The 274163-nt window shown below is 39.9% G+C and overlaps 1 protein-coding gene across 1 annotated transcript; it reads right to left on the bottom strand.

Moving 5' to 3' along the window:
- Window positions 1-116856: 116856 nt before the first annotated feature.
- Window positions 116857-257975, bottom strand: TTC39B (tetratricopeptide repeat domain 39B). The gene is made up of 20 exons (XM_043890907.1): window positions 257148-257975; window positions 214975-215009; window positions 180071-180166; window positions 171553-171663; window positions 168018-168149; window positions 166753-166829; window positions 160688-160755; window positions 157827-157891; window positions 149913-150018; window positions 148358-148423; window positions 146289-146397; window positions 145679-145746; window positions 145529-145588; window positions 143740-143901; window positions 142201-142292; window positions 139120-139246; window positions 135842-135950; window positions 129891-130008; window positions 127119-127235; window positions 116857-124086 (listed from the first exon to the last, which is right to left on the bottom strand). The coding sequence occupies exons 1-20, from the start codon at window positions 257187-257189 to the stop codon at window positions 123996-123998; spliced, it is 1851 nt and encodes a 616-aa protein (XP_043746842.1). The 5' UTR covers window positions 257190-257975; the 3' UTR covers window positions 116857-123995.
- Between the last annotated feature and the right edge of the window lie 16188 nt (window positions 257976-274163).

Raw genomic sequence — 274163 nt, 5'->3', positions numbered from 1 at the left:
AGATTTATCTTTTGACTGATGATAGCAAAATTACCATGTTCAAAGATACTTAATTTAGCTCTTTTTCACCATTCTGAGTTAATTTGTTTGAAAGTTGGGTTCATCTACTTCTATTTATATTCTAAGGTTTTTTTCCACTATATTCTTATTGATGCAAATTTTTTTGAAACTGAAATAATATTACCATGATGCCAAAAATCAAAAACTGCACAAGAGAATATACTCACTTTCCTATATTTTCTACCCTGTTCCTACCCACCCTTTGTAGGTAATCAATCTCATTAGCTTCTGATTGATCTTTCTTGCAACGTATATTTTATTATTATCTATGTTTCTCACACAAAGATATTATACTGTATATACAGTCCTCCTTTGCCCTTTGCTTTTTCTTGTGTTTATGAAGCTATTTATCCTTCTTTCTTAAAGTTGCATGGTCCTCTTAACATAAATATTTCATAGCTTGTTCAATAAAAATCTCCTATATTTGAGGATTTAGGTTACTTCCAATATTTTTCAATTATGAATAATGTTGCAATGAGTAATCTTGGGCATGTATATCTCATATTGTGAAAATACACCTTCAGAGTAAATTCTCTGCAGCAGGATTATTGGAACAAAATGTAAACATACATGCAGTCTGTGTAAGAAGTGTCAAATTCTCCTCTGTAAGGTTCTGTAATATTGAAGAGTGCCTACAAGTCCCCTGCCTCATTGACAAAGTGTGCTGTCAAGCCTCACATTTTTGCCATTAATTAGCATTTATCTTACGAGTGAAATTGAATATTTTTTCATATGTTTAATAGGCAGTTTATATTTTTTGTGTGAGTTACCCTTTATGTCTTTTCCCATTTTTTCTATCAGGTTTTTGTTAGCATCCATCTTTAACATGTAAGGCTACAGACTCAGGGAAAAGAAGTAACCCAGGGCCATACAAGTAGGAATTGCTGGAGCTGAAATTGGTTGTTGACTATAAAGGAGAAAGTTGCACAAATTATTTCAGTTGTTTTTTGGATCTTTAGACTTAACTCTCCAAATTTTCTACCATAGGAAACATACATTAATTTGATATATAAAAGTGAAAGTAAACTAACATTTAAATTTAAAAAAAAAAAAAGAGAAGAAAAACCAGCTGCTCCTACGCCTCAGCAGCTTTCAACCGTCTGCCAGGATAATCTGTACCTCCAAGGTGGGAGCAGCCAGGCAGGCAGACTGCCGGCTGCCAGAGGCTGCAGGAGTTGCCATGTTTGTGTTTGTTTTCAATGGAAAAGTAAAAACACTGGGAGAAATAGGAAGAAAATATTGAGAAGGTGACATTTAAGAAGACTGAGACGGCATACTGAAGCCAAGCAACAAATGGGGAACAAAAGCACATCTTGTACAATCGACAGCTAGAGATTCATAAGAGAAACAAGAGAAAAGGAGGGGAGGAAGCTCAACAATAAGACATACATCTCAAAGATGGTTTCGGAGTCTCAGATGTGACTAGGGTGACGCTGTCAGCAGAAAGAAGAACATAAAAGTAATGCAACCAGTCTGCTACCTCGAAGAACTAAAGAATGGCAAAGTCTGACACAGTGAGCTATGAATTAATTCTTCTGCTAGGCAGTGGATCTGAGCACTGACAGTGGATTCATGTCACCAGAGGAACATTTAATACAGACAGGAGCTGGGGCCCCATCTTCAGAGGAATAAATTAGAATCTCAGGGATGGGATGTGGGCTTCCTGTTAAAAACCATAGATCCAGTCATAGGTCAAAAAGGACTGTCTTTAAAATTTTCAGACTTCTTTCAAGGATTAGAGAAAGAAGTCAGCTCTATATTTTAACTCAACAACTCTACCCATCAGCGCATATACAGGGATTGTATTACCATCATCTTCTTCTTCATCATCATTACCACCATCATCACCACTCCCATTCAGTAAATCCTTACTACACTCCAGATTCTATGCCTGGTACTTTATACTCTTCACATATACTATATCTTCACAGCAACTCTTCAGGCAAGGTATTATATTTTTATTTTAAAGTTGATGAAACTAAAGTTCAGAGAGATTAAAAGATTTACTCAAGTCAGGTCTTGGCATGTTTTCCATCTTGCTCAGTATTGTGATTGCAGCATGTTGTTCATGTTTGTTAACTTCACCAACTCTGCTTACTTTATAATACAGAAATTCCATTCCTAGATAGGCTCTCGAGAGAACTGAGTGCCTGTCTCTAAAAGACACTTCTACAAGAATATTCATGGCAATCAGAACAATTCTATCCATAATCGCCCCAGTGTAGAAACAACACAAATGTCCATTAGCAGAAGAAAGATTAAACAAATTGTGGGCTATCTACTCTGCAAAACTACTCAGCTATTAAAAAGAACAAACTTCTAAACTGATAAACACAATAACATGGACAAATTTCAAAGACATTTCAGTGAACAAAAGACATACCAAAAAAATCCATATGCTGTGCAATTCAACTTATATGAATTTTTAAAGATGAAATTAATTTATAGTGCCAGAAATCAGAATAGTGGTTATACTCAGGGGAAGGGGATGTGGTGTATGTGGTCACAGAGGTATAAACATATCTAAAAGCTCATTGCTATGTATTTTATATTTGTGCATTTCACTGTATATGAAAGAGATCTCAACTGAGTACTGTACTTAAAAAATAAATAAAAGCTAGTGACTGAACCAAAATAACAGAACCCAGGCTTGTCTGAGACAAAGCCTAAGATCTATAAGTAGAACCACTTTCCTTCTAATTATGTATTAACTACCTTCATTCAAGTCTCACAGTTATTCAACAGAACTAATAACAGCCCAAATACCTAATCTTAGGAGAATGAATAAGCACGTTAGGTATGCCAATATAATGAAATGCAATTCAGCCACTAAGTGGTGATTATGAAGATTTTTAAAGCAATAAAAACAAATGCTTATGATATATATATGAAATAAAACAGAATATTGAATTGTAATCTACCTAAATGATTATAACTATGCAAGCATTAGGGATGTCAATAAGTAAGAACTAGATGGGAGCACTGGGCTTCCCAGATGGCACAGTGGTAAAGAATTCACCTATCAATACAGGAAGAACAAAAGACACAAGTTCGATCCCTAAGTCAGGACTATCTCTTGGCATAGGAAATGGCAACCCACTCCAGTATTCTTGCCTGGAAAATTCCGTGGGCAAAGGAGCCTGGTGGGCCACAGTCCATGGGGTCACAATGAGTCAGACACAACTGAGTGACCGAGCACACACACCCACAGATGACAGCATTAAAAACTCCTAATTTGTTGTAATTGAGAGACTATGGCTGATTTATGATTATATGATTTTCATTATTATTGTTATCATATTGTTTTGACAGTGAATTATAAAAGACTCAATATATACAAAATCTTTTAAGTCATTGTCTGTCATATTTCCAATTAAACAAATCTAACAGTTTCTATGGAGAATCCATTATGACCCAGAATTATGCTGGAAGGTGAGTGGGGCAGTTAAATTAGTCTCTTCATTCCTCCAGTCAGTGAAGTTTCTTGAATCAATTTTAGAGCCAATCCTCTAATTTAAGAGTTAATGATGACATAATGTATAACTACGTGTAACTGAAAAGTAAAAACAAAAAAATAAGAATAAACTATTTTAAGGAGCTATTTGAAAAGCCAACTCTAGCATATTAAAGAATATGAATACAAATTTTTGATAAGGAATAACATTATTCTAATTGTGGTCTGTTAGTGAACAATGCCCATTCCAATTTGTTTTGTACAAGCCCAATTTTTTAGTTATGTATTAGTCAAGAGAAGCACAATATATCTGCATGGTTAGTTTAAAACAGTGGCATAACTTTGGGTTAAATACAGCAAATTGTAAACATGTATTTTTTTCTGCTTCTTTTCCAAATTCTAAAAAATCATCAGTAAAAGTATAAAGTGGCACAAATCCACTCAGCCAAACAGAATAGTAAGACAACAGAAGATGAGCCAATCAGCTGATGAATGGATAAACAAAATGGGTCATATTCATGCAATTGAATATTATTCAGCAATAAAAATAAATGAAATGCTAACCCATGCTACAAAGTGGGTGACCCTTGAAAACTTAACTCTCAGTGCAAGGAGGCAGTCACAGAAGTCATATATTTTATGATTCCATTTATATGAAATACTCAGAAAAGGTACAGTTACCAGAAGCAGATTGGTGGTTGCCAAGGTCTGGTGGGTAGGGAGGAATGAAGAGTGACTGTTGAACTGGTATGGAGTTTCTTTGAGGGATCATAAAAATATTTTGGAACTAGATGGATGTGGTGATTGCACAACATTGTAAGGGTACAAAATGCACTGAATTATCCACATTTAAATGTTTACTTTGATGTTACGTGAATTTTTTCTCACTCTTTTAAAGATGACAATACCAGATGAGAGATGAATACAAAATCTGGAAGTTGACAAACAAATGGACAAATGACAATTGACTTACAAAGCAGATGAAAACTTATATGTGTGATTTGGTCTCTTCTCTAGGGAAAATTATCAGCTGAGTAAAAAGTAACTACCCACAAAGTCTTAGCACATTCTTGCCTGTCAACAAACTTTAGACAGAAATGACCTTGAGATGCCTCTTTCTTAAATATGAATGAAACCGATAGCTAACAGCCACAACACATTTGAGGAAATATTATATCCATGAAACGAGAACACAGTGCTATATTTTAAAGAGTATTAAGAAAGCAAGAAGTAATGTTTGGAAATTAAATACTTGACCGCAGAAGATAAAATTTCAAAAGATGTTTCAGAAAATATAATTGAGAAGACAGACAGAAGATAGAACACAAAGACATCTGAGGAAAATAGGACAGAGAAGGTAAGTCAAGAGTCAGTCCAATTAGTTAGTGTTCAAGAAGAGAACAAAGATAGAGAGGTGGGGTCGGCCAAATAAAGACTCAAAAATATCCACGTTATCATTCCTGGAATCTGTGAATGTTACCTTCTATGACAACAGAGACTTTGCAAGTGTGAGTCAATTCAGAATTTTGAAATGGATTATTTAGATTATCCAGATGAATCCTAAATGCAACCATGAATGTTCTTACAAGAGGGAGGCAAAAGAAGAGACACAGAAGAGGGGCAGGTGACATGACCACAGAGGCAGAAGTGGAGAACATGTGGCCAGAACCCAACAGATGGCTTATTCCCCTTTGCAGCTGGGGATATATGGGGTGATTTTTGTTCTTTCTTTGGAGGAATTCTTTTGGTTTGTTTTGCTTACAGGTTTCCTCCTCTTTTGCTTCTTTTAATGCCATCAGTAGAAGAATCCCTGGAAAAGTTTAATACAATTTCTGTGCTAACTCTCTGAGCTTTTTACTACCCTTTAGGTTATCCTCTCACACAACTGTGCACAAACTCTTTCCTATACCACAAATGTATTATGACACCTACGATGTGCTGGATAGCTTCTGGTATTACAGAAGGTAAGGGTATAGCAGAGCAGCCTCCAAAACTGCTCAATACACTTAGAGATCCTAGCTTAAGGATAATCCTAATTATTTTCTAACTTATTGAATTACCACTGGCAAGCATAATCTACATGTTTTAATAATTTTTATTGGGAAACATGCTATAATAAAAATAGAAACCAGTATTTTTCATGCAATACAAATGAAATTATTCTTCTTGTAGTTAAATTAGGAACAATTGCCTATTTCAACAAATATAAAGAAGTTGAAAAAAAATCTGTTTAGTCAGAGTCATTTCTGCACACAAACAAATGGAAAGAATCACTAGTGGCACTTATTAAATCTGTAGTTCATGAGCCACAGGCTCTAAAAATTTCTTTCTGATAGAGACAACAACAAAAACTCTTAAGCATGTATCCAAGGATTGTAATTCAATCTCTAGATACCATAAAACTGAGTTGTGTGTGTAAATACACAGAAGGAATTACACAGAGAGTATTGAAAACCTTTTACTTATGATGATGGATGTGATCTTAGCTCACAGTCCTTTTCATGATATACAGGGTTTCATTGCTTCCAGGAGCTTGTAGTCTCCTGTTTTATCATCCAGGAAGAAATTCTTTAAACAAGAAAGAAAGAAAGAAAAACAAAACAAAGATACACCAATTGAACTCCTGAATGAGAGATATCCAGAGTCTCTCCCATTCCATACAATTTCCCATATTAACTGGAGTTTGAGGGCACTCAGAATGGCTAGCATTTGATGGAATCTGGGTGGATGCTCTTCACTGCAAAACAGAGTCTGCAAGCTAACAGAGTTAGAAAACATATGGAAAAGGAAATGTAGACTTGCCAGAAGTCCCCACTTTTCTCAATATGTATTTTTATTTGTATATATGCATTCCACCTTCTTCTAGAAAGAACTGAATGAATCCTTGACATTTCTCCATCTGTACCAAGGAATCCATTCTTAGTTCTTTGCACAACCTGCAAATATTTACTTTTATCCCCAACCCAGAGAGAGAAATGCAACAAGATCTAAATCCTTGAGAAGTTCAATATTTTGGAAGAAAGTATTTTGTCTTTCTAAGTTCAAAACAAATGCAGAGAATGGAAAAGTTTGGAGAGGTGGGGAGAATTGGAGATGCTTGCTGCTATAGTGAGAAGAAAGAGACTTTGATCAGGAAATCAGTAAGAGCTATTATTAAGGTGAATACAAGATCCTTATAAATTTAATGTGTGTAGGTGGTGGTGGTTTAGTCGCTAAGTCATGTCTGACTCTTTCGACCCCACGGACTGTAGCCCGCCAGGCTCCTCTGTCCATGGGATTTTCCAGGCAAGGATACTGGAGTGGATTGCCATTTCCTTCTCCAGGGGATCTTCCCAACCCAGGAATCGAACCCAGGTCTCCTGCATTGCAGGCAGATTCTTTACTGACTGAGCTATGAGGGAAGCCCTCGTGTAGGACCTATCTTCAAATAAAATATATGGTAGATTCTACATGTGATTAGACCATAACTACATTATAGTTTCCAAAAAAAAGTGTTTTTTAAAAAAAGGTCCCTGAGAATTTGTAAAAATTTCTGAGAGAACTTAAACTTCCAAAGACTGTGGAAATGGTGGTGTTCAAGTCTGTATCTCTAAGGAGTAAAGGGGAATCAGATAATATATGGATTACAGGTGGAGTAGAGAGGAAAGTTGGAGAAGGCAATGGCAGCCCACTCAAGTACTCTTGCCTGGAAAATCCCATGGATGGAGGAGCCTGGTAGGCTGCAATCCATGGGGTCGCTAAGAGTGGGACACAACTGAGCGACTTCACTTTCACTTTTCACTTTCATGCATCGGAGAAGGAAATGGCAACCCACTCCAGTGTTCTTGCCTGGAGAATCCCAGGGACAGGGGAGCCTGGTGGGCTGCCGTCTATGGGGTCGCACAGAGTCAGACACAACTGAAGTGACACAGCAGCAGCAGCAGCAGAGAGAAAAGTACATTAAGACAGGATGAAATAAAATCATTTTAAGGCAGAACAAGAAAAACATTTACACATGAAATCCTCTCTCTGTCCATTTGAGCATCCCCTTATTGTGCAATGTGTATCTGTGTTATACATTAACTAGATCCCCCTTAGAAGACACAGGAAAGTCTACTCAACAAAAACAAAAGCTATTTCCTCCTGACACCAGCAGGGTAACTCCTTTGGAGATAATGTTCCTTTCTCAATCCTGTTCAGTTCAGTTCAGTTCAGTCACTCAGTCGTGTCCGACTCTTTGCGACCCCATGAATCACAGCACGCCAGGCCTCCCTGTCCATCACAAACTCCCGGAGTTTACTCAAACGCATGTCCATCGAGTCAGTGATGCCATCCAGCCATCTCATCCTCTGTCGCCCCCCCTCCTCCTGCCCCCAATCCATCCCAGCATCAGGGTCTTTTCCAATGAGTCAACTCTTTGCATGAGGTGGCCAAAGTATTGGAGTTTCAGCTTCAGCATCAGTCCTTCCAATGAGCACCCAGGACTGATCTGCTTTAGGATGGACTGGTTGGATCTCCTTGCAGTCCAAGGGACTCTCAAGAGTCTTCTCCAACACCACAGTTCAAAAGCATCAATTCTTCGGCACTCAGCTTTCTTCACAGTCCAACACTCACATCCATACATGATAAGGGGTCACAATAACCCACTACTCACCTTGTAGGATATGCAGACTGTCTATATATTACTTTGATATGTAGCCCTTTGTCTCAAAAACTCACGTAACTGTGCTTAGACTTCCCACAGGTGAAATGGTCCTCAGAGCTTTCTGACAGACTGTCTCCGGATAATAAGTCTCTGCTGCTGCTGCTAAGTTGCTTCAGTCGTGTCTGACTCTGTGCGACCCCACAGACAGCAGCCCACCAGGCTCTGCTGTCCCTGGGATTCTCCAGGCAAGAACACTGGAGTGGGTTGCCATTTCCTTCTACAATTAATAAGTCTCAAGTTAGCACAAATAAAATTTACCATTTCTTTCTTAGATTGGATGTGATTAATTTTTGTTGATGGGACCACATGCAGAAAACCCCTCTTCATTTTAATTTTCCAGGAAGGATCAGTAGAAAACATTTTTATCCCTTTAGCAATGAATAGCATGGAAAAAACCAGAGCACAATTAAAAATTTCTGACTCTATCAGAGTCACATTATATATGTATATATAATATACTGAGGAAAACTGGAAAGACCAGAGAAGGGTGCAGATATCTAGCAACCAGGAGCTGGTGGTAGGATGTGCTAGGCTAGATGGTGGCAGAGGGGCTGGCCTCTCATTCGCACTCAGGAGGCCTCTGTGACTGACCCACAGCGCTCTGATGGGGGCCTGGAACCTCGGACTAGAATGTGTACTCTCTGTGCCCCGTCACCTGAGACAGCAATGCATGTCAGATGAAAGGAAGAGCTGACTGGTTTCTTCTCCCTTTCACTGAGTCCTGGGACTTTTGCTTTGAATGGGGTCAGGGTTTTCTGTCTGTCTTTTTTACCACATTCAGTGGAATTCTGCATTTGAAAAAGAAAAAGATATCAATCAGGTAGAGGAACTCTAGGTACAGCTCACAGAAAAAGACTGATTCTCAGGTTTTTTCCTTCTTCTCTTCCTTCCCATTTCTCTAAATTAATCACTGAAACAGAATGACATCAGGAATGGGAACACCAGGGAGAAATGAGGACATCTAGTCTAGGAGAATAGCTTGGAAAAAGGCAAAGGGGAGAACGGGGACCAGGGTTCCTTTCCAAAGCTCACATACCACTCACCTGTATGTGGCAGAGGGCTCCAGAGTAACCCCAACACCGCAATTTAGGGGCCACAGGGTGGCATATGAGCAGAATTTAGAACACCTGAGGTGAAGAGGTCCTCAACATGGCTTGTCGGCCATCATCCTATCTTAGGTGTCTGTAGGCCAAGCCTCCCCATTTTGTTAAAGCTGATCTGTGAGCAATGCTGAGACCCTGAGAGCCTCTGACTAGGTACTATTCCATCTGGATTAAGGGAAGAGATCCCATAGAAAGGAACAGACATGTTCCTGAAGATATGTCTTTCTTCAGTAGAGGACGACTGTTTGAAGCATCAATCAGGACCACATGCAGAAAACCCATCTTCATTTGAATTTTCCAGGAAGGATCAATAGAAAATACTTTTATCCCTTTAGCAATGAATAGCATGAAAAGAACCAGAGCACAATTAAATCAATGCAGAAAGTCACACAATTCATTCATGAATATCACATCATTCATCCTGTAATGAATGTCTTCTACTTGCTTAGAAAGAGAAGAGTGAGTACTGGGTCCCAGCTTTTCATTTTGTCTTTCAGCATCAATGCAGAGGCAGGAAGAACAAAGTGGAACTTCAAAAGGTAAGTTTCTACTATTCAATCTCCAGCTGTTACAGGGCTATCTTTCATCTCTCCTTTCCATGAGGCCCCAGGGCTACCATGGCTGACAACGTCAATTTCTAGAGTCTGTTCTTAAAAAATAGAGCCCTTCAAGGAGAGACATGTAGGAAGGAAAGCAGAACCTGACAGCCAGATCCTCCAGAGTTTCCATCAAAGAGTAAATTTTAAAGTAGCAGGAGGCATTTGCTTGAGGTTTCATCCTTGGAAGAAAGGGACAGGAAGAGCTACAGCTCAAAAATTAAACAATGGCCACCTCTGTGCCCAGCCCAGGCCTACCAGATATCAGAGTTGCTTCTATGGGCCAAGGTAACATCCATCTATGGTCACATTTTAAGGAAGAAAGTGGCACTTGGGTGTAAAACTAACAAGGAAAGAGAGTTCCTCCTTGAGTGAACTGGAGGATTCCGCAGAGCCAAATATGCCAATTCCTGCAATGACAGGACTCCTTCCTTCTTAGAGCAAAGGTAGGGCTGAGGACCATATCCTGTAGCCTAAGTGTCTGAATGCTCCAAGCATGATAATGCTGGTCACACAGACCACACAGAATGACCATCTATGTTTGAAGCAATCCTGTTCCATGCTCCCCTGGAGTCTGTGTCCCTAGCTAAGCCTCGACAGCCTAGACCAGGATTGCCCAGGCCAAATGCCATGCTCACCAGAGCCCCAGACTCTGTCTCTTGGGTGAACTAGCAAATTCTCCTCCAACCCCTACCTCTTGCAAAAGATTCTTCAAAGAAATGCAGTTAGAGAAAATGAATGAGTTCTCACATGATCACATCCTCTGAAGAGGATGGTCTCTGTTTCTCGTAACCAGCAGGATTTATTCCCAAGCCAACTTGTTTTTTACCAAATGGAGAGTATTTGGGGGAAAGTTTAGGGAATTTCAGGAATGGGCTTAGAGTAAAACAAAGGCTTTTGCTTCAACTCTTATTGAGAGCCAACTTTGGCTTCTCAAAGGTGACCAAGTTTAGGAAGAGGGTTCGACTGTGACACTGCACGCCTACCACCATGCTGGGTTCCTTCCTTTGTACCCATGAAGATATCCAATTTTCAAAATTTGTAAGTATAATATGCTATCATAAAAACATATACATATGCACAAACACCCACTTTATAAGCATTCAGAGGTTTAAGCAATGAGAAAATTCACTAAAGGCCAAGCCTTTAGTTACACAAACATCAAAGGTTACACAGACATCAAAAGAACAAGGATTACATATTCAGCCTCCCAGAAACCTCATATCCTCTTAAAATTGAACTGGATGTTTGGGGGTTGTGACGCCCTGGGTTCAGAGGGTAAGTAGAAATCCCAGTGACCTTGAGTCTTCGGTGGAAGATAGCTCCCACCTGCTCCCAGGAGCCCCATCCATTCTTGGTGGAGACTGGGAAATGAGCTCTGCTCCCCAGTTCCTAGTTTAGCCTTAATAAAAGGGTACATCTGATGTCAGCTCACCTGTCTCCAGGTTCTGCAGATTTCAGCTCAAGAGAAACATACTCAAAGTGAATTGTGAAAGGGGAAAATTAAAAAGTAGAAAACCCAGAGAGATGTCCAACAACAATTATCAGAGAAAGAGAAGGAAGAAAACACTAAAATACATAGGATTTTTTTCAAATCCACCTATAAAATAATGACAAATCTTCAGAAAAGGGGCAGAGAAGTTGATGTTCGATGTTGTGAAGGAGAGGAAGAAGGAAACAGTAAAACTGTCCAGAGTGAGATCTCTTTAGATGATGTCTTCTGACCAGGACTTGCTAAGGTAACAAGCCAACTGCAAACATAATAGCAGAAAAGCTTCTAAAGAAAAAACTGACTAATAAATAAGACAGGGACTGGGAAAAAGCAAAAGAAATATAACTACCTAGGCTCCTCCCCTTCTTTGTTGCATGTTTTTTCTAGTTCAAGAAGCAAAACAAGAACTGCTATTTTAATCAAGTTCCTGCCTGTTAAAGCCTTACAACCTTCACCAGAGCTTAAAACATCCTCCAAAACATTTGGCCTTTGTCAGGGCATCAGATGGATTATAAAGCAAAACATGTGTCCTATTTCACTCAATCACAACTCACAGGGGCCTCTTAATGGGCACTAAATCATAGTATCTTGGGAACTTCCAACTGAAAACAGTCATTTCTTCATCTTGCCTGGGGCAGGGGCAGGGTGCCCACACTCTGTATCCTCCAGCTACTTGGCCCTTTTCAATATTTCAGGGGATGTGACATCTTCATTCTCCACTCAGAGATAAAGCATTTCATCTGTTAGGACCCACTGCGAAGAAATGCTTGTCTTCTGCTCTTAATACTCTAATATTTCTCATTAGTGAGTTTCTCTACCACTCTCAGAGAAGGAGTTTTCCCATCAGGAAAGAAGGAAGCTGTGAATAATGTGGCTGAAGATTTTGGAAAGAACATAGAAACTGGGGGCCAAAATACGCCTGCAAATAAGTGGGTTGGGTTTACTTCTTGTTCCCTAGACATCTGGCATTCACCCCCCCTTCCAATCCAGGATTTCTCATCTCACTCCATATTGTATTGTTCTATTTATTCATATTTCTTCCATCCAAGTGTGAGTACCCGATGTCCATAATGAATACATGTAACATGAGCTCTGATGAGCCTAATGAAGAGAACTTAACATTTCTTTATCACAGCAAGGAAATGACTGTGTGAGCTTTGCTCAGTGGTTTTGGTTTCTAGAGATGGAAAAGATAACTCACTTTGGAGTAGAAATCCTTTTATCAGGGCCAGAGAGCAGAAAGATCCATTGGTTACCCAACTAAACAAAGAGCCGCACTAGAGTTCTGTCTGGGAACACGGAGGCAGCCTTCTGGACTGAACTAGACCTCAAGCTCTGCCTCTTCAGACCGAGGGACCACTATACTCTCCTTAAATGACTGATACCCCAGGCTTGCCTCCTGCTTTAGTAGAAAAACAGAAACCAACACACAAGCCTTCCAGCATGCTTTTACCACCAAAGCCCCAGCCTGTTCGAGACTGTGTTTCCCCCTTTGTCATCGCTTCCTGTTAAAAGAGACTATCGAAGGCCACTTCAGATGGTGGGCCAGGATCCCACGCCCTCTCTCCCTCTCAGGAACTTCATTTTTTCACTTTGCAGCTCCCCATCCGGCAGTATACTCCTCTTTTCTTTCCATGGGATCATTCCCATTGGCATCTGCATGCTCCAGTGAGTTCAAAACACATATGAAACAAACTGCCCTTAACCACATAGTCCCCTAAGTACTGGGCCAGCCAAAAAGTTCGTTTGGGTTATACATCAGCTGTTCTCCTTCTCGGTCAAGACTCTCAGAAATGTTGCCTACAAACCTTTTCAACTTACTCTTTAGCCCTCCCCAAAATACCAAAAGTCACCAAGCTTTCCATTCTGTCAGGCTGAATGAACAATTGTCTTCATAAAAAAATCACTTCCTCCTTCATGAATCACTGTCCTTCGCTTCCTCCCACTTTCTTCTGTTCTCTTCCTACCTCTGCGGTTCATCCTCTCTCCTGTGCTGGTGCCACCTCCTCCATCCTAACCCTATAATTGCCGGAGTGGCTCCACCCTGTGCCTCCTTCTCCTCTTAAACCATCCTCTATGAGCAGGTGATTCCATCCAGTTTCTTGACTTTAAGTAAATATTCTGAAAAAAGTGACAGTGAAAGTCACTCAGTCGTGTCTGACTCTTTGTGACCCCAAGGACTATACAGTCCATGGAATTCTCCAGGCCAGAATACTAGAGTGGGTAGCCTTTCCCTTCTCTAGGGGATCTTCCCAACCCAGGGATAGAACCCAGGGCTCCCACATTGCAGGTGGATTCTTTACCAGCTGAGCCACAAGGGAAGCCCAAATAAATATGCTAGTGACTCCTAAATTTCTATCTCTAGTCCTGATCCTCTGGACTCCAGAGACATGTACAACTCGTCATTTAACATTTCCACTGGTCTGTCTAGGAGAGATCTCAAACTTGAAATATACAAAATAGAACTCCTGATTGTCCAATTCTTCCCCCAACACTTGCCCAAGCAAGGCACTCCCCAGGCTTTTTCATTTCAGCAAATTTTAACCAATCTTCCCAGTTTCTCAAGCCTGAAAACGGAATCATCCTTTCTTGCAGCTTCCCATATCTTACTCAACACCATATCACATTGATTTAATAACCGAAAACTGTTTCAAATCTGTTCAATTATTTCCATCTTACAGCCTGTAAATAACCTTCCTGCATCTAATGCTGTCTCTTCCAATCCACCTTTCACGAATCAGTCAGGCCAATCTTTTTAAAAAATTATCTGACTTTGCCACTCCCCTGCTTCCCATTGCATTCTATATAGAATACAAATTCCTTAACATGACCAAAAGGCCTTTGTAATATGGTCCCATCTATCATCTGCTTGACTCCTGCACTCCAGCTCCAAAGGGTGAGCTGGAGCCTGTGGACTGACTGCCCACTCCCATCTAGCATGCCTCCCTGCATCACATGTTGGGAAAGCTAAGAACTACAGTTCCTTGATCCGCCTTGCAGCTAGGAACCAGCATGTGATCTCCTTCTGCCAATCACAAGCACTTGTAGAAGATGACCTGGGAGCCCAGTTAAGCAGGGAAAAGGCAGAAAATGAGGCATCTCTTTTGCTGATACAAAACTGGGCCAGAATCAGCTTGGTTCTGCAGTCACTGGTCTCCAGATTTGATTTCCTGCAGCAGCAACAGTTTTCCTAGTCATAGAAGTAATGACGTGGTTCAATGAGTAAGAGGTTGTCTCTAGGAGCTTGGTTTGGACTCTCACCCAAAGAACTTCCCTTCCAGCTCCTTCAGTGATTTTGTAAACCCCTGAGTACCTGGTAAATCTCTTCTTCCTCAACCTAGCTAAAGTAGTTTCTGTTGTCTGCAACTGAGCCCTTAGCAGATGGACTGACCAACTTTTTATTATTTGGTTGGACCAAAATCACTGCTTAGAATGTGAGTTTGTAATCATCCTGGCTGAATCTGAACCCTTGTTCCAGGACCTACACACTATATGACCTTGGATAAGTTACTTCATCTCTTTAGCCTGTTTTCTCATTTGTAGAGCAGGAATAAAAATAGCATCTATCCCAGAGAGTGTTTAAGGATAAGATGAGATAATACTGGTAAAGCATTTGGTATAGTCGGTTGGCACACAAATAAGAGCTCACTAAGTGTTAGCTTTTATAATGACTGTAATTAAGTATTATTAGTATTTCTTTACACAAGGCCTTCAAATTTGCTCTTTTATATGCCTAGATTGTGCTGCCTGCTCTGCATTCAATTGACTCCCACTGATGAGTTTCAAGTTTCAGCTTATACATCACTTATTCAAGAGTTACCTCCTCTTTCATTTAATTATGCCTATCCTCTGTTTTCCCTCCAAATGGCACTTTTCCCTCTTGGATGCTTATGGATTCAATCCTAATCTCTCCACCAGGGAAACACAAGTTCCAGAAAGGCAGAAGTAGTGACAGAACATAATCGGCACCCAGCATTTTGCTTAAGATACAAATGAGCACGATAAAACTTTCTCAAATGTGACCAGTGAGTGACCCATTCATCTGAGTGCAAATGTCATAGAAGCTGCTGAACATGTGCAGAGCTGTCACCAACAAATTCTAAAAGAGGGAGCCCAGCCCTGCTTTGGCATAAAACAGCCCAGTTGTGTGTTTAGGAGATTATCTGTAAGTTTTCTTTATAATATGAAGTTACATATTGATAGCACTCTACAGGTTTACAAGCCCTTTTAGATATATTAATTTTAATCCTCACAATAACAATTGTCTTTGTATCCCATCTAATGAAAAAGGAAATATAGCCTTCAAGGTGTCAACACCATGCCCTGCATCACATAGCTATGAAGCAACACATTTCACAAATCACGGACTGGTAGACATGACTTCCAACCCTGGCTTTGCCACTTTTTTGCTGTGTGGACTTGAGCGAATTGCTCAGTCTCTCTGAGATGACTTCCTCATCTTTGAAAACATAGTAATAGTATATGTGTTGTTGGGAAGATTAAACATATAATAACTGAGATATGTACTAGATAAGTAACAGACAACCCAGATGTTATTACCACCAGCAGCAACATCATTGTTAAATCGTTCAGTTTTACTGAGCAAGATGGTAAATCAGACTTCTCAATCAGACCATTGGATTCTTGACCAATGAAACCTCTGAATTACATATGAATCAAAGCTGCAGCATGAATTCCACCCTCCATTATATTAAATGAGAGATTTAATAGCCGACATATCAGCCACGGATGCACAGATTAACATTCACATGAGCTTGTTCCATCTCAGCAATCCGAGTGTAACTCCTTGTAGTTTCCTTAATTGCAGAAACTAGGGCTTCCTTTTTCTAGAGTGCTTTGGATGTAAGTTTTGATTATGTATCAGTGGATGAGTAGGAAGCAAAAGAAAAAACAAAACAAAACCAGCTATGGACAGGAAGTCCAAAGCACTTCAAGAAACTGAAACTGATATTTCAGAACAAATTCTGCCAAATAGATGATCCAAATCAGCCAAAGGTTCCTGGCCCTATGCTCAGAACTTTTGTAAACCTTAGATCAAAAAAACCAAACAGCCCTTTATCCTGTTTCTGGGAAGGAATCAACTCTCTGATGAGCAGACTGTTAGGCCAGGTGCCACAAACAACAGTCATGGATTTTGTTCTATCTGACCTGGTTTGGCCACAGTGGAGCAGGTATGACTGTGTCACAGGGAATCAATGAAGTGAAGACAGATGGTAATAATTCGGAGGCCGGATGGCAGACCTGAGTACTAACGTTTATGTTTTCAGCATCCTTTAGATGCTATCAGCTAAAACCACAGCTAAATTGCCCACAACCAGTGCTTTTCAAAGGGATTATAAGGGTTCCCAGTTCTTGCTCAGGGCTATGACCTCAACATCTTGAATATCCATAATACTAATAAAGATCCCTGGTTTTAATCCTATGAGAATGACATCATTTCCTGTTTCCAATGCAACTGAACACAACGAATGGGATTCAGACCTCTGGCCCTCCCAGGACAAAGCAGATCTCATGTGTTGACTGACTGTCTTACTGAGGCCCTGGGCTGCTGCATATCCCCCCTGAGAAGGGAAAACTCCTTCATCACAGTAGAAAGGCTGCTCAGATATGGTGAGGTGCTAAAAAGCAGTATAAGTGTGTGCCCAAACCATGCATGACAAGAAACCCAGCTTATTAGTAAATCAATCTCTGCAATACTGCTCCAGAACTTCATGTCTTAATCATAAAAATAACAGCTGCTATGCCGGGAAAACAGCTAATATGTCTTGAAACAATACAGCCAATATTTATTTAACACTTAACTTTTGCCAAGCACTGTGCTAGATTTCAGAGAAAATTAACTCCTCAATCTTTATCACAGCCAGGTGAAGTAGGTATCATAATTATCCCCATTTCACAGATGATAAATACAGGCTCAGAGCAGTTAAGTCACTTCTATGATGTCATACAGCTAGTTAGCAGCAAAAAGAACACTCAAACTCAGGACAAACTGACCTGAAAGCGATCTTTAGTGTAGATCTATGCAAGGTCTTTTCACACGTCTGGCCAGCTGCCCCTAAAGTCAGCACTAAGAAGATAATATTCCTCTTTTCCTTTCATCCTTCAGGTATCAATTTAGTAAATGAGCAGTACCCTATGGGGCTTTTCCAGGACAGAGCCCTCCCCCACATCCTCTGCTGTAGCTCCTCTCTGTAGCACTAGTTAATAGTAGCTGATGCACATTTCCTGAGTTCTTTTACAGATGCTAAAACCACCACCAAATGCAAGAAATTAACTACTTGATGATCACAGGCACATAGTTCCTAGACCTAAGGATTGATAATGTTAGCCCCTGTGACACTGCTCTGTTCCCTCACCATCAATCAATCAGAGAAATGTTCACGAGTGGATCACATACCCTGGCAGACACCCTCCCTCACCTTGTCTTTAAAAATCCTCTCCTGAAACGTATCAGGGAGTTTGGGTGTTTAGAGCATGAGCTGCCCTGGACTCCTTGCTTGGCACTTGCTATAAAAGCTGCACTTTCCTTCACCACAACCTGGCATCAGTAGATTGACTCAACTGCATGTGGGTGAGCAAACCCAAGTTTGGTTTGGCAATAATAACACTCAATACCTCTTCTTCACAGCACCTCTTGTAACATCTGATCTCTTCCACTAGACTGGGGCTTCGGGGAGGGCAGGGACCAGGTGTGTCTTGTTCATGATTAGAACCCCAGTGGGCAAGAGAATGTCTGGCACCTACCTCATAGGCATCCGAGATATTTGTGGGATTTATGGATTCATGAATAATATTTCCATAGTGCTTCTTTTCATATTTTCACAGTGCTTCTCTCCAGAATTTCCTCTGTCCTGGGGATCAGAAAAGCAGGTGAACCTGGGGCCATGTTTTTGAAAATGCTGTAAATCCTCAAACAATGCTGATCCTTTGATTTTAAAGGAGCTCAAATTTCTCTGTGGTATGTAAAAGCCAGTTATGTCAAACATATCACAAGGCAATCAATTTTTAGCTCTGTTGTAGTGGTCAGAGAGAAAGGAAGTTTGGTGTGCTAACACACATTCACAAAGGTAAATCTTTAGGATATTAAGTCATGTTATTGTCAGCAACAGTCATTGCATTAAATGACAGCGCTTGGGAAAAGCATGGTCTTTCCTCTTTACCGCTAACCAGGACCAGTTCCAGGACATGTGGGATACAGTTAAAAATGAAAATGTGGGTTCCCTAGTTAAAAAAATATTAATAGTTTCAAGACAGTGACAACACGGCATTAAACTAAGTTCAGGTCAGATTCACAGGCTTTCCACCCACAAAGTCAATCCTGTGATTGACATCCTCAGAACTCTTCCTAAGTTTTCGATTATTTCTTTTATTTTACTCTACTCTCAAGATTGCATGAGGTAGATACTTACACAAACTAGACATTTAGGCATCAAAGAAAGTAAGTTCTTGCTCTAAGTGAATAGTGGAAAGGGACTAACAGAAGGACCGGAAGAGGAAGAGAGAAAAAGGATGGAGAGGCAGAGCCAGAGAGAGATACCTGTACCACTCTGACCAATCTCCAAGGAGGGGTGGGCAATATAAAGGCAGAGGTCCAAACTATTATGTATGATATAAACTACAAGGATATATTGTACAGCACAGGGAAGGTAGCCAATATTTTATAACAACTATAAATGGAGTATATAACCTTTAAAAATTGCGAATCACTGTATTGTATACTTATAACTTAAATAATACTGTACATCAACTATACTTCAATTTTAAATATATTAAGAAAATAAAACTCAGCTGAACCTTTCTTTTTTTGACCTTTGATAGGGAAAGAGGGATTGAGGTAGAGTAAGTGGTTTCAGATGTGTAAACCCAAGGAAATAATTATCAGCCCAGCACTGAGGATTATGAATATTATTAATCTACTCTCTCTGTTGAAGCAAGACTATTGAAAGTCACAAATAGTCTCTCCCAGGAGTTGCACCATAACTTTTTCAGCCTATGATCTGATTGAACTTCAACCCCTAACAGCACTCTGCGGCCACCCTAGCACCTGGTGTGGGTGTTTGAGGATTGGAGTAAACCTCTGCACAAGCCTCTCTCTCCTCCAACAGGACTATAAAAAGTAGGTCCTGAGCAGAGCCCAGGAGAGAATTCATCCTATCCAGGGCACTGTGCTTTTAATTAAAAACTCTAGTTGGCAGGAGAAGCCTTTAAGTACTTAGGGGAAAAAAAAGAAATATTTCAAAACAAGATTCAGTCTCACTTGTGATACACAGATTCATAAGGTTTAACCAAAGAGCAGTCATTAATTAAACTCAGGCAATAAAGAAAAAACCTCATGCTGTATCATCTAAGGTCTCTAAACACAGGCATTGGCCTAGAATCCGGTGTCCATAAGGGGGACCAGAATCAACCATCAACTGAAGTGTTGCTTTCTCACCTACAGTATGAATTCAGTGAAGAAACATGAGATCCTTTTTTCCTAGGTTTTTTTCTTCTGAGACTACTTTTTTATTTAATTGTGAAGAGTTACTGTTAGATTGTAGGTTAAAAAATTATCAAGAATGGGGAAAAATAACCACAAAGATTAAAATCCTACCTTCACTGCTTCTTTACTTTACGACTTTGGGAATATTACCTACCTTCCCTCTCTAAGTCTCAGTTTTCTCAACAATAAAATGACATAACAATTAAAACAGTATAACAGTACCACCCAGGAGGGTCATGAGGATTACATAATTTTGTAAAACATTTAATATGGTAGCTGGTACATAATAATCACTGAACAAGAGCTATTAATTACTGACATTACTATGACACTGAGGTTTCAACTCACAATTTCAAGGTTGATTAATGGTCCCAAAGGTAATACTTTCGTCATTGTTAACACCATTTTATTGTCTGGAACTCAGAAAAAATATCAATCAGTAGTAGACATTTAATAAATACATATTGAACAAATGATTCACTCAAAATCAGTGTCTGTTTATAACACTAGATTTCAAGCTTCATTGAGATTAGGATCAAGAATTAAGCATCCATTTTTTCAAAACACATTTATTGGCACAATGGGTAAGAATCCACCTGCCTATGCGGGAGACACAATTTTGATCCCTGGGAAGATTCCACATGCCATGGAGCAACAAAGCCCATGGACTACAACTACTGAGCCTCCATGTTGCAACTACTGAAGCCCACGCACCTAGAGCCTATGCTCCACCATGAGAAGACACCGCAATGAGAAGTCTGCGCACTGCAAAGAAGAAGCTACCCAGCTCACTGCAACTAGAGAAAACCGTTCAAAGCAATGAAGACCCAGTGCAACCAAAAATAAAATAAATGAAAAAAAAATTTTTTTAAGCTTATCTATTAGGCTTTTACTGTGTTCCAGGTATTATGCCCTCATAGGCTCTATTTCAGACAAAGCAGATGTTCAACAAAATTTTATTTAACAAAAGATCTCCTAATCCTGTTCCTAAAACTCAACTGCAACATAATGGTTGGTTCAGTGGACCTATAAAAATCCCTGTTGGGCTCTCTGACATGTAGCCCGTTGTTTCCTGGAATTCCTTATTCCAGAGAAACCAAAAATCTGTGAAGAAGCCTATGAAACAATTAGTTTTCTCGAGAAACCTGATCCCTGAATTAAGCACTACTATGTCAAAAGTTAACAGATGCTTCTGAGGGCAGGGATTTTTTTTCAGCTTTTAATTTTATTTGTCTCTGTTTTAACAATAAATGAATGAACAAAAATACACACACAAACAGACCCCAAAGACTATATGTAATTAGGATCACTTTGGTTTATAACTACAATCCCAAACTTCTCTGAACTTTAGTAATTTAAGAAAAGGGATCTTACTCTACAGAGCAAAGTGAATTTTTATAGTCATTATGCAGGGAAATCAACTTCTGTATCCTCAAGTCTGCTTCCAGTGATCTTCTGAGAGGCACTGCATCAAGTGTCAGAAGTAGAAACAAGACTCAGAGCAAGCTCCCAGTCACCCAAATGCTTTCTGAACAGAGGAGGCATAAAGAAATTAATTTTGCAATGAATGTACTCCTTTAATAATAAACAACCTGCCACAGAATTCAGCACATAGTATAGTCATCCCTTGTGCTTCCCTGGAGGCTCAGTGGTAAAGAATCTGCCTGCAATGCAGGAGATGCAGGTTTGATCCCTGGGTTGAGAAGATCCCCTGAGAAGGAAAGGGCAATCCACTTCAGTACTCTTGCCTGGGAAATCCCATGGACAGAGGAGCCTGGTGGGCTACAGTCCATGGTGCCACAAAAGAGTGAGATATGACTTAGCAACTAAACATCAACAACAACACAGTCATCCCTCAGTATCCATGGGAGACTGATCCCCGAACTCCCATGGGTACTGAAATCCACAGATTTTTGTATCTCAAGTTCCTCATATAAAATGGCATAGTATTTGCATAATAACCTAGGCACATCCTCCTGTATACTTCGAATCATCTCTAAATTATTCATTATACCAAGCACAATGTAAATGTTATGTAAATACTATGTAAATAGTTGTCAGCATGCAGTAAATTCAAGTTCTGCTTTTTGGAATTTTCTGCAATTTTTTCCCAAATACTTTCTATCCATATTTTATTGAATCCATGGATGCAGGACCTGGGACTATGAAGAGCCAATTGTAAACACTTTATACTTATTCATTGATTGATTGGATAACCAGTCATAACGGAGATTTTTTTTATCTAGGCTGTAGTCTTATCTTTAGTAGCTATTGAGTTATATCAAAGCCTGAAATCTGTTTCTTTTTTGTTCTTTTTTTTCCAAAACAAACTGCAGTTCTTTGCAGTAATCACTTATACATGCTGGCAACTTGAATTAGAATTAGAATGTTAAAATATATGCCTGACTTAGAAGGCTTAGCTCCAGGCTGGACAGAGCAGAGTTATCAAGGCAGTCGCTGTCTGTGAGGCACTGGTGGGCTTTAACTTGTCAGACTCTTGGAACTCTTCAATGAAAAATCTCACAGATAAGGTAAATCCCTCCATCTAACTGCAAGTGGGGAAAGGCCATTTAACAGCCTTTCCAGATTCCTCAAATATTTTTTAATAAACACACTAGGCATTTTTAAATGGGATTTGCAAACTTATTTTAAGAATTCCAAAAAATAACATCACTGGAATAACATCATAGGCAATAAAATGTGTCTGTGTCATATTCTCTGATTTGCTTTAAGGTGTCAGTAAAACGTCACCAAAATGAATCCAGGAGTGCAACATTGCCCTCTTGACTTTAGTGTCTTGGTTTTATTCATTTTCTAGGCCAAGTGGGTGCAAAATAAAAGGCAAACACGAAGTAGATATTTTTCTTTTCAATTTCAACCAGCAACTTGTGCCTCTCTTTGGAATAGAAAAATAAAATACTTTTAAACACATGAATAGAGACCAGTTTTTCTATGTGTAGAGCATGCTCAGGGAGAACCCTGCAAAGGAGAAAATTTCTAGCGGCTGTTGTACTTTTCATGTCTAGTGGAGTTATTTTAATTGCTTCCAGGACTGATTTAACAAATGGTTTCGTGATCTCTGAAGAGCTAAGTGTGTTTGGGAGACAAATATATACACATATACAGAAGAAGAAGAGAGGGAAGTTCCACAAAAGGCAGCGTATTGTGGTATAAACAACGTGGAATTCAAAATTCTGGATTTAAACCCATACTCTGACACTTCCTGGCCATGTGGCCTTGGGTAAGTCTCACATACTCTTGAAACGTCTTTTCTGCTATAAAAAACAAACTTAGATACCAGTGCCTAGAATGTAGGGCAGAATTTTTCAAAATGCAATTTGCTTCACATTAGCAGGTCATAGATTCCCTGGTGGCTCAGTGGTAAAGAATCTGCCTGCCAATGCAGGAGACACAGGTTTGATCCCTGGGTCAGGAAGATACCCTTGAGAAGGAAATGGCAACCCACTCCAGTATTTTTGCCCGAGAAATCCTATGGACAGAGGAGCCTGGTGGACTACCATAGGGTTGCAAAGAATTGGACATGACTTAGCGACTGAACGTGCATGTACACAGAGCAGGTTATAACACCAATTTGAGTTACTATCAACATTTTAATCAAATGAAATGGTACAGGATAGAAAATATCAAGGGTGCATTTCATAGCATAAGGGTAAGCATTATTTCCTGAAAGTTTCATTTTAATTTTATATATAAGTATATAATTATGTTGTATATGCACACACACCTAATTAAAATGTATTTCTTGCTAAGGGTTCACAAGCAAATGTTTAGAATTAAGTCTTGTATGTATTTCACAGATCAGAAAAGGGTGTGTATAATGAAAATATTTAGCAGGTAGTAGATGGCCTGTTATTATAGATGATTTCCCTTCCAGGGAGAAACTACCACATGCGGGCAAATCTGTTACAAAATCACTGTTTGTTGTGGACTCAATGTTTACATCCACCCTGTCTCCCGACAAAATTCATTGTTAAAATCCTAAATGCCAGTGTAATGTTGTTAGGAGGTAGGAGCCTCTGGGAAGTAACGAGATCATGAGAGCAACACCCTCATGAATGGAAAAGGAACCCCAGAAATCTCACTGGCTCTCTTCCATCATGTGAGATGTGACTGGAAAATGACACTGCAACCTGAAAGAGGGCTCTCCTCAAAACCCAACCACAGTGACATCCTGATAAATCTCCAGCCTTCAAAACAGGGGGAAACACATTTCTGTCATTTAGAAGCCATTCAGTCCATGGTACTTTGTCCTAACAGCCTGAACCAAGAAGCCATTTATTATGTACATGCCCAGTGTTCCTCATTGTCTTTCCCTTAAGCACAATTGGAAACTTCAGCATTTTGTTAAAACTAGTTTCTATGAGACATGACTCACCAAATTTTCAGAGAGACTACTTTAAGACTATCGAGGAGTGGATTTCACAGAATGAAGCTCCCTGAATTGAGAAAATGGCCAGCTGCCATTTACTGTGGACAATTATTAAGAGAAAATCATCTCTTCTTACTTTGTCATCACTAATTTTCTGGATGTTAGCTTTCCATCTTTGCAAAGAAAAGCAACATCCACAGCAGAAAGGATGATCCCTGAAACCCTTTTAGGAACCAGGCTCTGAAACTGTCCCCTTTTTACAGGTCTCTCCGGTGTGTGCTATTTTTGCCTTTGAAGTCATGAAAAAATTGAAGCTCTGAGTAACTTGCCCAATGTCACTCAGCTAGTATATAATGGAGCTTGGATTGGAACTCAGGTCAAACCCAAAGTGTGTTAGTCGTTCAGTCATGTCCAACTCTTTGTAATCCCATGGACTATGTATAACCTGCCAAGCTTCTCATCCATGGGATTCTCCAGGCAAGAATACAGGAGTGGGTTGTCATTTCCTTCTCCAGGGGATTTTCCCAGTCCAGGGATCAACCCAGGTCACCTACATTGTATGCAGATTCTTTACCATCTGAACCCAAAGACCATGCCTTTCAGATTTATCTACCACATAATAGCCATGACCACACATTCTCCAAAGCAATCGATTATTCCCTTTCACTCCCAGATAAAGATGGTTTTTACCTACTGGAGTGAAGCAGGAATTCCACTGGGAGCCAGACTTCTCTCTACACTGTTACTTGCACCAGCAGTGAAATCATTTGTTCTCTATCAGGGAAAATAACCCACCACTAATGTTATGAACTGCTATTGGGATTTCACTTATCCCTAAACATATAAAGACTCTACTTTCCTAGGCTTCTCATCCTTTTTGTGGGTAAACCAGGAAATTCTCATGTTTACTCCCCAACTAAAGTATTGATATTAAATGAGATTTAAGGAATGGAGAAATCAAAGACCCTGCATATACACAGGCACATGAGGTTGTCTCAAACTGCTACCCCCAGGGGAATGATGAAATTCAGGCATCCTATCTCTCATTTGGCAAGGGCTGGAATGGACATCTTTTCTAGACAAAAGCCAGACCAGGCAATTCACAGAATGGAAATGCCTGTAAAATCCAGTGTCTGGAAAATAAAGAGTTCTTATCACTGAAATGTTTGGGGATGAAAACTCCTGACTTAGCTCAAAATACCAGAAAATAAAACACAACTGGATTCCGAAACAACTCAGCCTAAAGCACTGTCGTAAATCAATAAATAAATGAGGCTGGTCCCACAGCTGAATCTAGGGAGGAAAACAATTTTGTGAGTAGGGTCAGGTTCATTTGATATCTTTCAAGAGGAAGTGGTTGAAGTTTATCTCCCTAATATTTCATTTGCACTTTTTTTTGGTCATGAATGTTTTTGACTATAAGATTTCTTTCCTCCCCACTTCTATCAAAACCAGCTCTCAAAGAAAGGATCTTTGTTCATTTGTTCCCAGTAAGGTAAAAAATTAATGGTATAACTTAATTACAAGCACTGAAATTGAAGCTGTGATCAAAAATCTCCCAAAAAACAAAAGCCCAGGACCAGATGGCTTCACAGGAGAATTCTATCAAACATTTAGAGAAGAGTTAATGCCTATTCTTCTAAAACTCTTTCAAAAAATTGCAGGGGAAGGAACACTTCCAAATTCATTCTACGAGGTCCCCATCACCCTGACACCAAAACCAGACAAAGACAACACAAAAAAAGAAAACTAGAGGCCAGTATCACTGATGAACATACATGCAAAAATCCTCAATAAAATTTTAGCAAACAGGATTCAGCAACACATCAAAAAGCTCATACACCATGATCAAGTGGGGTTTATTCCAGGAATGCAAGGATTCTTCAATATACGTAAATCAGCCAATGTGACACACCATATTAACAAATTGAAAGATAAAAACCATATGATAATCTCAATAGATGCATAAAAAACCTTTGACAAAATTCAGCACCCATTTATGATTTAAAACTCTTCAAAAAAAATGGGAATAGAAGGAATCTACCTCAACATAGTAAAGGCCATAAATGATAAGCCTACAGCAAACATTATTCTCAATGGTGAGAAACTGAAAGCATTCCCCTAAGATCAGGAACAAGACAAGGGTGTCCACTTTCACCACTATTACTCAACATAGTTCTGGAAGTCCTAACTATAGCAATCAGAGAAAAAAAGGAAATAAAAGGAATCCAGATCAGAAAAGAAGAAGTAAAGCTCTCACTGTTTGCAGATGACTTGACACTGTACTTAGAAAACCCTAAAGATAGTATCAGAAAATTACTAATCAGTGAAGTTAGCAAAGTTGCAGGATACAAAATTAATACAAAGAAATCACTTGCATTTCTGTATACTAACAATGAAAAATCAGAGAGAAATTAAGGAATCAATCCCATTCACCATTGCAACAAAAAAATTAAATATCTAGGAATAAACTAACCTAAAGAGACAAAAGAACTGTACATAGAAAATTATAAGACACTGATGAAAGAAATCAAAGATGACATAAACAGATGGAGAGATATTCCATGTTCCTGGGTAGGAAGAATCAATATTGTGAAAATGACTATACTACCAAATGCAATCTACTGATTCAATGCGATCCCTATCAAATTACCAATGGTATTTTTCACAGAACTAGAACAAAAATTTCACAGTTCATATGAAAACACAGAAGACCCCGAATAGCCAAAGCAGTCTTGAGAAAGAAGAATGAAGCTGGAGGAATCAACCTTCCTGACTTCAGATTATACTTCAAAGCTACACTCATCAAGACAGTATGGTACTTACACAAAAACAGAAATACAGACCAAGGGAACAAGATAGAAAGCCCAGAAATAAACCCATGCACCTATGGGTACCTTATTTTGACAAAGGAGGCAAGAATATACAATGAGGCAAAGACAGCCTCTTCAATAAATGGTGCTGGGAAAACTGGACAGCTACATGTAAAAGAATGAAATTAGAACACTTCATAACACCATACACAAAGATAAATTCAAAATGGGTTAAAGACCTAAATGTAAGACCAGAAACTATAAACTCTTAGAGGAAAACATAGGCAGAATACTCAGTGACATAAGTCAAAGCAAGATCCTCTATGACCCACCTCCTAGAGTAATGGAAATAAAACAAAAGTAAACAAGTGGGACCTGATTAAACTTAAAAGCTTTTGCACAGCAAAGGAAACTATAAGCAAGGTGAAAAGACAACCCTCAGAATGAAAGAAAATAATAGAAAATGAAACAACTGACAAAGGAATAATTTCCAAAATATACAAGCAGCTCACACAAATCAATGCCAGAAAAACAAACAACCCAATCAAAAAGCGGGAAAAAGACCTAAACAGACATTTCTCCAAAGAAGACATACAGATGGCTAACACATGAAAAGATGCTCAACATCGCTCACTATTAGAGAAATGCAAATCAAAACCACAATGAGATATCACCCCACATGGGTAAGAATGGCCATCCTCAAAAAGTCTACAAACAATAAATGCTGGAGAGGGTGTGGAGAAAAGGGAAAGCTCTTGCACTGTTGGTGGGAATGTAAATTGATACAGCCACTATGGAAGAGAGTATGGAGATTCCTTAAAAAACTGGGAATAAAACCACCATATGACCCAGCAATCCCACTCCTAGGCATATACCCTGAGGTAACCAGGGTTGAAAAAACACATGTATCCCATTGTTCATTGCAGCACTATTTACAATAGCTAAAACATGGAAGCAACCTAGATGCCCATCAACAGATGAATGGATAAAGAAGTTGTGGTACATATACACGATGGAATATTACTCAGCCATAAAAAGGAATGCATTTGAATCAGTTCTGATGAGATGGATGAAACTAGAACCTATTATACAGAGTGAAGTTAGTCATAAAGAGAAAGATAAATATTGTATTCTAATGCACATATACGGAATCTAGAAAAAATGGTTCTGAAGAATTTATTTACAGGGTAGCAATGGAGAAACAGACATAGAGAATAGACTTATGGACATGGGGAGAAGGGAGGAGAGGGTGAGATGTATGCAAAGAGTAACATGGAAATTTACATCACCATATGTAAAAATAGCTAACAGGAATTTGCTGAATGGCTCAGGAAACTCAAACAGGGCCTCTGTAGCAACCTAGAGGGGTGGGATGGGGAGGGAGAAGGGCGGGAGGTTCAAAAGGGAGGGGGTATATGCATACCTATGGCTGATTTCATGTTGAGGTTTGACAGAAAGCAACAAAATTCTGTAAAGCAATTATCCTTCAATTAAAAAAAAAATTTTTAAAGAATAAAAAAATTAATGGTATAACCCAATACAATTATCTATTCTAGGGACTTCTGAATTATAATCAGGGACAAATATAACAAATATTTTTAATTGCTTCCTAATTTTGTTCCTTTATGGAGAAGCTAGCTTTTCTTCCTGATCCCTTTCATCACAGAGGCTAAATAAGTCACAAGGCTAGGAAAGAGGAGACAATGAGAGGCAACATTCCAGCTTGTCAGGGAGGAGAGGCACTAAAACATGTATTCTTCCTAGATCAAGGAGTAGATGGAATATAGAGGGAAATGGAGGTAAATCAAGAAGGTTAAGCTCCAGATAATTTTTCTTCTTCCACCAGCTACCCTAGAAACATCCAGAACACTGGAGCTGTTGGCCCATGTTACTCAGGCATCGTGTTGGGGAGGCCATAGTCCAGAGATGAACCTTCGCCTTCAGCTATGCATAAAACACATTACAGTGTAGGAAAAAGTGGGGGCCTTGGCTGGGGTTATCAGTAGGTTACTGACAACCTTAAATTATTATACCAGGCTGAATGACTATTGAGTTGGCCATGAGAAAGTACGAATACACTACACTTTCTTACCTACAAAACAGTAATTTTACAATTTTACTTGAAAAAATGAAATGGGGCCACTTAAACTAATTTTCTTTTCTTTTTCAGTACTTGAATATAGTGAGATTAAATGATTAACCTGGCTCCTTTGGTCCACTTCTCCCAACCTACTTTCCTTTCTTTTTCCCCTGCTCCATAGACTGGAAAGCTGACCTGTGTGGGCTTGATCAACAGGCTCCTGGCCCCTGGCTTCCCGTTGGAAACACTGAGAGGAGACAAGAGGAGAATGAGGTGACAGTACTTACTCCCATCCCTCTTTCTGCAATGTCACTTGGCTATGTCCCTCCACTCCAGCTCACTGATCGTCTCAAGGTCACATTCTGGACAAACCTCTCCCTCCCCGTCCCCCTTCAGGCTTGGTGTCAGCTCTTCCTCCACTCTTATTAACCCTAGATTACTGCACTACCCCCTTGTAATTCTCTTGTACTCTTCCCAACTTTGTAAATTATCCTAATTTCGGTGTAATTTCTTGCTGAAACCTAAACTGATATAAAAGAAACTAAAATACTTCAAGCAATGGCCCTGGATCATGCACTGAGCCAGGCAGTTTATACGTACCATCTCATTCCATCTCCACAACAGCCCAAAGAGAGGCAGCTGTTATAATCCCCATTTCACATATGAGCAAACTGAGGCTCAAAGAGTTTAAGCCACTTGCCCAAGGATACAGAACTAGTGAATGAAACAAACTGGTTCTAAAGTCCATGCCCCTGCTCCTAGTACAGAATAAACTGTTGAGGCAGAGGTTGAAAATAATGGTGATCTTTGAACTGAGTCTCAAAGATGGAATTTTCCGGGGTAGGCAATGGTAGAAAAAGAGGAGCATTCTAGTAGGAAGAAGCAATGTGTACAAAGCCATGAGAAAGTACCCTGAGTCATAAACCAAGGGGAAAAAATAAACAAAAAAACCTGTGCCTTGGAGTCCTCCAAGAGTTCTCACAGAGTCTTCTGCATCTTTATTAAATAGTCAAATCTGAAAACAATCAGCCAATGCCCAGGGTCTGTTACAATGTAGTATAACTGGGCTTTTGGGTATGTTTGGCAGTGTGGTGAAATGAACCTGAGCTGGATCAGCTAGGGAAGGTAAGGACAGTGGACATGATCAGGGGATCAGTCATGGTTGTGGCTGCAAGCAACAGAAACCAGCTCAGCTCACACAGCAGAAAAAGAATGCATTAGAAGGATATGAGGTAGCTCTAAGAAGAGGAAAAGTAAAGAACCACCATAGAATGTCAGCCCCATCTGACAGATAAGGGAGTTACCTACAAAATCCCTGGGACCTCAAAAAATATACAATAAATATTCATTGAGTAAATGAATGAATAAATCAGGGAAAACAGGAACAAATACCCACTGAGAGTTAGGATCCACACATGAATGAGCATCAGCATTATTAGGTTTTGGTCTGTGTTTTCAAGATTCAGTTTCTCATGAGAGATTGGTCTTACATCACAACACATGTCCCCTTTTGGGCTAAAAGAGCTGGTGCCTTAACTGGCAGTCCACAAGAGATATATATATGATATATGACAGGAGAGAGATAATTCTCTAAAGCAAAATAAGCCACCTATCACCAAAAAAAGGGAGAGTGGATTCGGGGTTACAACTGCAAAGACAGTCCTTACAGCCAGCCCAACTGCAACCAACTTGTTGAGCGGTCTCAACAGTCTAGCACTATTCACAGGAAAGAGATTAATTTCTTTCATTATAACACCCCTGATTGTGTTGTGCCCCCTTTCCCACCAAGTTGTACATCCCTTGGTGACACCTGGGACAGATTCTATAACTTCCCGGTCTCTCTCAGTTATCAGAACAACTTCTCAGTATTCAAAACTTAGTCTAGTCTCAAACTTACACCAATTAGATTGAATTCAAAAAATGTTACATATGGTGCCCACTGTAATGAATGGAAAGGAATCTGAGATGGCTAAATCATGATTATCACCCTCAGGGTAACACTGAGGAAGACAGACAAGGAAACTGAGAAAAACTCAGCCGCAGAAGCCATGTTCAAAATGCAGAGCTTGGGTAGACAGGATAATTAGCTCCTCAGAAGGGGGATGGTGAGTAAGAAGGGAATGAGCTGAATGAATGGAGCTTCAGCCAGGCATTCACAGAGAGGACATCTCAGGCAGAGTTGGTCAGGAGAATAAAATTTCTCTGAGCATTAAGTTCCAATAACTCTTTACATGAATCCTCAAAATAGCTTAGGAAAACAGAAGGAGCAATGTCTCAAAAGCCATTTTGAGAGGGGACAGAAAGAGTCCTCAGTGATTATTCCTTTCATAAACTCCCTCAAGAGCCTGGAGAAGTGAAACTCAAAGAAGGTACTTCAACAGGGAAATAGGTGAAAGGAATTTAAGAGCTTTGTTGTCAGGCAACCTCACTGGATTCAGGAAAAGACATGGGAAGCTTCTCTCTCTGTCTCCTTCCCTCCCTCTCTCTCTATTTCACATTAGTCACTCATTTTAATTTTCCTTTCAGGAAATGCAGAACCACAATTGAGGTAGAAGAAGTAAATAAAAGTGCTCTCTGGTAAGTGTTCAAGATAGTTTCAAAATATAATAAGCATAGGGCCCACATGACTCCATGACTAACTCAAGAGTGGAGATACTTACTTCTGTTATTTTTCAAATCCATTTCCAATTATCTAGAGGCCAAGATGCTCAAGGTAATCAGAAAGAATGTATACCTGATGTGTCACAGAGTTAAGTGCTTAAACAGCTTAAAAATTTCTTTCCTGTCTGACCAGTGGATCACAGCTAAGATTGTTGATGAGATAGAAGGAAATTTCTAGATTATATATTTCCTTGGTAACAACTCTCATTAATTAACATTTATCGGCAATTCTTACATCATCTGCTGGATATAAAAACTAAGAACTTTATTAGCCCTAAAGACTAATAGTGTCTTATTTAGTTTTATGTAACAATAAAGATGATAAGAATAATTTTTCTGAATTAGAATCTGGAGATTCTAAACTAGAATCTCCATTTATCACATGCTCTTTAATGGGGTGCTTATGTGCATTTGAGCTGTTTACTATCTGTCTTCTCCCATGAGAATGGGGTCTCGTGGGCAGGGGTCTCATCTTCTCTTACTTCATCTCCTGCACTAAGAACAGTACCTGATCTGTGGTAGAAGCTCAATTGTTGTTGCTGCTCAGTTGCTAAGTGGTGTCCGACTCTTTGCAACCTCATAGATTGTAGCATGCCAGGATCCCCAGTCCTTCACTATCTCCCAGAGTCTGCCCAAATTCATGTCTATTGAGTCTTGATGCTACATAACCATCTCATTCTCCCATCCCCTTCTCCTTTTGCCTTCAATCTTTCCCAGCATCAGGGTCTTATATTTAGGAAAAAAAGAACAACAATATCAGAAATATAAGTTGGGCTATACCAAGGGAATATTTCATGCAAAGATAGGCTCGATAAAAGACAGAAATGGTATGGACCTAACAGAAGCAGAAGATATTAAGAAGAGGTGGCAAGAATACACAGAAGAACTGTACAAAAAAGATCTTCATGACCCAGATAATCATGATGGTGTGATCACTCACCTAGAGCCAGACATCCTGGAATGTGAAGTCAAGTGGGCCTTGGAAAGCACCACTATGAACAAAGCTCATGGAAGTGATGGAATTCCAGTTGAGCTATTTCAAATCCTGAAAGATGATGCTGTGAAAGTGCTGCACTCAATATGTCAGCAAATTGGGAAAACTCAGCAGTGGCCACAGGACTGGAAAAGGTCAGTTTTCATTCATTCCAATCCCTAAGAAAGGCAATGCCAAAGAGTGCTCAAACTACCGCACAATTGCACTCATCTCACACACTAGTAAAGTAATGCTCAAAATTCTCCAAGCCAGGCTTCAGTAATACATGAACCGTGAACTTCCAGATGTTCAAGCTGGTTTTAGAAAAGGCAGAGGAACCACAGATCAAATTGCCAACATCCGCTGGATAATCAAAAAAAGCAAGAGAGTTCCAGAAAAACATCTATTTCTGCTTTGTTGAGTATGCCAAAGTCTTTGACTGTGTGGATCACAATAAACTGTGGAAAATTCTGAAAGAGATGGGAATACCAGACCACCTGACCTGCCTCTTGAGAAACCTGTATGTAGGTCAGGAAGCAACAGTTAGAACTGGACATGGAACAACAGACTGGTTCCAAATAGGGAAAGGATGGGTCAATGCTTTATATTGTCACCCTGCTTATTTAACTTATATACAGAGTACATCATGAGAAATGCTGGGCTGGAAGAAGCCCAAGCTGGAATCAAGATTGCTGGGAGAAATATCAATAACTTCAGATACACAGATGACACCATGGCAGACGACACTTATGGCAGAAAGTGAAGAGGAACTAAAAAACCTCTTGATGAAAGTGAAAGAGGAGAGTGAAAAAGTTGGCTTAAAGCTCAACATTCAGAAAACTAAGATCATGGCATCCGGTCCCATCACTTCATGGCAAATAGATGGGGAAACAGTGGAAACAGTGTCAGACTTTATTTTTGGGGGCTCCGAATCACTGCAGATGGTGACTGCAGCCATGAAATTAAAAGATGCTTACTCCTTGGAAGGAAAGTTATGACCAACCTAGACAGCATATTAAAAAGCGGAGACATTACTTTGCCAACAAATGTCTGCCTAGTCAAGGCTATGATTTTTCCAGTGGTCATGTATGGATGTGAGAGTTGGACTATAAAGAAAGCTGAGCACCAAAGAATTGATGTTTTTGAACTGTGGTGTTGGAGAACACTCTTGAGAGTCCCTTGAACTGCAAGGAGATCCAACCAGTCCATCCTAAAGCAGATCAGTCCTGGGTGTTCATTGGAAGGACTGTATGCTGAAGCTGAAACTCCAGTACTTTGGCCACCTAATGCAAAGAACTGACTCATTGGAAAAGACCCTGATGCTGGGAGGGATTGGGGGCAGAAGGAGAAGGGGATGACAGAGGGTGAGATGGCTGGATGGCATCACCAACTTGATGGACATGAGTTTGAGTAAACTCCGGGAGTTGGTGATGGACAGGGAGGCCTGGTGTGCTGTGATTCATGGGGTCGCAAAGAGTCGGACACGACTGAGTGACTGAACTGAACTGAACTGAATGAAGTCAGAAACTTGATTCAATCTTACTTCCACCATTAACTATTTGTGTAAACCTGTAGGAACAAGTCACCTAACATCTGGGTGCCTCAGCTTTTTCTCATCTTTATTATGAGATAAAATACTTCACTGGATAATTTATCATTATCTGAAATCATGATCGTGAAAATGCCTGGCACAAATGTAGGAGATCAATACACACTAGTGGAATTAAAACCTTAAGCAGTACTAAAATTATTATTACCTAGATAGAGCCCAAGGATGCATAGGCTAACAACTTGAAAGACTAAACCTTTAGTTAATATGAAATGATTGGAACACAAAGTGATTGGGACTTCAGTGTGTTTGGGAATCTGGTTAAAATGCAGATCCCTAAGCTCTACCCAAAGGTGTGGATTCATTAGGACTGGCATGGAGGCTGGATCTCTGCATTTCTAACACACTCCTTGGGTCTATGGATCACATATGGACAAAAATGATACCAAGGGCAAAAGCATAATTTAATCTGAAAATTAGATTAAGCAGTTGATAGCTCTATAGTCAACTTCCACCATAAAATAATAAGGGCCAGGGGTTAGGAGGCAGATGGAAAGTGAGCAGGAAAGTTTCCAGCCAGCCCCCCTGCAACTGACTAGCAGTGTAGGATTCTAGCTGAATAACAGGATAATTCAAAGAATGAAGACATCTGTTCTGCTGAGGTTGTAACTGACCCCAAACATTTCCAAGTGTTTTGATGTTAGAAAAGGCCAAACTTTTGTATTTTTCTCTCCCTCTGTGCTATTTCTACCACAGACAAGCCTTAAAGCCATGTTTATTTCAAAACAAATATAATCCATATGCTTGTCTTGTTTAGACTTTAGTCAAAAATATTTGGCATGTCAATTTACAAGCAAGAGAAACTCTTTATCACGAAAGCCACAAAGAAGAACTATCCTACCTTTGGTAAGTATGTTTTAACAATAAATATTCAGAATTGAAGACAGGAGGCCTAAAATGGGGGAAATAGGAAAAAGAAGGCTGCAATTCAAAATCAGTTAAGAAGCATTCTTCTGCTGCTGCTTAATGTTTAGTTCCATTCAAAGCCAGCATTCCCAAGTGCTTTGAACTCTTAATTTACTGCTCTCGTGGATCCATCCTTTCACTGGGGGAATACAGAAAAGGCACATTTTAACCAAGGGTGAAGTAGTTTTGATAGTTCATCATGATACTTGACTTACTTTAAGCTATTTTTTTAAAGGTCAACTTTTTCATGCAAGAGATTGGCATTTAATCACAAGCAAGCTACAGTGCTATTTATGTTTATTTCTTGAGAATGAGCCAAGTGCATTAGAAAGTAGGACAGCTTTCCTGTCCTATAGGTCCAAATTTAGTCACTGCTTTTATACAGTCCTTTGCACAACCAAAGCTGACTTGCTAGAAGCTTGATAGACCAAAGACAACCAAGCTATTTTTGTCATCAGGGACAGTGGGTATCTATCCATTGCCCAGAGTGGCCCTATACCCTCCAGGAGGGTAGAAGCAGAAGAGATAGCAGTGAGAATCTACCAAATCCTCAACTAGAGAAAACCTGGCCCCTGGCACACTGTCCAGGCTGACTTGAGGAGGCAGGGCGATGTAGTCAGAATAGAAAAGGTTTGCAGGACTGAAGTGATGGGTTGAAATCTTGACTCTGCTCTTGTCTCCAGTGAAGGTCTTAATCTCCTCAAGTCTTGTCCATAATAAGGGGTAACAATGCCTTGCAGAGTTATTCTAAGTGGTAAAACAGGTAACATATGTAGAACTTACAGTCGTGGCATTACAAAAGGGATATTGAGAGGAGATATACACCCAGGTGCAAGTAAAAAGGAGGAATATTATCTGTCAGTTCAGTTCAGTTGCTCAGTCGCTCAGTCATGTCTGACTCTTTGCGACCCCATGGACTGCAGCACACCAGGCCTCCCTGTCCATCACCAACTCCCAGAGTTTACTCAAACTCATGTCCATTGAGTCAGTGATTCCATCCAACCATCTCATCCTCTGTGGTCCCATTCTTTCCCAGCATCAGGGTCTTTTCAAATGTCAGTTCTTCACATCAGGTGGCCAAAGTATTGGAATTTCAGCTTCAACATCAGTCCTTCCAATGAATATTCAGGACTGATTTCCCTTAGGATGGACTGGTTGGATCTCCTTACAGTCCAAGGAGTTAAATAAGCAGGGTGACAATATACAAGTTAAATATAATATAAGTTAAATATTATATTTATATATATATGTATATATACATATATATATTTATATTTATGTATATATACATATATATGTATTTATATATACATATATATACATTTATATATACATATATATATTTATATATACATTTATATATACACATATATATATTTATATATACAAGTTAAATACAATATAAGTTAAATAAGCAGGGTGACAATATACAGCCTTGATCCATCCTTTCCCTATTTGGAACCAGTCTGTTGTTCCATGTCCAGCTCTAACTGTTGCTTCCTGACTTGCATACAGATTTCTCAAGAGGCAGGTCAGGTGGTCTGGTATTCCCATCTCTTTCAGAATTTTCCAGTTTGTTTTGATCCACACAGTCAAAGGCTTTGGCATAGTCAATAAAGTAGAAATAGATGTTTTTCTGGAACTCTCTTGCTTTTTCAATGATCCAGTAGATGTTGACAATTTGATCTCTGGTTCCTCTGCCTTTTCTAAATCCAGCTGGAACATCTGGAAGTTCACGGTTCACGTATTGCTGAAGCCTGGCTTGGAGAATTTTGAGCATTACTTTACTAGCGTGTGAGATGAGTGCAATTGTGCGGTAGTTTGAGCACTCTTTGGCATTGCCTTTCTTAGGGATTGGAATGAAAACTGACCTTTTCCAGTCCTGTGGCCACTGCTGAGTTTTCCCAATTTGCTGACATATTGAGTGCAGCACTTTCACAGCATCATCTTTTAGGATTTGAAATAGCTCAACTGGAATTCCATCACCTCCATGAGCTTTGTTCATAGTGGTGCTTTCCAAGGCCCACTTGACTTCACATTCCAGGATGTCTGGCTCTAGGTGAGTGATCACACCATCATGATTATCTGGGTCATGAAGATCTTTTTTGTACAGTTCTTCTGTGTATTCTTGCCACCTCTTCTTAATATCTTCTGCTTCTGTTAGGTCCATACCATTTCTGTCCTTTATTGAGCCCATCTTTGCTTGAAACGTTCCCTTGGTATCTCTAGTTTTCTTGAAGAGAGCTCTAGTCTTTCCCATTCTATTGTTTTCCCCTATTTCTTTGCACTAATCACTGAAGAAGGCTTTCTTATCTCTCCTTGCTATTCTTTGGAACTCCACATTCAAACAGGTTTATCTTTCCTTTTCTCCTTTGCTTTTTGCTTCTCTTCTTTTCACAGCTATTTGTAGAGAATTTAAAAACAATAATAAAAGTGGACTTGTTTTTTATTATCACAACTCACAGACAATCCTAGACAAACCAGTAATTGGCTTCTTCTCACCCAGGCAGGCAACTCCCACTGAGCTGCTCCCCAACCTTGATACACAGCTGGCTTAGTGGCTGGTGCATAGTAGAACCTCAGGAAATGCTATTCTCTGGTTGGTAGAAATAGGCCAAATCTGTGTGAAAACAGATATAACTTAAGAAAAGTGCCTCTTACAGACCTAGAAAAAGAATTTACGGTTTCCGAGGGGAAGGGACAGTTAGGGAATTTGGGAAGGTTATGTACACACTGTTATATTCAAAATGGATAACCAACAAGGACCTATTGTATAGCACATGGAACTCTTCTTAATGTTAAATGCCAGCCTGGATAGAAGGGGAGTTTAGGGGGAAATGGATGCATATATATGTATGGCTGAGCCCCTTTGCTATTCGCCTGAAGCTACCACAACACTGTTAATGGGCTATACCCAGATACAAAATAAAAAGTTTAAAATTTGAGGAAAAAAAGAAAAGAACCTCTTGAGCAAAATCTTACTATAGTTCAACTGAGCCTCAGTTAAAAACAGTGAAAAATGATATATAGAGGACTTTACAAAAGTGATTTCTGTAATCCAGGTGTCAACTGCCTTGACACATTGTTTCTACTTGTACCCTATACTTCATTTCCTTTAAAATAAAGACTTCTATCCACAAGCATCTGTATGCAATATGGGCTTTATGATTTCTCATGGGAGACAGATTGCTCATATCACCCACAAAGTATTTTTCTCCAAAATCTCCATGACACATCTCCATTTCTCCAAAACATATCCTTCTATATCCATAGGGTCACCTCTCTCTCTACCTTTCCCCACATAGACTTTGCATCTTCTCCAGCTTCAGTACCTGGCTGTGGATCTTTCCTCTGGGTCTCCTTGAATCTCTCTACTGTTTTAGCTAGAGCAGTTTAGATCCATCCCAGATCCTTCACACTACCTTCATATAAGAAATGACCAGCAAACATCAGATCATTCAGTTACCATGTGTTAAACTGAGTTCACAGTATATAACAAAAGTAACAGAAACAAAACCTTACGTTTTTCTTGTTCACAAAACTTTTTCGTGGAAATTTTTACATTCTGCCTTTGCGCTCATTAACCTACAGAACTAGCCTATCCAATAAAAAGTCATGCCATTAACTTTACAATAAATCACCCAGTTGGGTTTTAATAAAATTATTTCAAAACATTCAGTAAGAAAGCCTCATATGGGTTAAGAATCATACTGATGTTTACTCAATTCTCTGCTCTTTACACTCACCTTCTCAAGAGGACCCCAAGAAAAACTAAAAACTTAAGCCTAATGTGTGTGCTTAGTCACTTGGTCATGTCTGACTTTTTGTGACCCCATGCACTGCAGCCCACCAGGCTCCTCTGTCCATGGGGATTCTCCAGGCAAGAATACTGGAGTGGGTTGCCATGCCCTCCCCCAGGGGATCTTCCCAATCCAGGGATCAAACCCAGGTCTCCAACATTACAGGCAGATTCTCTACCAACTGAGCCACCAGGGAAGCCCAATAGAGCATAATTTTTATTTCATTCTTAATTATTATCAAAATATTGTTGATTTACAAAAACTTCACAAAAGCATACACATTGATGCAATGGAAACAATATAATAATAGAGTGAAAAAAAGATGAGGTAATCACTATACAAGTCATTTGATATAACTCTCTTATTTTAGAGTCAGGGTTCAGCATGGCAATCAGTAAAAACTACTTAAGCAGAAAAGTTACTTGTTGGAAAGCTGTTGAGTAGCTCAGAGAATCAACATGAAGACTCAAAAACATGTTGAAAAAATGGTCAGGAACCAAGGAAGGTAGCCAAGTAGGACACAGCCAAAATCATCCCACAAGAACTGTTCTGGACTCTACCACTAGACATACCAACACTGGACACTCATCATTACACTCCTGGACTCTTACTTCCAATACCATATAAATAATCTCTGGCTGTCCCTGCATCTCTGTGCCAGGCCTTTAAGAGTCAAAGTTCTAGGCAAGAGTACCCAGCTGGATTAATCCAGGGTCACATTGCTATGGAGCCATCACTCCCCCACCTTAATAGCTTATATACACATGGATGTCAAGGTGGTACCTGCAGGTGTCCCAGGCAACAGTGTCAGAGTCTCCAAGGTGGTCAGTAAGAGACAGGTGCCAAAGGCCCAGGGTGAGGCACAGTCAGGTTGTACCTGCATGATGCTGGTCACTGCCCACACACATCTGGTGATCTTATTCTACAGTGGCCAATGAGGCCAAAAGTACTTAAAGTATAAATGAGAAAGCCTTGCTTATTTTAGGACTTTGTTTCCCATTCTTTGATACACAAGTGTCTCATGACCAACATGTTAAGTATCTCACCAAAGCATTATGATGCGCACTACTTCACAATCCTCTGATTTTACCAGTATGATGTCATCAATGTACTGGACCTATATAATCTCTTGCTGAAGAGTGGGAATGGCCAAGGTCCCAAGGCGACCATGGAGTGGCATAAAGTCATGATGTTGGTATTATCAGAGGCAATTTAGCCAAAGTTTATTCTTGTTCCAGTTGTAAATGAAAGTTTCCTGATATTTTCTACTTATTGAATACTGGAGAGAAATGCCAATTTAATTGTTAACTCAAGTAGCCAAGACAGGACCAATTTGTTCTAGGTAAGGAAACTATATTCAGGATGCAGCTGAAGTCATCTGTTAATTAAGATTAAGAAAAACCATTGTTAGTCTCTAAAATCCTTCTATATGTAGCATTGGACAGATTTAAAATGAGGATGTGGACTGAAGGCAATTATAGATTCAATGCAATCTCTTATCAGATTACCAGTGGCATTTTCCCAGAACTAGAAATAAAAAAATTTTAATGTGTATAGAAACACAAAAGACCCTGAATAGCCAAAGCAATGCTAAAAAGGAAAAACAGAGGTGGAGGACTCAGGCTCTCTGACTTCAGATTATACTACAAAGCTACAGTAATCAAAACAGTATGGTACTGTTTTCCACAATATGGCAGGATCACCATGAGCCCTAATGGGTTTTACTGACCCTTTGAACAACTGAAAAATACAACTCTGGACAACAGGTCCCACATCAGTTATACAGGCATTAATAATAGAAAAATTGGAAAATGACTATGAGCAAAATGAAAAAAATTTAAATCATCAAGTCATGATTTTTATCATTTTATAAACATTTTTATACCAACAAAAGTTACTCTACAACATCTTTTTCCTGACTTTATTTAAACTATTAAAATTTGACTAAATTCACAGGCAGAATATATTGTTTTAATGGTCAGTGTACTAATAGCAACACCACTTAAAATGGTTGATTATTGTAACAGGCAAAGTAATACTTCTAAGAGCAGAAATAAAGTTCTTCTAAGTACCTAATCAAGCAGAATTTTAATGACTTCTCGGGATCTTCCTCAAGACTGCCTTTGCACAATCTTCCCCACTCATGTTAACTCCATGCCTAATAGAGGAAATCCCATGCCAGAGAAATGTCACTAAGGAATTAACCAGGAAAAAAATAAAGAATTTATGCAAACAGCTACATACTAAATTACTACACTCAATTAGATTATTTAATCTCAGCTACCTGCACAAGGTAAGGCCCAAATAAACATGTGGTGATTGATAAGTGAATGGTTGAAGAAGTCAAGAAGGGAAACAATAACCTGCTTTTGGGTGAACTTGAAAAATGTAAGGGAAAAGGAGAAAAAATGATAGTTTCAATATTCTCTATCAGACTATGAAGGAAAGTTAGCACGTGGGATATTATTTATATCTCCATTTGACTTTTAAAAAAGAGATTGATTTTTAATTGTAAGATACTGATTAACATCAATAGTTATGAGCCTACTAAAAATTGAAATACAAGGACAAAACATATTTATAAGGATGCATATAGAAATGATGATGTCTCTTGTTGAATGCATCCTTGGAAACACATGCTCTGTTGGACAAATAACAACAATTTTTCATGCTATCTCAAGCAATAATGAATTGAGTGGTTGCTACTTTACACAGATGTGCATAAACTAGGGATATAGGATTCACCAAATAATATAAACCTTATATTGGAAGTGGTCTTAGAACTTAATTATTCCAGTGTCCCAATTAAAGGATCCACTTAATACAATTCCTAGTAGATGGTGCTCTGGCAGACGAAGAAAAGTATATGCAAGGGTTATCAGGGTGGAAAGACAATCTTGAGACAATATAAGTAGAATTTATTTCCTATTTTCCTTGGAGAAATCATCATAGAACAGTTACGGGAATGATATTCACAGAGAAAGATTTTTAAATAAAATTGAAACACCATTCAGTCAACCTTGAGAAAAGAAACTGACAATGAACTTCAAGATGCTTTGTTTTTCCCTCTCTGATCAGTTTTCTAAATATCCATGGAAGTCCACAAAAGGAAAGACTTTCATGATAAGCCTTTTTGTTCTATTTAAATTATAAAGCAGAAAAACATCCTAAAAGGGAAAACGTGAAATGTTACAATGGGCTCCTGAGGGAATATGGCTAAATTCACTCAATCTCTGGAGATGTTTGAAAATTGGACTGCCTTAAGTATATAGCCTTAGGGCAAGAATGGCTGGCTGACCTCTCCAAGACCGCAGTTGCTCGCTATCAAACACACACCATCAGTGCCCTCATGGCCTCTTTCTTGTGCTGAAGGAAGAATTCAGGAAGTTCAGTGACTCTTGAGGTCAAATTTAAAGAGTCCATGAATTCTACAGCTTTGCCAAAACCTCGGAGTTTACTGATGGTTTTTAAGGATAAGTGAGCAACTTTATGAAAGACAGAGGGGGAAAAAAAGTGCTTCCATGAAGGTTCAAGTTCTTTTTGAGACATTTCAGTAAACTTTTGAATTGCTTTCCTGTTATGTCTGGGATTTGATTTTAACTTGTTACCCTGCTACCATTTTCATGGATGCTAGCAGAAGACATGAGATGTCTGGTTAGAGATGTGGAACTCACGGCACAGTAAGAACTGTGAGCATTAGTATGTTTCCATCAGTTCCGCTTGGCCTTCAAGTAGAGGCTACGTGTAGGTCCAGACAGATGCCCACACACAGTGGGTGGGAGGCACTCCTCTACGAGAGAGAAACACAAAGCTCTGGGAGCTCACCATGTCATGGGAAGCATAACCAAGTCTGTGTTGTCCCAAAGGGAGACTTGACTTCATGCCTCAAGCTTGCTCACTGCTTGAGTGAGCACCGTCCTGAGTGTAAAGTGATGTTCCCTTGTGTTCTTGGCATGCCCATCAAGATGCGTAGGGGTATAGGATGCCTACAGAAGTCTGTCTCTCCCATTATTTCCTCCTACTATTCCATTCTCTTACCCAATCATCCTTTGACTCCTGAAACTGTAGGAAAAAGGAAACTCTGTTGGATAGACTCAGACCCCTCCCAGCCTATCTTGCCACATCTTTGAGGTCTGTGACCTGAGAAGAGTCCCACAGTCTCAGAGATTTTTATATGATTTCAGATTCTGAGAAATAAGTGTCCTCGTTCACAGGATCTCTGCTATGGTCACCCAGGAGGAAAGGTGGCTGTCCTTCCTTCTTCTTAAATACTAGCTGCCCACGGATTTAACCTGTTCTCCTCTTGCTGTCCAATTTTCATCTCTCTCCTAATAGCACTAGAAACATCTTACACCTCCATATACAGCTTCTCCAGCAGACAGATTTTCTCAGACTGTCACTCATCAGCAAGGTACTGTCTATAGGCATACTTGAGAAAGATGAACTTGAGCAAGCAAAATATTGAATTATTAAAGCATTATGGTTGCACTTCAGAATCAATAGTGATTCAACACATCCCATTTTCTGCAAGGTTTACCTCTATATAACTACTCACAACAGCCATGACCAGTGATGTTTACATCTTGGGTCAAAGAAGATTCCACCTGCCAGTCAGCTTGCCACCCTCTTTATCCTCATCCAGAAAGGCATAATGAAAGCAAGTCAAAGAGATGTCATTGTAGAGAAAATTTTAAATTCATTTTTATCTATTTGGCCAGAAAGTAAACCACTTGCAAGCTGGATCACTTTATCTACTAATGATGTTACAATTAAATGGCCGGTGTCCAGCTCACAGATGACCACAGACAGCACACCAGTAAATAATGACCTGCAAGTAAGAACCTTTGAAACCTTAAGAGTGCACCCAATGTGAGTTTTCATAAAAACATTTCTGGACTGGATCAGTTTTGGTTTCAGCATTTTTAGGTTAATTTGGGGAAAGTACCAAGAAACTGTACATGAAATTGTTCAAGTTCTAGGGGCGCTTGAGCATTGCTATGAGAAGGGTTTAATTCCATTAGTCTCTCCATCTCTCCGTCTCTCTCTCTCTCACACACACACACACACACATGTGACACTGTCTTGTATAACTCTTACACTTGAAAGAGAGACCTTTATCACATTTGCTTGGTTTCTGCACCAACCAGATACTTGTGAGTTACTACTTCTCCTAGCTACTAGGTCTTCTCCTAGCTCTATACTGGGAAGTTCCCAGGTTTAGGCACTCAGCTGCCAAAGAGGCAGTCTCTGTGCCCTTGGGTACAAGGTACGAAGACCGATAGGCTGTCCCTATTTCTCCCTCTCTGTCCATACCTAGTGATCTCTGATCTCTCTTTTTTAATACTCCCAAACCACACTAATTATTTACAGATCATGGAGAGGTAGGAGGGAGAATTAGTAGCATTTCCATGAGAAGAATATTGGACAATGGGAGCTCCAGAGGTTTATGCTGCCATTTAATAGGCTCTCACCAAACACAGGTTCTAGGTGTTCTGTCAGCTTGGATTTCTCTAATTTTCACAACAGTCCTTGGAATCTTTCCTGATAGATGAAGAATCAGATGCTGAAACAGTGTAAATGCTTTGCTCGTGGACCTGAGCCCTAAAGCCCATGCTCTGGCCATGGACTATGCTATAAAAGGTTCTAAGAGGCATTTCCTAGAATTTGAACTGTTACCTCAAGGAAGCATCGTTTATTTGTTCTTTCTGCTAAGTGAGCTTAAATTACACTGAAATAAAGTTTGGGTAGACAATTTAATAATGATCTACTAAAACAGGGGGCTGGAAAAAGGGTGAACATTCCATCCTTAAGAGCATCAGTAAGGACAACAGCAACTGGCCATCTTGAATTGTTTAGGGAAAACAGAGGAAATCTTTTTTCTTTCAAGGTTGACTGTTCCAGAGGGAAAAACTGAATCAAGGGAAAGCTAATCACTAAGATTTAATGTAGTACTTTTCCTGTGCCAGACCTTACTGAAGTGCTTTATATTAGGTAATAAAATGAAAATCAGAAAAAGTGGAGCCCAGGTTTTTCCTTGGAAAAATAAATACTGTCCTCAAACTATTTTTAAATTACAAGCAGTAAAATTTTTTCACAATTGCCATCAAAATAATACTTCAGCTCCATGAAGTTTAGAAGTCAGCAGTTTAAAACCTGAGAGGCCTGGAGAAGAAAGAGGAACAGGGAGAGAGAGGAAAAGCAGGGTAGCAGTGGAGGCAGGGGAAAAAATGTAGGAAAAAAGGAGAAATGCATTTAAAGGCGGGGGTGGGGGGCAGGAGATTAGATGAGGAAGAATCAAAAGTAGAGAACAGGAGAAACAAAAACTGAGAGGCAGATAAAAAGAGAAGAACATAAGGGAAAGGTAACCCTAGGAAGATTATTTTTACGTCATACTCCTATTGTTAGGCTGTGAGTGGAGTTTAGGCCAAACTGTCCAAAAATTCTTTCCTTTTATGACGCCTAGTGAACGGATCCACCGTCACACACAGATCTGCAGTCTCCTACTACATTTTCAGTCTAGGCTCCAAGTGATGTAACTACAGTAGCAGGAGCCAGCTACTATCATTTTCACACTGAACAAAACTGAAATGAAAGTGAAACTGACAGTCAAGTCTGAAGCAACTTCAATGCTTATCCCTCCAAACAAGCTGGACGATATGGTTTACAGTTCAGTTCAAGGCCCCAAAACAAAATCTATCTAGAAGTGACACAGTCTCAACTGAAAAAAAAAGGATATCCTTGGGTGGATTCTAGATTTCCTCCCTTTCTGGAATAATCTTTTGCTACCGCTGTTCCTCAAGCTAGTCATCAACTATTTATCTTCCTTCTGGTCAATACATTCTGTTGGCCAGGCTCATCATCTCCTTAAAGGCATTCTCTGAGTTGTTTACTACATCAGAACAATCTTGCCTCTCCATTCATCACTACTTTCCTCCGTAGGTCAATGGATTGAAGAACAGTAGCACATTTTTCAAGTGAAACTGAAAATGTTCCAAGTTTCCTAAGTCTCCATAGGCAACTTCACAGATCTGTGTAACACAAGATGGAATTCTGAAGCCAGAGTGAAGCTGTTTGGGAAAAGTTAGAAAGTCACCAGACGTTGATGTGACAAAGAATCTAAAATGCTTTCTGCTAAATGTGCATGTGATTAGATCTTGGGCAACTACTCTATCATTATTGTAATGGGGATTTTTTTTTTTCCCACAAAGTTGCATTTTTTCCTACTCGAAGTCTCTTGACTAAATGAGTTTCACATGTGTAACCAAAGCATATGTGTGTCACTGTACTTGGAGTTAATTGGAGCAATTTTTGTTAAAATTTACCCACATAGTAAAACACTCTTTGAAAACAGTTTCATGAAAGAGACTCTTTAAAGTTATTATTTTAAATGTAACCATGTACCTTTACTTTAGCTTATGTATTTTTTTCTCTTGGACCAAATGGGTACCCTTAGACTCAATGGGTTGTTTCTTTTTTTTTTTCAATGGGTCTTTACATCAGTGTAAGAGTTACATTTTGGTTCTTAAACAATGATTAGAAGGTGATGTATTACAGCACAGTGAAATTTTTAAACTTCAAAATCTCCTGCAAATAAAAGAATTCTTAAAAACATGGTTAATAGTACTTAGCCTCCAACGAATAAAAATAAATGGAAAAAAAAGAATTAAAAAAAAAAAACATGGTTAATAGTGAAAAACTGGAAATAACTTCAACTATATGCATTCATTCAATCAGTCAACAAATCTCTATTGAGCATCTACCTTACGTTAGCCTTGCCACAGTTCTTGCAGCCATCCACATCTTGTGATGCCCACATCCTGGAGAAACAGGAAATTTGTTATGTAAATTATGGTGCATTCAAAGAACTAGATTATTGTATGGTCCTATAAATCATGTGGTACAAGTATATTTAGAACTAAAATGATGCTCACAGTATAATAAATAAAAGGTTTACAAAGAAGATTATAGTATGGTGACTGTTATTCAATGAACATAGTATTGTAAAGCTAACAATTCAGATTTTACTATATATAGGTGGGCACTGTTCTAAGTACTTCACATAAATTATTTCGTCTTAGCCTTTTTACAATTCTGTGCAGAGTTTGGAGTTAATATCATTATTAACCCCATTTTAAAGATAAAGGAATGGGGATTGAGGCACAAAAAGACTAATTAGCTTGCCTACAGTCACACAGCTTGTTAGTAAGGAACTGGGGTAAAGCCCGGTGAGTCTGGTTCTGGATATACGCACTTCCATCAACATGGTCTGTTGACTCATGCATGCTTGGGCTCACGTTGTGTGGGTTCAAATCCAGGCTAAGCTACTCGTCAGTCACGTGACCCTGAGCAAGTTATTTATCCTCCCTAAACCTCAGTGTCTCCCGTTCTGAAATGGAGAAAATAGGAGTTGCCTTCTCACAGTGTGAACATGTGGATGGTGTGAGAACTTCCACATGGAGAGCTTAGCAGTGCCTAGCACACAGTGAGGACTCAATAAAAACTCAGTAAGTGTTTTTATTCACCATTGTCTTCAAATTCTGGAAGAATATATGCCCAAATATTAACAGTGGCAACTTCTGAGAAGGGTAACTACAGAACATTTTCCTTTCATTCCTTTTATTTAACAATATTTCTACTTTTTTCTAATATATATGTACTGTGTGATTGACAGACTATTGGCTATAAAGTAAAACTTGTATTTCTCAATTGTAGCATGCTACAAATATAATTCCTATAAAGAGAGGACTAACAATGCTAAACTTTTATCAAGCACATTTTATATATAGGGCATCGCTGGGGGTAAAAATAAAGAAAAAGACAGAAAAATGAATAAGACCCCAAGGGTTCTCTGACTGAACTTGCAGCAGAATAGGCCAAAAAAAATGTATAGAGGGAGAACAGTCAGGACAACAGGCAATTATTTTAAGAAAGACACATGCACAGCACCATACAAGCCCAGCGGAGGCTGGGAACTTGCCCAAGAAGCAAGAGAAGGCTCCACTGAAGGGAACAGCAGTCTGAGTCCCCAGGGCTCAGGAAACATGTCCTCTAACTTCTCAGAGGAAAAATAAATAAATAAATTATATGTACAGTATGATAGAAATGTCAGAAGCAATGAAATCACCTGCATAAATTGTTAAGCCATGTCAAGCTTCTGTTCATCTGGGATGTCAGACTTATCATATTTAAGAACTCCATGTGGCCCTCCTCTCTAACAATCAACTCACTTCGTATCAGGCTTACATATGAGCCTTTAGCTGAGGTCCTAAGAATGTAGAGAGACTTTCCAAGAGGATAAGTGGGGCTGGGAATGGAGGGGACTTTTCTGGACAAATTGACTGAAGATGGGAGCAATGACATGGAGCTATTAGAAAAAAGATTCGGGGGAAAAGAAGTCTGACTCACAGGAGGTGTCCATGCATGAGCAGGGCTGGTGGGAAATAAAATAATAGGTCTTATTTAAATTCTCAGAAAACCACTAGTGAGAGAAGGTAGGATTTGGAAAGAGAGAAGAGTCCTGTGTTGAATTTTGCACCAATGAGCTGATAGAACACAGATTATGTATTTCATTTTCATGCCCTAAGAGACAGGATTAATCAGAAACTCATCAGGAACTCATCTGATCAGAAAGAGTTGGAGTGCCTGAGCTAAGCCTAAGGATAAAGATTGATTACAAGTGGAGTTATCAATTTTGGATGTTACTTAGATGCTGCTGCTTATATACCATTATGCTTCCAATTCTTGAAGAGAGAATACTTTTTAAATAAAACTTTCATACTTTAACAAATTAAACATAAAACTCCAAAGTTGTCAACTGAGAAAAGAATCTCAACACAGAGGGACAAGACTTGGAATCACATTAAAGACCTGATAACAAATCACTAAGATAAATGGGAGCACTGCCAAAAATAAAATTCATAAAGTCATAAGCAGGTAATTTATGCACACACACCAAGTACAAATGGGTAATAAACATAAAAAGATCGCTACTCTCCTTAGTAATAGAAGCAATGCATATTAAAGCAACAGTGAAGTATCATTGCTTTCTATCAAACTAAAAAATACCTTAAGCATTAAAACAGCCAATCATAGTGTTGAGAAACATTACAGAACAGTTTGATAATGTGTATCAAAAATATAAATACACTTTAAACAAACAGGTGGTTGCCAGAGGGAAGGGAGGTGAGGGTAGAAAAGAAAGGTGAGGGAGATTAGGAATTACAAACTTCCAGTTATAAAATATAAATGAGTTATGGGTATGCACAGTGTGGGGAATATAGTATCTTTCTATGGTGATGCATCGTAATGAATTATGACAGTGACCATTTTGAAATTTGATCATTAGAAATATCAAATCAGTATATTATATAACAGGAACTAACACAAGGTTGCAGGTCAACTTTATTTCAAAAACAAATTATAGAGGGCTTCCCTGGTGGTTCAGTGGTAAAGAATCTGCCTGGCAATGCAGGAGACATGGGTTTGCTCCCTGATCCAGGAAAATCCCACATGCCTCAGAGCAACTAAGCTCATGTACCACAGCTATTGAGCCTGTGCTCTAGACCCCAGGAACTGCAACTACTGAAGCCCCCATGCCCTAGAGCCCATGCTCTGCAACAAGAGAAGCCATCAAATGGAAGCCCGCACACCACAAGTAGAGAAAAGCCTGTGCAGTAATGAAAACCCAGCACAGTCTAAATAAATAATAAAATTATTTTTTTAAAAAACTATAGAAATAGAGATCAGATTTGTGGTTACCAGAAAGTGAGGGGTTGAGAGAGGAAAAATTGGATGAAGGCAATCAAAAGGCACAAATTTCCATGTATAAGATAAATAAGTACCAGGAATGTAATGTATAACATGATAAACATAATTAACACTGCTTTCATATATGCTATATATGAAAATTAAGAGCAAATTCTAAGGGTTCTCATCGTAAGAAAACATTTTTCTCTATTTCTTTAATTTTGTATGTATATGAGATGACAAATGATCATTAAATTTCACTGTGATAATCATTTCATGATTGAAGTATGCAAGTCAAATCATTATGCTGTGCACCTTAAACATACAATGTTGTATGTCAACCGTATCTCAATAAAATTGAAAGGGAAAAAAGAGAGAAAATATACATGCATATATTTTCACCCAACACTTGCACTTCTAGGAATGTATTATAAGGAAATAGAATATACACCAAAATTTATGACAGAGATAGTCACTATAAAATTATTCAAAAAAAGAAAACAATCTAAAGGGCTCACAACCAATAATTATTTAAATAAACTGTATTATTTTTAACTTATTTTAAAATAATTTTAGACTTACTAAAAGGTGTTTGGCAGTGCAAAGAGGTCTTTATAATGACTTTGGAACAAATTCAAACTGAATTCATAAAACCTGGTGGGTGCTTTCTAAGTAGCTAGAGGAATTTGTCGACCAATTCTGGAAGTCTTTTGTGGGGAGAATGTGGACTAGGTACACTTCTCAAAAGTCATGTTGACTTTGACCAAGCTAATGTAGAACTGTGAGCTCCCATATTGCTGATAGCTTGATTACAGATTGCAACACTAATTCTCCATTCCCTGTGGATGGTACTATCTGTAGAGGAAAGTTAGAGAAACATAAAAGATCGAAATAACATTCAGATAGAAAGAAATTTTGAAAAGTACAAACCAGTGACAGTCAATTCTCAGGAAAATTCTATAACTGATTGCTAATCAGAATTCAGAAAATTTTAGTAAAGAAAACAGCAACACCATGAGACAATGAAGGCTCACAAAAATGAATCCAGTCAGATTACTCCCTTTGACTCTTGTCAAGGGGTCCCAAGATTCACAGAACACAAAAGCATTATAGACTAAGCCTAGATCTCATTCAAATACTTTATGTCTTTTTTGATGTCTGTGACCAGTGGCAGTTCTGTGTAATGACTTATTAAAGTACTTATCATAATTTATTCAATGTATTTATATAGATGCAGATGCCTTTTTATTTCTTCCATAATGCCTACACAGAGTGGGCACTTGGTGTTTGCTGAGTTGATAAATAAATGATGCTATATTTTAATTTTCTTTGGAGAGTCTGGTAAACTTTTCAAGTTAGCTTTAAGAGAAATAGTCCTAAAGATAAGTGTGAACAAATCATCTGATTTCCCTTAGCAGAGGAGAAACAAATAGATTTTTCCTCTCAAGGTCCCAGATGAGAGCAAACCATATTTCATGGGGTCAGGCAAGGGGAGGAATCCATCTGTTGGTGTTTATAAAACAAACACTTGGGATTCCATTAGATTATCAGTTCACAGTGACTATCCCCTCCACTCGTCTTCCCAGTCCCCAAACCTGAGTTGTGTTGACCCAGCTCACTTTCCCCAATGTCCCTGGAAGCCACTTTCCCAGGATAACAAAATTTAGCATGATTTGAATGACATAAAAAAAGTAAGAGAGCTGACTAGTGAGAAAGGAGGCACACGATATGATCAGCTTGGATCTCACAAAACCCCTAAGAAATGTCCAGCTCTTACATAGAAAACCAGTTGAGTGAGTTTTTCCTCATTTGCAGATGCTTTTCTGGATTGAAATTAAGTATATGTTCACATTCTAAAATGCTACCAACTCTGTACTAGACGCCAGAAATCTGATTTTTTAACTGTCATCCTGGTGTTTAAAAAAATTTAAGGAGTTGAGCTTTGAAAAAAAAAGAAAGAAAGAGTTCAGGTCTTTAAATTAAAGGAAACAGCTAATCTTCCCAGATGTTTAAGTTAGAACATAAATTACAGGTAACTCCCACCATAAACACAGCTGCTCTATCTCTCCTCGTGACATTAAAGACAAACACGCTTCTGTCAGGATCTCAGGAAGAGCCGCAGAGGTCTCCCATTGTGGGGAGCAAATGAAAACAGTCCTGTTGGCATCCCCAGAAATGCAGTGCGTTTAAACACACTCCTCCCTCCCATCCACTCGCTCTGGCTTGGAGATAAGTAGGGACATTTCCTTAAAAGAGTTTCAACATGAAAGGCAAAGCTTTCCAGCTGGAATGGGAGCCTGTGTGTCAATGACAAACACATGCGCTGAATGTCAACAACACAACAGCCTGAAACATTACAGGAAGAGCCTCAAACGACTCTGTTCACTGTAGGCCTGACTGGCCGTGCTGTTGAGACGTAATTATAAGGGGCCCACAGGCACAGCTCCAGAGCTGGCCCCATTAGGAGGAGATGCTGCGTGGAGCTAGGATAAAGAGGCAACAGACAAAGTAACGCATTTTTTAATAATTCAGATAATCTCAGCATCACTGAGATGGCCTCCAAGCATCTAAGGGCAATTAAAATTAAAATAAAAAGAAAATACTTTGTATTTATTTAAGAAAACTCTAGCTTGGATATCTTCTAGGCAAAAGGCAGATATAGAAGGAGAGAAGGGGAATAGAGGAAAGAAAAAGAGAGAGAGGAAAAGAAGAGTAGGTCATCATCCTATCAAATCTTGGGTTCAGTTCAGTTCAGTTCAGTCACTCAGTCATGTCCGATTCTTTGCGACAACATGAACCGCAGCACGCCAGGCTACCCTGTCCATCATCAACTCCCGGGGTTTATCCAAACCCATGTCCATTGAGTCGGTGATGCCATCTAACCATCTCATCCTCTGTCGTCCCCTTCTCCTCCTGCCCTCAATCTTTCCCAGCATCAGGGTCTTTTCAAATGAGTCAGCTCTTCACACCAGGTGGCCAAAGTATTGGAGTTTCAGATTCAACATCACTCCTTTCAATGAACACTCAGGACTAATCTCCTTTAGGATGGACTGGTTGGATCTCCTTGCAGTCCATGGGACCCTCAAGAGTCTTCTCCAACACCACAGTTCAAAAGCATCAGTTCTTTGGTGCTCAGCTTTCTTTATAGTCCAACTCTCACATCCATACATGACCACTGGAAAAACCATAGTCTTGACTAGATGGGCCTTTGTTGACAAAGTACTGTCTCTGCTTTTTAATATGCTGTCTAGGTTGGTCATAACTTTCCTTCCAAGAAGTAAGTGTCTTTTCATTTCATGGCTATAGTCACCATCTACAGTGATTTTGGATCCCAGATAAATAGTCAGCCACTGTTTCCACTGTTTCCCCATCTATTTCCCATGAAGTGATGGGACCAGATGTCATGATCTTAGTTTTCTGAATGTTGAGCTTTAAGCCAACTTTTTCACTCTCCTCTTTCACTTTCATCAAGAGGCTCTTTAGTTCTTCTTCACTTTCTGCCATAAGGGTGGTGTCATCTGCATATCTGAAGTTATCGATATTTTTCCTGGCAATCTTGATTCCAGCTTGTGCTTCTTCCAGCCCAGCATTTCTCATGATGTGCTCTGCATGTAAGTTAAATAAGCAGGGTGACAATATACAGCCTTGACGTACTCCTTTTCCTATTTGGAACAAGTCTGTTGTTCCATGTCCAGTTCTAACTGTTGCTTCCTGACCTACATACAGGTTTCTCAAGAGGCAGGTCAGGTGGTCTGGTATTCCCATCTCTTTCAGAATTTTCCACAGTTTATTGTGATCCACACAGTCAAAGGCTTTGGCATAGTCAATAAAGCAGAAATAGATGTTTTTCTGGAACTCTCTTGCTTTTTCAATGATCCAGTGGATGTTGGCAATTTGATCTGTGGTTCCTCTGCCTTTTCTAAAACCAGCTTGAACATCTGGAAGTTCATGGTTCACATATTGCTGAAGCCTGGCTTGGAGAATTTTGAGCATTACTTCACTAGAGTGTGAGAAGAGTACAAATGTGCAGTAGTTTGAGCACTCTTTGGCATTGCCTTTCTTAGGGATTGGAATGAAAACTGACATTTTCCAGTCCTGTGGCCACTGCTGAGTTTTCCCAATTTGCTGACATATTGAATGCAGCACTTTCACAGCATCATCTTTCAGGATTTGAAATAGCTCAATTGGAATTCCATCACCTCCATGAGCTTTGTTCGTAGTGATGTTTCCCACTTGACTTCACATTCTAGGATGTCTGGCTCTAGGTGAGTGCCCATACCATCGTGATTATCTGGGTCATGAAGATCTTTTTTGTACAGTTCTTCTGTGTATTCTTGCTATCTCTTCTTAATATCTTCTGCTTCTGTTAGGTCCATACCATTTCTGTCCTTTATTGTGCCCATTTTTGCACGAAATGTTCCCTTGGTATCTCTAATCTTCTCGAAGAGATCTCTAGTCTTTCCCATTCTATTGTTTTCCTCTATTTCTTTGCACTGATCACTGAGGAAGGCTTTCTTATCTCTCCTTGCTACTCTTTGGAACTCTGCATTCAAATGGGTGTATCTTTCCTTTTCTCCTTTGCTTTTTGCTTCTCTTCTTTTCACAGCTATTTGTGTGGCCTCCTCAGACAGCCATTTTGCTTTTTTGCATTTCTTTTCCTTGGGGATGATCTTGATCCCTGTCTCCTGTACAATGTCATGAACCTCCATCCATAGTTCATCAGGCACTCTGTCTATCACATCTAGTCCCTTAAATCTATTTCTCACTTCCACTGTATAATCATAAGGGATTTGATTTAGGTCATACCTGAATGGTCTAGTGGTTTTCCCCACTTTCTTCAATTTAAGTCTGAATTTGGCAATAAGGAGTTCATGGTCTGAGCCACAGTCAGCTCCCGGTCTTGTTTTTGCTGACTGTATAGAGCTTCTCCATCTTTGGCTGCAAAGAATATAATCAACCTGATTCAGAACCACAGAATTTTAGATCTGGATGGAGCATTAATGATGAAACCCAGTCATCCTTTTTGTCCTCAGAATCACCTACAGAGCTTAAGAAAAAATGAGATAGATAGATATGTAATAGGTAGATAAGTAGACTGATGATAGATGGATAGATATATGATGGTGCTGATGATGGTGAAGATAGACAGGCTATCCCCCCATTTCCCATCACGAAATTCTGATGGATTTGAGCTAGGGTAGGGCTAAGGCATGGGGCTTCCCAGGCGGCTAAGTGATAAAGAACATGCCTGCAAATGCAGGAAGCACAAGAGATGCAGATTCAATCCCTGGGTCGGGAAGATCCCCTGGAGAAGGGAATGGCAACACACTCCAGCATTCTTGCCTGGAAAATTCCATAGACAGAGGAGCCTGGTGGGCTATAATCCATAGGGTTGCAAAGAGTCAGACACAGCTGAGCACGCACACACAGGGCTAAGGCATAGGTTATATTTTAAGCTCCTGAGCAGAGGCTTCTCTAGTAATTTCAGGGTTAATAAACACTAATTACCAAAAAGAAAATGTGTTCAGGGTTAGGACAGCAGAGGTTTAGGGTGCTCTGGAATCAGGCAAGGAATCCCCAACCCAGTTTGACAGGCTAGAAGGAAGTTATGATGTGCTATCTAAATTGAACCTTAGACAAGTTGTCAGTCAAAAACAAAGAGAAGCAGAATTAAAACCATACAAGTAGATAAGAAATATATAACATGTTAAGGAGTCTGGCAATTATTCAAACGCAGCTGGGAGTGGTAGCAAGACTTTCAACATGGACTGTCATTGTACATCTGTTGTGTTCACCTACCAAGTCTCTCTTCTCCTCTCCAGCAATAATAGGAGCTATTCATGGGTTGATGGTGGGGCTGACTCTGTCCTCCAAGTCCAGCTCCTGCCCAAAGAAAGATGTGCATGGCTCGAGCTTCAGTGATTGGTTCATATATAGACTTGTGACCCTCCTTGGGACCATCCTGCCAAAACCATGTGGGAAGCTGACCTGCTTTTGCAGAACTATGCAGCTGGTAGAGTCTGAGTCCTGGGCTGCCAGTGACCAACATACCCATTGTGTATATTTGAAACCCTACATCATGCTGGGCCTTTAATCAGACCCATCTCCTGAATTTCCCAATAATATAGGCCAATAAATCCTACATCTCTTGCTTAACATAGTTTTTTAACAGAATATTTACTTACTTTTATTTTTGGCTGTGCTGGGTCTTTCTTGCTGCATGTAGACTTTCTTTAGTTACAGCAAGCGGAAGGCTGCCAGTTGTGGTGTATGGGCTTCTCATCATAGTGGCATCCCCTGTTGCAGAGCACAGGCTCTAGAGTTCGCATCAGGAGTTGTGGCACATGGGCTCAGGAGTTGTGATACACAGGCTTAATTGCTCCTCAGCGTGTGGGATCTTCCCTGATCAGGGATCGACTCGGTGTCTTCTTCATTGCAAGGTGGATTCTTAACCACTTAACCACCAGTGAAGCCCTGCTTAATACAATTTGAATTGAGTTTCACTCACTTGCAAGCAAAAAACCTGACTAACACAAGAGCACTCTTGTATTTTAGAAGAAGAAGACAGCTGCACAGTGAATGACATACCAGCTCAGAGGATACTAGAGTAATCTAGGGGTGAGAAATAATGAAGAGCTCAGCTAGGTGTGGGAATGGTGAGGATGTGATGAGAGAGAAAGAAGGGGTAGCAGGAAGAGAACCACCTCACCATGATGTCTGGGGGTTGATTAATGGTAAAGGAAACAAGATGTGATGGATTTATGCAAATGTTCCTTTCATGCTTACTGTATATAAAATGGGCTAATATCTCATGAGGAAGGACTTAATAAGCCCATACATATAAAGAATATGCTTCCACAGTCACTAGTAATCATGATAAGTGTAAATGATAACTTGAGTTACAATAGATATATTGTTGGTGTCTTTGGTTCTGCAGGCAGTTTTTCAGTCATTTTTTATTCAAGTATCACATGATGCATTTTTGAGGCATACTGCAAAAAAAAAAAAAAGCTAGTGAAATAGGAATTCAGCTAATGAACTTTTCAGGGAGAAATTTTTTTTTTCATATCTACCAGTAAGATCATCTCATTACATATTGTGAAAAAATATTAAAATTTATTTCATAACCTAAAGCACAAATTTTATATTGATGAACAGTTTTTTAATAACTTAAACTTAACTTGTAAAGTAATATCCAAGGAGAAAAGAATCAAGTTTGATAAAAATAAATGATGTATTTCTAGAAATTCTTGTAGATTTAATTTTAAAAAGAAAAAGACCATTTCTGTCTGTCGTAAGATGAACTTACAAACAGAAAATTAAGCAGTATTGAAAATTATAAAGAAAAAAGACCAGCCTGCTGTGGGTATAGGCAACTTAAATTTTTGAGGTGCTCAAAGAAGTCTACTTCAGTGAAACACAAACAATGACTGATGCAACTAGAAAGACAAAAATATTTGAGTAAATTTGGTGATCCAGAAACATGTGCAATTAATGACAGAGACTATAGTGAAGGGCCCTTAGCTCTATCCACAGGCTGTGGAAAATGTACTAATAGCATATTTTGTTACATTGTTTTCAACAGTTACATAAACACACCAGTGAGATAAAACTACCACTTTCAGGGGTATGTTCAGAGGCATGTCAGTTCTTGGCAATAATAATGGGTAGTGTGAGAATCAAATTTCCACTGTTAGAGGAACCCTATATAAGGAATTTTGGTTTTTTTCCAAAACACATAATATACACAAACATACTGCATCATTTAAATTGCTAACTATTGTGGACCCAGGTGCATGGAAAGGCATTATCTCTGTACCTCCAATAATTTTCATTAATGCCAATTTCAATACAAATGCAAACTATTTAAAATAAGGAAAAAAGACAATTCAGAGAGCCCCCAAGAGATTTAAGATGGTTCACCAAGGCACCGAATTGGAGCCTGGAAAACCACACCTTCAATTTTAAATAAAAAGTTTCCACAAGCTCAACTGTCTTGAACTTGTTGTTCAAGAAAAGTTAAGACACCCTGAGGCCAACAGGAACAGTGAAGCACTGCAGCATGACAGCAAATGTTTTCTTCAGCATCAGTTAAGACACCTCCATGATGGTCCGTGATCAACAACATGGAGCGTTTGATGTGAGGTATGCAGGAAAACCCAAGAGAAGCTATTCTTCTCATCTATTTTGTCTGATCCATCCTTTGTTAAGATACTGTCAGCCACCTTCTAGATACGAATAGTAATCTCTCATAAACTGAAAGTGTGTTTAAAATGTATAGATGTTTTACAAACAAACAAAAACAACTCTGAGCCTTAGTTGGATCTATCAGGTTTGAATTATACAGACAATATTTCCACTTGGGGAAATTTTGGATTATCTCTTGATTGGTTTCATTATTTCTTTTTCATCATTACATGATATTCTAATTGTCACAGCTCTTCTACTAATTGTATCTTCCACATGCAGCAATCATGAATCAGAATCCTTCACCAAGTTCATAAAAACCCTGACCCAGACAACTGTAAGACAGCTTAGTCCAGTTTTCCTTCTAGGATAGGAATCCTTCCCCATTGGTGTTAAGAGAGATTTCTCTGCCTTGTTTAAACACTGGCAAAGGAAGGAAACCCTCCAAGCTGTGCTATATTCTGATGCTTACTTGACATTTTCCCTTCTGTAGAATAAGCTTCATCTCTTCTTCCTAGGAAGCAAGTATCTTGGGTGCCTCTGTCATCCTTTCCCATAAGCTGCTGCATAAAGAGGTGCTCTTCCAATCTCTCCCAGCACAGAGGTCAGCTTGCCTTTGTCACAGGTATAAATTTCAATATGCAGCCAGACACCCCAGGGCTTGTATATCCCATCAAGCTCCTCTGTCCAGGGGATTCTCCAGGCAAGAACACTGAAGTGGGTAACCATTTCCTTCTCCAGGGGATCTTTCCGACCCAGGGATCGAACCTGGGTCTCCTGCATTGCAGGCCAATTCTTTACTATGGGAACCACCAGGGAAGCCCATAACTTTAAATATGTAGCCAGATGCCCTCAGATTGCTGAAGCTGATCCCTCAAAGTCTCCACTTTCCAAGGATCAAATGAACCAGGGTTCTTTGTGGCTTTCTCAAGAAATTCCCACTGTGAACTGCTACAAAGTTTGCCTATTTTTGTAACTTCTCTCACTAGATTGAAGTTTCTTATCTCCCTGCTTAGTCCCAAATTCTAGGAACTAGAGTCAGTAAAGATGCCTCTTCACTATAGATTCTATTGTTTTCATCTTAATTCATGCAGTATTCACAGAAGTATCAGTTTTTAGCCTGAGTTAGACAGATGACTTGCTAATCACCTAGTGCTTTGATTTTTGAACTTCTGTGGAGCCCTTTGAGAACCTGATGGAAGTTATGGCCCCTCTTGCCACAAAAAATGCATAGACATCACATACAATTTTAGAGCTTTAGAGTCAAAGGACACTCCCTTAGGGAGAGCCTTGGGGAAGAATTGCTGAATCCCAGACAGGCTTTACACTGGAAACATAGGAAAAATAAGGAACATAGAAGATAAATCACTTGTCTGATATCTCAGAGCTTAATAGTGGCACCATTTTCATTAGACCCCAGGTTTCCTGATTCCTAGTCTGGTGCCCTCTCTACCACCTCATGCTGTTACTTCTTATGTTGGGTGCAAAACTATTACTACTTTTTTTCACAGAAAAAAAAATAAAAATAAAAATATATTTTAAAATGTCACAGAAAGTGGGATTGCGATTCAGTAGCAAGAAAGTCCTCAGCCAATCCTATGAGGATCTTGGGTACTGGGGGGCCATTTGTAATTGTTCTGAGTTGAGGAGGGGGATGGAGGGTGAGATCGGGGGGATGGAGGGGCAACTAAACCTTTACATTGAGGCACTAACCAGCCCAGAGATGTGGACTGCTCAGAAGACATGTGACCTTGGGCCAGGAAGATCTCTTCAGAATCTCAGTTGAGAGTCATCTGCCATGAACTCTCCCAGCAGGATATAGTGAAATGAGTACCTTCGTCCTAGAGAGGGGAGGAATCTGGACAAGACAGCACCACATCCACCACAGTGGGCATGAGAACATGTGCAACCAGCCTCCTTTTCCTGCTCAAATGACCCTCAAATTTTTAAGGTTCCATTTTCCTCTCTTTAGTTTTTCTTAAAGAACTAAAATCAGCCCATAGATCATCAAGAGAAGAATGCAGCTATGATGCCCCCAAACATATATGAGCTAAGGCCTCCTCCTCTAAACACTGTAATGACAACTGACCTTGACAAAATCAGGGAAGTCCTTTTCCGAAAATAGTCCCTGGGGGAATCCCAAAAGTAATGGGATGAAATTGATTGAGCAATGCACTGTTTCGCTTTATAGGCTTTCCATTTGTCATACAAATTATAATGAATACTTATTTCTTGATTTACATTTCGGCCTTCACACAATTTGCAGCTCCTGCCATGTTTACACGCACCATCTGGAAGAGCTAATGAGCCAAGGAGTGCCAGAAATTATAACTTGCTTTGACTAAACCTAGAAGATTTTTACTGGCAATAAAATGACTTTACTCTTTTTTTCTTTCTGGATTTGCAAGGAGATTAAAACATGAGTCTCACCGAGTGTAGGGCAGAAATATGCAAAGCTAATTTTAATAGAATGAACCTAAAGGCAGCTGGCATGACAAAATCAATTCGGAATAATTTTGCCATTACAGTAATAGTCCTGATAGAACATCTCTTCTGACATTGGGATTCTTTAAAATTACCTAGCCTATGTAGAAACATGGATCTCAGAGGGCAGAAAAGGGAATGCATAGAACACTGAATGGCATAGAGTCTAAGAACATAGATTCTTCCCCATCCCATAGGCTTGGACCCAGCTCTGTACAAGTGCTAATATGACTCTAGACATGTTACTTAATGTTTTTAGAGATCAGGTGCCTTATGGATAAAACAGGGATAATAAAACGAACTGCATGATGGGTTATTGTTAAAATTAAATGAGATAATGCAAGTTAAGTTACATTGGACTGTTAAGGCATGACACTTAAAAGAATCACTCAGTAATTGTTAGTAGTTATTATTTCCTGTCTTTAGAGAATTTACCAAAAGATTCTAATACAAAATATTCTTTCAAAAGCAGCTTAATCTCTCTTGGGTCAAAATTGCCCATGGTAGAGGAAAACTAGGTATAGCATGGATGAATTAAATACATCCATAGATATGTCCAGCTACTCATTTTTGTCCCACGACTGAGTGTGAAGGTCTTCAGGGTAAGCCCTAAGCTAGGGGGCTAAATGTAAAGGGACCCCAGGAAATAGAAATGGGTATATAGATGGGGCCAACTGCTTAGAAGACATTTTACATTCTAATCTTCTTAAAAGTTAAGACTGTTCTCATCATTTCTGTTGCCATAGCAAACATCTCCCCAACCGGCAAAGTGAGGGAAGGAGGCAAAGATTAGGACTACACACTAAATTCAAAAAGATGTCATTATAGTCCAAGAAAGGCTCTTCTAAAAATAATATATTCAATTTGGCATGTTAGAATTAGTGTAATATTTATAGTTTTTATAAAATGGTATTTTTATTTATGATTATAAAACAGAAAATTACATACTGTAGAAAATACATTAAACTTTTGAGGAAGATAATAAAAGTCACCCAGATGCTACAATTTAGAGACTAAATACTTAACATATTGATGGGTTTCCTTTCAGTTTTTTTTTTTTCCTTTCACCAATGCACAAACAATTTTTTAGAATTGTGGTCACACTGTCTATTCGGTATTTAACTCTTGCTTTTTTCATTTACTAATTCATATAAGCACTTTCCAGTATTTTCACCTATTTCTTGAAAGTGTGACTTTTAACAATATGTAATATATTCTTGGACTTCCCTCATGGCTCAGATGGTAAATAACCTGTCTGCAATGCAGGAGACCTGGGTTCAATCCCTGTATTGGGAAGATCCCCTGAAGAAAGGAATGGCTACCCACCCTAGTATTGTTGCCTGGAGAATTCCATGAACAGAGGATCCTGGCAGGCCACAGTCCATGGAATCTCAAAGAGTCAAACATGACAAACACTTCCTTGGGCTTCCCTATTGGCTCAGACAGTAAAGAATCTACCTGCAATGCAGGAGACCCAGGTTGTACATAGATTCCTCCTATAAATTATAAATTCTTAATTTTTTACTTAAAAAAAATGAATTTACAATAAATATCTTTGGAGAAAATCTCTGTCCAAGTCTCCGGTTTTTTAAAGTATACCTAGAAGTGGAATTACTGAAAATACTGTATTTTTAAGCCAATTATTGTTCATCAATTGCTTTCCACAAAAATAACAACTTCCATTCCGACTGGCAATACATGAGTATCCACCTTACCAAACCCTTGCCTATATTGAATTTCAAAACTTCAAAACTGAAAGAGTATTAATACAAAATAATTGATTCTTGGGTAATGAGACTATTTTAATTATCTAAATTAAATTGTGAGAGTTAATTCATAATGTTTGGATCAAAGTTAATTATATTTGCTATTACAATCAGTCTTGTGGTTGAATTATCTGTATATTCCTTTATCTTTTGCCACCATTACTAGTTTATGAGCCCCTGGAGGGCAGTAAAGGGTTTTACATATCTCTCACACCACCTAGCACAGTGTCTGTACACAGTTTATGATCAACAATGATTTGTGGAATGGAACTGATTGAGCTATCTAGCCTTTATGATGATTTCAGCCCATCTTGTGAAAGGGGGAGATACAGATTACAAAACCTAGAAAAGCCTGTCTCCCCATCGCCACAGTCTGACTCTATCAGAAGAAAATAAAAACAACCACAGAAAATCAGCTCTACAGTGATAATACTGGCACATTTTATGCTAGAACAATAGCTTTCAAACATCTTTGCCCATCGCTAACAATAGCAAAAACTTGCATATGTAGACATAGATAATTAAAATAAATATTGCATACTTCTCTTGTTAACCTGTGATGCACTCTGGTATTTTCTATTCTATTTCAATTTCTAAAGAATAATTATCATAGCTTACCAAATCATTTCACAATTGCACAGTTTGTAAAACAATTCAGTAGAGGAAGATCAGAAGTGTCTATCAGGACTTCCCTGTTGGCTCAGTGGTAAAGAAACCCCTGCCAATGCAGGAGACACAGGTTCAATCCCTGTTCTGGGAAGTTCCCACATGCCATGGACCAACTGATCCCATGAGCCACAACTATCGAGGCTTGGTCTAGAGTCCAGGCTGAGCCCACCTGCTGCAACTGCTGAAGCCCACGTGACCTAGAACCTGCATACTGCAGCATGAGAAGCCACCAGAAAGAGAAGCCTGCACATCACGAGAGAGTAGCCCGTGCTCAGAAGCAACAAAGCCCCAGCACAGTAATAAATAAATAAAGTGTGTGTGTGTATATATATATATGTGTATATATATATATATATATATATATATATTTTTTTTTTTTTTTTAAGTGGCTACCAGTTGCATTGCAGCCTTGGAGGCTGTCAGCTTCTGTACCTTTCATGGGCTAGGGAGGACTTTCTTGACCTTCCACTGCTCCTTCCCACATGAGCAAGTCTGTGGCGGTTGCCTCCACCCTGTGTGGTCCCAATGCTGTGCCCTTGTTTCCTCAGACCACAGGCTCAGGCAACAGTTGGTAATCTGTACTAACGTTGTACAGATTTGTTTGTGCCTGGTTTGTGCCTCAAAGCAGTCCAATGAGAGTAAGTCTTTAATTGTTAAATGCAAAATTTGTGTAATAAGAATGGATAACAACTTAAAATCAGCTGAAATGATGAAAACCTTAGGGAAGAGGCATAAATTTTACATCAAAACCTCAAATTCAGCTAATTAGTTCACTCTAGAGATCAGAGCAACTCAGAAATATGAGATCCAAGCTTTATTAGATACCAACTGTCAGTGTCCATCACAAGTGGACAAAGGCCTTGGTACCCTTCGCTGGGTTCCAGGAATTGCCTCTTTCTTAGAAGCTCTAGCAACTATTCTCTGAGATTCATAAGCAATCAACCTCTCTTCTCATTTTCAGAAACTAGAGCTCCAAATTATGGCATTTCTGATGAAGGCTGCAAATGAGGCAATTCTTGATGAAATAGAGGGGGAAGTGGTTAACACTCAAAATGATACAAGGTCTCCTTCACAAACACCTCACATCTTGCTCTTTTGTCACTAGATAGAGCTCTGTGGTGGTGATTTAGTCACTAAGTCGTGTCTGCCTGCAACCCCATGGACTATAGCCTACAAGGCTCCTCTGTCCATGCAATTCTCTAGGCAAAAATACTGGAATGGGCTGCCATTTTCTTCTCCAGGGGATCTTCCCAACCCAGGGATCAAACCCTGGTCTCCTGCATTGCAGGAAGATTCTTTACTGACTGAGCCACCAGAGAAGTCCAGCTAAAGCTCTAAAGTGAAGCAAAAGAAAAAGTCATCACTTTGCCATTGTGATACAGTGAATCTTCTTCTGGGGATAAAGCTTTAAGATAAACATAAAAGCCAAAAAAATGTTTAATAAAAGCTACCCTAACAAAAGGCAAGAATCCAACTAAACCCACATGTTTTCTTTTACTCATAGCTAGCTGAACAGTTATTCTGTCCCAGATACCATATTAAAAGCTTTGTAAGCATCATCTCATTTAAGTCTCCTAATTCTATGAAGTTGATCTCACTTTCCAGATGAAGATTAAACACAGCAAATGTAAATAGTTTGTCCTTGGAAGAGGCGATTTGTCCCAAATACCCATTATCCTCTTCTTGTTTTAGAAATAAACATCCAAATTTAGCCGGGCACATAGTCACCTGACTAAAGACAACATTTCCCAACTCCTTTGCATGACCACTGTCTTTGCTCGGGTTGCTTTAGCAAAATACCATGGACTGATTGGTTTAAACCACAGAAATGTATTTCTCATGGTTCTGGAAACTAAGAAGTCCAAGATCAAGGTGCTCACTGACTCTGTTCCTGCCAAGAGCCCTCTTCCTGGCTTGCAGACTGCTGTCTTATAGCCTCACAGCGTAGAGACAAAGCAAGCTCTCTGGTCTCTTCTTTTTTAAGGGTGCTAATTCCATCATGAGAATCCCATCTTCATGACCTCATCTAAACCTAATTAATTCCCAAAGAAATTAACCTGATTAAATAGTAAATGAGAATTAGCCTAATTAACTGCCATTGGGAGTTATGGCTTAACATACAAATTTTGGATGGATATAAACATAGCACAACAGCCATACCATTAAATCTTGGACAACAGGCTCTGAGTGAAAGTGACATGTGTAATTTCTAGGTCGTTCCCTTAAAAGGGACACCTCCCACACACACTTCTCTTCTTTTTTTCCCACTGGCTGGGATACAGATTTGACCTTGGGAGCTGAAGCAATCATCTTTCACCACAAAACAGAAGCTGTGTGCTGAAGATGGTAGCACAAGAAACCAGATACTATGAAGTTGTCACATCAACTCTAAAGCATGGACTCTGTTATGCGAGAGAGCTGGAAGCCTCTCTCCTTGTGAAGCCACTGTACTTTGTCCTCCACTAACACAGCAGTACCTGTGTCGTAAATCATTATCCAGGTCACAGTCTCAACAAATAACAGTTTGTTATCTGAACCCAAACCTGAGAATTTAAAGCTCATTTTCTTACAGACCATATGGCAGCGCCTGCAAAAAACAAAAGGGGAAAGTGTACCAGAAGGAGTTCAAACTTGCACCTGGAAAAGGTTCTAAATGCAAACTAAGTTTAGCTCTTTGATCCTTGCAACAAGCCTGTACCACCACACACTGAAAGGTCAGGCCTCTGGATCTTGAAAGAAAACACCAATAAACAACTGGGAGAATGGAAGACTTTCCACCAACCTTAACTATGCAAGCACTAGTTTTGGCCACTGCAGATAAGATAGTTTTGACAGTTGGACTGAGGTTTGCTATAGAAAGCAATCATCATAAACAATCCATAGAGATAACACAGCGTTGGTGACACTTCCCAGCTGAAGTCACATGTGGTAGAACGAAGGTACTTTGGTTGTGGCCTCTGCTTACCAGACTCAATAAAAGTGTTTCTAACAGCCAATCCCAGTAGCAGCCTGGAACTTTATTTTATTTTTTTTTTCCATTTATTTTTATTAGTTCCAGCAGCCTGGAACTTTAAACTGAAGAGCTGTCCATCCAAAACGTATGCTTTGAAAGAATCAGGGCTGCCCTGCCTCAAGGACATAACTGAGCAAGCCACCCTCCTCCTTAGCAGGAAGCCTCACTTTTCATCACAAAGCTGATTCGGGGACAGTCATCTGATTTAGTCAAAACAAACAAAAACTGAATCATCTGCTTTTAGATCTGAAAGATTCTCAAATCCAACAACTAGCAAATCTTCCCATGTTTTTATACCAATGTCTCTTCCTGCACCCACATCCCTTCCCCACCATCTTATAACCTGGAAACCCTGTGAGGAAGCACATATATGCAAACATGGGCGTTATGAAGAAATGGCATACATTTCTTTAGTTTCCGTGACCCTGAAGGAATCACTCAAACTAGTTATTCCCCAAATGTCAGGACTTGGGGCCACGTCTCAGAGCCAAGCAACAAAGCTTCCAAACCAAGTCAGCCCAGCTGTTTGTCCCTGCGGAAGAACACGCTGAGGACACTTTCCAGCCCGCCTGCGGGCAGCAACAGAAATCCAACACCCCAGAGAAAGTCCCAATTCCCTGTAAACAAAGAAAGGAAGAACTGTTTATTGCAGCCACTGAAGTCTTTTAATATCAGGCTCCAAGTATGTCAAGCACACCAAACAAATTTAGCTTCACCACCTGTTCCGGAAAAGAAACACTCATGCCAAAATCCCCCCAAAAGCGCATAGATATTCTCAGTGTGGATTAGCTGGGAGTCTTTTCAAATATGTTCTATATTAGAGTTTGTAAACTGGGCACTTGACGTACACCACATGGCTGTTGTGTAAGACACATGAAGCTTTTGTTCTGAGCCTTGAAAAAAATCACACTCCTTTGCTCCACAGTTTTTAGACATTTGACAAAAGGCTAAGAAGTACTAAGAAAGCAACGTACCCCGGGTGCGACTCTGAGTTGGGATCACAGGTGGGGGGAAGGGGGGGCTATATTCTTACTGGAGGGAAAAGATACAAACTTGAAAAATTCCATCATTCAAGAGATGTGCTGGGAGCGCGGTTAATTGTCCAAAGCGTGGGCTAGATGGTAACTGATAAAACAGATGTGTATGTAAGTGCCAAGAGGTATGAAATATCACACAGTGGACAAGTAATAGGAAAAGTAAAGCCTTCATTAAACCATTAATAAAAGTGTCCAATTGGGAGAATACATTTGCAACCAATAAGGGTTTAATTTCCAAAATGTGCAAACAGCTCATACAACTCAATAACAAAAAATCAAACAACCCTATCCGAAAAACGGGGAGAAGACCTAAATAGAATCTCTCCAAAGAAGAGATACGGATGGCCAATAGGCACATGAAAAGATATTCCACATCACTAATTATCAGAAAGATACAAATCAAAAGTACAGTGAATGGCTGCCACCAAAAAGTCTATAAATAATAAATGCCAGAGAGGGTATGGAGAAAAAGGAATCCTCCTACACTGTTGGTGGCAATGTTAACTGGTACAGCCACTATGAAGAGCAGTATGGAAGTTTCTTAAACTTAAAATAGAATTATCATGTGGTCCAGCAATCTTACTCTTGGAAATATCAGGAAAAACTCTAATTTGAAAAGATACATGCCCCCCAGTATTCATAGCAACACTAGTTACAATAGCCAAGACATGGAAGCAACCTAAGTGTCCAAAACATGAATGGTGGTACATGTATACAATGAAATATTACTCGGCCATAAAAGAGAATGAAATAATGCCATCTGCAGCAACATGGACAGACCTAGAGATTATCATACTATAAGTCAGACAGAGAAAGCAAATATCATATATGTCACTTACATGTGGAATCCAAAATATGATACAAACGAACTTATTTAAAAACAGAAGCAGGCTCATCTACATAAAAAGCAAACATGGCTTCCCTCATAGCTCAGTTGGTAAAGAATCCACCTGCAATGCAGGAGACCCCCGTTTGATTCCTGAGTTGGGAAGATCCCCTGGAGAAGGGAAAGGCTACCCACTCCAGTGTTCCGGCCTGGAGAATTCCATGGACTGTATAGGCCATGGGGTCACAAAGAGTCAGACAGGATTGAGCAACTTTCACTTTCATGGTTACCAAAGGGAAAGAGGGGCAGTGGGGGAGGAGAAATTAGTAGTTTGGGATTAACAGATACACACACACACACACACACATATAAAATAAACAATAAGGCCCTACTGTATAGCACAGAGAACTGTATTCAATATCTTATAATAAACTATAATGGAAAAGAATATAAAAAGAATATACATATGTGTGTATGTGTGTGTTTAACTGAATCACTTTGTTATACACCAGAAATGAACACAACATTGTAAATCAGCTATATTTCAATTTTAAAAACAAACAAATAAACGAAGTAAAAAATAAAAGGATCCAAGAAAAAAGCTAGGGTAAACACCAAAATACAGTTCCACTCAACATTTACTTCCAAGCAGCTTCTAGTCTATGGGCTCTGATAAAGTGAGATAATGTCTGTAAAGTGTTTAGAAAAATGCCAGGCACCAGCTGAAGCTTTCAACACACTTCTTTTAAATTGATGTATAGCTGGGGCTTCTAAGGTGACTCAAAGGTAAAGAATCTGCCTGCCAACGTGGGAGACACCAGTTCTATCCCTGGGTCAAGAAGATTTATTTGCAGGGCAGCAATGGAAATTAAAAGACACTTACTCCTTGGAAGGAAAGTTATGACCAACCTAGACAGCATATTAAAAAGCAGAGACATTACTTTGGTTTTTTTTTTTTTGTTTTTTTTTTTAATTTTTTTATTAGTTGGAGGCTAATTACTTCACAACATTTCAGTGGGTTTTGTCATACATTGATATGAATCAGCCATAGATTTACACTTATTCCCCATCCCGATCCCCCCTCCCATCTCCCTCTCCACCCGATTCCTCTGGGTCTTCCCAGTGCACCAGGCCGGAGCAACTATTACTTTGTTAACAAAGGTCTGTCTAGTCAAGGCTATGGTTTTTCCAGTGGTCATGTATGGATGTGAGAGTTGGACTATAAAGAAAGCTGAGTGCCAAAGAATTGATGCTTTTGAACTGTAGTGTTGGTGAAGACTCTTGAGAGTCCCTTGGACTGCAAGGAGATCCAACCAGTCCATCCTAAAGGAGGTCAGTCCTGGGTGTTCATTGGTAGGACTGATTTTGATGCTGAAACTCCAGTACTTTGGCCACCTGATGTGAAGAGCTGACTCATTTGAAAAGACCCTGATGCTGGGAAAGATTGAGGGCAGGAGGAAAAGGGGACGACAGAGGATGAGATGGTTAGATGGCATCACCGACTCAATGGACATGGGTTTGGGTGGCCTCTGGGAGTTGGTGATGGACAAGGAGGCCTGGCGTGCTGCGGTTCATGGGGTCGCAAAGAGTCGGACACGACTGAGCAACTGAACAGAAATGAACTGAACTGAATGGAGAAACAGACACAGAGAACAGACTTATGGACATGGGGAGAGGAGAGGAGAGGGTGAGATGTACGGAAAGAGTAACATGGAAACTTACATCACCATGTGGAAAATAGATAGCCAACAGGAATTTGCTGTAGGCTCAGGAAACTCAAACAGGGTCTCTGTATCAACCTAGAGGGGTGGGACAGGGAGGGAGATGGGAGGGAGGTTCAAAAGGGAGGGGGTATATGTATACCTATGGCTGATTCATGTTAAGGTTGAAGTTTGACAGAAAACAACAAAATTCTGTAAAGCAATTATCCTTCAATTAAAAAATTAATAAATTTAAAAGAAGATCCCTTGGAGAAGGAAATAGCAACTCACTCTAGTATTCTTACCAGGGGAATCCCACGAACAGAGAAGCCTGGCAGGGACATGGGGCAAAAGAGTCAGAACCAACTTAGCAACTCAACAACAACAAATAGTTGATTTATAATATTGTATTTGTTTCAGATTGTTAATGTATTTGTTGTTAAGAGGAAACTGTGCTCCTGTGCACTTGTTCCAACCACCAACCTGCTGAACTCCTGTCCTTCCTTTAAAACCCAACTCAAAACTCCTCTTGGAAGCCTTCCTCGACCACCACGCCCCCACCCAGCCAGTGTTAGGAGCCACCCTGCTGGTGACCCCACCACACAGTCTTACACACACAGCTCCTCGAATAGATTCAGGAGTAATTTAAAGGTAAGGCGCTTGGACCCTTAAACTGGGCTGCTAACACCTAATGTGAAGCTTGTCTGATCAATGAGTGAGCTGGAAGTGCTAGGAGGAAAGAAGGCTTGTGGAAGCACCTGAATGAGCCCCAACCTCATCAGCCTATGGACACACACAGGTCTTATCAGCACCGACATAGTCATCCTTGGGTATATCAATGGGGGAAATGGATCCAGGACCCCCTCACATACCAAACTCTGCAGGGTGCTCAAGTCCCTTTTATAAAATGGCATAGTCTTTGCATATAAACTACACACCTCCTCCGCATACCCAAAATCATCTCTAGATTACTTAGAATATCTCCTACAAGGGAAATAAATAGTTGCTGGCATCTGGCAAGCTCAAGTTTTGCTTTTTGAGCCTTTCTAGAGCTTTTTTTTTCCCCCCTAATATTTTCCATCCCCAGCTGCCTAAATCCCAGGATGCTGAACCTGCATATACGGAGGGCAAGAGGGCCTACAGTACCGCAGTGTGGAGGGCAAAACATCTAGCCACACCGCTCAAGCAGTCCTTTGCAAAATTCCTTGCAATTCTTTCTGCAGTTCTTCAGACAGCATCTCCGGTGTACTCAGGAGTCAGCTCCGGCTAGCACTTCTCTTCCACCTAGGTCATTCGGAGCCCACGCCTCCCTGCATGACAGCGCAGCTGTATTGAAGGACTGGAAACAGCCCCTCTGGCTCCAAGCGTGTCCCCGCGGGGCTGCCCCCGGATCTCAATCTGGCTGCGTGGAAACAGCGGATCTCTGGAGCGCTGAGAAGGCAAGGTAGGCTCCCTTTCCAACACGTGGTCAGGGACGGGGGCTGAGGAGGGCACAGGCTGGGGGCCAGGTGAACAGGGCTTCCCAGATCAGACACACAGCAGCCATCTCTCTGCCTTCTCCCCTGGGTGCCCATGGGAAGGCAGAGTAGTAGAGCTGGGATGGGTCTTAAAGGAAGGATAGGAGTTCAGCAGGTTTGTGGTTAGAACAAGAACACAGGAGCATAGTTTTTGTCTCAACAACAAGCAGCCCTGAGTCCCTAAGCTGCTTGCCCAGTCTAAATTGGGACATCAGTCCTCTAGGTCTGCTCTGAGTGACCCCCCCCTCCAGGGTCACAGTGCCCTGGAGACATAGTGCCCACAGCCTACCAGCTGTCCAACAACTAGCCTGTGAAAATGTTGAGAACTAACAGAGATCAAAAAAGTCTTTATTTGTCCCCAGATACTTTTTCAACCCTGCAACAATCAAAATGAATATTTCACTAAAATGTTTATTACATGTAACATTATACCAACTCAAATACTATTTCCATATAAAGACATTTATCATAGAATATAGGTGAGTTTTCACTTATTAAAATGATATGTGGTGGATTCTCCAGAAATAAGAGCTCTGACACATTATATATAACATAAATAACTAATAAGAACAACTGTATAGTATGGGGGGCTTCCCTGGTGGCTCAGATGGTAAAGAATCACCCGCAATGTGGGAAACCAGAGTTTGATCCCTGGGTCAGGAAGATCCCTGGAGAAGGCAATGGCAACCCACTCCAGTATTCTTGCCTGGAGAATCCCATGCACAGAGGAGCCTGGCAGTCTACAGTTCATGGGGTCACAAAAGAATCAGAAAAAGCTGAGCGACTAAGCATGCACACACACCAGCATAGTATAGGGAACTCTATTTAGTACTCTGTAATGACCTATACGCGAAAAGAATCTTTAAAAAGAGTGGATGCGTGTATATGTATAACTGATTCACTTTGCCGAACACCTGAAACTAACACAACACTGTCAGTCAACCATACTCCATTTTTTTTTAAAGTAAGAGCTCTGAGAGCCTCTGAAGGTCAAACCTATCTATCTGAAGGTCAAAATGGGCATCCTTTCCTACCATCTGGTTCCTCTGACCATCTCCTACTTCCTCAGTCAGCCAGGCTTTCTAAAATAACTGAAACTCAATTGCAGGTATACTTCAATCCTTTTCCATAGGAAAAAAAATTTTGTTACAGAAATACCTGGATATACACAAAAGAATGCAGCTAGCAGAAGAGGCTTCCTCACTTGGATAAGTAACCGAAGATGATCTTTGATGGCGCCAGCAGCTTTACTGAGACTTCATCGACCACAGGAGATCAGCTTCACAGGCCTGCTCTTCCTGAAGAAAAAAAATAAGTTTTTACAGTGGTTTCCTTTCCAGGTGGGCTGGCAGTTTAGCAGACACAGCCAGGCAGAAATCCTACATAGTGAACAGCATTTTTATTTTAATCCATGTATACAAAACAAATTAAAGTTCTTAAATTTTTTTTCCCTTCACATCACTGAAAAAGTAAAAAAAAAAAAATTTCTCCCTCTTTCTGCTGAGAAAGAATTGTAAGCATGTAGAAGCAAATGAAGAACACTGTAACCAGGGAAATGGATTCAGAGTTAAACAATTTCATCCTTCTTTGTTCTTCATGTACAGTCATACCTGAGCAGCTACTTCTCAGGGAGCCAAAATCCAGCCTTTTCTGCCTAGAACTCATCAATGCCTCCTTTCCTAACTGACCTCAGCTGCGAGTCTTCCCCAAGAAATTCTCCTCTACCATCTCATCTCCTTGTTTTTTTCACCTTCACTCAACCCTTCCCCCACACCCTTCTCACCTGATAAGCCTAACATTCCTGCAGGGGCAAGGTGAAGGGCCAGCCTGCTCACACAGGCCTTCAGTCTCACTAAAAACCCTAACAACCTTCCCTTCTCCAAAATCCCATAACAGAGCTTTACCCTACAATTTCATCCCTGCATAAATCCATGCTCTGTCTTATTACCTAAAAATTATTTCTGTTCATGTGTCATGTCACTAATAAAATTCCCAACTTCCCTGAAGGACAGGCTTGTGACTCACGCAACGTTTCTCTCTAGCACTTAGTAAACATTCAGCGCCTGTTATCTTAATTTGCTCTGAAACGTTAGATCTAAGGTGGGAAATGTCATCTTGGCTCTTTATATGCTCACCAAATGGAATTTCATAACTTCATATGGAGAGATTTAGGTGGGTGAGGTTGTGACAGAACAGTATAGTGGCATCTTTTCATCAGAGTCAATTTGCCACAATTGCTTTAAAATAAACTACCATTGCCATTGTGACCAATTCATTTATTGGAACCACAGAGAACTACACCAATGTACGGGCTCATATACAAGCACATCTTTGCATTTTCCAATGAGCAAACCTTGTTTTCCTTTTTGTTCTCCATGTCAATATTGACGAATATACTCCCAGCCTTCAATGCAATGTACTCCAAAAAAAAAAAAGAGGAGCATTTTAAAATTTATCACTAGTTTAACTAAAAAGGTAACACAGTGGGAAAAAAAATGTATCATTTTACCGATTTTAACATACCTTTGTAGCGATCAATGTGTGTCAGCTGCTCAGTCCTGTCCGACTCTCTGCGACCTCGTGAACTGCAGCCCACCAGGCCCTTCCGTCCAAAGAATTCTCCAGGCAAGAACACTGGAATGGGTTGCCATTTCTCTCTCCATTGTACGAATCAAAAGTCTCTTGAGAAACTTGGATGAGCACTTGCCATGTTGAGACAGGAAGGATCAGGCTGTCACAGAAGATCATGAAACTGCTCTGGGGAAACTTGAAAAGGAATTTGTTGTTTTAGAATGAGCAGGAGGAGGGGAGGAGAGAAAGAAAGGGAGAGAGCAGAACCAGGAGAATAACTGACGATGAAGCTCTTTCTTCCCTTTTCCATAAGGAGTGAACCAAAAGATGACCCCCAAACTGAGGAACCCAGGCTTCCCTGATGGCTCAGTGGTGAAGAATCCTCCTGCCAAGGCAGGAGACATGGGTTTGATCCCTGATCTGGGAAGATCCCACATGCCAGGGAGCAACTAAGCCCGTGATCCACAACCACTGAGCCTGCGCTCTCGCGCCTGGAGCCGCAGCTACTGAAGCCCACGTGCCCGGAGTCTGTGCTCTGCGATAAGAGAAGCCACTGCAGTGAGAAGCCCAGGCACCACAGCTAGAGAGTAGCCCTCACTTGCCACACGAGAGAAAAGCCCAGACAGCCAAAAAGAAAAGGTTAAAAAAAAAGGAGGAACCCAAAAGGATTTTGGAGAATTTATTATAGACTTTTAGTGTGTTTACTCTATGAAATATGATCCCAAGTCCATGTCACCCAAATCTTCTATCAAACTATTCAATTAATTCTCTGCAGAACTCGAGCTTTAGAAAACTCGGTCTCTACACAACTCAACCTTTTCTCAATTTGATCTCTACCCAAATCAAACTCTACTCAGATCAAAGTTTTCCCGACTCTGTCTCCACTCAGTTAAAAACCCTTCTCAATTCAATGCCTGAATCAGCTCAAACTCAGTCTCATTCAAACTCCATTTAAATAACTCACTTCATCTGAATTCACTAAAATAAATTCTGCTTACAGGTGCTTTGTATGAGAGCAGTTTGGGGAATTTGAGGAGATCTGCATTTCACATCTAGACTATAGCAGCATAGGTTAAAGAAAAACACAAATGCCCTTGTCAGAGAAGATCATCAGAATGTGAGTTCCTTGTGAATTTGCCGGATGGATTTCTACAGGCAATGGTTTTGCAGTATTCAAGTAACCTTGTTAGATATTAAAAGAAAAAGGGCTCTCAGATGAGGTGAGAGTTACACATTTCTTAAGTCTTTGAATATGCGTATGTGGACCACATGGAAGAAGGAAAAATCCTTAAAGCCAAGGATAATAGTATAGAAGATTTTAAAAAATTAAAATTGACTACTAATTCTAATCAAAATTAGAACTGAGATTCACTAACCAGTTAATGAAAGTTCTGGACTGAGAGAACAGAGAAGGAAAGGGAAAGAAATACTGAGGAAATAAAATTGAAGAATTTTCAAAAACTGAAGGACAGGGGTCTTCGTGCTAAAAAAAAAAACCCACAAATGCACATAAAATAAATTATTAAAAACCCACATAAAAACACATTGCCATGAAATTTTAGGATACCAAAGATAAACAAAATTCTAAGTGATTACACAGATTTCACGACAACAATAATTCACTTACAAAGAAAATGGGAATTGGAATAGCATCTGATTTCTAAACAGATTATTAAAATTAGATTATCTTGCTAAGAGAATAGAATTTTCTTACCAAAGGAAAAAGACAGGTAAATAGCTGACATGATAGATGTGTTAATTAACTCAATAGGGAGAAGTCCAGTCACAATATATACGTACATCAAATCATTACTTTAGGCACTTTAAATATCTTAACAATTTTATTTGTCAGTTATACCTTGGTTATACCGGGCTGCCCCTGTGGCTTAGTGGTAAAGAATCCACCTGCAGGAGATGTGGGTTTGATTTCTGGGTCAGGAAGATCCCCTGGAGGAGGAAACGGCAACCCACTCCAGTATTCTTGCCTGGAGAATCTCATGGACATTGGAGCCTGGCAGGCCAGAGTCCATAGGGTTGCAAAGAGTCAGACACGACTAAAGCAACTGAGCATAGTACCTTGATAAAGCTGGAGAGAAAAAAATAGATGATCAGAAATAGTAAACAAGGCCTTCAAAATCCTGGCAGGTGGGGACATAATTCTAAATTAAGTCAAACTGTCAGGAGAAATGGTTCAATCCCTGGGTTGGGAAGATCCCTTCAAGGAGGGCATAGCAACCCACTCCAGCATTCTCGCCTGGGAAATCCCATGGACAGAGGAGCCTAACAGGCTGTAGCCCATGGGATCGCAAAAGAGTTGGACACAGCTTAGTGACTAAAGGTTAATTAATCAATGTGTGGAATAGAATAAAGACATTTTCAGACTGCCCAATAACTCAAAAAATATGCTTCTCAAGCAAGGCTGAACTTCAGAAAATCAAGGGATAGGAAAAGCATGGGATCTGGAAAACAGTGTCCTAAGACCAGAGATGCGCCTCAGTGACTCCTGTGTTAAACTCTCCAGGGTCTGGTGAATCAGAAATCTGGGGAAGGTAAGGTGGTGGGTGAGAAGAGGAAATGGGACCCATAGGTTACTTTTAACTGCTTTGAGTGTTTAAAAAAATTGTTGACAGATGTTTGACAAGTCTGTTGATATATTTGGAAAACAAATTATTAATGTATATGGAGAAAAGTAAGGCAATGAAAAAATAAGGCAATTATTTTTTCAAATTTATTTATTTATTTTAATTGGAGGCTAATTAATTTACAATATTGTGGTGGTTTTTGCCATACACTGACATGAATCAGCCACAGGTGGACATTTGTCCCCCATCCTGAACCCCGCCTCCCACCTCCCTCCCCATCCCATCCCTCTGGGTTGTCCCAGTACACCCAGGCTTTGAGTGCCCTGTTTCATGCATCAAACTTGGATTGGTCATCTATTTCACGTATGGTAATAATATACATGCTTCAATGCTATTCTCTCAAATCATCCCACCCTTGCCTTCTCCCAAACAGTCCAAAAATCTGTTCTTTATATCTGTGTCTCTTTTGCTGTCTCGCTTATAGGGTCATCGTTACCATCTTTCTAAACTCCATATATATGCATTAATATACTGTACTGGTGTTTTTCCCTGACTTACTTCACACTTTATAATAGGCTCCAGTTTCATCCACCTCATTAGAAGTGATTCAAATGCATTCTTTTTAATAGCTGAGTAATATTCCATTGTGTATATGGACCACAGCTTTCTTATCCATTCATCTGCCAATGGACATCTAGGTTGCTTCAATGTCCTAGCTATTGTAAACAGTGCTGCGATGAACACTGGGGTGTGTATGCCCAACAGTGGGATTGCTGGGTCATATGGCATTTCTATTTCCAGTTTTTTAAGGAATCTCCACACTGTTCTCCATAGTGGCTATACTAGTTTACATTCCCACCAACAGTGTAAGAGGATTCCCTTTTCTCCACACCCTCTCCAGCATTTATTATTTGTAGACTTTTTGATAGCAGCCATTCTGACCAGCATGAGATGGTACCACACTGTGGTTTCGATTTGCATTTCTCTGATAATGAGTGATGTTGAGCATCTTTTCATGTGTTTGTTAGCCATCAGTATGTCTTTTTTGGAGAAATGTCTGTTTAGCTCTTTGGCCCATTTTTTGGTTGGGTCGTTTATTTTTCTGGTGTTGAGCTGCATGAGCTGTTTGTATATTTTTGAGATTAATTCTTTGTCAGTTGTTTCACTTGGTATTATTTTCTCCCATTCTGAAGTCTGTCTTTTCACCTTGCTTATAGTTTCCTTCACTGTACAAAAGCTTTTAAGTTTAATTAGATCCCATTTGTTTATTTTTGCTTTTATTTCCATTACTCTGGGAGGTGGGTCATAGAGGATTTTGCTGTGATTTATCTCAGAGAGTGTTTTGCCTATGTTTTCTTCTAGGAATTTTATAGAAGAAATCTGGTCTTACATTTAGATCTCTATCCATTTTGAGTTTATTTTTGTGTATGGTGTTAGAAAGTGTTCTAGTTTCATTCTTTTACAGGTGGTTGACCAGTTTTCCCAGCACCACTCGTTAAAGAGATTGTCTTTTCTCCGTTGTAGATTCTTGCCTCCTTTGTCAAAGATAAGGTGTCCATAGGTGTGTGGATTTATCTCTGGGCTTTCTATTTTGTTCCATTGATCTATATTTCTGTCTTTGGGCCAGTACTGCACTGTCTTGATGACTGTAGCTTTGTAGTATAGTCTGAAGTCAGGCAGGTTGATTCCTCCAGTTTCAGTCTTCTTTCTCATGATTGCTTTGGCTATTCAAGGCTTTTAAAAAAAGGCAATTATTAACATCAGGATTAAAAAGTTATACATGAAAGGAAATTTTATCATCAAACACTACTTGCTTCTGCACTGAACAACTGATATGGTCAGAATTGTGTAAACACTGAGCATTGATTTAACCCCAAATTTGGAAATAAAGAGATTATGAGGAAGGGGACACAGGCAGAGCAAGCGATGGGGATGGAGGAGAAAGGTAGTTAAAGCCTCATCCACAGTAAAAGAATAGTATTCAAATTAAGAAAAATATAAAATATCAGTATAAGCATATGAGTTAGAAATAGTATAATAAATACTAAAAGCAACAGCTAAAAGAGTTTAATATGATCAACTTTCAGGGAGCCTGGGACAGAGGGTGTGAGGAAGCAAAAAGATGAGTGCTTTTTCTTTATAAATTTTTAGTCCTATTTCATTATGTTTATATATATACATGAATTACTTTTTTAATGTTTTCTGTGGTAAAAGTCACATAATGTAAAACACACAATTTTGACCATATTTAACTGTACAGTTCAGTGGCGTTAAGTCCATTCACATTGCTGTGCAACTCTAACCATCCTTTATCTCCCAAATTTTTCACTTTCCTAAACTAAAACTCCTTCCCCATGAAACACTAAGACTATGCCTCCTCCCCTCCCCAGCCCCTGGCATCTACCATTGTACTTTCTGACTCTATGAATTTGACTATTCTAAGTAGCTAGTATAAGTGGAATCAAATAATATTTGTCTGCACCTAGATCATGGCATCAGGTCCCATCACCTCATGGGAAATAGATGGGGAGACAGTGGAAACAGTGTCAGACTTCGTTTTTTTGGGCTCCAAAATCACTGCAGATGGTGACTGCAGCCATAAAATTAAAAGACACTTACTCCTTGGAAGGAAAGTTATGACCAACCTAGATAGCACATTAAAAAGCAGAGACATTACTTTGCCAACAGGGGTCCGTCTGGTCAAGGCTATGGTTTTTCCAGTGGTCATGTATGGATGTGAGAGTTGGACTATAAAGAAAGCTGAGCGCCAAAAAATTGATGCTTTTGAACTGTGGTGTTAGAGAAGACTCTTGAGAGTCCCTTGGACTGCAAGGAGATCCAACCAGTCCATCCTGAAGGAGATCAGTCCTGGGTGTTCATTGGAAGGACTGATGCTGAAGCTGAAACTCCAGTACTTTGGCCACCTCATGCGAAGAGCTGACTCATTGGAAAAGACCCTGATGCTGGGAGGGATTGGGGGCAGGAGGAGAAGGGGACGACAGAGGATGAGACGGCTGGATGGCATCACCGACTCAATGGGCATGAGTTTGAGTAAAGTCCGGGAGTTGGTGATGGACAAGGAGGCCTGGCATGCTGTGATTCATGGGGTCGCAAACAGTCGGACACGACTGAGCTACTGAACTGAATTGAACTGACAGTGTATTGGAAGGCATTTTTAAGTTAACTTAATCTATGTCCTACAAACAGATTACTTTGATACAGTGATTAGTGCTAAAGTCAAACAGAGTTGGACCAGCAGAAAAAGGACAGCCAGATTAAAAGAAACAGATGTGGCAGAAAAGAGACCACTCTCTCAACACATCTGGTTCAGCGTTTTTGTCAATGCCTTTGTGCAAGGAAATTGGAAAGGGGTAAAACCGTATACTGTTGAGTTTTGCACATCAGGCTTTGATGCTGTCTTCCACCGTGTAGGTATCTGCATTCTCAACAAACACGCTCCTCACCCTGGGCAAGTCCTGAGGTGAAGGGCCAGAGTGTGTCAGAGGCAGACTCTGCACTGGCTGGAACCACGCTGCAAGTTCAAGGAAAGAGTTCCTCTGAACAAAGGTTAATATGAACTGACTCTGTTTTAACCTTTCAAGCACACACACACAAAACCCCCGCAGCATGCTCTTGGAAGGAAATTTAATAAACTATTGTCTTTCAGCTTCCCTTACTCAGCAGTAGCTATTTCTCTCTCCCTCCCTTTTCTTTTTGGTTGATGCACAACTTTTTAATTGGACATCCACTTTCATCCTGAACAATGAAGTGTAAATTGCCTCGTTCGAGCTGAGCAAAAGGCACAGAATGCTCTAGTCCATAGCATGACTTGGAACAGCAAATTATAATGATGCCAAAACTGACTACACAAGCAATTAACCACACCAGAGAATTGTTCTAATGGAAAAGGAGCTTGTTGCATTGGAAACTTCTGAGTGGTTAGGCTGCATATCTAGCTACATCTTCATATTTTCTTTCTGTTTTTTAATTTTCACAAACACATTTTCATTGTTGAAACAACCCTGCCAACTTTGAGCGTCTGCCCTCTCATAGTCCATAAAATAAATTCTGACTTTGAAAACAACACTGTTATAAAACAATGCACAGTTATTCTTTTAAAAAAAAATCAAATTATGTTCAAAGAGTGGCTTGTGTAGTCCAGAAGCTGTGGAGATTCAAGAATCAAATGACAAACCCTAACTAGAAAGAAAATAGGGTGATACAAAGCTCATGAGGTAAACACCATCTGAACAACACAAGATTGTGAAAGACATGTACAGAATTAAAAACTCAGGACCCGTGGAATGACCCCAGAACAGATCTTATCCCATTACAACAGGCTCTGAAATAAGACAAAAGAGGTGTTTTTTAAAGCCACATTAAAATAAATCCATGGCCTTCCACAGCTTCTCTGAAAAGCACAATTACAGGCAGATTCTTTAACTTCTGAGCCACCAGGGAAGCCCAATGCATATTCAGAAGTACACATTTCAATTCATTTGCTAAAATTCAGTCTCATTTCCTTATAATGCGTGCATTTTGTAAGCATACATGAATAAAGTTTGAGGGAAAGTGACATTAGGGAATGGGTGATCCAAGAAAAACTTGCCACAGGAAACAAAATTCACACGGGTGAACTAAAGTTCCGGAGGAACACAAGAAAAAGGGAGTACACTTATTTTCCAAGGAAGATGCCTTAGTCACTGGCAACAAATAACATATGAACTCAGAAGAACAGTGGTCTTAGATAAGTACAATGCCTCTGTCATTATTCTAGAAAAGCCTGGGTACCAAATGTACCAGGGTTATGTACCAACTTCTCCATTGCATAAAGCAACCAACTCTCAAATTTTGGGGTTAAAGAGAAAATGAATTCTGAACAGTATGTCCAGTTTTTAATGTCTTTGTTTTCAATTAGCAATCTAACCATGTTTTTTAAGACATTCTCTCCCTCTCGTTGTTTTTAATGATAAAGATTCCTGTACACAATTTCAGCAGCAGTAGCATCTTGAAAAAATAAAATTCCCACACCAAAATTGGAAAAAAAAAATCATGATTTTTTCCCCCTAAATCCTTGAAAAAACATGATAAAAGAGAGCTCTGTTTTGATCCCTTCTGATCTTCTAAGTTTGTGAGGGCTGGAAAATGCAATCGCTTAAATAACAACTCAGATTGTTTCCCCTTACAAAACAGAATAATAGTGGGAACATTTTTGTGACTCCAAGGAAGCAAATGTTTCTAATTAGTGAACAAGATCAGTGGAGGTAGCAGCTCAGGGCATCTGTGCCTCTCTTTAGGGATACTGTCCTGCTGCGCATAGCAACAGAATTGCCTGAATTCTGTTTGTGAATGTTGCCACCTACCGGAGAACATGCAGTATTACAGCCAGCTTCAAGGAGGGAAACGACTCGGGGAGGAAGGGGGATAAAGAAAAAGCAGTTGGCGATCCTGCCGCTGGGTGAGATGCCTGTGCCAAAAGTAGGCAAGAAGGGGGAATGGCAGTGACTCGGCAGGATGCAGGTGTGGGTGCAGGATGGGTCAAGCCGGAAGGCTTCTGTGGAGCTTACTGGGCCTCCAAAGGGTCATTAGGGTTTAGCATAGGAGCTGAGCACCGAAGAATTGATGCTTTCCATCTATGGTGCTGGAGAAGACTCTTGAGAGTCCCTTGGACAGCAAGGAGGTCAAACCAGTCAATTCTAAACGAAATCAACCCTGGATATTCATTGGAAGGGAGGAAGTGCTAAAATTGAAGCTCCAATACTTTGGCCACCTGATGCAAAGAGCTGACGCTTTGGAAAAGACCCTGATGCTAGGAAAGATTGAAAGCAGGAGAACGGGTCGACAGGATGAGATGGTTGGATGGCATCACTGACTCAATGGACATGAGTTTGAGCAAACTCAGGAAGATGGTGAAGGACAGGGAAGCCTGGTGTGCTGCAGTCCATGGGGTCACAAAGAGTCAGACACAACTGAGCGACTGAACAACAATAGGAATGAGAGGAATAGGTAAAGTGGAAGGAATAGTCTGGGGACAGAGAGATGACGAAAACTATGATGGGGACACGGTCCAGGGAGCCTGGCTGCAGCAGAGTGTTTGCACCAGCAATTTGCAAGAAATGAGATTCAATACTGAGGACCTTGAGTTGATGCCTTAAGGCTTCCCCAAAGGCAAAAAGAAACCCCTGAAGTTTTATCAAGGCCTCAGCAAATGACACTCAATTAAGAATGCTATGTAATCATTTCATAAAATGTATGTATATGAAAGCATCATGCTGTATGTACACAATGTTCTTTGTGTTAATTACACCTCAATCAAGCTGGTAGAAATTAAAAATAAGCAAAATAAATAGCAAATGAAAAAATTTAAAAGAACCAATGGATTAGGGGAAGAGTTCTCACCGCACAGGGACTTCTCATGTGGTCCAGTGGCTAAGACTCTGTGCCCTTAATTCAGGGGGCCCAGATTCCATCCCCGGTCAGGGAACTAGAGCCCACATGCTGCAACTAAAAGACTGTGTATGTGGCAATGAAGATCCAAGATCCTGTGTGCCACAGCTAAGCCCTGGTGCAACCAAGTATATAAATATTTTTTTAAGAAAAGAAATTGCTGCACAAATAGTAAACCTCTTGACTCTTTGGAAGTTGCCTCAAAGGAAACTATTTCAATTAAACATTGACACAGAGAGTGTTAGCGTTAGTCGCTCAGTCATGTCCAACTCTGCAACCCCATGGACTGTAGCCCACCAGGCCCCTCTGTCCATGAAATTCTCTAGACAAGAATACTGGAGTATCAAACCCGCCATTTGTGTCCTGTGTATCCTGCATTGGCAAGTGAATGCTTTACCACTATGCCACCTAGGAAGACCTTGTTGCATAATACCACCTCTTTCTTACTATCTAGACAAGCATGGAGACTTTAATTAAACAACTACATAAATGCTAGTATAAAAGCGATGAGTACTATAAATTCAAGACTATGAAAACCTAGGTAGTGAAAACTGAGCTAGTCTAACAGTTGCTGTAAGAAGATTCTTGCCAAGGAAACAAAATTTGGTCGACACACTAGACAGTCCCTTATCCATGGGGAATACTTTCAAGAACCCTTAAATGGTAATCTGCCTACAATGCAGGAAGATCCAAGTTCCATCCCTGTGTCCAGAAGATCTTCTGCAGAAGGGAATGGCTACCCACTCCAGTATTTTTGCTTGGAGAATCCCAAGGACAGAGGAGCCTGGCAGGGTCACAGAGTCAGACATGGCTGAGCAACTAACACACAACACACACATATATATCTTGCTTTTTTCTGTACTTACTTTCCTGTCATAAAGCTTAATGATATATTAGGTACCATAAGAGATTAGCAATGATCACTAATAATAAAAGAGAATAATTATAACAATATACTGCAATAAAAGTTATGTAAATTGTGGTCTTTCTTTCAAAATATCTTACTGTATGAATTTAATGGCTTTTCCATCTTAACTAAGCACTTATCATGCACCGTGGGTGTAACTTTTACAGTTTAATGTGCAACAGCAAAATTAACACCGATTTCTGTTTCCTTCACAATTTCACTAATGGAAAACTCGTTCCTACTGTAGATGTTAGCAACCTCAACATGCAACTTTTTTTTCTCTCCTTTTCAAGTTGAGAACTTTCACTCTTTCATTTAAAGAAAGCACTCTACTGTTTCTCTTTGGCATATCCAAATTGCCAACATCACTACTCTTGCATCTTGGGGCCACCAGTAAGTGAATAAGGGCTACTTCATCACAAGTACTGTGATACCACAACAGTGCGTTTGATAACTGAGACAGCTACTAAGTGATTAAAGGGCTGGATCGGCTGGACAAAGGGATGATTCACATCCTGGGTGGGAAGGAGCGGGTTAGGGAGAAACCTCATCACTCTATTCAATGGCATGCAATTTAAAACATAAATTGTTTATTTCAGGAGTTTTCCATTTAATATTTTTGGACCGTGGTGGACTGCAGGTAACTGAAACTGCGGATAAGGGGGAACTTGCAACCCACTTCAGTATTCTAGCCTGGAGAACCCCGTGGACAGATTAGCCTGGCGGGCTACAGTACTTGGGGTCGCAGAGAGGCGGACTCCAACTGAGTGACTACGCTTCACTTTCACTTTCTCTACACGCCGATTATGGCTGCAGGAGACGTCCCTTTGTGGTGTTTCTGCCACAAGGGGGCAGGCAGGAGCACAGGGTTAGGTGATCATTTTAACAGCTCTATTTCTCTGAACAAGTCACTTTAATTTTTAGTTTCAGTTTGCTAACATATAAAATGGTGAAAGTGGTGGGAATTAAATGACAAAGTATGCATAAAGGGCTTAGCACAACGACTAGACATAGTATAACTATCATAAATGTCAACTGGTGTAATTTTTTATATTATTCAACCTTTCTGCTTGTATGTGGGATATGGACAATGAAGAAGAGGAAAAGACTGCATTTAAAGACTGGCATTGCTATTTGTAGGTGATACATTATTGAACTTTATGATTCCAGAGAGATCTTAGGATACAACAGGATGCAGAAATAAATAAAACTAATAATGCTATTAGGGTTCTCTCTAGCTACCTTGCTAGAAATTGAACCATAAATTTAATATCATTTCTGTGTGAAAATGTGTTCCCATCCTAACCAAGTTAGCCAAGAAATTCTTTTTAATACAAAGCATTTATAAATTGATGACAGTTGCTTCTTTCACACAGAAGGATTCTAGAAGACCAACGTTTTACATGAGAACAAAGCAGCTGAAACATGGGGTCATGCCTTTTGATGGCTGCTGGCTATTTGACCTGAAAAGGACCATAGTGATACGGTGATATACTTCCTCATCACACCTGGGAAACAGGCATGGCAATTACATGACTTATCCAGTGATGAGTAAATGCACCCAGAGCTAAAACCTCTTAATCAGTTTCCTTTCCTGCATCCTATTAAAGTTCTGCCCCCAGCTAATTGGGAAATTTTTTCCCCTCTGTGCCTTTTATCAAGTTCACAGGACTAGTATATGCTCTGAAGAAGCAGAAACAAGCAATGTGGAGAGTTTCTTATGAATCAGACCTTTTGAATGGTTGGGAAATGTAGGCAGATACCTGGATTGATTTTTAAAACAAACTTAAGTTAGTATTCTACTTAAAATGAATCATGGGATATTAAAATGTTTTAACTCTGTTCAGGATGTGAGAAAAACTTACAAACATGTGAGAAAAACTAAGGCATATACAAAGTGATTGGAAGAATGTATTTAAAATGTATAAAAACTGGCTGGTGTCCTGTTTTTAATATTTTTCTCTCTTTTTCAAATTTTCTTTAGTGGGTGTGTAAGTTTAAAATAAAGAGGAAAAAACTTTCTACATGGGAACAAAATAAAGGCAAAAAACAGACCAAAAACATGAAACTTCTTATAGCTGAGGAAAAAAGGTATTCACTTCCCATAACTCTCTATAATTCCTCTTTATATTCAGGCACCGTGGAAATACCAGAGGAACTGGAATAAATATTTTTATTTTTTAATTGTATTGCCTGGAAACAGTCCAATTCACTAAAAATCAATTCCCAGAAAACTATTTCAGTAAATCGCCAAATTGACTTAGAGCAAATTGGGTTTCAGGGAAAAAAAACAAAGATCTAAAGCTGCATTGCCCAATTGTTTGATGAAATATACCTAATTTATGTTATAAATAGCAGTGCTGGCAGTGAGCAAACAAAGCCTCCATCTCTCTGCTTCTCTTGAATTTAACTGTTTATTATTTACCTAAAAGAGTTCAGTGATTACTAATGCCATTTCAATAAAGTGTTTAAACTCATACAGGCTCCAAAGAGAGTGGCCCTTTTTCTTGTTTTAACGTTGAAACAATACAAAGCATTGGATTCTCAGACGCAACAGAATCAGAGTTCTTACTCCATATTAGGCTTTAAGGAACAGAGGAGAGACCCAGGGCCTTCAACACAGCTTCCCAGGCCCTTTCTTACCTCCTTGGGCAATATTTAGCTTGTGCGATGCCCCCTTTCACAGAACACTATTTCTGTCACAAAACATCTCTTCATAGACATTGGCCTCCGTACACGGAAAGCAGGAAGAACATGAAGAAAGAGGTCACTCCAGACTGCTAGGTGGCAGGTTTCAAAGCAGGGGAGCTTACTTACAAGGATCATCTTGAGTGGCTGAAAGACAAGTATCTCCACATCCACACATCAGAATCTTAGAAGTTTATATAGAGGTTCTCAGGAGGCTTCTCGGGTGGCTCAACAGTGAAGAATCCGCCTGCAATGCAGGAAGACGCGGGTTCAATCCCTGAGTCAGGAAGATCCCCTGAAAGAAAAAATGAAACCCACTCCAGTGTTCATGCCTGGGAAGTCCCATGGACTGAGGAGCCTGGTGGACTAGAGAAAGAGAGTCACACAGCTTAGCAACAACACAGCTTAAAGAACAACAACAAACCTGGATTCAGTCACGTATTCAGTAAAGGTGGACTAGACACCACATTATTCTCTCAGGGCTGCATCTATGGAATGGCTGCAGCAGGCGGAATGTAGATTTCAAGGACAGGCAGGGGATGAGGAGCCTCTGCTTTCTCCGGGCCAATGCTCTGGACAACCAGCGACCACACCCTGTCTTGACCTCCCCCAACAATAGTTTCTGTGACTTTTTCGACAGAGTCATGCCCCAGAAATACATCAATTCTAGACAGACCAGGCACATTCTGCTATGCTAACAACATTCCACAACTGAAGACTCTCCCATCAATGAATGCTATTAGTGTATTTACTAAGAGATCGTATGTTCATAAGGAGAACATATTAATGACATATTTCCCATCAAATCTCTTAGTAAAAGGAAGAGAATGGATTGCAGGCATGATGCAACCACCAACGGGAAAATTATTCCTTTTTACTTGCTTCTTTTATTTTTTTAAAATTGGAGTATAATTGCTTTAGAGTATATGGTGACTTCTGCCATAGAACAATGTGAATCAGCCATGGTATACATATATCCCCTCCTTCTTGAGCTCCTTCCCACCCACCTCATCCTACCCTTCTAAGTCATCACAGAGTACCAAGCTGAGCTCCATGGGCTACATAGCAGCTTCCTACTAAGATTTCACTAAAAGTTTCTTCTCCATTCAAAAAGAAGTTTGAGGCAAAAAATACACATAAACAAAATAAGAATATTTAAATCAGCATAATTTTTCAGCCAGTGAGTGAAGTCGCTCAGTCGTGTCTGACTCTTTGCGACCCCATGGACAGTAGCCTACCAGGCTTCTCCATCCATGGGATTTTCCAGGCAAGAATACTGGAGTGGGTTGCCATTTCCTTCTCCAGGGGATCTTCCCAACCCAGGGATCGAACCTGGGTCTCCTGCATTGCAGACAGACGCTTTACCGTCTGAGCCACAGAGATTAACATTAATAGGTGACTGCATATGTTTTCCATCTTTTTAATAAATGTGTAGTATTAATGAAATGACTACAGACTTTTGGTCCTTGAGACACATAAATTATAAACAAGAAGGGGAAATAAATTTCTAGAATGGCGATAAGAGGAGCTACACAAACCTCCCCAGCAAAGCAATCATAACTAGTAAAAATTATTTTTTAAAAAATTGTTTGAAGTTTCTAGAAATTTTCCTAAGGGCATATAACCCTGAAAGAACCTTTAGAGAAGTATTTATTCAAGAAAAATTACTAAATCTCAGTAAGAACAAGTAAAGTGTTATTCGCTCAGTCACATCCGACTCTTTGCCAGTCCATGGACTGTAGTCCACCAGGCTCCTCTGTCCTTGGAATGCTCCAGGCAAGAATACTGGAGTGGGTAGCCATTCCCTTCTCCAGGGAATCTTCTCTACCCTGGGATTGAACCCAGGGCTCCCACATTGCAGGCAGATTCTTTACTGTCTGAGTCACCAAGGAAGCCCCAAGAACAAAAAGAACTGGTGGCATCCCCCCCACCCCCAGCTCAGCATGATGGAAGCACCAACCCAGGCTGGTGGAGCCAAGAACACAGGCTTCCTTGCCCCCTCCCCCAGCTCTGGGTCTGGAACTGCAATATCTCCCTAGGAGGACCAGGTCACCAGCATAGCTCATCCTCTCAGCTTCAGGTTGCAGATGCTCTATTCCAGGCATAACAGGCTGAGTACTGAGGCTAAACCCCCTTGATCCCACCTCACTTGTGGGCAGAGATTCCATGCTGGGAGAAGCAAGTTGAAAAGACCACAGCCTATTCCCCCACTCAGCACACTGCTTGTCAAGCAAGAGTGTCTTTCTGAGAAAAGTTGACCAATGTTCCCAAGCTCTAGAGCGGTGGCACAAGGGTTCTACCCAGGGGGAGAGACAAGCTATAAGAGCAGAGAGCTTTTAATCACTCAAAGAAATGATTTTATCAAAGAACAAGATGTGGGGAAGTTTAAGCCCAAGGGCACTGCTGAAAACAGAGGCCATTTAGGTTGTTTCCACATCCAGGTTGTTGTAAATAGGGCTGCAGTGAACACTGGGGTGTGTGTGTGTCCTTTTGAATTATGGTTTTCTCAGGATATATGCCCAATAGTGGGATTTCTGGGTGATATGGTAGTTCTATTTTTAGTTTTTTAAGGACCCTCCATACTGTTCTCCACAGTGGCTATATCAATTTACATTCCCACCAAGAGTGCATGAGGGTAAAGAAGATGTGTTACACATATACAGTGGAATATTACTCAGCCATAAAAAGGGAATGGAATTGGGTTATTTGTAGAGATGTGGATGAGCCTAGCGTATGTACACTGAGAGAAGTAAGTCAGAAATGGAAAAACAAGTATCATATATTAACACATAGGTGTGAAATGCAGACAACTGGTACAGATGAACCTATTTCCAGGGCAGAAATAGAGACCCAGACATAGAGAACAGACCTGGGACACAGTGGGGGAAAGGGAGGGTGGGACAAACAGAGAGAGAAGCATGGATATAGACCCATTAAAGTAGCTGGTGAGAACCTTCCAAAAAGCACAGGGAGCTCAGCTCAGGGCTCTGTGGTGTCTTAGATGGGTGGGATGGTGGGGCAGGGTGGGAGGGAGGTCTAAGAGGTAGGGGACATATGTATACCTACAGCTGATTCACTTCGTTGTACACAGACTAACACAACATTGTAACGTAACTATACTCCAATAAAATAAATAAGAAAGAAAAGAGTGAAGATGTTGGTGTAAGCAATTAAGAGGAGCCTGGTAGCCTTCTAACACTGATAAGCTAAATTGTAGACCAGTGGAGGCTTAAAAGGGAGAACTATGGGGAAGATGGCTGAGAACAGCCCTCCTGGGATCAAAACAAATCTCAAAGACTGGCCTCAAAGATTTTACTCCTGCAAAAGGATCAAAATTTAATTAGACGATAGAGCAATTTATATCCCAGAATATTGTTAAAAGCAATAGAACAAACAGCTGGAAATTTGTAGAGCCTGAAAGCTGGGTGTGATACCACCAGAGGTGAATAGCCTGATAGAACAGTTGGGGAAAAGACAATAAAAGCAAGCTCTGCTGAAGCCATGGTCATCCCAGGGTGGGTGTGGGCCTGGCCTAAGGTTGCATCTTCTGAGGTATAATGTAAGAGGCTTTACCTTGAGGCAGGCTGGTGGTACTTCCATCCAAGTTACTAAACAAATATAAAGGAGATGACATGTATACAAATGACTCAGTAATTTGAATCTTCAGGAACCAAAAAAATCAAAACAGAAAGAATAAATATAGAAGCTTAATATAATAAATACTATAAGTACAGGTAAAGCGTTAAAGGCCCTTCTCTTTGAAAACTGGTCCTTCAGTTAACAATTCAGCTCTACCTTCTGGAGACCTGATAAAGGTGGTAAGGACACCCCTAATTTCTCTTTTTTGTTACTATCCCAGTCAGTAAATAAAGCCTGGATTGTTATTCTCAGTTTAGATGTTGTCTTAAACTGACTACCTAAATACCTGATTGCTCAACAAGTGTAATGTTAACTATGACAGTAAATGTTAGTCCATTCCACTCTAACAAAGATACCATAGACTGAGCAGGTTGTAAATAATAGAGACTTATTCCTCACAGTCCTGAAGGCTGGGAAGTCCAAGATCAAGCCTTTGGTAGAGTCAGTGTTGGGTGATGGCTTAGTCCTAAACTACCATCTCGCTGCTATAACCTCATATGGAGGAAGGGGCAACAAGCTTTCTCAGTCTTCTTTTAATAGTAGCACAAACTCCATGATTGAGGGCTTTGGTTTCACGACCTAATAACCTTCTAAAGGCTCCATCTTTTAATGCTATGACCTTGGGATTTATGACTGTGAATATTCAGTCTGTAGCACTAAGCTATATTGCTTACTGATGAAGATGACTCTTGGTTGGTAAACTGCGTCTGGATTGGAAGAGACTATGAGTGAGCTCCAGATACCTGATTAGACAGGTAGCCGTGGGTCTCCCAGAGTGTGGTGACTCTTGTAACTGGATTTCCTTTTGGAGACCATGGAAACATATTGAGTAGTTTTAAGAAATATTTAGCTGCCATGAGGTCTGGGGCTTCCAAGCCATGGCAGACCTTGGCCTGCATTGGTGTGTTTCCCCTGTCCATCTGCCAGAGTGGTACTGCTGCAAAGACTCCCACTGAAAAACAGTGCCTGGTCCTGCCCTGCAGACGAGCTGTGATTCCTGTGTGGCACCCTCCACAGCAGCCTGGGCTAAGTGTTCCCTCTGACATGTGCTCAGGCACTTCGTGTCTGACTCTGTGACCCCATGGACTGGAACCTGCCAAGCTCCTCTGTCCATGGGATTCTCCAGGCAAGAATACTGGAGTGGGTTGCCATGCCCTGCTCTGGGGAATCTTTCAGACCCAGGGATCGAACCCGCATCCCTTATGTCTCCTGCATTGCAGGTGGGTTCTTTACCACTAGCACCACTTGGGAAACCCCTGATAGTCTTGAGTTTTACTGTCCATTTGACTCTAAGACTACGGGTAGACACTGCAGACACACAAACACATTTTTCTATTAGTTTACAAAATGCAAATCATACCATGAAGACTGCTTGGAAATTCATTTTTATCACTTAAAATATGATGGCCATCTTTCTGGTACTAAACATTCTATATTATTTGCAATAACTGCATAAATCTATTGAATGAACTAAACCTGGACATAAAGATTTCTCCCAATTTGTTGCTATTTCAAACCTCACTTTAAGAAACATATGTGATAGTAATAGTTTAATCTAGCCATGATTATTCTAAGAATATACACCCCAAGATGAGAAAGTCCAATTTATTTTCCCTGGATTCAAGCTAGTTTTAAAATTTCTACAAAAACCTTCTACGACTATATTCGTTGAAATGAGTGCTTTCTCAGCGTCTCAATTCACTAGGTAAAAGCCTTGGCCATACCCATTTTTCTATTATCTAGTACTGTGTTTGCAATATTAAGTGGGTAATAAATATTACTTTCCAGAAATTTTCCACAGAATAAACCCACTGGATCAAGGCAAAGAAACTGCTTAATAGCTTTATAAATCTAACAGTTGTGGCTTTTTGGACAGAGTTAAGGAATAAAATGAGCTTATTGCCTATACATTTCTTTTTTTCTTGCCAGTGGAATTGGAACAAGGAGAGGTTTCTTTGGTTCCTGAAGCATGTTTATAAACCTCTTCTAAAACTGGAAGTAATTTATGACTGAGTGTTCTGTACAATATAGCTATGTATCCATCTGGCCCCAGTGCTTTATTACCTGATATGTCTTATAGGGCACTTTTCTAAAAATTTCTTTTCATCCACAGAGCTTATTTAATTTCTCCATGCGTCTGGCCTCAATAATTCTAAAATTCTATTTCATCCTCATGGCAAACACACAAGATAAAGCCCATAATCCTGCATGCTATCTTCCAGGGGTCATATTTATAAAGTCCATAAATCAAGGAGAAGCTTTGAAAAGGATTTTTCTTAAATTCTATTTAGAATTTATTCATCCTGTGCACGAGCTAAGCTTTAACTGATATGAACTTGGCTTTTGTCCCAAGTGGGATTATGCCTTTTTAGAATCACAGATATATCTAGAAGGAAGTTGCCAACATCCCACAAAAATTTCTCCTCAAAGAAGAAACAGTTTCTAAAGAATTACTCACAATATTTCAAGGAACAAAATGTATAGGTCAATTCAATAAACATTTATCAGGCTTTCACTGACATTAGAGCTAATGAAAGTAAAAGTGTTAGTTGCTCAGTCATGTCTGACTCTTTGCGACCCCATGGACTGTAGCTCACCAGGCGCCTCTGTCCATGGAATTCTCCAGGCAAGAATACTGAGTGGGTAGCCATTCCCTTCTCCAGGGGATCTTCCCAACCCACGGATCAAACTCAAGTCTCTCACATTGCAGGCAGATTCTTTAGTGTGTGAGACAGTGAGGAACAATAGGAAGAAAATAGTGATTGCCCTTGGTTCCAATATGGCTAATATGGAGAGTCATCTCCAGGAAAGACCAGGACTCATGAACCCTCGTTTCCAGGTATGTGCTGTGGTTCATTAGCAGAGTGGACCTGTGTGGGAACCTTGATTCAGGCCCCTGGAAATGGTCTTTGGGAGCTTCACCCCCGTATTGCACTATGTCTGAGACTTGAGAACACAACCGTGAGAGAGGCAAGGGAGTGAAATTATTCTGAATGGCTTGTCTAAGTCCAAATGGGCAGAACCCCACATCCGCTGTGAAGGTAAAACAGCAGGATATTTGTGAAATGGCAGAACCTGGATGTTGAACTCAGGCAAAACCTAAGAAAATAACACTGAATGCCTTGGAGAGGTGGTGGACCCAAGTGGGAGAGTGAGGGAGAGTCTGTGATCTGGTTGGGTCACCTTACTGTCCATATCCCCCAAAATACAACCAAACTTCCTGATACATGGCAAATGAGTGATCACCGTGATCTCCCCAAAAGCAGGCAGATTGCCAGGGTTTAGGGAAGATGGGGTGAGGGTTAAGGAGTACTCCCTACAGCTGTGGAGCTCAATGTTGCATATTCAAGAGAATGTTGACTACAAGACTGCTGTGTGCTAAGTCATTTCAGTCGTGTCCGACTCTTTGTGACCCCATGGACTGTAGCCCACCAGGCTCCTCTGTCCATGGGATTCTCCAGGCAAGAATATTGGAATGGGTGTTCCTCCAGGGGATTCTCCCAATGCCGGGATCAAAACAGCATCTCTTATGTCTCCTGCACTGGCAGGCAGGCTCTTTACTGCTCATGCCACCTGGGAAGCCCCATTGAAAGTGAAAGTAAAAGTCGCTCGGTGGTGTCTGACTCATTGTGACCCCCATGGTCTGTAGTCCATGGAATTCTCCAGGCCAGAATACTGGAGTCGGTAGCCTTTCCCTTCTCCAGGGAATCTTCCCAACCCAGGAATTGAACCCAGGTCTCCTGCATTGCAGGCAGATTTTTTACCAGCTGAGCCACACGTGAAGCCCCATTAGAAGCCACTTATTTGAAATTTGTTTTTAACTTTCTTATGTGACAAGGTAAAAAGATGTTTGAAAGGTCTAGATGAACTATAAAGTGTTCTCTTCAACTCAAAACATTTAACCAAAGGAAAAAAAATAACTAATAATGCCTACCATGATTTACCCAAGGTGTACACTATTCTAGACATAGGCATCAGACCTGCTGCTGCTGCTGCTAATTCACTTCAGTCGTGTCCGACTCTGTGACCCCATAGACGTCAGCCCACCAGGCTAGCAGAGTATAAAGAGAAAAAGATTATACGATTTGCTCCCAGTTTTCCTTTGGAACAGAGTCATGTCTAATTTTTTTTTGCATTCTCTGGACAGCACTGTGAATACAATGGGCACCCAATAAATATTAAACTAAATGATTTAAAGCTATAGCTAACTCAAGAAGCAAAAATGCCTCCAAAGGAAGTCTTACAGATGTATCAGTAATTTAGTATTTTTTTTAGAAATGTAAATGACATCATAGAAAAGTGACATCCCCTATATATTATTCTACTTGCTTTAAATAAAACATCTCAGAATATAAAAATCAAAGCTCGAGCCTGTTTTAGTAGAGGGATTAAATTTTGTTTCTTAGCTAAGACTGGATTTATAAAACTTTCCTGCAGTGGCAATGGTCCCCAAAATATATTCTGCATACCACCAGTTCACCAGTTCTTTGCTAGAATACATACTGGAATCTTTATAAGAGATTTATAAAACTTTCCTGCAGTGGGAATGGTCCCCAAAATACATTCTGCATACCACCAGTTCACCAGTTCTTTGCTAGAATACATATTGGAATCTTGACTGCCCTATGTACAAGGTAAACCTCCCCAAAGATGCTATGAACTATGGCATTTCTTGAATTAAATGTGCATGGAACTGCTTCTTTGTGATACATCCTGAGGAGTGAAGTTCTACTGGACCCACTCTGGGAAACACTGGCCTAGGTCAGACCTGCCTCTCCACCCAGATCTCCCGTGTTACTCTTTAGGTTCTGCTGTCCCAATGGGACATTTCTAGTAGCTGACAATCTTCTATTTGTGGTTGAGAATATTAGGAAAAGAGGACAAGGGACAGGAAATCAGGTTCCAAAGTCATAACTTCTTGAGCACCCATTGCTAGAGAGGGAGCTAAGAAATGCCTTCAGCACCACTGGAAACTAAGGGCAAAGGGGAAAGGAGAATGGAGGCAAGGGAAGATGAGAGGAGCCCAGAAGAGGAAGGGGAGAGAAAAATGAAAAGACAGCAATACATGGTGAGTTAAACCACAACACCTCCCCTACCACATTCCACAGTAATTTCAGAGTTAAATTGAAGCCAGCAGAGAGTTGCTAACCAGTGGTCTTTCCCCTAGGCCCTCAGCTTCTGGGCTTTGTTGTCCTAAGCCAAGGGAAGTCAACCTTTGCCGCCACTCTAATATTTTCTTAACATTTCTTACTCTTAGGGATTCTGCTATTTCGAAGGTAAAATATACCATTTACTAAAATGATTTGATCTTGACAAAAATAAAAGCACTCAGAGATTGGGCAGCAGGCAGAGACCATGGCTATCTGGCTTTAGAATGACTCAGACATTCAGTGTAAAGACCTTGGAGCCAACTTGTTTTGGTGATTCTGTCCTGCAAGTGACCCACAGAGATGGGTGGTTTTTATAAATGTTGCTCTTTATCTGAGAATCATTAAAGGTAAACCACCACCATTCACTGTGGCTTCCCATCAGAAGGGACAGTCTAGATGACTTCTTGGGGCCTGTCAACTGTTAACTAAAATATTTGCACCACCGACCTTCTCAGATGCAGGCTGGAGGATGCGGAATGCTACCTCCAATAGTGACATCTGGTGGCTTCTACATCTTACTGCACCTCCTTACGGCAGGAAATCAAGCCTGGATTTCATGGAGTATTTGATAACAACATAAAGATATTACATGAGTCCTGGAAAAGGCCCCCAGAAATGTTAAGATTTAACAACCTCTGCTTGAAGCTTATGCTGCTCATGTATATTAAAAATCATGACAAAAGAACTATTGTGATAGAAGTCCTTGTTTCTACAGAGGGTGTAGCTAGGGAAATAACCAATTATCTTGATTGCAAGGGGTGTAGTGTGTCTCCAAGTGATGTTTTCAGTGAATTTACTGTCCATGGTCTGGTCTGCAGTGCCTGTTACCCACATACCTGACAAATGGATGGCAGTCAGGTAGCCCTGCCTGTACCCCCTGTATCTTTAAAATGAAATGGACAATAAGCATTCTCTCCTGAGAATTCTGGAATCTGGGAGAATAAAACAATGTCATTTATCTGGAGAGCTGAAGGAGGAAGTAGCCTATGACATGAAAGGACAGACAAAATGGACCCTGTACATGATAAAGTTTTGAGGAACCAGGGTCTATGGAGATACAGACAAAGCTGGCCAGGACAGAGAAGGATGAAATAAATGTCAGAAAAGGCCAAGAAGTAGAAAAGAAAGCTAGGGACATCCAGGAGAGGGAAGAGGACAGAGGTGACTGCCTTCGGTTTCTGCCCTTCTGTGGGCCTAACTGTTCTCTAATTTTTTTTTTTTTTTATTGTAGTAAAAGTCACATGGTCTTCCCTCATGGCTCAGCATTCAAGAATCTGCCTGTCAATGCAGGAGACACCGACTTGATCCCTAGGTCAGGAAGATCCCCTGGAGGAGGAAATGACAACCCATATCTGTATTCTTGCCTTGGAAATCTCATGGGCAGAGGAGCCTGGCGGGCTACCATCCACCGTCTACAGTCCATGGGGTTGCAAAAGAATCAGATACAACTTAGGGACTGAACAACAAAAGTCACATATTACAAAACATTGTCTTCTAACCATGTTTGACTGTACAGTTCAGTGGCAGTAAGTACATTCACGTTGTTGTGCAGTTTTCACCATCCATCTCCCAAATTTTTCTCCTTCCTAAACTGAATCTCTGTCCAGATTGGGACTGACATATATATATACTACTATGTATAAAACAGATAGCTAATGAGAACCTACTGTATAGAACAGGGGGAAAAAATAGAAGGTACAATCTGTTTGTAGGACATATATTAAGTTAACCTTAAAAATGCCTTCCAGTATATGTTAGGTGCAGACAAATACTGTTTGATTCCACTTGTATGAGGTATATAGAAGAGTCAAATTCATAGAGTCAGAAAGTACGTGGGTAGATGCAGGGGGCTGGGGAGGGGTGGAGTGTGGATGGAGAATGGGGAGTTAGTGTTTAATGTTCTTTAAGACCCAGATGCTGGGAAAGATTGAGGGCAGGAGGAGAAGGGGATGATGGAGGATGAGATGTTGGACATCATCGGCTCAATGGACATGAGTTTGAGCAAACGCTGGGAGATACTGAAGGACAGGGAAGCCTGGCATGCTGCAATCCACGAGGTCACAAAGAGTCGGACACAGAGCGACTAAACAATTTTTTTAAATGTCAGAGATAACTTGAGTCATTTCCTGGGCTCAAAAAGAATCTTGATATCAAGTCTTTCTTACAAAATCTGAATTGCTTATCATGCTGCAGTAGTTCCTAGTACTCTTATTGGCTGTCTTTCTTCTCTCCAGTGCTCAACAGCCTTGATTGAGAGGCCTTCTTGCTTGGAACAACATGATACTGGACCTTTTGCTTCTATATAGTTGCATTAAATACTCAGCCATCAGAAAAAAATATAATTGAAGAATTTCTTTGTCTTTTGCTCAGAAAGGCCCAATTCATTCTGCCCTGGTACTTGAAAGTTCAGAGTCCATCTGAGCATGTTCCAGCCACTCACCCATCTTCCCCATTCCACGTACCAAACCTGTTCTCCCCTGTATTGCGAACTTCCCTCCAGGAACGTAACCCAGAGAGCTGAGTCATTCTAGGTCCTTTCTCATGCCCCATATCAACCTGGTATCACCAAATCTCCTAAACTTAGACTTTCAGAAGCATAAATCTTAGCCACTAGTGTAGGCGGAAAGTTTGTGCCCCATCCCCTAAATTCACTTATTGAAACCTAACCCTTAATATGATGGTATGTGGAAGCAGGACTATTGGGGAATACTTAGGTCATAAGAGCAGAGCCCTCATGAATGGAATTAGTGCCCTTATAAAAAATGCCCAGAGAGTTCTCTTGTCCCTTCTGCCATGTGAGGACACAGCAAAAAGACACCATCTGTGAAACAGGAAGCAGGCTCTCACCATACGCTGAATTTGCCAGCACCTTGATCTTTGACTTACCAACCTCCAGAATTATGAGAAATGACTTTCTGTTGTTTATAAGCCACCCAGTCTATATTCTGTTATAGCAATCTAAACAGGCTAAGACAGCCACCAACTGGCATTGTGTAGCTTGCTTATACTTTGCTTCACTCCTCTGGCCTAAAATTGAAATACTTCTCAGAGAGTTAACACATGAAATCTGATCGATTCTACCCCCATTGTTAACAATCAAGACCAATAGACATTTTTTACTATTGTAAATTGATATAGTTATAAATCAAATTTGTTTTGGTCTTAAGTCAACATTTGTTTACCCAACAAATAATGTGACTAAATAATATGTGTCAGGCACTCTGATGGGCATAAAGAAAAGAAATAACTTATGATTCAAATAATCCATGTTTTGAAGAGACATACTTCTAAATTAACAATTAAATGGCATGCATGCTATAACAAATGTCTGAATGAAAATAAGAGGAAATAGAGAAAAAAACAATGAATTCTGCCCAAAGAATAGAGACAAGAAAAAGAAACAAACCTTTAGAATCAAATAGACATCACAAAAAAATGTTAGGAATATCACTTATGTCTGTTGTTACAAAATTTAAAAAATCACATCCTAATATGTGATTTATGTATAAATGATATGACTACATATAAAATGTAAATAAACACTGTCTCCCAGCTTTTCAGTACTACCCCCATAAAAACAATAGCAGATTAGGGAAAGATGAGATTTGGTTTTCCCATGAGGAGGGTGGTGGGACAATTGTCAAAACTTTTCCATCAAGAGGACCAAAAAATAGAGTGAATGGACCATGCATCAAATTATTCTGAAGTGCTGCACCCCGCTGACCTGAGTCCCCTTACATCAAAATGTCCTTGGTGCTCATATGCTCTTCCTAAGAACTTGCAGAGAATCTGAAAACTTTATGTAAAGATAGAGCTTTGGCCAAGCAAAATTTTGCTCACTGGACAAAGCAGAACAAATCACTTGAGAATCTTTCCAAGGGTCAGAACTGCAGGGGGCAAATAGCCACTGTTACACTGTATTTGGGGCCAAGTTTGTGTCAAAATGGACACCACGGCAAAAGGACACACATGACACATTTTGCACCAAGAGCATCATCTGCTTGAAACAGACAACAGGCGGGGCTCCATATTCTCTCACCAAGTTCAAGGCCATCTCAGTAGAAGGGTGGCCACAGTAATACCCGAATTATCCACCCTCTTCCCTAATCCAATAGTATAGGTTCTTTACTCTTTCAAAGATCATGGTTCCCCAAACATCAAAAATGGTAACTTAGAATCCTAAGAAGAAAACCCAGGAGATGAAAAGGAAAGAGTTATTTCAGAAGCTGAATTGCACCTGAGGTATATTAAGTAACTTTTAGCCTCACCTTTGGGGGTGTTATGTGCCCCCATGTAGGGAAACCATTTTCCTCCTTCGGGATGGGAATATAACAATTAACATAGTGATACGGAATTTGAATAGAAAATAAATTGTGCTGAATCTCACATATGGTGTCCTAAAAATGTCCAAAATGATGTCATCCAAAGGAGGGGGCGGGGTGGGAGACTGCAATTAGATGGATGAGGAAGAGGCAGTTGAGAAAACAGATTAATGATGCCTTTGACACAATCAGCCTGAGAGGAATACTGGTTTCCATGACAACCAAACCACTTAACCTAAATTAACAAAGCTGTTAGGAAAGAAAAACTTAAAAGATGGGGAGGGGGAAACCCAGTGCATCCTCTTTGGGGAAATTAAGTAGTCTGTCCCATCAGCACCCGTGAGAGGTGTGCATGTTAACTACATATCCGCAGGGTGTGTATTCTCCTGCACTCTCTGGTTCCCAGTAATTAGTTTTCAGAAGCAGCCCAAGGATGTTAAGAAAGTGCAACTAATTAGTGTAGTATTCTGATAGAACTGCCTTATTATCCTGATGCAGCCTTAGCTAGACAGCAAGGACAAGGAATAGACAAAAGGCTGCCTCTTGCTTTTCCCTAACTTTGTGTTGATGTCGAAGATGTGCACGACATCTTCCCACAACCACTTTCTCAAGAGCGTGCAAATCGGACCGAATTCTGGAATTTTACTTGTAGCAGAGAATAGCAGCTTTTATAGTGAAATACAGAGGCCATTAACAATGAGACTATGTGAAAATCAAATAATAAAATGTTGACACATATGTCTCCTTTGTAATAAAAGGGATCATTAGAAAATAAAAAGGATTGTACATTCCTGAGTTGCTTTCCATACAGTGTAGAACTAAATCCCAATTTTTCTGGGTCTGTGGTGAACTTGTCTGAATCACAGTACTCATGACTGAAGGTAAGTCTATCAGAGACTGGACAGCGGGGAGGGAGCAGTGTAGTTCATCTTTATAAGCTTGTACATTTTTGGTACTCATTCCAACACAACTCGCCCACTTCTACTGGAGCCTGAAGATGGCTGGGAAGAGGGAACTTCCATCGGGCTGCCTCTTTGTTGTCTCCATTAAAAATATCTAGTATAATCTAGTATGGACAGTCTACTGCCAACACAAGTGAGAAAGAAAAAAATAGGAATTCTAAAAATATTGAGAGCCCTGTCAAGTTTTAGCATTTTGTATTGGTGATATCTGATTTCATGAGAAAAATATATATATACAGTATTATAATCAATTTAAACCCTGGTTAAATTTCATAAAAAACTAATACTACATTAGAATTTTGAAAAACAAAATTCAAGCTTCTATCAAGTTCAATTTTAATAATTAAATCTAAAAGGGAAATCATGTACACTGGAAATTTTCTTAAAAATAAACAGCATGGGATGTATCCACATAACATCCACACTGGCATTATCTCTTGTTTCATAACTTGGTTGCAAGTTTTTGCTTGCTTTTGGCCTCCAATGCCAGAGATGCAAGAAATATCACTTTACCTGTGAAATAGAGGTGCTGTTAATTTGGTAGAAGAAAAGAACACCTCATCACTTAAGTTTTACCTTTCATTTTTCATATTACCTTTTCCTTTATTTATTGCCTAGGTACTTTTTTTTCTGCTAAGGTCTTAGAATTTTTCCTATAACTATTACTGAGATAATAAAATATTGAGTATTAATATTTCTACCATATTTATGAAAAATATCATTTCAGATTATTATTTTTGATTTTGATGTCTTGACATACAAGTTTGTCATTTCATATAGTAAAATCTAGTGATATTTTTCTTTGAAGTTTCACCTTTTATTTTTATAATTCTTAGAGCAGTTCAGTATTCACATATGTTTAATGTAATGATTTAGTTCATCCAAGATTTATCTTGATGTATGGATTAACTGATATTATCTGTATAATCAGTTTCCCCAATACTTTTTAAATAGATATGATTTACATAAAATCCACCATTTTAAAGTGTACAATTTGGTGATTTTTAAATATATTCACAAAGCTGTACAACTATCACCACTTTCTAATTCCAAAATATTTTCATCACCCCCAAAAGAAACCCTATACCTATTAGGAATCACTCTTCCTCCAGCCCCTGACAATGACTAAGCTACTGTCTGTTTATTCTGGACATTCCAAATTAATGGAATTATACAATTTGTGGCTTTTGTGTCTGGCTCCTTTCATGAAGCACAGCGTTTTCAAGATTTGACCATGTTGTAGCATGTATCAGTACTTTATTCCTTCTTTGGCTGAGTAATATTCCATTGTATCAATATATACATTTATCCAGTTGATGGATATTTGTGTTATTTCTATTTTTTTCTATTATGAATAATGCTGTTAATATTCACGTGCAAGTTTCTACATGGACATGTTTTTAATTCTTTTGGGCATATACCTAGAAGACCCCAACATTTTTGTTTCATAATCTCCTTCTCACTGATTTTTTATTCTTTCTTTATGATACATTAAATTCCTATTTTTATAAGATTTGGTTTCAGGGTTCTTTAATCTTTTCCATGGTCCTATCACTTCTTTTGCAAATGTCAAACATTTTCCATTTTAGTAGCCTTATGTTTTATTAGCTCATAAGTAAGTCACCTTTAATTTTTCCTTTTTTAATTTCTCAACTATTATTGCCTGCTTATTCTTCACTGTCAACTTTAGAATCATTTTGTCATGCTGCTGGTATTTTCACTGGGGGTAGGAAATTAATAGCGGAAAATTAATTTGGAAAAACTGATATCCTTTGCAATATTTCATCTTACTACCCCAGAAACATGGTGTAGCTCTTCTTTAATTTAAATCTTCTACTATATCTCCTGGCTCCCCTTGGTGGCTCAGACAGTAAAGAATCTGCCTGCAATACGGGAGACCTGGGATCGATCCCTGGATTGGGAAGATCTCCTAGAGGAGAACATGGCAACTTACTCCAGGATTCTTGCCTGGAGAATTCCATGGACAGAGGAGCCTGATGGGCTACAGCCCATGGGGTTGCAAAGAGTCAGATACAACTGACCTACTAAGCACGCACTCTATCTTCCACTACAATGTCAACACTTTCTTCACAGAGGACTCACCCATTCCTTGTTGAGAGAATTAGATACTCTAATTTTTGAGGAGATGACAGGGGGACTTAGTTGATGAGCTGAAGTTAACTAAGCAAAGACCTGAGGGAAGACTATTCCCGGCAGAGCAAATGATGAGGGAAAGGCTCTGAGGTCAATTCATGTTGACCTACAAAAGGCACTGGGAGAGGGTGAGTGCTGCTGGGACATAGTGAGCAAGCAGGAGAAGGAGGGATTAAATTAGACTTGGCAGGATTCAGATCACATAGGACATGCGTGAGTGCATGCTCAGTTGCTTCAGAGGTGTCCGACTCTTTGAGACACCATGGACTGTAGCCTACCAGGCTTCCCTGTCCTTGGGATTCTTCTCCAGGCAAGAATACTGGAGGAGGTTGCCATGCCCTCCTCCAGGGGATCTTTCCAACCCAGGGATCGAACCATCATCTCCTGCATCTCCTGCATTGCAGGAAGATTCTTTACCCACTGAGACATCTGGGAAGCCCAATCACATAGAGCTTAGTGGTCAAAAAAGAACCCTTGGACTTTTGACTCACGCAAATAGGAAGCCATTGGGATGTTTTAAAACAGGCATCAGCACAATCTTGCATGCAGGTGGCTCCCCTGGTCCAACTAGGATGTGACTCTTTCAATGTGGTCACATAGCCTCCTGTCCCAAGGCCAGGGCAACACTTAGTCTGAGGGGAATTCTAGGGTGCTGGGAGAAGCCAGTCCATAAACACTCACCTTCTCTGTGTGGGCTTATCAGGACCACTAAAATCCCAAAACCTCCCCACCACTCACACACTTATTTTGCTGACACCACCAACACCAGCAGAGGAAATTGCAGGTCCTAGAGGGACCCATTCCACCTTCCCCATCCTCTCACTTAAACACTGATGAAAAAGTCCAGAGGATGACTCTCACCATCAACAGTTCTGAAAAGAAGCCAGGCAACAAATAGCCTCCTCCCACCTGCTTGCCATGCTTCTCCCTCAAAGTTGCAGCTCAAGGAGGGTGGGGACCTCCAATACCAAGAAAGGTGCCAGAAGTCACTGAAACCACCCACCACCCTTAAGGGCTTCGTCGTGCCTTCTTACTTACCCAGCTGGGAGTCGCTATCTTCATGGCCCAGATGGCTTCAATCTTCATCCTTGCTGTTGTTCCAGCCATTCAGGCTGCCTGAGGACATCTGCCCTGGTAATATCCAGTGAGCTCACACTCCCTCACCCTGCTAGGGGAGCTGAAGCTGCTGCCAGGCTGAGGGGGCCAGCTCTCTTTGGATATGTGCTGAATTCTTGACAACTGTTACTCAGAATCCATTCTAACCTCTTTTGAGAGAGTCTTCCTAAAGTGAAGAAGCTGGAAAGCTAAAAACTACATTTCACCAATGCCTTTGCTGCTATACATCTGGACATGAATTCAGTTGGATTTTCTAACAGGAGATCTGAAGGCAGAAGTGAGGTCCATCTTCCTGTAACTTCACATTGTTCACGTTGGCAAGGAAGTTTTGGTAGACATGGGATTTTTCTATAATAGGTTCTGTGTTTCACACCTAGAGAGCAGGTGTCTTCTTGATTCCAAGGTTACAGCTACACTGTTTTCTGACTAGGTTAAATATGGTAGTTACACCATTCTCTACCTTCCTGATTATATGCCCTGGTGAGTACTTCTTCCATGTTCTGGAATCATACCTGGAGGCCCAGACTAGAATCTACTTTGGTCAATCCACCTGGTGATTTTGTAAGCACCCAGTTTCCTGTATTAAATCCTTTTCATATTAAAGTACCTAGAATGGTTTCTACTGAATCTCAACTTTACTTACATCTATCTGATGAGCTGAGTTCTCTGCGTAAGGCCTGCTCAGAGAAGCAGCTCTGGAATGAAGAAGCAAACACCTAGGTCCACTGGCAACTGACAGGAAATATTACATGAGGGCCTTTCCCCAAATCAAAGGACGCAGTGTCCTACTGGATACTTTCTACTCTTTTCTCAATGTTTCATTTTTGGTATCTGGGTTTTCTTCTGTAAACAGCCATTTGCATTCTTTTGATTTTGCAGAAGGGCCTACAATTTAAAATGCATCTTAGTAGGTATCTGGTCATTCATACTCAACATTATTTGAATGATTTGGTATATAAAATAAAATATATAACAGAGAAGAAAAGCAATATTTGCTTAACAACAATAGCAATGGCAGCACAGCAATCATCAACCATATATATTAGATACAAACTGAGGTCATTCAGGAACTTGAGGATGGGATGAAATGCCTTAGAAAGTCCCCAGCTCTTCTATTCACAGCCTGTAAAGACCAGAAGCACAACTTACCTTTGTAAATATGAGTGCCAGGTCAAGGTCTACCAGAATGTCTCATAGTTCTTTGAAATCGTGTTTTCAGGGCTCTTAATAAATAAGTGTCTGAACTACAGCCCAGAACAAAGAAGCACAACCTCAGTGACTGTTCCAGGAGACAGTGCCGAAGCCCAGTCTGAGGGCAATCACCAGCTCTAACAGTGAACTACCTCTGTCCTTTGTAGCTAAGTGTAAGACAGAGACGGGGAAGATGCAGCCTTAGCCTAACTGCCAGGTCCTCTCCAAGGAAGGGGCTACTGTCAGAAGAGCTAAAGTGGCTGGAGAATTAGAGAGTGCTTGCAACATTCATGGGAGAACCACCAAAAGGCAGTAACTTGAGGACAGTTGGTAGCCGGAGGGCTGCTAGGGTTTTCTCTCATCTGGGAGAAAAATCACTGGAATTGGAACAGGAGGCATTTTGCTTTGAACTAAGCTTTACAAACCCTTCCTTCAGAGAGCAAAAGTTTACTCAAGTCAGCCAGAAACCAATTTTATGATGAAACAAGCAAAAGGTGACATCAAATCGATCATGCTTCTGAAGATTTGGGAAGACTTCCAGGAATCACTTTTAGGGGAATGAAAATTGAGGATCAAATGTTGATGGAAAAAGTACCATAGGGGATATGGAAAAAGTTCATCTGGAAGGAAAGATGAAACAGTTGCTGAGTTTGAGTTTTCCTTTGGCTTGAACATTTAACAAGAGCCTTGAAAACAGATTCTAAGTCTACAATAGAAAAAGAGAATGTATAGAATTCAAGATGTGGAAATGTGACAGCCACTACACTGAACCACAATGGGGCTGGTACTCCATACACAGATTGCAGAATATCTCCTGAAGGCAAGTGAACCAAGATGTCTACAAGAACATCACATCAGTAATGATCTTTATTCTACAGATGGGCTGAACCTCTGCAAGTTTCCAAACATAAGGCTCCTTTTCAAGAGCCATGGTTTCATTGACAGTGAACATCTTACAGCTATTTTTAAAAGAAGCATTCATCTTTCTGATAGCTAGTCAGTAAGTTACCTTTCAAGGCCAATTTGGCCCTAGGAAGAACACCTGGTTGAGAAACAGTGGAAGAGGAATGTGTCCTATTCTTTCTGGAGAAGAGTTATGCATAAGTCTCTCACAAGGATTAAAAAAGCCAAATGCCCCAAGGACCAGAAATGTCATGTAATATACATATTTCCTACTAGATTAATGGGTGCTATAAATATTTACATGATTTGCTGACGGATCTAACTTGTATAGGGGATGTGGGGACCGTGGGAGAAGATAGACAAATTCTAAGTAAAACGAGATCTTCTAAATAATTATGCTGTCATTATTAAAAAAAAAAAAAAAAACACCACCAAAAAACCCTACTTTCCCTGGAATAAAGGATTCTCTTTTCAGAGAAACCATATTACAGACAAAAGAAAGATTCTTTATTTCCATCTGTATACTGGTTCCATGTACACCATTCTTAACTTCCATGTTCACTCAGAGTTTGCCAAATAGGTATTTTATCAAATCAAGATTTACTTATCTGATAATGGAGGGACTCAGAAAAGAGATGGTATATCAGGACTTTAAAAGATTACATACTTTCCATCCAAATTTTAGGAAGCATGAGTATTCTAAACTTCAAACAGAAAAAAAGAAAAAGAAAATATTTCCTCTTGTAATAAAGAAAAATATAGTCTCCAAAATATTATTAAAATGACTTTGCTTTTAATTGCAATATAGAAATACTGTTTAAAACTATTAATAATTTCATGATTATAAACTATACTTTATGTTTTACTAACATAAACCTTAAGTGAAAAAGAAAAATAAAAAGTGGAAAACTTTCACAGCTAGAATGAAGTCGTCTTTTTTTTTTTTTTTTTCCATTTAATATTTGGGTAGGAACAATTCTTGGAAATGACTGCAAACGCAATAATTACCGGCTTAATTCTAACTAGATTTGCAGTCATTTCTTTCCGTGTTATTTTTGGCATGCTGACTGTAGAAGTGGCATTCTATAATGTTGATATAACCATTTTCTCAGAAAACAAGATTTGTGACAGTTTGCTGCATTCTGCTCCAGAGACAATCTGAGGCTTTCAAAGTGGGGCTAAAAATGCACACAAATCTTCCCCCACACAGCTGCTTCTTGTTTAACATTGTCAATTTTTTTTTTAATTAAAATTTCAGATTTTATGCTAGGCTTTTTTTTTCCCCCTTTGAAGCTCAAATGACACTCTGCCTCTTTTAGATATTTGGGAGTCTGCAAAAAGCTTGATAAAGGCCCCAATTGTTTCATCAGAAGAGTTCATTTTTAACTCTTAATACTATTCATCTATATTATATTTTATTCAACCTAAACTCCAACAGGCTCGAAGCCGTTTTGAGAGTGAACAGAGCATATAATTCGCCCCAATTCATAACTACGGGTGAAATAACACAGGTACTCCTTGAGTTCTCCCTATAAAAGTTTCCAGCCACATGGCTTTCAATGTCATCTGTATGCCAAGGACTCCCAATTTTTTATCTCAGCCCAAATTCCTGTCTCCCAAATTCCACAGTTATTTATCCAACTGCCGTCTCAATACTAAGACATCTTCCATCTAATAGATATTTCAAACTCATTATACCCAAACCTGATTTCTGAGCAGCCCTCCAAAATCTGCTCCGTCTCTTTCTCCCTTCATCTCAGTTAATGAAATCCACCCCTCCAGGGGGCCAGGACCGAACCCCAAATACAACGCTCTGGTCTCTGCCGCCATTTTGTCTGTATTCCTGCGATAGCCTCCTGTCTCCCTGTTCTGCCCTTGTCCACCGCGTGCCGTTCCCAGCATGACAGCCAGGGTAACCTTTTCAAAACACGTCACCTTGTGTCACTCCTTCAAGGAAAACTCTGCAATGGTTCCTTATTTCAGTCAGGGTAAAAGTCAAGTGCTTGAAAGGGCTTGATTACTTCCCAAAGGTACCTTATAAATCTCTCACAGGGAAACAGTTTCTGATGGGTCTCTTGCTTCTCTGCACACCTCGCAAGAAGTGGCACGAACTTTGCTGTAGACCATCTTTTCAAAAATGTTTGACTAGCAAGCAGCTTTGCAAAATAGTGTCTGCTTCCAAAGCAGAGGGCAGGTGTGCTCACTGTCCAGTGTGACAGAAAATGTCTCCCTCTAGAGCTGAGGGCAGGCAGGTGGGCTTGTAGTCCATTCTAAGAGATTTGGGTTCCCTGAGCTCAGGGTTCTCAGCTGTGGTGCAAACCCACTGGAGGAGCAGCATCCACGTGGGTGCCACACATCACTCCCATGGGGCTGGGAGGGAGAAAGGGACTGATGGAGATATGTTGGTGCTCACCTGCTTGAGGGGGCATGAGCTTGCCATGAGTAATAAGGGGGTTTTGCCTCTGACTCAGGGGTCTCATGTCTTCTGCCAGAATCCACAAAACCATGCAGGTTCAACTTGTTAGCTTGCAAAAAAGAGCAGAATTGCAGACTTTCCACAGTTTTGACACTCTCTGACCCAATTTCTACGGCAGTCCCCCTTGCTCACTTCAGGTGGTCCTCTTGCTGTTCTTTGAAAGTATTTAATGCCTTTGCGTTGATTTTGTTTTCTGTCTGAAATATTCTTCCCCTATATATCTAGTTAGCTCCTTCCCCTCTGTCAAGTCTTGGCTCTAGTTTCACCCTCTCGATGAGGCAGGTTCTAATCATCTCACTGCCAGTCTCAACAGACACTCTTCCCTATCTCAACACTTCCAGTTCCCTTTTCTTGGATATTTTTTCTTTTTCCCATTGTACATATTCATTTTGTACATATTATACCAGGGTCAGCAAATGTTCTCTTAAAGGCCAGACAGTAAATATTTTAAGTGTGTGGGCCTTAAGGTCTCTGTGGCAGATTCAAATCTGCCACTGTGGTAGGAAAGCAGCCATAGATAGTATGTAAATAAATGGGTGTGGCTATTTGCTAGTAACACTTCATTTACAAAAATGGGCAGCTGGCTTGTAGGCCTTAAATTGTCAGCCCCTATACTATATAATTTATTTGTTACATTACTGTTTGTCTCATCCCACTAGAATATAAGCTAGATGAAGGTGAAACTGTTTTATTCACTAATGTTTTCCAAATACCTAAAACAGTATCTGAAAGAAATAGTAGGGCCTCAATAAATTACTCGCTCAACAAAAGTACAATCAGGGAACTTACACTTATACATCAATTTTTAAGTAACTTAAATCAGAATTATATAAGACCCATAGACAATATTTGATGTGGTTAGATAAATATAACTTTATAATGATCCCTTCTCCTTAACTGTCCCACTCACCAGTCTACAGGGCCAAACTTTCAGCCACCATGTTTGTTCCAAATGACTACGTTTCCTTGATCACAATTGTGTGAAGGTAGAGTCAGCACTCCTTCCAAGCTAGGTCAATAAAAACTCCCCCTGCGGGACTTGGAACCTGGACTGAGAGAACCAGTCATCTGTGTGGCTAGAACCAAGACACATAAACTTGGAAATATGGACACGTGTGGTAGAATTGTACTTACCTGTCCCTTTGAAGCTGGGTGAAACCACATGACTTGCTTAGACCAACAAAACATGAAGGGAAAGGATTTGTATGAAAGTTCTGGGTGAAAGCTTTAAAAGCCAGTGTGCTTCTGACATAGAGCACCAACAGAGGAAAGGGAGAGTGGGATAACTGGGAGATTGGGATTGACATATATACACTACTATGTATATGTATAAAAGAGATAACTAATGAGAACCTATGGTATAGCATGGGGGGGAAAAGGTACCATCTGTTTGTAGGACATATATTAAGTAAACCTGAAAATTGTATTCCAATATACATTAGGTGCAGACACCTGTTGTGTTATACATCTGTTAGACACCTATTCACTTATACAGGATACCTAGAATAGGCAAATTCATAGAGTCAGAAAGTGCATTGGTAGATGCTAGGGGCCAGGGGTAGGAGGGGAATGGGGTTTTAGTGTTTCATGGGGGACAGAGTTTTAGTTTAGGAAAGTGAAAACTTGAGAGACGGATGATGGTGAGAGTTTCAAAACATTGTAATGTACTTATTGCCACTGAACTGTATAGCTAAATATGATTAAAATAGTATGTTTTATATTATGTGACTTTTACCACCATAAAAAAAGCCAGTGTGTTTTTCAACAAACAACAGGGACAACTGAATATCCACATGCAAAAGAATGAAGTTGAATCTCTATCTCATACCATATACAAAAATTAATTTCAATGGGTCAAACACCTAAATGTAAAAGCTAAAACTATAAAATTTGTTGAAGGAAAAATAGGAGTAAATCTCTGCAAACTTGGATTAGGCCATGATGTCTTAGCTATGACACCAAAATCATAAAGAACCAAAGGAAAAAAACCCAATAAATTAAACCTCATAAGAAGTAAATTTTGTGTGTCAAAGGACACTATCAACAAAAGAAAAATACAACTCATCAAATAGGAGAAAACATTTGCTAATCATATATATATCTGGTAAAAGTCTAGCATCATTAATAAATAAAGAACTCTTACAACCAAAAAATGAAAAGGCAAATAACCAAATTTTTAAAGGGGTAAAAATATAAATAGATGTTTCCATCAAAGAAGATATACAAAGAGCCAATGAACATAAGGAAAAACACCCACCATCATGAGTCATTTGAGAAATGCATATCAAAAAAGTCACAATGAGATACCATTCCATCTCCACTAAGACAGCTATGACCAAAAGCTGGAAAATAAAAGGTGTTGGTGAAGATGCTGAGAAATTGGAACCTTCATATGTTGACTGAAGGAATGTAACATAATACAACTACTTTGGAAAAACAGTTTGGCAGTTCCCCAAAAAGTTAAATGTAGACTTATTACCCAGAAATTCTCCTTCAGTTGATTATACCTAGGAAAATTTAAACTATTTGCTCACACAAAAACATGTACTTGCATGTTCACAGCACCATTATTCACAAAAGCCAAAAAGTGGAAACATCTCAAACGTCCCTCAACTAGTGAACAGAGGGGGAGAAACATGGTATATTTATGCAATGGAATACTACTCAGCCACAGAAATGAATGAAATACTATTACATGCTACAACATATATGAAACTTGAAAACATCATGGTAAGCAAAAGAGCCAGACATCGAAGGTCAGATGATTCCACTAATATGAAATGGCCAGATTTTACAAATCCTTGCAGATAGAAATTAGATCCGTGATTGCCAGGAGATGAGAGGAGAGAATCAGGACTGACTGATGGGTACAAAGTTTCTTTCTAGAGTGATAAAAATGTTCTAGAATTGACGGTGGGGATGGGTGTATAACAATGAATATATGAAAAAACACACTGAATTGTATACAGAAAATTGTGGACTTTGAGGTAACGAATTCTATGTGAATTATTGCTCAACTTAAAAATATGTATCAAAATTATGAGACACCACTTCACACATATCAAAATGGTTAAAATTAAGAATGACATCATCAAGAAGTGTTGAGGATGTAAAGAAATGGGAACCTGCACACACTGCTGATAGAATGTAAAATGGTAAAGTACATTTAGAATACAGGCAGTTTACTAAAAAGTTAAGCATACACTTACATATAATCCAGGAAATCCATCCCAGGGCATCTGCCCAGGAAAATGAAAACTTATGTACACACACAGACTTGTATGTAAATGTTCATAGTGCTGTTGTTCCTGAAAGTCAAAACTAGAAGCAATCCAGTGTCTACCAATGGGTGAATGGATAACTGACACATAGTAAATTCATACAAGCTGAAACTCCAATACTTTGGCCACCTCATGCGGAGAGTTGACTCGTTGGAAAAGACCCTGATGCTGGGAGGGATTGGGGGCAGGAGGAGAAGGGGATGACAGAGGATGAGATGGCTGGATGGCATCACCGACTCGATGGGCATGAGTTTGAGTAAACTCCGGGAGTTTGTGATGGACCGGGAGGCCCGGCGTGCTGCAATTCATGGGGTCGCAAAGAGTCAGACACGACTGAGCTGAACTGAAATTCATACAATGGAAAACAATTCAACAATGGAAAGGAATAAAGTACAAATATATCCAACATGGGTGAATTTCAGAAACATAATGCTAAGTGAAAGAAACCAGAAACCAGACTATATTTTGTTTGATTCCACTTGTATAAGGCTTATATCAAAGATAAAACTATAGAGACACACAGGTCAATGTTTCCCTGGGGCCAGGAGGTTATAGGGGTAGGGATTGACAGCAAATAGGCAAGGGGAAAATTTTAAGGTGACAGAAATGTTCTAAAATCAGATTGTGGTGATGGTGACACAAGACTGTACATTTACTAAATTTAGAATTGTATATTTCAAAGGAGTAAACTATAGTATTTAAATTATAGCTCAATAAATGTGTTTAAAAAAGTAGGTGTGTAATTTACCGTAGTAATGAGTATCATTCTAGATGGTGAGTGTTCCAATGGCCTCTACAATAGTGAACAGAGTTCACTATTGACCTAAAATACACATACAGCATGAGCAAGAAATAAACTAGTTATTTTAAGCGGCTGAGAATTGGTTGGTTGGTTGGTTTGTTACTATGGCATATCCAAGCCCATTCTGATGAATACAGAAATCAATTCCCGAGATGGTACTGACTCAAGTCAATATTATTCATATGTTTAGTCAATTAAGTCAAGGGAGGTTGGATATGGAAATGAGAAAAATGTCTTAATATTTATTATCTGGCTGTGCTGGGTCTTAGTTGCAGCACACAGGATCTTTAGTTGTGACATGCATGATCTAGTTTCCTGACCAGGGATCAAGCCTGGTACCCCTGCATTAGGAGTGTGGAATCTCAGCCACTGGACCACCAGGGAAGTCCCTGAAAAGAATGTCTTAGAAATACTTTGGTGATGAATCAAATAGATAAAAAGCACACTAAATTTTTGAAAGAATTGTATTGCCAAAGAATTACCTACACTGAAAGAGATGTGATTTTTTGATAGAGTGATTCTTTGGTCCCAACATGGGGCAGGAAAGGGTTGAGAAATTTGCTTGGTTCCTGAGGAGGGCAATTTCCCTGATGGTCACTTCAGATGTGACCAAAAAATTATGGGTGACGATAATCTCTCAGAAGGTGAAGGCAGATGCCCCAGAGAACCATGGACTAAGGGCCCTCCTCTCAGGAAATGGGATCAAGGTCTAATCAAGAAGCATCTCCATCCCCAGGGGAGGAGCCTCAAAAGACAGGATTTTAGAATTGTGACAGTGTTTGCTGTGTGTTTCCCACACTCCGCTTTTCATTTTCAGAATGGGAGTGTTTATTGCGATGTTCCTGCCTCTATTCAACCAGTATATAAACTGTGCATAGAGGGCAAATAAGTTTTAGTTCATGGTCTCCAGATGAGTCAGAGCCGCATCTGGATTTGAAAGAAACCACAGAGCACGTCATGAATATGCCACAGGTGGATGGGCTTCTCTCCCTTGGGGCAGAAATGAGTTTATTTTGTGTGCAGGAAGGAGAGTGAACCAAGTATCTAGACCACGGTGGTCACTACAACTATTTCTGATATTTCTCCTTCCAAACACAATATAGGACTGCACTTTCCCACCCTGCTGAAGTTAGGTAAAGCTCTGTGATTTGCTTTGAATGTGAAATATGTTCAAAATTCCAGGTAGAGGCATTTTTTTTATTGAGGTAAATATAGTACATAACATTATATTAATGTCAAGTGTACAACATAAAAATTCAATCTTTGTATACACTACAAAATGATCTCCACCTTAAGGCTAGATACCACCTGTTACCACACAATCGATGCCCTAGAACCAATTCTTATATACCATGTTCCCTTCCTTTCTTACACCAGAAGGAAAAGATTCCAATAGCTCAGGGCCTTGGATGAGAACAATGTGGAGTGGATCTTTCACTGACCTGGAACTGAGATGGAGCATAAGAGAAAAATAATCCTTTGTTATGGACATCTCCCTCCCACCATGTAGCCTGTGAACCACAGAGGTTCATCTTCTGAAAAGGAAGTGGATGACCAGGAAAGACAGAAAAAAAAAAAAAAAACAGACTCTAAAGCTATTCTAATTTGAATTCAAATACTTCCTGAGGATTTTCCATATTCCTTCCCCTAGGTTCCACAAGACCCCCTTTATCTGTCTAAATATATCTGTCTAGATCTATTACATCTCAAGTTTTTGTTTTTACCCTAACTAGCTCAAGTTGCTTTCTTTACTTTCAACCCGAAGAGCTGTAACTAACACGTCCCCAAACCCATCAAACTGTTCACACCAAAAACCAAAAGACCGGCATGAAAGCAAGGACACATTGAGAAAACCATGGTGGATACAGCCTAAGTGGGGATGTGGCAGAGACAGGCTAACTGCTGCCCACACACCACTTCCCCTTCTCTGTGAGCCCACATTTCTCTGCCTCTCTTGTCATTAGCTAAGCCAAGGTGACTGAGCTCCAGCCAGTGGAGAACATGGAGAGAGAACATGGAGAACATATTCTCAGAAGAACATGCAGAAGATCATAGGCACCAAGCCCCTCATACCACCCTCCACACTGCTTCCCCTTCGGCAGCTTGATGCTAAAGAAGAAAGTGAGCTTAGCAGCCATGCATAGAAGACGGCAGAGCCACAAGACTGAAAGAACCTGGGTTACTGAATCATGACAGGCAAAGCCACCCTCTGGCAGGAACACCTGGTTTGTGACAGATTTTAGCTTGCTCTAACTCATGCAGGACTTCCCTGGTGACTTAGACGGTAAAGCGTCTGCCTACAATGCAAGAGACCTGGGTTCAATCCCTGGGTCCGGAAGATCTCCTGGAGAAGGAAATGGCAATCCACTCCAGTATTCTTGCCTGGAAAATCCCATGGATGGAGGATCCTGGTAGGCTACAGTCCACGGGGTCACAAAAAGTCGGACACAACTGAGCGACTTCACTTTCACTCACTAACTCATCCAGAGAAGGAGTAGAAGCAGCCATTTGATGCTGAATTAGCCCTGGTTTTCACCTACCTCCTCCTCTGATCCTCCCTAGAGCTGAATGAGGCAGTGGAATCAACCCCTTTTTACAGAGGTGTTAGGCAACGCTCAGAGAAGTTCAGTTGTTGGGGAGGAGATCACATGTCACTTACTAGATAAGTTCAGCCTCAAATACAGACCTTCTGATTTCGAGACCAATTTTTTTCTACTGTGAAACACAAATGCTAAAGATTCCTCCTTAAATTGAACATACTAGCAGCTGATCTAAATCTCTGAACTACAAAACAGATTTTAAAAAGATGAATGAGAAGGCAATCCCCCCTTCAAGACAACTGCATCATCCATTTACTACTGCATGCTCAGAGCTCAGCCAAGAACATAGCACAATGAAGGGCCTTTACACATGCCTGTAAAGGTTTTTTTAAAAAGTCTTACCAGGATGCTCAACACTGCTAGTCATCAGGGAAATGCAAATGAAAACCACAAAGAGATATCACGTCACACTTGTCTGAATGGCTATCACCAAAACGAACACAAATAAATGTCAGCAAGAACGTGCAGAAAAGCAAACCCTCCTACATTGTTGGTGGGAAAGCACTGTGGAAAACAGTTTGAAGATTCCTCAAAAAACTAAAATAAAACTACCATATGATCCAGCGACTACACTCCTGGGTATAAGCCAAAGAAAATTAAAATACTACTTCAAAAAGATACATGCACCCCAATGTTCATAGAAGCATTATTTACAACAATCAAGACATGGAAGCAACCTAAGTGTCCAAAAACTGATAAATGGATATAGAAGATGTGTACACACCCACATAACCACACACATGGTGGAATACTACTCAGCCATAAAAAATGAAATATTGCCATTTGCAACAACATGGATCAACTTGGAGAGTATTATGTTTGGTGAAATACATCAGAAAGAGAAAGACAAATACTATACGATACTACTTATATATGGAATCTAAACCTAGATGTCCATCACCAGATGAATGGATAAAAAAGCTGTGGTAGATATACACAATGGAATATTACTCAGCCACTAAAAAGAATACATTTGAATCAGTTCTAATGAGGTGGATGAAACTGGAGCCTATTATACAAAGCGAAGTAAGGCAGAAAGAAAAACACCAATACAGTATACTAACACATATATTTGGAATTTAGAAAGATGGTAACAATAACCCTGTATGCAAGACAGCAAGAGAGACACAGATGTATTGAACAGTCTTTTGGACTCTGTGGGAGAGGGCGAGGGCGGGATGATATAGGAGAATGGCATCGAAACATGTAAATTATCATATGTGAAACGAATCGCCAGTCCAGGTTTGATGCATGATACAGGATGCTCGGGGCTGGTGCATTGGGATGACCCAGAGGGATGGGATGGGGAGGGAGGTGGGAGGGGGGTTCAGGATGGGGAACACATGTACACCCATGGCAGATTCAAATCAATGTGTGGCAAAACCAATACAATGTTGTAAAGTAAAATTAATTAATTAATTAATTAAAAAAAATACTACAAACTAGTGAATATAACAGTAAAGAAACAGATTCACAGATACAGAGAACAAACTAATAGTTACCAGTGGGGAAAAGGAAGTGGGCAGGGGCAAGATAGGGATAGGAGATTGAAAGATACAAACTACTATATGTAAGATAAACTACAAGGATATATTATGCAGCACAAGGAATATAGCCAATATTTTATAATAACTATAAATGGAGTATAACCTTTAAAATTCTGAATCACCATGTTGTATACCTGAAACTAATGTAATACTGTAAGTCAGCTATAAATAAAAACATCTTACCAAGAAACAAACATTCAAGTGTACATCACACTACAAATAAATATCAGCGAAACAGGTGCTGTGTACATCTTTCACATGTAGACCAATCAGAAGACTTTAATTCTATTAAGTGTAATTTATTTAAATAACAATTCAATTGCACATTGTAGGTAAACCAGTGCAGCAATATGAAAATAAAGAATTTCAAGAGTATCCAGCAACTTAAACACACATCTAATAATGCAGAGTATTCTGTAATACTAAGGAATGAAAAATGAAACACTGACTTTCAAGATGGGGTGATTTATTTGCACTTAAAAATACAGTTTCTAAGATGATATTTGTTTTCAAAAATGTCTTAATGTTAAAAATAGGCTACAGGAACGGATGTCTTCATGTTGAAAATTTATATCTCATATCAGCATGAGCTTACACATCACAGATGATAACATTACACAAAATCAGCAAATAAACACTCATTTGGGAACACAGTTTTGATATTAAAAACATCAGAAGTTCACAGTTTTCTTTTTTCTTTTTGACTTATACTGATAAAACGCTTTTATACCACAAGCCATTTCACTTTCTAGCACCAGATCCAGCACCAGATCCAATGCCTACTTGATCAGCAGATGGATGCTATTAAACACATTCTTCTTACTTAGAAGTCACATCTTCCATTTCTAAACATATTTTGCTCTGTAAAACTGTGACCACTGGGAACGGGGAAGACAGGATTTAAGTTCAAATGTAATGAGAAGAGAAAAATTGAGATAAAATGCTGAAAACGGTTACCAATAAAACATTAGATTTCAAAGTACATACAGGTAGGTTTGAGGATTCAACAGGAAACCAACATTGATTTGCAAAAACGCTATGGCCTACAATTAAAATTCCCCTACATGTCAAGGTAACATGAAGGTTTTTTAGGTGACCAGATCTCTAGACAGATTTGTTTGTGCGTTTTAAGTCAAAGCAAAATTTTCCAAGTGAAGTACCTACAAAATAAATTTGCTTTGGAAATAAGCCTCAGTAATAAAATAATACTTCTCACTTATTAAATATATATTTCGCCTTTACATATGATTCAGCAACTTACATCAAAAAATTCAAGAGTTCTATAAACATCTGCAAATAAATATTTTAAAACACTAGTATACAAATGAATCTGCTGGTATTCATTCAGGTGTTCGGATGTTGGCAGTTAGCAAAGGAAAAAAATTTTAAAATAAACTACTTAGTTATAAAATTCTCCCCTAACATAACATGAGAATGCAATACACTATTGAGAATTAAGTAATTTTTCTGGGTAGCACATATCAGTGAAACACATGTGTCTTCCTTCTGCAAATCTTAGTTATACAGAACCCAATGGTACTGTCTTTGAAAGCCGTTAAAGTAATAGCCTAAGATTTTTAATGTTTACCATAATCTCTCTTTATGTGTAAATTACTTTCTTAAAGCACTATATAGGACACATTTGTCCACTATGAAGAAAAAAATCACTTCAAGAAAAAAAGTGAACTAGCAAAAATTATTTAAACTTTTTTACTATACCCAAAGTTGCCACTCGGACGCTTGGCTCCAATAAAGACAAGAACGAATTAAAATGCATGACTCTAAAGCAGGGAGAGTCTTCCCTTCAAAATGAAGAAGACCTTCCAGCACTTCAAAATAATGTAATTCCTTTGAAACTGAAACAAGCAATATTCTTTAACACGTTCATTTCATCCAATTTCTCTGGTTTTCAGTCCTGTTACACTGAGACTAACTTTTTTTTTCCCCTAAATGATGTAGCACAAACTAAAAACTTAAAACTAATTTACTAAAAAAAATATTAAATAGCCATAAAACAAAAGTTCCCACTGGGATATACCAGCATCCCTTATATTCATCATTTAAATTACGTGTGTCTAAGAACTACTGGATTAACATATAAGGTACATTATATATTAATATGCAACTAGGTTTAACTTAATGTCGGTATTAAAGTACCTTGAGTTTTCCTATGAAATATCTAACCTGTAGGCACTGGTATGCTCTCTTTATTAGCGAAATACAGTGAGGTGGCTGCTTTAATTTCTTCCATGCAGAGTCATGTTACAGTATCACTACACTGACACATCTGTAAACTGGACAGAATGAAGGATGGACTCCTGTGAAGCTAGATCCACATAGTCCTATGGGGTAGATCAGGCCAAGAACCTGCTCAGCCTTCTCAATCTCCTACATAGCCCCTGTACCATTTCTTTCTGTGGTTATGAAATTATAAACAGACTGGAATGGACTTAAACATCAAGGTCAAACAGCAACCACTCAACACAGAAGTTATTACTCCTCAAGCTAAATTCTGGTGTGTCCTTTTCATTACACTTCAACATTCTAAAGTAACTAAGTCTAAGGGATGTTTAAGAGACAAAACTACCAACAATGAGGAGCAGAAACAGGGTTTTACAACAAACAGTCTAATAATATAAAGAAAAAATATGTAAATAATTGGTCTGGGGGGAGGGAAATGGGAGAAAACCCTGTACTCCTTCTGAAAGAACAGTATAAAATAATTTTATCTATTTAATATTTGTAAGCTGTTTTCTATCTATTTATGTATCTGACCAAGAAATGTTTAGTCGCTAAGTCATGTCCAACTCTTTGTGACCCCATGGACCGCAGCCTGCCAGGTTCCTCTATCCATGGGATTTCCCAGGCAAGAATACTGGAGTGGGTTGCCATTTCCTTCTCCAGGGGACCTCCCCATTGGCAGGTGGATTCTTTGCCATTGAGTCACCAAGGAAGCCCCATAGGAAATGTCTAAAGAGCTTTAAAATATGTCAGCTATACGTATGCATATCACTTAGGTATCATACACACATGAAACATATTAATAATAAGCAGCAAAGACAAATACACAACTTTAAATAAACTATTTGCCAAATTATTCTCTAAATGGGTAACTAGTGCCTAAAATTTTTAAAGGAGAATATTGGCCTAGCTGAGTCAATGATGAAACACTAATAATATAAGGAGATTGAAGTGGTCACCCAAATTTTCAGAATAATGTTAATCCTAGAAAATATTTTAATCATATAATCTAACATCTTAAAAGTGACAGTCTCTTCCTCTACAAATCTAAGAGTTTGTGCTGTTACATCTCAAAAAGTAAGGAATGTCTATAAAGTCAGATTAAGCTAATAATCCTAAAAATAAGATCTCTCAGTCTAGTATATAAGGAACTGAAGAAGGGAGAGAATAATAATGTTCAAACATGTCAATGATCGATGACCATTTGCAGAAGAAATATAATGAAATAAAAGTTTATGAGAGCTTAAATAGAAAAAGCAAACCTCAAAGATACATATTTGAACCATGACAGGCAATATAGCTATGGTGACTTAAGGTGATCACAGTAGGCAACAGGTATAAGTCAGAACCCCAGGAAGCATAACAGGGGAAGGCATATATAAATGAATACTCCCTGACTCTCAGCATCATTCCAACATGTGCCATGAGCCAAGTTCCAAGTGCTCTATGGTGACACGTGGCCAGTGGCTACCATAATTGGACAGAGCCGGACTGAAGGAGAAACAGCAGTGTTGAGAGGTTGGGGAGGATAAATTTCCTGAGATCCATTCCATGCCCTATGAATCACAAAATCTTAGGGCATCAGAATAGTCACTGGAGTCTTCATTATTTTAACTAAATGTATTTGAATTTATGATTTACAAATATGGATTAAGTTAGAAAAAACAGAAATACAAAAAAATTAATGAAGAATTAATCAGAATAATGCCAGAAATTTTTTCAGTTGACTATAAAGATCTTTTTGAAATTATTTTTAAAGTTCAAATGAAGAAAAATCTCTATTCAGAAACATCAACAGACTCAGTTTAAAGAATGGATGAGAAGGGAAATCATAATGAGTATTAACAGCAGCAACTATTAGTGCCTATCACAATGTAACTGCCTCTTAAAGTAGCTTCAAAAGAGAAAACACTTTTCTTTGAAAGGTGGTAACTTTCTTCTTTACACAATCCCACTGATTTGAGTCCGAACAAAGACTCACAGTGACCTCAAAGCTCAAACCATAAGCTTCCAGGTCAGGTAGGAATGATCGTCACATAGCTCTGCTAAACTCACTCCTTTGCAAAAGAGATTGTTATACTCTTGTTGTTTCAATGATTAATAATCTTTGACGCTGATTAATCTGGAATTCATCCACAGCTTCTACTCACTTATAGTAGAGACAAAGAATCAATGAACCTCCTTTTCCTTTATAACTTGGGACCTTCTTGTATCCAGAGAAGCAAAGAAACATTAAAACATATGTTCATATAAGAGCTGATACAGTTGATCTTCCATTATCAAGCAGAAATCATGCTTTCCTTGTCACCAAAATTACAAAGGCTAATCTATTTAAGTCTTAAGTTTGTGTCTGTTAGTTGCTGAGTCATCTCTGACTCTTTTCGACCCCATGGACTGTAGCCTGCCACGTTCCTCTGTCCATGGAATTCTCTAGGCAAGGATATTGGAGTGGGTAGCCATTCCCTTCTCCAAGGGATCTTAAGTTTACATAAAGCCAATCTCTGGCTTTTCATTAAAAAAAAAAAAAAAAAATTTAAAGGCAATTATACCAAGAATTACACAAATTGCACCAGCTGTCAGACACATTGGCAGCCCACAAATGCCCCTTAAAACAGCAGATAAAACATTGTCATTTCAGGACTCATTCTTCACAGAACACCCTGAGTCACAAAATAACTCCATAAATGCAGTATTAGCAGAGGTCACAAGAAACTAGTGTTGCCATGGTATCTTGAACATGGCAGGAAACAGATGAATATTTGTAGCATTAATGATAGTACAACATTTAAAAATCCATTGGATAGGGTAGCAGATAGGAAATAAAAATACAAATATAATAAGAGCAAATAACAAAGGAAAAATCTTAATGGGAGATATTAATTTTTTATATTTGTTCTGGTAATGCTGAGTTAAAACAAAAATAACCTCCATTAACTTAAACCATTTCCATTTTACATCAGAAACAGCATTTTTTTTTTACTTACTTTTGCTCTGACTCACAGCTTCTCACAAAAGCAATGAGCTTTTTTTTTTTTTTTTAATTAAAAAAAAAAAATGCTACCAAAACTCTTCTAAGGAATTTGGAAACTTTTTTCCCAAGTAATATTTAAAGAAATTGTTGAACAGATTTTCCACTACTAATTGTAATGGCAGTTAATTTATTTCCTCTTTGGTCCTCACGTAAAGTTTTATAATTCATATGAATAGCATGTGAGGAAATCTACCACCTATATTATCTGAAAGGGTGGTATTCTGACTAGAGTTGAATTCATCATTTTCCATTGGAAATACATCCTCAGTATTGGCCAAGATTTAGTATGGTGAAGAAAATAAGATCAAATACCTGCTGAATACAGGCTCTTAGGCGTGCGTGCATGTGTGCGAAGTCGTTTCTGTCATGTCCAATTCTTTGCAACCCTATGGACCATAGCCCACCAGGCTCCGCTGTCCATGGGTTCTCCAGGCAAGAAATACTGGAGCTGGGTTGCCAAGCCCTCCTCCAGGGGATCTTCCCAGCCCACAGGTCGAATCCACATCTCTTATGTCTCCTGCATTGGCAGGTGGGTGCTTCACCACAAGCACCACCTGGGAAGCCCACAGCCTCTTATAACAGGAAATAAACATCAAGGCGCAAATTCACAACGTGAGCTCAAGTCAGTGCTAAACACTGAATAAATCCAAACTTGTCTGAATCTCCACGCTTCTTTCACTTTACATCAGAGACCACAGACTCAGCCAATACTTTAGTTTTGATACTGTAATCTGTACATAAAAATCATAATATTACAACAACTCATATTCACACAACCTTTCAATTTGCAAAAAAGCTACCACGCACGTTACTCCATTGAGCCCTCACAAATGCCAAGCTCTGTGTTGCATTGGGGAAACTGAGTCCTAAAAAGGGTGGATGACTTGCTCCATGTTGAGGAACTATTAACTAACAGAGCAGGGCTCCTGACTGCCAGTCTGGGGCTGTTTTTGTTCAACTGCAGAGGCTTCCAGGACAAGGTATTCTTCATAACAAAAATAAGACAAAATTCTGATTCATCGATTCATACATCATTTTTTGTCTCTCTGTATGCAATATTGTCCTGAGCCATTGCATATACATATTGCAGAGCTGGGGTGGGGGTGCAGGGGTGGAGGCAGTGGTGATTGTAAAATAAAACACACAGTAAGTGGGAATGGTTTGGATTAAACATTTTAACATTGGTTGCTGAAAATAAATACCTAAGACACTGACCTACAATTATAAAACTGAAAGCGACCTTGGAAGTCATCTGTTCTTTTTCCATTTCACAGATGAGGAAAATACGGTGATGGAGAGAGCATGACACTCCCTAAAGGTCACCCTGGTAACTGCTGACAGCAGACCCAGCACCATACAGAGTCGGGCTCTCTTCCACTCTATGCCCTGATTGTGTCTGCAAATTAAAGGATAAGCACAGTCCAGATATTTACAAGGAAACATCACAGTGCTAGAAAGATTAGAAAACTAGACCTCACACACCAACATTATGAGTGTAAAAATTATTGATATTTTATATATCATTTAAAGCAGCAGGAACTTTATAAGAAAAATAATCAATGTATATTTTTTAGCTCTCACGATTAAGATTGAGGATAATCTAAAATATAAATTTTCCCTTTAGATACATGGAGTTTTTTGAGTTTTGTTATAGTAATGACAGACTTAAGTACATTCAAAAATAGGATAGTCTCTCAAAAATGTCACCTTTAACTTATATGAAGAATAAAAAACAATAATAACATCTCATCTTTTCTAGATACAGGTCTTTCAACCAATTACCTATGTTACCTGTCCTGTTCACACCCATTACTTGTCTTTTTCAGGAGTTTTCTGAAAATGATTAAGCTATTTTTGAATGTAGGTTTTTCTTATTTTGTTTCTGAAACTTAAATTCTAGGCAACAAACTATCTCTGAAGTTTAACTGCCCAACAAATCTAAATATGGCTCAGGTTATAAGCCATTTACTACTTACATGATATTCATTTCCACATTTAAAAAAATAAATAATCTATTTATACTTTATTGTACCTGTGAGTCCTTTAAAAGACTTCTTCACTCTCCAAATTAATATGAAATTCCTTTTTAAGAGGCAAAATATAAGAGTTTTCAAAATATTACTGACCATCATTCCATAGAGAAAAAAAAACACTTAAGTAGACCAAGAGTAAACCACACAAATTATAGAAAACATTGACAGCAAAATTAGTTTTCTGTCTCTCATTCACAAGATCATTTTTTCATTTTAATACGAGGCCTAATCTATAGTAGACACTGGTACGAATTGAGAGAAAAATCCATCCTTCATGTTCTGATCAATCTGAAGATGATTTTTTCCATAGATGAAGAGCTGCCTGAATTCTGAAGTGTAGTCTGGACTCCAGCGAGTAATCTTTGTAGTTATTTCTAAAGACAGATAACAATAAAATTTTAATGTCAAAATTCCTTTATAAACCAGGGCACTACCACCCTACTCCTCTCCCTCTCACCTTGCATTCTTTATTTACTCTCAAACATCACTATGCTTAACAGTGGATTTTGTTAAAATGCAGATTCTATTCCTGGGAGGAGAGGGGGATGACAATATTCTGTATTTCTAGAAGTTTCCAGGTGGTGGTCTAAAAATCCTACTTTGAATAGCAAGGTTTGTACTTCTCCCAAACAGCAAGAAGGTTATGCTGAGGGCTTAAAAAATTTTGTGAACTATTTTTAAATAGCTGACCTCCTTTTCTAAACTGCAAATTTTAGGCAATCTCATATAAACAAGGTGAATAGGATCACTCACCCCCTCAAAAAAAAATTTAAGTTAAATACACACACACACTCTTGAAACAACAGTGACAACAAAGATAGTAGGATTATTTGGTAACAATAAAATTACTTACTCCAATTCTCACAGCAAATATCAATGGTTTGGTCAATAATTATTATGTGACAATGTCAGGAGGGGAATTAGAAATCCACAGATTACTTTAAAACTTCACTTATATCATCCATGTTGACTTCTCTTTGCTAGAATTGTTCAGACTCAGCAAAATGGAGTGGCTTGGATCTTGGACTCTACTTTCACACACACAACCTTGGCCCATGGGAAAGCTATATCTTTCTCTGCAGTGGCATTCACTTCTTTCTACAGTCCTTTATGTTATACAGGTCTAAGGATTACTTACTAGTAACCTTGCCAAGAGTTATTATTCATAAGCTAAGCCAACATCTTACTAGAATTTACCAAAAGATGTAATTGAGTATTTCTTTAATTAACCTCAGCAGCTTTGCAAAAGCTCCTACTGTACAAGGAAAACTGCAGATAATCAACAGTCTTGAAATTATGGGGAAGTTTGTCTATGTTGGCATCACTAGCACTGTCTTGAGTCAGTGTTGACTTTTTGATCACTGTTGGTCTTGCTTTTTCTCAGTGAATTACTGGTCTTTTATTTTCATTGCTATATATTTGCTTTATATATTACTTGAAAGTGAAAGTTGCTCAGTCGTGTCCGACTCTCTGCAACCCCATGGACTGTAGCCTGCCAGGCTCCTCTGTCCATGAAATTCTCCAGGCCAGAATACTGGACTGGGTAGCCATTCCCTTCTCCAGGGGATTTTCTCAACCCAGGTATCAAACCCAGGACTCCTGGATTGCAGGCAGATTCTTTACCATCTGATAATACTAAATATGTCCACATGATAAATACTCGGAAACAGAACTTTTAGTCCCAAATTTTCCAATGGCTAGGTTTGAAGATACATGAACGTTAGCTGAAATGGGAGTCATACTCACTCTCAAGAAACTAAAAGTGACTTTCTCATATCTCTAGCTTAAAAAAAAAAAAAAAAGTGGAATGGCTGACTCCACTTTCTCACTTCACTTGACAAGTTGCTAATGATCATGCTGCCAAATTCAGCAGCCACTTCTCTGGTCTCACCTTGCATGACCACTTGGCAACCATCGTCACAAATTCCCACTCTTCTTTTGAAACACTGTGTTCACTTGGCTTTCAAGGATGTCATCCTAACTCATGGCCACTTCTTAATCTTACTATTTAATCTCTAAAATAATTGCATAGCTCAAGGCCCTGTGCTGGATCTCCTTCTCTAGCCATACAACTTTCCCCAAATGACCCCACCACAGCTTTAAATATCACTGTCTCTGTCCTGGTGACATTCAAATATCTACAACTGGCCTTCACCTTTATACTGAACTTCATGCTCATATAAATGACTGTTAACTCACCATCTCCACATGAATACCTATAGGCACCTCAAAATAACACAGTCCAAACAGAAATATGTTTTTTTCCTCTCTTCAACCCTGCTCCTCTAAGTATTCCCCATTTCAGGAAAGCATCATTATCACCCTAGTATCTTGACACCCTCCTCCTCCTATCCCCAGCCAGGAATGCTCTTCATCCAGACTTCTGGTGATAGATCTTCTCAGGACTGGCTTTAATTATGCTAATCTCAACAACATAGCACCTCCTCAAGGAAACCTTTCAGAATCAACTCAATCCAAAGTAACACCCAGGTACCTTGTCTCATATCATAAATCTCAACAAAGCATAAATCATTGCTATTTTTCTTATCTGTGTATTTACCAATACCCCACAATTTAGAAAGCAGAAATATTGCCTGTTGATGCATAGTTGTTTGCCTAGAACCTTCTCTAGTGTCTGGCACATAATAGGTACTCAGTGGATACTCGCTTAATTTAAGGAAATGAAGAAACCAATGAGCTATTAAGCTATTTATGGCCTAGAGCTATCATGCCATTCTTTCTCCACTGTAAGTAGTGTTCAAAGCAAGCAAACCACAGGGTTTGTGTCTGTAGTAAACGAACCATGATCACAGGAAATCTGAGTGCCACTGTCCACCAGGATTGATAAAGTGCTTTGAAATTGCCACAATACCCAGAAAGAAGAAAGAGTCAGGAAGATCCAAAGGGCTTCTTCAAATCAGAGGCTTTTTAATGAAATGAGAGAGATGGTGGAATATACCAAAGGTCAGCAAACTATAACCAAAATTATGGCCAACTCTGGGCACACATATTTATTTACATATTGTCTTCTATGGCCACTTTCAATACAATTGAGTACTTACAATGGAGACCCTCTGCTGAAAAGCCAAAAGTACTAACTGGCCCTTTATAGAAAAAGTTTTCTGATCCCTGATACAGAAGAGAATAGGTTAGAACTCTGTCCTGTAGGTAGCCCCAAATCACAACATTTGTAAACACTCACAGGGTCAGGCATTAAGAAGGTTGAAAACTGCATAATTCCAACAAAAGCCACAAGTAGAAATTAAGCATAAATTAGCAAAGGTAATATAATGACTTTTTCATTAGTGTGTTCGTTTTTAAGTGTATCAAGTTACTGCTGTTGTAAAAATTGTACTGATATTCCTGACTCCATAGCAATGGAGGAAAAGCTGTCATTACCACTTACCTTGCAGTTTCTAGGACCTTTATGGCCTTGTCAATCTCTCCTTGGTTTTTATACAAAAATGCCAATTCAAACAGAGTAAATGGCACTAGGTAGTGGTCATACTTCAGTAGCTTTTCACTAAAAGAGTGAATGAAAAGTAATTAAATCTAAACAGAACAAGGAACATATCATTCTTTTTCAACATATATATTTTTCCCCATTCTTATGAAAATAGGTACAGCACTAAGTCTACTACCAGAGAAAAGCTGTCATTATACAGTTAAAGAATATAATAAACCATGGCAATAAACAGTATGCTTTTATTTTTTATTTATTTATTTTTTTTAACAGTATGCTTTTAATATATTACTTTTTTTTTTTTTTATCTCACTGTATGGGATACAGGATCTTCGTTCCCCAATCAGGGATTGAACTCATGCCCCCTGCAGTGGAAGCATAAAGTCCTAACCACTGGAACACCAGGGATTTCTTCTATTACTCTTTTATTTTATTCCGTGGTCTAAATCCAGCACTGAACATTGTTTACTGCCTTTCACATAGACAAAAATATGCAGATTTTTGAGGATTATCCTAGGAAGGACAAGATCATGAACATGTTCAGAAATGATTCCATTTAGAAAATGACTCCACTTATTTTTCACTAAGTTTTAACTCTCTTTACACTGTCTTATAATGCTTCAAAACATCAAGAAAGAAGGGGCCAACACTTCCGTTTACAGCAGTATGATGAAAATCACCTGACTTCCCAACATCTAGAAGCACTAAAACAAGTAAGAGCAGCACCCTTTTAAAAGGAGAGCTCAGCTCACAAGAACACAGGGAGGACTCTCACACTGAAAACAAAGCCAGAACTCTAATCGTGTCGATGATGCCAAAGCACTCCTGGGTCTGTTTCAGCCAAGGCTTTGTGTCTCTGTGTCCACACAGGAGGTGAGACCTTGGGCCCACATAATACGTACAGCAGGGGCTGAGACCACTCCAAAAAGCTGGGGCCCAGCTCCATCAGAGAAAGGGTAGAAGACGAAAACCCACTCATGGCACAGGAGGAAGACAAGGGCAGTGGGCTCTGTGGCCTATACTCTGGGCTCAGCTGCTTCAGTCAATGACTCTTTGTGTCCCTATGGACTGTAGACCATCAGGCTCCTCCACTCATGGTATTCTCCAGGCAAGAATACTGGAGTGGGTTGCCATGCCCTCCTCCAGAGGATCTTCCCGACCCAGGGATCAAACCTGCATCTCTTATGTCTTCTGCATTGGCAGGTGGGTTCTTAACCACTAGCGCCCTGTGGGAAGACTGGCCTATTCTCTAGGTAGGAAGAAAAAGCAAATCCCTTAAGAAATTAATAATCAATGGGTCTGTCCTCACCTGAATTTGCAATTCAAATTTATGTGGCCCAAAAGATCCAAGAAGCTCTAAGCAATGAAATTAACATGAAAGTGGCCCAGGATGAGAAAACCCTTTGGGGCATCTGGCAGAAATAAAAGCACAAGTGCTTAGAAAGAGACTCTTCCTCAATCCTAGCCTCACTGGAGTCTCAAGATAAAACTCACTGAAGTTGAGTTCACAATCCAAAACTATAAAACACACCAGCAAACTATCCACTATGAGATTCAAAAGACACAACAAACAGCCCAAATAGGTCATACTTTTGATCCTAATAAAAATGTCAATAAACGAGAGCTCAATGGATACTTCTTTAACATATTTACTAAAGACAGCATATTATTAATTTGAGAAATAGACATTGTCTCTTTCCTCTTCTTATAAGGAAGCAGTCCTCCTACATACTCAGAAAATATGGTCAGAAAAAGAGGATCAGTAGTTATAGATGGGAAAGCACATGATATCGAACAGAAGACGTCAAGCAGAAGTCCGTGGCTGTGACTTATTTGGTATACAAAATGGTTTCCAAAAAATTGAGCCAAGGTTTAAAAATCAGAAGATGTTACATAAAATTCAGATTCCAGGCTTTCAATCATAAATTGTAGGGATTATTACTAGTGGGCCCACACTGTCAAGAGTAATAATCAATTTGAGTTCAGGAGTGGCAGTACTCTTTAGAGAGACCACACAATCTCCCTGATCTGCAGTGCCCACCAATCCCCATTCCCACCATCACTCAGAAAGGTTACTTGTCTGGCCCCTGTAGGTAACTGCATCTGCGACTCCAGATGCAGAGAAGAGGGCCAGGCAACAGAACATTGACTCAACTCACTAATTAGCAAAGGAGCAAGACATCATCATCAATGCTACTGAGGGGATAAAACTCATTCATCTACAGAAAAATGCCCCTTGCCAAAAGAGAAGCTGTTATAGCATTCATCACAGTTGTTCTTTCCTGCCAAATTTTCATTACAATGATGGTTAGTCTGTTTATTCAACTCTGAAACCCTAGGATTCAGGTTCACAGTTTCTGGCACATAGTGGGTACTCAAATATTGGTAGAATAAATGAATAACAGACAAATGCACAAATCAAAAAAGTATCAGGTGTTCAGTATGACACTGCCAGAATTTAGACAGACACCTGTCAGCTTGGCTGTAAACTTAGCTTTCGTGAGTCACCTCTGAATACCAGGTGGAAAGGCATAAAGCCATGTTCACTTAGGTTATCATTTTTTTCTCAAAGAATAAAGAAAACATTACTGAATTCTCTTTCTGATAACACCAAGTAAAAAAAGGTTAGCAAGGGAGATAAAAGCATCACTTTCTCACAGCAATTCCCCAGAAACTGCAATTTGCACTCAAGCTGGCTTCATTGTCTGCTTTTACCTTTGGACAACGTGATTGAAGCACAATTCCGCTTGCAAGGGCCGCTGTAAGTTCTTCAGGCAGCATCCTTTTAGCAGTTTCACTAAGCAGTCGTCATCTACGGAGTAGTCACTGGAGTCTTAAAGTAAAACACATACAGTTCACTCACAAAAACAAAAATATCCTACTTAAGAGGCAGCACTAACAGCTGTTAGGTTTCAGAGGGATCATTGAAAAATTAAAAAAATATATATGTTTAGCATTTTTATGCCTCACTAAATTCAGTGAAATACTTCAAATGAAAAGAATATCACGTTCAATACTTCAACACACCATTTGATTAAGGGGTTCACTCTAGCCTTTTTTCACTTTATCACTCTAGCCACCTAAAAAAGTTTTTTAGGTGCTCACCTCTGAGTTAAGTGACCTTAGGTAAAATAATAGGAAGTTTGAACTGTAAATAAAGTAAGAGCTTTATTAATTTAATGAAAGGTAAAGCAGTGAGGATCAAACAGGCCGCCTCTTCCTGTGGCTCTGGCCCCTTACTGGGCTGGCTTCGTGCAGAAGAGGGTAACGCTTCCATGTGGAGAAGCAGATGGCCTTCTCCCCATTAAAAATTCAGGACGGAGAACACCCTCCCCAGATCATTATGTTTACAGCTTACCAGTTCTCCCAGGTTAGGTGCTTTGGGGGACGAAATTATATCATAAAATTAGACAAAGTGGTTCTGAAATACGTGTAAGGCACCTAAAATCCCCACAAACTTCTAACTGCATGAGGCTAACATAGAGGATCTTCTTTCAGGACATTTTTTCCTTTTGGAAACGACTCTACCTTCTATAGCCCAAGGCTAATACATATTAACAGAAGGAACCATATCGTGCGTGACATCTATCTGACAAAGGTGGCCATTTCACATCTACCACTTTTAAATTTGGGTTTTTCTTTTTTGCAAGTTAAGTAGAAATAAGAAGTCATTCCAAGACAGATTGATAATTTATACATTTCAGGCTGTGACAACCCAGGTGGGAAGGGACAAAAAACCAAAATGATGAGACTCTGAGAGTCCTTCATACTGAAATACTCTTGCTTTCAGGACAAATGTCAGAAATCACCACTAACGCATGCTGGTGTTTTAATAAGTAAACAGCTTGTCTATGGGAGGTTAAAGATGCTACTTAACCAAGTCAAAGAAGGTTGCTTTATTTCTAGGTGCTGAAAATAGCTGATGATCACCTCTAACTTCCAAGATCTGACAAGTTATTCACTATGAAAATCATAGATATCAATACTACATTACCTTCCCTACTAAAGACCATTCCCCCCCAATTCAAAAAATTCTACTTATGCTTCTAATCAACAAACCAGACTGGGGCTATGTTTAGGATCTGCGGCTGATTGAATCTGCGAATGAGGAATCTGTGGATACAGAGGGCAGAGTACGGAATTTGAGCATCCAAAGACTGTGGTATCCACAGTGAGTGTTGGAATCAATTCCACTTGGAAAATAAGGGTCTTACTCAATGGTGGTATGTATTAGTCTACACTACAAAGGATGGACATTCAAACATTAGAATTTATTCTATTGAACTAAAACCCTCGTCCTTGTAGGAAAACAGAAGCAAGCTAGCCTACTCCTTTGGAGGAAAAAATACCCTACAAATGTTTTCACTTAACTAAAAAAAAAAGGTTTTTCTTTACCTCCCATTTCTCACATATACACTTACTTTAAAACATATTCATTTTTTCATCTAATTTGCAAATATGTGGCATTTAATCACAAATAATTCCCTTGATGACAGGAACAATGTTTTTTCTACTATCACAATGCTATACCTGGTATGAAAAATAAGTGTTCAAAGGAACAAATTAATGAAAAGTGGCCAAATTAGTTCCACAAAAATAAATACTAGTAAATTTGTTCAAAACCCTTAATAGATTTAACTGAACTGCAATTTTCTGAAACCCATTTTTTAAGTAAATTTTTATGGAGTCTTATCTCAGTTAAATTTTAAAATGATGTGGCATTACGTTGAATTTCCACTCAAATCAAAGTAAATATTTTTCCTTTTGAAATTATTCTACATTAAAAATTGTAAAAAAAAAATCTTACATCCATTAGCATGCCTACTACCAAAAAACAAACAAAACAGATAAAGAAAATTACTAGCATTGTCAAGGATGGAGAGAAATTGAAACCTGTGTGCATTGTTGGTGGGAATGAATGGTACAGCCACTAGAGAAAACAGTATGTCAGTTCCTAAAAAAATTAAAAATAGAAATGTTACATGATCCAGCAAATCCACCTTGAGGCATATATCTAAAAGAACTGAAAGCAGTATCTGAATGAAATATTTGCATATACATGTTCATAGAAGTATTGTTCACAGTTGTCAAAAGCGGAAGCAACCCAAATATACATTGATGGATGAATAGATAAAATTTGGTATAAACATCCAGCGGAATATTATGTAGCCTTAAAAATGAAGGCAATTCTGACACATGCTGCAACATGGATGTACCTGGAGGACATTAGGATAAGGGAAATATTAGGCAGCACAGGAAGAAAAAGACTGCACGATTCCATCTATATAAAGTCTCTAGAGTAGTCAAATTCACAGTAATAAAGAGCAAAATGGTGACTGCCAACCACTGTGAAGAGCGGGAAATGGGGAGTTACTGTTTAAGGGGTATGAAAAAGTTCTCAAAACTGGCTGCACAACTGAGTGAATATACTTAGCACTACTGGACCATACAGTTTAAAAAATGGTTAATATGGCAAATTTTATATTATATGCATTTTCCTACAATTAAAAATGTAGAAGATAATGTAAAAATGTAAAGAGGTTTATCTATAATAAAGTTTAAAAATGTATATAAAATTTTAATCTAAATTATAATTTAGCTATACAATTATAAAATCTATATCTATAATAATATAATAGATCTAAAAATTTTAAATCTATATCTATAATATAATTATAGCTAATTAATAGATATTAAAAGTTAATTAATAGACGCTTACCCCTTGGAAGAAAAGTTTTGACCAACCTAGACAGCATGTTTAAAAGCAGAGACATTACTTTGCCAACAAAGGTCCGTCTAGTCAGGGCTATGATTTTTCCAGTGGTCATGAATGGATGTGAGAGTTGGACTATAAAGAAAGCTGAGCGCTGAAGAATTGATGCTTATGAACTGTGGTGTTGGAGAAGACTCTTGAGAGTCCCTTGGACTGTAAGAAGATCCAACCAGTCCATCCTAAAGGAGATCAGTCCTGGGTGTTCATTGGAAGGACTGATGTTGAAGCTGAAACTCCAATACTTTGGTCACCTGATGTGAAGAGCTGACTCACTGGAAAAGACCCTGATGCTGGGAGGGATTGAGGGCAGGAGGAGAAGGGGACGACACAGGATGAGATGGTTGGATGGCATCACTGACTCAATGGACATGAGTTTGGATAAACTCCAGGAGTTGATGATGGACAGGGTGGCCTGGTGTGCTGCAGTCCATGGGTCACAAAGAGTTGGACACAACTGAGTGACTGAACTGAACTATTGATGGGAATCTAAAGTTAGAATAATTTTAAATATGGAAAGCAATGTGTACAAATATCAAACCATTACACTGTACATCCAAAACTAATATAGTGTTATATGTCAATTATATCTCAATGAGAGAAAAGGTTATGATATAATAAATAAAAAATATAGGCTAGAGTATGTCCAGATACACTATGATCATAACTATAAAAATAAATCTGGGAGGGCATAAACAGAAACTCTAAATTAATTGCGCATAGTAAGAAAAACATGGGTGATTTTTTTACCTACATTTTTCAAATGTAATGTTTAATTTTTTAAAGGTAATTGTAAAGAGAAATCTCATTAAACATTTCAGCCCCATGCTGTGGCCAAAGTAAAAATGATCTAAATGAGGTGCTCATCCCTGGAGTCACAGACGATAATTTAATCCTCCGTGTGGGGAGTACAGAACATGCAGCCAGTACCCCTTCAGTGCCTGTTTTCCTCAAGTTAAGAAAAGTGAGTTAACTGTGAGAATTTTTCCTGGCTATTCGTGAATTTCTATGCCTTTTACAATGTTTATCACCCTAGAAATTTTGGTTTTACTCCTGTGGTTCCAGAGGATAAGACCATTGTCTTGGAGTAACATCTAAATGATTTGAGGGTTGATAAGGGTACAATTAAAAGATGCTTACTCCTTGGAAGGAAAGTTATGACCAACCTAGACAGCATTTTAAAAAGCACAGACATTACTTTGTCAACAAAGGTCCATCTAGTCAAGGCTATGGTTTTTCCAGTGGTCATGTATGGATGTGAGAGTTGGACTATAAAGAGGGCTGAGCACTCTTTAAAGTCCCTTGGACTGCAAGGAGATCCAACCAGTACATCCTAAAGGAGATCAGTCCTGGGTGTTCATTGGAAGGACTGATGTTGAAGCTGAAACTCCAGTATTTTGGCCACCTGATGCGAAGAGCTGACTCATTTGAAAAGACCCTGCTGTTGGGAAAGATTGAAGGCAGGAGGAGAAGGACGACAGAGGATGAGATGGTTGGATGGCATCACTGACTCAATGGACATGAGTTTGGGTAAACTCCGGGAGTCGGTGATGGACAGGGAGGCCTGGCGTGCTGCGGTTCATGGGATCGCAAAGAGTCAGGCACGACTGAGCGACTGAACTAACTAACTAAGGATACAGTAAAAGCTATCACGTATGGCATTGTTTAGCAAAAAGATAAAGCCTCTATTCATGACAGAGAACTAGAAAATGTCAGAGCAAGAAAACCCTGGGTTTCATTTTAAAAGAACCCAAAGGCCCTCCTGGTTATGGACAAGTTATGTTTCCAACAGACTCACAGCTGCAGAGCTGGGACACTAAGCCCAAATCAGCTGACTTTTCTCCTATGGCAGCTGCTTCCACTATAAGGAGCATCCAGTAAAGTGGAGAAGGGCTCCCAGTACAACCGAAAGTAATAAGCAAAAAAAATCAAATTGTGACAAGATTTCAACTTGAAAACAAATAATTCTCTGGGTCTGTAAAAACACAATAGTCATTAGAGAGCAATAAAGGAGGCATGGAAAAAGTTAAAACCAACTAAAACCAGAAGTACACACCACTCCCCTTGTACTGCTCTAAAATTAAAACTGTCTTCTTCATCTTTTTCTTTTTTTTTTGTAACAGCTTTAAGATAAAATTCCCATAACATACAATTCACCCATGTAAAGTGTACAATTCACTGGTTTTGAGTATATTACAGTGGCGTGCACCATCATCAGAATCAACTTTAGAACATTTTGAGCACCTCCAAAAAGAAATATCATACTCCAGGATGAATTGAGAGTAGTAATAACAGATATCACTACCATGTGTAAAACAGATAGCTGGTGGGAATGTGCTATTTAGCATAGGGAGTTCAGCACAGCGCTCTGTGTCAGCCTAGAGAGGTAAGACAGACACGTGGGAGGGAGATCCAAGAAGGAGGGGATATATGTATGCATAGAGTTGATCCATGCTGTTGTACCACAGAAATTAACATGACATTGTGAAGCAATGACACTCCAATTAAAAGATAACAAATTTTTAAAAAATAAGCAATCATGAAAAGAAGAAATGCCACACCTTTGAGTGATCACACATCCCCAGTTCTCCACCCCTTGGGCAGCCACTAATCTGCTTTCTGTCCTTATGGACTGATTTATCCTCGATATTTTATATAAACGGAATCACACACTCTGTTGTCTTGCCTCCGGCTTCTTTCACGGAGCCTCACGTCCCCAGCGCTCATCCATGTTGTATCAGGTTTCTTCCCCCTATCTTGACTGCAATCAACCGGACACGTGCGGCTCAAGCTCTTTTGTCCTCATCATGCACACAGATCACATGAGCGGATGTGCATGGGAAAGGACGGGAGGGGCAGCCGTAAAGATTTCCAGGCTCTCGCTTTTCATACTTACTCTCACTTTGTAGAGCTGCCTCGGCCTTTTCCACAGTTACCAACAGATTTTCAGAAAGGTCTTTTCTTTTACTCACTAGTGGAAAACCATTCCAAACATACATCATTTCCTAATGAGGAAAAATGAGAAACCATTCGCAGTTATGTGAGGTCATTCGGTGTTCTTTACAACCACAAAGCTACGTGTGAATGTTTTGCCTCAGTTGCTAGTGCTCTCAAGACATTTAGAGATCATTTTTCTTAGCTTTCTTCATTTGGAGTTTAGTGATTTAATCTCCCCATTTTCACTTTATTTAATGCTTTTTGCCTTTTATACTACAAAATAGTTCAGTATATATAGTATATTGTGTCTTCACTGAAAAATTAATTTACTCATTTAAGAAGTATTTACTAAGCACCTACCAGTATCCAATCCTTCTGGAAGGTAATAAGATTACAGATAGAAATAAATATAATATTTTAAAAAGATATTATGAACAATTCAAACATAAATTTTTGTTGTTACTCTTAAGTAAAGGGAAACATTTTTTCTATATCTGCCAATTGTTTACATAAAATGTTTCCAAGGACATCACTGCAAATGAACATAGGAAATATTTTACCTGGCTCAGGTTCTTTTATACCATTAAAAACATGTGGTAGTCCAGTAATGCAATCCAATATGCAGAAAATACATTCATTTAAAGGCCATATGGCAGAATGACAGCCCTCATTGCAAATTACATTTAATAGGCTAACAGATGAGAATTTTTCTTTTTTTTTTTTGAACCAAAAGCAAATGTGCTCTTGCTTGAAAATATTTTTCTAATCTTCCTGGTAGTTCAGTTCATATTTTGAAAGGTATGAAGTAAGCAGGATAATTAGAATCTCCTTGGAAATAAATAAATGGTAAAATATGTTAAGATTGTTTGAACAGCCTCTTACAGGGAAGCAGTAGAAACAAGAAAAATACACTGGAGTTAAGTGACAGCAAAGTCATCTTCACCTTTTGGGACTGAAAACTAAGATCACAACATTCTTGTTTTACATCTAAATTTTCTTATTGCTAATCGTGTAAGAGTTCAATAACTTTTGGAATATTTATTTAAACTGATGATTTTTTTAAATTTTATTTTTATTGATCGAACATTTTATCAGAAAAAGAAAAGTTTGTATCTGAACTGGTCATTTTGTGAAATACAGGATTTTGGTAAAATTCCTAGTTACCACAAATTCAAGCCAATTCTACACCCTTAGCCCTGGAGAAAGAAGTGCTCTGAGTCAACCTTCCTTAAGGCCCTTAGTAATCAGAGCAACATATACATCATATGTATACACCAGCATCTAAGTTTTACGATGGAGAAAGGACTATGGTGCGCTAGAAAAATCCCAGGGATGTTCTGTGACATGGAAAGAAAAAAATCTCCCAGCATTAATCACTTGATAGAAATGAGGTAGGAATGGAGCTGAAAGGTGTCATGGATAAAACAGTAGCAGGCTCCCATTTTAGCTGGAAAAGGAGGATGTTTGGTCATTTTTGTGGCTTGCATGGTGTTCTTCTTCTTACCTGTGCTCAGAAATGATTGACAGAGTGGCCATATTTTTATCTCATTGCATCACAGGCACAGACCAGGCACAACCTGGTCTGAGGGTTCTGTTCTCTGAGATTGTTTTTCTTAAGTAGGAAACACCTGGGCTGAGGTACTAGGTGCAGGCTAGCCCCCAAAGGACACCTGTGAGGAGCTGCAGTTTTCTTCTCACAGAATAGTTAAAGAGCTCCTATAAGTCAATGTGGCTTCCCTGGTGGCTCAGCTGGTAAAGAATCCGCCTGCAATGCAGGAGACCTGGGTTCGATCCCTGGGCTGGGAAGATCCCTTGGAGAAGGGAATGGCTACCCACTCCAGTGTTCTGGCCTGGAAAATTCCATAGGCTGTATAGTCCATGGGGTCGCAAAGAGTCAGACATGACAGTGACTTTCACTCACTTTGTAACTTATAAGTCAATGATAAAATAATAAATAAACTAATAAAAAAATTAAGGAAGTAAGCCCATGAACAATAATTCACGAAATAAGAAGTAAAAATGAACAAGCACATGAAAAGCTCAATCACACATTAAAAAAATAAAACACTGTTGGTAGGAATTTAAATCAGTACAGCCCTTCTGGAGAGCAATCTGGCAATGTCCAAGTATTAAATGCATATGCCCTTCAACTTGGAATTCTACTTCTAAACATCTCTCCCAGAGAATTATATGCCCATGTACAAAGAGAACTATAGAAGAATATTCATTGTAGCCTGTTTGTGGTAATAAAAACTGGAAACTAAGCAACTATTAAAGGGAAATAATTGAATATACTCTGGAATAAAAAAAAAAAATCAGGAACCTCCAAAAAAAGACAGCAGATGTCAGCTTGCACTAAACAGTTTCCCTGTGTTACTTGACTACTCACACAAACTAGACCCCAAAAGTTACTGTAATTTGATATATTCAGTACTTTTTAAAGAAATCTGCATTAAAACCGTTTAACTTGAAATTGTGGTTTTCATGAAGCCTAACCTAAATGGCACATTGATCAAGAAGGGGAGCTCTAGCATTAGGCTACAACAAGCCACCAGCCACTTATGGCTCTGGAGCAACGCGGCTGGTTCAAACTGAGACACACTCTAAGCATAAAACACACACCAGGCTTCAGTGGATGAGCACAATATAAAAGAATGTGAAATCTCATTAATAAATTTTAGAGATTACATGCTCAAATGACAAAATTTTGCATGCATGCATGTGTGCTCAGTCGTTCAGTGGTTTCTGACTCTTTGCAACCCCATGGACTCTAGCCTGCCAGGCTCCTCGGTCCGTGGAATTTTCCAGGCAAGAATACTGGAATGGGTTGCCATCTCCTACTCCAAAAATTTTGCATAAACCGGGTTAAACAAATATTTTGAAAACGATTATCATGTGTCCTTCTACTTTTTAATTTTTTTACCTTTTAATTTTTAGGGTAGCAGCTAGAAAAGGTAGTTACATATGTGGCTTGCATTATAATTCAACTCAATTTCAATTATGCCAACTCACCTCTCTCTGTCTGAATTTCCTTATTTGTCAAATGAGGCTACAAAGAAAAATTCCTCTCATAGAGTTACTGTAAGACTTAAATGATATATTTTATAAACAGCCTTTATCAAACACAATGATTTTTAATTGAGGAAACTTCACAACAAAAGTTAGATGTTCTCCCTGTCCCTGATACTAGATAATATATTTCTAGGATGCAAAGAGTAAGTAAATAAAGGCAGATACCAGGGCAGGCAAAACGAGCTTCACGGGTGCTGACAACGAGGGAGAGTAGCGTCGAGCCTTCCTCACAGCAAACTTCTCAGTAGGGATTGATTTCCCAGCAATTCTCTGCTTCAAGCCATCCACCTGTCTGTGACGAGCATCAGTTTCAGTGAAAGGTCGTTAGAACACATGCAATATTTATACCTGTCCCTGTTATGCCGCGCTCCCCAGAGCAGTGGATCGGCACCACCAGGAACCCTGTTCAAAATCCAAATTTAGGCTCCACCCCAGACCTAATAGTGGTTTCCCTGGTGGCTCAGATGGTGAAGAATCTACCTGCAATGTGGGAGACCTGGGTTTGATCCCTGGGTCAAGAAGATCTCCTGGAGAAGGGAATGGCTACCCAACCAGTATTCTTGCCTGGAGAATTTCACGGACAAGACGAATCTGATGAGCTACAGCCCGTGGCTTCATTGGTAAAAGTGGCTCAAAAAGAGTCATCAACTCATGCATAATTTAAGAAGATATTTCCCAAGCATAAGTGATTTTGAAAATAATCAGCTAAGAACACATAGCATGCTTACAATCTTCCTCTCAAAATTCTAAGAAATTCCAATTATAAAATTCACAAGCACAGAAAAATGGGAACAGAGGCTACATATTCAAAGGGCACTTTCTCATACATAGTCTTGTAAATGCACCAATGGGTCACCAAGAAGGAACTTAGGGAAATATCTAATTACACCACTGAAAGAAAGGGGAAGATGCAATGAGAGAAAAAGCATTCCATATGAAGACAAGCTTGTGTTACGTTATTTCTAGGCACAATCTTGGGATATGGGTTTTTTTAATTGAAGTATAATTGACGTATAACATTACATTACTTTTAGGTGTACAAACATGGTTTTAAACCAGGATGCCCATCATGAATGTTAATTAATATCAGTGGAAGAGGCGGTGGACATATGAGGTGGGGGTTGAAGGAAGGGGTCAGAAGTGTGCAGTGGACATGAAACCTCCTGATTTAAGGATCAGAGTCTGTAATGAAGAGAACATTCATTTGGGGGGAATTCTCCTCTCAGTATCTCAACAAGTTAGATGCTATCACACATATAGCAGACTTCAAGCTTTTGCCTGAAAATAAGATTAGTTACATGTTTCACAGAAATTATTTTGATGCAGAGAAAATTTATTTTGGAGTGGAGGAAACTGAGATGTAAAAGATCCCGATATAGCTTAACATTCCATTCCATTTGTTGTCGTGTGTGTGAAACAAGGAAATGCATTTTACCAGTAGCAGGTGGCATTCCATGGCTCCCACTAATGTAGATTCTACAGTCAGTATATACATGGTCCAGTTTCTAAAAAGCATGACAAAGTTGTCCTGGTCATACTTTCAAATCTGTCCTGACAAGTCTGAGGGTGCAGACAAGCCATTACTTCTCATAACGTGGCCACAGAATATAGTATTCCATTAAAAGTGTTTGTCATCAATTATGTTTAAAGAATGCAGTGGTGCTTCTCTGTTCCCCGACCTGCCTCATCTCCAGAGGTCACATCCTCCTTTCTACCACAGCCACCTACTCCTACAGTTGCATCTTAGGCCATTTCATCATCTGTAACTTTTCTACATCAGAGCCCAAACTCAGGCACACCAACCACCCTCCTCATTATAACCTTGGCTGTTCTAATGAGACTTTCCGTCCTCTTGCCTTTCAACTCTCTCCCAACTCAGCAGTCTCCTTCCTCCCCGTCCCTCCATACTCCTGCTTAGGCTGCCCTGCAGACAAGCTTTACTGCTGCAGGCTCCAGCTTATTTCCTAGACTCCCTTGCCAGTGCCTCGTTGTTGCACTCATCTTCCTGCAATGAGAAGTTGGTTGGTATCACTGTACATTCAACACCAACCTCCGATGAGCCCTCACACTGCCTGCCATTCCCCATCCTCTGCTTCTCTCTGTCCCACTCTCCGCAACAACGATTTCAAACATTCTCCATCCTCCTCAGACCTCCAGCCCACTCCTTTCTCCTTCGCTCTCAACAGACAGCTCGGGCTCCACACACGAGCTGGCGTGCCTCTGAGCCTGCTCTGGACTTCTTTCTGCATGATACAACAGAGGACCTGCTCCTCCATCTAAATAAAGCCGGTCCTGCCATCGGTGCTTTGAAGTCTATCTCCTCCTGACTTTTCAAGAGCCTTACAAAGATCATTTATCCCATTTCGCACTTGAATGTACAACTGTCTTTCTGAACTGGGTCCTCCCCAGTGGTTTTGAGAATGCTCAGATCTCTCCCATTAATATATTCTTTGATATTACATCTCCCTCTAACTTTCTCTATTGCTTAATGTATTTATGCTTAACTCTGTTCATTTCTTTGTATCTCATTTGTTCTTTGGCCAACCCCAGTCTGGTTTCTACTTCCATTCTGTTACCTTATCATTTCCTGCATGGGATACTAATGATCTCTGTGTCACTAAAAGACATCTTGCCTTATTTTTTAAGCCTACAGCATACAGTATTTCCAGGCAGCCTCCCATCCAAGTACAAACCAGCCCCGACTCTGCTTAGCTTCAAGGATTAGACAATATCAGACGTGTTCAGGGTGGTATGGCCATAGATGTCGTCTGTTTTTTTCTTTTAATTCTGTATTCTGTGAGACAGGTTTTGAGTAATCCTGGATATTCGTTTTACTTTGGCCTATATACAAAATGTAGCATTATGTCCTGCCAATATTGGCTTTGCTTTAGTTCGTTTAACATGCAGTGCTCCTTCCTACAACAGGGTCCTCGCATATGCTATTCCTTTGGTCTGAAACTGTATCAACACAACTCTCCACCTGCTTCTGCAGCTCCTTCAGACCTCATCTCAACTATTATTCCCCCTATGCTCTTATCTATACCTCTCCTCTCAATGGGGAACAGAGGGACAGGGTAGTGTTGGTGATACAAGTATTATGGGTTTTTGCCTTGCTACTAGCAGTTCCAATCACTGGGAGAGGAAAGGACATAGGTTTACTGGGGAGTTTTGAATGTTTCGACATACCTAAGTGAAGGTGGTAAATGGGAGCTGGGTATATAGGTCTGGAACTCATCATGAGCTTACCTGAATAAAGTTACCACATCCTCTTTAGTTGCTACCACATCCTCTTCTGGAAGCATACTCAAAATTGCAGCTTTTAAGAACACATATGTTGCCTTGAGAAAAAGAAAAGCAGTAGTTAGAGGACACCCTAGTACATGATATTTCTACCTTGTAAATCAAGAATGACCCACAGGACTTCCCTGGTGGTCCAGTGGTTAAGAATTCACCTGCCAATGCAGGGGATGTGGGTTCGATCCCTGGTCTGGGAAGATCCCACACGCCACAGGGCAACTAAGGCTGGGCACCACAACTACTGAACCCAACAGCCACAACTACTGAAGCCCCCATGCCCTCAATCCCATGCTCCGCCACAAAAGAAGCCACTGCAACGAGAAGCCCATACACCACAACTAGATTAGTCCCCGCTCACCACAATCAGAGAAAGCCCACATGCAGCAATGAAGACCCAGTGCAGCCAAGAATAAATAAATAAACAACAATTTTCAGAAAAGAATGAACTACAAATCTTCCAGATATAGTATCTGAGGTATCAAAGACAAAAAAGGGAAATGAAACCTCTTGCTACCTGTTCCAAATAAGATCAACACTTTCCACCAAATCTTAGCCATTCTCCTATTACACAACTTTAATGTTCACAGATGAGGAAGTGGACAAAATGAAAAAGAGATCATTATCTCATTCCTCCCAATTTCTCACAAATGGATTAGAAGGTTTTTAGAACTTTTTAAAATTGAAGCTTAATTGATTTACAATACTATATGAGTTTCAAGTATACAATATAGCAATTCAATATTTTTACAGATTATACTCCTTTTAAAGTTGTTATAAGATATTGGCTATATTCCCTGTTTTTGCAACCTTGTTATCTTATTTATATCTATTACTGTGTACCTCAATCTCCTTTGCCTATCTTGCCACACCTGTTAGAGTGGCTATCATCAGAAAGACAACAAATAATAAATGTTGGCAAAGATGTAGAGAAAAGGGAACCTAGTATATTATTGGTGGGAATGTAAATTGGTACAGCCATTATGGAAAACAGTATGAAGATTCTTCAGAAAATTAAAATAGAACTACCTATGATCCAGCAATTCCATGAAAAGATATATACATCTCAATGCTCATAGCAACATTATTTACAAAAGTTAAGATACAAAAGCAACCTAAGTATCCATCAACAGATGACTGAATAAAGAATTAATTTTTATTATTATGAAAAGCTTCGTTATCAGGACATCAAAAAGTCTACGAAAAATTATCAAAACTTGATATTTGATCATTTTTATATATAACTGAAATTCATCTTCAGAAACAAAGCCTCTTTGTTGAAAAGGGCTGCTTAGATGGCTTTTTAAAGCATATAGTGCTAAGGACAGTGGTTATAAACAGCAGGTACTTAATGCATACTTCCTCCTTTGATGGATCTCTATGTTGAGAAAACAGTGTTGATATCATACTATTGAACAAATAATCCTAAATGAAAATCATTCTGTGCACTTATTAGCAAACAGATGACAGTATTGAAAGTACTACACTTACCTTGGACCATTTACTCTCTTTGCAAAGCAGATCTGAATAGTAATATGCCTCCTTCCAGTTTTGTTGGAATACAAAAATCCACATCAGCTCCCAGTAACAGAGATGGTGAAACTGTTTCCATTCTTCTTGAACTGAAATGCATTTTCGAAATATCTCTTGTGCCTATAAGTCAATTGCATAAAGCTGATCATCCAGATATTAGACAAGGAGATAATAACCTAATGGAAAAATACATAAAACACTTTGTACAAAAAGAACAAAATCATGACTCATTAAACCACTCAGTATGACATGCTCCTTTCCTTACATGCCAACAATGCAGTTAAATTCTGTCTCCTTATTTAACTTTGTAGGAGGGCCATCGAACTTTATAATGTGGGAGTAGCAAAGTTCCTTCCTTAAGTAAGACATAAAATACAGAAGTCCTTTAAGAAAAGACTGACAATAAATTTAGAACTTCCAGAGGGTAAGATATACCTTAAACCAAGTTTAAGGCAATGGACAGACTGGGAGAAGATATTGCTATATACATAACTGGCAAAGAATTAACACTTATCATACAATAATTTTACTAAAAAAGGCAAATCAATGGGAAAATTGTTAAAGATATAAATAGGAAATCAGAGAAAAATATATATGAGTGACAAATATACATATGAAGGCTTTTTTATTGGAAAATATAAATTAAAAATTAGATTATCATTTTTCAGCCATCATACTGGAAAAATAAAAGATAAATAATGACCAGAGTTGGCAAAAAGCATTGGAAATAAGTATTCTCGTATCTTTGGGCTTCCCAGGTGGCTCAGTGGTAAAGAATCTGCCTGACAAGCAGGAGATGCAGGTTCAATCCCTGGGTCGGGAAGATTCCCCTGGAGAAGGAAATGGTAACCCATTCCAGTACTCTTGTCTGGGAAATGCCACAGACAGAGGAGCCTGGTGGGCTATAGTCATATCTTTATAGGAGTTTAAATGGACTAGCTTGAAGTAAGGAGGGCAATCTGTCTGAATTTATTAAAATGCAAACATCTTTGACCTAGAAATCCTGTCAGACTGTCTTATATAAATATACCTTTGCACTGAGATGTACACATAATAATGTTTACAACAGCATTGTGTATAATAGCCAAATGTCTATCAATAGTGGACCACTTTAATAAGTACAGTTTATCCATCTCACGGAATGAAACCCAGCCATCAAAAAGAATGAGGACGATTTAGATATACTGACCTGGAAAGAAATCCAAGATGTATTGTAAGTGGAAAAAAAAATCAAATCAAGGAAAAATAAATATGTTTGTCCCCATTGTGTAGAAGAAAATTGTTTGTGAGTATATTTATATGAAAGGCTCTTCACTCTTTTTCTTCAAGGGATTTAGTGAATAATTTCCTTTGATGGGAAGCACACATGTAGTACAATGAAGTTACCTTTATGGAAGGTCTAGATTCCAAAGTCAGTAAGTAATACCAAGATGGATAGTAATCAAAGTTTTCTGAAGGTCCCTTAAATTGCCCACCTGTATTTCTATATCCAACCCTGAACTGCCTCAAATACTTCATACATAAATGTAGAGTATATCCTACTATACATAGTACATTCACATTATATTCTATAATCTACTACACATAGTAGAATGCACCCACAAAATTAAAGTTTGGCTTTTTAATTACATATTTTCCCTCTATTTTTGTCTAGCACATACAGCTGGATTTGCTCATGTGGAATGAGTTTGCTTCGCAACTCTACTAAACAGACAGGCCCCCAAAATGACCCCCTCAAATAAGTTACCTCTTCCACATTGCCTTTTAGCAGCTCTATCCGGCCATGATAGAACAACACAAGGGAGCCCTGCAGAGGAAGGGAGAAACAGACTGTTCAGTACTTAGCCCTGGTAGAATGATTATGGCTGAAAACAGACACTTGAAATTCTAAGCATACATTTGGAAACTGCTGGAGGTAGGGTTCAAGGAGACTCTCTGCTTCCACAACATTCACTTCTCCCGTACCTAGAAATTTAACAGGAAAAGCCTCAGTCTTCATGAAACATAGTCAATATTTATACCTATTTCTCCAAATGTCATTAAAATATATAGCAAAGACCTATTCATGGAAAACATGAAAACTATTCACTTGAAGACAAGTCCATCTATGACTTTAGTTTAAGAAAGCTCTAGGGCAAATTCGTAAGAGCAGACGTGGTTGCCTTCAATTCTTAATTGAAATTTCTGACTTGAATACCAATACGAACTATTTTTAAAAAAAAAATTTAACTTTCTGCTAAAAAAGAAATGTAATATGCTAAAAATAGATCACCTTAAGCAAGTCTTATAGAATTTTTTTAGCTGAGAACAGATTAAAAAAAAATTCAATGAAAGAAACCCTCCACCCCTTCTGCTAAATGTCATTATGACAAAGTCACTATTTTCCATCTTTCTGAAAAAAAAAAGTAAATATAGACTCCTATCTCTTACTGATTTTCCTAAATTTTTACTTACTCAGATGAAAGATAATCAACTTTCAATGATGTAAAATGTAATCCAGTCCTTACCAAGTATCAGGGAGATGTAAGTATGAAAAGCTAGTATAGTTAAGCAGCATAGTGGAGACCTCATGCTTCTTCCTAAGGCGCCTTCCCGTAACTGCAGGATGCCCAACTCCTGTGGGAATTAGATGCATTTTAGAATGAAAAGAGCATCATATTCAGAGACTTTAAAATGCTAGCTCATATATCCCCACCCTCCATAAAGGTGGAGTTTATTTTTCAAGGGCTTAGAACAGCAGTAATAACTAGATAGCATCACCAACTTAATGGACATGAACTTGAGCAAACTCTGGGAGATGGTGGAGGACAGAGGAGCCTGGTGTGTTTCAGTCCATGGGGTGGCAAAGAGTCAGATATGACTTAGCAACTGAACAACAATGAACAACAACTAGAAACAAATTTTACATTTTAAATTGGCATAAGACAATCTCACATATTCTTATATCATGTGATCTTAGGGGGAAAAAGATAGGTTTCATTTTATAGAAAATGCTGTTATTTCTCTATATAAATATCAATTTATTTAAGCATGAGGATCTAAGTATAAAATGCTATGGTGGGTATGAATATTTATGGTTCTATTTCTTCAAGGATCTTTCCATCAAACAGGTCAGACAGTATCTGAACACATTTATTGGACCATGGTGAGGGCCTTAAGAAAGTTAAGTAGTGATTCTGAAAGTTAGGAATGTTTGAGCCTTGTTGGGAGGGAATAAGGGAAAGCTGTGTGGAACGGGCGACACTGATCTCAAACCTAATGGATTAAGAGGCTCTTAAGAGACCTGATTTGGGAGGGTGCCAGTTGGGAAGTATATCTAAAACAGACACCAGCAAAATCACAGAAGCAGAAAAGCACAAGGTCTGTTTGGAAAACCACCAACTGCCCAGTTTAACAGAAACACTGGGGAAGCAAACACGACAGGCAGTAAGGCTAGAAACTTGGGCTAGAATCAGATGGTAGAGCCCCTGAATCCATACTATACTTTGGACTTTATTCAAGGAGCAATTTGGAGCCACTAAGGAAATAAAGTGGAAGATGAATGGTCAAGGGGAAGGTTAACCATGAAACACAGAGTCTTACTTGATAGACCATAAATACATGATAGCCAATGAAGACCATAAATAGACGATCAATATATTACAGTTTATGAAGAATCTGGACAGTGGGATAAAAGTAGATGGGGAATTTACAGTGTCTTGTACTTGTTCTCAAACAATTCTTGAAACCTGCTCTTTTGACTAAAAGGGCCAATTTCTGCAATAAGGCAACTCTGGTAATAGCATGTTGAATGTTATGATTGGTAACTATTATATACTGCACAAACAACCACACACAAATATAACAAACAAAACTCATGGAATATACACCACCATATGTAAAATAGACAGCCAGAGGGAATTTGCTATATAACTCAGGGAACTCAAACCATGGCTCTGTGACAACCTTGGGGGGGATGGGGTAGGAGGTGGGAGGGAGGTATCAGAGGGAGGGGACATATGTATACCTATGGCTGATTCATAGTACGGTAGAAACCATTCAGTGTATGGTAGAAACCAACACAACATTGTAAAGAAATTATCCTCCAATTAAAAATACTTTTTTAAAAAAGGAAACTGATGGAAAACAAACTTCTTTGTTTAGTTTTATAGTAAAAACTTGTAAAAACACAAGAAAACCCAAAATACTGCAACCATGCTTGACCTACACAAACCATAAAATGGTAGACATGGAAATCTAGCCTAAGTTCTTGGTTTAGCAGGGGTTGCAAAAGCTTAAGGAAGTATATTTTAACCTCATATGAGTACTAAAGATCCAGCAAGCATCAACATTAGTCAAACATAAATTTTTAATCCCAGAATTTAGATAACATTAAGATAAAAAATTTTAACTTTCAATAGAAAAACCATCCCCTAACTCCCCCAAAATATGATTAAGACCCAAAGTCAGTTTATTGTTCTGCAAAGAAACTGCTAATAATTTTCATGCTAATTATGAGGACATGTTATACTTCCCTCATACTCAATAAACATTTTTTATCTTCTTTGTCAAAATTAAGAAAAAATTAATTTTGTACCCTATTTCCAGAAAATCCTATAAATTCTAGTAGTCTGATAATCCGTGCTGGTAAAAGGGACAGCATCTGTAAGAAAAAAAAAATACAAGTGTACTGTGTGTTAGAATACCTAACTATAGGGAAATGCTACACTCTAAAAACTTAAAATTTTAATGATTCAGTAACATGAAAAATTAGAACCAAGTTTAAACCATTAGGCATGTCTCAATCACCACATACTGCACCTCCTATAATCATTACTCGTGACAATTTCATTTAGCTAACCTAAAAAATTAAAAACAGAACAAAGAATCTGGCCTTTTCAGGATGCTCTAAAGAATACTTATTCCTTTGATGTGAAGTGATAAAAGTGTTGAGAAGGTAACCCCCAGTGCCCACCTCCAAACAAGATTTATTTCAGCAACCTTTTCTAGGAAGCAAAAGTTGATATATTCTTCATGATAGGCAGGCAAAACCCAGAAGTGGACAGCTATAGCACTACAGCCGCTCTCTGGGACATCTGAGTAGGACGAAGGGAAGTTCTCTCAGGGCAAAACTTCAAGCAGAGACCTGGTTGTTCACTTTGCTTGGAAAAGAAATGCCCATACATGCAATTATTGCTTGGAGAAGAAATGCCCGTATATGCAATTATATACAGATTCATAAGCCAATGGTTTGATTGGATGGTCAGGGATCTAGAAAGAACATGATAGGACGGAATTCCCTGGTGGTCCAGTGGTTAGAACTCCAAGCTTTCACTGCCAAGGGCCCAGGTTCAATCCCTGGTCAGGGAATTAAGATCCCACAAGCTGTGTGGTGCAGACAAAATAGAGAGAGAGAACAAAGAACATGATGGGAAAATTGATGCCAAGGAGATGTGGGTAAGAAGTATATGGATATATCTCTTTGAATGGGAAAAAAAAATGAAGATATTTGTGTCCCACGTGAATGTTCACCAAAGGCTGTCCTCAGCAGAGAAGATTTTAATAATCAAGTGGGTAGAGTGATCCATTCCGTGGACAGCCGACAGCTATTTCCTCAGCTACCTCTGTCATCAACCAATGGGCTCATAAACAAAGCGACCCTGGTTGTACATACCAACTTCAGTCAAACCTTAAAAAAACATCAAAATCTCTAAATAATATTGAAATTGGACGGATATTTATTCAAACTCTTCATCTACCCCAGAGCATTATTACTATCCTTCAAGCTCTATTATTCCCTAACCTAGTTTCAATTCCAGAACCACCATTGCTATAGCAACAGTATTTCTGATGTGGGAATGGACCTGAATTTCAAGCTCCTTCTTACAAAAAAAAAAAAGTTACTAGTCCATTCAGAGGGCTATACGCTGCCCTTATTGTACAATCCAAAACTCTTCTGAGCATGTGCAGAACTTTACAGCATATTCTGACCAGAGCCTCCCCTGGGTCACAACAGAATAAAGTGGATCCCACTCTAGCCACTTGTCAGACAAACCCAGGCAGAGGTTAAGGGTGAGGTTCAGATGCAACAGCAGAGGCACTGAAAACCGAAGGTTCTTTTATAAGATTCTGGTTACCTTCTGATTACTTACCAAATTAAAGGCCCCTATTCCAAGCTTGACACCCCCTTCAAACTCATAGAAGAACTGCTGCTCAACCTTGTTCTTCTGAATTACATGCAGGATTGAAAGACATTCTCTGGATTAAAGAAAACAGTTATACTATAAGTTTACTATGACACTGAAAATTAAAGTTAAGTCAAATTTTGCATTTAAGTACCATAAGATAGATGTCATTAGCCAAAACACTGGAGAATTTTTAAGTGGATGATGCTATGCTGAGTTTACTCTTAATGCTACCAGGTAATCATCATTAAAGAAAAATGACACACTCATTTCTACATTGTTTATCAGGATCAATCTTTCTGCATTTAAAGCAAGAGAGAGTTCAAATACCAGCAGGCATGACTCAGGAGCCTCTTGGAACCTCAGGACTGTGAGCTCCCAGTTTCTCAGCAATGAGTTAGAGGAGATTTTCTAAGAATGCTCAGCCTCTCAGCTGCTGTGCTCCCTTCAGCAACCTACATTCCACTAAGAAACCGAGATGCTACTGACAAAAACAGTTGAATTTCAGTGTGATTACTATGGCCTCAAATAGACCAAATAAAGAACTTAGAACTAGGAAAGATTGAAAGAGGAAAGTAAAGTTCATCACAACTGCCTGCAACTTTCCTCTTAATTTTCTCTCCTCACCCAAGCCAATCTTTCTGATTTTTCACTTTAATTACTTTCTATTCATTTCTCCCTTTCCCTTCGTATCTTGAATGCAGAGAGTATTTCATCTGTATTCATCAGAGAAATGCTGATGAAAACAATGATGTAAAAATTGGCAACAACCAGAAATTGTTTATCAAATTGACAGATACATTTGTTAAAGTAATAAGAAATAGCCAGATGTTACATATCACCTGATGTGATGCAATTATAAAGGATCCAACTTCATTTATGATATATTCTAGCCACATGCATCTAAGTTGAATCTAGTAAGCCTATATATCTAACTTCCAGTTTATAGGAAATATAAGGAGCTAGAGAAATGCTATCAACTGAATTATATTTCCCCCAAATCCATATATTGAAGTTCTAACTGTGCCCCCCTTCCAAAGTGTGACTATATTTGGAAATAAGAGATTTTAGGAGGTAATTAAGATTAAATGAGGTCACTGTAAGTGGAATCTCTCTTTCTGCTCTGTGAGGAAAGAATGAGAAGGTGGCTGTCTGCAAGCCAAGAAGAGAGCCCTCACCAGAACCTGATATGCTCGTGCCCAGATCTTGGGACTTCCAACCTTCAGAACTGTGAAGAAATAAGTTTCTGTTGCTTAAGTCACTCCATGTATGATATTCTATTATGGCAGCCAGAACCAGCGAGAGAACACGCTAAACTAAAACTCAAGGAAGCCACCAAACAAAGCTGTGTGTATACAACTAGAGGGCAACTGGACTGGGCTTTTCCACAACTGACATGAATATAGAAACTCTTGTATAAGAAGATATATTTAATGAACATAAACTGAATGCACAAGACAGTCTTGGGTTGGACCAAGGTGCTGACATTCCAGAAGTAAGAGAGTTGGGACCAACTGGCAAAATTTGAAGATGGATTGAATATTTGAAGATGGATTGAATATGAAATGAAGATTTGTTGACATGAAAAAAAAGATCATTAACTGCAAAAGCAAGTTATAAAACTGCACATAACAGTGATCTCATTTTGGTTTTAAATATACATATCTTTAGATTCATGTAGAAAATATTCTGAAAAAGTATATATTAAGGTATTAACAATCATAATTACTAGATGTTAAGTACATGAGGTATATGTGGGTGTATTTTAATATTTGCTCATCCACATTTTCCTATTTTCTAAAATATATATCTTTTGTGATAAAAAGCATTATTTTAATTTTTTAAATGGAAAACCAGGGCTGGCAAAGGTAAGAACAAATAAACTCATTCATTTATTTATGATAAAATGGTATTTACAGTAAAGGGGTTGGCAAATATTGGAACATAGCCACATCTAGTTTTTAATAATGTGATTTTTTTTTAATCAATTTTTTTTTTGGTGACATGACACGCAGGATCCTAGTTCCCCAACCAGGGATCAAACCTGTGCCCCTTGTAGTAGAAGAACAGAGTCTTAATCACTGGACCACCAGGGAAGTCCTCACACCCATTTACTTAGAGTCTATGACTGCTTACACCCTGCAGTCAGCTACAGAGTTGAGTCATTGGGACAGAGATCTTATGGCCCACAAGCCTAAACACTTACTGTCTGGTGTTTTAAGGAAAAGTCTGCCAACCCAATTATTCTTCAGAGTAATTTTGCAATATATATCAGAAATCTTATACACAATGGTATCTTTGAATCAATAAATCTAATTTTATTCTAAGAAAATAGCATGGATACATAAAACTTGATCTATAAGGTAAGATATTGTATTACCACCTACAATGAAAACTTCTAAACAAATTAAAGCAGGCAACAACAGGAAATTAGTTAAGATGACAGTTGAATGCATGCATACATTTATGCATACACATGTGGCACATCCACGCAATGGAACACTACTGAGCCATGAAAAGCCATGATGAATTAAAAATATTTAATAACCAAAAATTTTCTGACATTAAGTGAAAAAGGAAATTTCAAAATGACAAAAGGCATACAGTTTCATTATATAGAAAGATAATTATATCTGCTTGTATACTTGCATAAAAAACTCAAATGTCAAAATATCACAGAATGGCAGGATACAAATATGATACTCAGAGTTCTTTTATATGTAAGTGATCTATTTGCCGAAAATATATGACTATTACAAAAATGTTCAGATAATATGGAGACAGCGTTAAGTATCCCTACATAACAATCCCACAGAGAGGTAGTCACTGTTAACAGTCTGGTACATAATTTTCCAGTTGTTTTTATGCTTTACTAAGAATGGAATCTTTAAAACACACAAATGGGGACTTCCCTGATGGTCCAGTGGTTAAGACTCTGTACTACCACTACAGCGGACATGCCTGATCAAAGAACGAAGATCCCATGTGCCAGAGTCAAAAAAATTTAAAAAAAAAAAAACAATAAAAAAGTACATGATTTTAACTTTAATTACATGATTTTTTTTTTAATCTTTTCATTTATTTTTATTAGTTGGAGGCTAATTACTTTACAATATTGTAGTGGTTTTAATTACATGATTTTAAGTCTCATCAACCTATGCAAACCAAAGCTTGCTGTAAGATAAAGTTTTATATGCATTTTTTTTATCCTTAAAGACTAAAACTTCTGTTTTAACTAATAATTTAATTTTTTAAAGAATATACTGATCAGTTTCTGTCAGTAAAATATATTTTTAATTATAAAATCACAAATGGGATCACATACTACATACTATTTTATGGGTTATATTGACAATTTTCCACGAAAATGCATGAAAATTATCTTATTCTATAACAAAATGTATTATTCCATTCCATGGAATGATTAAATTAACCAAATTCCTCTTCTTAAATTTTCAAGTTGTTTCAAAATTTTCCACATTATAAACAAAGCTGCTAAGAGTGTTCTTACACATTCATCAAATACTTTTCCTATATCAAGTACTACAACTATAGTTATAGCATCCTAACTGTTCTTAGGATAACTTCTTAGAAAAAGAACTCCTGAGAAAAAAAGCGATACATATTCTTGATTTTGATATATACTGCCAGAACATGCTCCATAAAAACTCTGTCAGTTTAGACTCCCACCAACATATGAGTTTCTCATACTGTCATTTGTCCTGAGTCATTCATATCATATTTCCACTTATAATTTTTATTATGGGGTATTTTTGTCATGATGAAAATTTAAATGTTTATTTGGTCAAGTCAATCTTTTACGGTTTCTGATTTTATGTCACACTTTAAAAGACTTCTGAAATTGATGTCAGGTTTTTCCAGTAGTCATGTATGGATATGATAGCTGGACCGTAAAGAAGGCTGAACGCCAAAGAATTGATGCTTTTGAACCGTGGTGCTGGAAAAGACTCTTGAGAGTCCCTTAGACCGCAAGGAGATCAAACCAATCAATCCTAAAGGAAATCAACCCTGAATATTCACTGGAAGGACTGATGCTGAAGCTCCAAGACTTTGGCCACCTGATCCAAAGAACTGACCCACTAGAAAAGACCCTGATACTGGGAAAGATTGAAGGCAAGGGGAGAAAAGGGCAGCAGAGGATGAGATGGTTGGATGGCATCACTAACTCAAAGCACATGAGTTTGAGCAAACTCTGGGAGATAGTAAAACCGGATAGACAGGGAAACCTGGGGTGCTGAAGTCCATGGGGTTGCAAAGAGTCGGACACAACTAAGCAACTGAACAAAAACATCTACTGCTGTGAAGCAATGAGAAAGACACAACACCACTTCTACGATATTGTGGCCATAGATGTGATCTGAACTTAATCACGAAGCAACATTAGATCTAAGTCCACCTTGAGAGACGGTCTTAAAAATAACGGCCAAGTATTCTTCAAAAATGACAAGGTCTTGAAGGCCAAGACTGAGGGGCTCTTTCAGATTAAAACAGACTAAGGAGATGTAACAACTGATTGCAACACCCAGGATTCCAGAGGGAATCTGAACTAGAATAAGAACACTGGTGGGACAGTTAGAAAAACTTGAGTCAAGTCAGTAAAGTAGTTAATAATATTGCACCAATGTTAGTTTCCTGATTTTAATAATTATACTGTGGTTCTATAAGATGCTATTAATATTTGTATATTTGAAGACTAAAAATTCAGAAATCATTTCCAAGTAAAAATTTTTTAAAAACCAAAGTTTAAAGGCCCTTGTGCTTTAGGACTATAAAAAGACTTCCCTATGTTTTTGCCTGTATCCTTCTACAAATATTTTAATACTAAATCTATATAATGTACCCTTTATATAGTCTTTTCTCCAAAGTGAAGAGTCAATTTTCCCAAAACCATTTATTAAACCAATAAATCACACCCATCTTTCCCCACTGTTTTTAAAGAGACTTATATAGATATAGGTTTTTCAGTAAGCTTTGAATTCCCAGATAAATATGTGTGTGTGTGTACACAGAAGTGCATGAATACACAGAGTTTCAAAGTCGTATGCTCGATTCCACTGATACATAATTTCTGAGCCATTACAAGACTATTTTAATTCCTTTCGACTTTAAGCTTTGATGACTGAAAAAGCAAGCAACTCTTTAACATTCTTTTGTATCTTCTAAAATATGTTTCAAAAGGAAAACTAAAAACAATATATCAGGTTCCCAAAGGTTACCTGCTTCCTCCAGGATTTCAAATGGGATATAATTTTATGAAATCATTTCAGGTAAGAGCATCTCTTAAAATACTAAATCTTGGTTCTACTTCTAGTACTGGCAGAGTGCCTTAAATTAAATTAACTGTCCCACAGATAACAATTATAAATTCTTAACAAAATGCAAACCACATGTTTAAAATATATTTGCAGACACTTAAAAAAAAAGTAGTGGGAAGCTAGAGAAGAGTTAAACTTTGAAATAAGGGAACAACTCTTAAAGAGACTTTATGTTTATATGACTAGTCACTTGAAAGTACTCCCCAGTACACTCAGCATGGGGTGCCTAGAACTTACACAGAAAGTTATAGTCTTATTGGCTTAAAAAAAGTGTAAGAGTTCAAATCTGCCAGAAGGCTGTAAGGTAATAGGGAAATTTTCAGAGAGGAATGAACCACATAGGATGGAAATGCCAATATCAGTGTTAAAACTCCACTCAAATTCTTGGCTGACTCATGAACTATGTGAGAACTGGTGAAACTCCACAGAAAAGCAGAAACAAGAGAAAAGAAAAAATGGAATCATGATCTCAGATGTGGCCCAGTAGCAGGGATTAAGAGTATGGACTCTAAGTCTAGTCAAGTTAAATGCTTCCCAGAACAAAAATCAGCCTTCTTCTGAGAAAGATAACAGAACCTAAAGTCTTTACAATGAATCACTATCTAGTATACAATCAAAAAATTACTGAATTGAAAACTGAAAAACACAACATACAGTCAAGAGAAAAAGCAGGCAGTAGATATTGACCCCAAGACAACCCAAATGTTGAGATAATATCTAATCTGAAAAAAAGAAAAATTTCAGTGACTTATTGAACAAAATCAGGCTGACATGTAATTGGAGTCTCAGAAGAAGAGTGAGAATGTAGCAGAGAAAAAATATTTGAAGAAATAACAGCTACATGGTTCCCAAAGCCACACCTTAGCACATCAGTCAAAGATATGAGTCTTCAAAGCATCCAGAAGAAATGACACATTACAGACAGGGGAACGATAACAAAATATAACAGCTGACTTATGATCAGAAACAACAGAGGCCATGATATTGGGCTGGCCAAAAAGTTAACTCAGGTTTCTCCATAAGAAACCCACACAGAAAAAAACAAATGATCTTTTTGGCCAACCCAATATGACAACTGATAGCTTTTAAGGAGTGAAAGAAGAAAAGAAAAAAGGAAAATCTTGTAACTCAAAAATACTATACTGAGCAAAAACAGCCTTCAAAAATGAAGGCAAAGAATCAAGACATTTTCAGATAAATAAAATAGAGTTGTTGAAAGTGGATATGAACTATAAGAAATTCTAAAAGAAACGCTTCACTCTGAAATTAGAAAGGAATGAATGAAGAACATCAAAAATGGTAAATATTGGTTTAACAGTGGGGACTATGACATAAAACCGTTTAAAGCAAAGGTTGGACACCACATTGTGGGGTTTATAATACACATAAATGTACTACCATAAAAATAGTATAAAAGACAAACGGTGGTAAGTAAAACTATACTTTTGTAAGTTTCTTCTATTGTATGTGCAACAGTACAATATTAACTCTAACTGGCCTATGATAAGTTAAGAAGGCTATTATAATCATTACAGCAAACACTTAAGAAAAATTAAAAGAGCTATAGCTAAGAAAATAATAGAGGGATTCTACTGGAATATATATATATATTTAATTAAAGCAAAAGAAGGCAGAAAAATAAGGAAAGGGGACAAATAAGGCAAAGAAAAAAAGCAAAATGGCAGTCACAAGTGCAAACATATTAACTGTTATACTGAATAAAAAAGTAAGACCCAATTAAACATATTTACCAAAAAAAATGTAATTTAAATATAAAAACAAAGATAGATTTAAAGCAAAAGAATATATGCCATGCAAACACTAATTACAAAAAAGCATGAGTAGCTTTATTAATATCAGACAAAACAGATTTCAAGACAAGGAATATTATAAGGAGTTACATAGGAACATTTTATAATGATTAAAAAAAGGTTACTTAATTAGGAGATAAAACAATTTAAAAATATATAAGCCCAATAACAAACATTCTAAATACAAGCAGAGAGTGACAGAACTAAAGAGAGAAATGGATGACTCCAGAATCAAAGCTGAAGATTTTTAACACTGAGTAAAAGATAGGACAACTAGATAAACACCAGTAAGGACATTGAAGATACGTGAATGACACTATGGTCCACTCTAACTGACATCTGCATCACTGTAGAAATTCAATGGGACAGTGTTGTTTCAGAGTCTGAACCAAAGACATACCCATATATACCTGCCATTTTTAATTTACAAATTGTTTCTAGGAGAGAGAAACTAAGATTATCTAATCAGAAATTATGTAAGTACTTTTCAGCTATTTTTCTCTTAACACTGCATTTATTCTGTTATCCTTTAGCATTGAATACACACTCAGTAAGTCAAAATTCAAGTGCATTTTTACCAACACTAAATTTTAAAAATCTAGTCACACTTATTAAAAAACTTTAAAGTACAAAGTGGTATATAATACAAGAATTATTTTAAAACCACTAGAAGGTGGTCATAAAGGTACAAACCTTGTTATAAGATTTTTCATCAATCTTAATTTTTAACTTACTTATATATTTGGTAACTTGTTCTAATTTTGAGTCCACCTTTGATGAAGTTGATCATATTTTCATCCTGAAAACAATTCAATTACATAATTAGATCATTTAGCAAATGATTCTTAGACTGTCCCCACAGCTGTGTAGCTGCATGATTAGAACAAAACATTATCTTTTGAGGACATGATTTTTAAATTAAAATATTCTTCTTGCTTTACATATGAAATGCCTTTTTTGTCATCTTTCTTCCAACTTAAGAGGACAAAAAAAGGAAACAATTTTTAAATCCTTGCATAACTTTAAGGATGTAACTAAGAAAGTAATCCTCACCAATTAGGGGCCATAGAGTTAGTCCAAACCTATTTCGATAAACATCAAATACTGAGCAATTTTCTTTTAGGTTCAATGGAGTTCAAAATGGCTGCTCCAAGGACCTTCCTGTCTGTCATACTCCAAGTAGTGGGATTATGGTTCTTCATTAGGGGGTACTTTAGCAGGCTGTCTATTTAGAATTGTGAATTTCATTTGTATACATTTCCAGACCAAAAATAACTGATCTGGATTCTAAATTTGTCATCACTAGCATGAAATTTTGTTTGGGAATTTTGTTTGTTCTCTTTGCCTGACGGTCATCAACCATGCAACTGAGGCAACTGGCCTAAATGAATGACCTTTTTAGGGTGAGCATTCTAGGATTCTAAGAGTCTCTTAATACAGTATATAAAATAACTGCTTTAAAGATGTTACTCTAATAGATGGTGCCAATGGAGAATGCTTTTCTAACCCATTAAGAACAGAAACGTGCTCTGGTATTTAGCTCCGGTGCACTTGAGCATCCTTCAAAGCCAGAGAAAAACTGGTTTTAGTTTGTTAGTTTCATCACTTACTTAAATACTTAATACTTAAATTATTAAAAGAATCAATAAATGTAAAATTTACTATGCAATTTAAATGCTCATTTTCTGATTTTAAGGTAGCTTACAGTCACACAAGTTCCAATAGTGGCCAGGAACGAATTTCTTAAGTTGTAATAAAATCTGCTTCAAATAAGAATATTTAATGATTCACCAAACATTCGCGGAATGCCTATTTTACAGCAGGCACCAAATTGCAAAATGAGACAGAAGCAAACACAATGCACTAAGGGATGAAGACATGCACAGACGGATGGAAACAGGCACCGGTTGCCATGACAGCACAGAGGTGGGCTGGGATGTGAAGAGGTCCAAAAAGCTGCCGGGAAGCATCAGTGCTTGAAGCATTAAAAAAAAAAGATTAGGCAATAACCAAATGAAGGAAGAGAAGGCAGATACGAACTTTGCAAGCAAAAATAAAAACCTTTCAGGGGAAAGGCAAGGAAGCATTAAAGATCATGGTGCGCTTGGCTAGGCGCTGGCTTCTATAACACGGCACTGCTACAGAAATCTATTTCAGAGACGGGAATGACTAAGGAGTAAGAAAGCTACTTGTACTGGTTCCACCAAGTGCGCCACCAGCAGGCGAGGATGTCGGTAAGAGGGGAGCAGGGAACTGGGAGAGACGCCAGCTGAGTTTTTAAAATGCCTTCCCCATTTGTGATTTTCTGACACAGAACCACTGCCATCGTCAGTGAGGGCTACGAAATGCTGAAGCTGAGACATGAGCAGGCGAGATGCTGACCTTGGAGAGGGTGCACAACGGAGAGTGAGCTGGAGGGAAGAGAGACTACAGACCAAGGGTCCCGAGGCTGCCGTGAAGTCTAGGGAGGAGCTGACGAGCCCCTCACTAGAATAATTATGGTCAGAATAAAGAAGAGATGGGGCTGATAAACCTTCAAAAGGTAAAACAGCACAGTCGTGAGCCTGACTGGACACGGAGGCATGAGGAAGAGGGAAGAGCCATGGGTATCTCCCAGATACTGAGTTACAAGCCCCTAAACATTTTTTTAAAAACCCTTTGAATCAAAGATTTTACTGTCAAATTCCCATTTGAAAAACACATTAAAAAAAAACACAAAAAACTGGGGGCCTCTGTGCCTAGCCTTATGTATACTAAGGCAGTGAGACTGCTTCAGGCATCATAATATATAGAGTATTAGGAAACAGGGTCACAGACCAGATTGATTCAATTTTCCTTAACCAGACTCCAACCTATCAGGTCAGTCAACCTCCAGAAAAACAGAAAAGCACTCTCAGTTCAATGTAAAGCATTGAAATTGAGGAAGACTTTTTCCATCTTTCAGTTGAATTTTTGCCCCCTCACCGTCTCCACCCCACTTCTACCCCACCGTAGCCATCACTGCCACCTGTGTGGCCACCTGTTAATAATAAATCCTAGCGGTGAAATTTAAATGCCCCTGAGAAAAAGAGTCATTGTTTTGTTTAGTGACTTCTTTCAACTGCTCTTCCAAAAGAAGAAATAAAAGGGGATGAGAATACAAATAGCAGGGAAATAAAATCTGAGGTCTACATGCATAACTGAGCTTTGCCAAAGCATCTGGCGCAAGAAGGGAACAGCCAAAGATGCTGAAGCCAGTCACCCCTGTGTGCAGCCCTCCACCATTAGCAAGCACACAGAGGCATAACCTCGCAATTCTCACACAGAGAAGCATCCTGAAATTAGGTGTGATAGGTGCAAAATAGCTTCTTTAAAAGACAGTGGTTCCCAACAGACTGAAGTTCAAAACAGCGTCTTTTAGGTGCATTTGAGTAGGAAAAAAAGATCCCCCAGAGTCTTCTTTCAGCCAAAAGTTTACGAGCAATAACAAATATCTTTCATTATAACTCTAAGTCGAAAGAACTGAAGTACTGACACAGAATGAGCCGCATTTTTTTCTTTGTCGTACTTAGCAGGCTTCCTGGGTGACACTGATGCTAAACCAAATGTTCGTTACCTGCACAAACGTGAGGGCTGCTTTCTGTAGGAGGCACTCGGCATAACAGATTTCAGCATGCATTTCCTCTATTAAAAACAAATAAAAGTATATTAAGGAAAATCCCACACCCACAGTAATTGCTCTAAGACATTCAGAAAAGACAGATAGATAAATGAGCCCAGAGGAGACATAAAAACCTAGGTTGCTTCGTGACTGCATAGAAGTGGAATGATGACCTCAGTTCTCTGGGCCTCAGCAAGATTTTTCCAGAATGTGAGAAATGCTTCGGGAAAGTCATCTTTGGCTCAATTCACATATAACCACCAAGAGTCAGGCCCTTGGTGTCAGAGACCCAAACTGGGCTCACAGGAGGAAACCAAAATGGAAAAGCACTTTTAAGGGAAAAAAGAAAACCACTCGTGTTTTTAACTTAATGGTAAACTTCAAGTCTACCACAGGGATGGATTGAAAAACTAACTTGAATATACTAATTCTAACATCAAAAATATTATGAAGGCATGATGGTCATGACAATGGTTAGGCACACTATCAACCTGAAGAGAAAGCAGTAATTCCTGAGGATTCTAGGAAAAAGAACTGGCCTGCATGTCCAACTCATGAGGCCTCATTCGGGGAAGACTTGATGTAAAAAAGTTAGCACTAGCAGAGTTCGGGGCTACTTGCTTTGTGCATGTGTGCATGTGGGTATGTGTGTCTGTTTTCAGCTGCTCTACACGTAGGGTCTTAGTTTGCCGACCAAGGGTTGTACCCACACCCGCGGCATTGGAAGCATGGAGTCTTAACCACTGGGCCACCACACAAGCCTCAGCTTGAGGCTATTCGGATCATTGAGGTATCCAGCGCAGGAACAAGGCAATCACAAGAGGGCTACATAAAACCTTGTCTGTATCCCCTGGGCACAGAGTGCCCCCAAACACGTGGCCTATCTTCCTAAACAGTTCATGATACCCGTAGAGACTGGGGAGGGAGGAATCTTTGCTTTTTTTTTTTTTTCGTATAAACAAAATCAGCAATTTACTGTTTTATCCATAGGATACAAACTAGTGTATTATTTAAGTAAATGAGCTTTGGGGTTGGGGTAATTAACAGCCTGGATTGTAGGAAAGGCCCTGCCACATACTAGTTACAGAACCTTGAGCAAGCTACCCTCCCTCCCTCTGCGGGTCTCCTCATTCTTCAAGTCCAGATAATGACAACTCAATTTCAAAGCTGAAGAATTCAAGTGATGCCTGTAGAGTCACTGTGCAGAGTAAGCCCTCAACATGCATCAGCTCCTTCCACTAAGATTACTCCTCTTGGCCCATGTCATGCTTTCTGAGAAAACTTCAAAAAGTAGTACATTTGTAAGTGATGTAAGTAACTGAAAAATGGGATATTTCCGTGTTGATGGAATAATGTTGAATCTAACTGGATAAGACCTAGTGCTTTCTTTCTTTCACTTACACACACACACACACACACACACACACATTGTTCTCACAAACTGGTTCACCTTCCTGCCATGCTCATGTTCCAAAGGCTGACTGACAAAGAAGCAACAATGCAATGAAGATCTTCCAACAGCATGTGTAAGATGAGGCCAAAACCACGACAGGCCAAATTCGAGGAGCTGCGGTCAGCAGCACACACTCTGGCAGCATGAACAGCCAGGGTCTCCATCTTTCAGAAAGCCTCACTTTAAAGGGTGCCCCTTGGATTTTCTCAGTGGGTTCAGTGGGAGAAAAACAGGTAACTTTTACAGAGTGATTTGAACAGCCTCTTCCCAGGGAAACTTGTCACAAAGTAGGAACTTTCAGTAATGACTCCCTTTGGAAGCCGGCTCAGTAACCCAGATGGCTGGCTTGGGGCATGTGTTGAGGGGGTGGTGAATTTCCTGCGGGGGGAGATCCAGCGCGAGCAGAGAGGCGGGGCACAGAGCCCTGCGTGGCAAGGCCAATGGTGCGCGTCTGGCTGGGGCGCAGGGAGGTGTGGGCTGTGAGCCTGGGAAGGAAGGCGGGGCTGAATGATGGATGACCTTGAATATCCGAGTCTGGGCTTCATTCAGCAGGCAGTGGTATTGCAGCAAAAATAGAAATGAGACCTTTCTTAAATAAAAATGAGACTTTTCTGATAAACAAGGAAACAATGAACAGGCCAGGGAAACAACATAAACAGGCCTGAATGAGTTAAGCAATCTTGGTTACTGTCTAGCTGTTACTACTAACAAACACTTGTGGCTAGACTGGTCCTTTCACAAAGCTAAATAAAGCTAATTACTCTCTGATTCCATATGTATTATGAATTATACTCTGCACCTGGCATTCTTCCCCCTACACACCCTTGCAGCATTCTTCCTTTCAGAAAGGAGGTCACAGGCTTATAACTTCTGAAAAGACCAACCCCAGTTACTGAGTTACCTGATGTCAGCTGTGGCCGTTTTTAAATTTTGCAAAAGAAAAAAAAAATGCAAGACTTTCCTTAGGATATAAAACCTCTCCTTATTTCTGAGGAAATGGGGCCCAGTTCTTATGGCACTAGCCTACTGTGTTTCACCTTTGACTGGCAAGGAATAAAGCTACTCTTTCTGTTTTTTTCCCTCCAAACTCTGTCTCTGTATTTCTATTTGGCATTGGTGGACAGAGAGCCAAGATTTTGGCATCAATGGTGAGACCTTGCAGAGATCTGAGCAGAGGGGTAGATGGATTAGAGTTAAGCTAAAGATGGACAAATCAAAGAGAAGCATAAAGGACATAACACGAAGGCAGAGATAAAAGGCAAGAAAGTTTGAACTGTATACTCTATGTATAATGAATCTTTGAATTAAATCCCTTTTACATCCTAAGAACTGCATACAAACATGTGTTTTTAAAGACAATTTGAAAGCCATTTAATATGCCAGCCATGAGAAGAATGGGTGTGCCCCATCTTCAATCCACAAAAAGTTTAATTAAATATCCTTACTCCTACAAACAACCAGCCACTCAAGGACAGAAATGGAAATTACCTATAGGAAAAACAAATTGCACACTAAATCTACAATGTTTTGACATGCTCCCTTGAACACAAAGTCTGTTTGGATTGCAGCGACAGCCAAATTCATTAGGAATAAATGCAACTTAATTTATAAAAGTCTTATCTCTTCACTCGGATTGATTTATATTGGGCAGCCCTTAGCTCTCAAAATTAGACATTTGGCATTTACAAGTAGGTACCTACCAGAACATCTCTTAATTATAAATTCCTTAGTTCACTGAAGGAAATATCTTCATTATGCAGTGAAGTGTTAGCTAAGCATGCTTTCAGACATAGGAGTCTAAATAAACCTTATTTCAGAATAGTTAAAGTCACAGGCTGATGTATTTTCATAATTTTTAAATTAGGATCTTATTTTTTTGAGCAGTTTTAGGTTGGAAAACTGAGGGGACGGTAGAGAGATTTCCCATTTATCCCTTGCTCCCTGGTTCCCCTCAACGTGCACAACCTCACCTATGATCAACACGCTCTCCCAAGTGGCACATTTGTTACAATTGGTGAACCTCCACTAACATGTCATAATTACTGCCATAGTTCTTATTAGGGTTCACCCTCGGTGTTGTACATTCTATGGTTTTGGACAAATGTATAATGACATGTAATCATTATGATTTCACTGCCCTAAAAAACTCTCTGTATTCCACCTGACCATCCCTCCACCCCATCCCCTGGCAATGACAGATCTTTTTACTGTCTCCACAGTTTAGCCTTTCCCAGAATCTTACTTAGAATCATATAGTAGGTAGCCTTTTTCAGATGGGTGTCTTTCTCTTAAGAATATGCATTTAAGGTTCCCCCGAATCTTTTCATGGCTTGACAGCTCATTTCTTTGTCGCACTGAATAATATTTTACTGTCTGGATGTACCATACTTCATCCATTCACCTAGTGAAGGACAAGTTTTGGCAATTCTGAATAAAGCTGCCATAAATATTTCTTTGCAGATTTTTGTGTTAACACAAGTTTTCAGCTGTTAGTTTTATAAGAAACTGTCATGCTATCTTCCAAAGTGGCTGCACTCTTTTGCACTCTGAGTAGCCATGAATGAGTGTTCCTGTCCCTCCACATCCTCAGCAACATTCGCTGGTCTCTGTGTTCTGGATTTTGGACACTGTGTTGTTGTTGTTTTCGGTCACTCAGTCGTGTCTGACACTTTATGACCTCATAGACCAGCATGCCAGGTCTCCCTGTCCCTCACCATCTCCTGGACACTGTGTAGTGGTATCTTATTACTGTTTACTTTCTAACACTTCTAAATACGCCACGCCTAAAGACAGAATTAAGAGATGAGAACACAGTATCGCCTATTTTTAAGATGTCTAACACAGAAAATAATTCAACATTTCCTTCACCCACATGTGAAAACATTTCATGCCTGTTTCTACCCACCTGCAGAAGTTGCAGGGAACAGAGGAAACAACTGTGGCTTAGGGAAAGGAAGATCAGGTCTGAACACCGCTCTGCTAGGCAGGTAACCTTGGACCTTTTGTCTAATCTCCCTGATCCTGTTTCTAGTCTATAAATAGGAGGTTATAGAGGGTGGGCTTCCCCGGTGGCTCAGAAGAAAAGAATCCGCCTGCCAGTGCAGGAGACGCAGGAGACACGGGTTCGATCCCTGGGTCAGGAAGATGCCCTGGAGGACGAAGTGGCAACTAACTCCAATGTTCCTGCCTGGAGAATCCCATGGACAGAGGAGCCTGGCAGACTACAGTCCATAGGGTCACAAAGATTTGGAGATGACTGAGCGCATGCGCGCGCGCACACGCACACACACACACACACACACACACACACACACACACACACAATAAGCCCAAGTTTTCCAAAGTCCATAGCAAGTTGATAATATTTTTCTAACAAAGCAAAGAAAACTTTACAATGAAACACACTAAAAAATGTGCCTAGCACAGACTCGACCACTCGGAATGATGAACAGCATTATCCAGAATTGCTCTTGCCTTAACTGGCCACAGCTACCCTGACAATTTCATGTTACCTCCCCCAGAGAACACTCTAACAACGATAGCTCCTCAGATGGCAGAGGCTTTGTTAGACACTGGCCACATTTGAAGGATGTTTTCTCTCCTACAGGAGTACTGCGACGCTCCTTTCTTATAAACCATTCTGACTAGAGCATAATGCTAATATAACAGGACTCATCATGGAACCTCTGCCCTAATCTCTGTGGGAACATCAAGGAAACAGCAAAAGGAGTCAATTTCTCCCAGCCATCTGATCAACATGCTGAAGATATGTTGGATTCTAATAGTCCTAAATGTCCACATTTAGGACATTCCTGAATTCTAGTAGTCCTAAATGTCTACAAACCAAACATTTTCTATACTGTAAAACATCATCGTTATTTTAAAGGTATCAAAATTACTGACCTTGAGAAAAAAATTAGTAGCTTATAGAAAAATAGAAACTCTCACCATGGATGATAAGAATATAAACTGACCTAATTCTTTGGAGAAAAATTGGTGATATCTATAAATGTTTTCTATTTTCAAACCCTCGGTCCCAGTAACTCCACTTTTAGCCATCTATCCTATGAAATACTAGCAAAAATGCAAGAAGTTATATGTACAAGAATTTTAGGCCAGCATTATTTTTAGTAGCAAAAAAACAATATAACTGTCCTTCGATACAGAAAAACTAATTTATGCTATTTGTCCTAATGAATGCTACATGGCTATTAAGTAGAATGAAGTACATTTTATATGGGTTGACCTGGAAAAAGTCAATGCCAAAAATCACATTGTAGCACATGTATTACATGCTTCTGTACTTGCAAAAAATGAATAATAATAAATTACTATAAAAATCCTATGTATATGTTCTGCATATATTTGTATATGTACAGAGAAGAGTGTGCAAGGCATGAAAACCAACTGTTAACAGTGGTTATTTCTGGAGGGTGAGTGATGATGGGGAAGAGAAAAAGACATTCCATTTACTTATATTATTCACTTAAATGTTGATTTTATGAGTATGACCATGTTTTAACTTTTCAAAGAAAGGAAAATACCCACTCTTTTAAATGCCCCTTACCTTCAGTCAGCTGTTCCAAAGATCCTCTTGAAAGAAGACTTGAGAAAGACTCTACAACTGTGCATTTCTTCCTGTATCTGCACAGAAGAAGTAGAAGAGATGAGAAGTAGAAAGAAAAAAGTAACAAATCAAGCTCATTTTCATTTCACATCCATTTCAGTTGTAATCTCACCAAAGGGTCACCAGAAACAGAACTCTAAACCCTAAAATCTGCAGGGCAGAGACCACCGTTTTGAAACCTGCATACCCAGTTCCCAGCACTGGCAACCTGTGGGCATTTAATACAAGCTCACTGAACATGTTTATGTGTGTGGACAAACCTACATATAACAGTCAATACTGGGAACTTTCCTGGTAGCTCAGTCGGTAAAGAAACTGCCTGAAGTGCAGGAGACCCAGGTTCAATCCCTGGGTTAGGAAGATCCCCTGGAGAAGGAAATGGCAACCCACTCCAGTATTCTTGCCTGGAGAACCCCATGGACAGAGGAGCCTAGCCAGGGTACAGTCCATGGGGTCGCAAGAGTCGGACACGACTTAGTGATTAAACCAAACCAACCAATACTAACTCTGTCATGCCCCTTCCCTGATCTCTGTGGCTAAAATCAGGGTTTTTGTGGTTAAGGGTCACTTCACCACTGGTTAAGAATGCGGTTAGAGTGCAGTGTTTGGAAACTCTCTTCATTTGAGGGGCTAGAAACATAATTACAAGAGGGCATAATTTCACTGTTAAAATTCACCAATGCTAATTAACAGCTTCTGCTAGAGGCTTCATATACACACAAAACTGAAACTCCATGTCATTTTCACCAAGAAAAACTGTTCAAATATGTCCATTTAGGCAAATAAAAGACCCGCTTCTGCATTTACAGAGTTTCCCACGTAAAAATGCTCCTTGGTGGGCCTGGAGTACCAGGCCAACATGTTGTACCTAATCTATCCACCAGGGGGACCCCAAGAGATGCTTGCTGCTAACCCCGCTGAAATCCTCAGCACTTTTCCGTAGCTCAAATACCAAAAAGAAAAGAGGAAGGTATAGATGCCATGTGCTCAGCCACACCAGCATCATAGGATAATTCCTTAGGGGAAATATTTTTAATCTCTCACAAAAGTACAGGAGGCCAGGAAGCTCTGATGCTCTAAGTCCTTTTCTATAACCATGGCCAACTTCCCACAGAGCTCTCAGTGAAGCAAAGAACATCCATTTTTGTAACACAGACAGAAAAGTTTTTAGGCATATCTCAAGTATTTAATTAGTCAGCTCATACTTTTGGCAGGTTTGTAAGGCGTCCTTCATGGCAGAAATGCCGTTTTGGATGTCCTGTTGCTCGAAGGTCATGACAGCCTGCAACACCACAATGGTACTGTAGCCCAAGGCATGGTACATGCTCTCCTTAGCCCTGGGAAGAACGTGGAAATGACTGCATTTCAATTCAACTGAAAAGCATTCAGGTCTCATCTGACAACAACCACAGGAAATTCTAGTTCATCCATGGCTTGACTTTCACAGTAACGATTTTCACTCCTGCACCATGATCACTGAAATAACATGGACTATTAAAGACATGCCCCAAAAATACTCAAGCACTGGGGACTTTCCAGTTCAAGTCCAGGCAGGCAGCAGGAAACAACAGGTTGAAGCAGAAAGCGACATATGCTTTTCCCTGTTTGAGCACAAGGGGGCAGCCTGCTGATTCATTTCTTAGAAAATGCTTCTAAGCAATCCTAATTTTTCCCAGTTATACAAGAAGCAGTCCTTAGCTCTGAAATAAGTGTAAAATAAAAGCCATTGAAAATATATTTTATGACACAGAAATTATGAAAGATAAGGTTTATTTAAAACCATCCCCTCCCTTCTCCCAGGCAGAAACCATGAGGAAGCAAGATCTGGACAACCAGTTAGGTCAGCCACAAAGGGCCGAGACAAAAATTCATGGTAGACCTCTTACCAAATCTCATCTCATTATCTAGGAATCCTGATTAAAGTTCTTGATGATTCATATTATCAGTAAGAAGTGCTTCAATTCTTGAGGACATTTAGTCTCAACAGATGGTACAACCCAGACTCTCAGGCTGTGAAAACTTCACTATGTCTTTCCTCAAAACTTCTCAATCTATGTTCATTAGTTAATTATAAGATTTACAATATCAACGTGCGGTTTTGTTTTTAATTAAAATACAATATACAACAGCCTGCTGCTCTGCAAAACAAATACAAGCCACATTTATTCCTTCCCCACCAGAAAGAGTCTAAACATCCTTTCAGAATCTGCAGTTAGTCCCAAACAGTGAGGGCACTGCTGATTTAAAAAAGAAAACAAACAAACAATATGCAAGGAATAAGAGCAACCCAATGTAAATCAGTAATTGTGGTTTTTAAACGTCACCTTTTAAAAAAAAAATTCTGTATTGAAGTATAGTTGATTTACAGCGGCTTCCCGGGTGGCTCAGGGGTAAAGAATCCGCATGCAATGCAGGAGCCACAGAAGACTTGGTTCGATCCCTGGGTTGGGAAGATCCCCTGGAGGAGGAAATGGTACTCTACTCCAGCATTCTTGCCTGGGAAATCCCACGGACAGAGGAGCCTAGTAGCTACAGTCCATGGGGTCTCAAAGAGTTGGACACAACTGAAGCGGTTTAGCAGACAGCACACATGCATAGCTGATTTCCAATGCTGTGTAATTCTCACATTTCAAACCAAAAGTTCTTCCAAGAGGAAAAAAAGTATTTGAGTGGGGAAAAAAAAAAAAAAACATGTTTAACAGTGAAACATTCAGAAAGATCAGAGGATATAAAACTAGACTAAATATAAGATCATGTTGTTTACTTTCATTCCATATTATGACCAGTGTGGGTGTCAGTGGAAGAGGAAAAAAGGAGCCTTTTTGAATAAAAAACACAGGAGACAGGCAGGAAGAATAAGAGAGGGGAAATAAGGAGAGAATGACTGGCAGAGAAGGAGGGAGAGAGGAAGACAGACGGACACAGAGACAGAAGATGATCTGAAGGACAGGCAGACATCTGAAGACTAAACAAGACAAAGGGGAAAAGGTGGCAACAGGCAAGGTAGAAAATGTGAGTGTTGGATGGAGACAGCACTGGGTAACTTCCTCAGGCCAGGGGCTTCACCATCTATTTTGTTGTCTATTCCTAACCTCTGAAATGCTAACTGATTGCAACTCATCTAAATCTCAGAGTTTAATGTGCCTCAGTAGGCACATTACTTTAAGTCCCGTACATACGAACCTTTGAGAACATTCAAAGATTCGAATGTGCGTTCTATCAACATCAGGAATCAGTAAAATTTCAGCTTGCCCTCCATCTCCTATTCCTGATGATTTTTTAGCTCTGTCATTGCCCACCTCCTCTCCCTCCTCCAGGCAGTAACTCTTCTTGCCTGTTCACTGGATGCCGGCCCCTGTATGCCAACTGTTGTACTCTACTACTGTACTTTTCAAGGTACTGTACTGTAAGATTTAAAATGTTTTCTTTTTGTGGTTTTCATATATTATTTGTGTGAAAAGTATAAATGTATTACAGTACGGTATTATATAGCCAATTGTGTTAGTTGGGTACCTAGGCCAACTTTGTTGGACTTATGAACAAACTAGACTTATGAATACGCTCTCAGAACGGAATCTGTCTGTATGTAAGGAACTTACTGTAATTTCTAAGAATCAAAGTCAATGACCAGAGTCACATCACCCTCCCCACCCTACTGACTCCTCAAAGCAAAGAGTCCCACTCTCGTGCCCACAAGGTAACCATCTTGAAATTATGATATGAGGTCTAAGTTTCATCCAGGTCAGTGACTGTGTTTGAAGGCATGCTGCTGCTGCTGCTGCTAAGTCACATCAGTTGTGTCCAGCTCCGTGAGACCCCATAGACGGCAGCCCACCAGGCTCCCATCCCTGGGATTCTCCAGGCAAGAACACTGGAGTGGGTTGCCAGTTTCTTCCCCAGTGCATGAAAGTGAAAAGTGAAAGTGAAGGCATGAGGTAAGCTTATTCCTGGCAAGCTCCAGTCACACTGCACAGAGGGGCACTAGGGTCAAAGGGAGGCCTAGGAAGAAGGCTAAGCATAGGTTTTCCTGCCACACCATCAGAATGGATAGGTACTAGTCACTGAAATGGGGCTTCCCAGGTAGCTCAGTGGTAAAGAATCTGAGAGCTAATGCAGGAGATGCAGGTTCGATCCACAGGGCTGGGAAGATCCCCTGGAGGAGGAGATGGCACCCCAGTCCAGTATTCTTGCCTAGGAAATCCCTTGGACAGAAGAGCCTCATGGGCTACAGTTCATGGTGTCGCAAAGAGTCGGACACGACTAACCCTACACATGAGTGCTGTTAATTGAAATGAAACTGATGTATCACATGAATCAGGAGTCACAAGAATATTTTCATTATCTTGAATTTCTTTTTAGCCTCCAAGATTAGCATATTTTAGTTCTTCCCATGTCCATTTCAAAGGAAACTTTTCTCAAACATATTTAAGTTCAGAGGAATACCCATAAAAATATTTCATTGAAGAAAACCAAATGAAGCTCTACAATACTAATAAGATGACGTTATTTGAACAAGTATAGGAAAAGACAGGAGAAAGAATCAGAAATGCTCTAATGATTAAAGTTCACAAGACAGGTTTCTTAACTGGATATTAAAACCAATCAAAAGAAGTCTCAACTAAATTAGCTTATAAATATTCAGATGGGAACGCAGAAAAATTAACTGAAAAGTATGACATCAGAGACAGAATCATCAAAAACATATGAAAAACATATTTTATACAAAAGAAAATTAATTACCATGGTCGAAGCAATTCTAAGGCATCTGTAAATTTGTTACTTAGAAATAAGTTCAATGCCATTGCACATTCTTCGAGGCCACTCCTAAGATCCACCTTAGTTGACAGTGACCTAAAGATCAAGAAAAAAAAAATACACAGAATTTTTACAGTTTTTACTTGTAGCAAGTTATCACAGGGAGTGTGTGGGTATGTACACTTTGGAGACAAAAAGACAGACTAGAACTCTAACTCTGCCACTTACTAGTTGTGTCTTTAACCCCTGAAACTTGACTTTCTCATCTGTAAATGGGAATACCACCACCTACTTCATGGGACTGTTTCAAGAATGGAACCAATTGACAATTAATGCTCTTAGCAGCCACTTAATAAATGATTAATTACCCCCATCACTTCAAAAAGCACAAGCATAGGCACTATCTCTATTCATGAGGGGAAGCAGAGGTTATTTTGTTTTAGTTTGATTATGTAGGGGTAAGAATGTGCTTCAGGCTTCCCAGGTGATGCAGTGGTAAGGAATCTACCTGCCAATGCAGGAGACTCAGGTTCAATCCCTGGGTCAGGAAGATCCCCTGGAGGAGGAAATGGCAACCCACCCAGGTACTCTTCCCTGGGAAGTCCCATGGACAGAGAAGTCTGGTGGGCTACAGTCCGTGGGTTCGCAAAGAGTTGGACACGACTGAGCATGCACGCACGCACTCAAGAATGTGGTTGGTGAAAAACTGCATCGTCCAAAATCTAAAGAAGACTCCACCAGGTTATTTGTTTTTGCCTCCACAGGAGCTATCTTACAGCTTTGTAAATTATATATAACAGATAGCAAGGCAAAATAACTGTTGTCTACAGATCTGTGTTTAAAGAGAGACAACAGGCCCAAGATGGAGTCCCTTATGCTAAGACTCACCAGGACCTAACCAGTTTCAATCTTCTCCAAGAATGTGACCTATAACCAGTCAACCTGGAATATCCTGAGCAGCACTAGGAAGTCTGCTGAAAGGCCCCTCCCACTCCCCCTTAGGAGAGAAACCTAGCCTAAAACAATGCATTCTTGGCTAACAACTTCCTTCTTTCCCCTGTTTCCTCTCAGCCTAGAAAAACCTTTCCTTTCCCGCAGCCTGAAGGAGCTCCTTTCAAATGCTAGTTGGGATTCTGCCCAATTCACAAAGAGTTTAATAAAGACAATCAGATCTTCAAATTTATGCTATTGAACCTGTTATTTAACACATGTAAATTCTGTCCCAGCCTTCAATTGACTTCCTGCCTCCACTATAGAAGAAGCCAGTTTTGCCTGAATTTGCACATTCATTTCAACATTCCTTTACTCCATATAAATTTGTGCTGTTTTGATATCGCCTTCAAATCTGTTTTAACATCTGCCCAGTTCCCTCCCTGATTAATGAGTTAAGCAAATTTTTTAACATCTGTTCATGTTTACATCTGTGTGAGTCATAATTTTACCCTTTTTAGAAAATCATGTAAACTACTTATGATTGACAGAAAATCCGCCCTTTCAAACAAGAGCCATCTCTAGAAGTGTTGCAGAGAAGCCAATTCGGACTCCATGTTGGAAATTGTTTCTTTGACTTGCTTTTTCATTGTTTTTGTTATTATAATCATACGTAGTAGCCTGCCTCAGAGGACCCTGCCCCTCTGCCTGACTGTAAACTAAAGAGCCTTTGTTCGACTCACAGAGAGAGAATCTGACTCTGCCCACCTGTGAACAGAAGGGATTAATACACTCCTTCCAAAGGCTGACCCTTCCTGGATACGTTCTGCAAAACTGAAGATTCTTTTTACTTTACTTCTTCACTGTCTCTCCCTCTACATTCTGTCCTTTGACTTCAGTTCCTCATATGCTTCTCTCTCTCTCTCTCTCTCTCTGTCTCTCTTTCTCTCCCAGATTTAATAAAAAGAACCTGGCATCTAGGCTCCAAAAAGATGGTTACTTTGAGACACTAATCTGCCATCTCCTCGGTCAGCCGGCTTTCTGAATAAAGTCATTCTTGCCTCAACACCTTGTCTCTCAGAGTCATTGGCCTGTCAAAGCAGAGTTAGCTTGGACTTGGTAAAAAAATGTTTTGTGTAACATTTCTTCACAAGAAAATAGGTCAGTAAGGAGACAAGCAGTACAATGTTTCATTTCAATGCACCCAAAGTTGAACTTCTGAGCAACCAGTCCGCTCCATATTCACTTTTTAAGCAAGAAAACAAAGTCCCACTTCAGTTACTCATCTTCCAGAAGCGGGTTCCGAAATTGCTACAGGGAACCACCCACTCTCTGCTCCAAGGGCTTCTCATGGCTGGTTCCTTCTTGTTTTTCAGATCTCAGCTCAAAAAGCAGGGAATCAGAGTGCCTTGCTGATCCCAGCCCATCTTATCTCCCTGTTTTGTACGCTTCATACCTCTTATTACCATCCAAAATATCTTGTGCCTATATTTGTGGACCTGTCTTTGGCTACCTTTTCTCTCTAGGATATAAATGCAAAGAGGTTGTTTTCATCACTGCTGCACCCCGAGGGTCTTTGCTTGTACCTAGAACATAGTAAATCTGAGTAAGTAAGTACTGTTGACTCAGTAAGTATTGCTGAGTGGGCAGGTGAGGGGAACAGAAAGGCTGCTCTGGGTAGAGACAAAATTCCTCATGCCTGGGACCTGAAAGCATATCTCCTCCAGGATGGTGCAGACAGGAGACAAGCTCTTAGAAAAGGAGTGAGCTGCAGAGCTCAGAAATTGTGATGGTTAATTTTATACATCAATTTGAATGAGTAAGGAATGTCCAGATAGCTGGTCCAATACTACTTCTGTGTCTGTGACAGTGTTTCTGAAAGAGATTAGCCTTAGAATTCGTGAACTGAGTAAAGCAGATGGGCTTTCCCAACGTAGGTGGGCATCAGTCAATCTGCTGAGAGCCACAACAGAACAAAAAAGGCAGAGGAAGGATGAATTCGCAATCTCTTCCCTCTTTGAGCTGGGACATCTATCTTCTGCTCTCCTCTGCTCCTGGCTCCCGGCTCGTCGGGCTTGAACTGGATTGCACCACTGGCTTTCCCGGTTCTGCAGCTTGCTGACAGCAGATCCCGGGACTTCTTGGCCTTGATAACCACACGAACCAATTCCCATAATAAATCAATCTCTTTCCCTCTCCCTCAATCTCTCTTGATATATCGCTCCTATTGGTCTTGTTTCTCTGAGAAACCTAATACTAACAAACCTCTCAGGAAGGTTCTTCACAAGTTGCTTAGCACCTCCCATATGAGTCCACCATAGAATTTTGTCAGTGTTGCTTCCTCAACATCTCTTGGATTCATCCTGCGACACCTCCACTATCCGCCAAGTGAGCAGTCATTTGCTGCCCAGTGTCTACAGACATCTCTCTTCCCTCACTTTCTCCCCCCACCTCCCCGCTCTCCCAATTAAATCTCTACCCAAAATTCATTCAACTAACATTAGAGAGTTCTAACTATGCACCAGGCACTCTTCCAGGTTTCGGAATACAACACTGAACCAGACCCACAGGGTCCCTGACTGTGGAAGCCCTGTCCTTCTCCTGAGGAGGGACGGCAGACTGAGGAAGACCAGTAACTCAGATGACCTCAGCCTGCAATAAGTCATCTGGAAAAGAAACTGCTGGGGAAGCAGGCGGGATGAGGCTCCACATTACAGAGGATGCTCATGGAAAGCTCTCAAAGAGGGGACATCCAAGTGCTACAGAATGAAAGCAGATATGGGAATAGCTCGGCTGAGGGGAAAAGAGAGATTCTAAACTGGGCATGTGGTGAGCATGGCAGACAGTGAGGGGAAATGAGGATAGAAATCAGGCAGAAACCAGAAGCCACAGGGGCAGAGAAGATGGATTTTACTCAAAGAGCAAAAGGAAATTTCTAGCTCTGAAATCCCCACTCCCTTTCTCATCACCCCTTCCCTTCACCCAGTAGGTTTTCCAGTGGACCTTTCACCTGTTCTCTTCATTCCACTCCCACCAGTTCTCTCAGCACAGCTCATCTTTTGTTACCAGGAAACGGGCTGGAAACAGATATGGTCCCCATGCCATACAAACAACCACCTGCGCATCTCAGCTGGCCACACTGGCCCCTGGGGGGATGTATTTGCAAGCCCAGCTTAAAGGGAGAAACAAACGCAGGTGTTCGGCACCTCCCAACACAATGAACTCAGCCCTTCTTAGCACTTTACTAACCTGCTCACATGAAACTAAGCCTCCTTCCCCTCCAGAATATCGGTCCTACCGTGTATTCTACAAGGAATGACCAAGACAGCAAGTGTCACTTCGACTAGAACTTCTCAGACATCTTGGGGTCAGTGGTTCTATCCACTTCCACCGCCACCACATTAGCTGAGAGCTTCATCACATAAAGTCTGAATTCTGAAATAGTCTCCAAAAATCCCCCCTGATTCTACTTTGATTAGGTGGCTCTCAAACTTTAGCGTGCGTTCAACTCACCTGGCACTACTGGTAAAGAACCCGTCTGCCAATGCAGGAGACCTAAGAGATGCGCATTCAATCCCTGGGTCAGGAAGATGCCTTGGAGGAGGAAAAGGCAACCCACTCCAGGGTTCTTGCCTGGAGAATCCCATGGACAGAGGAGCTTGGCAGGCTATAAGCCCAGGGGTTACAAAGAGTCAGACATGACTAAAGTGAATTTGTACACATACACAACTCACCAGAGGGCTTGTTAAAATATGCTGCTCAGCTCCACCACCAGAGTTTCTGACTCAGTAGGCCTGTAGTGGGCCCAGCAAGTTCCCAGACAATACTATTCTGCTTTAATTCACCCAGGATACCACTCTCAGACTATTCTTCCTAAAACAGATGTTCAGTCATACTACCTCCTTAGATTAAGGACCTCAAGTGGCTGCTCACACTTATCACATAAAGTTCAAACCCTTCTGCCCTGCCCACCACACCTGTCCAATCGGACTAGAGTGACAAGTACTACTATTTAAAAACAGCCAAGTATCTCCAGCAAGCTCGTGACCATGGCATCCTCCTCCTCAAGCCTGATGTGATGTAAGAAAACCCCTGGGCTGGCGATCAGAAGTCATCATGGTCATTCTCAAGCTGTAACTTTCAGAAAGTCACTTCATGACTGCTTCTGTGTGTCCACAGATTTGAAGCGATGACCACAAAACTTCATAAATGTCTGAATGAAACTTCCGCTACTAGTGCCCCTAAGGACACAGATTAATAACTTGAACTCAAAGAATTCCAGAGTTGCAAGGCATTTCAGTTAGCCATGTGCTCCTCGGAGCATCAGGATCCTTCTACGGAAATCCTTCCTGGCTCTTTCAAATTGAAGTATAATCAAAAGAAACCATGGTTGTCAATGCATTTTGTGAGGCTAAACAAACGAGAGGAAATATAACCAGGGAGGCAAATGGGCTCATTAAAGATGCTCTGGCCAGGAAATGAGAAGACAGAGCACCAGGATACAATTCAGCATTTCCTGGCTGTGGCTCCTTGGGTATGTCACCTGTCATCCAGGACTGCTAGCTTGTGAAATAGACTATACTCCCTCCTTGACTACCACACAGCTTGGTATGGAGGAGCAATACATTGGGTGTTGGTAGAACAAACAGTCACATGAGAAATAAGTACTACATGAGGTAAGGTACTATTATTCTCTAGGCGGTCTAACTACCCACATACTTGCTCAATTTTGGAACACTGCTCTGCTTTGCAGATGTCTCTCTGGGCTGTTTCACAATAAATTTACAAGTACTTACTTTTACAAATGCATTAGAAAACCTGTTGACTAAAAGGCAGAGTAGGAGTTTTCATTAATTTTTTTAAAGAAAAATCTTAATTTTGAAATGAAACCTAGGAATGCAATACTTGAACACACCTTTACACGATTTCTTACATTTCCTTTCTTTTTCTTCCTTTATAGATCTTTAACTTCTTCCTCTCTGCCCCCTTTCCAACTCAGAAACATGAACAAACCTCACTCATTTCTACTTAAAAATCAGCAAAAAAAGATAACTTTCTCTTGATTCTGTTTTTCTCCTGAACCTCTCCCACTCTTTCTCTTCATGGACAAGAGCTTCAAAAAGGAGTTGATTCTCACTTTCCCTACTTCTCTCCTCCCGTTCATCTTCAGCCACTACAGTTTTGCTCCTGCCGCAATTTCCTTGAAACCGTCAAAGCTAAAGGTCTCTAATGACCTAACTACAAATAAAAAGATGCTTTCCAGTCTGTATCCATATAGACCTCTTTACAGTACCTGGCTCTGCTGACCTTATTCCAGAACTCACCTCTCCCCAACCCACTGTGCATACTGCAGCCACCATCTCACGGAATCTTCCTGTCCCTCAAACCTCCATAGCTCAGCATGCTATCATTCCATTAGCTGTTCTTCATTGTTCATTCACAGGGCTCCTTTCTCCACTCTCATATGTTTTACTCTCTCTTAGAAAGAGCATGTACAGTTCATGCCTTCAACAGCTACCCGTATGTTGAAAATTCCCAGTCTACTGATCCAGCCCAGATCTCTTATCTCTGACTGCTACGTACACCCTTTATTCATCATAGCTTTCAGTAATATTTTAATTTAATCTCAGCTTTCAAACTCAGCACTATAAATGTTGAAGCAGTGGTTACCTAGGAAACTATTGAATCAGTTGGAGAACAATTATGAGGGAGGAATACATATTTCTGAAGATAGCTCAGATTTCCATAAACAGAGACATATGAAATAAAAAAGTAATGTGGAAAATAAATGCCTTCAGATCCTAAGAAGTTATTTTCAACTCCATCTCCATTCCTCGATCCTTGGAATATTGCACCCCTTCCTTATATTGTGGGGGTTGAGTCCTAAGAAAAACTGCCAAGTGCACAAATATTGTGAACACACTCAAAAATAGCTGAAATTTCAAATGGAAAATCTAAAATGCTGACGATGTACTGTATGATTTAAAATTTAATAAGCATGTAAGGACAGATAGAAAGCATTTTTTCATGGTACTAAAGCCTTAAAAGAGTTGTCTTAATAACCAATAAAGGAGCAACTTACATATTCAAAAACAGACAGCTGACTAAAATAATTCTAAAATAGGCAGGAAGGAATAGTACTTAATCAAATATGATATTACAAAACATATTCAGTGGAAAGGGAAAATGTCATGATATGCTTCAAAAAGGTAACCAAAGAATAAAATTAATATGATTCCCGAGGGTGGGATGTTTCAAGAGAACAGCATCGAAACATGTATATTATCTATAGTGAAACAGATCACCAGCCCAGGTTAGGTGCATGAGACAAGTGCTCGGGCCTGGTGCATTGGGAAGACCCAGAGGGATTGGGTAGAGAGGGAGGTGGGAGGGAGGATCGGGATGGGGAATACATGTAAATCCATGGCTGATTCATGTCAATGTATGACAAAACCCACTACAATATTGTAAAGTAATTAGCCTCCAACTAATAAAAATAAATGAAAAAAAAATATGATCCCAATTTAGAAAAAATTACTAATAATATCTCTATATATGAAGAGAAAAAGAAAGAATACACACCAAAAAAGCTTTAGTGATGGTAATACATATTTTATCTCTTCTTTGTGCTTTTCTATATTTCCTGAATTTTCTCTGATAATTTCGTAAAATGCCCTTTTAAGTCAAAGTTACAAGAAGAATATAATAAGAAAAATAATCATAATATTCAATGAAAAACATTTGACCACACCTATATCCAGCAGCACATGCCTACTGGATATAGCGATGAAATACACCAAAATTCTAACAGTCTGTATTAAAGTGCTCATAATTCTTTCCTCCATCTTCCCCTCCGCCTTCCCAGATGCCTGGCAATATGGTTATATTATTTTACAATAAAATTAATAGTTAAACACTTTTAAGATAAAAAAGGCCCCAAAGGGAGTTGTGACCCAAGAGGTAGATCTGGTTTTGTTTCAGCTTTTAAGTAACAGGGCCATCTACTCACTAAATGCCTTAGCATAGCTGTCCTCTTCCTTTCTGGCACCAGGGACAGGTTTTCGGGAAAACAATTTTTTCACAGATGACGGGGGGAGGTGTTGGAATGATTCTCACAAGGAGCCTGCAGCCTAGAGAGCTCGCAAGCGCAGTTCATGTAGGGTTCGTGCTCCTATGAGATTCTAATGCTGCCACTGGCCTGACAGGAAGTGGAGCTCAGCAGTAATGCAAGCTCCAGAGCGCGGCTGTAAATACAGATGAAGCTTCGCTCATTCACCTACTGCTCACCTCCTGCTATCTGGCCTGGCTCCTAACAGGCCATGGACTGGTACCGGTCCGTGACCCCGCCGTTGGGGACCCCTGCCCGAGCAGCTCAGAGAAGCCTTCCCTAATTTGTAAAATGAGCACTACCCCTGCCCAGACCTCTCCCCACCTTGCGTGTGCATGCTAAGTCGCTTCATTTGTGTCCGACTCTTTGCGACACCATTCCTATTGTCACATCAACATCACAATTTACCAAAAGGTTGGAGTGCTCTCCCCAGCCCCCCAGGAACACCCACACCCTCTTCCTGACCTTTTCACATTAGATGTTCGGTGCTGTCCCGGTGCCTGTTTTGAATCAAATGATGAGAAGTGCTGGCTGCTTGTTGCCATATCTACACGAGAAGGCCTGTTGATAAAAAGGCAGTGAGGTTTTCATTTCTTTGTCTTACAGGAAAAATCTACATATATTCAAGAACACAACACAATCCCTTCAGTTATTGATAATATCTCACCTCCATTTCTTACCAATTTTGCAAATCAAACAGCAAAATATACTCAATTACAAAGTGAATATTCCTGAAATACAGCCGCAATAAAATAAACTTATTTTTCTTTTCATTCCAGTCCAACAAAAAAGAAATTCATGAAATCGCCCCCTCCCAAAACTCTCCACCCAAATGTAACATTGTAGCTTGTATATATCCTTCCAAATCTTTTCCCATGTGTATCTATATATATTTCTATCTCTAGTTTTCTTAACTGAAATGGAATATTATTTTAGAGGAGGAAAGAGTTTCCATCAACTCTCTTAGGGTCCCTGGCTGGGCCTGAAAATCAAACTGACAAAGACAGATCAACAAGACAAAAGCATAAAAATGTGAAGTTATACACATACATGTGAATCTCCAGAAGAGACTGAAGAAGACCCAAAAAGTGACCAGAGCAGAAATCTTTTCTACCTTTCAGACAAAGAAACAATATATTTGTGAAGAATTGGCAGGACAAATGGTAAAAGGCTAGGAGTAAATGGTAAAGATGTAACTAGGAAGATAAGGGTTAATCTAACAAAGTTTGTCTGCAGACCCTCTGAGCTGTAAGAGTCTGTCTCCAGTAAAAAGAGAATTTAGGTCCTACTTTTGGGCAGAAAGAGGGAATTTTTTCAGTTTTTACTGCTTCTTAGTTGACTTCAACTCAAAATGATGTTTATGTCAAAGAGGCATAGGCATTTCAGGATAGCATATTTGGTTTCCTTCATTATATGCTTAATTTATCCTGAATCCACTCTTCTCAACACAGAATTGCTCTGCCATGGTAACTGTCCACACAGCAATCTACTGAATAGAGGGAACATATTTGTTACCCATCCCTCATTTTGAGGCATGTTAGGTGCTCCCAATATTTCACAATTACAAACAATACTAAAATAAGCCCCTTTACTCACTTTCCTGATTATTTCTTAAGGATAAATTCTGGAGGTAAAAGGCGTGCATTTCGTAAAAAATCTTACATTTAAAAAACCGCCTATTTCCCATGATATATACCCCACAGAATGTTGAGGTAACACAGAAGATGTGGAGACCAATCTGGTTTGCAGAATCTTAGGCCACTTTTTGACCCACATCTACCCTCACAGACACCCATGGAGGCAAGTCCTCTGGAGAGAAGGGAACTTCCACGGAGCTTAAGAATAAGTCCTGCCCTGTGTATAACAGAATCTCCAACCTCCCACTGATGATTCACCTTCCCCACACACAAGCTATAGAGCAGAGAGGGAAAAGTTACTGACCATTCCTGTAGGAAAGCTTTTTCTTTCTGTGTTTTTAATTCTAAAATGTCAGTGCCTTTATTGTAGATTAAGTAGAGTTTGATTGTATTCTACCTTCTGACTTCCCAATACCCGGTAATATTTTATATCCAACATTCATCTTTTCTTGAACATATCAAGTTCCCTAAATTTTATGCATCAAATTAGAGGAAATCAAGGTTCTTGTTACTAGAGTGGCTAGCTGTGGGTGGTGAGAGACAATAAAATGTCAAGGATAAGAGGAAATGTATCTTAAAGGAAGGTTATTTTCCATCACAAGAACTTTTTACCAGAAGAATCAAGGAAGTGCTAAGCACTCAGATAAACCAGACTCCAGGGCAGTGACTGGCATCTCTGTTTACAAGCAAGGAAGGAGAAAAGACAGATTCAAAGGGCTGTCTAACCTTTTGGACCATTCTTGCCTATCTGTTCCCTTATAGGTTCATTTATAAGGGCTAGAAAAACATGTTCTTTAAAATGTACATTAAAATGCCCCCCTGTTTGTCATCTGCCTTACCTTTAATTTTAATGTTCTCCCCAACATTGAAATTTTTATTTAATCAAAACTAGTAATTTCCCTTTAATATTTCTGATTTTCAAGACATACTCAGAAAAACTTTCCCTCCACAAAGATTATATAACATAATTTTCCATGTTGCTTACTTTCTAAATATTTAATGTGTTGATCCATTCATAATTTAAGTATATGCTATAAGATCATGTGTGCATTTTTCTTATTCTTTTGCCATTTTTTCCAAGATAATTTTTAAAAACCCATATCTTTACCCCAACGACTTGACATACTATAAATATACATATAAAATACTGAATTAATTAAGTCCTGTTAAAATCAAGTCTGCTGTGCCAGGTAAAGGGTGCACATTTCAAAGCTATAACTATAGCATCTTTATCAAGCATGAAAACACTTGGATTTATCAGAACTTAGTAATTATTAAAAACAATACTAGGGTTTTTTAATTTTTCTGAGGTAGAAGAGCTTAGTTTTTTATGCTTTTATATATATATGTATATGAAGTCCCAGACATTCTACAGTATTTTCAAATTTATATTAATAGCACAATAAGTACATCATGCTACAGATTTTTTTAAAATAATCGTATTTAGATCTAATTCACTCATTTAAACTACTATCTAGTATTTTATCAAGAACCTCTTTTTCCTTTTTTATGAGAAATTCTTCAAATACATGGAGAAAATGGTTTAACATGCAGGTATATCTCAAATCCACTTGGTGTACAGTGTGATCTAAACTTAAGTATTTCCCCTATGGATAGGCAATTATACCAATAGTAATGAATAGCCTCTCCTTCAGCTATTCATTAGATTCTAAATAATACAAAAGAAAGATTGCATGCCTGCTCAATCAGGCATTGAGGTAGGCTCAATTGTATGCCTACCATCTTAGAGCACAAAAAGGCCCACCCAAGGAATATTTCATTTTGTAGGGGATATACCTTTGATTTGTTATTTTCTATACATTAAGGTCTATATTTTATAAAATAATATGCTAATTTGTAGATTTTTTTGGTCTGACACATATGCAAATACTTTGATAAGGTTATGGTTTTTTCGCCTTGTAGGAAATTAATCAGTTTTGTATATTTGTATATAACAAATCTTATTCAAACATTCTTTCTTCAGTTCCCCCAAATGCTCTTGGAAAAATTTTAACCATCTTGCTGATTTTGTCATTGATAAGTAAATCTTTGACATGTGTTCATGTTATACTCATCACACTCCAATCTGCTGAATGACACTGTAATCTCTAACCCAGGGCAAGTTTTCATACATGCAAAAAGCAGTTTCAGGCACTCTTTTGATCCATTCACGTATCTACCTCTGTTTGCACCAGTCACACAATTTTCATTTTCATGGCTTTCTTATATATGCCAGTGGCCAAATCCTCTACTACCTTAAATGCTCTTTGAGAGGGTGTTGGCGGGAGGGGTGGGTCTTGGGCTGCTATTGCAATTTCATTCTTATTTATTAATTTTAGAATCAGTTATTATAAAGTTACAAAAGAAGTCTGCTGAGTTTTGAGTGGGACGTCATTACATTTTCAGAGATTTTACCGAGAACTGCTATCTTTACAATATTATATTTTCATACCTATACACGTTTATCCAAGTCTTCTCTTATTTTCTTGAGTAAAGGAAGGAAATATACATAAGACACTGCACTAAGGTACATGCACCCTCGCAAAGATGCCATGCTAGATGTTCCTTATGTTGCTTTAGTTTTAGAATGTGTTCCACCAAAGTAAGCACAGCTATGAAAAACTTAACAGAATGACTTGCCTGTTCCACTTTTGAGCAAAACCTAGATGTTATGCCCAGATTTTAGAAAAAATGTATTTTTAGCTAAATAAAAATTTTGTTATTTGGTTTATAGAGGAAAAATATCATATTTCATTTATACTATCATTATGCTAGAAAATATGTCCTTATCTTGCCCTGATTTTACTGCTTTAACTTTTTAAACAGCTTTATCGAGACGTTATTCACAGACCACTCAATTCACTCATTTGAAGTATACAATCAATTGTTCTTAATATTCATAGATAGTATATCACTTTCATCATTATCTAATTTACATTTTGTCACCCAAAAGATACTCTATATCCATTAGTCATCACTCCCCATTTCCCTCTACCTCTAGTCCTAAGAAACCACTAATTTACTTTCTACATGTATAAATTTGCCTTTTCTGGACATTTTATATTAATGATATTAAGTAATATGGTCTTTCATGATTTGTTTTTTTCACGGAGCATAAGGTTTTCAAGATTCATTTGTGTTGTTGTATGTATCAATGTGTCATTCTTTTCTATTGCCAAATCATAATCCATTGTTATAGATATAACACACTTCATTTGTCATTTCATTAATTGATAGGTACATGGGTATATTTCTACTTTTGGGCTATTATAAATAATGCTGCTATTAACATTCATGTACCAGTGAGAGCTGTCAGGCCATTTTCTAAAATGACTGTGTCATTTTACATTCCTACCAATAACATATGAAATTTTCAATTTCTCCATATCTTGGACAACACTTGTTACTGTCCATCTTAGGGTGTATTATAGTGTTAGGCAGTTAGAATAGGAAAAAGGAGTCCAAAATGGCAGTGGCTAAAAGACAAAGGGAAAAGCCTGTGAAAAGGGAAAAAAAGAAAAATCGGAGAGCCTGAGTGTTCTGAGACCCTCGGGTGAAACAAACACGCCCTCTTCCTGGTGAGCCTTAATTTGCAGAGGGCAGGCTTGCGGGGAGGAGACAAACATATAAAAAGAGGAAGCCAAGCCAGGTTGGGGCCTCTCCTTTGGGATCCACCTGCACTCAAGTCTCCGGCGTGTACTCTTCTTTGTTGCCGAATAAAACCTTAAGCTGTAATCGAGCTGTAACACTGGTCTGCAGTTTCAAATCTTTGTTTCGCAAAGACAGAACTGAGGAAATTACACTCGCTCCCAACAATAGAACCTTGTGACTTTGACTTGCATTTGCCTAATGACTAATGATACTGAGTAGCTGTTTGGGTACATATTGACCTTTGGAGAAATGTCTATTCAGATGCTTTGGCCATTTTTTAATTGGGTTATCTGTCTTTTTATTACTGAGCTTTATACTGCTTTAATTTCTAATCTCTCGGTAGAACTAGTCTCAAATGAAAAGCTTACAACTTCATTGTTTATACTTTTTCTCTCATTCAAATCACAATTAGTAGAATCAATACAAAAATTTCCCCCAATAAATCCAAGACAATGGGCTACGTTCCTGCACGATGAAATAAAAGCGAGCCCATTTTAAAAAGAAAAAATGAAATAAAATTTCAAAAATTAATAAAATGACACAATAACCTTAAAGCTTTTCCATCAAAGTCAAAATCTCTTTAGGGGACAAGAGGAATGAATGGAGAAAGACTAACAGATATACTCTGGGAGGCACCATTTATATAATATAACCTACAGTCTGAATCCACTCCAGTTTTCTTGCCTGGAGAATCCCCATGGACAGAGAGCCTGGGAAGCTACAGTCCATGAGGTCACAAAGAGTCAGACACAATTGAGCCACCGAACACAACACCAGCACGGTCTGAATGGTACCCACTGGAGTTATGAACGCAGGACTCCAGTGGACACCACCACCAGATTTTCAGTGAATCTATTGCTTAATATTATTGACCATATAACCCAACTCATCTTACTAAAGAAAACTGCTCATCAGACCAAATTCTGTCCTATGGATGATGTTTTCAAATAGCCATCCTCATGGCCAGTGATCAGAGGAAAAGGAGAGGTGCTACTTATGCTGCTGGGAGAGAAAGAACAGCCCAGAAATTACCAGGCACTCCCCCAAAATACATGTTACTGTCAACTTCACCCCCAACCCTGTCACCAGCACTATCAGAATCAAAGGAAAGAAATTTCAACATTTTTTTGCCATACTAGTCCTGACCTTTAGAGGGAAGCCATAAAACTCTAAAAAAATGCCAAAAAGAAAGCATCAACGTAAAATATAATTCTTCTATTAGGTGAGAGACTAGTAGATTTATAAACTAGATAAACTACCCCTAAATAATACATGCTTAGACTTATTACAAAAGTTTCCTCAATCAAAATTATAATCCTTCATATCATCTGAAGAACTTGGGTGGTTTTTATATTCTTTGTGCTTTTCCATAAAAGGAAGAGCTCGGGAAGCTTGACCTGGAAGAAAGAAGACTTAGAGGAGAGCAGAGAAGAAGAAAGAACACAAGGGCTATTTCCAGACACTTCCCTCCCTTATTCACTCAGAAGGTTACAATTCATCCTTCTAGACCAGCGGTTCCAAACCTTTTTGGTGCCAGGGACCAGTTTCATGGAAGACAATTTTTACATGGACCTGGGGTGGAGGGATGGTGTCAGGACAATTCAAGCACTTATATTTATTGTGCACTTTATTTCTAACCTTAAAGTCACCACTGATCTGACAGGAGGTGCCAGGTCCATGGCCAGGCAGTTGGGGACCCATGTTCTAGGCCACCTTTTCTGGAGCTGTATCTTACTCCCAAAGGATTCAGAAAAATACATAACAATGTGTATCCAGAGAAAGAATAAAACACAAATGTGGCAAAATGCTAAAAAAGAGATTCAAGGTGGACAGAAGTTCTCTGCATGATTCTCATACTTTTTCTCAAAGTATGGAGATACTGCAAAATAAAGGTGTTTTTAAAAGACAGCCCTGGTGGCAAAGGGCAGAGAACAGGGATCAAATGAGAGCGGCCACTGGCCTCTGGCATCTGTGGACCAGCCAGCACCAGTGGACAACGCCAAGCCCTCGGGGTCATGGGTGCACCAACAGGTCCAGCCACCGCAGGTAACTCAGAGGCAGGCACAACAAGGACAGAGGTCACTGCAAAAATGACCGATGGGACGCTCGACCAGAGAGTAACACCCAGATTGGGCTCCATCCCCGTGTCACTTCCTCCTGCCCCCAGAGGCCATCTGGGAAGGAGGGGAAGGAGGGGGAACCTTTGGGATGGGAGATGTCAGCCTGACGCAGAGTTTAAATTTTTACTTGCATGGGCATTTACCTCCCCTACTCCATCAGGAAAACCTGAGACTCTCCCAAACAGGCTGTCTGAATGTTGAACAGATGATGTCATCTTTAATTGACAACTTAATGTTTTTTTTCTCATCCTCAAGGGAGATGAGAGTTCCAAAGCAAAGTGAGCACAGTTGAAAAGAATGAAAATTCATTTTTGGATGAAAGATAAAGCTTGCCCAGACCCTACTCACTGAAAACATGGAGGGTGGGACTTACTGTCTCTTTAGAAAATAGAAAGGACCCCAACAGATGCTGTTTTCCTTGCCCACAGTCACAGCAGATCACTGACAGAGTTGGAAGCTAAAACCAGAGGCTGCATCTTTTCAACGTATTTCCTTAGGCAAAGCAAACTGTACTCCTTCACTTTATTCAAAACAAATAACAACAGGATGTTAGTTGGCAAGAGATATATACAGCTCCTGTTTCATTTTGCTGGTTTTCTTTGCTGATTTTTTTCAAACTTAAATGAAAATTCCTTCCCTACTGCAGGGTTCTCTTATTTCTAGTGGAAAACTTCTACCAAATCTATTAGTGATCCTTCTTCAGTTCCCCACTGTAGTGTGATTTAGGAGAAAGCACGATGGACACAAGCAGAATGCTGGGTTCTGTCCTAGGTGTGCAAGCAATGAGATTTTGGGTCAGTCGCTCACCTCTGCCAGGGGCTGGGAGGGGCGGCCTGGGGAGAGGAAGGTGGAAGCAAGCGGGGTGCGTAGGCTACAATTTGATGTACGTATAGTTTCAGTTTTACAAACAAAAAGAGTTGCAGAGATGGACAGTGGTGATGGCTGCACCACATTATGAACATACTTAGTGCTACGGAAGCAGTGGTAATGATGGAAAAGTGTATATGATATGTGTTTTACAGCAATAAAAGAAAATGAAGGGAAAAAACTGCACATACACACAAAAGCCAGAAGTGGGCTAAAAATTCTTTTGTCCTGTTTACCTCACAGGAATGTTGCAAGGAAGCAATGCATTCCACTTTGTAAAATCACTTTTTAAATTGAAACATGACATAAATGTGGTCTGATGTTGTTAAAAGAGTTAAGTGATTGGGGCCAAGAACTCCCCATTAGACAGACCACTGCACTCGGCTACTCAGCAGTTTGAGCTTCCCGCAGAGACAGCCAGAGGCCACTTAGCAGCACTCTGTCATTTTCATCAGTCCCTCCAGGTAGGGATGCAGACCTTCTCAGGACACAGAACAGATGCAGCTTTTCAGCATGACACTGAATGAGGGTAACGTTATCATTTCTTTTAAAACACCACCTAAAACACAGAGCAAAAAAATAAATAAAAACCTTTCTAAAACACAAAGATGAAAAAGTTTGCCTTTCATTTAGCTCGTGATCCATGAAGGAAAGAAAACCCAACGCTACCCAAAAGTACCCAAAAGTTTTCCAGGCTAGAGAATATGTCTCTCCTCTGGGTTTCATGGTCAAAATTTAAAACTCATCACAGTATGATGAGTGGTCTACTTTTCAGCTGTTGTGAGTAGATGATGAGCTTTTTAAGGTCAGGAATTCTCTTAGTCCAGAGAAGCTCAATAAATTTTGACTGAATGAATGACATTTGTATTGATTCTATATGTGTATTAGCACCCTTGTGCCAAATACAGTCTCAATTCTTGTATTTTATGTCACATATGTAAATCATGGAAAGCACCCATGATTATATGATCATGGAGTCCTCATTCACAAGCAAGCAACTGTCAGTAAATATTAGGGCTTCCCCCACACACATCTGGGCTTCCCTGACGGCTCAGCCGTGAAGAATCCACCTGCAATGTAAGAGATGCAGGAGACGGGGGTTCAATCCCTGGGTCAGGAAGATCCCCTGGAGGAGGAAATGGCGACCCACTCCAGTATTCTTGCCTGGAAAATCCCATGGACAGAGGAGCCTGGTGGGCTATCATCCATGGGGTCACAAAGAGTCAGACACGACTGAACAAGTAAGCACGCACGCACATACATCTATCAGAGGAGACAGGCAAAACAGAAGGGGAAACATAAACACACAAGTAATTAAGTGCCAACGTTTAATTTTCTTTAACTCTTCAATGTACAGCTGTTTTCAGAGTTGGTATATTGTATATATTCAGCCTGTGGTACCAAGTGGGCACATACAGTGGTTTGTTATACAGGAATGCTATTGCCAAAAAAAAAAGCCTACACTAATATTAAAGAGGTATGATGGCACATAAATGCTACGTATTAAGGCCTGATTTGCTGGCTCATGGAAAAGGCTCAAGTTCTGCCACATCCACCAACTAAGAAGATAATGACTATAGCCCCAAACCACAAGAGAAATTCAAATCTTGGTCCCATACTTCCCTGCTTTCTAAAATATAGCATCTGTGATGCCCTGCAATAAGATACTCTATAACCCACTAATCTAAAATGATCACCAAAGAAATCCATTCATACCACTTGAATGGTCATGAAAGACTTTCCACACCTGTGAACTGATGAAATCGCAAAAGAAAACCAAGCCATGTATGAAATCCATGCCAACCTCATGTCCACATAATTTGCCCGTAGGTGAGTCCTGCCCTTTTGAAAATAAGCCAAAGACGTAAATGTAAATTTAGTTGAAAAGTAGAAAGCAAGTCAAAACAACAGGAGGATCTCTGAGCCTGAGGTCAAAAAACCTAAGCATTTTTCATGACACATGTCTGCAGAATACACTGAAATTTCATTTACAAAAAGGGAGGGGGGCTGCCTACATCCCCTCAGTCAACCCAAGGCTAAGAAACACAATAAAACAGATCTGCCAACTTTCAGCATGATGGAGTCATGGTCAGCACCTTGAATGACTGTGGACAACTGATTTAACCTATCCACCTCACTTTTCTCACCAGTAAAAGGGGAAATTAATTAACACAGTAGTTGCTTAAGATCCAAAACAGACTCACCATGGGTACTGGGCCTGACACAGAAGACATTTTAAGAAGAATCTAGCCTATTTCTTTGCCATTTCTAGCCTATTTCTTTAAGACATGAACATCATGACACAGCAAAGAAATGCTAAACCTCCCTCACTGCTTTGTTCAGGAAACCACATAGAGCCTCAAAATGCCTTATCTCACGATAGGCCTCAAAGACTTCTGCAAGTCAAATGAGAGATTTGGTGCAAAAAAAATGGGAGATGAAAACTATATACAAGTCACAAGTGAGTGATATGTTTGTTTATAAGTTACTGGGCTGGAAATCAAAACATACTTCCATAAAAACAATGATTGATATATATCTATACCAATATATATATCTCTATGTATATGTGTTAAACATGTGTATATATATACATAAATATATGTACACACACACATATATATAGCATAAATCTCTATATACATTCATATGTACAGGCACACAAATATGTTAAATTCTCAACCTAAGCCATCAAAGCCTATTTAAGCGCTAAATTATTAACAACTGGCCAGAGTCTTAGAGCCAGGAGCAAGGTGACTCCACTGTTCATACTTTAGTGACACTTCAGTGGCTCATCACTGTCCTTGCCACAGCTTCTTGGCAACGAACCTTGGCACCTGTCTTTCACTAACCAGCCTATCCTCACTAGAACTGCAGAGCACCCAAGCTTCTGGACAAACCCTGAAGAGATCATGGTGAAGGGGATCAGAGTATGTCACCCCAAATGGCATTTTCACATAAAGAGTATTTTGAGTTGAAGGCAATTAGCTCTCTGCTCCCCTCCTTTCTTTCTAAAATCAGGGCATCAGTTTCATTTATTAAAGATGTTTCCCTCTCCCACACCAGGAAGCAAACTAGTCCAGAGATGACTCTTACCACCTGAGAGAATTCTCATCTGTATGTGTGTGCCTGCGTGCATGCTCAGTCGCTTCAATCACGTCCAACTCTTTGCGACCCTATGGATTGCAGCCCACCAGGTTCCGCTGTCCATGGGATTCTCCAGGCAAGAATACTGGAGTGGGTTGCCATGCCTTCCTCCAGGGATCTTCCTGATCCAGGAATCGAACCCGCGTCTCTAATGTCTCCTGAATTGGCAGGCTGGTTCTTTACTAGTAGTGCCACCTGGGAAGCCCCTTATCTGCATGAAAACCTTACCAAACAATTCTTATTTAGCATACATTTTCTAATCATCTTCCCATAACTTACCCTCATCCAGTAGCCCCCAAAATCCTTTTCTTTTCTTTAGCCTCTTCTCCACACTTCAGCGTCCTCTGTTTAAATGATAAGTTCCCAATTCCAACCACCTCCTCGAGGCACATTTCTTGGCGAACTTTCATATGTATGTATGCAGTTAAACTTGTTTTTCTCTTCTCTTGCTAATCTGTCTTTTGTCCATTTAATTTACAGGCCCCAAGTATCCCCAAGGGGATAAAGGAGAAAAGTTTCCTTTCTTGCAATGGTCTCTCATATCTCAGGGACTTTGGCATAATAAATCCTGCTGCTATACCTGATTGCCACCAGTATCTAGCAACATCAGCCTCAATTCAGACATTGCCCTCTTCCAGAAAGCTCCCTGAAATCCTGCCATCACCCAGACTTGAGTCAACTGTCCCTCATCTTTGCTCCCACAGATCACTGACCTTCTCTATACTATAAAATTCATCCCATTACATCCCAATAACAGAGTTCCTTGTCTGTATCCCCCAATAAACTGTAAGTGCCTAAATGAATAAGTCAAAACATCTGCCTTATTTATTTATTTACAAGTCCTGACTAGTTCACTCTCAAGTAATAACCCTCTGACAGCACAGGGAGACCTCTGAATCCAGGCTGGCAGGGCAGGTCTGCCAGGGGTTCTTCTTCAGAGTCAAGGCCAGCCAAACACTTCACAGGTTCAGGTTCTTACTGTTTTTATTTTTTGTTTTGTCAAGTTGGCTGGTTGGTTTGTGTCTGCTGCTTGCTCTTGATTCTGGTTTTGATTTCTCAGTATATGTCTTCCAAGACACTATAATGGAATGAATGGTGGCTAAGAAGTCTAGCTACTGGCCGCATTTTAACTACTACTATATGATCTCTATTTCCTCCCCCATCTGTAAGTTGAGGGGATAGTCTAAGAGTGGTTCCTAAACCTCACTACTCACAGTCCTGAGGGATGCCTGTAATGCTCTCTGTCTAGCAGAGAGAACTCTACTCAGCGCTCTGTGGTGGCCCAAATCAGAAAGAAATCCAAAAAAGAGGGGATACAGGTAGACATACAGCTGATTCACTTTGTTCTACATCAGAAACCAAAACATTGTAAAGCAACTAGACTTCAGTGAAAAATAAATACATAAAAGTAAAAACAAACACTGTTCTCCCTCTAGAGCTCAGGGAACTGATAAGCAGCCAGGTGTGGGGGCCACTGGAAGCGGCAGAGATTTGAAATCAAGTCACATCTGGGACCGAGTTCTAACTCCTCCACTCACTTCCTGTGTGACCTTTAGCAGATTTCTTAACCTCATCTCCATTTACTTGCATGTCAGAGCACAGATAGTAAGTAGTTTACAGAACTGAAGGGAAGGAAGATTAATGTACAAAAGAAGAGTACCAACTCGTGGCTGGCCCAGTGCAAAGGCTCAGTAAATGGTAGTGACACCCCTCCACGCCTCCTGTGTATTCTCATGGCATCCAATCATTTCTCTGTCATGGTCCCTAAGAGCTTCCAGAGAGCAGGGCACCTCTGTTTTATTCTCCACCCCATCCCCAGTGCCCAACACACTGCCTATGACACTGCCCAATGTTACTTAATAAATATTCATTCAATTAGTGAATCAGTAACATATTAGAATATACTAACATAACTAATTTCCCTCCCTCTCTCAATAGACTAAACTGTAAGCTCCTCCAAGGCTGGCACTATTCCTTGTTTAATGATCTAAAATTCAGTACTTTATATAGTGCCTATCACATGCTTGTTGAGCTAATTATTTTCAAAATCTCTTTCTAGGTCAAGCGTACCAAGGATCTGTGGTTCCAGAAGATCTGAGACAGAATTAGTTGCAAGTGTTTGTATGTCTTTTATATATTTGGCTGCAAAGTACCATATTTCTACAGTTGAAAAATTAGCACACATATAATGAAATAATTATGCAGTTTCTGAAGGTTTCCCTCACCTGCTACCAGTTATCTGCTCCATGAGGGCAGATATAATACCTTGTTCAGCATCATGTCCCCAAAGCCTAACAAGAGCTTTGTGAAAAATGTAAACATTTGTTGAATGAATGAATATAAGTTCTTTGCCAGTCTAGGTAAGGTAGAATTTCCTATTTTTAGGACTCTTTCCTCATTGAATTCAAAGTTGCTGCATTTAGAAATGACGGAATGTTCAAAAACAAGAACAGCAGATGTTTCATCTCTGGGTGGTAGAGAATTTCCTTTTTAAAATCCTTGATTTATTTTACACTGCAGAAAATCAACCAAAACACTAGCACCCAAAAAACTCACATAATACATCACCTTAAGTCAAATATATTCTGCATCTACAAAGATGACTATTACCAGTTGGTATTTTAAAGTATTATGACTATTGAGCTCTGAACTTAACTTTGAGAAATTGTTTTAGCTAATGTGATTTTAAAATAAAGGAATGAGATCCAAAACCAGATATGAATCAGATCACTAAAATAAGAAGACTTTCATATAACAAAGATTAATCAAGAACATACAGGGGTTATTATGAAAACCAAAATTTTACCTCTGTCTATAGAAAAGATTCAAAATTGATTCAATAAAAATTCAGCCAGGATACAGTTCTAGCCTCCAGTGAATCCCAAAGAGGGAAAGTGGGACACAATGACTAAGGACAGATGTTTAGATTAAAGGGTCTGCGTCACCAGAAAAAAATGGCACCGATTCAAATGCACAATTAGAACAGGGTGGTCAGGCAAAGGTCACTTTGGGGTAACTCCCATTTACTGTGATCTGCTACAGAGACTGAGGAACCCCAAGCAGCATGGAGCGAGGTGAGGTCTATGACTATCTCCCGAGGCTATTCTGCCAGCTTGCCACAGTACTTAATTTTTCTTTAAGATTTTAATCACCCTAACAAAACAAAAACGCACCACGAAGCCAACAGAGGATATAAGACAAACACAACGAATACAAAGTAAGCCGTCATCATCTTTCCATTGTTCTGCAGCCTCACGCACACCTTGCAAGAGCAGTAAGCCAGCCATAGCATCCTTCTCAGCAGCAGAATCTTGCTGCTATTTTCTCCCATTTCAGCACTCACTCTCAGGAACTTCAGAAAAAAAGACACAGGGGGTCCAGGCTGGGGAGCAGGGGGAGCCCTGGCAGGCTTGACACGAAGGCTTTAAAGAAGACAATATCAACTAACAAAAACTGCTAGTCTCCAGTGAAATTTCACTGATTTTTTTTTTAATCGGCATAGCTTTCCTTAAATTAAATCCTCACAGATCCAAAGAGAATGCTGCAATCATACCCCCCAGGAACAGCTAAATAAATGCAACATACTCACAGGTTTAGAGCAGCTGTAACTTTGAAGAAATGAATATAGACGCCTTTTCTTCTTTCCTACCAGATTTTTTTTTTTAAGCCAATGGAAAGAAGAGACAGTTCTCAATTTAAAAGGCAAAAAAAATTCCTCAAATTCTGATTTATGTCTTGGTCTCCTGTGAGACGCTCAATTAATAAGCGTAAGAAAAGAAGTTGCCCGGCTGCTGACAAGCGTCCCCGAGCTTCCCAAGGCAGAATTTAAGACATGTCAGTTAAAAAAGTGGCAGCTACACTCACTGCCGAAAGCGGACGCTCCTGCAGGAAAGGATGCCGGGAGATTTTTTTTTCCCCCAATCTCTGCTGCAGCCTAATTCTAATCCATCACTATTTAATTATCCTAGAGAAACAAGCAAGAAAAACACAAATGCCTGGATTTATAAAATCTACAAGGTCTTTTAATGATTTTTCACCTAATCCCAGGAATTCACTGCTATCTAAAGAGGGTTAGCTGAAGAATAAAATGAATTACCTCTTTTGTTTTAAGGAAAATGTAAAAGCAGGCTGATGGACCCATGTCAGACTTGGGTTTAATATCCTATTGACTATTTAAAAACACTAAATAAGGGAAAGTCAAGTTCTCGTAAGTTTTTTTTTAGTCTGATGAATTAAATGTGCAAAAGTTAAATTAGTGAAGTGAATGAAATATACATATGACCTAACAGTCATTCCAATATAGATGGGAACTGCACTTTAAAATTAATATTAGATAAAGAATACTTGAATTGGTTTTGATGAAACTAAAAATAAAAATAAAGTAAACTTAGAGATGGTCAGTGACTTGGCAACTCGTCTTGCCTGATGGGCACTTACACATACTAGAACTGGGCTGTTTCTGTGATGGGGCTCACAATTCCATCTGATTATAAAAGTATCAGGTAATGTGTTCTGGTATTTTCTAATGGTAAAATAAACTACTTACAGAGAACTGGAACAAAGAAGGAAATCAAAACCAGCAGTAATCTTGAACTAGAGATAGCCAACTGTTAATACTTTACTTCTAGTCTTCTTTCTCCATTTCTTTTTTTTTTTATTACTATTGTTTTACATTTTGTATACTACCTTTTTCACAGAGCATTATGTTATGATTATTTACCTATCAATGTGACTCATTTCTGAACATGCTAAGAAAGCTGACATATGCTGTGACAGACAGTCAACATGTATTTATGTGCCTACTATAGGCTGAGCATGGAAGAGAGGATCAAACAGAGCATGTGTGGTCCCTACTCCCTTGAAACTCTCAACCCAGCAAGGAAGCCATATATTCAACAAATAGTCACAAATGTGATAGGTACTATACTTCAGAAGAGACCTACAGGACTCTTTAGAAATATGTAAGAGACCTGGTCTTGCAAAGCTCAGGATTTCTCAAGGAAGAGCAAGCCCAGATGCAAAATCATCAGTACAGTATATTTCACATCTACATTTTCCAATCTTTTATCTAATATTCTTTTCTTCTTGTATCAAAAGAAACTTTGAGTCCAACTATATTCTTGTGAATAACATATAATATATAAGAGAATAATTGATCTGACTTTGAGAAATTACAAAAGGTAGACCATCCTGCCTCCCTAAAATGGTGAGTTCCCACATGTTTCTAAGAAATCTTCACCCACCTACTGTATAGCACAAGAAACTATATTCAATAGCTTGTAATAACCTACAATGGAAAAGAATCTAAAAAAAGAAGATATATATGTATATACATGTATGTAAAACTGAATCATTTCACTGTGCATCTGACACATCGTAAATCAACTATACATCAATTAAAAAATTAAGATTAAAAAAGAAAAGAAATCTTCAAGCTAAAATTAACTGAGCCATGTTCTGAATCTCATAAAGGCTAAAAGATTACCTTGAGAATACTGGAAATAATTTGACATGAATTTTCTTTTAACTTAATGATATTGATGTAATCTGACAGAAAGAAAAAAAAAAACCCACCAAATATCCAAATAGTTTGTGAAAATTCTCCACATGATCAAAGTCAACAACAATGAACAGTGATAAATCATTCTGACAATATGTACCCTGAATATGTGATGATAATAGCATTTTATATCTGTGGTCTTCCTCCCCAAATCCCATAACTCCAGTCTTAACCATGAGAAAAACACCAGACAAATTCCATTATAAGGACATCCTACAAAATATCTGCCTCGAATTCCTCAAAAGCATCAAGGTCATCAAAAAGAAGACATAGTCTGAGAAACTGACACAGCCAATTAGGTAAAAACTTAGTAAATCTGAAAAAAAGTATGGACTTTGGTTAGTGATAATGTTGGTTAATTAACAGCAACAAATTATGACACTAATATAAGATGTTAATACTAGGGGAAACTGGATATACAGTAGATGGGAACTCGCAACTTTTCTGTAAATCTAAAACTGTTCTAAAAAATAAATCCTATTTTTTAAAAGTCCCTTTCCCAAAATGAAAGTAACTTTATTTTTTCTGATCATTAATAAAACATATCCCATAAAAATGTTTTGACAGTGCAAAAAGGTCATAGAGGGGATATTTTGAAATTATAAGTACTCTGTAATTCCACCATGCTGAATAACAAATCACAAACACAATATGTATGTATATATACAAGTGTGTATGTGTGTGTACATATACACATATGTGTGTGTGTATATATATATATATATTCCACTATTTTTAGCTGTGGTTAGGCTGACTAATGACCCCCAAATTACCAAGTTTCAATCCGTGGAATCTATGAATGTTACCTTAAATTACACTTGCAAAGAGACTTTGTAAGTGTAATCAAGTTAATCATCATAAAATGGGGAGATTATCCTAGATCATTGGTTTGGTTCCTAATGCAATCACAGGTATTCTTATAACAGGGAAATAGAAAGGCATTTGACACAAAAGGCACAAGGTGATGTGACCATGAAGACAGAATGATTTGAAAAGACTATGCTGCTGGCTTTGAAGTTGGAAGAAGGGGCCATGAGCCCAGGAATGCAACAAATCCAGTAGCCTTACTGACCTGTATCTCTTCTCTTCGGTTTTTCTTTTCCCCAATTTTTCCATCAAAGCATTCAGTTTCCTGAACTTTTTTTTTTATAAACTTTTTTTTTATAATAATGCATATTTATTTCTTTTTATTAAATTAATTTATTTTGATTAATGTCAGTGTATGGCAAAACCACTACAATATTGTAAAGCAATTAAACTCTCTTTCTTTATGCTCAAGGTTTTTCCCAGCTAATTTTCTTTTAACTGAGTTTATGAGGATTTTGTCATCACAGTCAAAACTGTCAGGTTTCTTCCTGCTGGTGTCAGGCTTAAAAAATAACTTCCAACCCAAAGAACACAGAATGATTTACCTTCATTTGCTTTTACTATTTAAACAATAAAATCTCCGATTTAATTTCTTTGTTGTTAAGAACCATGCAAAGCCATAAATCCTCCAACCACTGTCCCTCCACCCATTTTCCCCTGGAGCAGCATCAATACGGAGACTTGGCTGGAGCACAAGTGTTGAAGGGGGAGACAGGAGACCTCCCAGAGACCCCCGTCTGTTAGGGGGGAAGCACACTGACCGAAACCACCCACCCCGGCCAAGCACCGCAGTGACCACGTGCGTGAGTTAACTTACACAGCACGTCCTGGTAAGGAACTAACCAGCCACCACCAACTGGGAGACTTTGGGAAAAGTCAAAAGGGAACGCCGTGTGTCCTACCACCTCCCCAAATTATTCTTGGTGAAATCCATCTTGGCTGAGCAATGTGTGAGCCACCAGGCAGGACCCTGAGTCAGAACACCTGGCCAAAGACAACCCGGAAGCTAATCCTATCACCATAAAACCCGAGACTGTGAGCCAAGTGGCTGAGCAGTCCTCCTAGGTTCCCTTACCCTCCTGTTCTTCACCTGGGCGCCCCTTCCCAGTAAAATCTCTTGCTTTGTCAGCGTGTGTATCTCCTGGGACACTTCATTTCCCCGAGTGTCAGACAAGAGCTCCCTTTTGGGCCCTGGAAAGGGTTCCCCTTCCTGCAACACATCCACACCCACGTTCCCTCTGCAAAATCTCTCCCCACTGACTAAATCAATGCCTGTTAAAGAAAAAGAGCTCAACAAACATTTGTTAAACCACGCGAAGGAGGATACTCACCCTGTCCCCAGTCCAATGAGGTGGGTCTCAAGACAGGAAGATGGTCAAGGATCACTGCCACTCATGTCTCAAAAATTTCACAAAGTCTTTTATGTTTTTCTTTGAATTTTTTTAAACATTTTCTATCTTGAAGCAGTCATCCTAAGACTGCTAAGAAAATAGCCATAGCAAAATTTCTTGTACTTTGTAAGGAATTGTGGTTTTAGAAAATGTTCCCTATACAACATTGTACATTAAGTAATTGGTATAAAAATTATATTACATTTGGTTTATTCTTTGCAGTTTTACAATATGCTTTCAAACAAATTATTTCATGAGTTAAAAATATATTTAAAAATAATATTTTTACTTACACTGAATTATCTAAAAAGGCATCCTTATACTATTTTAGTAAGTTCTACTGAGAATATAGGCTCCATCCATGGAGCTGAACAATAAAATACTACCAGACAATGATAATGCTATTTCAAAATACATATGCTTTAAGTAGGCAATGACAGAATTAACTTCCTGGTATCAACTACCAAAGAATTATTTTAATCAAAGCAAACAACACACTGTTGGGAAAATTTCTTTTAAATTGGGGCCAGAAATTTTTAATGACAAAGAATCTCTTAAATCAGTAGGGAGATCTGACAGACAGAGCTTTATACACACACACACACATTTTTTTTTTAACTGCATAAAAGCAAAGTCAAGGTACCCTCACAGGAGATTTTCTTTACTGACAAAATAAATAGAAATTTTTTAAACATTTTAAAAAAACAGAAATTAAAAGCTTGTAACTGCATTGCCAAAGGGGAGACAAAAGCTATGCCTATACCCCTAAAAATGTTATTTTATCAGAACTACATGGAGCTTTAACACATTTTGAGATCATTCCCTGCTTATAGGTGATAAAAAAAAAAAAAATACTCCTTGCTGGCTTGAATACTTTCACTCTGCACAATAAAAATAAAATAGATAACACGGAAATTACTTTATATGAAAATAAAAATCACACATAAATCCCCAAATACCTCTTCAGTGTTAAGTAATTTCAGAGGCCTTTAGATTTGTTAGTGGCTAAATCTTCAGACTGTTTATTATTAAATGTGTATGATACATGACACTGAACTACTCATAATTTACAAATGTGCCTAACGCAAACATCACTCCATCTCTGAGGAGCTCTAGATACAATGTTCTACAAACATGATGGCACGAAGGGGAAGGTAGGAAGAAGAGGAAAGAGGGAGAACCAGGGAGACTGATTAATTTTCAAACCATAAACAGTGGAGAAATTTGACACATACAAAAAGCAAAACTCCCAAGTATCTGCTTTTAGAGTGTGTTATTACTTAATTTAGGTTGCTATTTTTATCAAGATGGATAAACATATCAGAAAACAAGACAGATAAAAAAATGACAGAAAGTGAACAAAGGCAGTGAAGCTCACTATATCCCCTAAGAGTCTGACAGCTCATTTCCATAAACTTCAGATGGAAATGGAGTCACCCCAGAGTTGAGAAACTGCAGTGGGGTCACTGACAATCCTGTATAGTGCTCACTATGCCCAAACAATTGGACATTACCTAATCATGCACATACTGGTTGATTAACACAACCAGCTGTAATCATCATTAAAAAGAAGGAAAAAAAAAAAAAAAACACGTCCGAAAAGATCCTTTAACTCATTCTCCTTTTGAACAATCACAGCAATATTATTGTGCCCTATACTTCCTAAGTTCTCAAAAAATGATGGCTGCATTTTTTTAACGCATTGCAAATCCTTGCAGTTTTATTCATCTACGGTTTTTGATTAGTACATCAATTCAACAAACTTATTAATTCGACAAATACATATTGAGCTTCTGCTACAGGCCAAGCACTGCGCTTGGGTACAAGATGCACCATGATAAGCAGGAAGAACAGTCCCCTCCTCATGGAACTTAAAGAGTTCAGAGAAACAGGTGGTCTGAAAATAAGCAGGAAAAAAAAAGCTACAAAATATGAGAAATGGAGTGAGAGGAACAAACAGGTTGCCAGGACAGAGGAATGAAGGAGAAGTAACCTATTCGGGTGGAGTCATTAAGCACAGTGGGAGAACAGAGCATCTGAGAGCTGAGGATGACCAGGAAGAAACTGGAGGAGTGGCAGGAAGTGCTCCAGTCAGAGACATCAAACATACAAATCTAGGGCAGCAAAGGTCTAGCTTGAAAGAGGCTTCCGGCTCAAGGCAGAGGGTGAGGGTGCGAGTTGGCCAAGTGGCGGCAGTGTGTGGGGACCTGACTTTGATCTCAAGCCTTGTAGGCTGCGGTAGACTGGGAATCTTCACCCTAACAGGCCAGCAAACTCATGCCCAGATTCTAAGCAAAAAAAAAAATGACATCATTCAATTGAATTTCTAAAAGGATCACTCTGTCCTGATTCAAATGAACCTGCTGTTAATAAATTATGAGACACTGGGGAAATTTGAACACTGACAGGATATTTGATGAATGTCGTTAATTTATTTTATGTGTGACAACAGCCTTGCAATTTTTTTTAAAAGACCTATCTTTTTACGCATACTAAAATACAGATACAGCAATGCCATAAAAGGCTTATAGATTAGATAATAGTTCTGTTTCAGTGCAACTTCCTGACCTTGATACCTGAATGGTAATTAAGTAAGAGCACAGTCTGTTTTCAGGAAGAGCATACTGAAATATTTAGAGGTAGATTACAGATGAGATAAGATAGCCTTGACTGCTATCCAAAAGTCTACAAGCAGTAAATGCTGGAGATGATGTGGAGAAAAGGGAACCCTCTTACACTGTTGGTGGGAATGCAAACTAGTACAGCCGCTATGGAGAACAGTGTGGAGATTTCTTAAAAAACTGGAAATAGAACTGCCATATGACCCAGCAATCCCACTCCTGGGCATACACACTGAGGAAACCAGATCTGAAAGAGACACGTGCACCCCAATGTTCATCGCAGCACTGTTTATAATAGCCAGGACATGGAAGCAACCTAGATGCCCATCAGCAGACGAATGGATAAGGAAGCTGTGGTACATATACACCATGGAATATTACTCAGCCATTAAAAAGAATTCATTTGAATCAGTTCTAATGAGATGGATGAAACTGGAGCCCATTATACAGAGTGAAGTAAGCTGAAAAGATAAACACCAATACAGTATACTAACACATATATATGGAATTTAAAAAGATGGTAACGATAACCCTATGTGCAAAACAGAAAAAGAGACACAGATGTACAGAACAGACTTTTAGACTCTGTGGGAGAAGGCGAGGGTGGGATGTTCTGAGAGAATAGCACTGAAACAAGTATACTATCAAGGGTGAAACAGATCACCAGCCCAGGTTGGATGCATGAGACAAGTGCTCAGGGCTGGTTCACTGGGAAAACCCAGAGGGATGGGATGGGGAGGGAGGTGGGAGGGGGGATCGGCAAGGGGAACACATGTAAATCCATGGCTGATTCATGTCAATGGAAGGCAAAAACCACTACAATATTGTAAAGTAATTAGCCTCCAACTAATAAAAATAAATGGGAGAAAAAAAAAAAAAGATTGGCCTTGAGTTAACAACTGTTGAAGGTAAATGGTGAGTACATAAGAGCTCAGTTGATCATCCTCTCTATTTTTTATATGTGTTTGAAATTTTTCATATTAAAATTTTAAATCAGGAAATGTTGGTTGCTACATGGAGAATGAATGGGATACAGTTGGGAGCGTGTAAGACTAAAGAACAAAGGAAACAAGAAAACACGTGAGGAGGACAGGGCTCTTTAAGTAATCCAGGCAAACCTGACAGTACCTCAAACTAATGTAAGAGAGAAAAGAGAGAGAAGGTGAACAGATGGGAAATATATCTGGGAGGTAGAAATCATCAGACCTGGTAGAAGGAAGTTAAAGAAAAGGGAAAAATCAAAGCTGTCCACCAGGCATCTGCTTTGAGCAAGTGAGTGCAGACCTTTACAAAGATGGAGAAGACAGGGGGAGGAAAAGGTTTCTGAGGGATGAGGGAGGCGGCTGTCAAGAGTTCAGATTGGAACACATAAATTAAGGTGTTTGTGAAATATCCAAGTGAGGGATCAAATAGGCAAGGATGGGGCCTATTTCCCATTCCAACTAATAAGATAGTGGCAGACAGAGGAATAGGCATGTCCAGAAGGTCACTGATGGAGGAGGTAAGGAAGCCAGTACTGGGAACAGAGCTTCTCTGACTTGCAGACATATCTTGGGTGTCTACCTGTGGTTGAATGATAGAGGCTCCTGAGCCTGCAGAAAGGGCAATCACAGTGATAAAGGCCCTGTTCATAAGGGTTCACAAGTCATTTTCCATTCATTTTGCCACCAACACTACCAAGTCTTCTACCTCTCCCTTGGGCCTCCTTGGTAAGATGAGACAACTGGACCAAAGGATCACTAAAAAGATTCCCTTTAAGCTAGGAAATCTTGTCACTCCTCCTTAGAGTGAAAAGGAGCATTCATACTGGATTGAACAAAAAGTTCATTTGGGTTTTTCTGTAACATCAGACAGAAAAGCCCAAACAAACTTTTTGGCCAACCCAATAGAATATACAAGCCTTAGCTTAAAATATGGATACAAACTCCCTCCCCTAGTAGCCTTATACAAAGAACTTCCTGATTTGGAAGGTCCCAATACAAAAGCAAGCCACTAAAGAAGACCTAATAGTACAAAAGAAAATTCACAGAGAAGCAATTCAGTGCAGGAAAAAGATACCTGGGGATACTACTCACTCTGGGCTTTTTAGTGAAATTTATATGTTCCTTTCTATATTCCACTGACTCTATAACAAATGATTTATGACCTGCTTGAAGGTGTTTGGGCCACACTGGTGTCCAACATTCAGACCACAAACAAGCTTGTGACTGAAATTATGAAAGTGTTGAAAAGATAAACACAGGCTTCCCATGCAGTCTATCAGCTCTCCTCCTAGGTATGTATGCCAGAGAATTGCAAACAGGTGTCCACACAACAAACTGGATACAGTTGTGCATAGCAGCGTTATTCATAACAGCCAAAAACTGGAAACAACCTGAATGTTTATCAATTTATGAATGGACAAACAAAATGTGGTATATCCACATAGTTGAGTATTATTCAGCCACATAAAAGAATGAATGAAGTACTGACACCTGCTACAACATGGATAAACTTCAAACTCTTAGACACAAAAGAACAAATAGTGAATGATCCTATTTTTTATGCAATGTCTATAGAGACAAATCTAGAAGCAGAAATTAGATTAGTGGTTGCCTAGGAGTGGGAGTAAGAAAGGCAAGTGACTCTAAAGGGGCAGAGGGTTTCTTTTCTGGATGATGAGTTTTTTTAATTAGATTATAATGATGGTTGTACATAGTGCTATAAATATAATAAACTTCAATGAATTGCAAATATAAAAGATTTCATGGGATATAAATTTTATAATACAATAGAGCTATTTTTAAAAGTTCCAGGGCAGAGAATCTCAAGAGAATTATTGTCCCCTCCTTACCTAGTACCAAGATTGAAATATTTTGGTACCTAGTACCAATATTGAAAATATTGACATATTTTCTTACTGTGTCTTCTTATTTTACTTTTCCCTTCTCTTATACAAGGTCACCTGTAAAATTCTCCACATGTTTTTTTCCTTCCTTAGTGGTATATACAATGTCAACGGCATCTTAGATCCAATAAAATACTTAAAGAGCAACCTAGGTTAAGAAAAATCAGGTGAGGTAGGGGTGGGGAGGTCCCTCCAAACCTAAGCAACACTTGGATTATCTAGGCAGGGAAGTTGGGTCAAAGAAAAGATCACAGAAAAATGAAAATAAATCTAACTCGATCTGAAGTTATACTAGTTATAATTTAACCACTACGAAGAAAATATTAACTAGATGTTTTCCAACTATCATTCACCAAACTTCAACCTGGAATAACCTTAAAACAGACCAAGCTATTGCACCATAATTAACTGATCTAAACTGACAGGGGCCAGCGGGTTGCCTAAAAAGCTTTATCTCATTCTAATTTACAATTTGTGATTCAAAAGGGAAGGTGTGAAGAAGGAGGAAGTCCCTGAGGGATGCTAGGCTACAAAATATCTTTATTTCTATTGTAACCATTTTTATCACCTGGCTAAAACCATCTGCCTCTTTCAAATTCTAGAGGTAAGAACAAATTCACCGTAGCTGCTGCACCTGCTGCAGGTGAACTCACACATCCCACCGCATTCACACTGCCTCCAGACTCAAAATACCTACGAATTCCTGCATAAGGATAAAGTCAAAATTTTAACAAGGTGCTATGGAATATAAGAGAACACTGCTGAAGATATGTTAAACTTGCATCTGTTCTAACAGTCTTGGCACACAAATTTGATGTCTCCCTGACTTCTCTAAACCATCATAATAAGAAAATCTTGATTTTCTAGTACCCAACCAGGTCCTCCAGTTAATTAGATTTTGGGGCCATTGCCCACTGTAGTTTACATGACAAAGAGGTTAAACACTACCAAGTCACTTGAGTCCAAGTAATTAGTCTACTCTCCGCACTCTCTGGAGGCCAGGATCCTGGGTGACCCAAATCTGATTATGTCCACAGGGTCCCAGGTAACCCTTGTAGCACTCGAAACTCAAAACAAATGCAAGTCGCTCCAACCTTCCAATAGGATAACAGCTCTTTGGAACCCCTGGAACATTTTATTTACTCTTCACATGCCATATTGAGGCAGGAGGTAGACAGAACCTCCCCACCCCTGCCCACTGTCAGCAACTGGAGTTCATTCCCTGTGGACAGGAACTTGAAAATATCAATATTTTTTTTATATTCTTGATATTCAATATCAATTCTTGAATGCAGGGCAATCGAGACAGAAGGCTGGGCCTACCCAGATAAGATATAAGAGGCCACATATTTCTTATTCTCAAAGTCAAGGAGACCTAGAAAGGTCCTTGGAGGTCAAATGGAGAGTGATGCCAAGGCCACCCATAGGCCTCTTCGCTGGAATCCATCTTGGTTGAGAGATGCATGCACGCATGGGAGGACCCTGAGATATACTAAATATGAACTCAGAGCAAGGCAAAGCAAAATGACTGGCCAAAGACAAGCTGGAAGAAATGCCCCATAAAAGTGACTGAAACTACCACGAGGACATGGCTCTCTCTCTCTCTCTCAAGTCTGCCCATGTGTCTATCCACACATACTGTTCTATTTCCTCCTAATAAACACTTTGTTTCACTCCTTTCCATCTCTGTGAGAATTCTTTTTATACAAAGCCAAAGGGCCAGAGCCTTGTCTGCCATAAGCTGACCTCAATCAGGCCAGAAACACAAACCTTGCTTCAAGCCACTGCAGGCTGAGGCCACCCAAAATCAATATCACAGTTAATTTATGAACAGACTTTACTTACACCCACCACTACATTGTCAGATACAGTAGTTGTCCTGGGCATGAAGAAGACCCAGCCATCAGGGCACCAAGAAGCACACACCAGCATGGAACTGTTAAATTAAGAAGCCAGAAGCTATGGCAGAGCTAACCTTCTAGCAAAATTCTATTGACCATTAAATGGGACTAAAGTATGGTTCCTCCCTAAGAGATGACATCCTATGCAAATAAGTCAGAAACTTTATAAACAATTTTAATTTTCAGAAAGGACATGTTCAATGTGCCACTGTTTTATTTTTTTTTTAATCTAATTTTCCTTCCAGTTCTAAATGTTAGAGATGTTTGTACGATCTACCAGCTGGCAAATCTAACAACTTTCCAAAATAGTTAACACAGTTGTTATCACAATTGTTACCACAAAGATCCAGAACTAGGAAAGACTACATCTGTGGTAGTGAATTAACTAAGCAGAAAAGGAAAGTAGGAGATAAGTTTTCTTTAATGGAAACACTTGAAGCCCCTCCTCATCTGTTCCCTTGTACCTTTTCATTACAAATTCAGAAGAAAATATTCACAGGAGGAAATTAATCACCAGGTTGGCAAGAGGACCACATCCTCCTACAGCGAGATTGAAGCATTGCTATCTGCACATAAAACCAAAATATGCAGTTTGATCAGCATAAGGAAAAAGAGCTCTACTGAGTTTAGCAGCTAACAGATCACAAAAGAAATGTCCTGGCATGATAAATTTAAGAGGGAATCAGAGATAAGTGTTGGGAAACCCTGAAACTAGGACAAAATAAAAGTTCACGTAAAAACCAGTTGAAGAATTTTTTACAATTAACATATATTTGTAATCAGAGAGAAAACATACAGAATACGTTAAAAGAAAAATATAGAATAACAGATTTCTTCAGTAATATATTCAATTTCAGAAAGGGTCAACACATCAGGAGAGATGGTACAGGAACATCACACTCTATGTTGTGGAATAGAGAGAAACATCCAAGAGAGCCTCCCCTGTAAATAAAACATATGTGTGCTCAGTCGATCAGTCTCCTGCATCTCCTATGTCTTCTGCAGTGGCAGGCGGACTCTGTAATACTGACCTACCTGGGAATCCGAAGTGAAAGTTAAAGTGTTACTCACTCGGTCCTGTCCAACTCTCTGCAAACCCCTGGACTGTAGCCCTCCAGATTCTTCTGTCCATGGGATTCTCCAGGCAAGAATACTGGAGTGGGTTGCCATTCCCTTTTCCAGGGGATCTTCCCGACTCAGGGATCGAACTCACGTCTCCTGCATTACGGGCAAATTCTTTATAGTCTGGGCTACCAGGGAAGCCCAAAGTACAACCTACTGACTTTCAAATGTTATCTGGAAACATTTTTAGTCATTTTGGAATCTTCTTATATATATGACACAAGTTTCTATCCTCTTAAATAGAATACACTAGATATAATACAACTTTTTCCCAATGTCTCAGAGACAGCATTATCAACATGACTTTCTCAGTGGAGATTGACAGTGACCAGGGTGGGGGAGCAGTAAAGTACTGATATTTACTGAGCACCTACTATTTGTTTATACCCATTATAACATTTAAATTGAATTTCATTTTATCTCCCCGATAAATCTGTGAGCGCATGAAGAAAGTGAGACTCAGTGAAACTGTCCCAACAGGTCCCCCAGGTAGTAAATGAAGCCGAAACTGGTCATCAAGTTCACTGTCAAGTCCAAGGGCTTGACTCTCCAGAAAGGTACATCTCAGCATGTGTACCTGAGCCAGGTAAAACCACACTGCTGTGCTTTGGAGTTCTATGACTGTACATCATACTTACTTTCTTCTTTCTCCGCCATTTTTTGCTACTATCAACAAATAACTATATCTGTTATACATAGTAATAGTATATTACTACCAACAAATATAAAACCACCCTCTCACCATACCTCCTAGAACTCCAGCAAAATTATACTAAAAAGCATAAGTCTATTCAACCTTACTTGTAAACAGACTCCAGATGGAAGTCTGTACTATAAGTAAAGGGCAAGATTTTTAGAGCATTGGCTCTAAGATCTACTTTGGCTACCCTTTTTGGAATTGGACTCTATTTCAAATAGGTAAGGTTCTCTATTAGGTGAAATGTTACTATTATTGTTGCACCAAGATGAGAGAAGTGTGTACCAAGGACATTTTGGCAACACCAAAAAGGAAACACAAAACTGTTTAAGGAACAGTCTTAGGTGTCACAAGTAATAATGCACATCAGAAACCTAAAAGAACAAGGCAAGTTCTAGAACGGATAAGTCTTTGGATTTGCTAAACTGAGCATGACTGAGCTGACAGGGAAGTTAAATTTGGAAGTAAAAAAAATACTTGCATGGCGGAGAATGGATACATGTATATATATGGCTGTGTCTCTTTAGCTGCTCACCTGAAACTATTACATTGTTAATAGGCTACACCCCAATACAAAATTACAAAAAAAAAAAAAAAAAAATGCTGGCAACAGCTGAAGACAGGCTGAAAGAGGCAATGAATGGAAAAGAAAATGTTAGATAATCAGAAAGTGAGGTAGCATTAAAAAATTATCATTTTCAAGATGAGAGAAAAAAACGTAATATATGCTTGACAGATAAAAGAAGCTAAGACATACAAATTTTCCAAGAATTTCAAATTTTCAGAGTTCACCGTGGGTTTCTGATAGTCATCAATCAAAAACATCTCTGTCACAGGAGTCATCTTTGGAGGTTATTCTCCTGAGAACCAGTCATACTAATATTGAAACATCTAAAGCAGATAGAATAGTTTTATACAAACACAAAGACACATAGATCAAAGGACCAAAACAGAAAGCCCCCAGAAACAGAGAGTTAATAGTTTAACGAGTTTATTATTTGATGGAGGAGGCATCATACATACATTTTCTTTTACTCACAGACTTAGCAAACGGTGTTGGAATAGTGTGCTGGCAATGTAGGGGTTGGCATGAGATAGGGATCTAAATTAACTTCAGTTGGGTTAAGTTCAGGGTTTTCTTTAGTTCAGCTAAAATCTTCTGCCTGCTGGGTCTATTTCTGAAAAAGGGAGTTGAAGTCACCAATAATGGTAACGAAATCATCTATTTCTCCTTGTATAATAATTCTATTTTTGCTTCATGTAGTTTGATGCTCTGTTGCTAGGTAGCTACACATCAAGAACTGTCACGCCTTCTCAGGAGATTGGCCCCTTTATCATTAGCTAATGCCTTTCTTTATTCCTGACAATTTTCCTTAAAGTCTGCTCTGTCCAAAATAAGTACAGCTATTCCTGCTTTCTGATGGTTACTGTTAGCATGGTATATTTTTTCTCAATTTACTTTTATTCTATATGTGTCTTTTATTTTAAATGGGTTTTGTTGTAAACAACATATAGTTGGACCATATTTTTTGGGCTACTCTGATAATGTCTTTTAATTGGTAAATTTAGACCACTGACATTCAAAGTGATTACTGATATAGCTGGATTAACATCTACCATGTTCATCACTATGTTTATTTCTTGCCCTCACTTTTGTTCCTATTCTTGTCTTCCACTCTTTTTCTGCCATATATTGTTTTAATTGAACATTTCATATGCTCCATTTTCTCTCCTTTCTTAGCACATCAGCTTTACTTTTTTTTTTTTTTACTTTTTTTTTTACTTCTTTTTTTTTTTTTTTGGTGGTTGCCCTAGAGTTTGCAATACACATTTACATCTAATCTAAGTCTACATTCAAATATACTGTACCACTTCACAGGTAGTGTGAGTACCTTATAATAACAAGACAACACTATCCTCCCTCCCATTCCTTGTATCACTGAGGTCATTCATCTCACTTATATGTAAGCATACACAAGCATATATATATATATATATATTTACCTTTTGTGTATATATATATATACAAACACATAGAAATATAAACATAAGTATATATAACCAAATACACTGTTGGTATTATTGTCAACAAACTGCTATCTGCTAGATCAATTAAGAATATGAAAAAGTGTTTTATTTTACTTTGACTTATTCCTTTTTTAATGTTCTTCTTTTCTTTATGTAGATCTGAGGTTCTACAAATTATTTTCCTTCTCCATATAGAAATTCTTTTCATGTTTCTCCTAAGGCAGATCTATTGGTAACAACTTGCTTTAATTTTTGTTCGCCTGAGAAAGCTTTTATTTCTCCTTTACTTTTGAAGATAATTTCTAGGTTGAATTAGAATTAGAAACAGAATTCTAGGTTGGTGGTTTTATTCTCTCAAATATTTCACTCCACTTTCTTTTGCTTGCCTGGTTTCTGATGAGAAGTTAACTCTGCTCCTCTAGAGGTAAGGTGTGTTTTTTATTTTAGGAATTTATCTTAGGAATCTATCTATAGTTTGCAGGTGATAGATATATCTAGAGGTTATTTTCTGGTATTCATCTTATTCAGTGTTCTCTTACCTTCCTGGATCTATGGTTTGCTGTCTAACATTCATTGTGGAAATTATCAAACATTATTGTTTCAAATATTCTTCTGTTCCTTTCTTTTCCTCCTAGTGTTCCCATACAAGTACAACACCTGCTGTACTTGTCCTACAGTCCTTGGATATTCTGTTCTGTTTTTATCAGTCTTTGTTCTCTTTGCTTTTCAGTTTCTGAGGATTCTATTCAGGATTATATTGCTCTAGCTTCTAGCTCAGAGGCTCTTTCCTCAGCCATGTCCAGTCTAATAAGTTCATCAAAGGCAGCTTTCATTTCTGTTAGAGTGTTTTGATCTCGAGCATTTCTTTTGGTTCTTTTTTTTATTAATTAATTTATTTATTTTACTTTACAATATTGTATTGGTTTTGCCATACATTGACTTTGACTTCCATCTTTCTGTCTACACTACCCATCTGTTTCTGCAAGCAGGCTCTCTAGTTCACCCATAGAGCCCACAGCATATTCACCATAGTTGTTTGAAATGTCTGGTTTAGATGTTTACTCTGCCTCCTCAAACTGTGTTTTTTGCCTATTGGTCTGCCTTGTAATCTTTCTTGGTGGTTAAATATGATGCACATAATAAAAGGCACTGCTGTAAATCAGCCTGTGGTCACATGGTGGTGAGGGGTCGGGGAGGGGAAACATTCTACACCCCTAAGACTAGGTCACAGTCCTTAAGGGAGCTTGTGCCTCTGGACTGGGAACTTCTCAATGTTTCTCAGTTTTTCTTCTCACGTAGATGGGACAGGATGGCCAGAGTGGGCTGGAGTTCCCAGGTCAGTTCAGTTCAGTTCACTCTGGTTAACTACTCTCCCCGAGGGTAGGCCTTGTTAAGAATAGTCAACTCCAGTATATTTCAGAATGGTTCCTTTTCTCCTTACCCTGCAGGATGCCCAAAGAGATTTTTCTCCTCTGTTTACTGTGGGAATCTGGTAGAGCTTCTAGAGGCAAATCTCACATTAGGAGGGGAGGGAGCTTCACATGAGGAGTTTCCCTGTGGTTCTTAAATCCCAGAGCAGTTCACACTAAGCCTCCACCAATTCATCCATCACAGCTGAGGTCTTCCAGTCCTGGCTTAGGCTCTGTACACCATACCCCCTGTATTTGCCCTTCGGACCCTCTAGTACTGGGGGTAGGGATCTGCCCTGTATCCTCCCCTTTCCTTTGGCTCTAAAATGAACTGAGGATTTTTCAAGTCTTTTAAGCTCTTTACTTGTTGTTAGGACAGAGTGGTGACTTCAAGCTCCTTACATGCAAAACCAGAAACCAGAAGTCAAGTTCAGAAGGTTTTTGTTTCCCTATAATTTGATTTTTTAAAAACTAGTTGGTGTTAGAAATTGTTGACAATGCCTTTCAAACCCAGAGGTAAACTCGCTGCCAGTTTAATGCAACCAGTGAAAATTCAAGGAAACACAAGTTTTAATGTGTATTGCCCATTGGTCACATCAATTACACCAGCCCGACCTGTTTTCATCTCTGAGACCTGAACCCCTTTCTGATGTGTGTCCAGTGTTCCAGTTTCTCACTGGGAACAGCAGAGCCTCCACTGTGAATTCCAGTCACCAGCCCCATAGTCAGACCCTCTGCTAACCCCTGGATTTCAGTCTACCATGCACCTCAAGCTCAGTTCCTGCCAATGCTCAGAGAAGAGCAGCAGCAGCAGAGAGGAATAAGATTTCTGGATGGCAAATAATGCACTCACCTTAAAAGTAATTTTTAAAATTACACAAGCAGATTATCTTCCAAAGAGTAAAGCATGAAAAGGGAAGGGGAGGAAAAGTAACTTTGCAGTGGCAAGACCTGACAAACACTATCTCAAGCCAAGTGATTAAGTTTAGCCTCAACAGTAGTAAGCCAGGTTGATAACTTGTACCTTTGATATAGTGTGATGAGAATGACTTTACATCTGTGGTCTACCTCCCCAAAATACATGAACTCAGTCTAATCATGAGGGGGAAAAAAAAAACAGACACATCTCAATTGAGAGATATTCCATAAAACAAATGAGTAGTCTCAAAACTGACAAGGTCATCAAAACCAAGGAAAGTCTGAGAAACTGTCACAATCATGAGTAGGCTAAAGAGACAGGACAAATAATTATAATGTGGCGTTCTGAATGAGATCCCAGAACAGAAAAAAGGATACTACATAAAAACTAAAGATATCTGAATAAAGTATGGACTTTAGCCCTAACAACACATCCATATTAGATTATTAATTGTGACAAATGTACCATTCTAATGTAAGAAATTAATCATAGGGAAAACCAGCGTGGGATATATATGTTTTTCCATACTATGTTTTTCCAAAACTATATATATGTTTTTCCATACCACACTTTCCATACTATGTTCATAATAGTTCTATAAATCTGAAACTATTGCACAGTAGCAAGGTTATTTTTTTAAATCCTAATCAAAATTAAGTTCCTTTTAATCACATATACATTCAATGACAAACACTAAAAACTTTTGGACAATAAAAAAATGTGCAACTCTAACATAAAAATAGCAATTAAGTATCTGTAGCAAATAGAACCAAAGATGAAGGTGTATATATATATATATATGTAAGTTCATAAGTATGTATGAGAAACAGTGAGAAAAAAGTTAAATAGGGAAGAGAAGACTAGAATTCATACATAAGGGAATACAATGGACTAAACAATGAGTATAAGAAAAAAAAATTGGGGTGGGAGGGGTACACCACATGGCTTGTAGGATCTCAGTTCCCCAAGCAGGGATTAACCCCAGGCCATGGTAGTGAAGGCCTGGAATCCTAACCATTAGGCCACGAGAGAACTCCCAGAAAAAAAAAATTTTAACAAAACAATTAGGTATCACTAAAGTAGCAAAGGGCTTCCCTGATGGCTCAATCGGTAAAGAGCCTGCAATGCAAGAGACCCAGGTTCCATCCCTGGGTCAGGATGTTCCTATGGAGAAGGTAATGGCTTCCCACGCCAATATTATTGCCTGGAGAATTCCATGGACAGAGGATGCTGGTGGGCCACAGTCCACAGGGTCGCAAAGAGTCAGACACTACTGAGCAATTAACACTTTTCACTTTTTAAGCAGCAAAATGGTTTCAAATAATACCTAGGGATGATGATGCTACATGTACACATTGTTCATACCTAAAATAAGATAAAATTCAAAAGATAAAATTCTTTTGAAAGTGCTGTGGACTGAATTCAGTTCAGTCGCTCAACCATGTCCAACTCTTTGCGACCCCATGGACTACAGCACGTCAGGCTTCCCTGTCTATCATCACTAACTCCTGAAGCTTGCTGAAACTCATGTCCATCGAGTCGGTGATATCATCCAACCATCTCAGAATTGCATTCCCCCAAAATTCACATATTGAAGTCCTGATCCCCAATGTGATGGCATTTGGAGATGAGGCCTTTGGGAGATAATTAGATTTAGGTCAGATCCTGAGAGTGGGGTCCTCAGGACTAATGCCCTTATAGGAAGAACCCCTAGAGACCTCTTTCTCTCTCTCTCTCTCTCTCTCTCTGCCTGTGGAGACACAATGAGAAGGTTACCGTCTCTAAACCAGGCAGAGAGCTCTCACCAGAACCAAACCATGCTAGCAACCTGATCTCTAACTTTCAGGCTCCAAAACTGTGACAAAATTAATTTCTGTTGTTTAAGCTACCCAACATATTTTGTTATGGCAGCCTGAGTTGACCAGTACAGAAAGGCAACTTGAGAAATATCACATAAAGAGCAATAAAAGTAGTCATCCCTTTTATAGCCAATAATTCTACATAGGTGAAGTTAAACTTTCAGAGACAATTCAAAAATATAACAAAACAATACACATTAAAATATTCACTACTTAGTTTTACTAAATGTCTAAGAAAGGAGAAATGAATAAGCAAACTAGTGTTCCACTTGATCTAATATGACATCATTTAAAATCATTACGAAAATTATATAGGCTTATAGGAAATGATTATAATAAAACTAAGTGCAAACCAAAAGCAAAAATCTACAATATGAGGCTAACCATGTAAAGAAATATGGGCAAGATATAAAAGGGTTAGCTATAAACAAATTTAATTTGTTGGAAAACATTTTCTCTTTTATTTTAGTTTAAGGTTACAAGAAATCTACTCAAAAATGTATTTGACAGTAACTTTGGATAGATCCTTTCTTAAGCTTAATCACATCCTAAATGTTAAATTATAGAGAATTGTGTTTTTCCAACAATAGTCACTATATTCAAAAGAACGAGAATGAAATTTTTTTTTTTTAAAGAAAACCATCAATTTTCTCTACTACATACTTTTTTATTATGTTACTACTTACACAGAGAGGGTTTCCAAAGCATCTTCAAAGATGTCCTGGGGGAACAAAAAACACAGTGAATGTCTCAGGAATCAAGAACTTTAAATATAAAAGAGATGTGTGCGCGCGTGCGCGTGCAAGTGCCCAAGCACATGTGTGCATGCCTCCCTGCAACAAAGTGGGGAGTTTGGGTGGGCTGCAGTAGAACTACTCCACTTAACACTCACTAATGTAATTCCTTTCAGAGAAATCAAGCACATGAATGTAAGTGAGATTTAACTTAGGTAAGTTTTTCTAAAAAAAATAAGACTAGTAAAATATTCAGCTAGCAATCGAACTGGGCTAATCTGAAGAAACTGTGACTCCTCTAAAGGAGTCTTCAGTCTCATTCAACCCAGAAGCACAATGAAACAAATAACAGGACTGGCCAGATTCAGTCATGTCTTTCTCCCTGGCTGGCCACGTTAGCGCCCCTGGGCCTTTATGTCACATCCACCTCCACGACCCACCCAGCAAGTCTCCCTGCCGCCAGACTGTTCTCTACAGCATAGCGGGCAGCCTTTTCTTTATGCCACTGGCCTGTTCAAAAGTTGCATCAGGAGAAAAACCCAAACACACACACACATGCACACTCACATCTGCTGACAAATCCACACTTGCTCCCCACACTCATACACTCACACACTCACAAGCTCACCCATAAACTCACAGACACACACACACTTAGAAACACACATACGCTCACACACAAACTTACACATACACAAAGTTCCCTCATAGCTGCAAAAATCAAATCCAAGCTCCTCATCCAGTTATCTGGGACCCACTATAACCTAGTCGAATCTTCTAAGCCTCCTTCCCTCACATTCCTACCACCATTTCCACAGCCACACACAGGACCTCCCTGGCCTCCCAGCCCCAACACTTCACACTTGCCATTCAATTCTTCACATAACAGCTGAAGTTACTCTTATCTTTCTCTTCTTTAATAAGCTCACATCATACTACTGCTTTAGACTTCTTTAAAAGTCTTCCACTGCACGTAGAATAAACCCAGATTTAATAAACATCCAAGACCTACTGTATAGTATAAGAAATATTCAATATCTTATAATAACCTATAATGGAAAATTTTCTGAAAAAGAATATATGTACACAATATATGTTTGTGTTTGTGTGTGTGTATACATGGGTGCTTAGTCGTTCAGTCATGTCTCTTTGCGACCCTTTGGACTATAGCCCGCCAGGCTCCTCTGTCCATGGAATTTTCCAGGCAAGAATACTGGAGTGGGTTGCCATTTCCTTCTCCAGGGATCTTCCCAACTCAGGAATCAAACCCAGGTCTCCTGCACTGCATGCAGACTCTTTACCGACTGAGCTACAAGGGAAGCTTATATAATATAAACTTGAAACACTGTAAATCAACTATATTTCAATTTTTTAAAAGAACAAGGTAGAGTCCTGAAAGAAAAATAAAATTCAAATTCCTTCTCAAAAATCTATGAAGCCCCTAAACGACCCTGCCAGCCTCTGACTACCCCTCTGCCCACTGGCCCCCTTACTCACTCCACTTCAGCCACAGGTCTGACCTTCTGTGGTCTGAAGCCAAATTCATTTGGTCTGTGGTCTGACAAGCCAAATTCATCCCATGCCTCTCTGCATGTCTCTTTCCTAGAATGTTCTTCACTCAACTCTTCCTATGGCTGACTCACTCTTATCCTTCCATTTTCAAGTCCTCTGATAAACCAAATTAAAATTACTAAGAATAGCAGCATACTAAGTATCCCATCATCTGATTTCTTTCATTCTCAATACCATTCTTAATATCATAATCTCTAATCATCTCATTTGTTTACTTGGTTACAATCTGTCTCCATCAGGGCAGGTTCTCATTTATCATGTCTACAGAAATCACTAGGGCTTGGCACAGAGTTGTTGCTCAAAAGATACATGTTGCTGAATGAATGAATTGAGCTTGGGCCAAGAAGGCAATGATCACATCACCTCATTTAGACCTATAACACAGAAATGAAGAAAGAGGACCCAAGAGCTTTTCCCTCATTTGATTATTAATACTGAACAATGTGTACACCATACTACGGCTTCCCTGGTGGCTCAGATGATAAAGAATCTCCCTGCAATGCAGGAGACTAGGGCTCAATCCCTGGGTCGGTTAGATACCCTGGAGAAGGGTTTGGCAACCCACTCCAGTATTCTTGCCTGGAGAATCCCATGGACAGAGGTACCTGGTGGGCTACAGTCCATGGGGTTGCAAAAGACTCAGACACAACTGGGAGACTAAACACGTACAACATACTGACTCTGCAGGCAGGCAGGACACAAAATGTGTAAAAACGAAAAAGAAGAAACATTCTAAGTAGTGGCAGAACTGAGCTGAGAATTTGGGATCCCTGATCTACTGATCTACAGTCATACCATATTCTGTAAGGGAGGTGGAGTCAGGGGCAATTCCATCTTATTCCTCACTCTCCAGAGACTAATGACTGGAGCAAAATCAGAAGCTCATAAACCAGCCACTGAAAGAAAAAGGAGCTGGTCCTATAGCAAAAGAACCTAAGCCAAAAGTAAGAAGCTGCTTCTCTGGCCTATATAAAAATTTCTAAGAAAAGACTCCTTTCTGCAAGTCAAAAGTCTGAAGAGGCTCTTGGCATCATCAACCTTGTCATTTTGAATCACAGCCCAGTGTCCCACATTCTAGCATAAGGTTTACCTTCTGAAGGGTTGCAGATAAGGTGAAAGACTAGGCTCTCCATGAACCCAGTTCTAGCTGTGATGACCAATTAAATTTACCTGTGCCAGACACCAGCTCATGGTCCCTCCAGCATTCCTGCTAACCCCACCCAGGCTGACCTGTACCAGGAAGGAGGAATGCAGAGAGCATGCTCCTGAGAGCTTCTGTGCATCTGACCCCCTCCTCAAAAACCTCAACCCAGAGCAGAGCATACAGAAGGCAAGGAGAAACTGAGTGGGCTTCAGGAAAGATAGCTCAGAAAGCTGGCTCTCCTTTTAAAAAGAAACAAGGCTAATATTTACATTTAAACAAGTACTACCCCTATACCCATCTCAGTGTTATAGTTTTTCCATTAGACATATACTGATGTGAGAGATGTACCATAAAGAAGGCTGAGCACCAAAGAATTGATGCTTTCGAACTGTGGTGCTGGAGAAGACTCTTGAAAGTCCCTTGGATAGCAAGGAGATCAAACTAGTCAATCCTTAAGGAAATTAACCCTGAATATTCACTGGAAGGACTGATGCTGAAGCTCAATCTCCAGTACTTGGCCCACCTGATGCAAAGAGCTCACTCACTAGAAAAGACCCCGATTCTGGGAAAGACTGAGGGCAAGAGGAGTAGGGGGTGACAAAGGATGAGATGCTTAGATGGCATCACTGACTCATGAGTTTGAGCAAACTCCGGGAGACAGTGAAGGACAGGGAATCCTGGCATGCTGCAGTTCATAAAGTCGCAAACAGTCGGACACGACTTAGTGACTAAACAACAGCAACAGTCCATCTCAAAACAAGAAACACTAAGTTATATCCAGTTAGAAATCATCTTCATTTGAGTAACACTTCTCCCTTTAACATATGCAGTGTGTGCCTGAGTGCTCAGTCGTTTTAGTCATGTCCAACTGTTTGTGACCCTATGGACTGTAACCCATCAAGCTCCTCTGTCCACGGGATTCTCCCCACAAGAATACTAGAGTGGGCTGCCATGCCCTCCCCCAGGGGATCTTCCTGACCCAGGGATCGAACCCATGTCTCCCGCATTGCTGGCAGATTCTTTATCCCTGAGCCATGCGGGAAGCCCCTATCCTTTGCAGCAGGTTCTCTAAATAAAACATACTGTACAGCATGGAAACCACAGCTAACAATATTTCATTACATATTTGAAAGTTGTTCAAAGAGCTGATCTTGAACATTTTCATCATACACACAAACAAATTATGACTATGTGACATGATGTATGTGTTAACTAACCTTATTATGGTAATCATTTCACAATACAGTCATGTATCAAATCATTAAGTTGCACACCTTAAACTTACACAATGTTATAGGTTAACTATAGCTCACAAAGCTAGGGGAAATTTCTTAATTAAAAAATAATGTTAAAATCAATTTTTTCCATTTAGATGAATAATAAAAATTTAATTGAATGCTTCCACATGACAGAGAAAATCCACCAGAGTTCTAGGATATTATTCTAATAAACTAGAAATGAGAAAGAGAAATAGAAAAAAAAAGCAAGACAGAAGGATAAAAAGAGGAAGAAAACTTTGTCTCTAAAGACCACACAAAAGGTGATTTTTTTTTTTCACCTAAAAAAAACAAAAGGAGTTTCCCTGGTGACTCAGATGGTAGAGAATCTGCCTGCAGTGCTGGAGACCCAATTGGATCCCTGGGTTGGGAAGGTCCCCTAGAGAAGAGAAAGTTACTCATTCCAGTATTCTAGCCTGGAGAATTCCATGGACAGAGGCTACAGTCCATGTGGTCACAAAGAGTTGGACATGACTGACACACAAAGAGAAGAACTAAGATTAAATGAGGGCCTAACATGTGTCAGGCACTTTACAAAGCTTCTCCCAATTTGTATCAAGTAAATTCAGTCACAGGTAAATACCTGAGCAATACTACACAGCTGGTAAGTGAAGGAACTGAGATTCAGCTCCAGATAACTTCAAAGTATTTTTTTAATGTTAATTAAAAAAAAAAAACATCCAAAACTTGGAGCTAAGGCAATTGGGCAGGAGTGGAGAGGCAGAGGAGAGAAGAGGGCATCATATCTCTGGAGGTAATACTGCAGACTGTTGCACAAATCCTCCCAAGGATTCTTGAATTCTCTCAGATGATGTCCTTGTGTTTGACTTTGCTATTTACTATCAGATTAGAGCCAGAGCACCTCCTTCAGAGGTATGGGTCCTCAGTTACCTGCCGCAGGGGCAGGGGGTCTGAATGCAGCAGACCTGGTACGGTATAAGCCCTCTTGGAGGAGGTCGCCATTAACACCACCAAAGAGCCGCCAGAACTTACACAGGACTGGGGGAACAGACTCTTGGAGGGCACAAAGAAAATCTTGTGTGCACCAGGACCCAGGAGAAAGGAGCAGTGACCCCACAAGAGACTGACCCACACTTGCCCATGAGTGTCTAGGAGTCTCCAGCAGAGACGTGGGGCGGTGGTGACCTGCTGCAGGGTCGGGGCACTCAGTGCAGTAGTGCATGCTGGGACGTTTTGAAGGAGGCTGCCATTATCTTCATTACCTTCACCAACAACAGGGAGGGAACACAGCCCTGCCCATCAAGAGAAAATTGGATTAAGGCATTACTGAGCATGGCCCCACCCATCATAACAAGACTTAGTTTCCTCCTCAGTCAGTCTCTCCCATCAGGAAGCTTCCATAAGCTTCTTATCTTTATCCATCAGAGGGCCAACAGAATGAAAACCACAATCACAGAAAACTAATTAAACTGGTCACATGGACCAAAACCTTGTCTAACTCAATGAAACTATGAGCCATGCCATGTAGGGCCACCCAAGATGGACGGGTAATTGTGGAGAATTCAGACAAAATGTGGTCCACTGGAGAAGGGAATGGCAAACCACTTCAGTATTCCTGCCTTGAGAATCTCATGAACAGTATGAAAAGGCAAAAAGATAGAACACTGAAAGATGAACTCCCCAGGTTGGTAGATGCCCAATATGCTACTGGAGATCAGTGGAGAAATAACTCAAGAAAGAATGAAGAGATGGAGCCAAAGCATAAACAACACCCAGTTGTGGATGTGACTGGTGATGGAAGTAAAGTCCAATGCTGTAAAGAGCAATATTGCATAGGAACCTGGAATGTTAGGTCCGTGAATCAAGGCAAATTGGAAGCAGTCAAACAGGAGATGGCAAGCGTGAACATTGACATTTTAGGAATCAGTGAACTAAAATGGACTGGAATGGGTGAATTTAACTCAGATGACCATTTTATCTACTACTGTGGGCAAGAATCCCTTAGAAGAAATGGAGTAGCCATCATAATCTACAAAAGGGTCCAAATGCAGTAGGTGGATGCAATCTCAAAAACAACAGAACAATCTCTGTTCCCTTCCAAGGCAAACCATTCAATATTACAGTAATCCAGGTCTATGCCCCGACCAGTAATGCTGAAGAAGCTGAAGTTGAACAGTTCTATGAAGACCTACAAGATCTTCTAGAACTAACCCCCAAAAATGATATCCTTTTCATTATAGGGGACTGGAATGTAAAAGTAGGAAGTCAAGAGATACCTGGAGTAACAGACAAATTTGGCCTTGGAGTACAAAACGAAGCAAATCAAAGGCTGACAAGTTTTGCCAATACTACACACCACTCATAGCAAACACCCTCTTCCAACAACACAAGAGAAGACTCTACACATGGACATCACCAGATGGTCAATATCAAAATCAAATTGACTATATTTTTTGCAGCCAAAAATGGAGAAGCTCTATACAAGCAAAAACAAGACCGGGAGCTGAGTGTGGCTCAGATCATGAACTCCTTACTGCCAAATTCAGACTTAAACTGAAGAAAGTAGGGAAAACCACTAGACCATTGAGGTATGACCTAAATCAAATCCCCTATGATTATGCAGTGGAAGTGACAAATAGATTCAAGGGATTAGATCTCATAGACAGAGTGCCGGAAGAACTATGGACAGAGGTTCATGACATTGTATAGCAGGCATTGATCAAGACCATCCCCAAGGGAAAGAAATGCAAAAAGGCAAAATGGTTGTGGGAGGAGGCCTTACAAATAGCTGAGAAAAGAAGAGAAACTAAAGGCAAAGGAGAAAAGGAAAGATATACCCATTTGAATGCAGAGTTCCAAAGAATAGCAAGGAGAGATAAGAAAGCCTTCCTCAGTGATCAATGCAAAGAAATAGAGGAAAACAATAGAATGGGAATGACTAGAGATCTCTTCAAGAAAATGAGGGATACCAAGGGAACATTTCATGCAAAGATTGGCACTATTAAGGACAGAAATAGTATGAACCTAATAGAAGCAGTAGATATTAAGAAGAGGTGGCAAGAATACACAAAGAACTGTACAAAAACGATCTTCATGACCCAGATATCCACGATGGTGTGATCACTCACCTACACACAGACATCCTGGAATGCAAAGTCAAGTGGGCCTTAGGAAGCATCCCTAGGAACAAAACTAGTAAGGTGATGGAATTCCAATTGAGTGATTTCAAATCCTAAAACATGATACTGTGAAAGTGCTACACTCAACATGCCAGCAAATTTGGAAAACTCAGCAGTGGCCACAGGACTAGAAAAGGTCAGTTTTCATTCCAATCCCAAAGAAAGGCAATGACAGAGAATGCTCAAACTATCGCACAATTGCACTCATCTCACATACTAGTAAAGTAACACTCAAAATTCTCCAAGCCAGTCTTCAACAGTACATGAACCATGAACTTCCAGATATTCAAGCTGCATTTAGAAAAGGCAGAGGAACCAGAGATCAAATCGCCAACATCCGTTGTGTCATCGAAAAAGCAGGAGAGTTCCAGAAAAACATCTACTTCTGCTTTATTGACTATGCCAAAGCCTTTGACTGTGTGGATTACAATAAACTGGAAAATTCTAAAAGAGATGGGAATACCAGACCTCCTGACCTGCCTCTTGAGAAACCTGTATGCAGGTCAGGAAGCAACAGTTAGAACTGGACATGGAACAACAGACTGGTTCCAAATCAGGAAAGGAGTATGTCAAGGCTGCATATTGTCATCCTGCTTATTTAACTTATATGCAAAGTACATTATACAAAATGCCAGGCTGGATGAAGCACAAGCTGGAATCAAGATTGCAGGGAGAAATATCAATAATCTCAGATATGCAGATGACACCACCCTTACAGCTGAAAGTGAAGAACTAAAGAGCCTCTTGATGAAAGTGAAAGAGGAGAGTGAAAAAGTTGGCTTAAAACTCAACACTCAGAAAACTAAGATCATGGCATCCAGTCCCATCACGTCATGGCAAATAGATGGGGAAAGAATGGAAACAGTGAGAGACTATTTTTGGGGCTCCAAAATCACTGCAGATGGTGACTACAGCCATGAAATTAAAAGATGCTTGCTCCTTGGAAGAAGAGCTATGACCAACTTAGACAGCATATTAAAAAGCAGAGACATTCAGTTCAGTTCAGTTCAGTTCAGTTCAGTCACTCAGTCGTGTCTGAGTCTTTGCAACCCCATGAATTGCAGCACGCCAGGCCTCCCTGTCCATCCCCAACTCCCGGAGTTTACTCAAACTCATGTCCATCGAGTCAGTGATGCCATCCAGCCATCTCATCCTCTGTCATCCCCTTCTCCTCCTGCCCTCAATCCCTCCCAGCATCAGGGTCTTTTCAAATGAGTCAACTCTTCGAATGAGGTGGCCAAAGTATTGGAGTTTCAGCTTCAGCATCAGTCCTTCCAATGAACACCCAGGACTGATCTCCTTTAGGATGGACTGGTTGGATCTCCTTGCAGTCCAAGGGACTCTCAAGAGTCTTCTCCAGCACCACAGTTCAAAAGCATCAATTCTTCGGTGCTCAGCTTTCTTCACAGTCCAACTCTCTACTTGCCAACAAAAGTACATCTAGTCAAAGATATGGTTTTTCCAGCAGTCATGTACGGATGTGAGAGTTGGACTATAAAGAAAGCTGAGCGCCGAAGAATTTATGCTGTCGAACTATGGTGTTAGAGAAGACTCTTGAGAGTCCCTTGGACTGCAAGGAGATCCAACCAATCAATCCTAAAGGAAATCAGTCCTGAAAATTCATTTGAAGGACTGATGCTATAGCTGAAACTCCCATACTTTGGCCACTTGATGCAAAGAACTGACTCATTGGTAAAGATTCTGATGTTGGGAAAGATTGAAGGCGGGGAGAGAAGGGGACGACAGAGGATGAGATGGTTGGGTGGCATCACCGACTCAATGAACATGAGTTTGAGTAAGCTCCAGAAGATGGTGATGGACAGGACAGCCTGGCACGCTGCAGTCCATAGGTCACAAAGAGTCAGACACAAATGAGCAACTGAACTGAACTAGAAGCCAGATACTATGAGATTTTTTGTTAACATGCAGATTTTGGAATGGTAAGAAAACCTCAAAGATTAGTTTTATGATCCTGGAGTACCCTATCCAGTTTTATCTGTAGCCTAGGGATCTTAAGCTAACACTGTTCTTCTTTGAAGTCTATAAATACCCAGTTCCACAAACAGGCCGTGAATCAATTTACCATCTCACTGGTTTCCCTCAGTGATGGGTTAAATAAAAGTTTCAACATGTCCACTTTATCCACTCCTTTCCTCAGTGGATTCCCATCAGGACTGCTAGATTTGGCACCTGATCTGCAAGAAACTGCTAGTCAACAGTCTCCCATCCAACACTAAATATCTGTACATCTACATGCATTTCTCACAGAGCATAACAAGATTTTTCTACCTCTGGTCTGTTTGCTTCTCCAAACTCACCATCAACTTCCCAATGCTTCACCACTGCTGGTCTTCACTTCCCCAGTGATTACGACAACTGGTTTCCCTGAAATTTCCCACCACTAGGTAAATGTACCATGTGGCTGCTGCTCCTACCTCACCTCAGTTGTGTCTGATCTTTTGTAACCTTATGAACTGCAGCCTACCAGGCTCCTCTGTCCATGGGATTCTCCAGGCATGAATACTGGAGTGGCTTGCCATGGTCTTCCCTTTAGGAGTATCTTCCCAACCCAAGGCTCGAACCCGCATCTCTCATGTCCCCTGCATTGGCAGATGGGTTCTTTACCACTGCACCACTTGGGAGGCCCATGCACCATGTAGGGTCCAGCTGAAAGAAATGCAGCCAGAGAAGCATCCAGAGTCCTTCCAGTTTAAGGAAAGTAATACAAGAAAGGCTTTAGCGTAGTCGATGAAACAGAGATAGATGTTTTTCTGAAATTTCCTTACTTTCTCTATAATCCAACAAATGTTGGCAATTTGATCCCTGGTTCCCCTTTCTTTTCTAAACCCAGCTTGGACATCTGGAAGTTCTGGTTTGCATAATGCTGAAGACTAGCATGCAAGATTTTAAGCATGACCTTACTAGCATGGGAGATGAGTGCAACTGTCCGATGGTTAGGTTAGCATGTTTTTGGTACTACCCTTCTTGAGAACTTGGGATGAGGATTGACCTTTTTAAGTCCTGTGGCCACTGCTGGGTCTTCCAGAATCTAATGGCAGAAAGCAAAGAGGAACTAAAGAGCTTCTTGTTAAAGGTGAAGGAGGAGAGTGAAAGAGCCGGCTTAAGACTAGATACTAAAAAAACTAAGATCATGGCATCTGGCCCCATTGCTGCATCGCAAACAGTAGGGGGAAAAGGTGGAAGCAGTGACAAAATCCTCTTCTTGGGCTCCAAAATCACTGCAGATGATGACTGCAGCCATGAAATCAGAAGACAATTGCTTCTTGGCAGGAAAGCAATGACAAACATAGATAGTGTGTTGAAAAGCAGAGATATTACTCTGCTGACAAAGGTCCATATAGTCAAGGCTATAAGGGTCTTCCCAGTGGTCACATACCATGGTCACATAAGTGGTCACATAAGAGTGGAACCATAAAGAAGGTAGACCACCAAAGAACTGATGTCTTTGAACTGTGGTGCTAGAGAAGACTCCTGAAAGTCCCTTGGACAGCAAGTAGATCAACCCAGTCAATCTTAAAGGAGATCAACCCTGAATATTCACTGGAAGGACTGATGCTGAAGCTGAAGCTCCAGTACTTTGGTCATCTGATGTGAACAGATGACTCTTTGGAAAAGTCCCTGATGCCGGGAAAGATTGAGGGCAGAAGGAGAAGAGGACGTCAGAGGATGAGATGGCCAGATGGCATGGTCGATGCAATGGACATGAATTTGGGCAAACTCTGGGAGATGGTGAGGGACAGGGAGGCCTGGCCTGCTGCAGTCCATGGGGTCACAAGGAGTCAGACACAACTGAGCAACTGAACAACGACAACAACACAAGAAAAGTCACGCTGCTGACAAAAGAGATGTGCTCAGTGGAAAGCCTCAGCATTTAGTTCCATCCTTAAAGACTGCTGCATCAGCCTCCCCAGCTCCCATGCTGGGGCCAACCCTGAGGAGATACTACTCTTGGGCATAAGTGTAATAAATGTTTATTTGAAGCACACCTGGCTTCTAAGCACATGCTGCCTCCAACGCAACATCACTTTCTCAAGAGCCTATCTTGACTCCTGGCTGCAGTCAAGGGCCATCTGACTTCTGAATTCACTTGATAACCCAACACAGTACTCTGCACTTCAAAAACTGTTAGCAGATAATTGTTAGAAGACTGGCTAGCTGAGAACCCTTGTCCTGAGATGAGAGGTCTTTACTTTGAGCAGTTTCATTCTGCAATTCAGCAAATGGACTAACCTTGTTAGGTGAGAGATCCCCTGGGGGGGAACCTTCCAGATGCCACCCACCACTCCAGGGCCTGCTCCCTGCTGGGTGGGGAGCCTGAAACTTGACTTCCTTCCCCTAGAGGGATGGAGGATCTGGACATGGAACAGAGAAGTGAGGAAAAGGAATGGGGGTGCTGCATCACTGCTAAAGCATTTCTAAACCATTTTCATCTTCGTTTGTAACATTCTGAGTAGCAAAAATGCATGCAAGTGCATTTAAGTGACAGCAAATTTTTAATAAGTGTTTATTTCTTTAAGATTCTTAAATAATGGAGATACTAATGATGAAGATAGTCACATTATTTTTTGCCCTAAGGGAGAGAGGCAAAGACTAAAGATAACAAAGTGAAAGTGAAGTCGCTCAGTTGTGTCCGACTCTTTGCGACCCCATGGACTGTAGCCTACCACGCTCCTCTGTCCATGGGATTTTCCAGGCAAGATTACTGGAGTGGACTGCCATTTCCTTCTCCAGAGGATCTTCCCAACCCAGGGATCGAACCTGGGTCTCCCACACTGTAGGCAGATGCTTTACCGTCTGAGCCACTAGGGAAGTCCTAACAAATATGCTATTAAAATATGCAGGAATTTAAATACTCTATTAATTTCCAAAGAGACCAAGTAGATTTACAAATTTTTCCGGTCTCCCCATCTGAATTTTAATTCACTTTGGGGTATGAAAAGAAATATGTGGTAAATATTACTCTAAGAAGGAAGAGGGAGTAGGAAGGAACACGATAAAAATTAAAAGTAGGTACTGCAAATCCGGTAAGTTGAATCACTTCTCTATGGCCTCTTCCTTTCTCCCCTTACCTTTTCCTTTTTCTCGTCTTCCTCCTGTGCCTCTTTCTCCACTTTTCCCTCTCCTATTTGAATGATTTCAATAGGACTGTGAGCCAAAGTCACCATGTTCTCATTCATCTGTTGTTCTTCAGGGAGGGATGACAAGGTCTGAAGGGGCTCTGCTGACAACTTCTTCCTCAATGAGAACCACTCCCCACCCCATAGCATCAGACCCTTCCCATTGGAGCCTTACCCAGCATTCCATTCTATTGACCAATGAAGCCGTGTGTTTGATACCATGGACTCAAAGAACTCCAGAGCTGCCGAGAACTCTGACAAGTAACAGATTCTACGCTTGGCTCTGGGCCACATTTGGACTATTCCCAGGGAGATGAGACATAAAGAGGATGCCCTAGCCTCTCAAAGGATTAGTGCAGAGATTAAGAACCATGGATATTAGGGTCCTAAGAACCACAGACACTCCTCCTCATGACATTGTCCCCTGGTCAATCAAGATGTCCAAAATGGGAAATCAAACTGACATCAGTTGTTACACTTCATTTGTCATCTTAGTGACACACCAGAAGGGCTCCTCAAATATTGGATGTAAATCTTCTCACACGTAAAAGGAAAAAGTACATCGCTAAAGGAAGCATGTGGGAAATGCATAAACCTAAGTGATATAATTCCCTACTTCAATAAAGTGTTGGTTTTCCTAAATCAAAATTAATTAACTTAAAATACACATTTATTATTTATCCATGAAGTGACTCTTAGAAAATAATCGGGGCAGAGAACTTTTTAATATATGTGTCCTGAGCTCATGTGTCAGGGAGAATTTTTCATTCTGCTCACATCTGCCATCCATGGCCTTTTGGAGCATTTAAACTCTTCCAGTTGCATTTTATAGGCTGCATTTTTTTTTTATAAGTTCCTATTGTAGGAGGGAACATCAATGCCCCAGACTCTCTGGAGCCAAATGTAAAACTCAGCTTCAGTTTATTCCCAGTACTGGATCTAAAGGGTGCAATCACTGCTCATACCTCCCCTTTAAGGATTAACATTAAAACTCAATTGACCCATAGAGCTCTTAGTCAGAGGGAAGGAAAGTGATGGGGGCCCATACACTAGAGATTCTTCATACCCCCACATGCCCACTTGGCCCCTCAAGTGCATAAAATACAACCTTCCCAAGGTTATGAACAGAATTCCTAAACAGAACAGACAAAAAAAGAACCAGACACAGAGTTTATCCTCCACATTTGCCCAGAAGGTTTATAAAATCTACTTTCTGGGATATGCTTATCAAAAAACTGGAGATTTTCATACAGTATTCAAAACCAGAGTTTTTAAATTTCAGATAAACACAAATAGTAAAAATCAACTGCCAAAAGAAAAAAAAAAAAAAATGTGTGCCTGAGAAATTTTTAAGCACTCATCACTTGTGGTTGAAAATGATTTCACACATTCTCCAAATACAATATTAACATAATTCTCGAGTTTCTCTCATGCCAGGGAAGTCCTCTAATATTACCCCATAAGTCCTGTCTTTTTTTTTTCAAGCTTCATATTTACAAAAAAATCATAGATCTCATGGTGAAAATAGGAAATATGGAGTGACAGTCACTTCATTAGGAAAGATTACATTGAGCACGTAAATAAATTGAGCATATTTTAGCTAAGCCACTATCACGTGTTGGTAAGTCAGATTTTATTCAAAGATTCACTTAAGTGCATTTCCAGGGCAAGAGAGTGGAAAACATAAATTTAGGCCAGGAAGTGGAACCCATGTGGGTCTCAATCTCAGCTCTACCCCACCCCTAGGGAGGTCTAGCCTTCTGAATCCTGCTCCACTGATTTTCCTAAGAACCTATCAGAACTCCCTTACTGAAATCAAGGGCTATCATACTCCTTTTGAATCCACTCTGTAACCCAACACAGTAGTTTTGCACTTTGCAGACTCTTAGCAATGCGGATTCCAACCATCTCCCCAAATTGTTGGAAGGATGTTAGAGAGACAATAGCATGTAAATGTCCAACTCAAAACAGACTCAGTAAATACCATTCCTGAGGATACTAACTTCTCAGATAAGGGGTGAATTTGGTAGCCTCATGAACACAGAGCTGGGATCCCTCACTCTACTTCCTCAAGAACTCTTTCCCACTAAAGATTCTGCATCTTCTTTTGAGAGAAAAGAGCCTGAATGTGGGAATATTTATAGCAAATAGGTACTCAAAAAATGTTAACTGCCTTACTTCTCCCATCCAAAAATGCCTTCATCTCTTATCCTTCAGTGCCCAGACTCTTCCTCCTCAGTGGGCTACTCAACACGATAAACATAACTTATGAGCACAGAGCCCAAGACCTCAGCTCACTGGGGAGCAGTGACCTTGGCCAACAACATGATCTTGGTTAATACACTCAACCTCATGGGGCTCTAGCCTCCTCATGAGGAAAGCAGAGAGGCTGGCATAGATACCATCCCTTACTCAAAAGCCTAGATTCTCTGAATTCAACACAAATCCTCCCCAATAAGGGAGCTGACTGTCCATCACACAGGCTAAGATAAAATTCCTCGCTGAAGGCTGGCATCCAGAGGGATTGCGTCCAAATGAAGGGCTGGGCTGTCAGAGTCCTATCAGTTGTACTAACTCAATCCTCAATAGCCAGCTAGTGTGTTAAGGACCAGGCAAAGCAGTTTACATGATGATTCGTTGGCATTTCTAACAACCAAGCACAGAGAAAACATGAAATTAAAAAGAACCACCAGATGTCACCCTCACAAATAACAAATGAACTGGACAGCACTGCTTTAATTGTTAGTCGCTCAGTCGTGTCCAACTCTTTGCGACCCCATGGACCCCACCAGGCTCCTTTGTCCATGGAATTCTCCAGGTAAGAATCCTGGAGTGGGTAGTCATTCCCTTCTGCAGGGGATCCTCCCAACCCAGTGATAGAAGCCTGGGTTGCAGGAAGATTTTTTTTCCTGCATTGCGGGAAGATTTTTTTACCCACTAAGCCACCAGGGAAGCTCAGCATTGCTTTAGTTTCTGCTAACATATGGAGAAGTGTGTTTTTTAAAAAATGAAATAGTTAACTTCATGAAGGGGGAAATATTTTCCTTTCTGCATTTCATTATAAATATGGAGTTGAGTTGCAGCTTAAGGCAAGGGTTAAGTTCTAAGTCAAGTACATAAAAGGAAAATCACATATAGTCAAAATTGACATTGAACAAATACTTTAAATTGTCATTATTACAGAATTCACACCGTTTGGGATATAACCTCAGAGAGGAATGGGCATGTACAAACCCAAAATGTGTAGAGCCATGTGCGGTGTGTAATAAAGAGTGTATATGCAAAACCTAAGTTCTTTTACAAAGGTGTACTGTTGAATTTGTTTAACAAAAATTAGTAAATTATTTTACTTCCCTGTACACAGCCCTCAGCTACTATTTTTGTGGTTGTAAAATGAACCCTGGCAAGCACTTAATATGTCAAGCACTCCTGTCCTCCAGTGCCAGTCCTACAAATCTACAGTAAACAGAAGAATATCTGGGGCATACTATTTTTGCAGGAGAATAATTTCATACAAAACAAACAGCTACAAACAGAACCAAGAGACTGCGTTTTAACATTTCAAGCTATTTAATTTTGAAACCATCACAAATAGAGGCATTTTTAATTTAAAATGAACAGATCTGGGGATTCCTTGGTAGTCCAGTGACTGAGATTCTATGCTCCCAAGGCAGGGGGCCTGGGTTCGATCCCTGGCCAAGGAACTAGATCCCACATGACGCAACTAAGACTCGGCACAGCCAAATAAATTAAACAAGTAAATAGTAAAATGAAGAAAGCTGATACTTCTTCCTATGAATAAATAGCCATAAATTCAATCTGTTGATGTCTATTCATGTTAGACATTTTTATATAATTTTATTTAGTTAGTTTTGGCTGTTCTGGGTCTTCACTGCTGCACAGGCTTTTCTCAGGTTGCAGCAGGGTACACTCTTCCTTGCAGTGCGCCAGCTTCTCATTGCAGTGGCCTCTCTTGTCACAAGCACAGGCTCTGGGGGCACAGCCTTCAGTAATTGATGGACTCAGTAGTTGTGGCCCAGGGCTCTGGAGCACACGCTTAGTTGCTCCACGGCATATGGGATCTTCCTGGATTAGGGATTCAACCCATGTCTCCTGCATGGGTAAGCAGATTCTTTACTGCTGGGCCACTAGAGGAGCCCCTGTGTTAGACACTTAGATTCTTATTTCCAATTCACAATCAATCATTAAAAAAAAATTTCACCTGGACTTCCCTGGCAGTCCAATGGTTAAAAATCCACTTTCCAATGCAGGGTACATGAGCTTGATCCCTGCTCGGAGAAGATTCCACACGACACGGGCAATTAAGCCCTTGCACCCCATCTGAGCCCACTACCCTAGAGCCCATGTCCCACAACAAGAGAGGCCACCACAATGAGAAGCCCGTGGACCGCAACTAGAGAGGAGCCTTCACTTGCCACAACTAGAGAAAGCTCTTGCACAGCAACAAAGATGCAGCACAGGCAACAGTAAATAAATAAAATTTTAAAAAAACCTTTTATCTCTACTATTGCTACTGTTAATATATTTTGATAACAACAATAAAAAAAATAAATAACAATAATAAAAGGTTATTGAGTGCCAAACACTGCTCTAAATCCTTAATGTGCACTAACTCATTTAATCTTCATAATGACTCTATGAGATACAGTTATTATTATATCCAAATAAGGAAACTAAGACTTGTGGAGATTTAATTAACTTACCCAACATCTCATAGATGAGCCTCTGTTTTTCCATCTGTGTGAGGGGAATAATACCACTAATTTATAGCACTGTTGTGAGGCTTAACTGAGATAATGTACTTAATGCACCCAGCTCAGTATTGACACAATACTTACAAATAATTTCTTTTGTGATCATTAAAGTGGTTCTACAACTGATAGTCTCCTGAGCAGCCTAAGGATAAGCAAAAAGAAACCTCTTGCATCATCTTATTCAACCCTCAAATTTTCCAGCTATGACAGAAAAATGGCAGAATTAGCATTCCCTTACTTATAGCTCTGCTCCAAAGCAAATGTTTTTAAAATAGAATATAGATCTTATCTCTTAACCATTGGGAAGAGGCAGTTCCTGAAGAAGAAGGCTTCAAAGGTAACTTGAAACTGAGAAAGCCCATTACACGGGATAGACTGGGAAGCGTCAGACTTGAGCTCAGGTGCTCACAATCAGCCTCCCTGAGTTCAAATCCATTTCACCACCTATTAGCTCCGTGACCTTGGGCAAGCCTTTTCCTTTCTTGTACCTCAGTTTCCCATCTCACTGGCATGTTCACTGATTAAATTACGCATTGAAGAGCACACAGCACAAAGCATCCAGGATAAAACACTAGTTATTATCACCACTATTACTGATGGGACTTGAAACTTCTAAAGGCACTAGTGGGGGTACTAGGTGCTACCACCTGGAGGAGGTAGGGGAGTGCACAGGGCACACTTTGCACTAGGAATCCGGCTTCTGCCCCCGCCGCCCCCCCCCCCGGCTGACACGCCCCAGTGTCCTCACAGAGATCAGTCCACCACCACAGCGATCACCAAACTACAACTCACGAGCCAAATCCAGCCTGCCCCCTGTTTTTGTAAATAAAGTTTTATTGGAAAGCTGCCACTCTCAACCATTTACATGTTGTCTATTTATATACTTCCTCTCACACCCTCAGAGCTGAATAGTTGCAAGTGAGACCACAGGGTCTACAAATCTGAAAACATTTACTCTCTGGCCTTTCATAGAAAGTTTGCCTACCTTTGCATAAAGGGATAAAATATCAAATTTCCTTCCCTACCCCATTGGATGTTTTCAGGATGGAATAAGAAATAGATGTGAAAAATCTATATAATAGCAGGAATTTATTTACCCAAAAAACCCACAGCTTCAAGCTTCAAATTCAAGGGGGAAATAAATAATGCTAAGACTATGGGTGTAGAGTCCCACTAACAGCTCCATCAATTCTTAACTATGTGTGGCTTTGGGCAAATTATTGTAATTAGTTTCTCTAAGATTCATATTCATCATAATAACAATACTGAACTTATGGGATTCAAAGAATTAAACGAGATGTATTAGAATTAGGCATGGTGCCTGGTCAATATCAAGTAATTGATGATGTCAGCTCTTATTAAATGATTGCATTCATTACTGCAAGAAAAAGGTTTATGTCAAATACTGGACCACTCAATACTTTCCCTCCCAGGATATACACTCTTTTGAGAATTATTGGTGCTAGCAAAGCAGAGATGCTAAGGACAGTAATCTGGTCTTTCGAGGAGTCTAAGAAAGAAAAGGTTAAAATTTCAAGGCTAAATTTTCCTTCACTCCCACAGTCAACACAATACTCCTCTGTCAACATCAGGAAAAATTCAGCAAGAAGCTAAATTGCATATCTACATATTTGTATTATACAGAGAAATAAACTTTATACTATAAGACAAATTAACTGAATCAATCCAATGCAAAATGCTGACATTTTGCTTCTAACAAGAAGCAATTAAATATAGAAACTTATTCAAAAAAGCAGAAGATGTGAAGTAATTAGCCTCCAACTAATTAAAAAAAAAAAAAAAAAAAGCAGAAGGAAGAGACTCCCAGAGAGGATTAGCAGAATAGATCATGTAATTTGTATCTCAAACTTGATACACACTATCCATCAAAAAAATTTTAATGAATTAAAGATTCTAAACATGCTAAAAGACAAATACTATAATTCTGATAAACAAATGCATTAGAAAGAACTTGAAATGACTACAGAAGGGCACCAGGAAACTGATGCATTTGAGGCTAATGCAAATGTTCAATATCTTAATCATAGTGGTGGTTAAATGGGTGAACACATTTACGAAACTTAATTTGTACAGTTAAGATGGGTCATTTTATCACATGCAATTATACCTTGATAATATTGGTTTTTAAAAGAATTTGAGAAAAAGTAAATACTTCCATGAAAGTGAAAGTGTTAGTCGCTCAGTCACGTCTGACTTTGCAAACGCACAGCCCACCAGGCTCCTCTATCCATGGAATTCCTAGTGGGTACCCATTCCCTTCTCCAGGGGATCTTCCTGACCCCGGCATCAAACCAGGGTCTCCCACATTGCAGGCAGATTCTTTACCATCTCAGTCACCAGGGAAGCCCCAAATAATTCCATATTAAGGGTTAAAAACTTGGATGCTGATGACGTCATAATAATAGTTTACACTTCTACAGCACTCTTTATGTACCAGGCAGTGTTCTACACACTTTCACATATACTAACTTCTTTGCTTTCCATGACAACCCCCTGAAGTAGCTTAGTATTACCCCCAGTTTACAAACGATGCAAGTGCAACACAGAGAGGTTAAGTAACCTGCCCAAAGTCACAAAGCATCTAAGTGACAGAATCAGAATCTAAACCCATAAAAAACTTCAGAATCTGTGATCTATATTCACACTCATTAAACTTTTTAAACTGTTTTTGAGAAGTCAATTTTTTAAATTCAACAAACTGAGCTAATTGACAAAATGAACATCATCAAACTGAGCCGGAGCTATGGAGACACTCTAACTTCTCTTCATGCTGTATATCTCATGTGCATAGTTGAGTGTGTCGTTATTCGTATCTTGTCTATCTTCTCTCCAGCCTTTAAGTTGAATGAGGCATATCCCCAGGCATCAAGCCCAGGGTCTACACATGGCAGCCACACCAGAAATACTACTTGAAAGAATGAATAAAAAGTGAGAGGATCCAGGAAAGCACTTCATTATATATTAATCATCACTGTAGACTGAAATTTTGTTCACGTACATGTCTGTATGTGCATGTGTGAGTAGGTATACATGTACCCTACAATTTCTTGAAAGTAAAGTGTTAGTCGTTCAGTCATGCCAGACTCTTTGCGACACCATAAACTTCTCTAGGCAGGAATATTGATCTGGTATTGATCCCCTTCTCCAGGGGATCTTCTCGACCCAGGATTTGAGCCCAGTCTTCCGCATTGCAGGTGGATTCTTTACTAGTGAGAAGCCTGACAGTTTTAAGTCAATGAAAATGTTCTCTCATTAATAAACTACAGAACTGTGATTGAATATATCAGCCCTGTTAATATATAAAACATTTTAGCACATACATGCACCAATATTATGCTTTGCATTTCAATATATTATCTCATATAAGCTAGATAGTGTTTCTCTAAAATAGGTGCAATTATCATTCCAGAGCTAATAAATGGTTTATTACCAGGTCTGACTCCATAGCCTGAAATCTTACCCATTATGACCTTAGAACTTTTTCATGTAGAGTTCAGTCAATCAAAATCCCAGCAGATTTTCAGTGGAACCTGACAAGTAGTTCTAAAATTATCTGAAAAGGAAAATATATTACAGAATTTTCCCTGCCAAATTAAAATTGTGGAAATGGCACAGGAACATACATATATTTTGATCAATAGAACATAATAAAGAATGCAGATATAAACTCCTATAAACATAGGAATTTATTTTATGATTCAGTTAAAATTTAAGTTGGAGAAAGAATAATGAAATTATTTAATAAATGATGCTGAAGAAACTGGTTATCTGCTGGGACAAAAGTGAAATGAAACCCATATGCAAATTTCTAGATACATTAAAAAGATAACTACGAAAACAAGAGATGGATGTATGGAGAGCATTCTTTACAACATTGAAACAGAGACAATCTTTCTAAATAAGACACCAAACTAAAAGCCATAAAGAAAAGAGTAAAAGTTCTGGCTACATAAAAAATTTAAACTTCTAAGACAGGCAAGGAGAAAATATTTAAGGTACTGTATATGGACAAAAAATTATTATCTGTAATTTATAAAGAACTCTTTCAGGCCAATAAGAAAGAGACAAACAGCCAAGAGAATAATAGATAAAGGATGTGAAGAAACAGTGCATTGAAAAAGAAATCCATAGCCAATAAACTTGGAAATGTGCACCTAAAAAGTAGTAGTATTTTGTCCACAGGATTGGCAAACATCTTTTTAATTGATAATACCCACAGCTGGCAGAGATGTTGGAAAATAGGACATATACTGTTGCTACTATTTAGAAGTTAGTCTTGCTATATTTATATTAAAAAAAATTTAATGCATATACAATCTATTTGGAAGCCTTGCTGTATTTATTAAAGATTTAAATGCATGTATTATCAAACATTTCAAAGAATACACAGCAGTACTGTTCCTAGGATTCTATACTGTTAAAACACACACATATGCAAGGGTCCACCTATTATAGTACATACTGATTGGAACAACCCCAATGCTCTTCACAGGGAAGTAGTTAAAGTATGGTATAATTATATTACCTAACTCTCTTCCTTCACTGGGTAAAAAGTAAAGCAAACAGAGGAAATATCTCCCAGATACATTAAATGCAAAGTCTATTCCTGGGAAAGTCAAACTTCAATGCTGATTTTTTCTAAGGATGGGCAGGGAAGGAATGATAAAGTGAAAAATCATATTGTAGCATCAGAATGATTTACAACAGGAATGCTTTGATGTACTACTTCAGTAATGTAAAAAAACAAGGAACAATTTGAACAACATTTTCAGAAAGGTTAAAAGCATTTTGCAATAAGCAGATCCAACATACCTAGAGAAAAATTCACGCACAGTAAGGTAGGATGACATTTCAACTAAATTTGTTTTATAACTCAGATCCTTTTGTGCCCAGTATAAGTGAAAAGCACTTTCTAGAAATGTCTAGACAACTTTTTAAAAAAAGTTTTTGTTTAGAAATAATTTCAGACTTTCAACATAGTACAAAGAAAGCCTGTATGCCATTTATCCAGATTCATCTAATGCTAATATTTTGTCTCATTTGCCTTATACTCTGTTTTTCCCTCTCCCTTCCCACCTTCTTTTCCCTTCTCTATCTCAATAGATTAAAATTTTTTTTCTAAACCATTTGAAAGTAAATTATGAATATTGTGACCCTTTACCTCTAAATATTCCAGTGCATATTTTTTTAAATACAGATATTCTCTTACCTAAGCACAGTACAGTTATCCACATCAGAAAATTTAACTACTTTAAACTTCTGTCCATTTTCCAATTTTGTCAATTAACCCAATAGTGCTCCCTTGCAGCATTTTTCCCTGCAGTACAGGAGCTCATCTCAGTTCACTATTGCATTTAGCTGTTCCATCTCCTTTGCCTCCTTTAATCTGGGACATTTTCACAGCCTTTCTTTGCCTTTCAAGACATCGACGTTTTTTGAGTACAGCCCTTTTTTTTTTTTTTTTTTAATAGAACCTTCCTTATTTAAAGTTTCTCTGACATTTCCTATGATCAGATTCAGGTTAGACTAGAACAGAAGAGACCCTGTGTCCTCGTCAGGTCACTTCTACCTGGAGGCACAGATCCTGTCTGCCCCCACTGGTGATAGTAACTTTGATCACCTGGTCAAAGTAGTATGTGATCTTTCCACTGCATAGTTACTATTTCTGTCTTATAAGTCACAAGGACTCCGTGGTGAGACCAGGCTAAGACCAGATCAATACCAGATCAAGAACATGCTCCTCCCCTAAACTTGTCTCTGTCACCTACAATGATGGCTGCCTGACTCATCTTTCCCAGGCTAGCTGATCACTGTTTTACCACATCCAGCACTCCCTCCACTTTTACCAGTTGGCCTTTAGCATTCTGCTAAAAGTAAATCCCTCCCATCTCCTCCACTTGTCTGGTTGGTCACCATCCATATGGACTCCAGGAGACCTATCTTCAATGGTCTGCAATACGTTACTGTACTTATTTTGATGCTCAGATTGCCCCAGAATTGGTCTTGGCAACTTTCACATTTCCCACTCTTTACTCCCTCAGAGCAAATTCTAATACTCAGAACTTGCTTATTATGAGAATTATGTTTTGCCAAGGAATCTTACAAAGTGAGGCATATCAAAACGTTAACAATAAGACTCAATGATTTTTCTGAGCCCCCTAATGAAAACTGAGGCATGTAGCCACTGACCTATATACTTGACACCCTGATATACATTACAAAATGGACTTTGTTAAAAAGAGAATATTAAGGGTCTACTTGATTTGCTGCCATCTGAAGCTGAGTTTCCTTACTAATTCTTAGCTGATTTAAACACCTAAGAGAAACTAAAGGACCGTCAGCATTTGTATCAGAATAATGGTGCTGGTGCTGCAGATCTCTAAAACTTAGTCTTTTTAATCATTTCCTTTTAATTAAGAGGAAGAGGGTCATGTTGATGTATGGCAGAAACCAACACAATACTGTAAAGCAATTATCCTCCAATTAAAAATAAATGAATAATTATTTTTTAAAAAAGAGGAAAAGCTATCTATAGTGAAAACTGGCAAGAGTGTGCAGCCAACTTGAAAATAATTCCCTGGTAGATCAGACGGTAAAGAATACGCCTGCAATCCTGGAGTCCTGGGTTCAATCCCTGGGTTGGGAAGATCCCCTGGAGAAGGGAAAGGCTACCCACTCCAGTATTCTGGCCTGGAGAATTCCATGGACAGAGGAGCCTGGCAGGTTACGGCCCATGGGGTCGAAAATAGTAGGACACAACTGAGCGATTTTCACTTTTCAAAGTTAAGAAGCCGAGAAACATCTGGAAACAACAGAACATGTCAGAGCAGTCAATGGAGTTTTAATCAATACGAGAGAAATTTGAGGAACTATAGTACAATTTACAGAGACAAGAGTTCCTGAGAGTCTGATAGATTTATGACTGTAGAGGAAGTAAGTTGTTTCTGGGTTAGAATTAGGTTACACCCATTGAGATATAGCCATACAGGATCCAAAAGGCTGAGGTCATCTTCCTGCCCCTTTCTGATTTTTTTCTGCTGTCAAGCAAGGGTGAGAAACAGAACTTGTTTCAACAGCAGTGCTCAGCTTCCTTTCTCTGCCGTGGAGCATATAATAGACAGAGGCAGCAGAGGTGTCTCTATTCTGGCTTCCTGATCCCTCAGCTGCCATGTGTTGGGAACATGTTCTAGAATCATCAGTCACAGCATACCAGCAGCTCCCCTGAGGAGTCAGTTCTGGATGGTACTGAGAGCCTTTCTCAGAGGCTCAGCCTAGAACCACGTCTATAGCCCCAGCCCCTTCGTGCATTTTTAAGACAATTGTCTTACATAAACTCGTACACTCTTTCTTACGTAAACTACCTACAGCAGTTTCTGCTTCCTGCGCTGAAAGCTGATAGAGGGATGACAGAGAAGAAAATAAGCAAACAAGATAATACAGATAGTGATCACATCTATGAGGAAATACAGAGGGTGTGTAATACAAGAAAGAGAAAGACTGCTTTGAATATGAAACCCAAGGAAAGCAGCAGTTGGAACTTGATCTTTAAAGTGAGGATAGAAAGTCGAGAAGGAGCTGGTCATGTGAAGAACTGGTGCAGTCTGCCAGGCTGGGGAAATCCCTAACGCAAGAGCACTACAGTGGAAAAGAACTGAGCATGTTCAAGAAATCAAATGGAAGCTCAGGTGGCTAGAGCAGAGGAACAAAGTGGAGAAGGGCAGGAGATGAGCTGTAGCAGGAAAGCAAAAGAAAAGAGGTGTGCATTTCTTCCTAAATAAACAGTCTGTGGCACAGGAGTAATGTGATTACCATTTGTAAAGGAGCACTTGGATTGCAGATGAGAGTGGACTGCAGAAGTGAAACAGTTTGGGTGTCATTTTGAGGACTCCAAAGAGCTCTGGTACCATAGATCTTTATGTCTCAGCGCAGAAAAGAATTTAGAGAGGGGCAAAGTGATAGACAAGAAGTGATTTACTAGAATAGGATGCCTGTGCTATTTACAAGCAGGTGGGTGAGAGGGGGCTGTGCCTCCAGAACTTACTGGACTACAGCTTTATAATCAAAGGAAAAGTGGGGAGGGGAAGAACTTCTCTGTCTTTCTTGAATAGACATCATGCTTCCATCATCAGCTCCTCCTTCAGTTTGAGCAGGGGAGTTTTCTTGTTTCTACCTGGTCAAGTTAGATTCACAAAGTATCATTTTTGTGTGTGTGCAGACAGTATATTTTAGGGATCATTAACTTAAGTGAGCTCACAGGGCGGGATGTGGGTCTCGGGCCATCTCTATTTTATTGTTTGGGGGCAAGTCTTGGGCTTCTGTTACATGGTTTCACTGCTTAGCAAGCCTGCTTGCTTTGGGGGTTAAAAAAAAACCTGTTCTCTTGAGTAAATGTGAATTTACAGGCATCTCCCCTAATTTTTCTACTAGTGGATTAACCATTTAATTAATCCCTAGTGGGATTAATTATTTAATCACCTACTTTGTCCCTTTACTCTGTCAGAAGGCAGGGAGGAAGTGGGGAGACCAGTAAGGATGTTCTCCCAGAGGTGCAGGGTGAGAAGATGGTGGTGTGGCCTGGGGCCACAGTGTGATGGAAAGGAGCCATGTTTGGGGGGTATTACTAGATTCAACAGGACTAGCTGATGACAGAGACTGGGGGTGGAGGGTGTAAAAGAAGCCTAGATTGAGGGAAACAGGGAAGTAAGGCACAGGGAGGGCTTTTTAGGTTGAGTAATGCTGTTTTAAATTGCTCCCCCAAAGTCTTGCGTTTGCTCCTAAAATTATTATGGAAAGGGTGCTTGTCACTAAATTGACACAACTGAAATGGAATGCTTTTCGGTCTTTAACAAAGAGACAGGAGTTCATTTTAGCATGTCACGTGTCCCTCAGTTTAACCTAAGCTACTGTCACGTGGAACCTGCTCCCTGAGGTATGCAGACTTAAAATTGCTGTTATACATCAAAAAGGATGATTCTTATCTAAGTTAAAATGAAATCTCCTTCACCATAAACTACAAAGGGAAGTAAAAGCAAGCACGTCTTCAGAAGGGGGAAGAAAAAAGATTCTAAGCTAGTAGCTTTACTTTTAAAATTTCCAGTGTAATTAGCAATACAGATGGACTTGTGGATGCTCACACTTTATAAAATCATCTCTTATAAAGTCATTTCTACTATTTATGAAGTCAGAGTAGATTTGTTTGATGAGAACGAAAATCTGAGAAAGAAAATCTCAATGTTTTCTATTTTGAAAAGTTGGGAGAAACCACCTGTGCACACATGCTAGTACTAACTAAGCAAATGTGAACACTTCAGGTTTCTAACAGCATTAAGTGTGTGAGTAAATTATAGAAAGTGAAAGTGAAGTCGCTCAGTCGCGTCCGACTCTTTGCGACCCCATGGACTGTAGCCCACCAGGCTCCTCCATCCATGGAATTTTCTAGGCAAGAGTACTGGAGTGGGTTGCCATTTCCTTCTCCAGGGGATCTTCCCAACCCAGGGATCGAACCCAAGTCTCCCGCATTGTGGGCAGACGCTTTACTGTCTGAGCCACGAGGGAATCCCAGAATAAATTATACTCATCCTCATTTTCTGAACATTCCCTATTTAGCCCAACCAGATTACATGTGTCATTTCACTCTGTCCAACTCTAGGAATGAAGAAACTATGGCTCCAAGTGCCTTGCCCTTGGTTACCTGGCTTAAGCCAGCTGTCTGCAAGGACATTTACCATTTTTTGTATTTTTTTATAATTTTATTTATTTATTTATTTTGGCTGCACTGGGTTTTCTTTGCTGTGTGGGCTTTTCTTTAGTTGCGGCAAGCAGGGGCTACTCTCTAGTTACAGTGTATGGGCTTCTCATTGTGGTGGCTTCTCTCACTGCAGAGGCTTCCCTGGTAGTTCAGTTGGTAAAGAATCTGCCTGCAATGCAGGAGACCCCAGTTCAATTCCTGGATTGGGAAGATCCGCTGGAGAAGGGATAGGCTACCCACTCCAGTATTCTTGGGCTTCCCTTGTGGCTCAGCTGGTAAAGAATCCACCCGCAATGTGAGAGACCTGGGTTCAATCCCTGGGTTGGGAAGATGCCTTGGAGAAGGGAAACACTACCCACTCCAGTATTCTGGCCTGGAGAATTCCACGGACTGTATAGCCCATAGGGTCGCAAAGAGTTGGACACAACTGATCGACTTTCACTTCCACTTTCTCTTGTGGCAGAGTGTGGGCTCTAGACCATGAGCTTCAGGAGTTGTAGCTCCCAGGCTCTAGGGCACAGACTCAATAGTTGTGGCATACAGGCTTAGCTCCTCTACACAGCATGTGGGATCTTCCCAGACCAAGGATCGAACCCATGTCTCCTTCGTTGAGAGGCGGATTCTTTACCACTGAGCTATCAGGGAAGCCCCTGTTTGTATTTTTAAAATGAAAACAAAAACAAAACCTTCTCTTCCGAAACCAGATCTGAAAATTAATACCAGCAAATGAATATGGAATATCAAGGTGTTCAAATATGACTGGTTGAAATATTTTACACAATCTTTCTAGAATTTTTTTCTGCTCTGTAAAATTCCAGCCATCCTTATATATGATAAAAAGCAAAATCCACACACAGTTGCTATTCAAATGAATGACTGCAACTAAGCATTTATAGTTTGGCAGGCTCTAGATGAGTTGTCAAAGTTGCTAGTTACAACTCTCTGAGGTGGCCATTAGAATCCCCCATTGACTGATAAGGAAACTCAAGCTCACAAAGAGATTAAATAACTTGCCCAAGGTCACAGTGCCTGCAAGCGACAGAACCCAACCTACGTCCACTAACCTGTAAGTCCATCCATGTTCTTTCCTCTCTCTCACATGCCTTCCTAGGAACAGACACAACAAATCTGAAACTCAGGGGTGCCTGAAAAGGGGCAGATTTCATTTGAGACTTCTACTAAGGTGACAATTCCTTTTATTTAACTGCTAATAGTTTAGAAATGCAAATGAGTGTTTGTCCTTGTAGCAGCAAACTAAACATGTTAAGTAGCCTCTGCCTTGGCGAATGAACTAGAAAATCAGGGAAAACTATCATCTGTATATACCACACATCTTCTGCTGTATTACAAATGAGACAAAATGATTCATCTGGACAAGGGTAATTCACTCAGCCCTGGAGCCCGTCTTCTGATGATGTCAGAGTGTGAGAGCCATGTAAGCGCTGACCCAAATGTACTCTGCTATGCAGTCTTCTTTTTGATGCCTCACACGTTTGCTTTGTCCTTGTCACATATAACGGCTGCTCTTTCCTTCAACCTGGGAAATTCTATTTTATCCTGATGACTTCTAATTTTTCAATTAATTTAAAGGTGAAAAACATATTGAGGTGAGAACAGATGGGCACAGGGAATGTTTCTGGGATCATGAAAATATACTTGAATTGGATTGTGATAGCTGCACAATTCTGTAAATTTATTAAAGATCATTGAACTGTACGCTTTAAGAGGACTGAATGAATGGCATGTAAATTACACCTCAATAAAACTCCTTTTTTAAAAAAAAGAATATTGAGATAATGCTAACAGATTATGGAGGTAAATTCTCCTTTCTTGACAGGCTAAAGATATGTTGTCAGAAAGCACTGAAGCGAGTCCCTTTGCTGCCTTCTGTGGGTGGAAAATTCCATCCATCCCTTCCAAACATCAAGGCTCCTACATCGTACACCCTGCTGGCTGTCATAGGATATATGGCCAAAGAGGAATATCTCTCCTTGGAAGCAGCCGGGAATGCTAAATAGTCATTGAACACCTGGAGGGGACTGGAGGAGGGCATGGCAACCTACTCCAGTATTCCTGCCTGGAGAATCTCGTGGACAGAGGAGCCTGGCTGGCTAAAGTCCATAGAGTCACAAAGACTCAGACAAGATTGAAACAACTGAGCATGCAGGCACCCAGAGGGGAGGGGGAAAAGGGAATGTCTGGAAAGGCTGGAGGAGAAATGGTACCTGAGGGAGGTCTTCAGTGATGAACAGGAATCGGCCGGGTGAGGGAATGAACAGTGGATGAAAATGCTGAGAAGTGAGAAAAGCAGATGGAGCCTGGAAGGGGAGCTATAAGCACTTTAACACGGCTGATGCTCAAGGTCCTATAGGAGGGCAAACTCCTGGAAATGGCTCCAGAACTACTGAAGAAGAATGGTTTGTGGTGAGACCTGGGATCATGCATCTTAAAAAGCAACCCACTCCCCTCACCAGGTTCCCTAAGCACCCTAAAGTATGAGAACCACTGAGCTAGGTCTTAATAAGCTAGGTCTTAATACATCATGCTAAAGTAAGATCATGGCATTCAGTCTCATCACTTCATGGCAAATAGATGGGGGGAAAAATGGCAACAGTGGCAGATTTTATTTTCTTGGGCTCCAAAATCACTTCGGACAGTGATTGAAGCCATGAAATTAAAAGACACTGCTCCTTGGAAGAAAAGCTATGATAAACCTAGACAGCATATTAAAAAACAGTGACATCACTGCTGAGAAAGGTATGTGTAGACAAAGTTATGGTTTTTTCAGTGGTCATGTATGGATGTGACAGCTGGACCATAAAGAAGGCTGAGTGCCAAAGAACTGATGCTTTCAAATTGTGGTGTTGGAGAAGACTCTTGAGAGTCCCTTGGACTGCAAGGAGGTCAAACCAGTCAATCCTAAAGGAAATTAACCCTAAATATTCATTGGAAAGACTGAAGCTGAAGCTGAAACTCCAATACTTAGGTCACCTGATACGAAGAACTGACTCATTAGAAAAGACACTGATGCTGGGAAAGATTGAAGGCAGGAGTAGAAGGGGGCAACAGAGGATGAGATGGTTGGGTAGTATCACCAGCTCAATGGACATGAGTTTGAGCAAACTCAGGGAGACAGTGAAGGACAGGGAAGCATGGTGTGCTGCAGTCAATGGGGTCGAAAAGAGTCGGACACGACTGTCTGACTGAACAACAACAACATCATGCTAAGGTGTTTGCATGATACCTCAAAAGTTAGGAGACGCTGTGGACAGATTTTAAGCAGCAAGGTGAGGGTGGATTTGAGCCTCAAAAAGAGCATGGCACATAGCTTTGGAGGCAGAGCAAGAACCCCAGCACACCCTCGAGGACCTAGGAGTACACACACACTGCCACCTCCTTTACCTTTTAACCTCTTAGACTAAGTGCATGATAAGTCGCTTCATTCGAGTCTGACTCTTTCTGCCCCCATGGACTAGCCCACCAGGCTCCTCTGTCCATGGGATTCTCCAGACAAGAATACTAAAGTGGGTTGTTATGATCTCCTCCAGGAATCTTCCTGACCCAGGGACTGAACCTATGTCTCCTGCGTCTCCAGCATTGCAGACAGATTCTTTACCTCTGAGCCACCTGGGACACCCCTTAGACTAAGTAGTTGAACACAGATTTACCTCTTACAGGCCATAGTCTCCTATTAATATCTAGATGCTTTATGATCTTATGAAAATATCATAAGAATTTTATGATATTCACTAACATGAAGGAGGGGACCATCCTGCCCAGCCTCACATTTGGACAAACTAGAAGTTACCACATATATCATTTGGGTGTCAAGGGGCAAGTGTCATTTTCAGAATATTAGGGACACGGCCAAGTCTCTTGCTGACTAAAACGAACACTGTTCTGCTGAAACAGATGGCCCATTGAGCCCATGTTTGTGGTCTCTTTTGTGGTAAATGGTTTCCCCTCTCCACTCAGAGAGGGAGAGGTGTGAGGACTATAAACTAGCAGAAGTAACCTCGCCGGAATCCTGAGATTAGCCTATGCTGGAATCCAGTTGGAAGAGCAGTCTTGCAGGACTCTGCATGGGCCTATGTTTATACAAGGTCAGTTCTTTACTGGGTTGAGAAATCTTTGTCAAGTATCCGCAACATGCAGATACTTAATAAGAATCATGATAAGAGCTGACATTTGCACTCCAAATGCTAAGTATTTCATAGCGCATTAATCCCCACAATAACCCTCTAAAGCAGCTTCTATTATCCCCATTTGACTGATGAAGAAACTGAAGCTCAGAGAGATTAATTCATCCAAGGCTGTACATGAAGAAGCAGGGATTCCAACCCATGTCCGTCTGACTCCAGAACTTGTGCCATAGCACTTCAGGGGATGCATCAAGAGTTTGAGTTTCCCAGTTTTTGATGCCTATATGCTGCTACTGCTGCTAAGTTGCCTCAGTCGTGTCCGACTCTGTGCGACCCCACAGACGGCAGCCCACCAGGCTCCACCATCCCTGGGATTCTCCAGGCAAGAACACTGGAGTGGGTTGCCATTTCCTTCTCCAGTGCATGAAAGTGAAAAGTGAAAGTGAAGTCGCTCAGTCATGTCCGACTCTTAGCGACCCCATGAACTGCAGCCTACCAGGCTCTTCCATCCATGGGATTTTCCAGGCAAGAGTACTGGAGTGGGTTGCCATTGCCTTCTCCAAGGATGCCTATATGAGTATTAAGGAAACAAGAAAATTTAATTCATAAAGCTTACAATATTTTATAAACAAATTCACATACAGTCCTAGAAACCACACAGTACAAGGGTCAGCAAACTGTTTCCACAAAGCATCTGTATGTATTTAGGCCACATAGGCCAAACAGCCCATGTCCCAACCACTAACTCTGATGTTGTATGAAAGCAGCCACAGATAACACCTAAACAAACGGGCAGGTCTGGGTTCCAGTAAAACTTTATTTATAAGAACAGGCAGGAAGAAGGCTACATTTGCCCTTGCAGCAAAGTTTGCCACCCCCTGACCTAGTGGAAAGGGCACTGAATGCAGAAAGTTAGAACACATGGCTCCTAACCCTGACTCCATGCCTAAGAGAGTTGGGTCACCTTGGGTTGGTTACTGCCTGACTGTGTCTAGGCTGTGTACTTCTGCAGAAGTTTCTCCCCTATGAACTGCAAAAATGAGGTAAAATTATATTTGGACACACTAAAACAGATTCCCCATCAAACCCATAAATAATAAACAGTGGCAGCAATCCTTTAAGGTAAAGCAGAAGGGAAAAGAGAACTAACATATTAAGGGTGCTACTATCAGTCCTGAATATTCATTAGAAGGACTGATGATGAAGCTGAAGCTCCAATACTTGGGCCACCTGATGCAAAGAGCCAACTCATTAGAAAAGACCCTGATGCTGGGAAAGATTCAGGGCAGGAGGAGAAGGGGCCGACAGAGGATGAGACGGTTGGATAGCGTCACTGACTGAATGCACATGAGTTTGAGCAAGCTCCGGGAGATGGTGAAGGACAGGGAAGCCTGGAGTGCTGCAGTCCATGGGGTCGCAAAGAGTCAGACAGGACTGAGCGACTGAACCAAAACGTGCCAGGTGCTTTGTAAAGCAGATTCTTATTTCAACCAGGGTCAGCCTTATGGGGTAGGTATCATTACTCCTCTTTTATAAATGAAAAGCATTAGACGAATTAAAGAACGTGTCCAAGGTCACACAGCAAATGGCATGAGAAGCCTAGATATGAACCCAAGCCAGGAGCGGCTGGAGCAGCTATTCTTGAACAAGGGCCAGGCTGACGATTTTGCACAGAAAATGGCATCTGAGAGCTTCCGGGAGGGGGTCGTGGAGTCAGGCCTCACTCTCCTCTCTTCAGGACTCTCCCACTCTCCCATCCATGTTGTCTGCCTCCTCTCAAAAATATCCTACCCCATTTGGCCAGAGAAAAATAAAGGGAGACTCTGAGGTTTGTTGCCTTTAGTTCTGAGTGGAAAGACTGTGACTCATGCTTGGAAAAAAGACTAGGAAGCCCAGAATTCCGGGCCAAAGGCATCGATAGAAGCAGAGCGAGAGAAAAGGAAGACAGAAGACAGCCTCAGAGGAACCAGGACTGGTCCTGCTGACCGCACCAGAGCTGTGGGTCCAGGCAGCTGTGCGTCTGAGAACTTAGCTGAGGGTGAGAGTCTGTGTGACAAAACACAGCCTGTGGAATTACTAGAACACGCCTGACTTGTCTGCCTCCTTAACCAGTGCATGTCGGTTTAGTCATCAGCTTTAAACTAAGTACTTTGGAAATGGAGCCAGGAAACAAGAAGATAAAACCAAGAAATGGGATCATCATTGCTTCTTCTATTAAAGAAAAAAAGAGTAAAAGATACACATTTCCCAAATGTGGCAGGATACCTGTGTCAGACAAGAAAACTGGAGGGAAAAAACTCCTTAGCTGAGTGTTCAAGGCCTATCCAAATCTGCAGGAACACACACAGCACTGCCTTCCTGCCTCTCACACACTTTGCTTCAACCTCCACCAAGCTCCCCTCATGCTTGAGCATGTTCCCCGTTGCTCCTGAAGGAATGAAGCAGTGACTGGCTGCATGGCTGCCTGCTAAAATTCCACCCCTCAAACTCCAGATCACAGGTCATCTTCTAGACCACAGATATCAAGGTTGAGAACTTCGGAAACAGATCATCGATGTCAACTGCTCCAGGTTACACAAGAGGAAACCAAGGCCCAGAGGGGTTCAGTCACACAGCTGGGCAGTAAAGATGAGGTCTGGAAACATGTCAGTTGACTTGGGGGTGGGGGTAGGGAGACTTGTCACTACCATCCTCCAGGAGAGTGACTACCCCAGGAAAGCTCTCTTTTCCTCCTCCTCCCAGAGCACCTGGTGCCATTACATGCTCTCCAAACTCTCTGCTCCATGCCAGCTAAGGGTGGATTTTGTGTCCATATTCCTCATCACCTGATCCAGAGAGGTCAAAATCATGTCTTACCCATCATGTTATCCCAGTACCTAGCCAGGCCTGCACAGAGTGGGCCTTCACGGGACTGTAACACTCACTCAACAAAACAAAATACCAGAAACTCCCCTCCCTCCCCACCTTTGGTCCTGTCTCCCTCCAGTCAAGCCGCCTCCATGCTCTCCAGAGGAGCTACCTACAGCCGGAATCTCACCACGCCTCTGCTCAGCTGAAACCCTTAAATGCACACTGTGTACTACACAATATCCATGACTCCTCATGAAAAACCTACAGGGGCCCTTCCTACCCTTCCAACCTCATTTCCTGCCACCAGGAGAACCACAATCACTTCTTCACTTCCATAAAATGCAAGTGTTAGTCGCTCAGTCGTGTCCAACTCTTTGTGACCCCATGGACTCCCTCCAGGCTCCTCTGTCCATAGGATTCTCCAGGCAAGAATACTGGAATGGGTTGCCATTCCCTTCTCCAGGGGATCTTCCTGACCCGGGGATCAGACCCGGGTCTCTCACGTTGCAGACGGATTCTTTACAGCCAGAGCCACCAGGGAAGTCCTCACTTCCATACCTTATGCCTGCTATTCGCTCTCTCCAGGGTGCACTTCAGTCTCTTCTCCATGCCTAACCCCTTGTTCCTGAAAGATCCAGAATGTCTAAGAAACGGCCTCCTCAGGGACACCACCCCTGATCGCCCATTCCCTCCCCTCACTCCAGATGAGATGCCCTCCTCCATCCTCCCAAAGCACCCCAGCATCCCTCCTCTAGAGTTCTCAGCAAAGAGAGCTGCATCTATTTGTTCACACACCTGCCCCCACCTCTCACTAGACATTACTAAGGACAAGAGCACCTGGCATAAACCCGATACTTCAGACTGAATTCTTGTTAGCCTGTTAGACTGAATTCTTCTCCCTCACTAGTTACAATCAGACCCAAAAAATATACACAGTGCATTATTTTACTAAAATATTTCAAAACATACATCCACAGATCTCAGGGGGAAAAAAAAAAAAGAGCTCTTACTACACACCCTCATCTTTCAATAATGAGCCAAAGATGCATAACAGCATGATGAACTGCCAGGCAGTCAACACGTGAGGAGTCCCTTTGAGAGAGGTGTGGTGACCTAGCCAGTATGGTCAACCAGCCAGAGTCACTCTGGGTGTGTGACTGACCCCCACTAGGGACAGGGATAGAAAAGAAGAGCTCTGACACGGTTGGTGACCAAGGGGAGGTCTGACAAAGGGAAGCCCTACCGAGTCCTGGGTACTCATCTCCCGGCAAGTGAGCACACAGTGACTTCAGGAGACCCTCCTGAGCTGGCCGCTAGGGCCGCTGAGACTGGGAGCCAGTGAGCTGTCAACAGATGGCCAGATGGAAACCGGGAGCCTCACAGAATTCACGGTATCCATTTCACACTGTGGATAATTACTAACAGCACCCGTGTGCAGGGAGCTAAGATGCGAGAGCAAACAGCGCACCCAAAGAAGGACTGACTCCTGCCAAAGAAGCACGTCTGCACTGCTGGACTCAAGGGGGAGGAGGGAGGAGATGTGGGGCAAAGGGGACAGGAGAGAAAATGAGGGCAAGTCTCACCCTCGTTTCTCATCTGAGAAAGTAGCATTCCCAGGGACAGATGAGCTTTCAAATGACTCAAAATTGAACATGCCAGGAAAACTGCCTGTCTGTTCACTAGAGCTGACATCCAGGCTGGCAATAAGCTGCTGCTAATTTTTCCCATCTTACTCACCTGCAGGACCAATTTACAACCTCCCTTCCATAACCTTGCCCAGATCCATTCACTCAGAAACAAATGGCTGAGCTCCCTCAATGTGGACAGTCACAGTGCGCCACGCAGGTGAGTTTATTGTGCCTGAGGTCTGCACCCTCCACACCCATCTTGAAGGCTGAACCCTACCCACTCTTCTTCTCAGGGAACAGCACCTCTGCCAGTCATCGGTGACCGGCTCCTCCCTTCCCACTGCCTTTCAAATAGGCCAATTCCTCCTCCCAGTTCTCGCTGAGAAATCCCTCCAGCCAGGCCTCCTCTCTTCAACCCCATAACTTCTGCTCCACCCCAGTCATCACTTCCCACTTGGAACTGTAGAAACAGCCTCTTTGCCCTTCCTGCCACCACCTCCACAGTGACTGCAGCAACTTCACCAGATTTAGCTTCCTAAAATAAGTGTATCACTCTTGCCTCATTAAGAAACCCTCTGGGTCCTCATTTTTTGCACGTCTCAGCCCTCCAAGGCTCTCTGAGCACCCTGCTGACCCCAGGGAGTGCTCTCCTCCCCGCCCACACCTAGGCCTCATCACACTTGCTCCGCCCAGCACATCCTTTAACCCAGTTCAGGCAGCCAGATTCCTCCAGCTCCATTCTTCTTTCCCAAAATTGCCTTTCCTATTGGGGTCTCTTGTGTTTCCATACACATCTTAAAATTTTGTGTTCTACTTCTATGAAACATGCCATTGGTGATTTGATAGGAATCTGCAGGTTGCCTTAAGTAGTATGGTCATTTTAACAATATTGATTCTTCCAATCCAAGAACATAGTATATATTTCCATCTGTCTGTGTCATCTTCCATTTTTTCATCAGGGTCTTACAGTTTTGAGAGTATAGGTCTTTGCCTTCTTAGGTAAATTTATTCCTAGATATTTTATTCTTTTTGATGCTAATCTAAATAGGATTGTTTCCTTTCTATAGACACTACTATACACAAAACAGATAATCAGCTGCTGCTGCTGCTGCTGCTAAGTCGCTTCAGTCGTGTCCGACTCTGTGCGACCCCATAGACAGCAGCCCACCAGGCTCCCCCATCCCTGGGATTCTCCAGAACACTGGAGTGGGCTGCCATGTCCCTCTCCAATGCATTAAAGTGAAGTTGCTCAGTCATCTCCGATTCTTAGCGACCCCATGGACTGCAGCCTACCAGGCTCCTCTGTCCATGGGATTTTCCAGGCAGGAGTACTGGAGTGGGGTGCCATTGCCTTCTCTGAGATAATCAGCAAGGACCTCCCATATAGCACAGGGAACTATACTCAAAATCTTGCAAAAATATAAAATGGAAAGAATCTAAAACATACATATATTATATATACATAAATATACATACATGTGTATACATATAACTGAATAACTGTGCTGTACACCTAAAACTAACACAAATCAACAACGCTTCAGTAAAAATTTTTAAAGACCCAGTTCAAATACCACCTCTTCTTTAAAGTCTTTGCGTGTGTGCTAAGTCACTTCAGTTGTGTCCAACTCTTTGTGACCTGACAGACTGTAGCTTGCCAAGCTCCTCTGTCCATGGGGATTCTCCAGGCGAGAATACTGGAGTGGGTTGCCATGCCCTCTTCCAGGGGATCTTCCCAACCCAGGGATCAAACCCAGAGATCAAACCCGCATCTCCTGCAGCTCCTGTATTGCAGGCAGATTCTTTACTGCTGAGCCACCTTTGCCAGCCCCTAAACGAAGGCAATCAACCATTCCTGTTTGCACCTGTTGTCCTGGAGTAATTACTGAAAGCACCATATTGACTTCCCTAGGTCCCTGCTGTGGATGATAAACTATATGGCTTTCCTACCTAAAATCTGTGCTGTGCTATGCTTAGCCACTGAGTCGTATCTGACTCTTTGTGACCCCCAAGGACTGTAGCCCAGCGGGTTCCTCTGTCCATGGGGATTCTCCAGGCAAGGATACTGGAGTTGGCTGCCATGCCCTCTTCCAAAGGATCTTCCCAACCCAGGGATCGAACCCATCACAGGCAGATTCTTTACCATTTGAGCCAGCAGAGAAGCCCACCTAAAATCTACCCTGGCCCAAAGACAGCACTTGTTACTTTTCTCTCTTGCTTCAGTGTGCATTCCTCAAGAGCCATCAAGCCATCTCATCTCTGCGTGGACTTCCAGCATCTGAAAACTGCCTGCACCTGAGGAGGTGCTCAGTGAACACAAATGGAATGAAAGAATGAATCTGATCAGAAGAAAACTATAGCAATCAGTTTTATCTGGACAGCATCTAAAATGCCACTAGGGAAATTTTCTAAATCACAATTAAACTACAAAAATCCTGGGCAAAAAAAGCAAGCCATGGAAGCATCTGCCACATAAACCATTTCTTTCCCTAATCCAGTGTTTCTCAACTTTTTTTCAATATCGTCCTCCTCCCTTTAAAGCCTTTTCAGACATTTTTCTTCTAACCCCATGACATGTTAATAGCACAGAAATATTTCTGTACTTTATACATAAAAAAGCAAGTATAAGGTTTATTCTTTTTATTCAAGAATAGGTTCAGAATGACAACAAAAATGTTAAGTTACATTTTAAATTTTAAGGCTACTAACATTAAACTTTATAACTGTATTCACTGAGCAACTTTTAATGCAATTTTCATGTAAAATATGATATATCAGATTACATATAAAAATTACCAATTTCTACATAATAGCAATGTAACCAAATTTTTCAAAGACTTTAAAAACTGCTCCTTTTCCAGCAAAGGTAAAACAATTGAAAAAAAAAAATCTTCCTAAAAGTTATTTTTAATGAACTTAACTTTTGTTTTATATGAGAAAATCATTTTTAACTTATCCAGCTGCTAAATATTCATTCAGGTATCATCAATATTTTTTCTTTTTGATACTTGACATAGTTATTGGTGAGGTCAATAACTCTAATAAATAAGAAAATATAAACTACTTTAATTTTCAAATCCCAAGTCACACACAGAACAGTAAGGGCCAAACATAAGCACTTAACATCCACAAAACAGCTAAAAGCAGCCCATACGTATAAGGAGGTCACCAAGAGAGATACGACTTCAGGATTAAGCTATTGATGGTCAAAAAGGTCTCCAGAGATAGCCATATATTTGCCATAGGTTTGTAATAATGACCTTGCATACATTCTGCATATCTTCCATGAACTTGATATCAAAGTTGCTTGTGTGATACACAAGAAAAACCAATGAGAGAAATTTAAATGTTAAGAAATAGTATTTTGGCCACCAAGGTTTGAAGGAATGTCTGGAACCAATGGAATGTCTAAGAAGTTTCTGTCTTCCTCCAGAACTAATTTTTGCTGCCTCTGAGGTTGCAAGCCCTACCCTCTTATGGTTCCCACATTTATCCTCCTAGCACCTAAAGATAAAAAAAACAAAAACACCAGTTTACCTAAGAAAACACCCATTCCACAGCTATCATAAGAGCCCCACTACTACCATCATCTCCTTGGGTACTTCAAAAGAAAAGGGATTCCCACATTATCAGCATTTTCCCAAAAAAAGGAGCCTCCCTGCCTCTAAATGTATAGACTTTCAGAGCTTGGAAGAACACTCAGGGCTCATGGCACCCCTTCATCTTCAGATGAGGAAACTTAAAGGGCCCTAAGAGGTTGAGAGACTGGCTCAATCAAGGTCACTCTATCGTTATAGACAGAGACCTTGTCAGTCTGGGTCCCTGTTGTATCTTCAAGCTAGCACCAGGCTTGGCACATAACATAATCAGATGTTTGTACACTTAGTGAATGAATGGCTATTGGATAAATGAGTGGCAGAATCGAGAGCCCAGCTCACCTAATTCCTAACCTACTACTTTTCCAACTAAATCACCTGGCTCCCTTTAACTTCCATTTGAATATCAAATAGTGACCTCAAAGACCATCAAATTTAAATTAAGTGCTTGAAAAGCTTCCCAGCTCTTTTAGTTTCACACATCCAGTAGGTTTAAGACCAGGGTCTTGTGCACATGTGATAGAGCACTTCAGCCCATTGAAAGTGAGGGACTTTCCACAAATAAGCTAAGGGTACCGGGTCTACAAGGCAACATTTCTTACTTGCTTACCCTGCCTTTAGCTCTTTTCCAGAGTTCTTGTTCACATGCCACATCTCCCTACCCAGACTGAGAACCGTGGAAAGTCAAAACTGCCTTCCCTCTCTAAGGCACCTGCCAAGTTTAAGCACAAAGCAAATGTTCAATAAATGTTTGCAACATTTATTCTGGTGGAAACGGGGCATCATGAGGGACAAAAGTAGATTTGGCATGAACAAAAGAATTCGGTTTGTACTTTGCTCATTTCCTAGAACCAGTATAGTCCCTAACATGTAACAGGAGCCTAATAGTTGTGGGATTTTAAAAAATGAATAAAAGATATGGCAAAAAGTGAGTAATTATTAGGCTTTGTTTTCAATTCTGTAGTCATTCATTCACTCCACAAATACATATTACCAAGTATCTTTTTTTTTTTTTTATTACCAAGTATCTTGTGTGCTAGACTCTCTGCTGCTTTGAAACCTCATTTCCCCCACAGAGTTAGAGCCATCCTCCCTAGCCAATGCCTGGCATTTGGTTCACCTTTCAGGCAGACGGCACAACTAGCATAGCCCTATGTCTCAATACCTGTTGTCCAAGCATTCTCTCCCAACAGTGCCCTGACCTAAACAAATACATCTAAGTGTTGCAAAACAAATAATCACAATTAAGTGCTGCAAATCTTTTTCATCAAGCCCAGGAATTTAAATTTTTCACTCCACTTTTACTAGCTACTCCCAATCTTATTTCCTCAGGCATAACACTTATTAAAATTGTTATACATAGAAAAGTGGCTGGGAACTAGGCTAGCACATCAGATTGAGACCACACTGTAAAGAGCCTTGCATGCCAAGAACGTACGTGCAGGCTAAGTTGCTTCTGTCGTGTACAAATCTTTGCAACCCTATGGACTGTAGCCTGCCAGGCTCCTCTGTCTGAGGGATTTTCCAGGCAAGAACACTGGAGTGGGTTGCCATGCCCTCCTCCAGGGGGATCTTCTTAACCCAGGGGTGGAACCTGCGTCTCCTATGTCTCCTGCATTGTCAGGCAGGTTCTTTACCACTAGGGCCATAGAGCTGAGAGTCATAAAAACCTTTCAGGGAAACAGTGAATGTATAGTCAAAGCACCAGGAAAGTGTTACGACTTTGATTACAGAAAAGATCTAACACAGGAGGAACGAAAAAAAGCTGGCTCCAGGTCATACCAAAAAGACAGTCTAAAGCTACAAATAAAGAAAGGCTGTCACAGACGAAAATGGCAACGAATAAGCCATTTCATCCTTTGCTTTTATGTGTAATTTAAAAGGTTCAACAATAGATGCAGCCATGGACGCTCTAGTTCATTGATTGGTCGTCTTGAGTTCCTCCTTGGAAGGCACAGGCTGTAAGAAAGCTTCTGGACAGTCGTGTAAAAGAGCTGGAGTTTGGGTTTTGTTTTGTTTTGTTTTCTTATTTTAAGGGCTACATTTAAAACACAGTATTAGTTGCGAGGAGTTTCCCGACATTGAAAAGATGGACAGGAATCTTAGCCTGCCAACTCCAAGGTCTTCCACTATTGCATCATTTGAAATGAAGCCTCCTCAGGCAGCGACTCGTAAAATTCAAGTCAGGTAAAATGGCAGCAGCAGCAGCTGCCTGTGCCGCCGCCGCTGGCGGCTTCAACTTCAAGAGCGAGAAAGAGAGCGTGTCTCTGCGGAGCTGCCAACTGCTCACAGCAAGTCAATAAATCAACAGGTCCTGCGCGCGCGCCCGAGGGTGCTCAGACCCCGGCGTGCCAGCCACAGGAGGAAGTGGCTAATTATTTAAAGACAGTATAGAGACCGCAGTTGAAGGTCGGAGTCGGTTCTCCCCGGGCTTCCCTCCGTCTACCACCCACTCTGGGAATCTGATGGTGAAAGCACCAATTTCTGGGCTGCTGCTCCAGGCCCCTAGCCCTCCAACTCAAGGACAGCTCTGCCTTGCCCGCTGGTGCAGACACCCCGAGGGCTCCTTCTTCCTCCTGCTGGCCCCCTCCTCTCATCGACTGCAAGCCCTTCGATTCTGCCACCGGAAACTTCCATAGAAGGTGAGATTCCCAGATCAGGAGACGGTTCCACAAACTCCAAACCGCCAGTGTCGGAACTTCAGGGTCAGACCCCATAAAGCCTAGGCGTCCCTAGCAAGGCTCAGAACTGCTCTATACTGCGGGTCCTGCGCTCCGCGTGCTCGCACCCATCCACCAGCCGCCCGGTGCCCTCGCTTCCCACGACCCCAGGCGTGATGCCTGGAACCTCAGCAGCGCCTCCGATCCGAGCGCCGCAGAGACCCTCCTCGCTCCAGCAGGGACGGACTTCCCAAGGTCGGGTGTCCCCACTCGCAACCCCCGTCTCCTCCTCCGGGCGGGAGACTGTAGGTTCCAGACAGGCAACCGAGGGGGCGGGGCCTTGGCCGTCCCTACCGAGCTCGCTCAACCCTGCCGAGCTCGCTCATCCCTCCCGGGCTCCAGGGGTAGTGCCCACACTCCCCACCGGTCAGTACCTCGTCCACTTCCAACTCTGCTCCGTTGCCGACGAGCGCCATGTTCCTCCTCCGGCTGCCGCCGCCCAAAAACCAAACAGGGAGCTCAGAACCAACTCAGTTTCTCAGCCCGGGGCTCAGCCCAGCGCCAGCACGGGAGGAAGAGGGCGGCCCAGCGCTCCCGCCGGGTCCCAGGCGGAGCCAGCGCGCTGCTGAGCAAGTGCTTTCCCCGCCCCCGGCGCCTGCACATCCGCCGAGCATCCATTTCTCAAGCCGGCGCCGGGTGGCCCCCTCGACATAAGCTCCGCCCCTTGCAGGCCTCGCCCCACCCTCTACGAGGCTCTGACTAGAGAAGCCAATCAGATTCTTGCAACGCGTCTCCACCTCCAGACAGCATCCACTTCGGATCCCCTTGGGCCGTCATTCCGTGGGCGGAGTCACTTTGTGGGCGGAGTCACTCGCGAACCTCGCAGGTCTAGCCCACCCTGTGGGAAGGTATTGAATACCTAGGAGTATTCTAGCGCTCTGTGCGGAGGCTATTGCTCGCCAGCGGCCAAGAGAGCACCGGCTTAGCGTGGCCAAAATGAAAGCCACGCTATCCCCGAGACCCGTTTGAAGCGTCCACCTGGTCCTGAGCCAATGCCAAGTCCCTTCCCTCGCCAAGTGGGCACTGCGTCTCGCAAATGGTGAGGCCAGAAAGCAACTTCGCCTCAAGGTCACCAGTCACCCAGAGGTCTTTGTCATTCCACCTACCCAGACACTAGGTGAGGGACATCGTCTTCCCATACAGGGATGATGTGTTTGCTTCTGTGTATGTCTGATAAATAAATTAAAAATCATGGGACAGATATTTATGCAACTTAGAGTTCTCTTCTTCCACTATTCTGTCACAATGAACCCTTTTGTAATCCCAAACATATGTGCATAAGTCGTGCTTGAACTATATACCCATGAGGGTAGGGATGGGTTGCTGTGTCTTCTTCAAAGTTGTATTCCCAGCACCTAGAACCGTGCCTTGCAGTGGGTGCTCAAAAAATATTTACTGGCTTCCTTTAGAAATTGATTCCTCTGTCTAACACAACTGAAAAATTATGAGCTGAATTTTGGGAGTATTGAGGGGGGGCATTAGCCAGCTTTATTTTACATACAATAAAATTCACCAGTTTTAAGCTTCTAATTTGATAAATGTTTACAAAACACCATTCCAATCATATTTTAGAACACACTGATAAAGTTCCCTGTGCCTGTTTGCTGTCAATTTATTTCATCCACTCTCTGGCCTGGGGCAACCACTGATCTGCTTTCTATCACTTCATCTTGCCTTTTCTAGAATTTCGTATCTATAAGTTAATCATAGAGCACATGGTCTTTTGTGTCTGGCTCATGAAAGGCATTTAATGGTCATCCAGTGACAACTACAAAGATTACTAACATTGATTGAGTACTTCCTATGTTCCAGGACTATCCTGAGCCCCTTGTTTAACTTACCTCATCTATCCTTCGTGACCCCATGAAGTAGATACTGTTAACTTACAGATGAGTAAAATGAGGCTCACAGGGTTCAAGTAATTTGTTTGCAGTCAGACATCTATTAAGGAAGTAAGGATGCCAGAATCTGAACTTCAGCCATCTGACTTAAGGGTGTGGTAGTAACCATTGTTCCACACTGCCTCCAACCACCACCTTCCCCTTCTTTCTCCCTATTTCTGTAGAGCAGCTGCCAGCACACGTCTGTTACACGTACTTTCAGTGAGTCACCTTTGCATCCTTGAAACTTGCTCTACAGTTTTAATGAGTCACTACGTACCTTTATACTAGAAAAATGAAATGGTTCTACCTCACAAGCAGATTAGATTATGGTGATGACTGCACAACTCTACGATTCATTACAAATCCTTGAATCGTATAATGTAATGGGTGGATTTTATGCCCCTATATATTATATTTCAGTATCACCACTTTTAAAAACAGGCTAATACATTCTTGCAGCACTCTTAGAATCAGGTATGTGAGGCTAGAAGGGACCTGGGGTCATTTAATTACAATACCCCTGAAAGTTTCCATTCCTCCCCCAACCTCCTGTTTATACTTAGATTTCTGAGGCTGGATTTCCTGTCTGGGTCCAGATCCCACTCCTTATTACTCATGCATGATTCCGTTTTTTAAAGTTCATTGGCTCCCAAATTAATATCACTTTTTTTAACATTAAGCCATCTCCTGGTGGCTTCTTCCTCTCCTGAATGCTTTGTTACTTTCTTTCAATTTCAACTCCTCAAATTTTAAAGAGATACAAAAGAACTTGGCTCTACTGAGTGGCATGATGATGTCAAAGTGAGAATCAAGTTTAATTTTTCAGAAATCATTCTTATAAATAAAATTTGGTAGTCTCTTTTTTAATCAGAGACCAAATCTGAAACCCTGTGTATTTTAAATTCATGTCACTAGATGAGTAGCATTCCTGTTTCTGAGGGAGCCAATTATGAACACAGAATGAATAAGTGTGACCTAGCCCCTGGAACATATAATCAAATTTGCTGTGCTCATGGCAGATGCCAACTTCCCCTTTTTGCACATGTGCGATTCTACAAGATTATGAATCACAAATATAAAAGAGCTTTTTGCAAAGAATAATTAAAATGAATTCATTTCTGTAACAGAATTCCCCTTTCCAGTTTGCTGATCATGATGTACTCTATCAGTCAAGTGAGATTAGTCAAACATTCCATTTCCCAAAAGAAGCTAGAATAAAATATATATATAAGAAGCTAGAATAGAGGTTCTGCAAAAGCAGTGTCCGAATTTTTTTTTTTTTTTTTTTGAAGATACATCTACTGGGAGTTGTTTGAGTTTCAAATCTTGCAGACAATCTAATCTTTAGTATTCCTAAACCTGTTTACCTTTAGCACTTGTAAGGTTTTTTTTTAAGTTGATGCATGTGTGCTAAGTCACTTCAGTCATGTCTGACTCTTTGCAACCCTATGGACTGTAGCCCTCCAGGCTCCTCTGTCCATGGGATTCTCCAGGCAAGAATACTGGTTTGGGTTCCCTCTTCTAGGGAATCTTCCTGACCCAGGGATCAAACCGGAATCTCTTATGCGTCCTGCATTGGCAGGCGAGTTCTTTACCACTAGCACCACCTGGAAAGCCCTTTTTAGTACCTTCGTCATTTGTGTAGGAGAGAGAATGATTTTGCATTTAGAAATGAAAAATTTTAGATGCTTGTTTCATATCATTGTAAGTCATGCGTTTGTCAGTGGCTTTGTCTCACATTCATATCTTAGCTCAACAAGGAGAACTTCCCCTTCTAAATTATCCCTCCTTCTCTGTCACCCACAAGGTGTCTTCCTGCTGCCTTAGCACTTATCACTATCTGAAAATATCTTGTTCATTTTTCTGTTTACTTACTTGTGGTCTATCTCTGCCAACAACAACATCCACACATTAGCTGTGATGTAAGCTCCATGAGGGAAGGAACCTTGTGTTTTGTGTCTACAACAAAACCCTAGTGCCTAACACTTAATGGATATTTCATAAATGGTTATTGAGTGAATGAATGAAAGTATATAAAGTTCATAGTACACAGAGCATTTTGTTTAGACCTTGTAATGTCAATGTTTCAGCACAGTGATTTTTTAAAAACAGAGAAAACCAGTAAAGATGGAGAGTAAAGAATGCAAATTACATGAAGTCTAAAAAGTAAATACTGTTTTTCTTAGGGTGATGTGGTAGGCATGATGACTATCTTTAATGACTACTCTTTTTTTTTTTTTTCCAAAATTATATAAGAGGTCCCTTAGTGACCTAAAAGAGTTTAATTCTTGTCACTGAGAGAGGCTTAAATGCTAGGGGGGAAAAAACCTCATTATTTAGTGGAGACTGAAATCCTCCCTTAAGAATATCCCTGTTCTCAGCATTGGGAGCTGGGTAACCACTCATTTTGCCCTGTTTATCAATTGTTCACTTTTTCACACACATATAGATTCATCTTTCCCATCACTTTCCTATTTATTTTCACTATTTCTCTTTAGATTAATCTCACTTTTTCCAGATGAGGAGACACCCACAGAAGAGAAAAGCAGAACAGAGACTAATTGTGGCAATATGAAACCTCTGAGTGCAGCATTGAGGATTTAAAAACAAGAATAAACAAGGACTCTGTGGCAGAGGCTGCTCATTGCCACCCACTGTTTGTTCTCCCTTTGTTCTATTGGTAAGAGAACCTGAGTTTATATAAGGCAGCATGGTGTCCAGCTAAAAGATTGCACTTTCAAGAACTCCTTCACAGCTAGAAATGGCCAATGTAACTAAATTTCAGACAATGAAACATATTTTACTTCCAGGAAGGCTATTTAAAGGGAAATGACTGAACAGAGGCATGTGGTACCTTTGCCCTTCTGCCTCTTCTCCTTCCAACAGCCTGGAACAGATGCAATGGCTGGAGCTCCTGCTGCCCTTTTGGACCATGAAGTAATACCTTGAGAATGGAAGCCATAAACTAGAAAAGTAGAACAAAAAGACAGGAAGAGTCTGGATTTCTGATGACTGTGGAGCTGCCACACAAGCACTTGATTACCAACCTCCAGATTTCTATTATTCTAAATTACTATTAATTATATTCATTTCAATTACTACCTTAAGTCACCATTATACTGAGTTTTCTGTTAGATGCAAACAATCTTAAATCTATATGTAGAAGTATATAATTCAAAGTGTTATTAGATGTTCTGGGCTCCCATATACCTTCCCATATGACTTCAGCTGAAGCATTTGGAACTTCTACCCAATGTTGGATTGGAGCAGACTACTTGGAGCAGTTTTTAAAGCCATGTACACCTTCTTTCCTGAAGATATGTCCTTCAAGTCCTCTTTCTCCTGGTTCTGTTGTGCTTTCATTTCTGGCATATTTTGCCTCATACTGCTAGACTCTGTTATTGTCCTACAATCCAAATATTCTCCAGATTCTGAAAAATATTGATACTAGCATCTTTTTTTATCATATTCTTATTTTGTTCCATGACAGTTTTAGCAAACCAATAATTATTTTTGGCCATCTTCAGCAACTCTATTCTCATAGCCTCTTATAGACCTAGTATTTACAATGTTTCTTCCTTTTTTGTTTTGTTTTGTGTTTTGGCCATATCTCATGGCATGAGAAATCCTAGTTCTCAAACAGAAATTGAACCTGTGCCTCCTGCTGTGGAAGTGTGCAGTCTTAACCACTGGACCCCAGGGAAGTCCCTATAACAATTTGACTGAGCACTTTGGTTTTATATTAGGCAGTTCCTATAATCACTGAGAGGAGTCACATACAAACCTTCTCTGTAAGACATACACATAGCAACATCTATATTCTAAAATCAGTTTTGTAAAAATAAATGAAAAAAATAAAAAATTAAAAAATTTTTAAAAAACAGTACAATATTGTAAAGTAGTTAGCCTCCAACTAATAAAAATAAATGAAAGAATAAATAAATAAAAATAAAATAAAATCAGTTTTGACTTAGCACTACAACGTAGCTCTGAGTGTCTCTAAAGCAATGGTTCTCAAACGAGCACATCAGAATCACTCAGAGGGCTTGTTAAAACACAGGTTGCTGCTTCCAGTCCCCAGAGTTTCTGATTAGACAAGTCTGGGGTGGGTCTCCTTGTTGCTATGAATTCAAGAACCATGTCTAGAGAACCACTGTTCCAGATCATGGCCAGCAACTTGAGTCCCTCAGGCATAAACAGCCTACCTGTGTGCTAAGGGTTCAAGATGAAACACTAGAAAAGTGCTTTGTGCATACAAGGACTAACATTCTATGTAAAAGAAAAAGCTGTAACTGTTTTCTCCTTGATATTCTTTCAACAATAAGGAAAACAATTTAAGTGGTGAGAATATAGCTTTATTTTCATGTGATTCAATAAAACCGCTTTCATTTTATTTTCATCAATTTTTACTTTTGCCAAGTGACCTATGTAAAAAGAGGTAGGTCCCCTCTACTCCAAGAGAGCCTGACTCCCACACAGATACTGGACCATCAGCAATTAAGCCTCATCTAGTTCCTTGAGGTATTGATTTGTGATCTTTGGTGTTTTTTTTTTCGTTTTTAACTAATTTATTTTTAACTGGAGGATAATTGCTTTACAATGATTTGTGATCTTGAGCAACCCACTTCAATCCTTTCAGATGTTTTTGTGGCAACAAATATAGAATGAGTATTTCCCTGGTGGTGCAGTGGATAAGAATTCACCTGCCAATGCAGGAAACGCAGGTTTGATCCCTGGTCCGGGAAGATTCCACAGACTGCAGAGCAACTAAGCCCATGCGCCGCCACCATACTCAGCCACCGCCCACCCACCCCCAACAACCCACTACAGAACCTGTGCTCCACAACAAGAGAAGCCATAGCAATGAGAAGTCCACACACCTCAACTAGAGAGTAGCGCTGCTGGCTGCAACTAGAGAAAGCCTATGCAAAGCAACGAAGACCCAGCGCAGCCAAAAATAAATAAATTTTCCCCTAAAAAGTTATTAAAAAATGTAGAATAAGGACATGACTTTCCATATCCATAAGACTACAATCCTGGGATTTGTTTGCAGTGAAGGAAGTTCCCTTTGACTTGCAGTTATGAGAGAGTGGGATGTGGTAACAGGAAGCAGCCAAGAAGGCAATTTTACATGTTCCCAAATTACCAGGTAACTCAAAGAATTCAGCTCCTCCCCCCACCCCACCCCCCACCACTAGCTAATATGCTTGGAGTGGGGGAGACTTTTAAGGAGAAATAATTCACACTATTCTCTATCTATATACCATCACTGCTTTTTGATGTTTCTAGCTGACTTGGAATTCCCCATTGACTTCTGAAAACATGTCTAAATATTGAAAAGTAAGCTCTAGGGTGATGGGCCTTAGGTGCATTCTGGGAACCTCTGGTTTGGCTCAGCAGTTATGTCTGGGCTTAGAGGCAGCACGGCATAATTTCCATGTGTCTGAACTATTTCATTGCCTTCTAAGCACTTTATAAAAACCCTGTGAGGTGAGCAGAGCTTACATCTTACAGATGAAAAAACTGAGGCTCTGCGATGTTACATGACCTGCCCAAAGTCATTATGGAGTGGGAGTAAACCGCATGTTAAGGCCCTTTACTGAAAGGTATATTATAAAGGATAGAACTATGGCTGAACTTCCCAGTGGCTCAGTGATAAAGAATCTGCCTACCAATGCAGGAGCTATAGGAGAATTGGGTTCAATCCCTCCATGGGGAAGAGCCCCTGGAGGAGGAAATGACAATCCACTCCAATATTGTTGCCTGGGAAATCCCATGGACAGAGGAGTCTGGTGGGCTACAGTCCATGGGGTCGCAAGAGTCAGACACAACTGAGCACGCATACCTAACTGTGGCCTGTTGTTGGAGAGATCAGGAAAGGCTTGAAAGTGAAGTCGCTCAGTCATGTCCGACTCTTTGCGACCCCATGGACTGTAGCCCACCAGGCTTCTCAGTCCATGGAATTTTCCAGGCAAGAGTACTGGAGTGGGTTGCCATTTCCTTCTCCAGGGGATCTTCCCAACCCAGGGATCGAACCCAGGTCTCCCGCACTGCAGGTAGACGCTTTACCGCCTGAGCCACCAGGGAAGCCCATGGAAAGGCTTACATACTCCCAAATCTGCCTCACTACAAGAAACATACCCCAGAAACTTCTAAGCCCCCCTACAACTCACACACCCCGCCCCGATGTTTGTTTTGTCTTTATCAGATAGTTCCAAAGTCTTTGACCATAGACCCTTGGTGGACTCAGATGTATTTTTGTGACACTGTTCATGCACAAGGATTCTATAAATGTCAAACTGTGAAGAACGCTGACCTAAGTCCAGAGATGGACCTCCTGCAGGTAACAACCTTCAACCACAAGAAACCTACCTGAAGGCACTGACGAGAGACCCAAAGAAGGTAGATTCTGAAGGCTGTTCGGGTCTCATGCTTGAGAGAAACTTACTCTGTGGCTTTCTTGTTTTTTTATGGCTTTAGCCTGAGGAAAGCCTGTGCAATTTGTTAGTTCAAAGAACCAAGGACAGAATACAAGGCAACCACAGCAGCTGGAAACTGAGAGGAGATATCCAGGAGAGAGAAGGGAGGTTGGACTCTTACCTATGCACACGTGAGGCCAAATGCAAGGAGCCCAGATGAGGTTAAAAGAACTGAACCAAATTCTCAGCAGCCACTCACGACATGGGAACATGTGCTTATTGCTTGTGTTTATCCAAATTAACTGATTAAAAAAAATAATCATCCAATACTCTTCAGAGTCTCTAAAAGAATCCAACTCAAAGTCTGGCACTTTTGATTCCAAAACTACCTTCCCAGCCGCTTCCTATCAAGTAACCTCCTTTCAGGCATTGTAGGTAAGAATGGGAGAATTAGCACATCTTCCTTGAAAAGTTTGGCAACAAGGATCCAGAGTTTAAAATCCCACAGCTGGGAATTTATCCTAGAGATATATTTACATATATGTAAAATTACTAGCCCACACGTTTACCCACCGTGGCAATATTTGAACAAAGCTTTTCTATATACCTGGACACTTCAGCACTGTGCTTGAGGGCCAGTTTAAGCAGTGGATTCACCAACAAAAAGCACAAAAATGCAAAAAAAGAACAAAAACAAAATGGCAGTAACTAGACTATCAAAAAGACACTGGTTTTCAGCAGGACAGTGAAATGAGAAAGCAGAGTACTGCCTCATTTGGTCTCAGTGGGATCTTGCGCGTTGGATAACTCAGATTTTCTAGTACTATCTTGTCATCTCAGCTTTGTAACACCTCTTCTCTCCATCCACCCAAGATCTGAGGGGCAGCATCTCTATTTCTCACTTGAATTTTCAGCTGATCTCGCCGAGTTCAATTACTTGGCTCACATCAGGGAGGCAGTATGGCACATAGTAAGCAGCCATGTTTCAACGTGGGTTCCAACAGAACTTCAGCTCCCTTGATCTTTGGCTCCTAGCAAGTCAATTCAACTAAGCTTTGATTTCCTCATAGAGAAAATGGAGGCAGTTATAAATTGCAAAAATTCTGTAAAGAGTACACACAATAATCTATATAAAATGTCTAGCACATAGAAATGCTTAATGCATTTTACCTGTTATAATTCATATCTCTGGTGGCTCAGATGGTAAAGAATCTGGCTGCCATAGAGGAGACCTGGGCTCAATCCCTGGACCAGGAAGATCTGCTGGAGGAGGGCATGGCAGCTCACCCCAGTACGCTTGCCTGGAGAATCCCCATTGACAGAGGAGCCTGGCGGGCTACAGTCTATGGGGTCGCAAAGAGTCAGACATGACTGAGACTAAGCACACATAATTCATTTCAGAGTTATGATCTAAAAATAGAAGCTTGGTCTTGTGTTAGACATTATTAGAACACACTATATCCTGGCTTTTTCTCCTTTGAGGTATGGGAATACTGCTTCCTAGCTGCTTTCTAATTAATGGAGCCATGTGACTAATTCTAACAAATGGACTCAAATATAAAAGAATAGGTATGAGAATTTGATGTGCTTTCTTCTCCCATTGGTTGACAAAGGAAGCCATCTGTTCCACATGGTGCTTCTACAAGGTAGAGTTTCCATCAGACCGTGTCCATCTAAGTGACCCCAGAGCAGAGTCCCACAGCAATTTTTTAATAAACACACAGTGTGAGCAACTCATATCCAGGAGGTTTTTAGGTTATTATCACAGCAGAGCCTAGCTGCTCTATCCTGACTAAGACAGGGCACTTCATTTCTCACTGCTCAAACACATGTAAGCTCTCCTAATGAACCAGCAAACACCAAAAGTTCTAGTTATGTAGAAACAAAAAATGTCTGTAGCTTTCATTTCTTTTTCAAAGTTATTATTTCTGTATACAGTTACTTGGAAGTGACTTTTTAAAAAAACACACAAATGAGGCTGGCTTAAAGAAATAGGACATTTATTAAGCAAAGTAGGGAATTTACTAGCCTACATAAATTAAAATCCAAGAGTAGAGTGAGCATGGGGCATGCCGAATACAGGGGCTTAAGCTAAACATCAAGGACTCAGTTTAGCTGTTACTGTAATTGAGCTCTGTATGTGTGTGTGTGTGAGTATGATAATGTTTTCTGGCAAAATCTCTTCTCTTACTGGAAAAAAAGAAAAGAAAAAAAGGCTGCCAGTACTTCCAGTTGCTTATACTATTTTGTCTTATGGCAACTTGAGCTCAGAGTAATTCTCTCTCACATGGTTCTGAGAAAGTCCTGGCATTCTCTCTCATTGGGCCAAATTGAGTCACTTACCCACCAACAGAACCAGTCACAGTGACCAGAATACAATATTCTGATTGGCTGCTGATTCTGAGGAGAGTGTAGAGGTTCCCCGGGGGAAAAAAAAAATCAAGGTACTGCTACCAAAAGCAGAGTGAATGAACACAGGATAGGCAAAAATAACACAAAAATATGTGACCAGATAAGGAACTTTAGGAAGAAGTCACTTTGTTTTACAGCAGGGATTAACACAACATTTTAAAGCAGTTATCTTTCAATAATAAAACATTTAAAAAAAATTTTTAAAGCTGTACAGGGAAATTGAAAAAAAATTAAAATAAAAATATAAAATTAGTCGAAGCTTTGTGATATTAGATTACTTTTACGTAATTAATGTTAGCAAATGTGAAATCTAAGGACTCCCTGTCAGTCCAATGGTTAAGACTCTGCACTTCCCCCAAGATCCCAAATGCCCTGCAGTGCAGCCAAAAAAACGACATTTACAGGGGGAAAAGTGTAATAATATAAATGGTTTCCTTTCCTATGGTTGGGTTGTGGAGGTGGATGAGTTTGTGTGTGTGTGTGTGTGTGTGTGTGTGTGTGTGTGTGTGTATACACCCACATGAATGCACATGTTTATCCTTTTCTTTTTTTGCCTCATCTATCAAAGGCGGGGAGACTTGCTGTCTTCCAAGATGGAGTGAGACTCCCCCATTAGCCATTTCACACTCCACATCTCTATTCCCAAGTGGGGTGTTCCTGTTTCCCAGGAGTGTGGCTTCAGCAGCTTGAGTGAAGCAGTAACAGCACAGAATCAAACATCGCCGGTTTAATCTGCTTCTTACTGTGACAGGGCCTCAGAAACTGAGACGGGGCTCTGATCTTTGGCTCCTCCACAGCTTGTGAAAGACAGGAATTTATTGATAAAATCCTCTCCCCCACTGGGTTGTGAGAGCTTCAGGGACTTAGAACCCATTTTACTGCTGTCTGTCTCCACAGCGCCCAGTGTGAGGGACAGCAGACCTGAGGGACTCTGCCCCCAAGTCGTTGTTCATAGTCTAATGGAAACATTAAAGTAGTAACATGAATGACCAAACTACAGCCCAGAGTGTCAGACTACTGGCGAAAGGGCTTTGGGATTTCAAAGAAGGAAGCACTTTTTCTCCGGTTGAATGGACAAGAAGGTTTTTTTACTAAGAAGTAGCATTAGGAGTGGTAGCAGAAGGGCAGAGCTGAGGGCAGAAAATGCCAGGCAGAGGATCCCCCAGAAAAGAAGACATGAAGGGGATATTTTTGTCTTAATCACTCACACCAGAGTAGGAGAGAACACTCTTTGTTTGGAAAATACTTTGATAAGCTACTAGAATTAAGGGTGAGAACTTCAAGTTCGTGGGTGACTACATGCTTCAAGCAAATATCATATCACAATCCCTACCCTGTACTGGGCGAGGCAAAGGAGGGACTTGGACACACAGCCAGGTCAGGGGAACTATGCCCTGAGCCACACACCCTCCCATAGACCATGTGCTAAGCTTTGGGGAAATGGCCAAGAGCTCAGAGGGGCTGCAATGTTGGGGTTCCTTAAGCATGTCATGGAAGACTGCCTAAACATATAAGTTGGGGCCATATCATAAAGTGCAAAATGCTGTTTTATGAAATTTGGAATTTACCCTGATATCAGTCGGTTCAGGCTAGGACTCTTTTCAGTAACATCCCCATCTCTCTTCTTTTTTTTTTTTCCTTTAGCGAGATCCTTCATACACTTTCCCCAGTTTCCTTTAATGGAGTGCATGCATGCTAAGCTGCTTCAGTTATGTCAGACTCTTTGCGACCCCATGGACTGTAGCCGACCAGGCTCCTCTGTCCATGGGATTCTCCTGGCAAGAATACTAGAGTGGGTTACCATGCCCTCCTCCAAGGGATCTTCCTGACCCAGGGATAGAATCCTCATCTCTGGCAGCTCCTGCATTGAGGGCAAATTCTTTACCGCAGAGCCACCATGGAAGCCCCCTTTAATGGTAACATTTTGTGTAAAACTCTAATATAAAATCACATCCAGGATCTTAGCACTGACAACAATTTACCAGTCCTAGTCAGATTTTCCTAGTTTTATGAGTACTCTTTTGTATGTGTTTGTGTATTTTTTTCTATACAATCTTATCACGTGCATAGGTTTATAGATCCACAGTCAAGAGATTGGATTATCAGCATTTCAAAGATACCTCATGCTATCCTTTTATAGCTACACCCACCACCCTGCCATGTCACATCACCTCCAACCCTCATCCCTAACCCCTGACAACCAATCATCTGTCCTCCATTTTTAAGATTTTTGTCATTTCAAAATGTTCCATAGGTGCAATATACAGTATGTTATTTTGGAGGATTAACTTTTCCCAGTCAACACGATTTCCTTTTGAGTCATCCAAGTTCTTACATGTGTCAATCGATTGTTCTTTCGTTGCTAAATAGTATTCCACAGTGAGTTTAGCCAGTTATCTGGGTTGTCACAGATAAAGCTGTCATGACCATTTGTGTACATGGTTTTGTGTGAACATAAGTTATCGTTTCTCTAAGTTAAATGCCCAGGTTCAATCTCTGGGTTACCTGTCTGGGGTCTACACACCTGTAACTGACCATGGGGAGAATATAATCTGTCTCTCTGAATGACTAGGATGTGTTTCCTTTGGGGTTGCAATTTTCTGAAATAGTTTCTCCATGCAACTTCATCCAGGAATCTACAGAAACAAAATGTCACAAATCATGGAATATATTTGTTTATTTTCCTTTAGATATAGCAAGACTGATGTTCACTTATGTGAAGGAACTCCTCTGGAAGCAGCTGTTATGATCGGAATATGTCGTGTCAAAATCCACACATTGAAATCTTAAAGCCTAATGTGATGGTATGCGGAGATGGGGTCTTTGGAAGATGCTTGACCATGAGGGCACAACCCTCACGAATGGGACTAGAGCTCTTAGAGATCTAAAAGAGCTCCCATGCTTTTCTTACCGTGTGAAAAATCTGCACCCCAGAAAAGGGCTCCTGATTGTATCCCCATCTCCAACTTTCAGCTTCCAGATATGTGAGAAACACAGGGACTAAGGGACTAAGGCAGCAGCCTTTGAGTGTCTTTGACTTAATACATTAGTACTGCTGACGCATCTGCCTGAAATAGTCTTCCTATGTAAACTGGCCAGTGATAATTGGCCACCATCTATGAGCTACTTTCACTGTGGAGTATCAGTCTTAGGCAAGATGTCATGGAAAGTTGCCTTCAGTTATGATCATTCAGTTTAGCATAGACATTCCTTCTTCAGGTCTTATCATGGTCACATTCCTGTCTCTCCCTTACCTGAAGGGACCCACAAATTCCATCGTGCCTGACATCTGGAACCCTGGAGCTTACTCTCCCAGCCCCCACCCCACTGCGCTCTGAGGAGTCCACCTAGAATCACAGAGTCCAGCATCTCCCTTTCACTGTCTGCCCTCTCCCTCCTCACCCCAGAACCAGGTGCCCTGAAGCCTCTGACTGACTCATGCTCAGTTGCCTGTTTCCAAGGCAAGGAGCCCCTGCGTAAACTTGACCTGTTTCTAGCCTCTGGGAATGGAACGCTCTTTATCACAAGTGATCTGTCACTTTCAGGTACTCAGCTTAGAAGCACATTTCCAAGGACATGTGATGTATGAAAGTAGAGACAGCCCCTACTAGAAATGAAACTGACCAAGAGTAACATAATGGACACATTGTGTTTGTTTGTAGGAGGAACCATCCCTGAAAGTATCAGAAGCAAATCTAAGAAAGCAAAATCCCTGAATATCATTTATAATGGTCAGTGCTGCTCTGATTTATACCTAAGGTGTGGAATGAAAAGACTAGAAGAGTCATCTCAACTAAGCTTTTGATCATCCCTCTGACCAACACACTCACAAAATGCCAACACAATCATAAAGTCTTAGCCAGGAAAAATAGAATGTCATACACATGCACACACAAGCATTTACACACTCACCTTTCATGTAAAATGACCACACAGCTTTATGGGTGAAATTTGGAATGGTCATGGTAAAAAGCATTGATCTGAAAAAAAAGAAAAATTAACAACCATCACTGTGCAGGAGTAGGAATCGGCTGCTAACTGAAATTTAGTCATCCTCTCTAAAAGAGCTCTGTGTTCATTATGAATGACAAGGCAATATGTATTTTTGAGCTGATCAAGCTGGAGACCCCTGTGAAAATCGCACTGGAAGTAACAGGTCTCATGCACATGGTTGGGGCCAATGTGGTGGCTAGCACGGTGGCAGGTGTGGTGGTAAGTGAGAGGAGAGTGAAGCCCAGTCCTTGACCTTGTTACCAAACCCAGCTTGGGTCCTCTCACCTGATGCGTAGTAAAGCCAAGCTTCTGACACCAGATGCTGGTAAAGGAGGGTACAGCATTTATTGTAAGATGCCCAACAAGAACAAAGCAAGGAGAATGTGCAATTCATGCTCAAAAGATACAAACTCCCCAGTGGCTTTCATGGGGGAGTTTCTAAAGGCAACATTAGGGGCAAGGGTTAAAAGGCGCCCGATCAGCCTGTGGACATTCTCCTGATTGGCTGATAATGAAGTAACAGTGTGATATTTCCAGAGTTAATGCTATCAGCCGAACTGGGGTCAACATGATTGTGGTCAGCATGCAGTTAACTTCTTCCAACTGGTGAGGGTTTTAATATCTGCAAAACAGCTCGAGGATATGGCTCAGGGTATTATCTATAGCCCTTGAGTAGGAACGAAAAGGCCCTTGACTTTATTTTATGGCTAACCTGGTATAATTTTGTCTTGCTTGACTGTTTTCTTTGTTTCTGCATTTCTCATTTCTCTGATTAAAATTGCTCTTTGGAACTCAGGGATGGCCTTAGAGGTTAAAGCTTTTCTACAAACAAGAGATGGGGAGTATGGGTGGGAGCAGATAAGGGGTGGGGGGAGTCGGGCGTGGAGAGTGTTGGGAATGGAGACAATCTGTCCCTGGGAAAACCCTGCAACATCCTGCTCAGTTTCAACCTCAAGACTCTTGAACATGAATAAGAATCCAACAGAATTCCAAAGGGGGAAGAAGGAAAGCCCAGAGGACCCTCCCATAAAAGTGTGCTTGGGATGTGGACTCAGACAATAAATCACTTGAAAATATTTGGAGTTCGACCAGTACAAATTGTAACATAAATGATTTTATTTTAAAGATAAGGACAACCAGGCCATTGTGGAAGTGTGTCACAAGTCATAATGGGTGCCCAGGTAGAGCAGTGAAACTCTTTCCAGTTGCTAGCTTTGAATGAACTACAATTTCTCAGATGTTTCTTGCCAGTCTGCCTGCAATGCAGGAGACGTGGGTTCAATCCCTGGATCAGGAAGATCCCCTGGACGAGGAAATGGCAACCCACTCCAGTATTCTTGCCTGGGAAATTCCATGGACAAAGGAGCCTGGCTGGCTAAAGTCCATGGGGTCACAAAGAATCAGACACAACTGAAGTGACTTAGCATGCACACAATATTATACACGGACTCAAATAATTTGCAGAAAAAGGAGAATGAACAAATAGTTTAAAATCAAACACAAGTCATATTTTCTTTATGAGGTCAAAAATAACCAATCATCAGACAATGAATGAGTTTCATAGATCATCTAGTCCGTGGCTCTCAACAGAGTGTTCTGATTGATCAGGTTCTTCCTTCTTTTTTTTTTCAAGCTCCAAAGATTATTCTGTTAACTATCCAGGTTGTGAACGTTGTGAACCAGTAACCCTTTCCAATTATCTCACTTTATATGAGACTGGAAGGAGAAGGAATGTGCTATTACTGAATGCCTACCAAATTGCTACCTTGGTTAACAAGGAGTGACCTGAAGGGAAGGTTGTCAGGGAATTTGCCCAAAGCAATTTGCCCAGTGAACTAGGTCATGGTACACCCATGTTTCTTCTCTCCTACCTTCAAATTCTTTCCTCTACCTGACTAAAGATCAAAGTACTTAGTTAGCATAAGGCTACATGATCACGTTTAATTTTTGTTTAAAAAGATATTACAAAAAAAATACAAAAAAAAAGATATTACAAAATAGGTACTATTAATATTCCTATTTTTTTCATTTATTTTTATTAGTTGGAGGCTAATTACTTTACAATATTGTAGTGGGTTTTGTCATACATTGACATGAATCAGCCATAGATTTACATGTATTCCCCATCCTGATCCCCCCTCCCACCTCCCTCTTTACCCAATCGCTCTGAGTCTTCCCAGTGCACCAGGCCCGAGGACTTGTCTCATGCATCCAACCTGGGCTGGTGATCTGTTTCACCCTAGATAATATACATGTTTTGATGCTGTCCTCTCGAAACATCCCACCCTTGCCTTCTTCCACAGAGTCCAAAAGTCTGTTCTCTACATCTGTGTCTCTTTTTCTGTTTTGCATATAGGGTTATTATTATCATCTTTCTAGATTCCATATATATGTGTTAGTATGCTGTAATGTTCTTTATCTTTCTGGCTTACTTCACTCTGTATAATAGGCTCCAGTTTCATCCATCTCATTAGAACTGATTCAAATGAATTCTTTTTAATGGCTGAGTAATATTCCATGGTGTATATGTACCACAGCTTCCTTATCCATTCATCTGATGATGGGCATCTAGGTTGCTTCCATGTCCTGGCTGTTATAAACAGTGCTGCGATGAACATTGGGGTGCACGTGTCTCTTTCAGATCTGGTTTCCTCGGTGTGTATGCCCAGGAGTGGGATTGCTG

The sequence above is a fragment of the Cervus elaphus genome, chromosome 29, assembly GCF_910594005.1.
Source record: "Cervus elaphus chromosome 29, mCerEla1.1, whole genome shotgun sequence".
NCBI lineage: Eukaryota > Metazoa > Chordata > Mammalia > Artiodactyla > Cervidae > Cervus > Cervus elaphus.
Note: the sequence above shows the minus strand (reverse complement) of the source record. Positions and strands in the feature narration are given on the sequence as shown.

Excerpts from the sequence above, each read along its gene's own strand:
- TTC39B (XM_043890907.1), bottom strand. The coding sequence starts at position 257,189 with ATGGCGCTCGTCGGCAACGGAGCAGAGTTGGAAGTGGACGAG. Across the intron at positions 166,830-168,017 it reads GCCTTACAAACCTGCCAAAA|ATACAGGAAGAAATGCACAG; the intron begins GTATGAGCTGAC and ends TCTTCTGTGCAG. Across the intron at positions 150,019-157,826 it reads ACAAGTTACCAAATATATAA|AGAATGTCTTTCAATCCTGC; the intron begins GTAAGTTAAAAA and ends TCTTTAATCCAG.